The following is a 288,358-nucleotide window of genomic DNA, read 5'->3' on the forward strand; positions in this document are numbered from 1 at the left end:
ATTGTTTTTAGTACTATCAGGTGGATTCCAGCTCCCAGTGACTCTGTGTACAGCAGAGCAGAAACTTGCCCAGTCTTTTTGTGCCATCCTTTTGTCATCTTCCAGGGCTGTTCACAGGATTTTCATGGCCAAATTTTTCAATTTTATTGAAAGTGGGTGGCCAGATCCTTCTTTCTAGTCTGTCTTAGTCTGGAAGCTTTGCTGAAACCTGTCCACCCCTGAAACTTGTCCACCTTGGGTGACCCTGCTGGTATTTGAAATACCGACAGTGGCATAGCTTGCAGTATCACAGCAACACACAGCTGCCACAGTATGACAACTGACGGATGAGTGGTGTGGTTCCCTGACTGAGAAATGAACCCAGGCCAAGGCAGCGAGAGTGCTGAATCTTAACCACTAGACCACTAGGGCTGGTTTGTGGGGCTTTGGCATGCCATGACTATGTAGTGAGTAATACTCTCTGTTGTGGCTGCAGCAACCTTGGTTTGAATCTGAGTTACCGCACTATTGTCTTCTAGTTCCATCAGTAACTAAAAGAGAACTTTTGAAGTCTCCAAGTATAATTGTGCATTTGTTTATTTCTCCTTTAAGTTCTATCAGTGTTTAGTTCATATATTTTGAAACTTTTTGTTAGGTGCAAGCAAATTTAAGATTGCTATATATTTTTTGGAGAATTGACCCTTTATCATTATGTAATGGCCCTCTTTATCCATACTTACCTTCTTTATTATGAAATATGCTTTGTCCCATATTAATAATTCCAGTTTCCTGTGGATTAATAATTGCATGGTGTATGTTTCTCCATCCTTTACTTTTACCATATCTATATTATTATAGTTAAAGTGAATTTCTTGTAGACAGCATTTAGTTGGGCCTTATTTTTTTTTATCCAATTCAAAATTCTTTGTCTTTCAATTAATGGGCTTAGATTACTTACATTTGACATAAACATTAATATCCTTGGGGTTCAATCTGTCATTTTATTATCTGTCCTTCTGTTTCTCACTTTCTGCCTTCTTTTGGATTGTTGGATTTTTTAATATCCTCTTCATTTTATATTATTATTGGTTTATTGGATATATATCATGTGTGTGTGGTGTGCTCTAGAGATTACAATATACCAATTCAACCTTTCACAGTCTACTTAGGAGTTAACATTTTGCCACTTCAAACTAAGTTTAAAAACCTTCTTTTTATGATTTCCTTTTATGGCATAGTTGTCAAGTATTTTAAATATAAATAACTGAAAGCTCACGTTGGAAAATATTATAATTTTTGCTTTCAATGGCTATATATATTTAAAGGACTTAGGAGGAGAAAATAGTTTTTAAAATATTTGTGTAAGCAGATACCCATTTATGTTGCTCTTCCTTTTTCTCTGAAGTTACAAATGTTTCTCTGGTATCATTTTCCTTCAGCCAGAAGAACTTCTTTTCCTATTTATTTTAGAGCATATACGCTGACAACACATTCTCTTAGTTTTCCTTCACTTAAGAGTATATTTATTTTGCTATCATTACTGAAAGACATTTTCACTGGACAGGTAATTGTGGGTTGACAGTTCTTTTCTTTTAGTACTTTAAAGATGTTGTTTCACTGTCTTCTGGCCTTACTAGTTTCTGAGGAGAAATCCACAGTCATTCAAATTGTTGTTCCCTTATACGCAATATGTCATTTTTTTAATGGATCCTTTCAAAGCTTTTCCTATGGTTTTCAGCAATTTTACTTTGATGTGTTTGGGCGTGGTTTTCTTTGAGTTTACCTTGATTTTGTTTGCTGAACTAATTAAATAGATAGATCTAGTCCTTTCTTCAAATGTGGGCACTTTTCAGTGTGATGTATTTAGATATTTTTTTCTTTACTAATTGTTTCTCTTCTTCCTCTGTGATGCCAATATGAATATTAGACCATTTAATATTGTCTCACAAACCCTTAAGTCTCTGTTCATTGTTTTCTCTTTTCACCTCTGTTCTTCAAATTGAATAATTCCTATTAATCTGTCTTCTAAGTCACTCTTCCCTCTTTCATCTCCATTCTGCTATTGAGCTCATCCATTGATATTTTTATTCCCAACATTGTATTTTTCAGTTCTTAAGTTTTTATTTGGTTTATTTCTATAGTTTCTATTTCTCTGCTGAAAAATTCTATCTTTTCATTCAAGAATTTTCACCTTTACCTCATAAAGCATAGTCGTGATGGTTACATTCATGTATTTTTCTGATAATGTCAATATCTGAGTCATCTCAGGGTTGTCATCTCTTGGTTGTCTTTCTCCTTGATAATTAGACACATTTTCATGGCTTTTGGTATTTTGAGTAATTTAAGATTGTATCCTGGACATTTTGAATATTATGACATGAAACAGGGAGTCCTGTTAAAATTCTCTGGAGAAAGTTAATTGTTTTGTTTTAAAAGATAATTAGGTTTCCTCTGGTTATAGGAAAAGATGGAGTAGACATATTTTTCCCTAGTCTTCCCAGTAAGTACAGCTAAAAATCCTGGACAATATGTATTAAGCAAACATAGAAGACTTTGGAAGGTAGAGAAAAGGCAGAGAGACTAGGAACTTGTGACATATGGAAAATCTGGCAGAGTTTCCTTTTGTCATTGTTGATTTATGTGCCCTGGACTGGATGCTGAAGGAGACAACCTGGAAACACAAAAAGCATAGATAAAAAAACGCCCCAAGGAAAACCAGCTCTTTCTAGCTAAAGGACAGGAAAGCAAGAGACTAAAAGAAAGAAATCTTTTAGACATTAATCACCATGATGCAACCATTACAACCTAGAATAAATGGTGGCCACATCCTCTTCAGCAAAGGCTGAGTGAGGACGCTAGAGTTCACCCTCATCCAGCTATAATGACAACCCCACCCCTCTGTGGTGTCAGCAGGGAACACAGTGGGAACCTGGACTTCCATCCCCACCTGAGAATAATGGAAAGTTTCCCTCTCTCCCAATGACATGATGTCAGAAAATATATTCTAAATCAGAAGATTTAAATATGAGTCATATAACAATATTCAAAATATTCAGGATATTATCAAAATTACTCATCGTACCAAGAATCAGGAAAATCTTAACTTGAATGAGAAAAGACAATTATGCCAATATTGAGATGATATAGATGTTGGGATTATCTGTCAAGGAACTTAAAGCATAAAAAGTCTTCAATACGCAATTACAAATATCTTTGAAAGAAATGAAAAAACAGAACATCTCTGGAAGAAATAGATGATATAAAGGCTATTTTTTCTGGTCCTCTGGCAAGAAAAAGAGGATTTCTCTTTAAGTTTTTATCCGTGCCTGATATGCAGTGGGCCACCCTTGGGTCAAAGTAGGGTGATAAAGAAGGGAGAAAAAAATCAGAAAATTCAGTGCCATACTGGTCATCCTCAAACTTTTGATTTCTCTTCCCAGTCTGCCTGCTACTGTTTAATTTTCAGAGCTCTCAGGTGGTTGCTTTTTGTATCTTGTTCAGAGTTGTAATTAGGCTACAGTAGACTTACCCCATCTTGGCCAGCATGGAAATCTAAGAACGTTTTGATACCAGAGTTGTTGCCAATCCACCCTAGCCTTGAAGTAGTGAAAGATCTGTGACAGACTACCAGGGACAAATCTTATCAATAGAATTTGGATGTTAAAACTTTGACTCTTGAGGAATTGGCAAAGGCACTTAGAAGGAGAGGCAAAATGAGGAAGAAAGGGCCAGAAATACAATCCCTAGTTATAACAAACTGCTTTAGTGAAGTTTAAATCAATGATGGGGTTAGGGAAAAATAACGTCAGACTATGTAAAGTTCAAGCAGGTATTTGGAAACAAAAGAAAAATGTGCCGAATTTGCACATTGCCAGGTTGCACATTATTGCTAGCTGGGAGGAAGAAAAACTACTTCAGCCCAGGTGAGCACCTTGCCTAAAGGATCTTGTGAAATTCACTCTATTTATTCCAGCTGATGAATTTAAACCCAATGATACTGATGGAGAGTGGAAGAAGAGTGGGTCAGAGCTGGGTGCTGAGTTTACTCCATCCGCTAAGATGCTGAAAAAAAGATGATTAACTTGAATCCCACAGGGGGATTCAAGACTATGTACTATGTCTAGATTGAATAGCCTTGGGGTGATGGAATTAGAGCATATGAATGAACAATGTACTACAATACCTGCTATATAGTAGTAGGAAATTTACAGGAGACCAAAAGCAAGTCTTTAGGGCGGTGGCAATGTTGTGACAAGTACCAGGGTTGTGGCAAAACCATTGTTTGGAAAGTGAGAAAGTAAGAAACAACAACAGAAAAGGCAATAAAAACCCCCAAATGCAAAAACTTGCAGTGGCATCACCTATACCTGAGTGCGTAGTTGGAATAAAGCTGATTGTGAATGAAAGGCTTTGACACTGCTGCCAATTCTACCTTTTGCTTGATTTTGATTGGTCATATTAATTAGGAATTTGTAGAATTGCCTAAACTCTCCTCCATACGGAATAGTCAACAGTACCAAATCCCAGGAGGATCACAAGAAATTTCAGTTTTAATTTAAAAATATAGTTGAGGTAAGGATATGAGTTCTCAACAGCTTGCTCTACCACCATCCTCTCTAGCCTGCGAAAAAACATGGGTGACTCATGGAAACTGCTGTTTACTGTGCTTGAATCAAGAAGTTCCACTGATAACTCCCACCATGTTAGACAGGGGGGAAGCTGTTCAGGAAATCCAATAAGCTAAGATGACTACGATGCTGTGATAGTCTTGGTTATGCTTTCCTTTTTGTCCCAATCATAGGAACAAGTCAAGCAAAATCCTTTTTCATGGCAATGGCTGCTACACAGTCACCATCCTCTCCTAAAGGTAGCTGAATTCTCCAGCGTGTTTTGACAACCTGGGGGAGGTGAGGTTTAGACTCGATCACGGTCAAATGCAAGTTATTCTATGCATTACTGATAGCATGAAAGTTTCCCTCTCAGAGGAGGAAGCCCAGGAAGATTTGAGAACACCACTGGTACATATGACTAGTTGAAGATGGTTAATCTGGCTAAAATACAGGGCTGAGTTCAATCAGCTAAATACTTGGGAATGACTTGGCTATGAGAGAGAGTCCTCACAAGGCAGGTAGTAAGCTGATGTATTTGCCAAGCCCCACCAATAAGAAAGAGACACAACTTGAGGGGCAGTGTGTGGTGTGAGGAGCACCATACACTGTTCCTGGGCAGCTTGTTAGCCCCAACATGTCAAGTGACAAGAAAAAAATCTGACTTTGAATGAGATACAGAACATAAACAGACTTTGAGAGTCTTCTAGAGGACAGTAACCCAAAATAGTGCCGTGTGGGTTGGCCTAATGCACAAATTACTTTGAGGGCCTCCACTATCTAGATAGGCACAGAATACAGTCTCTGGCAGAAGTCTTTAACACTATCCTCCCTTCCCCAGGAAGCAACTGCTAAAATATTGGATTCAAAGTTACCTGATGCTGAGAAGAGATACGGCCCCTTTGAGAGACTATTACTAGCCTTTTACTGGGCTTTAGTGGAGATTGCTCCCATCACTCAGGGATTTAAAATATTCTGAGATCCAAAATACTTTTATGTTTTAGGTAATGTCAGATTTATTCCCCTAAGGAAGGAGCAGCTCAGAAGAGCTCAGTGTTAATGTGGAAATGTATGTATATGTAGGAGCATCCCCACTGGCAGTGGCCCTGGAGATGTATGTTGTATTTGTAACTATATTGCCACCCTGCCCTTAGGACCAACAACAGGAGCCCCCAGAACTTGTAACTCTTAGTGCTGAGTGGTTTGAATCATAGGTTTCTCTCCTTGTTAAAGCAAAGTTTCCTGGTTTGCTGATAGAAGTTCCCAAATTGAGAATGCAATGCAGTCTAGAAGTTCACCCTATTTAAACCTTGGCTGAAGAAGCAAAGGGTAAGTTTGAACAATGATCAAAATTGAGGGTGGCGTATCCATAGTAAAGCAAGAACTTGACCTTGTATAGTCAGGCAACACTTTTTGGAGAACACAGCTATGGAGATCCCTGTAGCAATTCTAAGGATGAATTGAAGTGGGCTGTGTAGTCGCCAAGCAGAAAAGCCCAGTTGTTGGCTCAGAAGGGAACTGGAATTCAGAGGCTGTCCTTGTCCAGCCCCTGGAAATAGCTACCTACGTACCTGAACTGACCAGCACGAAGATGCTCAAGTTATGAAACATTGAGTGGAAAAGTGATGGATTTCTTTGCCGCCTACTGAAGCTTCTAATGAGGTGAAAGACTTTACAAAATGTCAAGAAGGAAAGAATCACCTGAAGATGGCTTTGGGTAAAAGTCTCTGAATTTAACAGCCAGCATTTAGCTGGCAAGTGGATACGCAGGACTCTCTCGCTAGTGGCCCAAGCTGGCTTCAAATGGGTCCTACCTATAGTAGACATGTAATCTACTTTGGTCTGTACTTATGCAGTGACCTAAGCAATGGCTGAGAATACCACTTAAGGTATGAAACATCAGGCTGTGCATTAATTGGTGGTCCAGACCATATTTCAGTGGAGAAAGGTATGCATTTAGCAGCTGGCAACGTACAAAACTGTGCTAAGAGTACTAATGCATGGATAAATATCCCTGGCCACACACAGAGTAAAAGCTTGGCTGAGAACTGGGATGAACAATTAAAACACCTGTTAATAAACCCAGGGGATGATAAGGCAGCAAAAGATAGCTGACTCACTTGGGTGAATGCATGTTTCATCTGATTAAATGGGTAATAAAAGAGAGACACATTTGGATAGGTTTTGGGAATGTGGAATTGAGAAGAAGAGTGGAGTCTGAAGCAACCACGACAATTCTGCATTCACCCTATCTCACAAAATTTTTCTTTGTTTTCCTGGATCCAAATGTGCTGGGTCTGAGACTGTCCTTCTGTGTCTGGAAGAGGGAGATAGTATTCTGAACACTGTTTTAAGTCCTCTGAATTTGACTCAGTGTATTCTTAAGGGAACAGTGAACTGGACAGCATGTCATATGCCTAAACCAGGCCTGACTGTAAGTGCTATGTCACTGACTAGTGGTAGAAATAGTCTCATCATCCTTAACGTTTCTAACCCTAGTTCTGTTTCCTGGGCAAGGACAGAAGAGGAAACTTGACAAGGCTATGCCTACTGCCTGCCCTGTGGTTGTGCAGAGACTCCCACCCAGGAAGGCTGAAACAAGGTAATAAATGGAAACAAGTGAAAATTGTGGAAGATGAGAAGGGAATATGTAACTGGGTCATGATGCTAGCAAGGGGCACCATCCCCTCCCTCTTGAGAGAACATCTCAGAGCAAGAGAACCGTACTTTTAGCTGTTTCAGATGTGGTGTTGAGTCATGGCCAATGCTAGGCAAAGCCCCCAGATTTGTTTTCCCCTGAGAAGGAGAAGTGGATTGAAGCCATACTATAAGAAAAATATACTTGGGAAACTTAGAGAAAAGATATTAATCAGCATCCCTTTATGACTCACTTGAATAAGAGCAGGTTGCAATCGCCATTTAGGTAACGTTATGTTGGTTATGTTTATCGTATTGACCCTTGCAGTTTCTAGAGAAACTGTATCTTTGAGTTGGAGGATACATTGCAGATTCGGCATTTGTAGCTGATATTGTGCCTTGCTGTGAACCAAGATGACAGCCTGTTAAGGCAATTGGGTATGATGGGAGGTGATTTGCTACATTGGTGTCTGCCTTGTATGTGAGGGCCTACTTTGTTCTTTTGACAATACCAGATGTGAATGCAGATAGAATTCTATACAAGCTTGTCTGATGGAATCGGGGTGGTGCCCCACAGTGTGAATATTGCCTTGATATGATTATCATTAACACTGATAGTTCATTCTTGGAACTTCAAAAAAAAAAAATTAAACACAGAGGCAACATTTGTTGTGCCTTAACCAATACTGCCTCAATTTCCAGAGAGGGACCTGTGGGTCTTGGGACTTGGACTTGGTATGTGAAGACAGGTGGCCAGAGCTCTTCTGGAGCCTCACGATAGGAAAGACCTGTTAAGCCAGGTAAGGGTGACTAGTGGGACTGCTGCAGGCTTGGCACTTGGTCTGGAAAGATGATGAAGCAATATGAGAATGGACTTTACTTATCATTAAACTGATGGAGGATCAGGTTTGATCCCATCTCTGTGGGAGGCGTGAACCTTGACATGTGGCTTGCAATAGAAGCTGATATACAGCCGTCCCTCAGTATCCAGGTGGATTGGTTCTAGGATACCAAAATCTGAGGATGCTCAAGTCTCTTGTATAAAATGGCCTAGTATTTGCATGTAACCTACGCACATCCTCCTGCATACTTTAAATCATCTCTAGATTACTTATAATACCTAATACAGTATTGATTAGAGAATAGTGACAAGGAAAGAAAAAGTCTGTACTTGTTCAGTACAGACACAATCGTCATAGGCCTTTCAATCCAAGGTTGATTGAATCCAGCGGATGCGGAACCCATGGATACAAAGGGACAACTGTCTTAAAAGGGCAGTGCCCAGGTCTAATGTAGGCTCACTCTAGAAGGGTGCATTGTGGGAAAACTGTGGCCAGCCTAAACTATGATAAGATGTCACTGGTAAGTGTGATCTTTAGTTTAGTTCCATCACACCCACAATGCCTCAAATTAAAAAGGTATTTATATTCTCCATGGCACAAATTGGTTGGGTTTTGTCAAATTAAGGATCATTGCTCACCATGCAGAACAGCAGACCCCCACCCCAAATCTTCCGAATTGGAACCTGCGTTTTTAACAAGATCCCCAGGTGACTCATATGTATGTGAAGTCTGAGAGGCAGTGGAATAGGCTTTCTCTATCTTTCTCATGATGCAGGATTGCCTCTGTTTCTGTCAGTAGATCTGAAAGAATAATTAGGGACTTTTCAAGGTTTTGCTATTTACAAATATATTATCCTGTATAAAAGAGATTTTTCAAATGCCAAATATTTACCTAGAATCACCAGGTTAAGTTGTTGTTACTCCATTTGCACCTAAGCATTTCTATTAGTAGATGGCTCGGTGGTCCGTCTAGTAAGGACAATAGGAGCTACACCAAAGTCCCCATCCTGGCCCCTTTGATCTAGTCTTCCTCTATCTCATTTTCGTTTCACAACTGCTATTAGTTGGAATTCTCCAGAGAAACAGAACCAATAGGATATATGTATATAAAATGAGGAATTATATATACATATATATGTGGGAGGAATTGGTTCACGTGATTATGGAGCCTGAGAGAAGTCCCATGGTCTGCCATCTGCAAGCTGGGGACCCAGGAAAGCTGGTGGTATAATTTCAGTCCAAGACTGAAGGCTTGAGAACCCAGGGAGCCGATGGTATTTTGGACTAGAATTTTCTAGTCCAAGAGCAGGGGAAGACCAATATTCCAGCTCAATCAGGCAGGCAGGACGAAAAAAAAGGCAAATTCCTCTTTCCTCTGCATCTTGTTCTATTCAGGCCCTGAGTGGATTGCATGATGCCCACCCACATTAGGAGGGCAATTTACTTTACTGAGTCCATCCATTCAAATGCTAACCTCATGCAGAAACAGCCTCGCAGACACAGGCAGCAATATTGTTTCATCTGGGCACGCTGTGGTGCAGTCAAGTTGACACAGAAAATTAACCATCATAGAACCAAAGAAATTTTTCTTTGTTTCTCATCCTATGTTTACCACTCTGATTCTAACTCTATGTGGTTATAGTTGTATAATTGTAGAATTCTATGACAAGAGGGACCTTCAAGATTATCAAGCATAATTCTCTGATTTTAGAAGAGAAAAACATGTGGCTCAGAAGGATTAGGTGACTTTGTGATCCATTGTGGGTGGAATTTGGTATAGTGTACATATTGACATTTAGAAAAAAATGAATATATTGTGCCAGACGGAATGGGCATTTAGTCTCCACTGGGTCTCATAAAATAGATTACCTTACAAAGTACACAAAGAATTTGTTGGAACACGGCCCTATGATAAAACCACCCTAGGCCCTTGAAACATGATTCAATACGTTTGCTTCTGGATATTTTTACTGACAGGAGCAAAGGTATTTGGATGTGAAAGAGGAGAGAATTTCTTTGCTTTAGAATGTGAACTTAGAAATACAGATTTGTCTTGATAAACTTTTTTTTCATGTTCCATGGGCTCTTTGTATAACATAAAGTCTGTAAATCCAATATGCAGATAAGAAACAAAGTGAAAATTTGAAAGAAAGAAAGAATGAAAGATCTTGTTGCAATGGGTCTAGCTAGAACTGTTAAAAAAGTTTTCTAGATATGGCATAAAATCACAAGGGGTGAGAGGACTGTGGCCTGAAATAATATAGGGAAAAATAAACTTTCATGAAAAGGACGGGATTTGAAGATGGGTGAGATCTGTACAGGAAGAAGTGAGCCAGCATTTCAAATGAAGGGGCTTACATAAATGAAGCAAGCACAAGAAAAGGAGGGACACAAAGTAGAATGACTTGGTTGGAGGCAATTGTTTGTATGGGGAAATAAGACTGAGAATAAGGATTCGTGAGATTGTGGTGCATCATGCCTGACAGGCTATCGATTTTACCTGAGCATAAATGTGGGTAGCTGAAAGTCCTTGTGGAACGTCAGGAGGATGTGATTCAAAGAGTTTCTAAGAGAGATAAACATGTCTGTGGTTCACAAGATAGGTGAGTGGAAGGATTGCAGGTAAGGAGGGAGAGAAAAGAAAGTCAGAAGCAGAATTGAGATGGTAGCAAAAAGGGAAGGTTGGATTCAACACACACGAAGAAAGAAATGGCAGAACTTAGTACTGGTTAGATGGGATAAATTCACTAATGATTCATTCTTTTTATCCATATCCCAGGGACCTAGGATTTCCTTAATTTAAAGTAAAGATGAATATTTACTGTACATAAGGTTAATCAGTAACGTTCTTTTTAGTGTGAAAATATTAACACACTTGTATTAAGCAATCTCTGAATACATGTGGAAAGAATAACATCCGAGCCCCTTCAGTTCGTTGCTTAGGATCACTCCCTTAAAAAGCTACCCATTTTTAAAAAGTTTTTCTCAAGATATTTCTAGGCAGACTTTGAACAAGAATAAAACTGTATAAATTTTAAAGTTTCTATATGCCTCAAATCACTCCTTTGAAAACTAGGAATAACAGTATGTAGTACCTCACAGACTGTCGCGAGGATTTAATGAGTTCCATGTTCAGCGCCACACTTAGTGTCTTGGTAAGTGTTGGCTCCCCTCCTGCAGTTTTCTCCTTCTTATGTTTAATGCATCTCAATTGCCTTTTTGAAATCATGGAACTGTTGCTGTACAACAAAATGGCCATTTCCTCCCAAACATAGTTTGCTAAAACTATATAGTTTCAAAACGATTAGCTGTCAATTCACAAGAGTTTGATATTCCAACAAGGCCATGACCAGACTCCTTGGATCACCTCAAAAATAAATACCACCTGAAAAGAAATATATTCTTTTTTTGTACACCGTTGATCACGTCTTCCTCCATGCAATACTTTATTCTCCTACCTTCTGTGGCACAATACTCTCTGGGTTTCCATTCCACCTCTTGGGCCACACCTTTTCTAACTCTTTTACACTCATTCTCTTCCATCTGGCCATCTGTATGCTGGGTATTCATAGCTCAATCCTGGGCAGTGTTCTCTCCGACCTGTGTTTTCTTCTACTAAATAATTTCATCAATGTCACTATCTACAGGTCTATGATTTCCAAATATGCATCATGCTCAAACCCCTCCTCTGAGCTCCAAATACAAATAGATCCCTGCCTAGATGATGTTTCCACTTGGATGTCTCAAAGGCACTTCAAATCCACATGCCCCAAACAAAACTCAGATCCTCAGACACACCTTGTCCCTTGTCTAGTGTTTGCGGTCTTTTATGAATAGCACCTGGGGCTGCCCCGTGGCAGAGTGGTTAAGTTTGCGCGCTCTGCTCCGGTGGCCCAGGGTTTCCCTGGTTTGGATCCTGGGTGTGGACATGGCACCGCTCATCAAGCCATGCTGAGGTGGCATCCCACATGCCACAACTAGAAGGACCCACAACTAAAAATACACAACTATGTACTGAGAGACTTTAGGGAGAAAAAGGAAAAATAAAATCTTTTAAAAAAAGAAAAGCACCTTTTGTTATTTAGCCAGAAACCTATGAGTTACCCTCAACACTCACATCTCTCTCATGTCTGTTTTCAAATGCATTTCAACTCCCATCAATTTTATCTCCTAAGTGTTTCTCTAATCAACCCTCTGTTCTTAATCTCTACTGCAAGCACCTCAGGCTCAATGATCTTGAATATCCTTTGGCTACCCTCCCATTTCTTTTCTTCCTTTTTAAAATTACTTTTCATTTTGCAAAATGACTAAAAACACGTATTTTAAAAAGCCAGGTAGTAGCTTAAAACAGTAAATAAATAAGTAAACAAACAAAGAAACAAATAAATAGTGTTCCTTCCTCCATTCCTTATTCCCTCCTCCACAGAGGCAATGACTTTCAGCTCTTTTTGTTGTTTCTTTAGGCAGTTACTCCACAATTCTAAATAATGTACTTATTTTACCTTTTCTTAATCGTTTTTTAAAAAAATGTTATCTATTGTGTTCTTTCTAAGGAAGATAGGGATTTTATCTTACACCCCCATCTTACCCCACCTTTGCTTAATATCATTGTACCACATTTTTTGGTTAAATTAGTATTTATTCTTTACGTTATTAAGATTATGGATTGAATGTATCAAAATATTTCTTGCATAACTTTTTGTTTTATCTGGAGTTAGTTATTGCCTTATTTATACATTGGTTTAGTTTTATATATACCTTACTAGTATTTCAGTGCAAAACTAGCTAACACAAATGTCTATTCTCAACACATTCAAATATATCAAGAGGTCTCTCAGTTTCCTTTTCTTCTGGGAGAACTCCTTCATCAGGTCCTTGGTCTTCCTGCTCCAATATAGACTCTTTTTCAGCCCTATCTGAATGAATTCCCTCAGTTTTTGTGTATGAAAGTCTATTTCTCCTTCATTTTTGAAGGATACTTTCACTGGATATACAATCTTAGGTTGGTGATTTTTTCTCTCAACACTTTAAATATTTCACTCCATTATCATCTTGCTTGCATGAGTTCTGAGGAGAAGTCAGTCGTAATTCTTACCATTTTTCCTCAATAAACACAGTGATTTTTTTCCCACTGCTGTCTTTCAAAATTTTCTCTTTGTCTTTGGTTTCTGTAGTTTGAATATGATAAGCCCAGGTGTGGTTTTTTTTGTGTGTGTATTTGTCTTGTGTGGTGTTCTCTGAGCTTCCTGGATCTGTGATTGGTGTCTGTCTTTTCTTCTAGAAAATTGTCACCTATTATTACTTTAAATATCTCTTCTGTTCCTTTCTCTCTCAATTTTCTTTCTGGTATTCCAATTCAAAGTATTTAACACCTTTTGAATTAACTGTTAATTGTCCCACATTTTAGTTTGGGAAGTTTCTATTGACCTGTCTTCAAGCTTGCTGATTCTCTCCTCAGCCACATTCAGTCACTGATGAGCTCGTCAAAGGCATTCTTCATTTCTGTTATAGTATTTTTGTTTTCTAGCATTTCCAATTGATTCTTTATAAGAGTTTCCATTTCTCTGCTTACCTTAGCCATCTGTTCTTCTGTGTTATCTGCTTTTCTCATTAGAGCCTTTAACATCTTAATCTTAGTGATTTTAAATTCTCTGTCTGATAATCTCAACACCTGGGTCATACGTTCTATTCCACGTCTGCTTCTGATGCTTGCTTTATCTCTTCAGACTTTCTTGTTGTTTTGTAGTGCTTTATAACATTTTGTTGAAAGCCAGACATGATAGAAACTGGGTAATAGGAACTGAGGTAAATAGGGTAATAAGAACTGAGGTAAATAGGCCTTTATTGTAAAATTTTATGTTTATTTGGCTGTGTTTAATGTTTGCAGTAGCTAAAAGTGCCAGAGGCTTCAAATTTCTCTAATGTCATTGGTTTTGACTCATTTATAGACTTTGTGCTTTCCTAGGTACTTCTCCTCAGAGAGAATCTGAATCTCATTGCTTTTTAGCTGTAATCTACTGATGTTATATAGGCATACTTGGAGATATTGTAATTTGGCTCCAGACCACTGCAATAAAGGAAATATCACAATAAAGCAAGTCACATGAATTTTTTTGTTTCCCAGTGTATACAAAAGTCATGTTTATGGGGCTGGCCCAGTGGCACAGTGGTTAAGTGCGCACATTCTGCTTTGGCAGCCCTGGGTTTGCTGGTTCGAATCCTGGGTGCAGACATGGCACCACTTGGCAGGCCATGCTGTGGCAGGTGTCCCACATATAAAGTAGGGGAAGATGGGCACAGATGTTAGCTTAGGGCCAGTCTTCCCCAGTGAAAAGAGGAGGATTGGCAGCAGTTAGCTCAGGGCTAATCTTCCTGAAAAAAAAAAAGTCATGTTTACACTATACTGTAGACTAAGTGTTATGTCTAAAAAAGCCAACGTACATATCTTAGTTAAAAAATGTTTCGTTGCTAGAAAATGCTAACCATTGTCTGATCCTTCAGTGAGTCATAATCTTTGTGCTGGTGGAGGGTCTTGCCTTGATGTTGATGGCTGCTGACTGATCAGGGTGGTGGTTGCTGAAGGTTGGGGTGGCTGTGTCAATTTTCTAAAATAAGACAACAGTGAAGTTTGCCACATGGATTGACTCTTCCTTTCACAATTTCTCTGTAGCATGTGATGCTATATGATAGCATTTTACCTACAGTAGAACTTTTAAAATTAGAGTCAATCTTCTCAAATTCTGCTGCTGCTTTATGAACTAAATTTATGTCATATTCTAAACTCTTTGCTGTCTTTGCAACAGTCTTCACAGCATCTTCACCAGGAGTAGATTCCATCTCAAGAAACTACTTTTTTTGCTCATCCATAAGAAGCAACTTCTCATCCATTAAAGTTTCATCATGAGATTGCAGCAATTCAGTCACATCTTCAGGCTCCATTTCTAATTCTAGTTCTCTTGCTGTTTCCACCACATCTGCAGTTACTTCCTTCACTGAAGTCTTGAACCCCTCAAAGTCATCCATGAGGTTTGGAATCAACTTCTTCCAAACTCCTGTTAATGTTGATACTTTGACCTTTCCCCATGAATCACAAATGATCATAATGGCATCTAGAATGGTGAATCCTTTCCAGAAGGTTTTCAGTTTACTGTGTCCAGATACATCAGAGGAATCACTATCTATGCAAGGTATAGCCTTATGGAAGGTATTAGAACTATAAGAAATATATTTCTTAAATAATAAGACTTGAAAATCAAAATTACTCTTTGATCTATGAGCTGCAGAATGGATGTTGTGTTAGCAGGCATGAAAACAACATTAGTTTCGTCCATCTCCATGAGAGCTCTTGGGTGACTAGGTGCATTGTCAATAAGCAGTACCATTTTGAAAGGAATCTTTTTTTTGAGCAGCAGCTCTCAATAGTGGGCTTAAAATATTCAGTAAACCATGTTATAAACAGATGTGCTGTCATCCAGGCTTTGAGATTCCATTTATAGAGCACAGGCAGAATAGATTTAGCATAATTCTTAAGGGCCCTAGGATTTTTGAAACAGTAAATAAGCGTTGACTTCAACTTAAAGTCGCCAGCTGCTTAACAAGAAACTCAGCCTGTCCTTTGAAACTTTGAAGCCAGGCATTGACTTCTCCTCTCTAACTGTGAAAGTCCTAGATGGCATCTTCTTCCAATATCTGGCTGTTTCATCTACATTGAAAACCTGTTGTTTGGTGTAGCCACATTCATTATCTTAGCTAGATTTTCTGGATAACTTGCTGCAGCTTCTACATCAACACTTGCTGCTTTACCTTGTGCTTTTATGTTATAGAGATGGCTTCTTTCTTTAAACCTCATGAACCAAACTCTGCTAGCTTTAAACTTTTCTTCTGCAAGTTTCCTCACCTCTCTCAGCCTTCATAGAATTGATGAGAGTTAGGACCTTGCTCTGGATTAGGCTTTGGCTGGTTTGAGCTTCTAGCCAGACCACTAAAACTTTCTCCATATCAGCAATGAGGCTGTTTCGCTTTCTTGTCATTGGTGTGTTCACTGGAGTAGCACTTTTAATTTCCTTCAAGAGCTTTTCCTTTGCATTCACAACTTGGTTAATTGGCAAAAGGCCTAGCTTTCAGCCTATCTTGGTTTTTGACATGCCTTCCTCACTAAGCTTAATCACTTCTAGCTTTTGATTTAAAGTGAGAGATGTGCAGCCCTTCCTTTCACTTGAACACTTAGAGGCTACTGTAGGGTTGTTAATTGGCTAATTTCAATATTATCATGACTTGGGGAATAGGAAGGTCTGAGAAGAGGGAAAGAGATGGGGAAACAGCTGGTTGGTGAAGCAGTCAGAACACACACAACGTTAATCAATTAAGTTTGTCATCTTATATAGTGCAGTTATGATGTCCCAAAACAATTACAACAGTAACATTAAAGATCACTGATCACAGATCACCGTAACATATCTAATACCAATGAAAAGTTTGAAATATTGCAAGAATTGCCAAAATGTGACATAGAGACACAGAGCGAGCAAATGCTGTTGGAAAAATGGCACCGATAGACTTGCTCGATTCAGGGTTGCCACAAACCTCCGATTTTTAAAAAATGCAGCATCTGGAAGCACAATGAAGTGAAGTGCAATAAAACAAGGTGTGCCTGTACTGGAGCCGATTAGTGGGGTGAAAAAGTGTGGGACAGGGGAAGTGCTCTATGATCTTATGATTAAATTTCGGTCTTTTAGTAGGCCAGTGTCCCTGGACTGTGACCTTCACAAATGTTTCACAGTTTTATTTTCCCTGCTTAGGTGAGACAAGAAGGCTTACTGAGGGGTGAAGCAGGAGAAATGCCCTTCCTCCAGATGGGATAAGGCTATGATAAGATCTCTTTCCCTAGACAGCTGCACTTGATTATGGAGAATCTTCTGGGCATATTTCACAATGGTTATTCTTCCTCTACCCCTGGCAAAGCTCCAAGAGGGTCTTTCTCAGCTTTTCATCCTGAGAACCTGGTGGGATTTCTGGTGGGAGGTAAAACACACAAAAGTACGGTGGCCCACCTGACTGTGACTCACAGGAGCTTCTCACTGTCATGCTAGTCCACACTTAGCTTCCAGCAATTGCGTTTATCCCAATTCCAAATTACCATTGAACTTTTCCTAACAGCATGTGGCATCTTCTGCTCCAGATACACATATTCCAGTTCTGCCTCTGGATTTGCCTGTTTCTTCAGATTGAGGGGTGACGGTTTGTGTTGTGACCTCAGTTCTTTGTTGGGCACAAGAAAAGTTGTTGATTTTCAGCTTGCTCAGCTTTCTTGGAAGGATGGAGTTACAACTTCCAAGCTACTTTCAAGCTGAAACCGGAAGTTCTTGATTGCTCTTTGGATCCAAGGCACAGCTGTTTCCCTAGGAATTCCCTTTGTCTCTCTCTTGCATGAGAGCCCTGGATTTCTAGATCCCTAGCTCCCTCTTTCTTGGTACACCTCTTATCTTAGTAGAGTATCTCCAGGATTGTCCCAGGAAAGAGTACGTGGGAATAAAATTTTTAAGACTTTGCACTTGAAAATATCTTTATTCTACCTTAAGATTTGAGTCATATTTTGCCCAGATACAGAATACCAGGTTGAAAAAAGTTTCCCTAAGAATTTTGATGGCCTAACACCACTTTCTTCTAGTTTCCAATATTGCTTTTGATACATCTAATGCCATTATTTCAAATCCTTTGTATTTCTTTTTAAATCTTTCATGATTTTCTCTTCCTTGTGTTTTTTTTTTTTTTTTAAAGATTGGCACCTGGGCTAACAACTATTGCCTATCTTTTTTTTTTTTCTGCTTTATTTCCCAACCCCCACCCGCCCCCCCCTCGCGGCCCCCCGGTACATAGTTGTATATCTTAGTTGCGGGTCCTTCCAGTTGTGGAATGTGGGACGCCACCTCAACGTGGCCTGACGAGCGGTGCCATGTCCGCACCCAGGATCCGAACCCTGGGCCACCGCAGCAGAGCACGCGAACTTAACCACTCAGCCATGGAGCCAGCCCCCTCTTCCTTGTTTTCTAAAATTCCATTGTTATATATCCTGTTATTGGTCGTTTTTATTCATTATATTGAGTCTTTAATGGACTTTCTAATTTTAGGATTTTTTTTTGTATATCTTTGAAAATTTTCTCCTTTCTGTTTTTTTTCTTCTTGGACTCTCATTATTTGGATGTTTATTTTTCTGTTTGAGTCTATAACATTATTTTCTTAACCCTCTTTTATCTTTTTGGCCTGCTTTCTGGGACACTTTTTCAACTTTGCATTTCAACTCTTCTGTGAATCATGTGTGTGTGTTTCCCATATTTTTAATTTTAAAGAACTTTATTTTTTGTCATCTGAATATTCCTTCTGTTCTTGCTTCATGGATTGTCTCTTATCCCCATGAGAATATTAATTATAGTTTTAATTGAAGATTTCTTACATTTTCTGCCTTATCTCCCCCCTCCGCCCCGGGTTGATTTGTGTGTGTGTGTGTTTTGTTTGCTTCTTTTGTCTCTGCTTTCATGTTGGAGACTCTTCCAATGTCTGGAAATCCTCGCCTCTCCACTCTCATTTAAGAATGAGGCCTAACAAAGAGGCTAGCAGGTCTGTGTGAGTACAGCTTATCGACTTCTGGGCTTCACCGCAGGGTGATAGGCAGGGATGTGGCTGTTGGGAGACCTCCTGCACATATCAGAATCTGTAGGTTTTCTCCTTTGTGCCAGTCAATCTCTCTAGAGAGGTAACCTGTTTTAAGCCAGACTGGATGATGAGATCTAGAGACTTCACCACCCCTTTTACAGACTTTCAAACGAACCTCTCATTTTGTTTCATCCATCACTTCCACGTCTAGATGTACCAAGTGCTTCTAATTTCTGAGCCTTTCAAGAGCTCTATAGGGCAAATTAGCTTGATTCTTGTTGGCTTCTGTCTACACTCCCCCACCCTGTGCCAACACACATGCGCATGTGCACGTGCCCACACACCCGCAATCACTTGAGGGCCCAGAACTTTCTCCATTCTGATAAATCAGTTATCACTGTTCAATTGCTTATCTGCTTGTGAACTTTTTGAAGTCATTTGTCTCTTTTTGTATCCCTTCCTTTCTCCTGTTCTTTTGAGTTTGTGCCTCTTTTTATTCCTTTACTGTCCTTTTAGTGTGGTTGCAAGAGGGAGTGGAGATAAGCAAATGCATTTATTCAGAGAAACTATATTCATAGCCTTTCTCATTCGACAATGCTGTTGGCTTTGGTGTTGTAACGGGTTGTGAAAAAGGCATGGTTTCATGCTTTGGTCTCTCATTCCAAGCCATTCTGACAAGAAGAACTTGAGAGGAGACTTAAGAAAGGATGACATTTTTGAATTTTTTTAATCTCAAATCATTGACAATTCTATTTAATCTTTTAAGGAGAGACATCTCTGAGACTATTAATATTTGTCTTCACACCCATTAGCATCCAAGCTAGCTCGTAAATTGCATGTGTCCCATTCACTCTGATCATCTTTCTGCATCTTGATCTCTCTCAACTTTTCAATTAGATGAGCTCCTTTTCCTCTCTTCACCATGGCTTCACTCCTGTGGTGGTTCCTTCTCTTACACAGGCTTTCACTACAACTGTGATGTCACAAAAATGCCACCCATCAAATTTGCTTATAATATAAAGGAGCTTTGCACATCATGTTTATTGGTTCAGTAAATAAACATTTGTAGACTTTTAAAAGTTGTTTAGTCCCTGAGCAAACCGTGCTTGTGTACTCAGATGCAGAATTATAAAACAGTACCTAAACTACCTACTAAAAGTCATATAAACCAATACCTAAATATCAGGTAAAATATTTCATTTAAAACATTAAACCATGGGGGTTTATACTTCTTCTTAAACAGTGCTGCCTTAGCAACAGTCTGAATAAATTTGAGGCCCTCAAATTTATCAAGCAAACAATCAAGCAACTATTATTTGTTGAGTACATAAGCGTTCGAGCCTGCGTTGGCACCTGGAGGAATATGAAGAAAATATAAAGTATTTTTTCTGTTCTCCCCCTAGACATGTAGGCATGTCATGTGGAGTCCTCATTTGGATCAAAAGCACAGGCTTGTCACATGATATATAAGACCAAATACTCCTGCTGCCCAGTTGCTGAGACAAAGTTACATAAGAAAAATGTTAGCAACAAAAAACAACACACCTAAGTGTTTAATCACCTGTCAGAGCCAGCAAATCCTACAGACATTCAGAGCAGGAGGTCAAAGGGAATAGGAGCAGAAACCACAAACATTTGAGTTCCTACCCCAAGAAGCCTGTGTTTCAGGTGGTCTGGGAGCACACAGAGGGAGAAATTCCTAGCTAGATGGATTGGCCTTGAATGATGCATTGGATTTGTATGGAGGGGGAAAAAAGACATCCCATGCAAGAGCAACAGGGACCCCAAAACACAGAGACAGAAGTGACGCCCGTGTGACTTGGAAGGGGACAGGCAATGGCCTGACTAGATTCGTCGTTCACAATAAAGTAAAGCAGGAAATGAGGCTGGATTGTAGGGTGGGCAAAGGTCAACCAGGTTAAGAGAATCTTAGTTTTCAGAAGAAGGAAAACAGCACATTACATCACAGAAGTTTCTCAATTTAAGGCATGACTTTGATGCATCTTCTTTTTTGTTTTTGTCTTGTTTTGTGGAAGATTTGCCCTAAGTTAACATCTGTGCCCATCTTCTACTTTGTATGTGGGATGCTGCCACAGCATGGCTTGACAAGCAGAAATGCGTTTTTATGATGTTAAATGAGGAAACATTTTCATACCTCCTTCATAACTGCAATAGATTTTATTTTTCGTTGTTGGCTTATTTATTTGTTATTTACTCCACAAATATCCTTTGGATTTGAGGAACAAAAGAGAAATTGAGATGACTTGTATTTTATTTAAATTATAAAAACAAAGCTAGGGCAACTGTGGGAAAGGTTGCCTCCCTCCCCACTTCTTTCCAGAACAGAAGAGGGTGGGCTGGTTACTTCGCAAGACTTCAGTGATCTTCATTTTCAAGAATCTTCATTCGGCTCCTCTGGGCAAAGATATAACTCCAGGTTTCACGGTTTACTGTCTCTACTGATTTACCTAAGCAGAGAAGAATTCTGGGCACGCTTGCCAGTGGAGGGCAGTGGGTCATTCTCCTAGGAGAGCATGGTAGTGTGTGGGAAGAATGAGATTACGGTGGTCGTTTGCTCATCTTTGGTAAACAACTTTCTATCAACTTCTCAAGTTCCACTTCTCAGTGGAGAAAGATGCTAGAGAAAGATACTAGGCCACGTAGCAGTCAGTCAGTGTCGGGTGCTCTGGGCCGCTGAGCGAACGAAACTACGGCCTTAGCTTTTTGTTTCCTGATGACTAAGCCGACCCGGTTAGTAGGCTGCCGGGCTTCTTCTTTGTCCTTGCACACTTTATGCTTGACGAGATGCGCAAGCAAATGGAATAGGCTGCCGCTAGGAGGGACCCGAGCTATGCGTCGGCCGCGAAGGCAAGCATGAAGGGCTAAGCGGCTCCCTCGGCTCCGCGGGTCCAAGAGGGTGGAGCTTTTTCAAGGTCGGGGGTGCGATCAGCCAGTCCGTGGAGCTGGAAAAACGTCTAAGAACAAACGGCCTTTTACTCTACAAGGCAGAGGAGGCGAACGCTCCCTCAAAGCAAGGTCGCGTCCCGAAGTCTGCGTGCTTGGGCACCAGCTGCCGGCACATCTGGATGCAGTAGCGCCTCTCCCTGCAGGGCGGAGGCGAGGCGGAGAACTCCGGTGTGCACGCCCCGCCTCGTGCGCGCGCCTCCGGGTCCCTGAGCGTCGGAGAGTGTATGTGTGTCTGTGTGCGTGCACGCGCGCGCGCGCGCACGACTGTCGGCTAGAGCCGCGGCTCCCGGACCGGGTAATGGGGAGGGGGCGCAGGGAGGAGTAAATCTGCGCCGGCCTCCTGGCGACTCGCTGCGCGTTAATAAGCAAGCAGTTACAGACGAGGGGAACGGCCGCAGGGTGACAGTCCCGGCACGGCGGCTGCGTGTCACAGGGTCAGGTTATCAGCCAGTCTCTGCCACACTCGGGGATTTATATATATATATTAGGGAGGGGGCGGTATTTTTTATTGTTTGCCTCTATCTCCAAAGGACAAGGGCGGGAGAGCGGGCCGCGCGCCCCAGCCGAGCGTCGCGGCTCTGAGCGGGTCGAAGGAGGCAATTTTGCGGGTGGGGGAGGGAGGGGAGACCTTGATTTCCACCAATCCCGGGGCGCGTGTCTGCCAAGTCCGGGGCGCAGCGGAAGGCTGCGGCGCGCCGCTGAATTAACTGATGAGAGCGAGTTCTTTTCTTCTCCGGGAGGAGTGGGGAGCGAGGGTCCCGGCAGGCGAGGCGGAGCAGCCCGGGGCAGGATAGCGGTCCCGGGCCGCCGTGGAAATTTCCAAGGACTTGGCGCGGCGCGGAGAGCGCGTCTGGGGGGTGCCTGGCGGCGCAGCAGCGCGGGAGGCGGGGAGAGGCGGCGAAGGGCGCAGGAGCATCTCTCAGAAGGGGACGCCGCGGACCAAATGTCTGGGAGCGAGCCGAGCCTCTCCCCGGACCCAGGCCGAGGGCGACGGTGATGCTGCAGAACCCTCGGGAGCGACTCGCCGCCGCCGCTGTCTCGGAGACCCCAGCGCCCGCTTTCTGCCTGGGAAGCGACCATGGCCATAGCTCGTGACTGGCCCCCCGGCCACTTCTCCTAGAAAGAAATCCTTGAAAAAGTTGCATTTAAAAAAAATCCTTGCTTTGACCTTTCGGGCCGTGGCGGCCGAAGAAGCGTGCGTGCAAGTGCAAGCAAGAAAGCGAAAGGTGTGTGTGCATGGGGGGCCGGCGGTGGGGGGACTTTCCGCTGCCACTTCGCCTAGCGTTGTGCTGAAGCTCTGGCCCTCGACCCCCGGGACCCCGGGACTGCAATGAGCCCCTGCGGGCGGGCCCGGCGACACACATCCAGAGGGGCCATGGCAGTACTGGCGTGGAAGTTCCCGCGGACCCGGCTGCCGGTGGGAGCCAGTGCCCTCTGCGTCGTGGTTCTCTGTTGGCTCTACATCTTCCCTGTCTACCGGCTGCCCAACGAGAAGGAGATCGTGCAGGGGGTGCTGCAACAGGGCACAGCGTGGAGGAGGAACCAGACGGCGGCCAGAGTCTTCAGGTACTCCTGCCCTCGCGGCTCCTCCCCCCTCCTGTCCTTTCCTCGGGTTCCGCTGAGGACAGGGTCACTGGCGAGGACCACCTCGCAGAATCATCCTTTTCATCCAGTCTTTCTTGTCCTGCTCCCTTTCTTTTCCATTCCCAACTGGAGGCTAGTCAGGGACCCTTCCCCAGCCCCTTACCCCTAGATGTGCAGACACCTGCTTTGCCCGTGTAAAAGCCTGTAGGCATTTCTGCCCAAGCTTGAGTTGTGTTCAGCGATTTGCCGATAACCAGTAGGATGGAGAACCCAGGCTAACTTTGTCCTTTGCACTTAATGAGAATTTCTCTTGGGCCCTGCAGACATTTGAAGCTACAGAGAACTAGAAGCCGGTCCGAGGCGTCTTCCTGAGGTTAGATGAATGGTTGGTAACCTAAATCATTAATGAGGGAGTGATGAGTAAGTCTTGGGCAGCGAAAACATGGACACCCAGCCGCGATCCGGCTGTTTTGTGTAGTGTGCCCATAACACTAACTGGACACTGACTGATGCCCTACTAAGAGCTGGCTACTGTGTGATTTTTATGTTGGCATCTCAACAACTTTCTCATAGCAGAGTTATCTCTCTCTTTCCAACCATAAACGGAGTCTTCCGAAGGATGAGTTACTTCCCCAAGGTCATGTACCTTTGAGGTGTCAGAGCTGGAATTTTCATCACATAAAGCTTTAAAACTCCCAGCTCTTTTTCTTGGCTTAGACTGTGGATGCCTTCTGAAGGATGGGAGAGGTGCTTTAGGTAGGGACTTGAAATCAGAAAACAAACAGTAAAACCAGATTGGATAGAAGAACCCTGAGGATCACTCAGAGGTTGTAGTTTCCCTTCCTTTCTGGGAATTTCAGTATAAGTGTCTAAAAATAAGTTCTTGGCAGCAGGGGTTGTGTATAGATTGGAGGTAAGGCAGAGCTGGGCTTCCTCTCCGCTTTCCTGGGCATGTTGAGGGAAGACACAAGTGCTTCCACTGGTGCCCCTTTTGCCTTCAGTCCCTGGGGCTGAAGATGCTGCAGTGGGTCCTTCCTGTGCATTGTGATGGAAGTGGTCTGGGTGGGGAGTGCGTTCCTTTGCTCTGCATACGATCTTTCTAAGCAGTATGTGGGCAGGTGAGAGCCAACATAAACATTTTTCACTACCGTTAGTTACACATGTTCAGAAACATCTATAAATTTTTAAAAACTTTTAAAACATGTGGTTTTCCTCTCTGTCTCAGGCCTGCTCCTGGGAAGAAGGTCAAAGATAATAGCCAGTTCTTTCAAGGGAAGGCAGCTGAATTCTCCTCTAAACTGAGAGGGAAGACTTTTCTTCTCTCTCGTTTGTTTTGGAATTCTGCTATCCTGAAGTTAAAAAATAACCCTGCTGTCCTTAAAAGTATAGAAGGGCTAATTTTCTCTCACCTTCATGGTACTGATTGTTGGACTCAAAAGCGCCCCCAAAGCACAGCATCCAGCAATTCTTTTCTCTAAAGACAGAAAGTACTTTCATTTCAAGTAATATAAGGAAATGAGTGAAGAACTTCCCATTGGTTTGCAATGAAAGAGTCCATTTTTTGTGTAGGAGGAGGAATAATGAAGCTCTGTTAGAGAATAGATGTCTTTTGGAGGACATAATCGAGTGGAAAATCCTTCATATTCTGCGAAACACAGGCTGATGGTTTCTGAGATGCATTTGCCCCTTGCTGTCTGTAGCCTGGAGTAATCTTCAGTGTGTTTCGCTGTCATTTGGTTTAGTCTCTACGTGCGGAGAATTACTTATTAAGATCCATACACTATAAAAACTGTCTACACACATATCCTGTAAAGTTAGTCCCTGTAAAACTGTGTAAGAGGCACCACTGCTTATTGAAAGGATTTGGGCTTCAGAGTAGAGTCCTGGATTTTTAGACTAAAACAGTAGAGCATCTTTGGCAAATTATGCTCTCTTTGAGTCTTAGTTTCCTTATTTATTAAAGGGGATAATAACATCTACCTTGCAGGGTTGGTGTAAAGTTTAAATAAAAACATTGATGCCAAGTGAGTGGCACATTTATTCAGTCAATGGTGTTAATGTAATTGCTATAAATTACAATTTTCTGTATTTCTTATTACTTAGATAAGGACACCTGGCAAGCCCATGAGAATTTGGAACATCTCACCTGCCAAGTTTTTAGAGAAACATTATTGGTCCATGTCTTGTGGCCTCCCCCCCCCCCCACACCCTTAAGTTAGTAAACAGGGATGAGGCGTTTTAAAGATAGTAAAAGCGTCATGGTTTGTTGAGACAAAAAATCTTTTTACTCAGCATGTATAATAAAATCCATTGTTTTTTAACATCTGGATTGTTAGTTTGTGGGTAGTCTTGTATGTTTGTTAAATATTAGGTCAACCAGAGGCCTTTATTATGTTAAGGAGACACAACTTTGGCAAAGATCTATCTGTGTTTTCCAGTCTGAAATATCTTATGCACGAATACAAATATATGTACACAAATACACAAGACACATTTGTGTGTGTGGATAGATGCACATTTATTCATAAACCAGGTAATAATGACATGTATATGCATAACTGTATATGTATATTCATATGTACACACGTTCAAATACTTGCAATGTCAATTGACCAATATTTAATGAGTGGCTCCTGTGCCCCAGATATGAGTTCGACCCTGGGGAATAGAAGTGAACAGGACAGATAGGTTGCTGCATCTGAGACAGCTCATCTCCTACTAGGAGGCGATTGACAAAAACAGAGTAAAGAAATGCGATGATTTAAAGTACTGTTAAATGCTATGAAGACAAAAGAAAGTGTTTCAGTATGTTTATAAGGACCAAAATTTCAGATTACCTTTTGCCCTCTGTGCTTCCATTTCCTTTTGTGATTTTCTTCTTCTAGCTCAGAACTTAAGTACTGACTTCTCAGAGGGGAACCTTGGCAAGTTACATAGGAGAAGGGAGCAAGAAAGTAACAACAATGCTGCAAGAGTTTTGAACTAAATAGAAAGTTTTCCTAACAACCACATGGCAATAGAAAGGCAATTGACCCTATCATAGAAACTTAAGAACGCTTCTATACAACTCTTGCTGCTTCTGTTTGAGTAGCCAAGAAGTGGGGGAAATGCCAAACCAGAATGGCATTTGTCTCTTTCATTAGATCCTTACCTATTTCATTTGCTTCTCAGAAATAAACTTCAGTTCAGAATTTATGTGCAAGGCTCTCTTCTTGGCGCCTGATATGGTAACAACAACAAAAATAACAAAACCAACAAATTATCAGGCATTTATTATCTTCCTGGCACTATGCTAAGTGCTTTAAATGTATTCTGATTTAATTCTCCTAAGAACCTTGGACAAATGGATATGTTATTATCCACATTTATAAAGATGAACATGCCCTCATCCCTGCCATTAAGGGCTTTGCTGTAACCCCATGGGACAGGCATATATGTATATAATTAACCAACTGGAAATAGAGCCATCAAAGAGAGGCAGGTGAACATAGCAGAGTGAAAAACGTATGGATTCTGGAACTGTCAGAATATAGTTAGAATTCTTCTGCATCCATTTCTGGTCGTGTGGTCATTGATAAAGACAAGTCTCAGAGGTTCAGTTTCCTCATTTGTAAAATGAGGTTTGGAATCATTCTTTGCAAGTTTGTAGTGAAAATTACATGATAGCACATGGAAAGCGCCTAGAATGATGCTCACCACGTACTTCTATGTAATACATGGTTGTTATAAGAATAGAAACACAATCAAAGTGCTGGGGTAGTTTGAAGAACATACCATTTAATTCTGCCAGAACGTGGGAAATCAGGGAGGAGGTGGTGTTTGTGCTAAGCCTCAAAGGATGGTGAGATGGGCGAATAGTGAGAGGTGAGGGTGTGTTGCAGGCAGAAGGAACAGCCAAGGCCAAGGCAGGGAGATGTGGAAGGTGCCCGGTGTGTTTCCTGTATGGAAAGTTAGTAAGCCACCCAAGAGAACATAGCAGAAAGGCAGGTTGGGAGGTAGGTGGAAGCCAGGTCACAATCTGTGCATGGGCTTAAGATGTGGCTCATGAGAAATGAACAAACACCAGGTATCCAGGGGTACTGGCTGTGTGTCAACTGTCAGCAGAGATGCCTTGTCACTGTTACTGGTGGATTTGGGGATGGGAATTTGAGTTAGGCCAAAGTGCTTTGAAAATCCTATCTATTCGCTGGGTGGTACCCCTTACTCTAAACAATCATGTTCCCGTTTCCTTTCCCAAATTCTAAATGGAGCACCATTCTAAGCAGTTCTAGTTTTATGTGGCTTCTTTTCTGTCTCTATTTTTGAATCTATGGATATGGATACCAGCAGCTTCACATATTTCCACAGCTGCCCTGGTGGCCGCAGAAGGGCAGCAGGTGGGGGGGCGAGACACAGGTGCGGTTGTCTGTGTATATGCGATGTAAGTTTTATGTCTGTGAAGTAGGGGATTTGTGTAATTTACTTTAAAAGTAGTTTAGGAAAAAGATGGTTTAATAAGTTTTGGTGCTTGAGAAAATAAGCTGCAATTATGTTGTGCATTTACACCTGTGAAAAACCTCCATTAGCAATAACCACAATAGTAAAAGTAAATCATTAACATTTATTAGACACATAAATTGTGCCAGGCTTCCTAGTGGTTCTTAGTGCTCATTATATATGTTACCCTTGTCCTCATAGCGACTTTTCATAAAATAGATATCTGTATGTTCTTTGTTTCACAGATGAGGAAATGAGGGACAGAGAGTTTTATGAACAGAATGATGGGGTTGGCTTTCCAACACAGAGCTATTTGATTCTTGTTGTTTGTTGATTTTGTTTTTTTATTGTGGTAACATTGGTTTATAACATTATATAAATTTCAGGTGTACCATCACTACATTTCGATTTCTTTGTAGATTACATCATGTTGGTCACCCAGAGACTAATTACAATCCATCCCTACACACATGTACCTAATCACACCTTTCACCATCCTGCCTCCCGAGCTTCCCCTCTGGTAACCACCAATCCAATCTCTGTCTCTCTGTGATTGTTTGTTGTTGTTTTTATCTTCTACTTAAGAGTGAGACCATATGGTATTTGACTTTCTCTCTCTGACTCATTTTGCTTTGCATAATACCCTCAAGGTCCCTCCGTGATGTCACAAATGACCGGATTTCATCATTTTTTATGGCTGAGTAGTATTCCATTGTGTATATCTACTACATCTTCTTTATCTATTCGTCTCTTGATGGGCATCCAAGTTACTTCCAAGTCTTGGCTATTGTCAGTAATGCTGCAGTGAACATAGGGGTGTATATGTCTATACATTCGTGTTTCATGTACTTTGGATAAATACTCAGTGGTGGAATAGCTGGATTGTATGGTAGTTCTAGTCTTAATTTTTTGAGGAATACCCATACTGTTTTCCATAGTGGCTGCACCAGTTTGCACTCCCACTAAACAGTGTATGAGAGTTCCCTTCTCTTCATATCCTCTCCAACACTTGTTGTTTCTTGTCTTGTTAATTATAGCCATTCTGATGGGAGTGAAGTGATATCTCATTGTAGTTTTGGTTTGCGTTTCACTGATAGTTAATGATGTTGAATATCTTTTCATGTACCTGTTGGCCATCTGTATATATTCTTTGGAGAAATATCTGATCAGATGTTTTGCCCATTTTTTAATTGGTTTATTAGCTTTTTGTTGTTGAGATGTATGAGTTGTGTTTTTTTTTATATTAACCCTTATCAGATATGTGATTTGTAAATATCTTTTCCCAATTGTTAGGTTGTCTTTTCATTTTGTTGATGGTTTCCTTTGCTGTGCAGAAGTTTTTTGGTTGATGTACTCCCATTTATTTATTTTTTCTATCGTTTCCCTTGCCTGGTCAGACATGGTACTTGAAAATTTGCTGCTAAGACTGATGTCAAAGAGCATATGACATGTTTTCCTCTAGAAGTTTCATGGTTTCAGATCTTACATTCAAGTCTTTAATCCATTTTGAGTTAATTTTTGTGTATGATGTAAGATAATGGTCTACTTTCATTCTTTTGTGTGTGTCCAGTTTTCCCCACACCATTTATTGAAGAGACTTCCTTTCCCAATTGTATGTTCTTGGCTCCTTTGTTGAAAATTACCTGTCCATAGATGTGTGGGTTTATTTCTGGGCTCTCAATTCTGTTCTATTCATCTGTGTGTCTGTTTTTGTGCCAGTACCATGCTGTTTTGGTTACCATAGCTTTGTAGTATATTTTGAAATCAGAGAGTATGATACCTCTAGCTTTATTCTTTTTTTCAAGATTCCTTTGGCTATTCTGGGTCTTTTGTTGTTCCATATGTATTTTAGGATTCTTTGTTCTATTTCTGTGAAAAATGTCATTGGAACTTTGATAGTGATTGCATTGAATCTGTAGATTGCTTTAGGAAGGATGGACATTTTTACTATGTTAATTCTTCCAGTTCAAGAGCACGGACTGTCTTTCCATTTCTTTATGTCTTTTTCAGTTTCTTTCAACAATGTTTTATAGTTTTCAGTGTACAGATCTTTCACCTCTTTGGTTAAGTTTACTCCTGGGTATTTTACTCTTTTTGTTGCAATTGTTAATGGGATTGTATCATTAATTTCTCTTTCTGCTACTTCATTGTTAGTGTATAATGCAACTGATTTTTGTATGTTGATTTTGTATCCTATGACTTGACTGTATTCATTTACTGTTTCTAAAAGTTTTTTTAGTGGATTCTTTAGGGTTTTCTATATATAAAATCATGTCATCTGCAAAGAGTGACAGTTTCACTTCTTCTTTTCCAATGTGGATCCCTTTTATTTCTTTTTCTTGCCTGATTGCTCTGGCTAAAACTTTCAATGCTATGTTAAATAAGAGTGGTGACAGTGGGCATCCTTGTCTGGTTCCTGTTCTTAGAGGGATAGCTTTCAGTTTTTTTCCATTGAGAATGATATTCTCTGTGGATTTGTCATATATAGCCTTTATTATTTTGAGATATTTTCCTTCTATACCCATTTTATTTAGAGTTTTTATCATAAATGGATGCTGTATCTTGTCAAATGCTTCTCTGTATCTATTGAAATGATCATGTGATTTTTATTCTTCATTTTGTTAATGTGGTGTGTCACATTGATTGATTTGTGGATGTTAAACCATCCCTACCTCATTGGAATAAATACCCCTTGATCAAGATATATGATCTTTTTAATATATTGTCATATTCAATTTGCTATTATTTTGCTATTATTATGTTGAGGATTTTTGCATTGATCTTCATCAGTGATTTGGCCTGTATTTTTTTTGTGTTGTCCTTATCTGGTTTTGGTATCAGGATAATGTTGGCTTTGTAGAATGAGTTAGGAAACCTCCCCTCCTCTTCAATTTTTTGAAACAGTTTGAGAAGGATGGGTATTAAATATTCTTTGAATGTTTGGTGGAATTCACCAGAGAAGCCGTCTAGTCCTGGATTTTTATTTTTTGGGGGATTTTTGATTACTGTTTCGATCTCTTTACTGGTGGTTGGTCTATTCAGATTCCCTACTTCTTCTTGATCCAGTTTTGGAAGGTTGTATGATCCTAAGAATGTATCCATTTCTTCTAGATTATCTAATTTGTTGGCTTATAGCTTTTCATAGTATTCTCTTATCACTTTTGTATTTCTGAGGTGTCCGTTGTAATTTCTTCTCTTTCATTTCTGATTTCTCTTTTTTTCTTGGTTTGTCAATTTTGTTTATCTTTTCAAAGGACCAGCTCTTGGTTTCTTTAGTTTTTTCTATTTTTTAAATTCTCTATCTCATTTATTTCTGCTCTGATTTTTATTATTTCCTTCCTTCTGCTGATTTTGGCCTTTGTCGTTCTTTTCCAGTTCCTTTAGGTGTACTGTTAGATTGTTTATTTGGGATTTTTCTTCTTTGTTGAGGTGGGCCTGAGTTTCTGTAAACTTCCCTCTTAAAACTGCTTTTGCTGTATCCCATAGATTTTAGCATGTCGTATTTTCATTTTCATGTGTATCCAGGTAATTTTTGATTTCTCCTTTGATTTCTTCATTGACCCAATCATTGTTCAGTAGCATTTTATTTAATCTCCACGTTTTTGTGGCTTTTCTGATTTTCTTCCTATAGTTGATTTCTAGTTTCATATCTTTGTGGTCAGAAAAGATGCTTGGTATTATTTTGATCTTCTTACATTTATTGAACTTGTTTTGTGGGCTATATGTGATAAATCCTGGAGAATTTTCCATGTACATTTGAGAAGAATGTGTATTCTGTGGTTTTTGGATGGAATGTTCTATATATAGCAACTAAGTCCATCTGGTCTAATGTGTCATTTAAGGACAATGTTTCCCTATTGATCTTCTGTTTGGTTGATCTATCCATTGGTGTAAGTGGAGTGTTGAAGTCTCCTACTGTTGTTGTATTACTGTCTGTTTCTCCTTTTATGTCTGTTAATAATTGCTTTCTATATTTAGGTGCTCCTGTGTTGGGTGCATAGATATTTACAAGTGTTATATCCACTTGTTGGATTGTTCCCTTCATCACTATGGAGTGCCCTTCTTTGTCTCTTGTTACAGTTTTTGTTTTAAAGTCTATTTTGTCTGATATAAGTATTGCTACCCCAGCTTTCTTTTCTTTGCCATTTGCATGGAGTATCTTTCTCCATCCTTTTGCTTTCAGTTTGTGAGTGTCTGTAGGTCGGAAGTGTGTCTCTTGTATGCAGCATGTACATGGGTCTTGTTTTTTTATCCAATTGGCCACCCTATGGCATTTGATTGGAGCATTTAGTCCATTGACATTTAAAGTAGTTATTGAGAAATATGTATTTATTGCCATTTTGTTACTTTTCTGGGTGTTTTAGTAGTTCTTATCTATTCCTTTCTTCTTCTCATGCTCTCTTCCCTTGTGGTTTGATGGCTTTCTTTAGTAATATGTTTGATTTCTTTCCTCTTACTTATTTGTTTATTTATTATAGGTTTCTGGTTTGTGATTACCATGAGGTTCCTATATACTCTATGTATATAGCAATCTGTATTGAGTTGATAGTCTCTTTAGCTTGACCGCTTTCTAAAAGTTCTACTCTTTTACTCCTCTCCTCCCACATTTTATGTTTTTGAAATCGTATCTAATTTCTTGTTGCATGTATGTGTATCCATTATCCTCTTATCATTGAACTAGGTAATTTTAGTACTTTTACCTTTTAACCTTCATATTATCTTCGTAGGTGGTTGATCTGCTACCTTTACTATATTTTTGCCTTTACCAGTGATTTTATTGCTTTTTTTTTTTAAATAATTTTCTTATCCCTATTTGTGGTCTTCTCTTTTCCACTTAAATAAGTCCCTTCAGCATTTCTTGTAGAACTGGTTTCTTGGTGATAAACTCCTTTAATTTTTACTTGTCTGGGAGGTCTTTATCTCTCCTTCCATTCTGAATGATAACCTTTCTGGATAGAGTATTCTTGGCTGTGGAGTTTTTCCTTTCAGCACTTAAAATATGTCATGCCACTCTCTTCTCGCCTGTAGGGTTTCGGCTGAGAAGTCTGCTGATAGCCTCACAGGCTTTCCTTTGTATGTCACTTGTTGCTCTTCTCTTGCTGCTTTTAGGATTCTCTCTTAATCTTTAATTTTGAACATTTTAATTATAATGTGTTTTGGTGTGGGCCTCTTTGGGTTTATCTTGTTTGGTGCTCTCTATTTCCTGTACTTGGATGTCTGTTTCCTTCCTTAGGTTAGGAAAGTTTTCAGCTATTATTTCTTCAAATAGATTTTCTGCCCCTTTGTCTCTCTCTCCTCCTTCTGGGACACCTATAATATGAATGTTAGTGTGCTTGATATTATCCCAGAGTTCCCTTAGACTGTTTTCATTCTTTTTAATTCATTTTTCTTTTATCTGTTCAACTTGGGTGATTTCCTCTAGTCTTTTGTCCAGCTCACTGAGCTGTTCTTCTGTATCATCTACTCTGCTATTGAGTCCCTCTAGTGAATTTTTCATTTCCAGTATTGTATTCTTCATTTCTGATTGGTTCTTTTTTATATTGTCCACTTCTTTGCTGATGTTCTCACTATGTTCATCCAGTCTTCTCTCATTATCAGTGTGCATCCTTATGAGTTTTTGTTTGAACTCTTTGTCAGGTAGATTGCTTATTTCTGTTTCATTTAGTTCTTTTTCTGGAGTTTTGTCCTGTTCCCTTGCTTAGAATGTATTCCTTTGTCTCCTCATTATGCCTCTTTCTCTGTGCTTATATCTGTCTATTAGGTGAGTCAGCTATGTTGGAAGTGGACTTATGTAAGAGATGCCTTTTGAGGCCCAGAAGTGTGCTTCCTTCTCATCACCAGTCCAAATGATCCAAGAGTGACCCCTGTGTGGGCTACTTGTGTCCTTCTGCTGTGGCAGGGTTGCTCTTACTGCAGGTACCCAGGGAGTCTGATCTTTCCCTCTCTGGCTGGCTGTTTGTAAATCAGGTTTGGGGAGCCCCAGCAGAGTTGACTGCAAGGTCTAATAGCACGCTCCTGTTGCAGTTTTTCTGTTAAGTGAGTAGGCCCCCAGTGTGGCTGGATGCTAGGCTCAGGGGCTTACAATTGCTGTAGGCCTCTGGCCTGCAAAGCTCTTGTCAGCTCTCTCAGGATTGCAGCTGAGTGGGGTTAGCCCAAGTCATGGGAGCACCCAACTGTTTCAGGCTTTGGAAGGTGGGGCTGATCTCCTGTGTGGCTCTTTGGGAAGCGCAAGTCTTCTTCAGCTGACAAGCTCCACTGCCCACAGGGCCACATATACAGTCAATACAGTACTGCCCCATGTGTGTGCCCCGACCCCCTGAAGCTGATCTAGTTGCCCCACTGCAGAGGTCCCACACATTCCACTAACACCCCACACACTCCATCAGCTCCTTGTGCATGCCCTTCCCCACAGAGGTGGACAAACTGGCCCACCTGCAGAGGATCCAGGCATCCCACCTGTGCAGGCCCACAAGTTGCCTGAGGTCTTGCTGCTGGGTGGGGCCAGTTCCCTGGGTGGGCTGCCTGCCCTGGCTGAGCTGTATTAAATCAGTGCTCTAGTGGGTGGGGCAGTCCCTGGGCTCACAGCCCAGGGAAGACCTCCAATGGCATCTGCCAGTGTCTGTGTTAGCACACCTGTACTAGGTCACAGTCATGGTTGCTGCCAATGTCTCAGTCCCTGCAGAGATCTTACCTCTCACTGAGATGTGCCCAGAGCCTATCAGGTGAGTCCCTTTTCATCAAAGGACTGTGCATCTTTCTTTCTGGTGATTTTAGGTTGCTTTCTGAAATGGGTGAATTTGTGCATGGGCCCTTTAAGAACTGTCTTTTTTTCCCTAATGTCTAAGGGCTTTTCAGGGGATGTTCCCTGTTGTTAGTAGCCAGCAAAGCCAGATATTATGACACTCATCTTGGTTGTGCTGAGTCCAAAGGATGCTTATAGTGGTAATGCTCCCCTGTTCAGGTCTCCCACTCCTCCAGGGAAGGCTGCATACCTTAGGATTGCTCCTGGCTGGCTATGAAGTGCCACAGCTAGAAGGTGGTTTTTTTTCTCTCCAGAAAGGAATTTCTGCCTCTTCCACCTCAGTCAGCACTCACCTTGTTTCAGGGGTTGTTTCTACCCAGTTTTCAGTTCTCTCTCAGGGGCAGTTGTTCTAAGAGTAGTTGTAAATTTCTTGTGTCCATGGGAGGAGGTGAATTCAGAGCCCATCTTGACACTAACCTGGAGAGCTATTTGATTCTAAGCCTTATGCTTGTTCCCTGATAGTCTTGGATAAATGAAGCATTGCTGTATATATCTCTTATGATTACTTCTCCAACATCATCTTTCATAAGTGTTTCTCCTTATGCTTTAGTAATATTGGTAAGAGTTTTAGTTCCTGAAATAAGCCAGGCTTTGTTGAAATGCTTTCAAAGCCACGTCTCCCACCCTTCACTTGGCCAATTCTTACCCATCTCTTGACAGTGCATTATAATGATTAAGAGCAAAGGTTCTGAAGTTAGCTGTGCTCAAGTCCTGATTCCACCATTTTCTGTAATCTTCAGTAAGTCAGCCTTCATCCTCCATTTCCTCATCTCTAAAATGTGGCTTCTTGTAGGTTTGTTGTGAGCATTAGAATAGATAATGCGTAGAAAATGCTTAGAACTGTTTCTGGCATATAATTAGTGCTTAATCCATATTAGCTCTGCTCAAGGCAGCTTTCCTTACTCCTTCCTTCCTCTTCAGGCCATGTTAGAAGCTTCTCTCTATTTTTTTGCTACCTTGTGCATATTATTGCATTTCTTTCACTTATGCACAATATCTGCTACTATGTGTCTACTACTATTACCATAGAAGATGCTGGAACTGTAACAGTGAATGTAACAAAATTCTTGCTTTCTTGAAATTTATATGCTAATAAGGGAAGATCTAATAAATCAATATACAAATATCTGGTAGTACAGGTACGTTTTTCATGCTGTATTAAAAGTACCAATTTGTTTGCTTTTTCTGCTGACTCATTCATATTTGCATTCCGAGAGCTGAGCACAGTTCCTGGCACACTAATTTTTGTTGAGTTACTACATGAATGAACGTTTTAGAAAGATGTGGAATCACATAGTCAGTAAGTCACTCAACAAATATTTAATGAGGTCCAACATTCTGCTTGGCTGTGTGGGGATCAGAGGAATAAATGGCATCTTCTCTGTTCTCAAAGAATTCTTACTCTAGAGGAGAGTTTCCTAGCCTCAGCACTATTAACATTTTGGGTTGGATAATTGTTTGCGGTGGAGGGCTGTCCTGTACCTTGTAGAATGTTGGGCAACATCTATGACCTGTGTCGACCAAACGAAAACAGCAGGTGTGTCTCTAGACTTAGCAAAATTTCTCCTGGGGGGCAGAATTGCCCCTGGTTGAGATCCATTGTTTTAGAGAAACAAAACCAACCAAGTTGACAGGATTTATGAAACCCAGATATTATTATGCAATTAATAGCTAAATTTGGAAACTACAGACTATAAATGCTTCGACTACTGGAAGAGGAGTGAGTGAATTGTGCTTTGATAGATGGCTGGGTCTTGGTTAGGAAAGGATAGGGAGAGGGGGATGCATTTTGGGAAGTTTACTATAAGCACAGTCTCTATTGAAAGCTTGTATGAGAGCTGGCTGAGGTTCTCATTGGTGCCCTCTTTGGACCCTGACAACAGGAGCCCATGCTCTATGTCCTATGGTCTGAGGGGGCCTCAATCTGGTCTTATCCCTCTCAATGGGACAGTGCATCCATGAAGCCTTTGTAGACACTGAAGTTCCCTACCCAAACGTCCCAAGCTCACTTCCACAGCCTGCCTGCTTGCGTAGGGCATTCCCCCATCTCTCCTCCTGAGGGTGGCTTGCCCCACTGCTGTGTGCACTCCTAGGCCCCAGGGATGGCCAAGGAGCAGCTGCTTGTGGAAGGGAGAAGCTGCAGAAGGAACCTGGATATAGGACTGCGGGGTTCACATGTACACAAGGCAGGGGCTCTTCCTGTGTCACCATGTTCTAGTACCAAACTTCCTGGAGTTTGAGGAGCCTAGATTTGAATCCGGCATTTCAGGTTCTTATGCAGGTATTTTTGTCCAGGGAAAAGGATAGGAGGCTAGAACATATTTTTTATTGGTTTTTTGCTTTGATTATAACTTATATTTAGATACTTTTGTAGTACTTGCTCCCTTGCAAATGGGGGTGGTTTTTTGTGACTGGGGAGCCTGTTAATGATCATTTCGGAGAGGCGTGTTTAGGAAGCTAATTGGATCAATTGAATAATTGTATATTTTAGTGTAGAGTTATGGCCAGTTTGTCTTTTGACAAAGTTGTGAATCATCTTAGAAGTGATGCCGAGTATGTATCATTAATGTAATTCCTTAAGACGGAGTTGATATCAAATAAAATACAGTACATTTTAGCTTTTCATTCTGTTTTGGCTCTTTTGGGAGCTGTGTGACCTTGGGCAAGCTGCTCAGCCTCTCTGTTCTTTCGTTTTGTCATATGAAAAATGGTGTAATATACTAACCTACTGCATAGGTTTATGATGATAATTAAATGAAATAATTAGTGTAGAATCCATAGCCATCCTCACCTGGTTGGTGAGATGAGAGGCTGCTTGTTCCCACCTAGAAAGGGTCTGGACTTTGGGGCCCCAGAGAATCAGGTTTTGATCCGGGTTCTGTCATTTATTAACTTGTGACCTTGAAAAATTTACTTTCTTTCCCAAGCCTTAGCTGTAGGTGGCAGTACTTATCTTGAGAGGATTAGGTACTGAATAATAGCTAATTATTAAGCCATAATGATGAGAAAAGCTGCTTCTTGGGGCACATCCTATTACTGGTACCTTCAGTAATGGAATATATGAGAATTAAGTGTGACCTTAGGACACACCCTCTTCTTCCACAGTGTTAGTACTAAGGATGCTGTAAAATGGCCAGCAGAATTTTAAGGCACAGAGCAGAGCCATAAATCACCTATTCATTCATTCGTTCGTCCACATTTACTAAATGCCTGTTATGTGTCTGTTAGGTTCTGGGGTGCAGTGATGAAAATAAGACATGGTTCCTGATTTTATAAAATTTACGGTCTAGTTTAGCATCATTAGTTAAGTAAGTAAGAAGTTGAGTAATGTGGTGTTCCAAGGGTTGTGGTTTGTCTGTTTCGGATAATTATGCTGTTTCAAAGCCATTGATTTTCTCCTTCTGTTGCACTGTCTTCCAGCTATGGCATTGTGTGAGGGGGAAGCAGCCAAGACCATAAGAGCTGTGTCACTCCTTTAATTAGGTGCCAGGAGGAAGCTGGAATGAATTCAGAGCTACGCGTTCTCCATTATTCAGGATTTAAATAAGGGAGTACACTACCAGAGATTTCCAAGTGAGGGTAATGAGAAAGGGCTCTTTTTGAACAAAGTGCTTGTTTCAATTATTGATGCAACAAATATATACATGATTTTATGTCTCCCATGCTTATATAAAAAATTTATAGTGTTTATTATTTGTCTGACTTTGGAAGGAATAGATAGTATAGAAAAATTTAAAATGTAGTAAAAAAGACAAAAATCACTCATAATCGGCATCCCTCAGAAGTACTCACTGTGAACACTGGGTTTCTTTGGTGCACATTTGTTTGCACATGTGTGTGTTACTAAATTGTGTGTATTTTGTATGTTTAGTTTTATATCCTCTTTTATTCACTCAACGTTAGATGTTTGACGTTTTCTCCTATAATTAAATAATTTTTAACTTTCAAGCGTGTGATAAAATGGCTTTATGATTTTCATTTTGGAAAAAAAAATTATTTACCCTGAGTTTTTAAACAAAATGTTACCATATTGGAACAAATTACTTTCTTCAAAAGGATTTTTAAAAGGGATATTGAAATTTGCATATTAGCTATTTTAAAAAATTTCTTCGTATATATTTGGTAAATACCAAACTTGGGAAATCAAAAAGCCTCTTAAGAGTTCTGCTTCCTCAAAGTTGGCATTTAAATGATAAGAGCAATATTATTTTCATTTGTAAAAATGACGGACCTTTAATCACCCAGAGACAAACATTGCTAGTATTTTGGTATTGTTAAAAAACAAGGCTGGCCCAGGGGTGTAGTGGGTAAGTGCGCACGTTCCACTTCTCAGTGGCCCAGGGTTCACCAGTTCGGATCCCGGGTGTGGACATGGCTCTGCTTGGCAAGCCATGCTGTGGTAGGTGTCCCACATATAAAGTAGAGGAAGATGGGCATGGATGTTAGCTCAGGGCCAGTCTTCCTCAGCAAAAAGAGGAGGATTGGCAGTAGTTAGCTCAGGGCTAATCTTCCTCAAAAAAAAAAATAAAACCAGGCAAACCCCCCAAAACACACAAAATTCAACTGAGTAAATTTTAAAGATCTTATTGGCTTTATTCAACAATTCGTGAATTGGGCACCATCCCACCTAGCAAATAGGAGCTCCAAAGAACTGTACAAAGTGAAAGGCTTTTATAGGCAGAAAGGAGATGAGACAAGGAAGTTATTAGCAAAGGGTAGATTGTTTCGGGCAAGGTCACCTTCCTTTGGGAGATGGTAGGGGTCTATCAGGCAGATAGTGCTGACCTGGTAATTCTAGATGGACTGCTTTGAGATTCCACTCCTGGGACAGGTTGAAACTGTGATTAAGTTAGGTATTAAGTCTAGGTTTGGTGAGTGGGCTTAGCACAAGTGACTCCATTTTGGGCCTGTTGTCTCTTTTTTAACAATTTTCCCCTTTTGATCCCACTCTCAGCTTAACTGAGGAGTGCGATCCGAATTTAAGGCATTAGTGCCACTCCCAGCTACTGCCCTAAAGTTCTCGCAGGTTTTGTTGATCCGCTATTTGGTATTCATAGGTCATGATGCTTTTTGCCAAATCTCTGTGGCATCCACAGGTCATGACTTCAGGTTCCCATTTTTTAAGTTGGTCACTCTCTTCATTCCTTTTCTGATGCTCCAGTCTTAGGGAGAGCATTTGCTTGGTGGTTAGTGGCTGTGAACACGTCTGAAACTTTTGAGAGAATACAGCGTGGCAGGGAGACGACTGTGACTGTTATAAGCAGGATAATTCCTGGTGTCTGGGGTGCACCTTGGAGACATGGTTCCCAAGACCTAAACCAATGAAAGTCAAATAAGTCAAAGAAAGACTCCATTGAAGGAGTCACTGTCTTAAGCCAAGTGGCTTGTTTATTAATCTTATGTAGCTGAGTTTCAGCTTCCCCAGAAGTGTTAACCCAGGTGTGGCAAGTGGTGTTGGCCATAGCATAGACAGCTCTTTGTTTAACTAAGAGACAATCAAGGACTATCCTATTATCAAGAAGAACTTTGGCCAGAGAGTCTAAGAATTTTTGCTGAGTAGCTGTTGCTTTAGCAGCATATTCTGCAATGCTTTCAACAGTTAAGGAGAAATTCCTGACCATAGCCTTATTTGTATTTACTCCTAGCCAGGTCAGTAGGAATCTGCCAAAGGGAGCTAATTTTCGAATCATGAATGCCTCCTAGCAATTCCTGTTTGAGTCTGTGGCTCAGGGCTGGAAAGGTGACAGCCATAAGGCTAGTAAAATTTAGGGGTCTGTAGACCACACAGGCAGTTTATTTTGGTTACCCTTGTCTTGTGTCCATTTCTTTGTACAGAGCCTGGATGGAGCGTTCTCAAGGTTTGGGTTGTAAACTGGAGACAGGGAAATGGACCCCCAGGGTTAGAGAGCCTGACAGTATAGAGAGGGCATTGAGTTTGTTCCAGAGAAACTGAGGCATTGGGAATCAGAGAAGTTGTTGATGAGCCGAATTATAGGGTCACCAGCATCATGGCAAATCCAATAGTCATTTGGGGGTTGGATTACCCAACTTTACAATGGCCTGAGATATGTGAACAATGGCATTATCTTTCCAGGCCAGAGCAAAGCACAAGGTGGACAAAAGAGTCATAAAGACCTTGATGGCGTAAGAATTAGGCAAAGGATGGTCAGAGAGGGAAGGAGAAGATGGAAAGAAACGTTTTTGACCTGACGTCTTGGGAGGAAGCAGTCTACCTCGATGTCGGCTCCTTCTCTTCCTAGTCAATTTGAGTCTGAGGTCTCCAGTGTTTGCACAGGGCCAGGTGTCAGGTGTGGCCTTCTTTAGTTGTGAAACGTGCACCCGAGTTTCCAACCTTGTAATTTGGCAATAGTGGTCAGTAATGAGGGGTCCTTCCCATGAGTCTCATTTTTGCGAAAACATCAGAGTAAAACAATAATTGTCTGTAAATGACAGAAGACTTAAAAATGTTCATGGTTAAAGATCTGATGAGAGTTCCTTATATTGGAATTGACAAGGAGATCTGTTTATTTCTGTGACACACAACATTTTAAGATAGTAGCTGGAATTATGACCAGTAATGTTATACCAGGACATATCAGATTTCCAGGAATTTCACACAATTTCTGGAACACTTATAACATATACCTATACAAATACAGCATAAATAAGGCTTAGTATTGTTTCTTATTTGACCATGCTTCCCACATAATTTAAGATCTCAAATAAGAGTCATTTAACATTCTCTTTTTATAAGGAGAGAGAACAAATCTTTTGAGATGTTCCAGGGAACCTATGGAAAATCCCCAAATTAGTTCAAGGTCAAAAAGACTTTATTTAGAATTTGATTTTTTGAGAAGTTTGTCAAAAATATCAAAAGGCATTAAAACACTTGGTCAAATAGGATCATGGGTCACTGTGAAACAACACTTAGTTATCCATTGAACCAAACTGACGATTAAAGACTTTGCACGTAAATACAGAAAGTTAAATAGTTGTTAAAAAACAGTTCTTTTATTAGGGAAGACTCAGTTCTCTTAAGTAATCAAAGACCTGACAAAGACAACATGAAACACAGGAAATTATCTTGATAAAGCAAAAAATCTTTCTTTCTAGGCAGATTCCTCTAAAAGTAAAGACAAACCTTTCACGATCTCTTGTCAAGAACATACCAATAGTCCGAGTAAACTTTGTCCTTTTAACAGAGAGAAAACCAAATTCTAGTATTGCGCTAGCTTACTTTTGATATTATAACTCATTTTTTTTACTCAAATTCATTTTAATCTTAGTCAGCTTGACCATGCATAAAATTCTTTTCCCCCAATTTTTTTTTCATGAACTTCTACAACTATCTTTTTTATATTCAAATTTTGTCCTTTCTGTTTCCTCTTTCCTATTCTGAAATAACCTGCCTCACTTTAGGACAAATTACTTTCTTTTCCCTCAACAAAAATGCATCTCCATTCCTCATTCCTTCTTTTACTGAAAACACATATCTTACTTTCCTTGAAGAGAAGATGTTTTCCTTATTATTTCTAGTGGCTTTAATCACATATATTAGAATTTTTAAGCCTTAAAAATCTTAGTTTCTAGTGAAAATAAAGAAGTAAACAATTGTGAACTGTCTTTTACATTAGCATCTGTGGCTTCACAAATTTATAAATATGTTTCATAATTTTTAGAAACATAGCTTTTTTATAGTACAGACTTTTAATGTAGCACAAGACATGTATACTAAAAGACCCAAATGTCTTTAGTTTCTCTTTAATAGAGCCAAAAAGTAGGTAAAACCTATATTCTGTAATTAATGTTTTAGTATTTTATGTTACTTGGAAATGATATAGATGTTTAATAACTATCCATCATTTAATTTAACTTAGGAAAACTTTAAGTTTTCAGGTTACCAAAAAGATTTGGGGAAACTGTTTAAAAAGTTTGCCTAAAAACTTTTGTTGCACTTACATCTATTTAATTCACTTGTTTTCAATAATTATGTTTAGATTACTTAAGAAAATTTCATCATACCAAGTTATTTTTCTTGCTGACAAATTTTGTAACGGAGAGAATGTGACTAATAAACTCAAGTAGAATAAAAGTTGTATGTCTGCATTGTATTTAGTGTTGATAACTCTAAAATGTGTCTACTTTTTGTTGTTGTTGAGGAAGATTAGCCCTGAGCTAACATCTGTGCCAGTCTTCCTCCACTTTATATGTGGGTCACTGCCACGGCATGGCTAGTGAGTGGTGTAGCTCTGCATCTGGATCTGAACCCATGAACCTGGGCCGCTGAAGTGGAGGGTGCTGAACTTAACCACTGTGCCATGGGGTCAGCCCCTAAAATGTGTGTATTTTAATTTAATCAACAAACTTAAAGTAGCTTTAATACTGAATATTTTCCCGGATCATGTGAACCTGAAAAGCATTTGGGTTAGTTTCTATTATATTTCTGATAATTTTAGGTATACTTAATTTGTATAAGCACTTAATTTTCTTAAAGCCAATTAAATAAAGCTCTTTTACAAGTTAATTTTGGCAGTACTATTTGGAGGTAAAAAAATGTCACGTTTACAACATACATTTATAGACACACATAAACACGCAGACTGATGCAGAGACCTCATAGCTTTCCTTTCAAAATTTTAGTCAAGAATCAGGCACAACGATATGAAACTCACTAGTTATAAAAGAAGCTGGATGCAAACTGTGTTTCTGGCAGAGGAAATCAATTTAAGCTTACTTGCTCAGATAGCTAAAGTCTTTTACTAATATTTGTGGAGAAGACACTCAAGATTCTTCATTCGTCCAAGTTCTAAATAACCTTTCTCCCTTTTGTTTATCTTCTGATAAGAGTTATCTCCCTGAAGTTTGTATTTCAAAGAGATGGCCCAAGTAAGAGATTCTGGAGAAGACCAGGGAGAATATTTACATCTTGAAGTCACAGGGAAAGAATGCAGATTCCTCTAAGGAGCGCTTTTGTTTCCTAAGGTCAGAATTTTTATAATACTTAAAAACCTTTTGGGATAAATAGGCAAGGTTTTGGGATTGGTCAAAAGAATTGTTTCCAGAGTTGCATTTCAGATTTTGCAAAGATCTGTAAAATAAGAACAGTTGTTTTTAATTCCTCGAAGAATTGGGGTACAGCCTAAATGATATCAAAGAGCTGATCTGCCCCTCCAACCACACTATTCCCAGTCTGCCTCTTTGTATGGGGAGAAGCTTTTCAACCAAGATGGAAATTAAAAGATTCCCATGTTCTAGGTTTAGAGCTTTGTCTTTGGAATATTGTTTATAAATCTTTCTACAAAGGCATGGGAAAGTTTTCTTTCCCTCTGGATGCATAGATTCATTTTATCTTTGTACAGAAGGCCAAAAGAAAAGTTCCTATCAGGTTGGGAATATCAGCCCTCCATTTGGCCAACTTCTGATCACAGAGCTACTTAAAAAAACCTTTTAAATACCTTGTCACTTTTCAGCCAGAGCAAACAGTAAATATTTTTGGCAGTATTGAACAACCCGTTGGACTCAAGAGGTGTCCTCAAAGAGGGTGCATAAGATATTTTATGTTTCTCTCTCTACTGGGTACTGCAGACAGGGATCTGGGAGCGCTGACTCTGATAAGAATTCTCACCCTTAGCTTCTGCCGGTTTCCCCAGGATCCTATCTGTAGCTCTGAGTGGGGTATAAAGTAAGAGGGTGTAGCTCTGGTATCCACCAAAATTTGGCAAGGTTTCCCATTAATGTTAATTTTAGTTTCACTTTGCTGTTTAAGGGAATAATGTAGCAGTTTACTGGAAAACAACTCAGAGTCCCGTCAACCCTGGGAGGGGCCCTTATGGGGGCCCTCTTTTGAGGGTAGATATGGGGGCATCTGTAAGGTCACTAATTTGTTGGATTTTGTTTATATTCTTGTTCCAAAGTCCTTTCAAAATGCTCAGCTGTGGTCATGAGTTCACTCAGACCGGTAGCCTCCCATCCTATTTTCTGCCTTTTTATCAATCCACTAATATCAGGAGATAATCCATTTACAGAAACTTTTGAGCATCCTCCTTGGGTTTTGGAAATTCTTTAACTATGGCTCTTAGTTTAACCATTGACCAAGGAGTGAAATATACTTGAAGAGGTTGGCCTGTAGCCTTGGGTGGTCTTATTTTAAAAGGTAACTGTTTAATTGTGTCTTCAGGGTGGAAAGGCAATTCAGACAGAGGATTACTGGAATGAGTACTCAAACAAAGGAGGATAGAGGGCAGTAGGACTTATATGAGCTTACAGTTTTTTGTTTTGGGTAGCTTGTATATCTTTAATTTTTGTTAGTCTTTTTCAGTGAATCTTTCAATGAGGCTATTTTGAAATTTTGAAACTTTTTGGGGGCTTCTGCATGCCAATTAAAAAAGGGATCTCGATCTGTTTGTTTGATTTTTGGAAGCTTTGCTTTTAAGTGCCATTCTTAAATGATCTTATCTGATTGAAATGTTCCTCATAATGGCCACTGTACTTCTAGGTGGTAATTCCTCTGAGGGCTGGTAGAAGTTTGGTAGGACCCTTGCGGCAAATGGAGTTTAACCCACATTTCTGGCCAGCCATATTTAGCCACAAATGGGCTGCAACCCACATTTCTGACTGGCCATATTTAGGGGCCCCAAGCCTGACAGTTACTAAGCCAAGTTCTCAGACACAAACTTTAGGAATATTTTGCCATTTTTGTAGATATAGCTTCTGGGCCTATAGTTCTTAGACATAAAATAAGCAGGTGTGCTGAAAGGTGATGTGCTCAACTTTTTGGAATTTAAGGATTCCATTTTTTTTCTTTTTTTTTAGTTAAGCCTTTGGGTGTTTTGGAGTCAAACTACTACCTAAGGGGGTTGTGCCATGGGTTGCGGATTGTGCAGTGTTTTACAGTGTACCTCACTGCACAGAAATTTTATTGAGGTTGGCAGGTGACCTGCTGTCAATTTAACCTATTCCATGAGCAACTTATCCTAACGCCCGGATCTTAGAGTTAGGTGGCGAGAGCTCTAACAACTTTTAAGTGCTCGACCCGTGCCTACCAATTTTGTAGCTTTTTTTTTTTTTTTGGCTTTCGAGATTCCCGTTAGCAATAGCCTTTACTTACACAAAACAGGTAAAACAAAATTTTATTCACCTGAAGCCTCACACCGGACCCAGTCCAGCTTAACTTGGACCCAGTCTGGCTCTGGATCCAGTCCAACTCCGGCTGGTAACCACCAGCAGTTCCCAATGTGGAATCTGGGGAGAGATTCCAAATAAATGGGAAACTGTGGAAAGCCAGTTAGATTGGGAGCTTGACATGAAGACAGCGGAGCTCAGAACTGAGAAGAACTTACCCACAGCCCTCGGAAATGGCAAGAAAGAGAACTGAAAGGAGTTTGCCGGTACCACACCTGTGTTTCTCCTTGTCCTCGAGGCCATCAGAAGTTTTCCTCCGGATCCCAACGCTGCCACCAACTCTGTTACAAAACAAAATTCAACTGAGTAAATTTTAAAGATCTTATTGGCTTTATTCAACAATTCATGAATTGGGCAGCATCCCATCCAGCAAATAGAAGGGAGCTCTGAAGAGCTGTACAAAATGAAAGGCTTTTATAGGCAGAAAGGGGGTGGGCCAAGGAAGTTATTAGCAAAGGGTGGATTGTTTCAGGCAAGGTCACCTTCTTTTGGGAGATGGCAGGGGTCTATCAGGCAGATTACCTCGCTAGTGCTGACGGGGTAATTCCAGATTGGCTGGTGTAAGATTCCACTCCTGGGAGAGATTTGACACCGTAATTAAGTTAGGTGTTAAGTTTTGGCTTCTTGTTGTGAGCTTAGCACAAGTGACTCCATTTTGGGCCTCTTGTCTCTTTTTTAGCAGTATATGTTCTTCCAGACAATTCAGGGCCTCTGTGTGTGTATAAAACAAAAATATAATGAACGTGACAGTACACTGTGAATATTTTTTTAGTAACAACATATGTAGATCTCCGTCATTCCTTTTTAGTGGCTGTAAAATTTTCCTGTGTCAGAATAGTTAATAATTTACTTAACCAGTCCACTGTTACTGGATATTCATGTTGTTACAATTTCTCACCTTTATAAATAATGCTGTGATGAATATCCTTGTGTACACATGTTAAACATTTATGTTTATTTTATTAGTATACATTTCTAAAAGTAGTTTCTTGACAGTTTTTTTTTTCTACTATCCATTCTAATTATTGGTTTCTGTGGTTGTTTGTAGAAAATCTTTGATTTTGACTAAGGACAGATTTGAGGTTTCCTCCAGTTCAGTGTGGATAGTGATTGCATAAACAGCAGACATACAATATTGTTAACATTAAATGATGAAATTCCCCTTAGGGAATTTTTAAGAGGCCAAAGCAACTAAGAAAGATTCCCACGCAACTGGATGTATACAGTGTCAGAGTTTCCCCTCATTGAGCATGGCGGGGACCTTGCTATGAGGAATTTATTTAGTGCACTGGAAAATGTGCCTTTATCTGTCATGATTGTCCTCTCCATTAGCATGATGTTTCATCTACATTTAAAAAGCAATGCCTTTATGGGACCATTTGCATCATTTTTCTAGGACTTAACTAATTAAACAAAACTGTAATTTAAAAAGGAAAATGAACTTTTGCTTCACAATAAGGTAGAGATTTCAAGGAGAAAGAAAACTGTCTTAAATAAAATAATTGTTTTCTGACTCTGTTATTTTTTATTTTATTTCATTTATTTATTTTTTTGGTGAGGAAGATTGGTCCTGAGCTAACATCTGTTGCCAATCCTCCCCTTTTTGCTTGAGGAAGATTGTCACTGAGCTAACATCTGTGCTGGTCTTCCTCTCTTTTACATGGGATGCCGCCACAGCGTGGCTTGATGAGCAGTGCTAGGTCCGCACCTGGGATCTGAACCTGTGAACCCAGGGCCGCGGAAGCAGAGTGTGCAAACTTAACCACCACGCCACTGGGTCAGCCCCCTGACTCTGTTATTTTGAGAGTCATTTTCCTATTTATTAAAATTAAAAGTCTTGGGCTTAAATCTGGAGGACATCATACCCACCTGGGTGCAGGGTGAAGGTGTAGTAAAAAGGTGCCAAAATCCCAGGATGATCTTTTGTTGGGTCAGCTCTTTGGAGGTTGAGTGTTAGTCATTGTGTTGACATTGGCCTATGTCATCCCTACCGTGTGTCGTTCTCCTTTGCACCTGTTTAAAGCAGCTATATACACTGTTGCTTTGGGGCGTTAGGGTCAAAGATTGAGCCTTGTTGATACTTGTCTGTTTTAGTTCCCTCATCACAGTCTTACTAAGTGTCTAATAAGTATTTGTTGTGTGAATAAAAACCTTAGATTGTCTGAAAGGCCTGTAGACAGCTGTCTGAATACCTTCAGGGTAGTTTCATTGATTGCCTAATACTGAGACGGTGCTATAAATAGACACTACCAACTCATTCATTCACTCCTTCATTCATTCCTTTGTTCAACAGATGTCTATTCAGTGCCTTCTGCGTGCCAGGCACTGTTGCTAGGTGCTGAGAATGAAGCTGTTAGCCAGGAGGACATGGGCCTTCCCTCATGGAACTTAGAAGCACACAGCACACATTATTTATAGGAGCAGCTATTCTCCAAAATGTCTCTCAACTTCTTTTTTGGAGGAAAAACAATCACACGTTTAACTCAGTTTCAGAACTGAGCTATGCATGTCTGTATTTGGTACAGTCCAGAGAGGGCCAAAGTCTTTCCTCTGCTCCATTCAGTTTGGGGCCTGCATTGTGACTGTGAGGCCAGAGGCCTCCGTGCCGTTTAGTGGTATAACGTCTTTTGACTCTGGTTCGCCTGTGCAAACATTGCTAAAAGATACCTGAGTCTGTAGGGGAAAGCAGAGCTCCATTACTGGTAGAATAAATAAAAGAGAGGCAGGCCAGCCTCGATGGGCATTGCTCGCTTTGTAAGCAACTCATCTCTGCTCAACCAGCCACCTGGCCAAAATAGAGAAAAGGGGAGAGAGCTCAGCAGGAAGGGGAGGGTTGCAAACTGCGATGTGGTTGTGGTAAAACCATAAAGTCATTTTATTTTTTCCCAGTAACTGCTGCACCTATGCCCAGTCAAATCTACTTTCTCACTCCCACCTCCCTGCTCCACTTTGCTGACTCTAATGGGTCCTGACCAAGTCGGCTGTTTTTATCCGTTTGTAGCCACCTTGATTACTGGGACCGTCTTCCTCCGGTATTTCGCTCAGTTTTGTTGATTTTAAAGCACAGTGAAAACGTCTCTGCTTGCTTGGGCTCTGCCTGGTCCTCCAGCAGCTTGGAGTGGAGGTGTGAAGGACGTTCTCTGATGCAGAGCCCCACCCCGCCCCCTGCTAGGAGCGGCTGCTCCCCCATTGGGCAGGGAGGACCTGAATATTCCCAGTCCTTTCTCTTGGTGATTGCTGCTTCTCAGGTGAACCCTAACGGACTGCCCACGTCATGTAAGGGCAAATTGTCCCGGTTCCTTCACCTGGTGGTCAGCCTTCTTAAGGGGAGTTCCAGTCAATGCACCATCCACCAGCAGCTCCCCATCCTTGCCACACCAAAGGAATTTTCACCATCCATCCCATCTCAGCCTCACCATCTCTTTCCATTTCTGTTTCTAGAGAGTGCAGGGCCAGCGCAGCAAACAGTCCAACAGTGAGAATGAAATGCCTGATGCTGTTTATTGCAGACCCTCATGGTCTTTGTAAGTGATTCTTTTGGAACTTCCTCCACCCCCTCTTCTTCCCTTGTTGTCAGAGAAGGGAAGCGCTTGTCTCCCCTCTCTGCGGGGTTGGAGAGGCAATAGCCTCACTGAAAAAACATGGCACTCCCAAGGCTGCTCCTTCCACGGGACGAATCAGCTGCCTGGTGGCGGCCCTGCTTCTCTGGGCTGGTGGCCCTAGAGAATCTGTAGAGAGGTGGCTGACACTGACTTCTGGCAACTTTCTGAACTTAGCGCATGTTGGTCTCTGTTTTAGGCTATGACCATAATTTCAAGATAAAAGGTACAGACCCTCATGTTTTGTTATAGTTATCCCCTCAATGAGTTTTTGTACCCTTGCAAAACTCAGTCATTGTACACTGTTTCTTAGAGGATCCCTGTGGGCCCCAGAAATAGTGAGATGCTCAACTGAGTCAGTTCACTTTCATCTTGAGCAGGTGATCCAGGTTTCTCATCACCAAAAGGCATCCAACCCCCCCATATTTTGAGGTTTACCACAAATGTCTCCAACTGTCGCCTCGCCGTTTAGAGTCACTCTTCTACTGCTAATTCTTTCTCATTCCTTTTTCTTCCTACTCAAGAAGCTCAGAGGCAGACCAACAAGGCTGCTGGCTAAGCAGACTCTAGCAGGGGAATGATGTCCGTCTGGCCAGGTGCCCCCAGTCTTGATTCTCTGGGGTGCTCCCTCTCCTCCAGGGGAAGGAGGAATCCCCACTCCTCAACAGTTTCCTCTCCTCTCTACTTTCCTTTTTCATTGGCCAGGTTTGCCGGGTGGTCCTGGTGGGGGGGCTGGATTGCTAATCGTGCACCCGCCCCCCCACCCCGCGAAGCCTTGCTTGGGGCTGGCCACGTATGAAGTGGCTGTCGCTACTCAGAATGTGGGGTACTTAGCAGCTGTGTCTCTGCTGTGGACTTAAACCATAATTCTAGCATAAAATCCCACTGAACATCCTGTTACGAAAGGAAAGAACCTATAAAGAAGCCAGAAGATTGTTCCTGGTGTATCAGATTTCAAGATTGATAACTTATAAGCTGTCCAAAAAAATTCTCTTTGGAATTTTAAAATAGAGATGCAGTATGGAAAATTAAGTTCACAGTTAATTAGCATTTATTGAGCACTAGTTATGTGCAAGTGCTGTGCTGGATGTATCAATCTAACCCTAGATTTTAAAATCAGCTCCATTTTTCAGACAATAATGATGATATTTTTAGTAGTATACTTGTTATTTATTTTGTTTCTGCCATATGGTAGGCACTGTTTTAAGCACTTTACACAGTGTCATCATTTAACATTCACAAATATTCTATGGTGGAGAGATTATTATCCTTATTTTGCAGAGAAACAGGCTGTGAGTAATTATGTGTCTAAGGCCATTTAGATTGTGGGTGGTGCCGAGAGCTAGCATTTAATGAATGCTTACTGTGTGTCAGACCCTCTCTTGAATACTGTAGCTATGTTAACATCATCACAGCAGGCCTATCTTAGTCTCCCCACCCTGCAAAACAACACAGATTTATTATTTACATTTCTGTGGGTTAGAAGTCAGACATGCATCTCAATGGGTTAAAATCACAGTATCAGCATTCCTTTCTGGAATCTCCAGAGGAGGATTCATAGCTTTCCTCATCCAGGTTGTTGGCAAAATTCACTTCCTTGTGGTTGTATGATTGCGGTCGCCATTTCCTTGCTGGCTGCCAACTGAAGGCTATCTCAGCTTCTAGAGGCCACCCCCGTTTTTTGGTTCATGTTTCCTTTCTTCCTTCTTGGAAGCTCCCAAGGGAAGGTTGGGTTCTTTATTTTTTTAGAGCAGTTTTAGGTTCATGGCAAAATTGAGATCAAGGTACGGAGATTTCCCATATAGCCCCTGCCCCACACAATCACACATGCGTGGCCTCCCCTATTATCAACCTCCCCCATCAGAGTGGTACATTGGTTACAGCTGATGAACCTGCACGGACATAGCACAATCACCCCAAGTCCATAGTTTACCTTAGGGTTCACTCTTGATGTTATACATCCTGTGGGTTTGAACAAATGTATAATGACATGTATTCATCATTATAGTATCATACAGAGTATTTTCAATGCCCTAAAAATCCTCTGTGCTCCGCCTCTTCATCTCTCCCCCTCCCTCAACCTCTGGCAACCACTCATCTTTGTACTGTCTCCGTAGTTTTGCCTTTTCCATAACGTCATATAGTTGGAATCATGTAGTATGTAGCCTTTTCAGATTGGCTTCTTTCACTCAGCAATATGCATTTAAGTTTCTGCCTGTCTTTTCATGGCTTGGTAACTCATTTCTTTTTAACACTGAATACTATTCCATTATTGTATGAATGTACCACAGTTTATTTATCCACTCATCTATTGAAGGTCATCTTGATTGCTTCTGAGTTTTGCAAATTATGAATAAAGCTGCTATAAATATGTGTGTGCAGGTTTTTGTGTGGACATAAGTTTTCACCTCTTTTAGCTAAATACCAAGGAGTATGATTGCTGGATTGTATGATGAGTATGTTTAATTTTGTAAGAAACTGCCAAACTGTCTTCCAAAGTGGCTGTACATTTTGCATTCCCACCAGCAATAAACGAGAGTCCCTGTTGTTCCCCATCCTTATCAGCATTTGGTGTTGTCAGTGTTTTGGATTTTGGCCATTCTAATAGGAATGTAGTGGTGTCTCGTTGTTTTAATTTGCATTTCCCTGATGACATATGATGTGGAGCATCTTTTCATATACTTATTTACCCTCTGGTGAGGTGTCTGTTAAAGTCTTGTCCCATTTTAAAAAAATTGAGGTATAATTGACATATAACATTATATTCATTTCAGGGGTGCAACATAATGATTCAATATTTGTATATATTGGGAAATGATCACCACAATGAGTCTAGTTAATTTCTCCATCACCACATGTGGTTACAAAATTTTTTTTTCTTGTGATGAGAACTTTTAGGAGGTGCTCTCTTAGCAACTTTCAAATATACAATACAGTCTTATTAACTATAGTCACTGAGCTGTACATTACATCCCCAGGACTTACTTATTTTACAATTGGAAGTTTGTACCTTTTGACCACCTTCACCCATTTCACTTATTCCCCACCCCCCACCTCTGACAACCACCAATCTGTTTTCTTGTATCTATAGTTTGGTTGTTTTTTTTTCTTTGCCCATTTTCAAATTGGGTTGTTTGTTTCCTTATTGTTGAGTTTTAAGAGTTCCCTGTATATTTTGGATAAAAGTCCTCATCAGCTGTGTCTTTGAAGATATTTTCTCCCAGTCTGTGGCTTGTCTTCTCATTCTCTTGACATTGTCTTTGACAGAGAAGTTTTTAAATTATTTTTTTTTCTTTTTGGGGAGGAAGATTGACCCTGAGCTAACATCTGTGCCAGTCTTCCTCTATTTTCTGTGTGGGACGCCACCACAGCATGGCTTGATGAGCAGTGTGCAGGTCCGTGTCAGGGATCCAAACCTACAAACCCTGGGCTGCCAAAGCATGTGAACTTAACCACTATGTAACCAGCCCAGCCCCGAGAAGTTTTTAATTTTAACAGAATCCAGCTTATCAATTATTTCTTTCATGGATTGTGCATTTGATGTTGTTTTTAAAGAGTCATCACCATACCCAAGATCGTCTAGGTTTTCTCATATGTTATTTTCTAGGAGTTTTATGGTTTTGCATTTTACATTTAGGTCTGTGATCCATTTTGAGTGAATCTTTGTGAGGAGTGTGAGGTCTGTGTCTAGATTAACTTTTTTACATGTTCCTGCACCATTTGTTGAAAAGACTAAGATAGTCCTATTTTATTGATGGAGAAACTGAAACAAAAAGAATTAAGAATCTCACTCAGAGTTACGCAGTTAGTAAGTGGTCTGTCTGGCTCTCGGGCTCATAGGATCCAGGGCTCTAGGGCTCCTTACTCTGCTGGACTGCCCCGTTGCAGTGGGACCAATATTGCCTTTCAGGCTTCAAGTTAAAGCCGATACCTCCTTATGTAACCAAGGGCCTAGGCCACAGAAAGCTTACTGAGGATTTGGTAAACAACTAGCAGAGACTGTCAGGTGTTTCTCAGACAAGGCTCTGGAGATACAGGAAAAACCCAGTCACAGAGACTGCTTCAAGATAGCTACTCCACCCCAGGTAAAAACAGCTCTAACTGCATGAATGTGACTTGCCCTCTTTAACATCTTAAACTCTCCTTCTCTGGGAGGGGCAAAACAGCTATCTTTAGAACATGCGATGTGTGTAGTAGCCTGTACACATGCTCCGCATGCCCTTAAAAGAACATGGCTGTTAGGCAATAAACCCAATTTCCTGCCTTTTCGTTAACTGAATATTCACAAGCTGTACTCTGATCTAACAATAAAAGGATGCTCCCAAACCCCTTTTCTGGGAGACACTGTTTTGGGAGTTATCTCTAGTGTTCTCCATTGCTTGTGAAAGTAATAAACTTTTCTTCACCTACTTCTGCCTTGGTTGTGCTTTTCAGCTCCACACTCACCAACAGATGAACTCATTGAGTTTGGTTCCAAAATTTGGTGACCCAGATGGGACTACTCCTTTGACTCCTGAAATCCTTGTCACTTAGCTCCGGAAAGGAGAAGCATTGGGCTATGGCAGCATGTCTGGGCTAACTCTCCTAAGTTGCTAGTGACTTGGTGAAGGGCAGCAAGGGGAGGTTCCTCTTGGTGCCTGACTTGCAGACCCTACACTGTTACCGCCTTGGATTAATTTAGCAGCCACACTGGAACATTTTCTTCAGAAGCTCTCCTGGAGTCGTGGGTAGTGCCAGACCTGCAAATTGGCTAAAGGAGTCTTTCAGATTGGGTGAAGAATGGTTCTGAGGGGTACCATGCAGACTACTGGTTCCTGGGGTAATTTTTATTCCATTACAAACTGTGAAAATCAGGGTGTTGACATGGTAATGGTCCTGGGCTTGAGTGCCAGCGGGCTGCTGCCTAAGGCTCCAGGTTCAAGACCCGACAGTCAAGGTTCTGGGTTCGAGTCCCAGCAGAGTCACCAAGTTCTAGTCTTGGCAGAGTTGCCCCTGAGGTCTGGGAGATTGTGAGACATCTCCAGCCTGGCTGGGAGGGCGGTTGGTTGGGTATGCCTGACTGAGGAAAACCTCCAAAATCAGTATCTTAGCATGAAGGAAAGAATCTCAAGTGGTAAAATTTCAGTTAGTGAAGGTGAATTAACACTTGCCGTATTTCACTATGGTTAATATCCAGGGCTGTCTTTACCACCCACTCCTCGAGGATCCTGCAAATAAAGCAGTGGGCTCAATTCAGGGGGAGGGTGTCTCCTTCCTTCCTTTCTCTGCCTAACATCTCTGATTCATCCTAGTGGCTTGGTTTTACAGTTTTTTGCTCTCCTATCTAGCTGTTATAGTTCACTTGCTTAATTCCCATTTATACCTGTGAGATGAATGCTAAGAAATGATTACCACCTATGCTATGGTCAGAACTAAAACCTGTACGACTGTGAGAAACTGGAGTGGAACAGCCACTTGCATAGAGACTTTTTCTGTCACCTGAAAAGGGAAGTTATTCTTTCTCTCCACTCCATTGTTGAAATCCCCAGGCACTCTTCTTTCGGCATCAGTCACTGTCTCTGAAGTAGAATCTCTGTGCTAGTATTTTGAGTTATTTTGAAAGATAGCCTGGAGATCTAATGTGTAATTTCTGATTTTTGAAAATTCTTTAAGGTAATGCATTTTTTATTGTAAAAGTTAAAATTTTATACAAGCGTGTATTAAGCACACCAAAAAGTCTTCTCAGTCTCATTCTCTAGAGGTAACCAGTCTTAATGTTTTGATGTGTATCCTATCAGACGTTTTCCTATTCAGAATATAATTTATTATTCAAACTGGGATACTTGTGGTAAAATACTATCATTATTCTGGGACAATAGGAGTAAACTAGGACTATTTCAAACAGACTGAGATGTGTAGTCCCCCTACTGTATGTGAGTTTTTATATTTATGTCTATAGAATCATCTAGATACACGCCATATATACGTTATATATAGTGATAGCCTCTAAGATGGCTCTCACTGTTCCCTCCCTCCAGGTATTCAGGTATCATTCCCTCCCTTTGAGTGTAGGCTGGATTCAGGGACTCACTTCTAGAATAGAATAGAATACTACAGAAGTGATGGTCTGTCACTTCAGAGATTAGATTGTAAAGACTGTGTCTTCCATTTTGGGTCCTCTCTTTCTCCCTCTATTGGTCACTTGCTCTGAGAGAAGCCAGTTGCCGTGTTATGAGGACACTCGGGCAGTTTATGGACTTGAGCTAAGGAAGTGGTAAGGAACACATGGTAAGGGACTGAGGTGTCTGGTCAGCAGCGAACAAGGAACTGAGGTCACCAACAACCATGTAAGTGAACTGGCAAGTGGACCCTTCTGCTTTGCATAACTGTATCCTCAGCCAACAGTTTGACTGAATCTTCAAGAGACACCCTAAGCCAGGACAGTCCAGCTAAGACACTCCTGACCCTCAGAAACTATGTGAGAAAAGAAGTCTTTATTGTTTGAAGCTAGTGAGTTTTAGAGTAATTTGTTATATAGTCACAGATAACTAACACATATTTATTAAGTAATAATCAAATCATATAAAAAATTGTTTTTAACAATATTCTTTTTTTCCCACCCACAATGTATCTGTCAGTAGATACCATTTAGTATGTATAGCATGAAGCAATACTATCTCATAAAAAGAAAAAAGATGGAGAAAATATAAAATTCCATTTTAGGGCCGACCATGGTCTTTTGCTTTTCTTTTGTTTTTAAACCAAAAATGTGTAACAAACATCCTGGAAATAGGTTTTTCTGCTTCTGCAATTATCTCCACAGGATAGCATCTTAAAAAGAAAATTTCAGGGTCATGAAGCAACACATTTAATTTTAGATTGATATTTACGAATTGTCTTTCAGTTGAAGTCATCTCTTTGTGACCAAGAGCCTGTTGTTGGCCTTTCTGATACTGAATATTATTAACTTTAAAACATTTTGCTAATATATAGGTGAAAAATTATAATGGTAATGATTCATGAGCCTGAGCTTCATTTTACTTTTTTATTGTTATTATTCCTGAGGATTTCCTCTCCTGTGAAGGCTACTTGCCTGTCTTTTGCCTTTTTTCTTCTTGAGTTGTTCATCTCTTCTTTTTGGATACCCAAAATGTCCTTTGTTTCTTAAAGGAGTGTAGCTCTTTGGCATATCTGTGGGAAATATTTTTCCCAATTTGTTTTTGACTTTGCTTATGTTTAAAGTGTTTTTTTTCTGTAGAGACTTTAAAAATAATCAGGCAATCAACTTCATCAGTTTTTTCTTTTATGGCTTTTGAACCTTTGGGTTATGATTCCTGCAGCCCAAGACATTTTCATCTGATATTTTTACGATTAGCTTTTTGCATTTGAATTTTAAGTGCATCTATGATTTATTTTAGTATAATGAGGTAGACATCCAGTATCTTCCCCATATGTTCTAGCATCATTACTCAAAAACAAAAACAGAAAACTTACCTCGCCCCACTGATTTGAAATGCCAACTTTATCCGTGCTGGATAATCCTAGATTTGTGGGTCTATTTTGAAGTCCCACCTTTCTTCCACAGCTTTGTCTCATTAGTTCTGTTCTACAGCCTACAGCCTCTACTCTCAATTACTGTAGTAAAATTTAGTATCTCATATGGTCAGTCACTGTTTCTTTGTCAGAATTTTCTTCGTGATTCTTTCATATTTTTTTTTTAGGTACAATTGAGATTGCTTTTCAAGTTCAGTTGATTCCTGTTGATATTTTTATTTGAATTTCATTAATTGTTATATTACAAAATTGGGACTTCCTGTCTAAGAATATGTCTATATTCAGTCCTTATGTTATTTCCCTAAACAGAGTATTTAGTTCTTTTCTCTTAGATTCTGCAAATTTCTTATTGAGATTACTCCTAGGTATTTTATATTTTCAATGCTTCTATACCCAGTCACATCTTGTTTTCATAATTATTTCTGTGATTATTGTTTATGTATAGGAAAGGTCTTAATTTTTATTTATAGCAAGCCACTTTAAGTTTCTTAGTGTGTTTTTTTTTTTCCTTCAGTTTATCCTCTTGGGTTTTCTAGACATGTACTTATATATTTATGTATCTTATAAATAATATTTGTTCTCTTTTCTAGTATTTACTTCTTGTGTTTTGTGTTCTTTTAATGGGCATGCTTTTAGTGTTTCTTCAATGAATTCAATGCTGGATTTCTTTCTCCTTCCTCTCCTCTCTGTCTCTTTAGTTGAATCTTACTCGTCGTCAGTTTCTAGCTCTGTGACCTTGGGCAAGTTACTAACATAGGAAGAAAGCAGAGTTTAGAGAGGTAGTGAGTGGCTGAGCTAGGATGCAAACTCAGGCGTATCTGACCTCAGGACTCATGCTCCAAGCATTAGCTCTTATGGCCTCAAACAATGATTTGGGAAGCTTGCTTGTTTCCAGTCTCTTTCTCCTCTTCCTCTCTCTTCCTTTCTTCCTTCCTTCTTTCCCTCTTTTTTTCTTTCTCCTTCTTTCCTCCCTCTCCCTCTCCTTCCTTCCCTTTCTCCTTCTTCCTTCCACTCTCCCTGCCTCCCCTCTGCTTATTATGTATGGATTCTCTAAATCTAGTCACCTAAACCTCATCCCAGAATGCATCCTGTTTGAATTGTCGTGGTGGAAATCTTTACTTGGTGTACTAAGCATCCAGATATACCATTATGGTGACTAGAAGCAAGGTATGATGGACCTCTGATTTTAAGAACGACAGATTTCATCATAGAGCATTGCCTCTCTGTGAGGGGACTTTTTTGGAGGGAGAGCTTCCTGAATTGGTTTGTTTGTTTTCCCTAACCACTTTTATCTTTTCCAGATTGTTCAAAGTCCTTAATTCCTTGACTACTTCAAGGACTCTTGCTGCACAATCTCCTCTTACCCTTCGCGACCATAAGGTTCTCAGTTTGACAGGAAACTCAGCTCACTGTGAGAGGCTTAAATCAAATGAATCTGGCTTCTGGAAATGTCATTATTTTAGGAGGGAGCCCAGAAGGGAGAGCAGGAAAATAGTTTAGATTTTTGTGGGGAAATGGAAAGCAAGAGGCCAAATAGAAGTTCTATTTAGAAGAGAGGAAATGGTGATAGGTTTTAAAAATTGGTATGTTGATTTTGCTGTATTTTCTCTGCGTGGATCTTACTTCAGAGAAAGATTGGCTGCTCTAAACCAAGTCTTCGTTAGTGAAGCACAGGCCCATTGTGGGAGATTTGGAGGGGGATGGATAAGGAGTGGGAAAAATGACAAAAATAGAAACTTCTTACTTGAGAATTTACAACTCTGCTTAGCGCGTCTCCTTTTATTCAAGAAATCACTGTTGAACTCCTACTATGATGGTAGCTTTGAGGGGGGATGCAAAGAAAGGGTAGGGCATTGTCCCTGACCTCCAGGTATTTGTAGCCATTGGGTCAGTCAACTAAGTAATGGTACTTTGGAGTAGAGAAGAGTGCTGAACTTACTCCTGAATGAAAGGTGGGATTTGAATTGGCAGGGAAAAAAATAGTAATGGCACATTCTGAGCCTGGGAAAGAGCATGAGAAATGGTTTTTGGTTGCAAGTTAGTCCTGAATGGTTGGTTTGAGCAGAATTATGTGAGTGTGAGACATGAAAGAAAATCTTGGGCAGCTCGGATGTGGTTCAATAGGAGTTTGAGAGCCACTGTAAGTTCTTGGGTATGGGAGTAACTCGATAACTTTAATTAGGAGCAAAAATCTGGTAGTGATGTGGGAGGAGATTTACTGAGGCAGGGATGTGTTTTAAGAGACAGTGATGCCAAGAACCCCATCTGAAGTGTAGACAATGGGAATAGCATAGAATGGGCAGATCTAAGGGACTCAGCAAGAAACCCTCCAGATTAAAAAATGATTTAGTAGAGTTCATGGAAGAGAAGAAAGATACACAGTAAATAAGGTTTAGCCTGAAGTGCTACTATTCAAAACTGGTCTAACAGGCAGATTCGATGTTATCTGTGTACTGCTGTGTCCTGGACTCTGGGCTGGCATTAAGTTTTCTTCTGCCAGTTGAGCCCGTCATCATTTCATTTTTTTTCTTTAAATGTTTTTCCAGTGGTTCAATGGGATTCTTGACATGTCGTCATAGCTCTTTCATCTGTTAGGTGTTGAATTGTCTTTAAGTGATCCTCCGGTAGATGCTCCAGTGAGTGAAAGTCAAAGCTATCTCCGTGACGGCATAAATAGAGGAGAAGGTTAAAAACCTCTGTTAGGAGAGGTACTGGCTGGCTTCCTTCTCTTTCTTTGATAGTATGGGATAACTGTATTTGAGAGCTCCTTGATGACTAAAGATCTACAATGAGTGCTAGTACCCATGAGCGTGGAGGAGGGAATGGGAGAGTGTAAGGCTAGACCAGTTTGACATTAGCCACTTTGTCAGTCCCTCTGTTCTGTGAAGTGGATGTTGATCTGTCTGGAGGAGTTGAGCTAGTAGGGGTGTGGACTGATGGGAGGGGCAGACTCCTTGACACACTTATTCCCTTCTTTCATCCCTCCTCAGATAAACCGCCTTAATGCTTTAATGATTACAAAGCACTTATTCCGAGTGTACCTCTTTCCCTGCGGCACACCTAACGTTGACACACTTGAGTGGAGCAAATTCCAGTAAAATATTTTTTCCATAGACAGACATTTAAAAAAAAATGAAAATCTCTAAATTTGCATTATGAGCGAATACCAAAGCGTAAATAGAACATATCTGCTGGTGCCAGGTATCTGACCACTGATTGGTCAGCCCAGATGGCCTGGGACATCTTCCTGCTGGCAACACATGCCCTTGGCTCCATAGCCATTCCTAGCATATTCCAAATATAAAAGCACCTGTGTGAAAAGTTAAGGTACTTACCATAAAACTGATAAATTGAGCTTATGCATAAATTCATCAATATTCATATAATTAAGTGTACATTCCGATGATTCTATTTTGTTGTTGAACTTCAGGGCTATCTGGCTTAGTGGTCTAGGTTCACTGAAATAGAGTGACATTTGTGGACAAGTGGTTCCCCAAGCCCCTTGGCACAAGCTGGAATCCTCTTGCTTCTCATTTTCGGCTCCCTTGGATGTTATCCCATTTTCTATCCTTGACGGCTTCTGTGTGGAAATAACTCCTCCAACATTTGTTCTGTGCTTTTCCTGTTTTCTTTGTTGACAAAACTCAGGTGTGTTTATTTGGTGGCTTTAATGCACTGAGTTTTCTTGTCTTTCTGTTTCACCTGTTTTTACTTTATGTTGAAAATGAATTCCAATAATAATAACAATAATAATAATAATAGCTAACTCTGAGAAATGTGACAGGTTCCATGCAAAAGGATTTATATGTGTGATCTTATTTAATGCTCTCGATTAACCTACGAGGTAGATACTATTTTGTTCCTATTTTCCGTTTGAGAAAACTGAGGCTTAGAGAGTTTATGGGACCTACTTAAGGTCTCCTATGTAGTAAGGAAGTAGGGCCAGACCTCACATTCAGAAGAGTTTGCTTCTAAGTCTGCTAACTAGGATCTCTATACCAGCACATTTATGGATGCTTCATATGTAAATAATACAGGTGTGTCTCTAAAGTTGTTCAAAAATTATAGCATAAAATATTGTCACTGTAAATACTCATCTCTACACACCAAAGGGTTACTTCAATATGTACAAGAAACTAAAGTTTTTTGCTGAATTAATCAAAAGTCTAATATGGTATACTCGGCTTCGCAAAGTTTTTTGAATTTACCCATAACAACTACTTCAGTGCTTTTTAGCAGTTCAAGGATCAAATTATTTTGAAAAATGTGTTGTTTTTCTGCGTTTCTGTGATGCACATACTTCGTTGGCATATCCAAATACAAACATAGTCTGCCTTTTGGTTAAGCCGGCAATGACTAAAGTAATTTGTATTTACAAACAAGAGCAGTAGCAACTAGAAATCACAGCCAATTCCCCACAACACTGATGATGCCCTCATAAGACATGTCTTTTCTAACAATTGTGGGAATTTCAAAACTGCATGTGTCAGGCACAAAGAAGCATTGTTATATAGCCAAGTGTTGACGGCAGCCAGGCTTCTTTGTAGAATGTTGAATGAGAATCCTTGGTAAACTCTAAAAATGGGCTAATTCTACTATTTGAATACTAAATTTTAGTAACTTAAAAATTAGCATAGTAGATTGTTAGTAGGTGGTGCTTTGTCACAAAGTAAAATCAAAATCTGTGAAGAGACATGTCATTCATCTATTAGAACTCAAAAAGTGTCATAATGTTCTGTCACTTCATGTCCTTTCACTAGCACCCGTTGGTCCAGTATCCTGGCCAAAAGTGATGGGGGAGGGGAGGAGAAGAGCAGGAGGGGAGATTTTAAAAGTTGGTTAGTTTATATATTAATTTAGAGGGGAGGGAGGATCTTCGTAATATTAACCCTTTACTTTTGGAGTACACACTGGAATTTATGGAGTATTTCCTCACCTCATCTTGATTTTGAGTTGAGCTCCCATAAGTCTGGTAGGTAGGGTGGTTCCCAGAATCAGCATTTTACAGACAAGCACCAGAGAAAGAAAATGACTTGCCCAACATCAAACTTGCTAATTCCTCACTCTTTTGAATGTCACTCCCCTCTTTTTTGCCTATGGGATAAAATCTAAACTTCTTAACCAGCCAATAAAGCCCTTCATAATCTGGTCCCTGCCTACTTTCCGGATTTAATCTCCTTTGTAAACAACTGCATATTTATTTGCCATGTGTATTTTGCCTTCTATGCATGTCAAGTACTAGTGGCTCTGTTAATCATGCTCAGGGTTCCCAAGTTTAGGATTTAATGGGTTAGAAAATTACCAAATAAATTAATAAATGGACAGTGTTGATAATTTTGTATTTTGGCAGGTAGGGAAATTCTAAAAGGTCACCATTTAGTTACAGACTTTACATGTTAACATCAAAATATAGAAGGGACATAATTTCAGAAAAAAAGCTGATTAAAATAAAATATGAAAACCTCACTTATTGCGTGTATTTTCCTCATTTTGCCAGAGGCTGTTGAAAAAATTGTTTTGAACTGGTACTGGCCCATGGTGTTTGAGAACTCTGTTTCCTTTGTATGTGCTATTTTTTCCATCAGGAATTCTCTCCTTTTCTCTTGCCTCTAGCCTTTGACCTGTCTGACTAAATCCTCTTAGGCCTTCAATGCTCAGTTTACACGGTGACCTTAGAAAACCTTTTCCCATCTCCCTCCACCTATCCTCTCCCACCTCACCCACCCTCCAGTTCTCTCTTCTTGGTGGTGTTCTGTGCATCCTCTTCCATGCATCAATTGACGGTTCTGGGGTTTTCTATTTGTCGCTCTTCCTTGCCATAAGACCATGAAATTCTACAGAAGAGAAGCTGCATCTTATTCATTCCCAAAGTTTAGCACATAGTCTTTTGCACACACTCAGTGCGTAATAAATATTTAGTAGATGAAAGAATGAATGAATCAATAAATACCAGGGTACCCTTCATGCCCTTTGTGTCTTGTACGTCTTCTGTGACCTGTACTTTCAAGCACAGAGGATTTATTCAAACAAACACAAGCACTCATTGAACTGAATTAATTTATGGGTTTTGACCTCTTTGGTTCTTCTATTTTTCTTTGTCAAGGAAAATTAATTATGTTCTCCATTATCAGAGTGTCTGGGAACAGCCTGCAGCTGCTGTCTGAAACACTTCCATAGGCTATGATGCTTCTCTCGGCTCTTCTGATCAGCTTATGTTTTCCTTTTAGTCTGTTCACTTTTGATTTGCTGCGTTGATTATCACATTTTTATGGCAAAAGGAATGTTAAGACATGCTATAGAGTACGTATGGAGAATATTCAGCATTGTTTGTGGTCTGATCTTTCTAAATCCACAGATGCTTATGAAACTTTGCCTTTTCGTTGTTGTTCCTTTCAAAAATATACACATTTCTTTTGCCGTTTAAAGATATTTGTCAAAACATCCATCGAGGATAGCCACAGCTTCTCATAAGATTCACTGGTGATATGAGCGCTCATTTGGGGACATATGATCTCCAGGCAATATGAGTTACTGGGTTCAGCGTTTTCCAGCTCACAAGATAACTGTGACAAGTTATTTCACTGACTCTTGCTCAGTCACAGGGGACCCGCTGCTTTGCCTTTTCACAGAGGTGCCCCCTGTAGATAGAGGATTGCTGAAAGCTTTTCTCTAAGGTTGTAGACACAAGAAGCCCATGCTTCAGTCTGGGCTTGGTTCTATGCCTTGGAAGAAAGTTAGCTCCTCTCCTTGAAACTCTCTCTTCCTGTGCTTCCCATAACGTTCATTCTCCTTTGTATTTTGTAGAAAATAACCTGTATTTATAGAGTCAGAATAATAATAACCACAACTACTTATGAGTACTTCCTGTGTACTAGGTACTTTATACACCTTATTTACAATGCTTTAATTTGTCAACTAATTTTGTCCGCATTTTATAAATGAGAAGGCTGAAAACCAGAGCATTAAGTGGTTCGGCCAAACCACACAGCACTAAGTGGCCAAATTAAAGCCGTGTGACAAAGCTTCTGATCTTTCCATTACACCATGCTGTCTTCCTCACCAGGTGACCTGCATCGTAGCTATGAGGTTTCGTGCTGCTGCTTAACTCCTGTGAGGAGAAATAAAGTACCTGACTCTCAGGATTGTGTTGAGAACTAAATGGGGTAATATACATATATGAAAGGACTTGGCATAGCGTCTTGTGCCTAGTAAGGACTGAGGGTTTTTCTTAATTCCTTCTTTTGCCTCTGCGTCTTTCTTTCTCCCTTGACCCAACCCTCCCCCTCAGCTTTACACATCTCCTCTCCTGATGGTCCCTCCTAGGTCTGTTCTCTTTTGTATCTCCCTTGGAGATATTATTACCTCCTTGGGGATGAGTATAAGGAATGTGACTGTGACTCAGTCTTTCATTATTATTAGAATAAAAAATGCTGAGAAGCAAGGTTGGAGCCTTGTGACATAACCACATTGATGAGAGGAAGTGCTGTTTTGTCAGGAAAGAGAAAAAGCAAATAGAGAGGAGGGGGTTGGGCAGACTGGTACACTGCCCTGGATATCCAGGGCGGAGAAGCTTGTAAGAAGGAAAGAGTTGGTCAACAGTGTCATATGCCAGAGTAGTCAGGATGAGTAAGAAATGAGGAGAGGCCATTTGATTCGATTTGGTTGTTTGGATGTATTTGAAGACCTCGGAGTGGGCAGTTTCAGAAAAGGTGGTGGGTGGGAGGCAAGTGGAAAGGTTGAGGAAGAAATAGAGTCAGTAAGTGTTTTGAGAAGTTTGTTTTGTAAAAATCCGCAGAGAGATTTTAGCCTATCTTTAAGAGGTGGCCTGTTTGAGGGGATTTTTCGTTAGCTTAGGACAAATATAAATATTTTTATGGGCAGAAGTGAGCATTTAGTTAAGAAAGAGACTTTGCAGATGGCAGAGAGCAGGAATAATTGATTGGTAAATTTAAATCAATTTTGGAGAAAGCCTGTGAGTATAACATCAAGATCACAGGGAGAAAAAAATGTTAACAGTATTTTTTTTGTGTGGTTGTATTGTTTTTCAACTTGTAATTTCTTCTTTATCCTTTTTTCTATTTTCCAGATTTTCTATAACAAGCATCTGTTACTTTTAATTTTTAACAGATCTTAAAAATTAATTCGATTTAAAATGATAAAGTAATATGAATTCACAGCACTAAAAAGATATAGAAACATTTAAGATGAAAACTGAAAGTCCCTACATACCCTAACACCCTGTTTCCATTTTTGAAAAGCAGCCACCATCAAAATATTTCTTGGTTGCCTTTCAGTGTTATACACACATTTTAAAATCAGAAAACATTATTAAAAATCACAGACAAAGAAGTTAAACTTGAAAAGGACAATACCACTTGATTTTCTGACCCCTCTTGAAAGAGTAATAAAATTTATAAAAGAGGAATATAAATAGGAATAAACTTGTAAGAATGAAGAGAATGGAAGAGGAGACAATAGCAGACAAAAGACGTCAACCAAATTTTAGGAGATGAAAAGCAGATGGCCCAGTGTTATTTGACTAGGAGAGTCAGAAATCTAACCCTTCAGCGCTTGCAGCAGGGGAAGCCAGCAAGAAGGAAGCCAGGTCATGTTGCAGAATTCCTGAAAGTCTCAGCAGTTAGAGGTGAGTGCTGATGACACGAAAAACAGGAGGATTGGCTGGAAATGCTCCAGATCTCCCCTTAGCCACAGACCCAAGGAGTTGCCCTTGCCCACCTGTCAGAAGACTGTAGATGAAACAGAGACTCGGGACTTGGAACGTCAGCTGAAAACAGAGGAATTAAGAGAAAGGTTGTGTTCAGAAGAGTGAGATCTCAGCCACCCCTTTTCACTTAGCTCCCAGAATTTTATCAACTAGGCTTGTACCTTATCAAGAAATTGGAAGGTTCCTCTCTGGGGAAACTGACTAGTGCAAAGAGAAGAGGCTATGAGTACTGACATTTGGGGATCCTCTTGTGAAATGCCTGGTCCCTGATGGATCACCCTCTGATGAGACCCAGCAGCTGGTGATCAGACCCAAGCATAAAGAGCTTGCATGCAGCTGTTTAGCACCTCATTCTTAAAAGTAATCAGACAGGTACGGATCTGTAAACATTTCTAGATAGCCTCTAATGTGAAAGACAGAGACCAAAACAAACCAATAAAAAACACACACGCAAAACAAGACAATGCAAGAAGCAAAAGAATATATAACAAATGATACAGTTATGATTCTCACCAAGAAAATATATTGCATTCACAAAGGTTAGGAAGTTATGAAAATAAAACTTTTTGGAGATAAGAAAGAACTTTTTGATGTTAAAAATATGATAGTGGAAATTAAATGATCAAAAGATGGATTTGTAAAATAATATCTAGGAAATCACTCCCCGAAGAGTAGAAAAGAAAAATGGAAAAAAGGTGAGAAGTTTGGATAATAGGAATTCCAGAAAGAGAAATATAAAAGAAAGGGAGGATAGATGTTATTAAAGAAATAATAGAAGGCTCTTTCTAGAACTGAAGGCCTGTTTCCTGGTTGGAAGGGACCACAAAGTGTCCAGCACACTGAATACAAAAAGATGCATCCAAGGCATATCACTGTGAGATTTTAAAATCCCTAATTTAAGATCTTAAAAATCTTCAAAGATGAAAAATGATTACAATCAAATGATTAGATATAAGAATTGTGCCAGATTTCTCAACAGAAACACTGGAAACTAGAAAACAATGGATAATGCCTTCAAAATCTGAGGAAAATTATTTCTAAATTACAATTTTGTACCTGGCCAAAATAAGAAATGTTTTCAACATTCAAAGGCTCAAAAAATGTACTTTCCTTGCACCCTGTCTCGAGAAGGAAATAGGACATATGCTACACCAAAATGAGGATGTACCAAGCAAGAGAAAATTGCATAAAAGAAATTGGGTAATACAATACAGAAATGAGGTGAAGGCAGTTCCCAAGATGACTGGTGTTTTTGTGGTTAGAGAGAAAGCAGCCAGGATTAGAGCAGGAGGCTGCAAGGATCCAGAAGACATGTTTCCAAGAAACAAATTGAACTGATTGATTTTTTGTTTTTCTTTTTGAGGAAGATCAACCCTGAGCTAACTGCTGCCAATCCTCATCTGATTGATTTTTTGATGTGTTTGACCACATTGAGAAAATTTTACAGTTCTTTGAAGAATTAGAAGGGGAATTAGTGAAAGGTACATGATAAATGAACCAAATGAAAAAAGTTAGGCAATAACTAACTCCAGGAAGAGCAAATTTTAAAAAGCCTGCAAGAAAAGGAAATGCAGTGAGAATACACTGCAGGACTCAGCTATTAAATCATACTTAGAGACTCATAATACTACAATAGTACTTCTTTAACTAAAAATTTCAATGTGATTCTGTAGGGAATATGGGGTAAAGAAAAGTACGTGCATGTCTGTGGGGGTAAGATTAGAAAGGGATATCTTCATCTTACCTAGTAGTAAGTCAATAGATAGTACAAAAATTTGGAAAATAAAAATAGCACTATTTGGATGATAACCAGAAATATGAAAACTATTGCCTTTTTGGTCTGAGGGTATGGGGGTGGGAAATATGAAAGGGAACTCTTGTTTTTGTTGCCTTATAGTAGTTTAAACTCCGTACATATTTTGCTTTCCTAAAAATAAAAATAAATCAAAGATGGTGTAACATTTTGTTTGAAGCAAGAGGAGCGCCACTGATATATACCCTCTAATTCAGCAAATACTTCTAAAAAATGTCTTCCAGGAAAACAATCATGGATGTGTTCACAAATCTAAGCATGAGAATATTTATCACAGAGTTTTTTGCAGCATCAGTAAATTGTAAACAGACTAAATTGCCATTTTAAGAAGACAAGAACTAAGCCCATTTTGTTTACTCCTGTATCTTTGGTTTTTAGAATTGTATCTGACACATACTAGGTACTCAGAAAATATTTGTTGAATATTTACTGACTAAGGGAATAATTGAATTAATGCATAGGAAAAAGGCACACGAAACAATCTGTTAATAGTGGTTCTCTCTGTGTGGAGGGATTATCTGTGGTATTTATTTTTGCTTATTTTTCTAGTTTGTATTTTTGAAAATTTCTAAAATTAACATTTTAGAATTATAAATTTTGAAAATTTAAAAATACAGTACACACATTTTAAGGGCAACCATTAGTAAAGAAGAGAGGGATAGCAGTGTGGGGAATTGAGGCTGAGATAGTCTTATAACTGTACTGTATTTACTTCTGAACTTCCTGATGACTCAAACCAAAGGACTACTTAATGGGATCAAAATAATTCTCATTGTTTGATAAGTGGAAGCATACATTTTTATGTAATTAGAAAAAATTTTCCTGACACTAAATTCGAGGAAGAAGTTATTGTATAGATAAACAAGACCATGGATACATAATAGACATTATCTGTAGCTTCAATCTGATAGAAAATTGAATACTATTCTTTTTTGGTCTTTTTTTTATTGAGACAACATTGGTTTATAATATTATATAAATTTCAGATGTACATCGTGTTTCAGTTTCTGTGTGGACTGCATCATGTTCACCACCTGAAGACTAATTACTATCCATCACTGAACACATGTGCCCTATCACCCATTTCTCCCTCATCCCTCCTCCCTTGCCCTCTGGTAACCACCACCCTAATCTCTGTTATCTATGTGCTTGTTGTTTTTATCTTCTACTTATGAGTGAAATCGTATTGTATTTGACTTTTTCCATCTGACTTATTCCACTTAGCATAATACCCTCAAGGTCCACCCATGTTGTTGCAACTGGTGAGATTTCATCTTTTTGTATAGCTGAGTAGTATTCTGTTGTGTATATATACCACATCTTTATATATTCATCCCTTGATGGACACTTAGATTGTTTCCAAGTCTTGGCTATTGTGAATAATGCTGCAGTGAACATAGAGGTGCCTATATCTTTGTTCATTCGTGTTTTTGTGTTCTTTGGAAAAATACCCCAAAGTGGAATAGCTGGATCGTATGGTAGTTCTATTCTCAATTTTTTGAGGAATTGCTGTATTGTTTTCCATAGGGGCCAGTTTACATTCCCACCGTTGGTATATGAGAGTTCTCTTTTCTCTACATTCTCTCCAACACTTGTTATTGAATGCTATTTTTTTCTTTTTTGAGGAAGATTAGCCCTGAGCTGACATCTGCTACCAATCTTCCTCTTTTTTTGCTGAGGAAGACTGGCCCTGAGCTAACGTCCATGTCCATCTTCCTCTACTTTATATGTGGGACGCCTGCCACAGTGTGGCTTGATGAGCAGCGGGTAGGTCTGCACCCGGGATCTGAACTGGCGAACCCCGGGCCGCCAAAGTAGAGTGTGCGAACTTAACCACTGCACCACCGGGCTGGCCCCTGACTGCTATTCTTGATGTAGCTGTTTCTTATACTGATCCTCAATAAAAGCAAAACTTTGTAGCGTAAATTGGTGAAGGCATTTCTACAGGATGGTTAGTTAATTCAGAGACTTTTCAACTTTTACGTAGGTTACCATTCCAAAACTTGTTTTTAAGTGCAAAATGATCAGGGAATTTTTAACTTTGCATTTCCCTGTATATTTCCACCAAATAGAGGGTAAGTCTGTCCTTTGAAAGCATATTCTTCCGCTTTTTGTTTTATAGCCAATTAGGTACATTTTCTCCAAATGGTTAGGTTTTGTCTGCATCGATGGATTTTGAGGCAACTGAGCACATTCCTTGATGATCTCCTCAGATGTTGTGAGGAATTCCTTAGCAGGTACTCCATAAACACGTGCCCCTGTCCCCTCTGATTGGCAGATTCAGAGTGGCCTTGGACATAGGGAAGCATCCATGGCTTCCTACACATTTTCATCAGGAGTACCGGCACAATCTTCTTTAAGTTTTTTCATGATGCCCTACCGTTATCCTGAATTATCATTGGGTTAATGACATTTGACATCTATGCTTTTTCCTTTTGCAAAAACCTCAAACATTTTTGTCCTTCTCCCAGTTGTGTACAGTTTTGTTCATCTCCAAGCACTGAATACATCATAGTCGGTTTGTCTAGTCTCTAGGTTTCAGCCTCTGCTTATCCTTTATTGACCAACTAAAAAATTTTCCATTTCATCTATCATTTTCCTTCTCTTTTGCCAGTTGTTGTTTCTTTATTCACTCTTTGTCAAATGACTCATTCCATCTACACTTGTAATATCCTTTATTTTCTCAATGCTTTCAATTTTTAAAAATCATCTCTACTTTTGTTTCCATTTCCAAGCCTACACTTTTCCTAACTATTGCTGTCAACTCTCTCAATATCTCTGCACTTTTCTATTATGATAGGGTCAATGATATTCATAAAACAATTCACAACTAAGTGCAAAGGTAGTGAACATAGCAACAAGGCGAAGGATGATGGATGGATGAGATGAAAATGCCTACCTGAGTGTTTTCACAATATGTTGGTGGTAAGCTGAGTTGACATATTTGACCGGGAGAATAGCTCTGTGCACATCTATAAAAGTTTATAGGGTAGATGTTTAAAACTACTTTATGTAATGCAAATAGCTGACTTGCTCGTGATTTGACTTGCTACAGAGAAAGAACATAATAAAGAATCTAGCTCTTAGGAGAAAATCAGCGAACACCTTTCTTTGTCTCTCCCAAGTACCCGTTCCTTTAACCACACGTTCAGTGAGAACTAGATGACAGTCAATTAAAGGTTGTTGACAACTTTAAATGCTAGTATTCTGTGCTGAGTCAAGAGAGAGACATATGTTTTAGACAAGCGGGTGACATTCTGTTAAGAGAATTGAGACTCCCTGGTGTGTGTTGTTACACCGAATTCCATCCTGTGGAAATGGGTCGTAGCACAAAGCCAGTTTTTCCCAGAAAATAATTTTGAATCTGTTCAAATACTGGAACAGTTAGTTACAGAAATACCAAGAGTATATGTCATAAATCATGAAAGAGACAATTATGATTTCAGGCCAAATGCTCTGGGCCTGCATCTGGTAGGCAGTAGAGTTGAGGTGAATCCAAGGAGCTTGACTCCTGGACGTCACCTTCTAGAATTTATCACTCCCCTGGTCATCTTAATGTTTGTTAGTTCAGTTCCCTAGTTTAGGAAAATTTGTATAATTTGGAAAACCCATAATGTAGTTTCTATCACTTTCGTCTCCTCCTTTCCATTTGCTTCGCCTTCCACTAACTTCTGCTCATCTTTCACAGAAATAATCTCAGATCTAGTTGTCATTAGAATGAGAAAAGAAAAGATGTTTCTGAATAGAGTTTTTATATTTCATATGTAATGTCTGGCCCCTTAGTGCTATTCAGGAGCACCATTGACCGTGATTACGCAAAGAAATTCCTGCTGCACCCCACCCTGCTGTGTAAACCTGTACATTGGAGAAACAGCTGAACTGTAAATCAGTGTAATTTGTAATTGGAGCATCTGTTTTGTCGTGATCCTGCAAATAGACCAACAGAGAAGTTATTTTATTCATAAAGATTAAACATATAACAGGAAAATTTTCTTTGTCTTTCAAATCCTTCCCTTCTCCAAAAGAGGAAAAAAGTCCAAAAAGAGTTTGTTTAATGAGTTTTCTCATACCTACATATGCTCATAAATGATTATGGGGGATGAGGGCTCAAAATTGGAGAGCCTAATGGAATGAAATTGCTCCGGATAAGAGAGATGTGATGGAGAGAATGTGGGATTGGGGGGTGGCTAGAGGAAATGGTGGAACTATGTGTAAGAGAGAGACAGGTAATCACTGGGAGACTGTGAAGTTCCTGCACTGTGGTGAGCCCACCCCCTCCAACACAACTTCAGTAAAATCCAAATGTCTTTGGATGATTTTAGAGTTGGATTTGTTCTTGAGGGTTGGTGGATGATGCCACAAGAAGGCTGGTGGTGAGGGCAAATTCTCCTCCTTTCTCCAGACACAGCCCTACATGATCCTCTTCCCATGACATGCCTGCCTCATCCTCTCTTTACTTCAGCTTCAGGTTTCCTCCATGTTCTTTGAACATACCAGATATGCTCCTGCCTTAACGCCTTTGCACTTGCTGTTTGCTCTGCCTGAATGCTCTTCTCCCAGATAGCCACATGGCTCACTTCATCATCTCTTTCTGGTCTTTACTCAAATGTCACTTCCATTGAGGACTTACTTAGCTCCCTGTTAGAAATTGCAACTCCTACCCTTCCCCACATACTTTATTTATCTTGTTTGTCTGGCTTCTCCATTCACATTCAAGAGGGTAAGGTATTCCTGCCCCCTACACACACACACACACTGTCCCCTAGTGCCTAGAACAGCACTGGGCATGTAGAAAGTACAATAAATATTTGTTGAGTGAACCAAATGAGTGCTGTCCAAAGGAGCCGAGTCACTTCCAGATGCTAAAACAGCAAACAGGTGTTTCTCAGAGGACAATATTAGAGTCTTTCTAGTTATGTAGACAAGTAAGCATAAGTAGGAAGACTGAAGATAAGCATTCATTGAAATCTTTCATGGAAAAATTTATGTTCTTTAATTCAAATAATCATGTGTACTTTTAAGTACATTACAAAACAAATATGTATTAGGGAAAATTGGATCATCCTTGAAATAGTTCTGTTCCAAAAGTTCCTCCTTTAACTCTGCTCTGCCTGTTTTAGAGAAATACAACTACACATGGCACTAATCTGTGTTTCTTTGGAACCCTTCTCCTTTATTATGCAGTCATTTCAAATGTGAAGAGTAAAATGCTGCCAAATAAAAGATTACTTGCTGTCTTAAGAGCTGTTTTTCTCTATTTTGTAATCCTGGCAAATTATCCAGAAGAGTAATCTTTGAAAAGACTTTTTATTGTATTTGTAGAAAACATTATTTTATGCAATAATCTAATGAAAGCATTTCTTCTCCACTCCGTTCAAGAGAATTTTGCAGAAAAATACAATGAATACACCTTTACCCTATATCGAGTGTGTTTATTGAATCTCTTAGGTCAATGATGTAAGCCATGGTAGGGGACTATACTGTGGACAGAAAGTATCGCCTTTGCCCCAGAGATGGGGCTGCCATCACTTGCTCCCACTCCCTGCTTCTCCTTCACTTCAGAGCAACTTCTGCAAATTCTTGTTCTAGATCCTGGGCCCTCAGTCAACAGTGACTCCTGAATTTTAAACTTGCTTCAAAACTGATTATTTAAGATAAATATTCCTTTCAAGTCAGGAGGAAAAATAACTTTATGATGGCCCAAACCCTTCCTTCCGTAATCTCTGTGAAATCTACCATTTAAGTTATTTAGAATAAGAAACTTCTGTGATTTCACACTAGGCCACCAGATTCTTCACTTAAAGAAGAGCCTTCTTTTTCTGTTGCTGCATTATTTACAATATCCACGATATGGAAGCAACCTAAATGTCCATCCATAGGTGAACGGATAAACAAGATGTGGGGTATATATATATATGTCTATACAGTGGAATATTAGCCATAAAAAAGAATGAAATCTTGCCGTTTGTGACAGCATGGCTGGACCTAGAGGATATTATGGTAAACGAAATAAGTCAGACAGAGAAAGACAAATACCATATGATTTCACTTATATATGGAATCTGAAAAACAAAACAAATGAACAAACAAAACAAAACAAAAACAGACTCAGATACAGGGAACAAACTGGCAGTTGCCAGAGGGGAGGGAGATGGGAGATGGGTAAAATACGTGAAGGGGATTAAGAGGTAGAAAATTTCAGTCATAAACAAGTCATGGGAATGTAATATACAGCATAGGGAATATGGTCAATAATATTGTAATAACTTTATATGGTGACAGATAGTTACTAAACATATTGTCGTGATCATTTCATAATGTATAAAAATATTGAATCCCTGAAAGTAATATGATATTGTATGTCAATTGTACTTCAGTGAAAAAAAGAGAAAAGCCCTCTTTTATTGGCTGCCAACTGTTTAGTTTCTACAATAGAGTGAACATATAATTTATCATACAAATAGGGACGTTTTTGGAAATGGAAGGGTGGGTAACTATTAATAATTATATCTGGAATGCAGTTATAACATAGGATCGAAACCTTATTGAAACCGTGTAACATTCTAAGGGCTTTGTATATGTTACCTCAATTTCAAAACTAGCCTCTGATGTGGAACATGGGCGCATTTTCAGCAATGCATCTGAGGCTCTGTGACATTAACCCAAGCAGTTAACGTATAATGGTCTAAAAGGAATTTTAGGAGCTCAACACAGGACGGTTTACAATAGGACTATTGATTTAGCTTCTGGAGGAAATGCATTAGGTGCACATTTTGGCTAAAAACCAAATGTTAAAATCAATAATTGACTGAAGGCAGATATCGCTAGAATAGAAAGAACTTTTTGGAGACAAGATTAAAGCTGAAACCTAATCAAACATTTTTAAAGTCAGATTTTAAAAGTTAGATGCTGTGGTGAAGGAAACAGGATTTAGCAGCCCCATCAGCCCGTGGACTGTCCCTGTGCCACAGGTCTGCAGTCTTAAACGGGTGCTTGCTTTCATCAGATTAATGTTTAGTGCACAATATCAGCAACTTGGGATTCACCCTCAGAAAATCTCAAAAATCCTGGATCTGCTGCTACTGAAAATGTTTACCTGTCTATAGCAGTTATCTTGACAAGCTTTTGTTTTTTGGTCTCCATAGAATAAAACTATAAGGAACTGACTTCTTCAGTTTGAATTTTGATGAGTGAGAATGAAATGTGCCCTGAGATTCTCTTGTTTCTCTAACATTACTTCTTTTCTTCCTCGTTATTCATTGAGTCAACATTTCTTAAGCACCTGCTCACTGTATTTCAGGAGAGGGGCATGCAGCACTGAACAGAAGACAAAAATCTTTCCCTTCATGGAGTTTATATTCTGGGACTCGGGGAGGCAGACAATAAACAAAACTGTAAATTAAGCTTATAGCATATAAGTAGTGTTAGGTGCTGTAGAGAAGCATAAAGCAGGCAAGAGGGATAAGAATGAGGAATTCTCTGTTATGACTGGGACATGAGGATTTCTCATGATGCTGTTTTTAGAGTTTTTCTTTCTCATAGAATTTTTAGGGCCAAATTTGGCATTTAACTATTAATTCCTCATAACAAGATATGAAGAGTTCTTGACTAGGACTTGTTTTCCTCCTGAACAACTCATTGTCTGAATGGAATTAAATAACTAAAAATTAAATATAGTTCTTAAAGTTTATCTTGTTCAATACTTTGAATGCTAGTACCTCAAATAAAAAGATTATTTTGTTCAATACTTTGTATGCTAGTACATCAAATAATTTACAAATATTTGAGTTACCATGTAATCTCAACTCTGTTGTTCTGTCTTATATTATTATTTAAAACTTTATAAATGTTTGTTGGCAGAAAAATGATGTTGTATCTTTCCTAAAGTTACCTTCCAAACACACTCTCTCTTAAAATTTCCTTTAACTGATGATATATTCTCCTATGTGGTCAATAATTCTTCATAATTTTTGTACATAAAATTTAATAACTTTCACAAGAAATTTATTATGGCAGCATTTTCCTCTTGTAATATTAAAGATACATTTATGCTTCATCTGACTGATGGAATTTCAACCTATAAAGCACATAAAGAGATTTTCACTCCATTTGCTTCTAAATTGCTTATCAGAATTTCAAATTGCATATTCAGTTATAAACAATAAACTCTAATGATGCTCTGTTTGTGTTGCTCACATTGATACCGTATCTCTTTAGATATGATAGTGACGTGCCTGGTCACACAAGCATTTGTCACATAAACATTCAGGGATGCCAGAAATGGCATTGAATTGGATGTCTGGCAACTTAACTCTTCAGCCTTCCATTAGCTGAGTCTAAAGCTGAAGTGTAACAGCAAATTTTGGCCAAATACTGAGACCAAACTAGAGCTCTCTTTCACCCCTCCTTTTTCAAATTCATTCATTCCTCGGAAGGGGCACAATAGCGTCAGTGATTGGAGTGGCAGCCTCCCAACCTTCTTCATGTCTGGTGACCAAAGCGTTGAACATGGCATCCGAGAGAGTCTCAGCAAGGTTCATTCTGACACTGGGCGTTATTAACTGAGGGGTTGAGTCTTCACCTTTCTTCGCCTGTTTAGTTTCCCCAGAACCTCAGTCTTCTTGGTCCATAGACACAATAAACAAATGTGGTCTTCTTGACTTAGTTGGTATACACGGCTTTCATTAGGAGGGGACAAGAACCTGAGTGAGTTTTTAGCAAGTGGCTTCCAGGCTTCCTCAGTTTTTACCTTCGTGATGCAATGATAGCATCATTTGATAGGAGCTCTCTGCTGAAGCTTGAATGTGAATAATAAAATGCATTTAAACTTTTACTCCAATTCTCAACTCACACTCAACTGAAACTTAATAATCTTCAAATTTAAACTTAAACATAAAAATGGAGTTACTTTTGCTTTTTTGACCCTGTGATTTTATTGTCTGCCACAAAGAGAAGCAGATAATAGCATCAGTGCAAAGCATGAGAAAGGGTATGGGAACCAAATTTGCTATAAGTTCTAAAAGCTGGTATATATTTTCTTTTTAGCATCACCTGCAGGTTGGATGGAGGTGAAATGCATTATTCAACTCAACAATTTCTTAGAGATCACAGACTTAATATTTGTGTTGAGTACTCTGATGGAGTGCCTCTTGTCTCATGCCTCTCCAGCAGCTTGCCTGCCTGAAGTGACTTACCTCCTCCTTCTTCCTGCCAGTTCCTCCCAGGCTGCACATCTCAGAGCAGGAAATCCTTCCTGGAAGCCTGAGTGTGACTTCATGCCCTCCTCTTTCTGAGCAACCGCAGGCATCTGTGCACATCTGTCATGGTGCTGGTCACATCCTGCTGCACACATAAGTGGTGACTTGCTTGTTGGTTGCCCCATTCTTGAGCGTATTCTCTGAAGATAGGTCTGGTTTCTTGTTTAATTTTATATCTCAGGAACCCAGCACAGTGTTAGGTAAGAACTCAGTCAAAATCATGATGACTACTTCTAGACTGCTCTGACTACTATTCCATCAACTCCTTTTGGTGCTGCTGCTCTAGCCAGCATAGCTGGTGAGCTAGTGCGGGGTCCCACTCAGCACAGGGAATGTGCACACTTTCATGTTGTGGTCCTTTTAGACCACCCTCCAGAGATGGGCGTGGCAGAAGGAAGATGGGGAGGCATTCTGGATGGAGGAAAAAGTTGGAAAGTTTAAGATAGGAAAACCACTCCCATATTGCAAATGGCGATATGGTGATCATGAATTCGCCATAACTCTTGTATTTTTAAAAATATTTGTATCCATGTGACAGTTTCCATTTTTTGTTAAGTATTTGGTTTTCCCATTAAAGGTATGATTGCCCTGAACAGGGGAATGCTGTAGGAAGAGATGTGAATTTGAGTCCATCTAACACACGTCTTATCAATAATTAAGCAAACATTTTTTAACCTAATGAACTTGCTCTTGGCCTGAGCGCTTCATTGTCTGTAAGTTTAGGATAATATAATCAGCTCTATATTCTTCTTAGTTTTTTTGAGGATGAGAAGAGGAAACTGATGTTAACATGTTATGTAAGCTGCCAGGTACTAGACAAAATGAGGTGTTATTATGTGGCTGTAACAGATTTTTCTCCTGAATTTCCAGTAGCATTTTGTACTGAATGGCAAGTTTAGCTTGATTTGGAGGTGAGTGAAATGATCCGGTTGGAAGTAAGTACCAGACAGGAGATAAAAGGCCTGGGAGCAAAGCCACGTCCCACCACTTCACTAGTTATGTGACCCAAGATAAGTTACCGAAAAAAGAATCTTAAAGCTTTCTAGCTCCAAGGTCACTCCCTGTGAGAATTAGGTGGAAAAATATCTGTGAAAGCACTTGGTACATTGCAGGTGCTTGGCTGGTGTTTACAAAGCGTTCCTTCAGGAAAGAGAAAGTTAAGGTGAAGTGAAATGGTTCTGGGCAGGCAGCATGCAGAGAAGAAAAAGCCCAGACTCAGACTCCTGTGACCTGAGCAAGTCCTGTAATGGCTCTAATCCCACTTCCTCAGATGTGAACTGGGAGTCATAGTAATAATAATTCCCTTAATTATCTCTTAGAGTTACTGGAAGGGCTACAAGTGGTAAGATGTCACCAGCCATGTCGTAGGGCTCAAAAGTTTAGTTTATTCACCCCCCAAAGTTTAGAGTCATGCCTGTGATAATTCTCCTCATTTTTAAAGATAGTCTTAAGCCATGTCCAGTTCTGTTTTATGATGACTATATAAAGTGCCTGGGATGCTCTTTTGACAAAGTGTAGGCAGTTCACTATAAAACTTCTTTACCTCTGTTCGCTGCTAAGAGTTAATGAAGATGGAGGAAGACTGAAAAGAGGCACAGCTGGTGAGAAATGGAAGGATGATGTGGGTGCAAGAAGTGACGCAAATTCTGGCAACTGTGATAAGATGAAGGCTTGCTGCCCGAGCCCCTCTTCCCTGTCCTTTGTACTGAAACCTTTGTGAAGGGGATGCCAACCAAAGAGCACCAGGGAAAGCACCGTAGGGTGGGAAGAGCGCCATGGCCTCAGGCTGAGGAGGCCCGTCCCAGACACTGACTGGGTTATTCATCTCTACAGTGAGCCTGGGGCTGTGTGATGACAATGACACGTATTGAACTTTTCCCAGGTGCTCCACTTGTACGTTCTCAGTGAGTTCTCACTTTGACAGTCTCTGAGGCCAGTTCTGAAGCCCAGGAACATTCCCCAGTTATGGAGTTAGTAAGTGGCAAAGCCTGGATTTGAACCCACATCCTCCACATTACTGGCCCCTTTCAGCTCTAAGCCTCTGTACTGTGGATGGCTAAGATGTCTGAGCAAGCAGGTCTGTGTGGAGGCACTATTCAGAAGTGGTTTACATCAACAGTTTTGTTGGTCTTTCTAGAGGTGGGACTGAAGAATAAGATCTTTTACTTCTGAAAGTTCAGTGAGTAAATGCTTGGTTTCTGACAGGTTTTTAATTAGAGAAGAATATAAAAACTGGCCCGTAGAAATGTAACAGGGCTTCCATTTGAGGGGCAAGCAGAGGAGCAGCCTGTGAGCCAGCCCAGAAGGGTGAGGTGACCCAGGAGACCCTGGTGTTTCAGACACTAAGGGAGTGAGGAGACTTTCACAAAGGTCACAGTGTTCAACTGTGTCAAATACTACTCAGAGGTCAGACAAAATGAGAACCGAGAAGGCCCACGGGATTGACCAGTTAGATGGCAGGTTGCTTCACCAGTGTCTGAAATCACATCACTTCTCTCATTCTGTTTCTGTTTAAGAGTTTCCAGGGATTGTTCTTTAATCTCGTCCCCAGTTTGGAGCAGTGCACCCTCTTTGGGGCCACTCTGTGCACTCCCTGCTCCATACAGCTCATGTCAAGTCCCCCGTCACTGGACGTCCCCAGCTGATTGTGAAATCACCATAAAGATGCCTTTCTGCTGCAGCTGAGCAGCTCAAGAGTCTCCCAAGTTAGCCATCCAAGTCTTTTCTGGACCTGGGTGTTGAAATCTATCAATCCATCTGCAATTATAATGATTGTTTTTGCCTTTGGACATATGTCAGTTGCATCTGAGAACTGATGTATTTTCTTAAACTTTTTTTTATTATGAAATATTCCAGTCATGCATGCTGATGGCTGGAAGAGTGAATTAATAGTAGTCTAATCACCGTGGAGACACAGATGCTTTTGTGAGCTGGCACTGAGGTAAGGCTGCACATCTCTGTGGGAATGACAAGTGAATGAGACTGCTGCTCACTTAACCTGCTGTTCTTTTCTCTCTCTATTTTCTCTCCTAGGAAACAGATGGAGGACTGCTGTGACCCCGCCCATCTCTTTGCTATGACTAAAATGAATTCCCCCATGGGGAAGAGCATGTGGTATGATGGGGAGTTTTTATACTCATTCACCATTGACAATTCAACTTATTCTCTCTTCCCCCAGGTTAGTATAGAGTTTGTTGCCTTTCAATATAGTTTCTCCTATGTCTTAATATCATAGGAAGGTGATAATTAAGTTGGCCTAACTCATCAGATCTACCTCTTTTCATCTTCTTTCTTCTCTTCTTAACTATAAATGTTTTTCTTTATAGCTGTCATTTTTTGTGAAGAAATCCATCACATTTTGATGGAAGGGCAGAAGTAGGACATTACAGAGTAACAATTTTCCTAGCCCTTCTGATTTGAGTCCTATGTCTGAGACTAAAGGAGGCAAGCAGAGAAGAAAGCAAGGTCAGGGAGTTGTGGAATTCTAGTGTTTTGAGGTTGGCTGTGGAATGATCTTGAAGATTTGCAAAACTGGAATGTTTTCTTAGGCCTGATGTTGCTCTCCGGGAGTGGCGACCATATGGTCAGAAGTTTGCTTCTTAGAGCTCTTGAATCTTAACCCTGTGGTTAGACTACCGCTATGAAGTGGGGGAGTGGGTGGATATGGAGAGAAAGAATTTGGCCACCTTTGAAGTGGTCTGAATCAAGCTTTGCTTACTTAATCTTTTCCTTCGTGGTTTCCTGAGCATAGAAATCAAATGTTTTACTAAAATATAGCTATGCAGCAAGTGGGGGCAAAAGGGAATCTTTATTTGTGTGGAGCCCTAGTTGGAGAGGGGAGTGGATCTTAGATGAAATTGCCGTTAGGCAGAAATTGAGAAATGAATCATGGCTTCCCCAAGTCTTCAAGCCACTCTTGGTTTGGCCAGATGGTTGTGCAGAGAGAGAGTTTATAGACAGAGTTGGAAAACAGGACTGAAGCTTTCAAGTATCGGTATTAGTAGCAAAGAGTCTTCAAATGAGGGATCCTATAAAGTTGAGGCATCGGCCCTACCAGATCCAAAGTCACACTCTCCATGAAAGAGCCCATATTTGCTAGTTCATCCTTAGGTATTTTAGTCCAGTTTAATGGTTTTGGAGTTTAATGATAAGGTTTTTAAGTTTGTGTTTTAAAATAGAAAATAGAAGGTTTAATTCATTGCCAGCATCCATGTCCTTTCTCTTCTTCATTTGTCCCTGGGAGGCTTCCTAATGTCAAAGGAAATGACTGAGTCATAAAATGTGGGATTGAATTTCATCTCCATCTCTTATTAGCTAAATGCCTCGCTAAGTCACCTAACTCTTCTGAGACTCAACTTTCTTATCTGTACAAGGGAGAGAGCAGTACCTGTCCTACCACCTCAGAGGTGTGGTCAGGATCAATTTATATACTGCATGTCCACGCACTTTGTAAACTACAAAGCATTATGTAAATGTTTCATGTGAACGTTGTCCTGGTTCATATCTTGCATCTTCAGACCGAGGAATGAAGAGTATAATTCCATTAGTCAGCATTTAAGGCAAGGAACAGAAATCTTCCTAGGTATTTTTAGCAGAAAGAAAGTTCATATCAGGAATCAAACACTTCACAAAATCATTAGAAGAGTAGAGAAGTGGGAGTCAGGAGGTGGCTTCTGGAATTACTTAGTTCAAGAACCTCCTGCCATAACTGTGGTTTAGGGATTAGAGAGCCCCAGCTGCCATTGCCATTAGCATGGCCACAACTGCCTCCAACAGAAACACGGCCAGGAAGATGGGTTCCAACTCGCCTCCTGCTTCCAAGCCTCTCTCAAGTGCTTCTAATGGGTAAGATTAATTTACATCTGGAACTCGAGTTGCAAAGAGATCCAAGAGAGGCAGTTTTTAAAACGATCAAGCTTCAGCAGGAAGCTAGAAAAAGGTTGGAGTAGAGGTTGAGTAAGCCAATCCGCAGTCTCCTCTTTGTACAAAAACTGATATCAACTCGCTATGAAACGAAGAAGATATAAGGAAGCAAATTCATTTAACAGCTCATCAAACAGAAAAAATTTGAAAAGAAATCCAAAATAGGCTTTCTATAGATGAGAGCTTTCAGTCGTACTAACTGACTTCTAACTTTATGCTGGAAGATAGATTTGAAGAAAAGAGCTGATTAAAGAAATACAAACCAGCCTCCCATCTTATCTGTCAGTTGCAACAGTAGGACAGCAGGAAACATTTCCTTTTTAAAATGTGTGCACATGAATTCTGTGCCTCTTTGTGCCAGGTGTGAGACCGAGGAACTGGCCCTGAATAATAAAGGAAAAATGCTTTTTTCTTAGGAAGCAGAAGTCATTACATCATTGTGTGTGTACATAGTCATTACAAAGGGCTGAACCAAGTCAAGTACATTTTTTCAAAAAAGTTACATGTGTATATTTCTGCTGAGAGTCTTAAAGAATGAATGAATTTATAGAAATCCTGAAAAATCGGTTTGCATCAACCAAAAGGACGGTGTATATCCCCATCCCTGACAGCGTTCTTATTTCTTAGTGGAATATTTCTAGTTTGCTATCAGGAAGCCAAGTTGCTGGTCAATTGATATGCTTCGTTCATGTTCCCTGTGGGAAGAAAGTTGTGTGTGCTGATTAGGCAGAAATGCAGGTGGGTGGGCTAGGCTCAGTGTTGTCAGCTGAGCAAAGCATTCCTCCTTTGCCTGAGTTTCAGCAAAATAATGCCAAATCACCCATTCTCTAACTCAGATGTATAATTTTATATCACAGTTTTAATGATATATTTAATGTTTATTTTAATTACATATTAAACTTTTCCCCTAAATGCTCAATATAGAATAGCCATCGTTATTATTGTTATTATTCCTTTGCCGAGTTTTATCCACTGTTTTTTTTTTTTTTTTTTTTTTTTTTGCTGTTGTTGTCAAGGTGCAGGATAAGATTCTCTGTGTGTCGTGGAAAGTTAGCAGGTCCTGAATCGGGGCTGGAGGGTCCAGGAGAGTCCTGTTGAGATCTGTGTACTTTGAGATGCCACATTGAGTCTCCTTAATTACAGTCACTTCTTATTTGGACCTTCCATGACTTCCCATAGCTTCATTATCAAATTTGTTCAATTCTGCCTCATATACAGTTATCTACTTAACTATAGTCATGTGCTGCATGATGTTTCAGTCAACAATGGACCACATTTATGATGGTGGACCCGTAATGTCAGTACCATATAGCCTAGGTGTGTAGTAGGCTCTGCCATCTGAGTTTTTGTAAGTACACTCTATGATGTTTGCACAGTGTTGAAATCACCTAGCAACGCATTTCTCAGAATGTATCCCCATTGTTATGAAGCGACGAATGACTGTACATATCTACGTATTACAGTTTTCTAAAAGTTTTTGTCTGCTGATCTCAATGCCGTCTTGTGAGCTTTTGAGGAACAAGAACAGTTTTTCATTTTTGTGCCTGGGGCAGTGCTTCCCACTCTATATAGATGTTCATTTCCGGCTGTTCATGTTGCCGAGGGCTCCCTGTCTATGTCCCACCTGTGCTGCACCATTGTGGTGCCCTTGCTTCAACTAGGGACCAAGCAGGTCATTTTGATGCAGCTGTTTCCAAATGGCTCTATAAAGATATTTTGCTGAAATAGTTGTTGAATATTATTAGGCATGAAGGGCCAAATTTTAACCCTCACATAGGTTTTCTAGAGTATGCAGTGTGTCTGTGTGTGTGCGTGTGTGTGTGTGTGTGTATGCATGCACAGGTGCGTGTGTTTGGAGGGGACAGTGTGAGGGTAAGTATTCCTTCCCACTTTGAGAACACCTCCATCTCCTCGGTTGGGATCAACACCTTGTTGCTTTGCCAAGGACCATCCCTTTTTTTGTTGTTTTGTTTTGTTTGTTTTTTTGTTTTTTTTGTTTGTTTGTTTGGTTTTTTTTGAGGAAGATTAGCCCTCAGCTAACTACTGCCAGTCCTCCTCTTTTTGCTGAGGAAGCCTGGCCCTGAGCTAACATCCGTGCCCATCTTCCTCTACTTTGTATGTGGGACGCCTGCTACAGCGTGGCGTGCCAAGCGGTGCCATGTCCGCACCCGGGATCCGAACCACCGAACCCCGGGCCGCCGAGAAGCGGAACGTGCGAACTTAACCGCTGCTCCACCGGGCCGGCCCCAGGACCATCCCTTTTAAGCCCGCATGGCCCCACATTTGTAGATATTACCCAGTAAATACTATTTTGGCCTAAAACATAGTTGTGCTCAGAGAAAGCATAAATTTCCTTGGAGCAGGGGAGTAGCAGGAATGTTAGAAACCACAACTGTGCTGATATAATCTGAAAAATATTTCCTTTTGGTGTAATAAAAACATGGTCAGCTCACCATTCTCTTACATTGTGTGAATAGTAATGTGACATCAGTCGCAAACAAGATGAGTCATTTTACCTCAGAATATCCACCCAAGGCCATATATAAAGAACCACAAAACATTATTAATGAACCCCAGACAGATACTCATTTTCAGCTCCCCTGATTACTATAAGCTCCCTGATGTGTTCCACTCAGCCTGGAGCCACGGTGCCCTGGGCCCATGGGAAATCCAGGAGGATATTTTGAAGTAGTTTTGTCAAAATGGCTTTGTTAAAATAAAAATACTCATTTTTTTTTCTTCACAGTAATGTGCTTGGATATCCCTGAGTCTCACAGCAACTTTTGTTTCTCCTAATGAAATTTGCATCGTACCATATAATCTCTAGCATTTGGTAGCTATTTTTTTAATTTATTTTTTATTTTTGGTAGCTACAAGCATTTGTAGCTTCTTTTTCTAACTTACGGGTATTATTGTAATCATTTTCCCATACACGTACCTTTTTGACTGGAAGGAAACTAAGGGGACTAATGTTTGGTGGACATAGATCTTTGCCAGGCCTGTGTTAGCGTCATGTTGTCTGGCTTCATTTGCCTGCTTTATACAGAAACCTGACACAGGAGCTTAACCAAATAAATGCTTGTTTGTCTCAAACAATAAGGAATTAGGAGGTGAGTTGTTCAGGGCTGGATGATGGCTACACGGTACCATCAAGCTCCTGGGCTCCTGTCTTCCTGTTTGAACAGCTTTAGCTGATGGGCAAGGAAGCTTCCAGTTTTGATCCAGAATCCCAGTAGGAAGAAGCAGGAAACAGAAGAGTTAATATGGACAGACTCCTGCTGATGTGTCAGTGGTCAGGACTGAATTCCATGGGCATGTCTAGCTGCAAGAGAGGCTGGGAATTCCAGTATGTCAGCTCTAGGCAAATGCACTATATGTGCTGACCGGTACTACCTGCCTCAGTTTCCCCACAGGTCGTCTTACTCTATCCTTACAGCAACTCTGTGTGGTTGTTATTACTGCCTTCATTTCATGGATGAAACTGAGACTGAGAAGGGTAAATAATTTGTTTAAGGTTCCAGAGCTGGTGAGTGGAAGGGCTGGGATGTGAAACCTGGCCTATCTGATTTCAAAAGTTTTATTGTTTATTATCTTGTTGGTTTTTTTGTTTACTTGTTTGCTTAAAAAGACGTGAGTTCTAGTGGATTAGTTGTTCATTTTTATTACTTAGTCACCTGGAAACCATTTTAAGGTTTCTCCCTTCCCTTATATGAATACTCTTAGAAGGAGTGGAGAAATTTCTTTTACAGCCATTTGAGAAGTGTAGATACAGAGGCTGTAGGATCCTCTACAATACTATGGTTTCTCTTTGAAGCTGGTTTCCTGTTCAGTATTGTAGTTTCTCTTCGACTTTGAGCTCCCTAGTAGCCTGCATTGAAAGGAGAAATAAGATCAGTTACATTATTTTGATTTCTGTTAAATGGATTCCTGGACCCAATTCCAGTGTGTGTGTGTGTGTGTGTGTGTGTGTGTGTGTGTAAGCTTCCTCACGCCACCAAGCAATTTTTGGACACCAGCTGCGTGTCTTACAATTCAACTCAATTCTGACACTCTCTATCCAGAGATAATGTCAGATTCCATAGTAAAGGGCTCAGTCCCACAAGACCGCCCTCCACTTTAGATGCCAATCTCAAGCCAAGGTAGATTACCGATTTATTACAAAGGATGTTAAAGGATACCAATCAACAGCCAGGTGAGGAGATGCATAGGGTGAGGTTCCAAACAAATGTACTTCTGTTCTTGAGGAATTTAGGGCCTCACACGGTGGCCTGTGGAAGCATTCTGATTCCCCAACCTGGAAACTCTCTGAACCCCGTCCTTTTTGGGTTTTTATGGAGGCTTCATTATATAGGTATGATTGATTAACTCATTGGCCACTGATGTTTGATTCGACCTCTAGCCCCTCACGCTTCCCCAAAGTTCCAACCCTCTATTCACGGTGAGTTCCCCTGGCAACCAGCCCCATCCTTACATGCTTTCCAGAAGTCACCTTCATTAGGTCAAGAGACCAAATATTATGACAAAAGATGCTCCCATTGCTCTTATCGCTCAGGAAATCCAAAGATTTGGGGAACTGTGAGCCAAGAACTGTGGATTAAGACCAAATCTATATGAAAAATATATTTTGGTCAACTGAATGACCAAATATATGTATTTCTTCTAAATCACAATATCACATCTGTAATAGAGAAATCCAGGTTCTGGATTTTTCTTTTGGGAAAAAAAAAACCACCAGAAAAGGGGTCAAATCAATTTTGCAAGCCAATGAGTGGTAGGAAGAGATAAATCTGTTGAGTCTGGGATTTAGGGAAATATAAAGCAGTAATGGAGAATGCTGCAGACTCTGCCAATTGTACATTTGTATCCTTGTAATTGGATAATAATTATGATGAACTGAAAGTGCAATGTGAGATAAATTAATTTCTAGGGAATTAAGATTGTGTATCTGAATGATGGATTCACATCCACTATTCCTCAAATTGCTCTGTAACTGAGAAGATGAGGAGAGTGGATCATCACAGGACTTCCAAGTATCTGTTATCTTCGTAGGAAAGGAAAGAAATAATTAGAAGTGAGAGAGTGCAATGGACTTCCTCCATAGAGTAGCTGAAGGTAAACTAAGACGGCTTGTCTTTCAAACTTAGAAATAATTGCAAATTAAAACCTCTCTCTAGTGAAAATTCACATTTTGTTCATGGTGGAGAGCAAAATGAAAATTAAATGTAAGGAATGTTCTATCGGGCTGTGATGTAGACCTCTCTAAAACATTTGACAGCGTGTAGAATTTAGTACAAAGACTGATTATGAGTCAGACTTGCAGCTTCTTGGGAACAGTTGAAAAGGATGCATGACACCAATTTCCACCGAGTCAAATCTCATCCAGTAGGTCTGATGTGGTCAGTTTTTTCAGGAGATGTTAAGGTTCCATGTAACATTTTCTTCTTAGGTTTGGTAACATGACAGAGTGTTCTCCTGCAGAAAAAGCTGATATATCTTTTTTTTTCTTTAATTGGTTTTTTTTCATCTTGGTCCTTCTTCCTGGCCAAGGTCCAGGTGTAGAAAGGAATTTCCATCCTATTTTGATTCAGTTTTGAGTATTTATAGGTATACCAGGGGCCTCTGTTTCATTTCTGCTATTGATATGCTCATTTGTACTTCTTTCCTAGAGATCTCTTAAATGCATAAAGATAACATTCGATGGACTTGTAGAGAGACATTATATCAACACTGAATTTTCTCTGCCTTAATTAATTTGGTCATAATTAATTAATTTGGAGTAAAAAGATACAAATAAGTACATAGAACTTTTCTTAGTGTTTGTATCTGTTCAAATCAGTTCACTCTCTTTCTGCTAATTGACCTGTAATCTTTAGATCACATGGGAAATAGCACAATTTTCTTGTCATCCTTCATGCCCCAACTAGTCATAGCCTGTTATCTATAGGGTCAGAACTTCTGGCTAGACTTGCCTAACAGGATGGGGAAGGAGGTGGCTGGAGATGGGACAGGAGAGTGAACTTAGCTGTGGAGGCTAAAAGAAAGTCCAGCCAGTAGCCAGAATGTGATATTTAGATTCTCACCAGAGGTACCTGTTGGCAGTAACCAGAAGGTAACATGATGTACCAATAGTGTGCAGAACTCAGATGTGAGGAATGTAGGAGGGTGGAGCTCTACCCAGAGATCCAGATTCAGTAGCAATTGACTTGAAGTTCCCAGACACTGGGCCAGTGGTTTTGGCAACTGGCAGCCTCCAGGGAGGTACTGGCCAGAAGAAGGCAGGTCTCGCCCTTCTAGAGGCTTGGGTACTGATCATTTTATCAAGGCAGGGACTCAAGGAGACAAGGTGGTGGTCCCCAGCATTAGGGTCAAAATTAGGGACTGTTTTTGAGAGTAAGACTGAAGACTGAAGTTCTGGAACTGGGTATGAGCTGAGCACCAGGAATCTGGAAGGGCAGCCTGGGGCTATGTTTTGAAAATAAGACAGAAACCAAGTTACCTCAAAGCTAGGGTCATAAGAACGCAATATAACCTAACGGTGATTCCCACAGCTTTGGGTGACCACTCCCCAAATCATTACCCCAAAGCCACATTAACCCACAGTCCCCAGGGCTCAGGCTGAATCTGCAGTGGCCCCAGATGTGGGTTCAGGTTGTATATAGAGGCTTAGAATTAGGCCTGATACAGCATAATTTTTTAGACAAAAACATTAGATGCCTTCCCTCTCCTATGTCTAGCTCTGTGGTGGCTGACAGTACGGAGGGAGCAGAAGCTAAGTGAAGGAGAGAATCTGGGCAAATTGTTTATTAAGACAATATATTAGCAGCCTGTCAGAAAGGTGCTGATATATTGGTGAGGATAAGTGTGGTGGTGCAGTTTAGGCTAGATGGGGCGAGGGTCAAGGCCTGCTGACTGTAATGGAGACAGAAGTGCTTTTTGAGGATAACCAATGTTTTATACTCTGAAGACTATTATAATGGGATTTTTCTTAATTTTGTTTTACTTATCTACCCAGACTCAGAGTTTTAACTCTTTGCTGAGAAAAAAAGAGAAAAAGGCAATTGCAAATTAAATTCATTCAATAATCTCTTTACCCGAGGTGGTCTGCTACTAATAAAGCACTGGTTAACAGTGCCTTATAAAATATACATAATCTGATTATTTTGCTTAAATTTTTCTCTTCCTAGGGTTCAGTCTACTCTGATTTTGTATACATTTTGGGTCTAATATATTATTCAGATCATACCATGTTCACAAGTATTGTGCTTTCTGGAACCGTACTATACAAACTTCCTAAGTGTTTTTTCTTGTTGTGGTCCGACATAGACTGACTGTAACACACAAGGTCATTAAGAACAGAAGTAACTAGTTTGCAGGTGATTCCAGATGCCTGAGATGGGGATTGTTGGAGGACTTCCTCACACTTAAAGGCCAGTGATATTTATGGACGCAAGAAAAAATATAGTGCTTCTATATCATCCATCAAGTTTAGTTCAAATCGAGAATATACAAAATAAAATCAGCATCAAAATTAATTTAAAATAGAGGCCGGCCCGGTGGCACAGTGGTTAAGTGCGCACATTCCACTTTGGCAGCCCAGGGTTCGCCAGTTCGGATCCCAGGTGTAGACCTATGCACCGCTTGTCAAGCCATGCTGTGGCAGGCATCCCACATATAAAGTAGAGGAAGATGGGCATGGATGCTAGCTCATGGCCAGTCTTCCTCAGCAAAAAAAGGAGGATTGGCAGAAGATGTTAGCTCAGGGCCAGACGTCCTCAAAAAAAATTTTTTTTTAAATAAGGCTTTGATGCATCAGAAATACCCTTTCACGTTTGTTGGACTTGTCACCTGGATGAATATGCCTTGCTGCCAGCAAAAATAATGCTTTCTTAAAGTTTTAATGATTTTACATAAAATACATGTTCACTCATTCATTCTCCAAATATTTATTGAGTGACTACTCCTGTGTGCAAGGGACTATGCTAGTTCCTGGGGAAATAGTGGTGAGTAAAAACAGACCCAGTCCCGTCTCCCACTGGGTAGTGTCTTCACTGTCCCACAGGTTCCTCCTTGGTCACATGTTCAAAATTAAACTCCCTCCCTCCCCATCTGCTTCTTTTCTCTATTCCCTGTCACAGGTAATGATACCATGACCTACTCAGTCACTTGAGCTGGACACCTGGGTCTCATGTTTGAGTCTATCCTCCATACTAACTACTCTGCAAATCCAATTTTATTTTGTCAATATCTCTTGAATCCATCCCCTTTTTTACCTCTTTGCCACTGTGTTAGTTCAAGGTTTATCATCTATTATATGGACTAATTCCAGAACTTTCTAAAAAGTTTGCCTATTGTGAACTTGCCTCCCTGGAACGTCCTCTACCCTGCTGCCTGTGTTTCAGTATAAAATGCAAATCTGTTTATGTAACGTCTCCTAAGTCACTCCTCACTGCCTGCCATGCAAACAAGAGCAGGTGGCCAAACAGCACACTCACCGAGCCTGCTGAGCAGGGTTCGCGGAGAAACTCATGGAGAAGGACAAGTAGCAGCTAGTGGATACTCTGTTGCCTTTTTATGATCAGAAATAATGAAATGCTAGATGTTCTAGACTCCAGGAAAGGGATCCTGAAATTGGACTGGGCTTTTTAGTTGTGTAATCAGCAGGCACTAACCCCTCCCCTGGTGTGATTCAAAGGCTGTGTACTGAGATATGGCAAAGCCTTGGGTTTGGCCTGGTTTACCAGCTCCATGTCTGTGGGAATGGAGAGCCCCCTCTAGCCATGATTGGCAGCTAGAGGACAAGCTTTGCCGATGCAGGTGAGTGACATAACTTGCCAGAAAAGGGTTTATCCATCAGTTCATAGTTGCCACTACCATCTATTCCAGATGACAATGACTTCTTGCCTAGAATTCTGCAATAGTCTCTTATTGGCCATCTTGTATCTAATCTGGCCTCCGCTTCAGGCCACTGCTACATTGCAGTTTGAGCTATTGTTTTAAAATGCAAATCAGATTATGCCATCACTTTGCTTAATGCCATGGATTAGTTTCACATTGATTTCAGGATAAGATAAACCCTTTAGGGCCCTCGTGGCTCTGCCTGGTCTGGTGCCTGCCTGCGGCTCCAGCATCAGTTTCCACAATGTTCCCTCTCACCCTTTACACTTTGCCTTACTGACCTACTTTCAGCTCCTGATAAATGATGTGCTCTCTTTCCACAGAGCTTTTTAACACACTGTTCCTTTTCCAGGAAGACTCTGGTCTCTTCTTACCAGCTCCTAATAAATGGTGTGCTCTCTCTTTCCATGAGCTTTTCAACACACTGTTCGTTTTCCTGGAAGACTCTGGTCTCTTCTTACCAAGTTCACTCATGTTAAGCCCTTAGATCCCATTTGAGCATCATTTCCTCAGAGGGGCCTTCCTCATAGCACCAGGTACCTCTCATTGCAGCTTCGTATTCAATTGTTTAAGTATTTAATTCAAGGTTTTTTCTCTTAGCAGCTGGGAAGCTCCCCAGGGGCAATGTTTAATTTGGGGTGATAGGGAGCTCTGGTTATCTCAGTTATTATTAGTATCATGCCTGGAACATAATAGAGATTCAGTAAATTTTAGTGGAATAAATGAATGAATGAATGGAGCTGCTTGGTTTTGCTGTATAAAATCACCAACGGTAATCCTGTAGACCCCAGAGCCTATGTTTTGGTATAAATATAAAGAGAGTTGAAGTTCATTATCAGAGTGGAGGGAAAATACTGACATTGGAAGCAGTCCCCTGCGAAACCTCCGAATGACTGTCTCAGACTGGAGCCTTCAAGAGAAGACTGTGGAGATGGCCAAACAGGGTTACAATAAGCCCCTTTTGTTACTGCAGCTATGTTTTGCCCTTGTGTGGTTATTTATCAATACAGGGGCTCAGATGTTGCAATGAAATCAATCTTACAAGAAACTACAATGGATAAATTACTGCTCTCTCTGAAGATTTAAAATCACTGATGTCAACTCGACCAGTCTGTCCTTTGCCGAACCACAGCTAAATGGCAGAAGCAACAGTGAAGCCAAAAGACGGGGTGGCTCGGGGCTGTCCTCCCTGCCGTGAGCTGGCATCCCCAGGCTCTAGGCCCCTGTGTTGAGCTAAGCCTTGGTGCTCTCTCTCTCTCCAGTCTTCTAACCGTGAGAGATTCGTGCACCAATTTTCCCACAGAATGAATGTGTGGGATTTGTATTTTGAAATCACAGCTCTTCTAATACCACCATATTTTAAATTAACATACTGCTTCCCTGCTTGTTTTTCAGTTATTTTGGCTCAGCTGCTGGAGGAAAACATTTTTTCGTCTTTGTAACACTTTGGAGCCAATATGTTTAGGAAACCAGCCAGTCGATAAAGTTCCCAAACAACTTCTTGCCAGAGACAGTCATAGTTTTTTAACCTCTTGGAACTCTAACCAGGAAAAAGATTTCAGCCAGATTATAGATACTAGATTAGTGTTTAATGTGGGCAGTTAGAACAATTATTCCTTGACTTGAAACTTTGTGACTTTTCTGGGAAATTAGTAAAGAATGTTAATTTAGTAATCCTCTAAGACTTCTTTTTGAGATTGTAATCATATTTCATGGAAATGGGCTTGTAACAGAAGTAGCAAAATGCTTGCCAATATTCAGGAGGAAGGTTGTAACAGGTCAAAAATTAAAAGTAAATTACAGTCATTAAATTCTTAGGGCTTTTTATAATTTCCTTGCTGACCTTTTCCATAATGAACGTATAGAGGCAGGGAAGGACTTAGAAGAAGGTTTGGGTTTAGGGAAATAAATAGTGATAAGGATTTATAAGATGTGAAGTGGATAAAGTGAGAGCTAAGAAACCTTGGGGGAGAAAGACAGACTATTATCATATTAATAAAAATAGTGGCAATGAAATGTCATAGATTGTCATTTCTTTTAAAAGAGACTGCCTGGGGGCTGGCCCCGTGGCCGAGTGGTTAAGTTTGCGTGTTCCGCTGCTGGCGGCCCAGTGTTTCGTTGTTTCGAATCCTGGGCGCGGACATGGCACTGCTCATCAAACCACGCTGAGGCAGCGTCCCACATACCACAACTAGAAGGACCCACAACGAAGTATATACAACTATGTACCAGAGGGGCTTTGGGGAGAAAAAGGAAAAAAATAAAATCTTGAAAAAAAAAAAGGAGACTGCCTGAAGGAAACATAAATTTCGTATTATACCGTGGGAATCCTGGTATAGCAATCTCCTTTCATGTTTCCAGATGCTTGAGAGATGCTGTAAGCAGAACAGTGGAGGGGCGTGGAGCATGTGGGGACAAGAGGGGCAGATGTGGGGAAGAGGCCACGGGAAAAGTTAGGGAAAACAGGGAAGAGATCGGACTGATGTGGCGATTGGAGATTTCATACTTTAAGGATATTTATAACTAATATTTACTGAGTGATTTCTAAGTGCCAGGCTTAGCACTTTTTATAATTATCATCTTACTTCTCTGAAGACCTCTGTGGAGGTGGTTTCTTATATTTCCCCCCATTGTATAGATGAGAGAGGTGAGGCTGAGAGCAGTTTAGTAACCCTCTCAAGGTCACATGGTTAGTACGTGGCAGAATCCTCTGACTCTATCATTTGTGTGCCTAACAATGATCTTCTCCATGACTTGGGGGTCATATCCGTGACCTGGGCACTTAGAAGATGACTGATCAGTAATGTAGATCTATTATATTACGTGTATAAATGTGGAGTCTGTATGTGTTATTTTCTATCTGTCTACAAAGTTTTCTTCGACTCAGATGTGCTTAAGAAGTGCTAAGGATTAAACTGGCCAACCCTGAACTTTCTCTTGCCGGTGCTTCTTTTAGGCTTGGCATTATGTAGTTTATTACACTTGAAAGGAAATCATTCTAGCCTCAAAAATCACATTTTTTCTCACTGAGTCAGTTAAGGGATATGGGAACCAAATGGTCATCAGAGCCACTTCTGACAAAACAACAAGGTCTTCATTTACTTGAGAATTTTATTGGTAAGTGCAAAAGAGAAAAAGGAAATCTGTGTGTCTATGGGAAATGCAAACATCATGGACTGCCCTGCAGCACATGAAAGGCTGCCATCATTGCAAGAGAGACAGGGTGGCCACGAAGAGTGGATGTAAGTGAATACGGCCAAATAAATCAGAAAAAAGACATTTCAATAAAGTTTCAAAGATGTTTCAATTAATTATGACTCCGTGACAAGCACATATATAAATGAAGCGGTGACTATAAACAGCTTGCAGCTCCTACAAGTTTCTTAATCGAAATATTTCTATTTAGAAGAAAAATTATATTGGAATTATCTTGTTCAATGTTTTTATTTTAAATTAGGAATAATAGATGTTTATTTAAATTAATTGATTGAGCTACTAGAAATGCAACATTTGAGGTAAAATGTCTAAGACATATTAATGACAATCAAATATATTAGAAAAAGTCTACTAAAAAGTGGGTTGATTATATTTTTATAATTTGATTAGGTTTTGTGGAGACCCTCTAGAGCTGGAGTTTGTGGAGGACTTACTATCTACTGGGCTTTCTCCTAAGTGTTTGTGTGCTTTATCTGATAATCCCAATGTAAAAGCCCCACGTTCTGGTCTCCATTTTACGTGTAGAAACGGAGGCTGAGATGTTAAGTGGCCTGCCTAGGATCCCCGCCAGAAACTGGTTCCAGGATGTGATTCCAAGTCAGGGTTTGGACTCATACCTGTTAAAGCCAGACTCTGTGAATTTAACTATTTCAGCTGCACTGCCTCTCATCTCAGATTAAGTCATGCACCATAGAATAAATACAACACAGTGAAGTGTGTCCACGGTACGTCTGAGATCGCACTTTGTCATAGTGAAAAACTGGAAACAACCTGAAGTATTCACAGTAAGGAATTGGTTAAATTATGAACCACCTATCCAGTCAAATAGTGTGCCGACATTAAAATGATGGAAAGATGTCCATAATATCTTGTTAAATAAACATGTATGTTGCAACTGTATGGATAAGATGATCTCGTGTTGGTTAGAAAACAAACTCTTGTTTAGAATGATAGGCCTCAGCACAAAGGGCTGAAAAATGACTGTGGGTGATACCTGAATATTCCTTAATGTTATTCTGCACAGAAATTAGGGAGACTTTTGGAATAGTCTTTGGCTGCTCTTTGTCTCTTAGAGTCGTGAATGTTGCACAAACTGCCTTGTAAAGCACCTGCTATTTCATTTGAGCCTGGGAAAGAGAAGACAGTCTTTTCCAATCTTTGTTTAAAAGTTCCCCAAAGTATATATTTTCATATATCTTTCTGAATAATTTAAGATTTGTACTCATCTCTAACCTCCTACTTTTTGAATAAATGTTAGTCTGCGAGGGCCCTGCTTGGGTTCTAGAGTAGAATATCCAAACTTGGTACCTGCAAGCCAAATCTGGCTCTCAGAGGTGTTTTGTTTGACCTTTACTGTTGACAGAAAATAGTTTGAACTGTACTGCTAACATTTAAAAGCTAGGAGATTTCATATAAAAATCCGGAGTTTTACTAACACTTGGAAAAAAAATCAGAGTATCTGGCAGCACTGGGTCCCATGTCCATCAACAGGGTGTGAGCAGTTCCTGATCTTTTTGGGTTGGTCACATATTCTCAGTTTACCACAGTCCCTAGCACTCCCTAGTGTCTTCCTGCCACTCCTTTATGCTACCTGCCTGGATTCTGTAGGCATTTAATTTTGCAACTTGTGCTGGACTTCTTTTAGCTCAGCACTGTATCATTTAGCAATCCCTTAACCTTTATACCTGTGGTCTGAGAAAGTTAACAGAGTTGCTTCATTTGCTTAGATTTCTGGGTAAATCAATCAATCAATGATAACATCAATGTACCTACTGTGATAGGCTCTGAGGACATTAAGAGTTACAAGTCATGGTTTATACTCTTGAGTGGTTTATTTTCCATTTGTGGAGGATGGGCATATACACAAAACAGTGGCGAGCAAATTGTACCACATGCTAAGTGTCTAGTGTCTAGTTAGAGGGAGTGATAATCAGTGCTATAGGTTTTTTTGTGGCAGTGGACAAGATTGTGGATGCCGATCCCAGAAGACAAGATTGGTCAGGGAAAGTTCTGGAGAAAGAAGACCTTAGGTTGTATATCAGAGTCGGTAGGATCTGGTGGGTCACAAACTTTATTGTGCACATGAATTGTGTAGGAGAACTTCAGCTTTCCAAACTCTACCCAGAGATCATGTGCAAGAGAGTTGAAGTGGGACCAAGAATGTGCATCTTTAATATGCATTCCAGGTGGTTCTAATATACCTGGGCCACACGATGAGAAAAGGGGAGAAGATGGCCCAAGTAGGTAGGATGAAATCAGCAGAGGCAGAAGTGTGAGTGGGGAATTTGGAGGCTGTGAAATTGAGCTGACTGGAGGCTGGTATGGGGGAGTCCTCGGAGATGATTAAGGGAGCAATGCTGGGAAGAAGGGATGCTCTAGAAACAACTTGTTTTGCCTTTTCTCACAAGAAAGGATGACAGATACTTTTTGTAAAGTTGGGGGAAAAAAGCAGCAGGAGCCAGTTATTCTCGAAGAGAATTTTCTCTGCTTGATTTCTTCACTTTTTAATGGAATAGTCATATATGAGACAATACTGGGTTTGCTTTTTTTAAACAATTTAATTATTAATTTAATAGTTAAGCAGACAGTTGATCCTGGTCCTGCTACTTCAAGTGCTTAATCAGTTAAATTGGAGTAACAGTTTAGCAATCTGCTACGTTACTAACTGCACACTACATTTAGTTGAAAACAAAATAGAAGTCTTAATTCACACCACGTTTTGATGAAACAGACGTTAAGCCTGGGCATCACCTCATATAGTGACTGATATGTCGTTGGTTGGCACTCAATAAATACTTGCCAAATGTCCGTACCTGAAATTTGCTTGATGTTTGTAGTTCTTCATTTCTGAAAAAATGGACTTTGATTAGATTAGTGGGTTTCTGCACCATCAAATTCCTTGGGGGTGTCTAAGGGTCACTTTCAGAAATGAGAGAGAGACCAAGGGATCAGCGAGGGGTACCCACCTTGACCTCAAACAGCATCTTCTCTTTTTTCTATTTTTGCTTTTTAATGGTTTTCTCCCGCACATGATCTTGTTTGAAAAACAACACAGAAGACTTCCACTGTGAAACAAACAAAATAACAGCATCAACAATAATAAGTTTGAGTCTCTGAAGCATTGAAGAAACGATTTGATTCAATTCCACATATATTTATGAGCCACTGTGCACAGCTTTAATACGTAATTCTCATGACTCGTTGAGCGTAAGTGAATTCTAATGTGCCTCTGATCTGCTTCAGTTTTTGAGCATTCCTTGAACTTGTAGGGAACCTTATTGGGCACGAATCCTGCAGAGACTTCACGATCTCAGCAGTGAAAAATAACATGGTAGGTAGATAACACAGTGGGGAAAGTAGGAGGAGGAAGGGGAGGACATATTGTAGCAGCCTCAACAAAATAGGGAGTCAAGAATTTCAGGCTGTGTTGTAGGAAACTCAGATAAATAAAGTGGTGTAGAGGAAATATTTTGTGTGAGCCTCGAAGATGTGGTGGACGAAAAGAATGAATGGGGAGTTGGGGCTATTGGTGGGTCCTGAGTGCCTCAATGTAGATCTCAAATGTTTCTGTCTGAACAAAGGGCAAACGTGGTACATTTTGTACATTTTTTGTAGGGGAGCAATTTGCACGAGGCTTTCTTTCAAGATTTATTGAGGGATAATTGATATACAAAGAACTGCACATATTTAACAAGTATAATTTCATGCTTTTGGATATATTCAAACACCTGTGGTACCATCACCTTTGTTTTAGAAGGATAGCTAGTATACAGAGTGAAGGATGGATGATGGACACGAACTAGAAGATGACTAATAGTAATAAGCCACTTTTTAAAAAATATTTACAATGAGGGTGGAAAGAGGAGAAGAATAGAAGAACCTCTGCAGAGGCAGGTGTTAGGGTGATATCAAGAGGTGAGCAAAAATGACTCCATAAGCTCTAGGCTGTGTTGCTAAGAAAATATTAGTCCATTAAAAATAAAAACGGTTCCTGATTACTTACCTTGTGCCAGACAGAACTCGTTTAATCCTCACAAAGCCATAGGAGGTGGGTATCCTTATTAGAAATGAGAAGGCACTAAGGTTCAATTACTTGCCAGTGGTCATAGAGGAAACATTAAGTCAGGACTTGGATGCAGGCAGGCAGGCTCTAGGGCGATGCTTATCAACAGGAAGATGCACTGTCTGTATTTGCAGAAAAAGAATCTTTCGGTGGTCCTTCTGCCTTGGGCGTTGAGGATGCAAGGTCTAGCACTGGCATGAAGCTTGGTTCCTGCAGCTGCTATTTTCTGCTCCACTGCTAAGAATCACCAGCCGTTACCTTTGAAACGTTGTGTATGCCCTTCATATTTCCTTTCCTTTCCACCTTAAAAAAAAAAACAAAAACCAGTTTTGAGAACTTTTGAAACATGGCCAACCTCAGGCTTACAATATAGGCACAGCCTGGGCCAGTCCACTGGCATAGTGGTTAAGTTTGCGAGCTCTGTTTCAGTGGCCTGGGGTTTGTGGGTTTGGATCCTGGGCACGGACCTACACACTGCCCATCAAGCCATGCTGTGGCGGCATCCCACATACCAAATAGAGGAAGATTGGCACAGATGTTAGCTCAGGGCTAATCTTCCTCACCAAAAAAAAAAAAAAAAAAGTGTATAGGCACAACCTTCCTTGCTGCTTTGGCATTCATAGGTCAGAAACAGTGTCAGTAACAAGTTTCAGTTAACCAGGAATTGATTATGAAATGTTTACTAAATCTACCGAATGGTCACATGAACTGATGTTATATTTGGTTTCCAGAGGTTATATCTAGAATAATATTATATGTGAAAAATACGTAGGACTCCTTGGAATGCTTAAGTGTTATTTTTATAATGGATTGAGTCAAAGATTATTCAATTTCCAGAGATGCGTCCTGTGTAAAAAGAATATTAATAGTGAATTTATCCTTTTAAAATCACAATTTTATTAGTGGAATGGGGAATACAAATCTTAGCAGCAGTTTTTTTTTATATAATTAACACAAACTTCCTTGAATGATAGAGATGTGCAGATATTCTATAATTAGTACTTATAAATATATATCCCCAGGCAAAGTTTTTGGTAATGTTTTCTAAGGGTTCAGTAATTAAATATCTGTAATGAGAAGCATTTGTCTCTGAAATAAATTAACTAATTACTAGATGTTTTCATCATAAAAATGCTTACACATGTAAAGTAAGAAAACAGCTGAAATTTTAATTTGTACTAGTTAAGGGACTAGTTAAATGGCTGAAAAAGCAAATATATACTCGTTTTTTTACGGGAAAGAAACAAAGCTCTTTTGATTCAGCTGCGTCTTGTCATTATTTTGCCCATTTAGCCAGGTGCCATGCTTGCTAGGGACTCACTTGTGGGATGTTGCCAATCCTTAGTTGAAATAATAAAATAGAGTACAGAGGTAAAGAGATGTGCATCTGAAGGGTATTGTTGGAGGATTGGGGGCTTAACTGAAGCACTGGTTAGAATGTAATTAGGTCCTTGAGCAGGGCAGTGCAATTAAATATGTCAAGGAGGGCATAATTAGATGGGTGGCTGAATGGTGTAATTACATTCATAAGAGGGGGCTGTAATTAGATGTGAGGCAGGGGGTGTATTTAGATGCCTAGGTTGAGGATATAATTAACATATGGGCAAGAAATTAAATTATGTGTGTGGGTGAAGCATAATTATGTGGGGGAGCCCATGTGGATATGTGGGTGAGGGTACATAGAAATGAATGGCTTGGACTGCAATTAGATGTCTGAGCTCATGTTCTTATGGACAGAAACTTGAGATTTTCATTAGTGTGAGCAAGCATATGTTTTGACATCATGACTAATAGCAGCTGGCATATAGTGACAGCTTTTCAGGCCACTCTGAAGGGCTACAAATCAAAATCTCTGCTTTCCTATTAAGACTTGAGACCCACATCTAACATTGACATTGATGCCTCTTCTTAATAGTGGCACTTGGTGGTGTTCTAAATGCTGAATGACTTGGTAATTTTTCTAGCTTTAAAACACAACTGCATGACAAAGAAGACTCACTCCCTTTGCCTATCAAAGATAAGAGTTTGGAGGAAATAGTAGGGCAAAACAAACAAACAATTTTCCTTTCAGTTGTGAAGTGTGAAATTAAAAGTCCCAAATCTTTTAGCTAAGAGTATCAGCGTAAAGCTACATGGGTAACAAAATCAGTAAAATTTATCTTGACAGCCTCACTTTTTTTGTTTGTTTTAGTTATGAAACGAAGTTTATTCAGAAGTATTTATGGTATTTCTCTCCTTCCCCCAAATATGAAAGCAATAAGGCAAGAAGGGTAAATTCCTTTTAAAAATAGGAACCAGGAGTGATAGAGGGAAGCTAGAGGAAGAAGAATTTAGAGCAAGGTAGGTGCAGAAATTATTTGGTGCATCTGAGAAACTCACATTGAAGCAGTGAAGTATGGTGAGAGTTATAATAATAATCTGACAATATAAAATAGTGGAGTCTTTTGTGGTCATCTTCAAAAGCAAGAGAGCACTTAAAAATACAACTTCCTTGCTTAAGTAAGTTCTTGAAGTTAAAGGTATTTAATGAGGTTAGGTGTCAGGGCTATTTAAGAAGAGACCCAGGCAACATCTGCCGTGGATGATGAGAAAAATAAAGGAACGTTCTATCTCAGAAGCAACGTTCCAAATGGCTTTACTAAACAGCTTGTATTTAGAGAGTGGTAGGGCTCATGTTTGTTTTTCAGTGTTTGGAGATTAAATCATGTATCCGTTATGACATTAAGGAAATGCCACTTTATGTCAGGTACTGCTGAAAATAGATGCTCAATAAAAATCTGCTGGTTAAATGATTAACTTATTGAACAAATTGTTGATCATTCAGTCTGTCCTTAGTCTGGATATAGAGTGTTGAGTAAAAAAAAGATGTGGTATCTGCAATGATTCACACAAACTATACATTTAAAATTCTTTGATGGATAGAAGTAGTAGATATACCCTCAAAGGGTCAGTGATCAAAATATGTTGTTCAAAATCTATGTAAATCTCTGAAATTGGAAGTATCTCACACAAAAATAAATTACATATTATGGTGGTCTAGCAATATAATGATAGTTTTTCCCCAGAGATTTTAACTTTTCTAGTATATAATAATGTACTAATATATATTTATATAGGACTTCAGAGTTTCCTGATGACATTCAACACCTCACTTTGTTTTAATTCTCTTAATTGTACTGGGAGATAGACAGAGTGGTTAGTTATGATCATGCCTCACTTCCACTGAGGCACTGACAGCTTGAGAAGCCTAGCAAACCAGAATCTGAATCCGGATTGTTAATAGCGTATAGTCATTAAGAAGATGGCCATTAACAGATGGGACAGTGATAGGTGAAAAAACTTGAACAAAGATCCATAAAATGAATTAGAGGTTGAGTAATATTTTGAGCTCGTTGCTATAGTCAATCTGGCTAATTCATTTTTTCATTTACAGTGGTATTTTTTAAGTTTAGCAGCAGAAGTGTTATAGTGGACTATGATATTTTCTTGCATGGGTGCAAGGAGATAGATACATTTGAAAAGAAAGAATATAATGCCCTAATAAAAATACTTCTTGCCAAAGTCATCATATTCATGTGAAAATGGATCATCAAGAGTTCTTTCTATGTAGTGCACCCAAAAAGGAGAACGCCTTGTTCATACATCATTCTGATGAGTGTTGACGATTGCCAAGTTGAGCTATTTTGCATCTAAAATGGAATAACAGTATTGTTTCAGTTAGTTAAAAAAATATTCCACAGTATTTTCTTGGTTAAGTGTTTCCTCTCTGTAAAGCTGTGGTGAGCTGTTAGTAGTCACTCATATATTACCAATGCCCAGAAGGGTGTGCTCAGGGACTCAGGAAATAGTTATTGAAATGAAATGAAATTACTTACGTGAGGGCTAGCAGTTGACAAAATGAAGAAGTGGGAAGCAAACATTACCAGAAAAAAGTCAGAAATGGCTTTTTTCTCCCCAGACTGTTGTTCAAGGGCTTTAAAATTTTTTTTATAGTACATGGATATAATAGTTAAATTTTCCACTAATAAAATTATTCTAGTTGTTAGGATAGAGTTAGATAAATCACTGTTTTACCGTGTTCCCCCAAAACTGATGGAATCTAGCTATTTTGTGGCTTGAATAAGTCAGCGGACTTTGTTAGGAGGTGGGAAGGGATGAAAGAAGGGTGGGAAGAGGAGTAACCACCATGCCCATGGCTCAGCAAGGTACTTGACCTATATCATCTCATGTAATCTCAATAAATCCTGTGCAATATTATCCCTCTTTAGCCACAGGAAGTGGAACCCCGAGGGGTCTGACAGCCTGCTCTGCAATTCCCCAATCTGGGAGTTAGGAGGTAGTGTTTGTACCCAGGTTTATGCTGCTGCTACTGGTGCTCCCACTGCCTGCCCAGATCTGCTTGTTCTGGACACAGATTCTTGGCCTGAAAACTTGGGATTGCCAGTCAAACGGAGTGGGGTTTAATCTGGCTTTCACAAAGTAAACTAAATATTGGTTGAGGATGAGTGAACCCACACTTTTCAAATAAACCATATGCAAATAGATATGCAAATGTATGTGTATAACTCACTGAACTCAGCTGAGGCTTCTGTCTTCACTACTGAGCCAAGTCTGTCCTTGTTAAGGTTACTAGTCACCTCCATGTTGCTAAATCCAGTAGCAGTTTTCAGCTGTTATTTTTACTTAATCTATCGGTAGCATTTGATGCAATTTTTTTCCCTTCCCTCTTGAGACACTTTCTTTTTACTTGGCTTCTAGAACATCACACTCCTGTTTTTTCTCCCATCCGTTGGCCACCCCTTCTTAGTCTCCTTTACTGATTTCTCCTCAGTCTCCTGAGGAATGCCTCAGGATTCAGGTCTTAGATCTCTTCCCTTTTTTGTCTACACTCGTTCACCATCTAGTCTCTTAAGTTTAAATACCTACTGTATGTTGATCACTCTCAATTTTCTATCTCCAGGAAAGACCACTTCCCTGGCTGAATTCTCATAGATCCAGTTGTCTACTTGACATTGACACTTAAATGTCTAGTGGGCTTCTCACGATTGACATATTTACGATTGAGCTCCAAATCATTCCCCTCAAACCTGCTCCTCCTGCAGTCTTCCGTATCTCAGCAGATGGCAAGTCTGTCTTTAAAGTTGTTCAAGCCAAAAACCTGGGCATCATTCTTGATTCCTCTCTTCTTCTCTTACCTATTTCCATTGCATCAGCAAATCCCATCAGCTCTTCCTCCAAAACATCTCCAGAATCTACTTATTTCTCACCACCAAACTGCTATCGTCCTGGTCCAAGCCACCAAAATCTCTAGTCTGTTGTTATAGGAGACTCCTAGCTGGTCTGTTTCTTTCTGCCCATGATGTCTTACAGCCTCTTCACGCAGCAGCAGAGTGATTGTTCCACAATATGACATAATGTCACTCCTTTGCTCATCCTTTATTGACTTGATTCTCATCTTAGAATAAAACCCAAAGTCTTTACCATACCCGCCAAGGCCCTACAGATTTTGTTCCCCCATCTCCCACCAGTTAACTCTCTGATCTCCTCTCCTACTTCTCTGCCCCTTGCTTACTCATGTCCAGACACAATAGGCTCTTTGCTCTTCCTTTCACACCCCGGGAATGTTCCCTCCTCTAGGTCCGCACCAGTGGTTCCCATGATATCTGTAAGGCTCACTATCTCATCTCCTTCATGGATTTGCTTATGCGTCTCCTTTGAGTTCTTCCCCGACCTCCCTATTTAAATGGCAGTTCCTCTTCAAAAGCATTTCCTGATCCTCTCTTGCTGATAATTTGTTTGTTTCCACAGCCCCTGTCACCATCTGACATACTGTTCCTTTTGCTCATTTATGTTTATTTATTTCCCAATTAGAATGTAAACTCTGGGGGAACAGGGATTATTACTTAGGTTCCTATCACCCAGGACAGTGCCTGGAACATAGTAGGCACTTAGTAAATAGCTGTGGAATAAATGAATTGCTAATGAGTGTGAATACTTAAGTCTCCTTCTGGTAAATGATAGATCTAGCTAATGTGTTTCTAGTGTTGATTTCAAACCCTCCTCTCTGGAGTGACTGAGGAAAATGCCATGAGTGATCCTGGATCCTCCTGGACATGTTAGAGTGCTGGCCTTGGCCTGTCCCTCTTCTCTGTATCTGGAGTTCTCTGGACCCTTCTCTGTTGTCATGCAGGCAATTCTTAACTCTCTGCTGCCAAATGCTTAGACTTTACATCTTAAGTACTGTATCTTTATCAACTCTATTTTCATAGCTCTGCCTGTTCCTTTTACATACTAGAAATCAAGGAAGTGAAATTCTCTGCTTGTGCAGCCTTAAGTGCCCACCTCAGCTACCAATGACCACACAGACTCTTGGAATTGGTTTTTTCCGGTTTCATTATTCTGTGCCCATGAAAACCCTTACGGTATATATTCACGCATTTGTTCCATTTATCCTTTTGGTATAATCCATATTATTTGCTTCAGATTCATCCGAGATGGCCTATTTAATATCAGTGTATTTATTTTATGTACCAGTTATGTCTATCTAAGTTCTCCCCTCAAAGAACTCCAACCATCAGACATTGCTTCAGCAAGCAGGAAATTCTGTACGTGGTGGTTCTTGCTGACCCAGCTAAAAGAGACCGAATGACGCATTTCACTTTCAGGGGCTATTGCTGGGTTTTGATATTCCCTGGTACTATAAATAGCAGTTCAGGTACACAGAACATTTTCTTTGCAGTCCACTTCAGTGTCTGCAGAAAGAAGGTCACATGCTCTCTGGTTCAGCACAAGCCACTTGCCCCTTGTGCCTCCTAAGTTCTCGGCAGAACCCCCCCACCCCCAAAGAGTGTTCGTTTGCTCATAAACACAGCATTTGCTCTCAGCATACTTTTGTGCCTTTGTTTATGCTGCTTTCTCTGCCTGGCAGAATCCTACTCATTCTTTACGATCCATCTCGAATGAGAAGGCTTCCCTGAGTCGGCTTGGCAGAAATGCCTTCTTGTTCTTCTATGGGATTCTCCACGGCATTCGGAGCCTCCCTCTTCTGCAGCGATTTCGGCATTACATTAGAGTCTGTTATATAAGTCTATATCTTCACATACTCCTTATGTCCCAAATTGTGAATCCTGAGGCCTGCGACTTCTGTATCTTTGTCTTTATCCCCAGCAGTCAGCATAGGAAACTCTCAACAACATTTGTTGAGTGAATGGCTGATTGTATGAATGAATGAAATTGCGTTCAAATAGGGGAATAGAATTCGTTTGAATTTGTTTCCAGCTTAATACCTTTAAAACTAATCCTATAAGTTTAGGTTGGAATTTTCTATTTTCCCTAGCAGACACCCTCTACTATGTGCATGACCATTTTGATACAGAAAAAAAGTTATATTTAAATACACTTCAGGGAGCGTAAAACAATTTTTTTTTAATTTCAAAAGAAAGGCTAGTTTGTTCCTTGCAAACTCCTCAGCATCTTTCTTTCCACATGCTCTTTTTGCTCTGCCCAGTCTTCAATCAAATTCCTCCAAAGGGTCTGCTGTAAAGAATGATTTTGTGAGCGGTTGTGTGTTCTCTGCAGTGAAAACCCGCCTTGTTTTCTGTTGCTAGGCAACCCCATTCCAGCTGCCCTTGAAGAAATGCGCGGTGGTGGGAAATGGTGGGATTCTGAAGAAGAGTGGCTGTGGCCGTCACATAGATGAAGCAGATTTTGTCATGCGGTAAGAGAGCACCCACAGCGCGGCCTCTGCCTTCTCTCTTTTTCCCCACCCCTCCCACAAGCCCGGGGCCTTTCAGAACTAGTCACTTATGATTAATCAGTTGTAGCTGCTCTTCAGCTTCCCTTCAAGTTCATATACAAGTGAGTTTAGGAGAGGGCCAGGGGAGCACGGGAACAAGCCCCAAGAAAGAACAAAGCTGAGAAAGTCTCAGAGGTCATGGGGAGACAGTCCGCTGTGAATAAAGGCAGCCGGGAAAAGTGGAGACACTCAGATTTTATTTTAGATTGTGCAGTTGAGTGATGAAAACTAAAAATTTTTCTTAAGACTAACTCTATGAATAAACATTTTCATTTATTCATTCTATACCCTTTTCTTCTTCTTTTTTCACCAAAGCATTTGTGAGTAGCAAGTGGGATTGGAAGAGAGATTTGATCTGTGCATGACTAGGAAAACTGGAAGGAAGGAGGGGGAATATATTTCGAGCAAGGAGGAAGCTTGGTAAAGGAACTGAGCAGAGTGGTGTCACGTACATCAGTTCCAGCAGAAAACAGGAGGCTTCTGTGGGGGCATGCAAAGGAGCTGCTAAGACACATCCAGCCAAGGGTAGAGACCGTCATACTGTAGTGGTAGCAACCTGCACTGTTGGGTGATTTTGACCACAACTGAAGACAGCAAGTGATTGGATTGATATAGGTTTGGTATGATTTGGGTGAGACGAAAGAAGGACAGTGAGGAAAACACCGAGGGTCCTGGCTAGAAAGAGTGTGAAGTGTCACACCTTGAGTCTGGACTGGATAGGCAGTGAGTCCTGAGAAGCTGAGGGGGAAAGGAAAGGACCAAATGGGGCCAAGTGATGTGGTCATTCAGAGCCTGGAGGGGGAGAGTGGTGGGAAAGATGAGGGAGGGATGGGATAATAAGACAAAGAATGGCACACCGGAGTTCACAGTTTCAGAGCTTAGCTTCTCTGGGGACAATCAGATGTGTTGTAGAAAAAGAAGTGTAGGAAGTTTGAAGCTAGACTGTGGAGGGTTTTTCAGGTGTGCCCCAAAGCCTCACTGAAGTAGAAATGACTACGAACCAGGTGCCAGAAGGCTGCGGGGCCAGGAAGGCTGAGGTCTGAGCAACGCAGAGGGAATAACACTGGCAAAAGAGGAGGGGACGTTTTGGGTTTTGTTTTCATCTTTAAGGATAAATAGATAATGGTCTACAAGTGGCAAAAGGCAGCTGAGAAATCACTAAACCACCTCCGAGCTCTGAGCTAAATGGAGCTGGGGAGAGTAAAGACTCTGAGACTGTTCCGGGGAAGCCACGTACTTGGGGGAGGGCCACGTTCCCTCTCAGAGAAGGAGAGTTGGGCTCCTTGAAAGACTTCTTATCTCACTGATGAAGCCTGCAGCAGAGTGAGGAGATCCTTCTATAGCTGTCTTTCCTTCAGGGAGCTGCCCTTCCATAATATTTTCAATGTATGACTGTGTTTTCCTTTCCATTGCAGTTATGATTATTTTTTGGCAATATAAGCAAACAATGGGAAAATGGAGAAAATGAAAATGTAGTTCTCTTCATTCAGGTCAATACAACATCTGTTTATTGAGCACCTTCACTGTATTGGGGCTTAGTGGTGTCTGGAAATGGTAGGTTGAACAATGCTGTCGTGGACTTGGAACCTGGAGATGTGCTAGTGCTATGATTTGGGTAGCTCAGAAACAGACAGTGGGGGAGTGAGGAGCTTCTGAGGAAAAGTGGTGTGTATCCTGAGCCCTCTCTTCATTCTACCTGGGCACAGGAACAACTTTTGCAAGGCTCTAATGTGGTAAAGACACCAAGTGCTGTCTCAGTGCTGTGAGCCATGGGGAGAGTGCTGTGAGATGGGGCTGGAGAGGTGCTTAAGCTATAGGAGTGGATATAATCGCCTAGGGAGCACAGGTAGATGAGAAGAGCAGAAGCCCTGGACCAGTTCAGGTGCCCACCCCAATCTAGTAGCATTAGGTGGAGGTTGAGGGGCCAGCAAAGAAGTAGATAGGAGGGCAAGCCCTTGCCGCTAACTAGCTCTGTGACCTACAATGTGTCATTTGGCCTTTGCTGGGGCTCAGCTTTCTCATCTCTGTAAGGAAGTGGGAGCAGACAATTCCTCAAGCCTTTCCGTTTTGGAAACTCTGATTCTGTGATTGTACGAATGCTATAGAAGTGTAACACAGTTCATGTAGTCTAGTTTAAATTTTCAGATTCGTCTCAAATGTCGGTTTATTCTCTCTTTCCAAAAACTATGTAAAGAAGAAAGAATGGATAATATTATAGACTCAGTTTCAGGGAAGTGAAGTGATTTCAAGAGGTCTTAATACATTGTGGAAGGAGGCAGTACAATAATGTAGTTTTATATTATTTCTGGGTGCGTATGCGTGTGTGTGACTACATTGAGGAAGATGGATATTTTGAACTTAACATGTAGGAAACTAGGCCTAAGCATTGTAGGGGTTATCTAGTGGGGTCATATCTTTCTCAACTAAACCAGACTAACTTTGCTTTGTATACAGTCAATGCTGATATATTCAAGTTCAGAATTAATGAGTTCCTGTGATTAGAGTGCCCAACACATTATTAAGCATAATGTTCATGGAATGATGAAAGAGGTGAGGATTGAAGAGAATTCAAAGAAGGTAGGATTGTAACTAGAGCTATGTGTGCATCTGCCTTAGATTTAATTTTAAGAATAGTGCCGTTTTCATAACACATTTGAATTTTTAAAAAGCTTTATTTATGGTTTACAATATGAGGGTAACTAATTGTTGATAAATTGTTTATAAATTTATTTTTATTTGACCATTTATGGATCTATTTATAAATAGTTGCTTAATACACATTTGGGGGGGGGCATCCTTAGAAAATTGAGATAGTATCATGTATTCTAACATTAAACCTTGAGTGAGTAAATATGGGTAGAAAGCATGTAGTGTGTCTGGTCCTAGTCTATAGGGCGCAGGGACAGTTACATTGAAAGAGGAGATCCCAAAATAACCTTACCCATACATCATTACAGATCAAAATGTCTTCCAGAACTAGGATATAACAATGCTGTAACTTTTTATACTTAGACATTTTCAAATACATCTCCCAATGCTGAAAATCAGTTTCCTGTTTTTCAAAGTAAACATTTGCTCTATAGCCAAAAACAACACTTCAAAAAATAATATTATTGAGTAAAATTTATCTGGAAGGTCTGCAAGACAGAGGGAAAAATTGGGTGGCTCAGGGATACAGGGGAGGGCAAAATAATTTTGGTACCATTGGATTATGCTCAAATATGTGTTTTACATACATAAGTATATATAAAAGCAGTAATTTTAAGATCTTTTCTATTTAAGGATTCCTTTCCACCAAGCCCATTCCCTACGCACCTCTACTCCCCAATGTGAAGAATGTTCATTTCTCATCAATTCTGTCATCACATCTTTTAGGATTACACTGAGCACAGTTACTAAGACATTTTAGCCATTAATACTGTTAATTGTACCAACAAGGGATAATGCAAAGTTTGAAACACTTTTATACAATTATATCTTGTTAGAAACAATTTGACTGTATTAAATGGGCCTTTTATGTACATCTATGTAATTATCAATTTAAGAGTTGAGGAGCTAAAATTATAGTGTGCTTTTTCTAAGAAAAGAGCTACAAGGAGGTGTCACAGACATTTGCACTTGAAGAGAAAGTTTACTCAGAAGAGCTTAAAGACAGATTTTTACACCAAAATACAATATCATTATTTTCCCGAAATGCATTTATAAAATATTACTTTATTGTTTTAAGCATTTCTCTCTGTTGTAGGATTTGGTAGTCAACATCCAGAAGTTTTTCTTGAGTTAATCTTAGGAAAATTTAATAGTTGGGGAATGGCAGAGACCTTAATATTTGCAAGTTCCCTTTCGTACAAATAAACTATGTGTTAGTCTGTTTTCAGAGTAAAAACTCTGTGGTGGGAGGTATGAAAGGACCCAGACATTTGAGCCAGGGATCACCCTACAAGGAACACACAGAAAAACAAAATATTTATTCATGAAAACCAACTTGTTTAGTTTAATAATGACAAAACAGGTTGACCGCACTTCCTAGCAATATTCAGAGTTTACAGTTTTAGTATATCATGGTTGATTCTCACATGTTAATGAAAGACTATCAAGATCAAAGCTTTTTTAAGAGACAACCAAATTTTAGCCTGTGTTTTATCCTGGAAGTCTTCTTTGTCTTTGCAAAGATCAGTTAAATCACAAGACTACAGTCATCACCACTGCCAGAGGAGCTTGGTTGTTAATACGTGTATAAGTTCACTGCCTCACAAGTGTCCTCAGAAATCACGTAGGATATGGTGCGCCCACTACACTGTAGACGCCTCAAGAGTCAGCTCTGCAACTTGGCTTCCCCCGGGCTCCCCACAGTGCCCATTGTGTTCATTCTCAATGGGCACTCAGCAAAAGTCACTGACTGGCTGACAAATTAATCTGTGGGTAGCTGTCAGAAGAACCAGTGTCTCATTATCAAAGAGCAGATGACAGGAAGATTCCACAGCAACTGAGACAAGTTTCCACCTAGGATGCCCTGACGTGGTAAGAGTCACAGGGTAAATACAAGACAGCATCAAGGAACTTGAGCTGATCAGCTGAGTGGGCGCATGGACAATTCCATGACCTGGGAGAAATTTGTAGGGAAAATTTAACAGTTGGGGAATGGCGGAGACCTTAATATTTGTAAGTTCCCTTTCTTACAAATAAACTATGCTTTAATTTGTTGAAGTAATAAAAAGTTAGAGGTGCCCTGATGTGGTGGGAGTCAAGTTAGAGGTGTGGGTGGAGAGGAGAAAGTAGGACACAGTAATAAAAGAAAACCTAATGGAAACCGTAGACTCATTTGGGTTTTCATAAATAATAAATAAATATTTAATTATCTTTACATTTTATTTCTGATATGTGATATATTTGAGCTTTTAGTACGTGTGAGTCATCAAGGTGGGGCCCTTTTATACATTTCTTTCTTTAATCATTACAACAACTGTATTAGAAAGGAAAAGTCATTATGCTCATTTTGTCATGGGGAAACTGAGGCCAGGCAGATGAATTAACTTGCCTCATGTCCCACTGGCAGGAAGCCATGGGATTTGGATTTGCAGTTGCTGTATTTTCCATTGTAAACATTCGTAAGACATTGTGGCCAGGAAAGTAATGGGGCCTGGGGTGGTGTGTGTGTGTGAGGGAGGGGAAGCTATTTCTGTCACCAGGAAAACATCACCTGTACTCTTCCCCTTGGCTGAACTGGCATGGTGGAGAGTCATTGCATTTCTTTAGATGACAGATCATTTTGCCTTCCCCAGTAGTCAACCCATCCATTGGTCATGTACCCAAAAGTCAGACATGCATTGATTTAGATGGCAGAGTTTGCCCTGAATGTGCTATTATACTTTAAAATTGGGGAAAAGAACGAAAAACACAAGCAAATACAATTCTCCCCTGTCTCTTGAGGTTTGTGGGTATGCAGAGAACACTGTAGATCTTGTGTCTGTAACAGTACCACATCCTCCTGCACTCTAATTTCAAGTCTGATACTCTTTCCTACCACTTCAAACATATTTTGAATGGAATAAATTCATTCTAGTTACTTCTCTTTCCTATCATGGATCACTTACCTCTCTAGCTGACATTTTCTTTCTTCTAAAACAGGACTAGTTTTTATGACAGCATTTTGAAGATACTGATAGTTAGTCATCTAATGTCTATTGAAAGGGAGAGGTGATAAAAACAGTTATTTGTGAATTGAGCTAGACTTAGTAAAATTCCTATTTGTCACAACTGACTTGATTTAAAAGTATGTTAATTGTTCTAAAATGTTTGCTCTTGTTTCTCTAGATGCAATCTTCCTCCGTTATCAAGTGAATACACTAAAGACGTTGGATCCAAAAGTCATTTAGTGACAGCTAACCCCAGCATAATTCGGCAAAGGTAAGAGTTTATGGCTTCTGTCTGTGAGGAACTCAAGAGGAAAGCTTTTGAAGTATTTAACATTTTAAAGGCAGTGAACATAATTCAGTTTGAGAAACAAAGAAGAAAACCATCTGGACAGGCAGGAAGGATGAAGGAGGGAATTGTAAATAAACTAGGCAGGATTATGGGAATCCAAACACTATTTCGTGCTTCCCCTGGGATTCTGTTTCTTGCCCTTAGAGATGGTAGAAATAACATGAAAATCTTTTGTTTTGCTCAAAGAAGCAATGTAGTATCCTGCTCTTACTCCTTACTACTACTTTCCGATTTGTCGACTTCAGTCCCAACTCATTGATTGGCATTGATTGGTGAGCTGAATTAATATCAATTTTATTAAAGGATAAAAACAAGGAGATGACCAATCTACTATAATATATGCATGCATGAAAATAGCAGTATTCTTGGAATGTGCAGGAATGTATGATTATGTGATATAATAATATATTACATTACATTCAATCAGCTTTGGAAACGCAGACAGAAAATTCTTGCTCTAGTATCCATTCCAGGTATCTTTGCAGCTGCTGTGGGAGCTTCTGGGGGTCAGTCTCTAGCTGATGAAGGCCATCAGTAAGCTATCAGCTATTTCTCCAAGGTCTGGTCATTGTAGAGAATGACTCAGTCTTTGGGAAAAGAGGAGTCAGACGTTGCCTTTATACTCTCCCGTGTAGCTACCCATTAGGAGTGAAATACCCTGACATTGCGGACTCAGGCGCTTGTCATCTTATGAAGTCCTGGCCAAGTGAACAGCATTGGTGTGTCACTTTATAAACAATGCCGTTCTACTTGTTTTGGTTTGTAAGTAAGCATTCCTGTAAAATAGATGTCCAGAAACACAACCAGTTTTTAATTTTGACAGATATTGCAAAATTACCCTTCCAAAATGTAGTATTTACTTTCTCTTCAGAATGGATAAGACTGCCTGTTTCCCAGTACTGAAAACAACATTATGTCCTATTAATCTTGTAAATGTCTGTCAGTTTGTTGGGTGAAAAATGATATGTTATTTTTTACTCCATATGCATTCTTTTCTGAATACAAGAAGGGCTGAGTGGGTATTGACTATTAGTATTTCTTCTGTGACTTGCTCGTTTGTATTTTTTGTTCATTTTGTGCTTTCTGTGTGCGAGTGTGAGGAAGATTGGCCCTGAGTTAACATCTGTTGCCAATCTTCCTCTTTCTGCTTGAGGAAGATGGTCCCTGAGCTAACATCAGTGCCAATCTTCCTCTGTTTTATATATGGGATGCCGCCACAGCATGGCTTGATGAGCAGTGTGTAGGTCTGTGCCCAGGATCTGAAGCTGCAAACCCAGGCCAGTGAGGTAGAGCATGTGAACTGGACCACTACACCACTGGGCTGGTCCCTGTGCTTTTTTCCTTTTAAAAAATATTTTCCTGTTGATTTATAGGAACTGTTTATATTCTACATATTAAATCTTTATTTGCCATATTTGAAGCGAATATTTCCTTCTAATCTGTCACATATCTTTTAGCTTATGTTAAATCAGAATTTAACATTTTTTATATAATGAAATTTGTTAGTCTTTTCTTTTATGGCTTCTTTTTTTAAAAAAAATCTTTGTTTGGATAATCGTCCTTATCTACATTCCCTTCAATGAGAAAATATCATCTTGTATTTCTCTAGTGCATTTATAGTTTCATTTTTCATATTCAAGAAATTTAATCCAGGGGCCAGCCCCATGGCGGAGTGGTTAAGTTTGAGTGCTCTGTTTTGGCAGCCCAGGGTTTCACTGGTTTGGATCCTGAGCGTGGACATGGCACCACTCGTCAGGCCACGCTGAGGTGGCGTCCCACATGCCACCACTTAGAAGGACCTACAACAAAAGAATATACACATATGTACTGGGAGGATTTGGGGAGAAAAAGCAGAAAAGAAAAAAAAGATTGGCAACAATTGTTAGCTCAGGTGCCAATCTTTTAAAAAAAAAAAAGAAAGAAAGAAATTTATTCCATGTGAATATGTTTATTTTTATAACAATAATTTTGCTTTTCAACAAAATATTTTTTATTATAAGGAATTAAAACAAAAGAGAAAAGTACAAACAAGGTAAAAAAAATCACCCCAAACCTCACTATTTGTAAATAACCATAATTTGGTAAATTTTTTCCATATATTCATATATTCTTCAGAACTTTGAAGCTATTGTTTCATTAACTTCTTCCACCCAATCTTGTCAATCAGAAGTCTAATGGAAATCTATTTTTTGTTCTAAGAAGGGAAACCTGTTTTTCCTATCTCCACTAAAAGCTTTTACAATTTCTTTTTATCATTTAAATTCAGAAAGTTTACCAAGATCTATCTTAGAGTGGGTCTTTTCTCATTCATGTTTCTCGGCACGTTAATGAGAGGTTCTTTTAGTTGGAAGACTTGAGGGTTTAGTGGTTAAGAGTCTGTACTCTGCACAAGATGACTTGGATTTCACTCTCTGCTCGCCCACTTACCGGCTGTGTGAACTTGGCTAAGTTATTTAACACTTCCTCCTTTCGTTTCTTCATCTGTAAAGCAGGGACAATAATACCTACATAATAGATTTGTTATAATGAATTAAATTACATATGGATGTACATGTACATATGTGTATAAACACATGTGTATATCTATGTAGATTATAATTACATATAAACAGTGCCTGGTTCTAAGCACCATATAAGTGTTAGCTGTCATAACATTCTCTTGCTTATGTGCCTGATTATTTCCTCTTCTCAACTGTATTTGCTCTCTCTTTTCTAGTCTTACTATATGGATGTCAGAACTTCTAGCTCTATTATCTATGACTTCTAACTCTTTTCTTATACCATATAGCTGTGTGTGTGTGTGTTTGTGTGTGTGTGTGGTGTGTTGTATCCCAGGAATAATCCCTTTCAACTCACTAAATAGTATTTGGTTGTGTTCATTCTTCTATATAGTCTCCCACTTTCACTTTTTAAAATTGTGTTTTTGTTTTCTGTGAGCCTAATTATTTCTTTTTCAAAGCAGCACGTTCTTTTTTTTTTACAGATGTGATGTCCTCTTAAGTTTCATCAAGAGCCTATTAATGCACTTAAAAGTTTTTGTTTATTTGTGCATTTCAGATTATTTCCTTTATTTTTTGGATTTAATGCTACATATGTGATTTGACTTTTTCAAAAATTTGAATGTTTTTTGTTCATTTTTGTATGATGTCTGTTTGCTGCCAGTAAATATAGGTATATTGCTTACATAGTCAACAATTAGTTTTTAAAATGTCACTGAAAACCAAAAATGCCTGTCAAATTTGTAAGTCAGTAAATTAAATGAATGACTAAAAATCAGTGCTTAAAATTTAATTTTTACTGGTGTTTGTCGATGTAGCTAATGTAGCGTAGCAAGGAGTTGGGAAGAAAGAGAGAACAAAACATACTCTCTCGTAGTTTAGTTATTGGCTCTCACTCAATTCTTGTTTTTTGTTTTGTTTTTTTGGGAGGGTGAAGGTCTGATAGGAATATGGCAGAAAATCTCGAATGATGATGGTGTCTTTAATTCAGTTAAGTGGGTTGATGTTTTGGGAATTCTAGGAATACAGTTTGTGTGCCTTCTTGGAGAATTCTCATTCAACAGAATGAGCAAAGGGGCAAGAGAACACTTACAGAAATTTTTCTTTGATTATTTAAAAACTTTTTATTTTTAAATAGTTACAGGTTCACAAGAAGTTGTAAAAGAGTGCGGAAAGCTCCTATGAACTTTGTCTCCAGTTTCCCCCAGTGGTAACATCTTGCATAACCATAGGATAATATTATAACTATTATTTGACCTGGGAACAAAATAACTTTTAAGGAGAAATAAATGTTCTTGTGGAGGAGACTTGAAACGTTCAGTGTATTACATTCAAGAGTGAAAGATTCTGTTTTCCTACCTGATTATGTGGAGCTGGTGGTACGATTTTAAAAGGAATGTGAAAAAGAATGTTTATACCAAGATTTAGAGCAAGATGAGAGATAGAGATATTGAGATTGTACTTTTGAGAAAAATTGTAGTAACTACAGAAGAAGAGAGGAAAAGGTCAAAAATTAAGTATTTATGAGGAAAAGTAAACCTGCTGGTTAAGACTTAAGTTCACTATAAAGAATTAATGTAAGGCAAACAAGAATCATTATTATTAATATTGGTCAACTTTTAGTCAACATTTCTATGTGCCAGGTTCTGTGCTCTTTATATGCATTTCCTCACTTAATCCTCAAAACAGCTCTAATAGGTAGAAAGCATTTTAATTTGTGTATTTACAGAAACTTTAGTCACCTGCTCATACTCATAGCTGCTACTAATCTGAGACTTGACCTAGATATGTCTCAATGACCCAGACCCATAGCTTGTGCTCTTAACCAGTGACCATCGCATCTCTCAGTCTTTCCGGGTGATCCGTGTATTGTACAAAGAGAATAAATGGAGTTTCACAAGTGATAAATCATTTTGGAAAAGTGAATGAAAGTTCTCTCCTTTAAAAAAATGTATTCTAAATATAGCAAGATTTTTTGACACAAAATCAAAATTCATACAGCAATTCTGTTTTGAGAAATAAAGAAAAAATATACCATTTACAATAGCATCAAATAATATACTTAACAATTAAACAAAAAACCAAACCCTCTATGGAGAAATTAGGGCATTTTATTGAGAGACATTTCGTACAACCTGACTAAATGTACTGATTTACCACGTCCGTGATTGAAGGACTCGGTATTGGAAAGGTGTCAGTTCTACCACATTGATCTATAGATTCACTGAAGTTCCGATAAAGTAACATAGGCCTTGTGATTTCTTAAACACTCTTTAAATAACACTAATTATAAGGGAAAAGACTGATAAGTTTGATTTATTAAATTAGGAACTTTTATTCATAAAAAAGTTTTTTGATAAAAGTAGAGCAACTATAGTCACATTGTAGAAGATGACAACTAGCAAAGGACTCATATCCAGAATATATGAATAACTCCTTCATATTTAATTTAGAAATAAATTAATTTAATATGAAAAACAGAAAATCCAATAGGAAAATAAGTCAGAGTTGAACCGTGCTTCAGAGAACAAGTCCAAATAACCAATAAATGAATGAATATATGCTCTACCTCGCTAGTAATCAGAAAAATACAGATAAAAATCCTAATGAGATATCATTACACATCCATATAGTTGGCAGAAATTACTTCAACTCCTGGTGAGGATGTATAGCAACTGAAAATACCCTCTATGCTATTCGGAGTGAATATAGTTATAACCACTTTAGAATGCATTTTGACATTATCTGTTAGAGTTGAAGATGCATATTTCCCATGCGCTAGCAGTTCCATTCCTAGGTAAATGCCAAAGAGAAAAACAGCATTAATATAAAGAAGAAATGTTTGAAAATTGTTTATAATAACTAAAAACTAAAACAGTTGGTTATGCATCAGTGTTGGATGAATACATAAATTGGGATATGCTCACATAATGGAATGCTTTACAGCAATGAACTATACCCACAATAAAATGGATGAACCTCACAAACTTAATGTTGAGAAAAAGAAGTGTCATAAAAAATGTAGTAGGAAGTCAGCCCTGATGGCCTAGTGGTTAAAGTTTGGCACTCACCACTTTGGTGGCCTGGGTTCACTTCCCAGTTGCTGAACCACACCACCCATCTGTCAGTTGCCATGCTGTGGCAGTGGCTCACATGGAAGAACTGGAATGACTTACAGCTAGGATATACCACCATGTATTGGGGCTTTGGGGAAGCAGGGGAAAAAAGAGGAAGATTGGCAACATATATTAACTCTGGGTGAAGCTTTCCCTAAAGAAAAGGAAAAAATACAGTAGGATCCCATATAAAATTAAAAGCAAAACTAATTAACAGTATGTCTTAGGGACACCTACATAGTAAGTAAAACTATAAATAACAGCAAGTGGTCTCTTCTTAGGAGAGGGAAAATTTTGGATTCGGGAATGGGAAATACACATAGGAGATATCTGGATTATTGGCAGCGTTCTTTTTCTTGATCTGGCTGGTGATAATATGGATATACACCACATAATTATTCTTTAAGCTGCACATATATATTTGGTGCATTCTTCTGTATATGTTTTACAAAATAGTATCGTAAGTGTTGGAAGACTATAAAATGTATAGTTAATTTTAGAGACTCTTTGCTTTATGACAAAATAGAGTTCCAAAGAAGTATACTAGATGGTAAGTTATGTATAAAAAGGATCAGTGTCTGGAAAATAAGAAGTCATAAAAAGATTTGAATGGAAGCATATCAAAGCTTTATTAGCACCACTATCAGTGATTTGAGGGTCTATGTTAAAATTGCAACACAGACAATGTTTTAACCTAGGAATTACTGACTTTTCATTTTATAGAAAGAATCAAACAGATATCAAGGCTGGAAACCTTTAGTTGGTTCACTATAGCTTATAGTATATTCATAGCATCTTCTTCAAGTGGCTAGCAGTATATGCAAATAGGATGGTTTATAAAATGCAAACGCATTAAAATATAGATGATGGTGTTACACTATACTGGAACACTAAAATGGAAGAAATAAAATTGAAGTGGGAAAGGCAGTGTGTATTTTTATTTTAGGAGATTATCCTGTTTATATTAGATATTTTATTCATATCTTATAGTCTTCTCCCAAGGCTATGCAAACCCAGGACATTGGCAGTGTCTTGTACTTTCAAGTGACTAAAAATTAAAGGCATTGAGCAAAGATGTGCAGTGAACATGTTAAGTACTACTAATTTTCATAACTGTCCTCCAAACCCTTGATTCTGATAAAAATAATCTGTTGAGAGTTATAAGCACTGCGAGTTTTCACTTCAAAATTCTCTTAGAAAATACCAGCATCAAGATGAAACAGATTTGAGAAAAATTAAGTATATATATGGGAGACATATAATTATGATAGCAAAAATAAAGTTAGAAAAAGTAATATTTTTTAAGATATTTAAAAGAAATTCTCAGTAAGAAGGAGCTTTGCTACAGCCTATATCAGGTTATGTTGTTTAGAGTGCATTCTTATTTTTTTAAAAGCATCTTTGTTGAGGTGTAATTGATACACAAAAAAACTGCACATATTTAAGGTATGCAGTTTGATGAGTTTGGGGATATGCATACACCTGTGATACTGTCAGCATAATCAAGGTACTAAACGTATCTGTCATCTCCAAAATTTCCTTATGTCCTTGTTTTTGTGATGTGTGGTAAGAATGCTTAACATGAGAGCTACCCTCTTAAAAAATTGTTGTTCAATGGTTGTAAAGTGCATTCTTCTTGACAGCACCCAGAACTAAAAGATTAGTTGGGGTATCTGGGTCACAAGATTAGAAAGGGCTTTGCCCAGTAACATTTATCCTCGGATTGAGTTTTTATGGGCTGGGAGAAGACAGATTGTTCTAATTAATGCAGCAGAGTCTGCTGGATCTTCACATCCATTGCTATGGTCTTCTTCCTTTCTTTGTTGTCTTTTATAGGTGAGTGGCAGCAAGGATCCATTCATGGGGTACCCTTCATCAACATACTGCCTCTAACCCATTGGCCCTCAAACATTTTTGTTCAAATACCCTTCAAGAGAATTTTTTAAATCCATCACTATTACCTTGATCATTTTTAAGTTACCTAATTTTTTTGGCATGAGGTTAAATTGTTGCCATTATGTACTCTGAGTGCATTCCTCATTGTGCATATGCTTTAAATATGTATTGCCAAAATCTCAGAAGTGCAGAGTTGGCTCTTTTGATGTTACATGTCCTCCTAGGAAAGTCAGTGCTCTTTGTCAAAGTAATTCCCTAAGTTGAGTTGACATCCTGTCAGAAAAACGCTTTTAATTCAAGGAAGTGTTAAAATGTAACCCCATATAATCATTTCATTTCTGAATTCTAATTATTCAACATACAAATAAGGTATGGGAATTGCCAAGAGTTTGTCCCCTGAATAAAATAAGGCACAGCCTCTTTGTATTTCTTATAAAGATCTTTTTGCTTTTTCTCGGGGGATACTCCCTCAGAAGCTGTGTATCTTGGAAATCTTTCTTTGTTTGATGGCCTGGTGTTTTTACACACTGGGGGAATGCATCCTTGTAATATTTGGGATAATAGGAGGTATGTCTTTCTTTTGTGAAGTGGAAAGGGGCAAATTATGAAAGTAGGGTTTGGAAAAGAGAACTGCCTAGACTCATCAGCCTTGAGCAAATAAGTTTTGAAAAAGTATATATGTGGAAGTTGAAGGTTTGGAAATTCATAGGGAAAGAAGGAGATTAAAATGGGAGCTTAGGGGCTGGTCCGATGGGGCAGTGGTTAAGTTCACACATTCTGCTTCACTGGCCCAGAGTTCGCTGGTTTGGATCCTGGGTGCGGACCTACGCACTGCTTGTCGAGCCATGCTGTGGCAGGCGTCCCACATATAAAGTAGAGGAAGATGGGCACGGATGTTAGCTCAGGGCCAGTCTTCCTCAGCAAAAAAGAGGAGGATAGGTGGCAGATGTTAGCTCAGGGCTAATCTTCCTCAAAAAAAAAAAAAGGGAGCTTTACAAGAACAGAGTTGCTGAGACATTCATTCAACAAAGATTTTTTGAAATTTGCTCTGGGACAAGGAATACAAAATTGAATGAGACATGACTCATACCCTGAAGTTGCTCACAGTCAGCAGACATTCCTATGGTCTCAGGGTCTATGGAAGGGCTTTAGGGGGTCCCTGAACCCCTTCTAAAATTTATACAAAATTCCCATGTATGTGCAGGTATGTATTTGTTATCAGATTTTCTAAGGGTTCCATTACTCACAAAAGCTTTAAAATTCACTAACCTAGACTGAGCCATTCTATGATAGCATGATGTAAAAGTAGAGATTAGAGTCCTCAAAGCTTGTTTCTCAGTTTTTCAATAGAGTTGAAAACTCAGTTAGCCATTTTGCCATAACAAGAATTCAGTATATATTTGGGCAAATGATTGTTAAAGAGAAAAACGAATTTAATTGATTATCTTATTATGACATTAAGGATTCATTTTTAAACTTTGAGGCTCCGGCTTGAGAAATGATTGTTATTTCCAGACACTAAAAAAGAGCAGCAGGATTCTGAGTGTGTGTGTGTGTTTCCATGTAGGCATATTAGAGATGATAGTAAAGGTCTGAGCAGGTCGGGGTCAAGAATCTTTTATCTCTGCTCTTGAGACCCCTGCATATTGTTTGGCATACAGAACATGCACAATAGTGTTTATAGAATGAATGATTAAGTGAATAAATATATTTTAAAATCTCTTCCAAACTGAATTTCTGGTTTAAATTGTCTTGTAAAAGGAAATGTAATGAAGTTTTTGGTGTCAGCTAAAATGCTTTTATGATCCTAAGCTGAGGAGATGAATTTTTTAGTAACAGATATTTCAAAACAGTATTAGTGGAATGCTTAGCTGGTAAAACTCTTTTTTTAAAAAGTTGACATGAATTAGGAAGCAAAAATCTTTTCTTAGAACAACTGAAGTATAAATCATGATGGCGTGAACTTTTGAAGATTTGTAAGTGTATAGCTTTTGATTCACTGATAGAACTTGATATGAGACCCCAGTATTTATCTTGGGGTTCCTAGTATCAGGTAGAGCCTGGGTAATCTCTTCCTATACTAGAAAAAGAGACTTTATCCAGTGGTTTTGCCTCTAATTTTACTAAAGGCAGTTGGGAGTGTGGAGATGTTAACAAAAAGAACAATTGGTTATTTTATTTATGTACTTTTAAAACAATAATTTGAGCATTGAGGAAAATAACTTGGGTCCAAAGAGGATTATAGCAATTTCTTTAAAATTCTATATGACTCACGTCTCAGATTGTGTTCCTAAAACTTCCGTATCTGTTCTGCCAGCTGACTTCTTTCTCCTTTCTTCTCCAAACTCAGAGCAGCTTCTCAGTGTTTGCATGAAGGCTTAGCAGTCATTGGTAGCCATTCAGTCTAACGTCTGCCATGATGTAAGGGAATTAAAACACAGATGCTAAAACTGGAACTAGAGAGAGCAAGCAGAACATAGAGAAGAGATGCCTCTAATAGGGTCTAGATCTGTATGGAGTTCGTGTCTGAGAGGCGGTATTACATAGTGGTGAAGAACACAAGTTTTGGTTTTAAACTGATTTGTATTCCAGTTCTGGTGCCAGTTTTAGTAAATGCTTCTACTTACTAGCTATGTAACACTAGTTACTTAACCTCCCACCTGCCAATTGATAATAAAACTATTTGTCTTGAGGATTGTTGAATAATGTAAATGGGATAATATAGCCGCTTCTAGGAGAAGCTATTCTGACTGATATCCAGAATAGCTACTCAAGAGGACTCTCCTGTTGAAATACATTTTGTTCTTGGATAAAACATATTTTTAAATGTATTATTGAGCTCATCAATTTATGGAATCTCCAAAGGTATTTGCATACTTTTCCCCCCAAACAAACAAAAAACCACAAAACAAAATTAGGGAACTAAAATCAACCAAGCACTGTGAACTATAAAATTCTGATATCAAAGCTGAGAACAAGAGACTAAGTCCTGGACTTAGTATGTTAATGTGTGTCGTATATTAAGCCCTGATAAGGGATCTAATGTGGTCCTAGGTCATTAGCAGCCCCTTGCTTCCAATAGAAGCAAACATAAATTTCTTCTGGAGGAAGCTCTCAGAATTCCCATATATAACTTTCAAACAAATAGAGGCTAATAAGCAAATACTAAAATGCACACAAGCCATCAATATTGAGAGTCCTCAGAGACAAAAAGCAAACAAAAAATTATAGATATATATGCCTGACAATCTATTAGAATTGTCAGATGCAGTATATAACTAAATATGAAGTCTTCATGGAAAAAAAAAAGTCAAAAAGGGAATATCAAAATTAACAAGGTAGCCTTGAAAAAGAACCAAATAGAACTTTTACAAATGAAAAATATAATTGTTTAAATCAACACACATCAGATTAGACATAACTGAAGAGAGACTTGATGAACTGGAAGACAGAGCAAATAATTTTCCAGATAAGACAATGAAGAAAATATGAAAGCAAGACAACAAAGCATGGAGGATAGAATGAGAAGGACTACATTAAAGTGGAATTATAAAACAGAGGTAAAGGTTGCAACTTTTTCAGAATTAAAGATTAGTGTAATTTGTAAATACAGGAAACAAAAGTATCAAACAATCAATTAAATTTTTAAAAAATGCACACCTGGACCATTTTAGTAAAGCTGGACATAAGGTACTAAGAAACAGTTTAAAGCATCCAAAGAGAAAAGACAGATTACCTGCAAAAGAATGACAGACTAAAAGCAGACTTCTTCCAACAGTAAAGATGGAAGTGGGAAAGCAGTGGAAAAATGTCTTTTAAGTGCTGAGAGAAGAAACTATCAACACAGAAATGTGTACTCAGCAAATTATTTTTCAAAATTAAAAACATTTTCTGAAAAACAGACATAGAGATTACTTACCACCCATAGACCTTCACTGAAAGAAATTCTAAAGAGTGTATCTCAGGAGCAAAGAATGTTACTTCAGAAGGAAAATCTGAGATGCAAAGAAATTGGTAAGCATATAAACAAATCTAAACAAACTTCATGTGTGTAAAATAATTATATGTTCTCTTTACATATGATTTGTAGTGTCAAAACAAGAGGCACAATTAAAATACTGGAAAATAACATCACATAAATTGGGAGGGGGAGTTTGGAATTGAAGTGTTTTAAAGCTCTTGTTTCAGTTATTTATTGCTCAATAACAAATCACTCTTTGTGGCTTAAACAACTATCATTTTAGTGTCTTTCACGGTTCTGTGAGTCGGGAATTCAGGAAGGACTAGGCTGAGCAGATGTGGCTCATGATATCTCACCTGGTGGCTGGAGTTGAAATGGCGAAGGGTTGGGCATCTCTATTTCTCCATGTAATCTCAGGGCTCACCTTGTGGTCTCTCCTTGTGGGCTAATTTGGGCTCCCTCACAGCATGACAGCCTCAGAACAATGGGACTGTTTACCTGGTAGCTGACTTCCACCAAAGCTAGCGTCCAAAGACAACAAAGCAGAAGTTCATGGCATTTTTATAACCTCATATTGGAAGTGGCAGCATCAGCTCCATCATACTCTGTTGGTTGAAGCAGTCACAAAGGCCCACCCAGGTTCAAGGGGGAAGAGTCCTGGCATAGATCCAGCACGTGTTGCGAGGAGTATCCAAGTCACATTGTTAGAAGAGGCTGTATGATAGGACATGTTGTGGTCATCTTTGGAAAATATAATCTGCCACTCTGCCCTTAGGCCAGACAGTTCATATCCCTCTCACATTCAAAATAAACTCAGACTTCCCCAAAGACCCCCAAGACTTATCCCATGACAGCATCAACTTAAAGTCCTAGGATCTCCAAAAAGTTGAAAGAAGGAACAACAACAAAAACCCAGAGAACAATAACCTAAAAACAAAATACAACGGAGAGGATTCAAAAAGGCAATGTTGATCCTTTGAAATGTCTAAGTTGATTCTTTGAAAAGTTGATAAATGGAAATTGTTTTGAAATAGACTTTTCATTATTTTCCTACAAATCCATCCTAAAAACAAAGAAAAAGCTTCCAGCGTATATGGATATATATATACACACATATTATATATCATATTATGGATAATTTGAAAACATTGACACTCTTTAAATGTATAAAATTACATAAATGATTTAAGTTGTAACTTACGATATGTCTGTAATGTTAGAATAATATACAGTGATATTTTGGAATAATGTTCATGAATAAATGGTAAAATGCTCACTTTATAATATTAAGTGAAAAAATAAGTATATAACTGTGTATGCTTCAACATATAAAATTATGTGCATAGAAAATCTCTAAGGAAGTAAATCAACATTTTCCAAATTTGCTGCAAAATTTTATACTAGGAAAAATCATTAAAAAGCGAACTGTGTTATATTTTCTCCTAATAGTAACTCACTTTGACAATATAGCAGCCCTGTAAGTTAGAGGGGCAGACAATGTGAATAAAGCCCCAATTTTGCGTGTGGGTTCCTCACCCTCCAGATCTAAGTGAGATTAGCTTGGGCCCCAGATGTTATGTACTGAATTCAGAAAGTCAGAACGTTCTCTGCATCTTTCTAGTAACGTTGTCCTGGGAGCAGTGGAAGCGAGTGTGGCATTAAGAACCTGACTCCTGACACAGAATAGTTATTGCATCAATGTCCATGTGTTTCCTTGCTTTCTCTTTCCCTTTGTGACCTTCTAATCCTCAACGTTAAACAGCAGATCAGATCAAATGTAACCAATGTATCTATAATTAGTAAATAGATACTGGAATAGCCTAAATTCCCATGGTACCTTCATGCAGGTCCATTGAGAGTGGATTGCACCCCAGCGATAAAACATTATTGGGTAGACTCAGCAAGGGTACCAGGTTAAGAATTTTTGCAGGATTTATATTAACATGCAACATATTGAGACCAGCAGACTAATAATTTGTACCTGCTTTCCGAGACCCACGTCTCCTTAGCCTTCTTTTTAATGTTTACTTCAGTTGTATATTTTTTCTGATCAGCAGAATGTCAGTGAGTTGCAACTTCACTGGAAGGAAAAATGTGCAGGAGGATTTCTGGAAACCAGTAGGGCAGCATTGGCTGTCTTATCTAAGATAAATTACTTAACAGCTCCCTGAACGTAACATGGTAGAAAAAGAATTGTTAACAGATGGCATCAGAATTCTGTTTAGAAAGTGTGCTGTGTGTGGAAGTATTCTTTGGCTAATTTCAAGGGGTCAGGAAGAGACTCAAGGGCCTGGTGTTGGTTCCAAGGTTGGATCTGAGTAATAGAAGACTGTAGAACTGTTGCAGTGAGCCAAAAGAGAGGCGATAAGGAAGAGAGAAGGGCTAGAGAAGGGAAGACGGTGAAGGAGCAGGAGTTTCTAGCCAATTTAGGTAAGTTGGCTAGGTGAATTGGCCAGAAAAGAACTGAAATATCTCCAATCAGTTGTAAATTGTTTTTCAGAAACTATATGTTCTGAGATTATTTCCCCTTGACCTCCCTCTCACCTTTTCTTGCTCTTCAGAATTCTAATATATCCATGCAGTTTTGTATATGATATGTGTGTGTGTGTGCACGTGGATATGTGTAAATGATGAAGGGACTGTTTCATCTTTTATCAACGTGGTTTGTGCTCTGAATGATGGCACTTAGAGGGCAGAGAGGACCTTGAAAATGTAATCCTCCTAGGAATGTTTAGATTGGAATCCTGGGAGGTGCTGCATTTATATTGACCGTGTGTCCCTTTTGGAATGTAGAGACACTCTTGACTCACAAAGATATTTTGTTACAGCCAAGGCATTTGTGCCCCAGCTTAACTGTGGGAGGTAACCTTAAATGTAAAGTCTGAAACTGGCTAATTATCTTACCAAAGTCCATATGTGCTAAGAGCTTCTTTGGGCAAGATGGTAGGGGTCCATCTGTGAATAATTCCATTTCACAGAGTTCATTCTGTATTCAGTGATTTCAGATTGTTCAGCTATTAATGAACTTTCCTAATTACCTTCATAAAAAAGGATAACATAGTAATAATTCCTTATTATGTATGTGAATATTTCTGTAGTCTGTGAAAATTACTTTATTGTTAAATTTATATATGTAATTAATTTTACTGGAGAATATGACTCACGTGGATTAAATGGAATATAGTTTTAGCAGTTAGTAATTGTAATTGTATTTGATTATATATTAAATGAATGTTATATATTCTTATAAAAACTATTTGCTTTCCAACTTGAATTATAAGAACATATGTCTATACGTTTCTATTACTAATTAATTTGTTTCATAGAAAGCTTTTTTTTAAATATCAGAGCTTTAGTGTTTGGTTAGATCTTTTCCTGTTTAAACTATTTTATTGAGGTCACATTGGTTTATAACCTTATGTAAATTTCAGGTGTACATCATTGTATTTTGGCTTCTGTATAGGCTGCATTGTGTTCACCACCAAAAGTCTAGTTTTTAATCCATCACCATAGATATGTGCCCTTTACCCTTTTCACCATCCCTCCACCCCCTTCCCCTCTGGTAACCACCAATCTATTCTTCTTATCTATGTGTTTTTTTTATCTTACGAATGTGAGTAAAATCATATGGTATTTGTCTTTGTCTGACTTATTTCACTTAGCATAATACCCTCAAGGTCCATCTGTATTGTTGCAAATGGCATGATTTCATCTTTTTTTATGGCTGACTAGTATTCCGTTGTGTGTGTGTATATATACATACACATACATATATATGTATATACCACATCTTCTTTATCCATTGATGGACACTTGGATTGTTTCCAAGTCTTGGTTATTGTGAATAATGCTGCAGTGAACATAGGGGTGCATACATCTTTTCAAATTAGTGTTTTCATGTTCTTTGGATAAATAGTCAGAAGTGGAATAGCTGGATCATATGGTATTTCTACTTTTAATTTTTTAGGAAATCTCCACACTGTTTTCCATAGTGGCTGCACCATTTTGCATTCCTACCAGCAGTGTGTGAGGGTTCCCTTTTCTCCACATCCTCTCCAACACTTATTTCTTGCCTTTTTAATAATAGCCGTTCTGACAGGTATGAGGTAATATCTCGTAGTTTTGATTTGCATTTCCCTAATAATTAGTGATGTTGAACATCTTTTCATGTGGGTGTTGGCCATCTGTATAGCTTCTTTGGAAAATGTCTATTCATATCCTCTGCCCATTTTTTTAATGAGTTCGTTTTTTTGTTGTTGAGTTGTATGAGTTCTTGATCTATTTTGGAAATTAACTCCTTGTGTGATATATGATTTGCAAATATTTTCTCCCATTGGTGGGTTGTCTTTTTATTTTGTTCATGGTTTCCTTTGTCTTGCAGAAGCTTTTTATTCTGATGTAGTCCCAATTGTTTATTTTTTCTTTTGTTTCCCATGCCGGAGGAGACATGATATTTGAAAAGATACTGCTAAGACTGATGTCAAAGAGCATACTGCCTATGCTTTCTTCTAGGAGTTTTTTGATTTCATGTCTTACAGTCAAGTCTTTAATCCATTTTGAGTTAACTTTTGTGTATGGTGTAAGATGATGGTCTATTTTGGGTTTTTTGCGTGTGGGCTGGCCGGTTTTCCCAACACCATTTATTGAAGAGACTTTCCTTTCTCCATTGCATGTTCTTGGCTCCCTTGTTGAAGATTAGCTGTCCATAGATGTGTGGTTTCATTTCTGGGCTCTCAATTCTGTTCCATTGATCTGTGTGTCTCTTTTCCTTCCAGTAGCATTCTGTTTTGATTACTATAGCTTTGTAGTATATTTTGAATTTAGGGAATGTGATGCCTCCAGCTTTGTTCTTTTTTCTCTGAATTACTTTGGTTATTCAGGGTCTTTTGTTGCTCCTTATAAATTTTAGGATTCTCTATTCTGTTTCCATGAAAAATGTCATTGGGATTCTGATTGGGATTGCATTAAGTCTGTAGATTGCTTTAGGTAATATGGACACTTTAACTATGTCTATTCTTCCAATCTACGAGCATGGAATACCTTTCCTTTCCTTTATGTCTTCTTCAGTTTGTTTCAATAATGTGTTTAGTTTTCAGTGTATAGGTCTTTCACCTCCTTGGTTGGATTTATTTGTCAGTATTTTATTCTTTTTGTTGCGATTATAAAAGGATTGTATTCTTGATTTCTCTTTCTGCTAGCTCATTGTTAGTGTATAGAAATACAACTGATTTTTTATGATGATTTTTGTACCCTGCAACTCTACTGTATTCATTAATTATTTCTAATAGTTTTTGGTGGATTCTTTAGGGTTTTCTATATAGAGAATCATATCATCTGCCAATAGTGACAGTATTTGCAGATGACATGATTCTATATATGATTGGATCTATAAATCATGATATGCATTTTAACTTGTTTCCACTATTAGCTTTCGTATCTGGATCTCTCTATGACACACACCTGTACACACAACCGCCACCACCAGGGTGGAAATAAGCTTCTTAAAAATCAGTCTTGATGTAACTTATTGGCAAAGGCAGAATGTAAATTGGTGGGACAGATAGTGTATTTGATAAATAGTATTGCAAGTACTAATGAAGGGAAAGGCAGAAGGAATGGATGCCCACAAGATAATATTACATAGTTTATTGATTATGAGATGTACAGTTTTTTGTATTTAGCATCTGTGAGACTGAGCTTCCTTTTACAGTCTCTGTTGACCAGGTAGAAGCTGAGGCATAGTTGACAACCTTGGTCATAGCTGCTCCTATGCTGTCATCTCAGTTGAGTTTGTGCATTGTTGATACTGTACATATTGAGTTTGATTGGCATTTAAAATATCTCTAAAAAAAGGGATATATGTTGTATATAAAAAAGACACGGAGACAGACAGAACAATAGGGTGCCAATTTGATTTATAAGCAAATTATTATTTCAGAAAAATGATGGAAGAAATTCTATATTTTCTTGTAAAGCAGCAAAATAAAGAAGAAGGAAGAAAATACCCACAAGCAGATGAAGCTGTGTTAGAAACAGTTACTAAAATGGGTGCAAAATGATTATCTCTGCCAAACAATGCAAATGAAAACAGGAAAAATCTCTCAGTTCCTTAGAGTGGAAGAAAGCAATGTCAAAGCAAGAAGAGGCTGGTGCAGGACTATCCACAGTACTATTGTAAAAATACTCAGTCATGGTTTTATTGGAAGTGTTCTTTTTTTTCTGTATTATTGATAAATAATATTATAGCATCTTAGATTTGATGAAATTTAATTTCTATTAAATAAACAACACTGCCAGTTACTCAGAAATAAATATGATTAGATAGAAAAGAATGAATATTTGGAGGAACAGTTGACACATTAAAGAAAGATAACACTAAGCATTGCATCACCGTTAGGTACATGGAACTGACACAAGGAGAGACAAGTAATGCAGGTAATAGTATTATCCTGATTTTCTTTTTTTGCAAGTAATGCAGATAATAGTATTATCCTGATTTTTAAGTGAAAATATTTGTGACAGACAGGTGATATACTTCAGTTGGATATTAAGTGGCAGAATTGGCTTGAACCTAGGTTTTTGAACTCTCTTTTATTTTCTTGGGAAGTAACTGGAGAGATACCACATAAGGGTTTGTAGTTGGTACCACAGCTTAGCTAAGTCTCATTGGGAGAGCAGAGAAAACTCCAAGAGGCCAAAAATGGGTATACTACTTAGAAGGGGAAGGGAGGATTTGTTGATTTAGAGATAATTGGGTAAAACTCCTGGGAAGGCAAAAAAGAGTGATTTATGACTTTGTAATGCTATATTACAAAGATTCTGACAGCATCAGGAGATATGAAAGAACGAAAGAATACATGTTCAATAAACGTTAAAAAAAAATACCAGAGGAGGCACAAGATTACTACTCAAACACAATGAACCAGTAGGAAAAAGACCACGGGACACTACAAAGTAGTACAGGAAGCCTTTTTATTAAGGTGTAATTCACAATATCTCCTATTTCCAGTTGTTTTTTGGAGCTGTTAAAAACTGACACATTCCAGGGCCAGCCTGGTGGCATAGTGGTTAAGTTTGCATGCTCCACTTCAGTGGCCTGGGGTTTGCTGGTTCGGATCCCGGGCACCGACCTAGCACTGCTCATTATGCCATGCTGTGGTGGCATCCCACATAAAATAGAGGAAGATTGGCACAGATGTTAGCTCAGGGCCAATCTTCCTCACAAAAAACCCCGCAAAAAACAAAAAAACCCAGAAGCATCCCTTCACAAAATAATCGATTGTAGTGGTAGCTTTAAACTCACCATTAACCATTTCCCATCTGGATAAAAGGTGATTATTCGTTTCCAGGATAAATGTGATTACTCCTTACCAGGTTCTCTGCTTCTATTATCATCTATGTTTTTACAATCAATTCTCACAGCTAAATAATCTTGTGATATTTTAACTGTTAGGCCCTTGTCTTTAAATTCTTCAGATTAATTCCTTCAAATGAGATGGAGTCATCATTCTCTCTTTCAAGCCACTTATCCAGTGTGCTTTGTAGCAATACTCTTCCACTGGGCCTCTTTGCCTTGAGACATATGGAAGCCTCTAGACCACTCCTGCCATTTCTCCACTAGAGTTGACCTCCACTCTTCCTAGTGACCACACAAGGCTTACAAGCCACACTCTCTGCTTTGTGTCTTTTTTCTCATATTGAAATAGTTTCTGCTCTTTATTGCTGCCATCAACTTCCACTTAGCCGCATTAAGATGGTGGTCAGCTAGTTCTTTCATACAGTGCCAAGAATTGGTAGGTAGTCCCATAGACTTTCTCAAGTCCATTCACTCTTCTACTTTTAAATGACTATACCGTATCTTCTCCTTTGTCAAACCTCTGACACCTCCTCCTCATCCTCCTCCTCCCAGGTCATAACCTTGCTTTCTACTGCCCTGAGAAAACAGAAGGGATAAGAAGGCACCATGTTCTCACCCTAGGATTCCAACCCCTCTTGCCTGAAGTTAATACACGTCTTGTTTTTTCTTTTGTTTCCTTTTATTTAAATGTAGCTCTTGGTAGTACAACTTCCCAAATCTTAGCCACTTATTTAAATGGCATTCGGCAGTATCAACAATCAATTTCAGCTTTTTAAAGAATGAGTCCTGGAATCTTCTTACATGTTCTAATATCTACCTGATGCAAAGTTGTTATCCTGGAATCTCCCTTCACCATCATCATAGGGACTCTCTTCGCCTTTTACCTGTATTGGATTTCCTACTTCACATAACCTGTATCATCTCTTTCTTGGATTATTTTTTCTTTTTGGTGGTGCACATTCTTTAGTAGCTTCCCAAGAAAAGGTACAGGGAAGTAAAGGTTTTGAGGCCTTGCGTGTCTGAAATTATCTTTATTATATTTAAATCTTTATTTAAAGATTTTATTTTTCCCTTTTCTCCTAAAGCCCCTCGGTACATAGTTGTGTATTTTTAGTTGTGGGTCCTTCTAGTTGTGGCATGTGGGATGCCGCCTCAGCATGGCTTGATGAGTGGTGCCATGTCTGCGCCCAGGATTCAAACTGGCGAAACCCTGGGCTGCCAAAGCAGAGCACGTGAATTTAACCGCTCTGCCACGGGGCCGGCCCCTATGAAATTATCTTTATTCTTCTCTCATACTTGATTGATATTTTTGCTAGGATTTTATTTCTAGTTTAGAAATTCTTTTCTTTTACCATTTTGAAGACATTCCTCCCGTGGTTTTCTGGACTGCAGTGCGGCTTTTGAGAAAACTGACGTCATTCTGATTCCTGACCATTTGGATATGACCTGGATTTCAATTTCTCCCTGTATTCCAATCTGGTCTTTTTGACTCCTGCTCCACTCTGCCTGCCACACTCTCAGTAGATTATGTGCCTTCTTACTGGCCTGCTTTCATTCATTGTGCTGGCACTCAGTGGACCTTTTCAATCTGGAAGCTCACGGGCTTCCATTTTGGAAAATTTTCTTGAGTTATTTCTCTCACTCCAGATTGCCAATTGCAATGGTCAGTTGTCAGTTCTCGTCTTACTTGACCTGTTAGGACCCCGTGATGCATTTGAGCCTTCTCTCTTTCTTAATTTGCTGTCTTCATTTTGCTTCCAAGTCAGCACTCTCTTTTGATTCTCCTGCTGTTTCAAATGCCACTACTTTTTAGTAGCTTTTTCTAGCTTCTTCTCATCTCCTATACCTGTAAACATTACGATGGTACAGGAATCTCTCCTCTAACTTTCTTTTCTCTGTTTATCCATTTCCTACAGGATTTGTTTCCGTCTCCTGCCTATAAATACTATCTATATTCTGATGACTCCTAAATTTCAGCTATATCTAGGACCTATTCCTTTATCTCCAGACTCACATACCTAACTTCCAGCTTGGTGAATTTATTTGGCTATTTAATATGAATATAAAACTTAAAGTAATCAGTGTAGAACTTCTAGTCACCTCCCCCCCCCCAAAAAAAATCTATGTTCTGCAGTCTTTCCATCTCAAAAAAAATGGAAACTCCATTTTTCCAGCTGCTCAGTTAAAAATCCTTGAAGTCCTCCATGGCTTCTCTCTCTCTCTCACACATCACATTTGGTTAAATCCACTGCCAAATGATTATGAACCTACTTTCAAGCATTGTAACCATTTCTCACCATCTCCCCTGCCACTGCCACTACCCTGGTCAAAGCCATTGTCATGTCTCTCCTGAATTCAAATTTTTGTGCTTTCCCCCTTCCCACTTGTGCCATTAGTAGGTTATTGTCTCTCAGCTACAAAAGCACTTTCCTATACTCTATTTTGTGATGCAGGAACTAGGACTTTACAGATCACATTTTTCCTTTGCCAGCTGGTTCCCTGTCAGGCTTTCCAACAGGGGACACTAGATAGAAGCTGGAGGAGGAAGAAGGGCCTTTCTCCTTCCTATTGGCATCCTGTGGGTTTCCTCTCTGAGTCCTTGGGTTTTCTGTCTCCTTGTGGTTCCTATGAGCATCGCCCTAGCCACAGTTCCTTTCCACAGCAGTAACTCAATCCAATTGGCAGTTTTTCCCAACGCTTTTAAACCAGTCAACAGACAGATAAGAGATTCTTGCTCTTGTCTTCTAATAATTTGGCATTTGTAAAGCCACAACAACCCAGTTTAAGCAATAGAACCTGTTGCATTAACATAGAATAGACAGGTTAGTCTACACTTGGCCATCCCAAAGTCTTATTCTTCCTCTTTCAGACGTTTTCTTCCCACATGAGCTGGTTTTTCTGCTTTGAATTTTTGCTTCAACTTATAACAATTATTTTCTGTGATGCTCTTCAGCTCAGAAGAAAAAATGGCTTATGTTAACTAACTTGATCAGTTGTTTGCCTCTTACCTGTCTTGGAGTGAAGGTGTCAGCGAGAGGGGTGGTGATCGTGGAGCAGCTGGAATGTCCAGTTGGGATCTCCAGCATGGTATGGGTCTTTGGAAGAGCATATGTAGTATTATAATAAAATTATATATTTAAATGCTTATATTTGGAAGATTTAAGAAAATTCCATATTATTTTCACTATTCGAATTACAGGAAGTCAAGCTCGGCAACATTTTTTTCAGTTGTTTGAGATTTACAGAAGATTTGTGATTCTTAGGAAAAGTCACACTCCCCTTGGGAAGTACATCAGAATCTGGAGAGGCCGTCTCCCAAGAAATCTTAATGTTTATTAAAAAAGAATTTGATTTAAAAAATGTCTGAGGAACTCTGCTTTACATTGTCCCTTTTCCTCATTTTGGTATCCTTCCTCCCTTCCCCAGTGACATGGTGTTCCTTGGTTACAAGAGCCCTGTCCCCAAGTCGGGGCCCTATGATTCAAATCTTCTCAATGCCAGTCCCTACTCTTTTCTTCTTAAGATGATAGCAAATCATTTGATAAATAGATCTTTGTTGAAATATTAATGGTTGATAGTGGGTTAATGTTTTACTCCTCTCAGTATTTGTATTGGAACCCCTTGGAGGAAACTAAGTGCTTTAGCAAATTAAAATAATTCTCTAACTAGAAGAATTGCAAACACCTCAACCCTCTTCGGGGTGGGGCCTTGGGAGGTATTTTAGGCACAGGATTGGAAAGGAATCTTTGGGGTTGTTTATATCACACCATTTGCGTGACTAGTTATTCCTAGGGCTGATCCTGCTGCCACAAGATTAATGATGGCTTTTGGAGAACTAATGGGAAACAGACTACTTTGCTGTATTACAAAGCCTCATAGAGGGCAGGATTCAGTCTACTACCAGAGGCCTTAGAACGTTGTCTCTTTCTTGGCTTACATCTCACGCCAACAAATTCTGTGAGACAAGAAGGCTGCATTTTTTACATATTTGCTAGATAGTAACCTCTGCCTGATATCATTAAAAAACCCAGAAGGCAAAGATTTCATGACATAAATTCTCTTTAGATTAGAAGCATTTGTCTTATTGTGCAAGAGCTTTCATTTCTTCGAACGTGGTTCTTACTATTAAGTAAATGTTTGGAAATAGAGATTTAAAGCTCTAGGAGATTGAAACTAGTGATTATTAGTATTTATATATTACTTGACCTCTGCTGCACTTAATGCTGCTGTTTTCTGCTTCCCTGACATTCTTTTCTGCTTGAGTCCCAACACTCCTCTTTCTTCTGTTTTTCGTTAACTTCCTTTGCTGTTTTTTCTTTCATCTACCCCCTGAATGTGGGTGTTCCCCAGTGTTGCCTTTCAGCTCTCTCTTTTTCTCACTATATTTGCCCTCCCTTGGGGAAAAAATCCATGACCTTCACACTCAACCAAAACCACCATGGTGCAGGTCTTTCCCAGTCCTTGTTTCTCCTCTGTGCTTCAGACAGCTGTGTGTCTGCTGTCTCCATTTAGAAGCCCCACTGGCACCTCACATTCAGTAGGTCCCCCAAGTGAATCAGCTCTCTTTCCCATCAAACCTTCTTGTCCCTGTAGACCCTATCACAGTTACTAGCACCATCCATCTGGTCAGCAAGGTGGCTAAGCTTTAAGTCATCCTTGTACCTCCTCACTTCATCAGCCACTTCTACTCAACTATAAAGTCCTGTCAATATGACTTTCACTTTATTTATTAATTTTGTACTATCTCATTATGCCCACTGCTATTGCCTTTGTTCAGGCTATAACAGTCCCTTGCCAGAGCGCAAATAGTGTCCTAATATCTTTCTTCAATCCATTTTTTTTCCTGTTATACATATATTTGTCTTCCAAAATCCAAAATTAAAATTCATCACTGGCTCACCATTACTTTGTAGATGAAGTCTCAGCTTAGCATCCCACACCACACTCTCCCATTTGCCTTAGACTCCAGCACCACTCTTCACTCCCCAAAGACTATGCTTCCCAGCATCTCTGCACACATTGAGTGTCCTCTGCTAGACTATCCTCCTCAGTGTCCCTCACAAGGCTTAGCTCTGCAAAGACAAAGACTCTGTGTTTTTATCTTTTTATTCCCCATGCCCAGCAGCGTGTTTGACACAGACTGAGTCTTCAACAAGTAACTGGGTTAATTGGTGCCCTTCTGGTGGCGTGCTTTATTCCGCCTTTTTAATTAAATCACCGTAAATAGGTAAATGGACCAAAAATCTATAAGAGAACTGAAAAGCAAATCAAATGCTAGAATCTTTGGGGAATTTCCACTAACTGCAGTGAGGAGGGTGTTCAGTTGAGCGTCATAATCCTAAACTAAGCTTGCTGAACCAGAATAGCACAGAAATCTGGGAAGAAGATGGGAAAAGACTATGACTCAACCCCACTCTATCCACTGGCAAAGAAACACAGACAATCCCAAAGCCATGTGAACTCTTCTTAGCTTGATAGAGTCATGCCTTTCCTTCTCCTCATCAGTTCTTCACTTTCTTTGTCTGCTTGGAGACCATTCTCCACAATACATGACGCTGCCATGGATAGAGAGTGACAGGTAGAGACAGCAGCACTTTGCAGACTGAGATGTGTAAAAGCTTCAGGAAAATGTTCAAGGAGGAAAGATGAAGAGGAGAGGAAGAGCCCTAAGAATAGTGTAGCTGGAGATATAATTTTTACTCTTGTCACTAACTGAAGAACTGAAGCCTGCATGTAACTCCATAGTAGGCAGACAACTGGCCAGTTGAAGTAGAAGATCCTTGCTTAGTGCAGCAGAAACATGAGGTGAATGCTTGCAAGACACATAACCAGGCTCAGGGCCCATTACTTTAACATTCTCTCTCTGTCTAGATCCAAAAAAGAAAATGTGCAAACACCTAAATGATCAGTAACTGTGGGTAAGAGAGCACCATGGGCCTATTCTGTAGCCAAATATTGTTCTGAATCAGGTTTCGTGATTGTGTGTGTTTACTATTTAAGAAAAATAATAATAATAAAAAATTTGGTATAGATCCTCCAAAACGTTCTGTAACACAAAGGGAAGTGACTTCAGATTCAGTGGAAAAACACAAATAAAAATTCTTTTCCAGAGAGAATAGAACAAAAACTTTCAAAGTCTTACTTTGATGTACTTACTAAGAATTGACCCATTGGGTGCAAGGAGTGTTGGGAGAACAGAGAACGAGCTGAAAGTGGAGATGAAAAGGGATATGACCAAGAGCAGGCAGAATTGCAGAGAAAGAAAGAAATTTCACATTGAATGCAGCAAAGAACACAGTTTGAGCGCAGAATGTAATGTCTGTAATGTTTCAACTTCAAGAAGGTAGAGGGCAAAAAAACCCCAGAGATATACATGACAAGAAGTAAGATGGAGGAAAAGAAAGAGGATCCAACCTATAGGTTGCAGGTTTTCTGAAGAAGAATCAAGAAAAAATTAAAAATACGCAATCCTCAGACTCAATAAGAAAAAAAAAGTTCGTAAACTTTCCTGAAACAGAACTTGATCCACAGATTAGAAGCACTTACCACGTTCCAGATCAAATTAATGGGAAAAGATCCACGTTAGACATATTCTGACAATGTTTTTACGTTTCAAGGATAAAGAGAAAAATTCTACAAGCATCCAGTCAGAAAAACATGGTTTACTTATAAAGAAGTAAGAATCAAGGTGGCTTCAGACATTTGCATATCATTAAATTTCAGGAGAAATGTCACAGTTGGTACAGAGATTTGAAGACCAGAATTCTTTATCCAGCCAGGTTATCATTCATATATAATACAAGAGTTCAGAAAATATATTTCTCAAATACCCTTCTTGAATTGCTTGAATATATAATATATTCCATGTATATATGTATTACAACTGAAAGCCAAATACTCAATAATAAGAAATTTGCATTAGGTACTAATAGTAAAATTTAAAAGCAATTAAAAGTGCAGAGACTGTGCGTCTGGCCCCGTGGCCAAGTGGTTAAGTTCACGCGCTCCGCTGCGGGCGGCCCAGGGTTTCGTTGGTTCGAATCCTGGGCGCAGACATGGCACTGCTCATCAAACCACATGCCACAACTAGAAGGACCCACAACGAAGAATATACAACTATGTACCAGGGGGCTTTGGGGAGAAAAAGGAAAAAATAAAAAAAATCTTTAAAAACAAAAAAAAAAGTGCGGAGACTGCAACAGTGGTGTGCAGGCAAATGTTTTAAAACCAGCTCAGGGATGGGGAGGAAAGACCCGGTTTGTAGAGTTTGCTGACTTCTGTGGTTTAAATATGGCCACCCCAGCCGATTTCAAGCTACCAGTGTGATGTCAATGCGGAGTTGGGAAGAAATGTCTTCAATTGATTCTCACATGCCTTTAGGAGCTGGCTTCAGCTGGACCAACTAGTTCACAAATCGAGAAAAAAAAAATTTAAAAATTTCATCTCAAAGCCTATACCAAAATCAATTTGTGTACACATTGTTTTAATTTCTTAGGGCTGCTATAACAAATTACCACAATCTGGGTGGCTTAAACCAACAGGAGACTCTCTTAAAGCTCTGGATGCTGGCAGTCTGAAATCAAGATCTCGGCAAGGTCATGCTCTCTCCACTTCTCCAGGGGAAACTCGTTCCTCGCCTCTTCCTAACTTCTGGCTGTGGCCAGCAGTCTTTGTCGTCCCTTGGCTTGTAGACTCATCATTCCAGTCTCTCTGCCTCTGTCATCACATTGCATGCTCCCTGTGTGTGCCTGTGTATCTGTGTCTCTGTTTTCTCTTCTTCTAAGGACACCAGTCATTGGATTAGGGCCCATCGTAATCTGCTATGACCAACCTAATTTTAACTAATTACATCGCGAAGACCTTATTTCCAAATAAGGTCAAATTCTGAAGTTTGGGCTGGACATGGATTTGAGGGAGACGCTATTCAGCTTAGTATAAGGATTAACACATAGAATATAAGAAACAAGCTACACAAAAAGTAGCATTAATATGAATACTTATTTGTTCTGAGCATGGAATACTTTCTGCAGGAAGAAATCATGGCAGGATGCTTTATCCATTTGATTCCCTCAATTTAAAATTTGTTGTCAAAACATGAACAAAATTTAAAATTCAACGATAATTTGGAAAAAGATCTCATCAGATATAAAAATAAAAAGGGTAAATCTATTTCATATGTGAAGATGGTGTGTATATAGATGTGAAAAATATTACAGTCTCAAGAGAAAATTGGATATAGGGGTGGAAAAGTCACAAAGAAGTAAATACAGATGGCACATGAAATTAATAAGTATTCAACCATATTAATACTTTAATACATTTACATTAAAACAGCAGCAATCTATTTTTAGCTATCACAGCAGCAAAAGTAAAAAAGATAACAATGATGGTGTATATTCGTATGGGAGGATAACGGGAGAATAAATTAGTGGAGCCTTTCTTCTAGAAAAACAAAAGAATTGACATGGATCAAGAACCTTTAAAATGTTCCTACATTTTGAATTAGTAATAACGTTTCTAAATGTCAATCCCAAAGTAGTAATCTTGAAATTTACAAAGCCTAAAGAAGTAGAAAGCTTCGAAAGAAGGTATCACAGAATTAAGTATTATTTTGAACAATTAGAAACACTCTATTGTTGAGGATTTATTGCAGAGAATGTAATCCATTCTAGCTAGTTTAAGCCTAAAGGGATTTATTTAAACGGATTTGAGAGTTTTCAGAGGGTGATGAAACGTGGAGAGAACAGAGAACAACTCCCAAAGCCACAGTGCAGAGTGTGCTGCAATCAATAGAGTGCAGAATCTGGGAGCCACCTGCCGCATTGCGAAGCCACTACTTCAGCTGCTGGCTAGACTGATGCCACTTTAGTCAGAATCTGACTTAAAAATGGACCCCGTCTCTCTCCTATTTAACTCAGTTCAGAATTCAAGACACACAGGTGCATCTTATTAGCTAAACCTACAACACAGCTGGAACCCTGGCTGTAAAGGAGTCTAGGAAACGCAGTTGTTCGCTTCCCAGTTTCTGTGTAGAAGGCACAGAAGGAGGTTGGAATGGATTTTGTGTGATCCCATCCATATATTTGCCACACCCTAGACATCCAAAATATAGGAAACGCATTCAATAGCTTTAAATGACTTTGGAAATACTTTTAATTTAACATTTTTTAAAAAACATGAAATAGAAGCATATATAGTGTATGATCTCAGCTATGTGAAAAATATATAGAAGACAGAACACTCTAAAGAAATATGCCAATGCATTGACTATGGGAGTTTTCCTTTTTCTTTTCTTTTCTTTTTTTGGTGAGGAAGATTGGCCCTGAGCTAACATCTGTTGCTCGTCTTCCTCCTTTTGCTTGAGAAAAATTGTCCCTGAGCTGACATCCATGCCAGTCTTCCTCTATTTTGTATGTGGGATGCTACCACAGCATGGCTTGATGAGCAGTGTGTAGACCTGTGCCCAGGATCTGAACCTGCAAACCCCAGGCTGCTGAAGCTGAGCGTGTGAATTTAACCACTTTGCCACAGGGCTGGCCCTGATTTTCTTTTTCTTAAGTAGACCTTTTACCTTTTCTACAGTGATCATAAGTTAATTTTATGATCCTCATTCCCCATCAAAGCAAGGAAATAAATGTTTGTTAAGTAAATGCAGAAATTAGTGACATGAGTGAACAGAAAATAAATATCATTGCTATTTGTTTTGCTGTTTTAGGATTTAAAGAAATCCAAAAAACGCTTGTTAATTTCCTCTAAACTTGGCTTTTTCACAGCAACTGTAAGATATGACTGTTGATAGAATATTATAGGTAACATAGTTTAGCCATTTAGATATAAATTTAAGGGTGTGTGTGTATGCATATGTTTGTCTTAGGGAATACATAGTTGTATGTATGTGTGTGTATGTATATATATAATATTTATGTTAAAGGATATGACTATTCTATTAGGGTTCTCCAGAGAAACAACCAATAGGATACACACACACATATATATACACATACATACATACGGTTGTGCCACATAACGATGTTTTGGTCAACAATGGACTGCATATAAGTCTCAACGCTTGTATGATGCCCGCCCACATTGGGGAGGGCTGTCTGCTTTACTCAGTACTCCAGTTCAAGTGCTAATCTCATCTGGAAACACTCTCATGACATACCAGAAATAATATTTAACCAAATATTTGGGCACCCTGTGACTCAGTCAGTTTTTTTAAATTTGTTTGTTTGTTTGTTTTTGAGGAAGATTAGCTTTGAGCTAACATCTACTGCCAGTCCTCCTCTTTTTGCTCAGGAAGACTGGCCCTGAGCTAACATCTGTGCCCATCTTCCTTTATTTTATGTGGGACGCCTACCACAGCATGGCTTGACAAGCGGTGCGTAGGTCCACACCCAGGATCTGAACCGGGAACCCTGGGCTGCTGAAGCAGGATGTGCAAACTTAACTGCTCTGCCACTGGCTATGCCCTCAGTCAGTTTTTTAACACATAAAATTAGCCATCACAACTATATAGAATCTTATTTAATATTAATATAAAAACTAATTTTATTTATCAATCATAAACAAGTTAATGAATACAATAATTGCTTGCAAAGAAAAATAAAGCCCAGAAATACAGCACGTATATGGTCTTTTCCTAGTTAACGAGCAATGATATTACTTATTTTCTTTCATATAGAGTGCTACCTTTAGTTAAAATTCCATTAGTATTTTGAAGGAATAATTTTTACTAACCATGGCAAAAATCGTAAGTTCTTCAGTATCTTTTCTCTCTCTTCTTTGAACATTAGAGGTTTTTCTTTTTGAAAAATTAGAGATATTCTAGTGTAAATCAATTCCTGAAAAAAAACTACCCAAGTAGAGCGAAAAGGTGATTTCCTATGATTCTCCGTTGTGAGGCAGCTTCTCTCGCTGAACCTGTCTGGACCATGCTGTCCATCTTAGCCTATGACCCAGCACAAGACTTTCCTCCGAGATTCTCAAGGGGGACATAGCTGCCCCGCCTCATTACAAGAAACCCCTTCAGGGGGATGCTAACAGGTGTGGACTAACATGTTAAAATAAAATTAACCCAATAATAGTAAATGAATGAACTTTTTTTTTCAAATTCATCCTTAATATATAAATATATTTGGTCTCCTATCCTAACACATGATTGCAGGGCGTGCTATTAAGAAGATTCCAATACATGTGCTCTTCTGTTTTTTTACTTACTTTTCCATTTTTGGACAGTGGACAAAGAATGGTGGTATTAACAATATTTTAGAGTGATAGGAGAATGACTGCTGTGTATACATAACACATACAATTTGTTACTCAAAGTACTTTTTAGCATAGGGAGGCAGTGACTGAGGACAGACAGAAATGGATGGAATTGCTGTTTGCCCTGCAGCTAATAGAGGTGTAAGTAGAGAAAACGGTTTCCTTGAAAAGCTGATGTAATCCACTAACACTTGAATCACAACATGAAATGAAAATAGATGTTCTGTTTTCAACAACTGTAATATAATTAACTCTTCGGCTCTGTTTTTACATAGCCACAGAATCAACCCTTGTCAGTCTCCTGAGGTTTGTTTGGGGCTGTTCGCAGTTTATGATTTGAAAGACCTGGAGGTGAGATGGAATGAGTGTATAATTAGTCCTTGAAATTGAAGGGAGCAAGTGAAACCCACCTTCTCACCTCCTCTTCTTTGTTATTTTCTTCACTGCTGTTTCCCTCTCAATCTTTGTTCAACGTGGCAGATAAACAATGGGATCAGTGACAGTGAGGGAAGTGATTTTTGTTCCTTTTCTCTTTTTGTGTCTCAAACTCTATATCACACGAGCCTCTGATTGCCTGATTTTTATCTTTCCATTTCTTTTTGGTGATATGGTTATATTTTTTCTTCACTTCCTCTTCCTCTTGTCCTTTTGTTTCCTGTTCTTCTGTTCTCTATCTCTTTTTCCTTTCTTCCCTGTCTGTCCTCAGTTCTCCTCTTCTTTTTTCCAGGTGATAGTATAAAGGAGAGAGTTAGGGTAGTAGTAATGTGGATGAGCAGGCTGTGTGTCTGAAGGGCTGTGTGCCTCTCCAAGAAGACTGGCAGTCCTGGGGGAGTCCATCTTGTTGCTGGGAGGTAAATTGAAAATGGCCGAAGAGAGTGCCCACGGGTAGGCTTGAGGTGATATCTTCAGTTCTCTAGAGCCTGCATGGGATACTTTGGGAATCATGACATTTCCACACTTCCAGTAGGGAGACATAAAGCACTAAAAGTACCGATGGAGAAGAAGGGGCCCCAGGTTAGGAAAAGCTAGCCATGGATTCCTGGGGCAACAGAGGGGGCCGCAGACTTGGGTAGTGGTGGCCAGCTTGATGTCCAAAAGTATCAGAGGTACCAGCTACACCTCACAGACCCCAGTGCTGGACCCCTAACACAAGACAAGATCAACCACACCTCATTAGAGACAGCCTAAGGAGCCACCATTTCTATGAGGATCCAGAAGGGTGGTGAGGAGGAGAGACCTCGTGAGAGGGGAAACCAGCTTTGAAGGAGTTTTGCATTTTAAATGGATGAACTATTTACCCCAAAGATAGTTTTACTTCAAAAGATACTGGATTACTTTTAATTGATAAACTTGAGGTTTTCTCCTGCCATTAAGAATGGGAGCACCAGAAGAAGATGAAGGGAACTGCAAGGGAAAAAAAGCTAGACTTTGCCACACATGAGTTGTGTGTAAATTTTAATCTTGCTATTACAGGTGTGTGTGTAAGATGGAAATCAGCATGTTAATAGAGGTCTACTCTGAATGGTGAAATTGTGATTTTTGTTTTGTTTTTCCTTCTCTCTCTCATTCAGCATAGATCTATTGAACATTTACTATATACCAAACATGCTTCTTTGTGCTTATCTTTACTTCTTAATTTCTCTACAATTAGACAATTTTACTGTTTTGTTTTGGTAAAGTGGAAAAAATAATTACGTGCTATTTAAAAATAAATTTATCCAATTCACTCATTGTGGTATTTGAATGATACATGTCCCACTATGTGAGTTGTAAACTGGGCCTTGGAGCTGTTCCCGAGGTTATACTTTTGGGGTTGATTAATTGTAAATTCCAAGCTTTTCAGGAATCATTCTGTAGGGCTTATACAGAGTTTAATTCCCATGCAAACCTTTTCATTCACAGTTTGAGACCTACCATGTTGTGATTATATACAAACCAGCGTTCTGTTTTGATCCTTAGAAGTAGAACAAGTTTGCCAGGTAGCATAATTCCCTAAAACTCAAGTGATCATACCCAAAATGGATTAGAAAGGTTATGTGAAATCAGGTCTGGTCGTGGATTCTGTTTTTGAGATAATGATCTCTCTCTATGGGGGAGGTATTTACCACACCAACTACAACGGACACTCTGCAGATGAGTCATGGACACCCTGATATATCTTGTGGCAGCCCCCAAAGTACCTTTGCAAGGTCCAGGTGGCACATGGCAGTGAGCTGCTTCCATCTGCTTGCCCATAGTTGTCCACTACACTCTGTAGTGGCTTTGGGGATTTGTAAATGATTAGTTAATGAGGATTTCACTTAAAAAAATTCTCATCAAGAAATATTCTCAAATTAGTTTTATCTTTTGGCTTGCAATAGCCAGCATTCAGCCTGCTAAGTCACCCAGCCAAGGGCAGCCTGGGGGACGTTAAGTCCTCTTTTGTTCATTTGGGTTTAGTCGGTGGGCTGCACAGTGACATCAAGTGCCCTCACCGTCAACTCTGTGCTGGCTCTTAAGTGCGGCTGACCACCCCTCTCGCTCCCCCAGATAGAGGGAGAGGAGCTCTCCTTCACATCCTTCCTAGATTTTCGGTTTGAATTGAGTTTGTGTCACAAAAGAGAAATTCAGGTTATTTTCTAACTTTTCAATCGAGAAATAATAAAAACAAAATAGACTCTAGCTCTAGAAATATAATAAAATTAAAACACTGATTTAGATTTATGATAAAGATTTTAATGGCAACATTTTTTAATTAAATAGTAATGGAATAGTGGAAAACATCATTTATTAAATAAATGAGATGCCTAGAATAAATGTGCAGTATATTGAAAATGTTCATGCAAATGCAAATAGTTCCATTAACTGCCTTAAATTACATTACGGAGAACATAGATAACTTCTTCGTGATAAAATAGAGCTGAGGCATTTTATAATATTTTGGCGAGATCTCATTCTTTTATAAAACTTTGCTTATATTTAGCTTTTTTAGTTTTGATTATACAAAAGAGATTCTTTGATATTCTCTTTCTGCTCTAAATAAATCTCTGACAAACTATGAAATTTGCCGTTTTGACTGATCCCCATGCTTGTTCTTTCCTTGCTATTTCTAAATGTTCACTGACAGTTTGGAATATCAGTTACATATTTAATTTTTTTCACAAAATAATGAAAAATGGCAAATGAACATACAGATATGCTCACCTCCATATTTCTGTAACGCCTGTATAAACACATGCCTGCCATCTCCTAGGAAGTGGTTTTTCTGTTAATTTATAACTTTCTTCCTTGGAGATAATGTTTATTTCTCTAGAGTTCTTTAAGAATCAGTTTCTCATCACTTGTTCTTGCAGAGAGGAGAGGAAGAATGATGATGGTGATGAAAGCTAAAAATTGTAAGATTTCTTATGTGCTGGGCACTATTCTAAGTGCATCACACATATGAACTCACATAGTCCTTACAGCGACCCTTTAACTAGGTGCTCTTATTATCTCCATTTTTTTTTCAGATGAGAAAATTAAGGCATAAAGAGATGAAGTAACTTTCTTAAGGTTGCACAATTGCTTGCAGAAGAGGCTGAACATGTAGTGTTCTCAAAGGACCTTCTCCATAATTGGAAACCACATTTGAGACCATCATCTATATTAGAAATTTTTGTAAGATACAAATATGGCAAAATCAGTGGGCTTCTAAAATGCAATCTCTTTCCTTAAATACAAGATTATTGCTTTGTGTCAACATTACCATTTTTTTTTTACTTAAATTGTGATATTTCTCAGGGTAGAATATACCTCACTTAATTTTCTGTCTCAAAATGAATCAATACCTGTTTTTAAAGTTTAGTATGGGGGTCAGCCTGGTGATGTAGTGGTTAAGTTCCCACGCTCTGCTTCAGTGGCCTGGGGTTCGCCAGTTCAGATCCCAGATGCAGACCTACGCACTGCTTGTCAAGCCTTGCTGTGGCAGGGGTCCCACATATAAAGTAGAGGCAGATGGGCACGGATGTTAGCTCAGGGCCAGCAGATGTTAGCTGAGGGCTGATCTTCCTCAAAATAAACAAGTAAAGAAATAAAGTTTAGTATGGCTTTAATTTCATATTTAAATTGAGAGAAATAAATATAATTGCTTTTGTGAGAGCTACAAAAGGGAAAAACTGTAGGAGAAGAACACCTATGGCCAGAAAAACAACAAGCACAATTTTATTTGTCCTGGAAAAAATGAGATTTTTCTAAATGATTCCTGAGATTAAAAACTATTACATGGGGGCCAGCTCCGTGGCCAAGTGGTTAAGTTCGTGCGCTCCGCTGCGGCGGCCCAGGGTTCAGATCCTGGGCACAGACATGGCACCGCTCGTCAGGCCACGTTGAGGCGGCGTCCCACATCCCACAACTAGAAGGACCTGCAACTAAGATATACAACTGTGTACAGGGGGAGTTTGGGGAGATAAAGCAGAAAAAGAAAAAAAAGATTGGCAACAGTTGTTAGCCCAGGTGCCAATCTTTAAAAAACACCAAACTATTACATGATTCTTGGAGGGCTTGATGTTTGTCAGAAATTGCTTCATTCTGTTTACAAGAAAATGAACTAGTGTCTATGAGAGATTTGTATTTAAGAGTGCTGTTCAGGGGCTGGCCCCGTGGCCGAGTGGTTAAGTTCACACGCTCCACTGCAGGCGGCCCAGGGTTTTGTTGGTTCGAATCCTGGGCGCGGACATGGCACTGCTCATCAAACCACGCTGAGGCAGCGTCCCACATGCCACAACTAGAAGGACTCACAACGAAGAATATACAACTGTGTACTGGGGGGCTTTGGGGAGAAAGAGGAAAAAAATAAAATCTTTAAAAAAAAAAAGAGTGCTGTTCAGTTTCTACTTACTCATTTTCTGGATTAAGGCAGGGGAATAGTTTGCATAAAAACCAGCGAGAGAAAATGTTGCCTGGCACATGTGAAGGTGACCGAAAGTATCTCTTATATTATCTTAGTATTCCTGAAAAACAAAACAGAAGCATTTTGCAGTATTTTTTGGAACAAATTAAATACTTTTTTGTGACAAAGATGCAAAAATGCTTAGAAATTCACTTATTCCCTTATGCATTTATTCATTCAACAGTGAATGCCTTCACCATGTCAGGCATAGTATTAAGGTTAGAGAATGTAAAGATAAAGGACATTAACCTTTTCTGAAGGAATTCAGTAAAGGAGCCATACAAATGAAAGAGAGAATTACATAACGAGGTGATAAGTACCTTGATAAAAATAAAGTGCAAAGAGAGCACAAAGTTAGATACCTAATCCAGACTTGGAGTCACGGAAAACTTTCTATAGCAGATGGCGTGACTTGAGTCCTGAAAGATTAGTAGGAATTAGCAGGGCAAAAGGAGCCTTCACTTTAGACAGAGGGAGTAGCATATGCAGTGGCATAGAGGCGTGAGCGGGTATGGCCCATTTGAGGAACGTCAAGTAATTGGGTGGGGCAAGGGTAGAGAGTGCTGACGAGCAGTGGTAAGAAGAGAGGCTGGAGATGTAGGCAGGGATGGAAGCACAAAGGTTTGGAAAATCCAGATTGCTTGGACTTTATCTGAAGATGAAGAAAAGCCACTGAAGAAGTCCACCTTGATGGGGAGTGCCATGGTCAAATTGGGACTTGGGACAGTGACTTGGGGAACCTTGAGAAGTATGTATTGGCAACTGAGAGATCATTTTGGATGCTGTTGTTGTGATACAGAGGCGGACTGATGATGATCTGAACTAAAACTGTGACACTGAGGATATTCAGTGGTTAGGATGGGCCAACTGCTGTAGCAGACTACCCCGAACCTTCATGGCTTGATACAATGCAGTATTTTTTTCTCCCTCATATATGATTTGAGGATGCATGGGGAAGGAGAAGAGTTCGCTCCACGCTGTTATTTATGGATCCAAACTTCTTCTGTCCAGTGATTCTACCAGTCTCCTAGGGCCATAGAATCCTTCCCTGGATCTTCTTTATTCTGTGTTGCTGACAGAGGAAGGACTAGTGCAAATATTGGATACTGAGGGGAGATTTTAGGGTCCAGCGCTGGAAGTGTCATACAGCAGTTCTGTCCAGAACTTAGTCACATGACTCTGCTTAACCACCAGAGAGTCTGGAAAGTAGTCCTTCTGCATGCCCTGGAGGAAAACAGAATAGATTGGTGAGCACATGCCAATATTCAACTGTGTTTGTCCTATTGAGGGGCCATTTCAGGTGGCTCAACCTATAAATAATAAGTAGACAAAGATGGGAAATAGACTCAAGAGATGTTGTAAAGGGGCAACTTAGTGACCAACCAAGTATAGAAGCTGCAAGAAAGGGAAGAATGTATATTTGTAGCTGGGTTGAACTATTGGTAGATGGTTGTGCCATTTGTTCAGACAAGGAATATGGTTGTTGCAGTAAAATTTGGAGGAAAGATGCTGAGTTTGAGATTCTTCCCAAAGATCTCCCCAGGACTAGCTCCCTCATTTTCTTCAGACTTCTGCTAAAATGTCATTCTAATAAAATAGCAACACCCCTGCCCTCTCTTTTCCTATTACTCTGTTTTCGTTATTCTGCTCATGGCACTCCCTACATATTGTTCTTGTTTTTGTTTATTAGCTGTCTCTTCTCACTCAGATGGAAGCTCCATGAGGGCAGAGACTTGGTCTATATTGTTCACTGCTCTATCCTGTAGTGTATAGAACAGTGCTTGGCACATAATAGAGTCTCAATAAATAATTGTTGAGTGTGTGAGTGAATCCACATGGAAATGGCCAGTGTCTGTTGGTTCTAATAATAAACACTATTATTTATTGACTGCTTACTGTGGGACAGATACTGTTCTAAACATTTGCAAGCATTAATTCATGTAATAAAGCATCCCTATGAGCTGGATACACTAATAGCACTGTTTTACAGATAAGGAGACTGTACAGTTTAAGAAACTTGACCAAACTCACAACATTCGTAAATATTAGAGATGAGATTCAAATCTAGGTATTAGGGCTTCAGAGTTCACACTGGTAACCATTGGGCTATGCTGCCATGTACTTTTGGACTGTTAGAGAGCTGGACTGGAGACAGAGATTAGGAAGTCATTAGTATGAATTTAGATGTGAGCAGAAGTCAGCCTGTCTCTTGAGGATTTTTCAAATTGACTTAGAACTCCTATCCTGTATCTGCTAGAGTTCAACGCTTTCTCCAATATTTTGTAAATTTCCATAAGCTTAAATTTACATGGTCATTGTTTATTCCAATTACCTGTTTCTTTGAATTACCTTTAGTTTGCTTGTCTCCTCATCGTATCTCCTATCACTGCTCCCCTCTCTCTGCTCCACATCAATGCAGACATGGATTAAAACTTCCTTTCCTTGATTTTTCTAGAATACCATTTCCAAAGGCATTATGTATATATAGCAAAATTTATAAAAGACCTGAGGTGACAGAGGGGAAGCATTGAAAAACTATCAAGCTAAGAACATGAAAATGGAACATCAGACATCTCTGTTCTTAAAGCCACCCTGTCACTGAGAATGTGCTTCTTGTATGTTACCTCTAGTCTCCAGCCTCCCAGGATGTTGTTACTTCTCTCTTTTCTCACTTTCTCCTTTCACCTCATCCTTTGGCTTTGCCTGCCCCCAAATTCCTGTTAGCCCACCTCTCCTGCATAAGTAGTTATTACTTATTTCCCTTTCTGCTCCCAAGACACACTCTTAGGATTTCACCTTCAACACCCAAAACATCCATTACATCTAAACACAGAGGATTCTCTTTCCACAAAGATCTCTGGTGTCTGTTGTTAAAATAATGTCTTCCACTCCATAACTGGTTTGAGTCCTGCTTTAGGTAATGAAAGTGAATGAAATCTCCCAGAGAGTACGGATAACTGAAGATAATAAGAAATCAATTAGGGATGGAAGGAAAGAGATCAGGAAGTAGCTAGAGAAAGATGTACTTTTGAGGAACTTTTTGTTTGTTGTTAGTTTTCAGTTAGGGAGACTTGGGCAAGATCCCGTATGGGGGAAAGGACCAGTGATAGGGACTGGATGGAGATAAAGACAATAAAGAGGATAAGATGGGTCAGATCCTTGAGAAGATGAGAAGGGGTGGAGCCCAGATCATAGGTGATTGAATTCATACTGGACAGGAAGGATGCATCTTCCCTTCAGGGAAGAGCTACACAGTATAATTGAAAGAGCGTTGAATCAAGAGTCAGTTGAGTTGACTTGGAATCCAGAGTCCACTATATTCCTGTTCTGAGACTTTGTTAGAGTGCTTAACAGCTCTGATCCTCAATTTCTTCAACAGCAGAAAAGGGATAATGCCCTCTTCATAGAGCTACTAACCAGGCTTAAATAAGATATGTGTTAAGCAAGAATCTTAGAATTTCTTGATTGTTTCTGTAATTTGATTATTGGTTTTTCAATTTTTATCCCAGGCTATCACTAGCATAAGAAATAAACAAGAGACCATATATAACTACTTTTTGTCACCTGCTCCAAAGGGATTTGCGATTCCGTGGTCTCATTGTCGTTTGGAATTTTGAATAAGTTTTGAGGGTTGACATCAAACTTGTTGCCAAACCTGTGTAATTGTTTTGCTTCGCTACTACTTTTTTTTCTTTTTAATTTGAAATCCTTTAGTTGAGACATGTACATTGAATTTCCAGATCCACTCCCTCTTGTCTTATACTTGGCTGCTTCACATATTTTCCTAACCTGCTTGGCCCCCATACACAGTTGAGTTTTCAGCTCTTGGTCTAGATTGTATTTTACTGAAATAGCTCATGCCACTAAAACTTTCATGTTGCTAAATCTCCAAGTAGCATATTCTGTCTTTATTTCACTTGTTCTCTCCTCAGCATTTACCACTGTTGAGAAACTTCTGAAACAATTTTCTCCTTCTGTTGTTGAACACTCTCCTGGTATCCTCTCACGTCTCTGCCTGTCTACCCCTTGCACTAACTCTCCCCCCTTTGCCCACCATTTAATGCTATAATTTGGCAGGGTTTTGTATGTTGGCCCACTGTTCTTCTGAGTGATCTCATGTCCATGGGTGGCCCAACATGTCCAAAACTGGGTAATAATCTTTCCCTTCAAACCACCTTCTCCTACTGTGCTGCGTATCATGCTGAAAGGAGCCACCAGAAGTCCAAGCCACCCAACTTCCCAAACGGAAACTGCCCTCACATTTAGGAAGGACACATATTTAACAACTGGAACAGAATTGATACTAAATCAGAAAGGACACTTCTCCATATACCTCACCATTGCTTCCCAGCTGAACATTAGTCCTGCTCCTCCCAGTCACCGAAGTCGGCTTCTCCTTCCTCGTCTACAACCCCTCTGGCAAGACCTTCATCATTTCCCCCACAGACTAGTGCATGCTAATTAGTCTCCATTTTTCCTTATGGGTAAAATCTCAACCTTGATTGGCAGTTGGTCCTTCTTCCACTCTGTCCTGTGCACCAGGCTAGTCTCATCTCTAGCTACTCCCAAGGCTCTAAAGCTTTACCATATTAAATTGTTTGCATTTCCCTGAACACCTTCCTCTCTCACCTCCATGCCCTTGCCCACACTGCTCTCTCAGCCAAGAATGCTCTTTCTCCTCAACTCTCTTTACATAGCTAACGTCTACTCATTCTTCAACATTCAGTTCAGATACATCCATCTCTGAAAGGCCTGTTCTAAATTTCTCTCCTCTTAGCAACATCGTCAGTCTAGGTGTGGAGCCCCCACTCTGCAAATATTTTAAAAGTTTGCATTCTGGGGGCATATTTTAATATGTACTATGTACAAATGGAAGAGCTTGGTATGATGTGTTGTTTGCCAGCTGGTAAAATATTTTCCTGTGGAAGAGACACCTCCATAAGATAAGAAGGTAGGGAGGAAGAAGTGTTGTAAATCAACACAAAATTAATGTTCATTGGCAGAGGAAAAGGAAGCAACAGCTGGGTAAACAAACAGCTGCACAAAAAGAAAGAAAAATGACAGTGAGCCTCTGTGAACACAGCAAATGGTCCCAAATATTAGAAAAGCAAGTAAATAATATGAGGAAATGAGTTAACCCACTGGAAAATTGCTGAAACATTTGAACAGAAAGTAAATAATAAGGAAAGTGTTCAAAGAGAAGTTATCATAGAGAAAAAAATTAGAACAAATATCCTTTGGAGAAGAAGTGAACTTTTAAAATGAAATATGCTTAAGATATAAATTAACTTGAACATTTGTGATTTTTTTGTGTGTTTTATATGGTACAGACAATATTATAATAATATTAAAAAATTAAAAAGAGTAAAATTACACCATAGTCCTCAATAATTGTTCTGTTGAAAAGAGTAAGCTAGAAACCCACAATTGTTTCACTTTGCATTTGTGTAGCTATTAAGGTGCCTGACCTTTCAAAGGGAAATATTTAATACCACAAGTTGACACATAAATGGTTCACCTTCTAAAGAAAGAAAACATTCGGGATGACGCTAAAGTTCCCATTGACCTTCTACCTGCACCCACATACCACTGCGCTCCCCAGAGGTAACCTTTATTTTCAGCCGAGTGTGTATCTTTCCAACATTTTCCCATGCATTTACATATGTATGTGTAACTATCGAAAATACATATCTTTATCCTGTGTAATAATCCACTTTACAAATGGCAGAAGTAATTCTGTAACTTCTTTGTTTTTTGCGTAACATTTTTTCTTGGAGCTATTTCCATTTCAGTAAAAGAATGGCCTTGTATCCATAGTATGTTTTGCCATTCCCTTCATGATGGACATTTAGGTTGTTTCTAATTTTCTCCATACTTCAGCCAACATTCATGAGTATTTACTTAGTGCCATGAGCCAGGCACCCTTCTTGGTGCTGTGCATTTAGCAGTAAACAAAACAAGGTCCTCCTCATCTACATTCAAGAAGACACAAACAATAAACAAAGACATACATATATAATAAAATCTCACGTAGTGATAGGTTTTATGAAGAAATGCAACAAATGTGAGAGATGAGGTGGTCAGGAAAGGCTCCTTTGAGGTGCTTTCATTTGGGCCAAGACCTAAGAGAAGTGAAGGAGGATGTTCTGGAAATATCAGAGGTACCAGCTGAGAAGTGGAAGTGCTCGGTCAGTAGGTGTGCATGTTGAAAATGCCCCATCACCTTCTGAAATGTCTAACAAGTCAGACTCCCATTTGAAGCATAGAAGTCCTCGTTTTTCACACTCTTTATAATACTTCTTATTACCGTGTTCCTTAATTTTTACCGATTGGATATGTGGGAAACTGTTATTTCACTGTAGTTTTAATTGGCATAATAAAACGATATAAATTTATAATTTTAATGCTAGTGAGGTTGTACATGTTTTAATATGTACATTGGCCCTTTGAATGTCTTCATCTCAGACTTGACAGTTCTGTATCATTGTCTCTTCTTCTGTTGTGTCATTTGCATGTCACTGATTTTTATTGTTTGTATTCTGGATACAATCCATTGTTATATATATTGTAAACATTTTCTCTCAGTCTCAATCCATATACCTCACCATTGCTTCCCAGCTGAAGATGAGTCTTTTGTTGTTCTTGTTGTTGTTGTTGTTTTGTCATTGTTTTTATCTTCTACTTATGAGTGAGATCATATGGTATCTAACTTTCTCCCTCTGACTTATTTCACTCAGCATAATACCCTCAAGGTCCATCCATGTTGTCACAAATGGCTGGATTTCGTTGTTTCTTATGGCTGAGTAGTAGTCCATCGTGTATAAATATCACATCTTCTTTATCCATTCGTCCCTTGATGGGCACCTAGGTTGCTTCCGTGTCTTGGCTATTGTGTATAATGATGCAATGAACATAGTGGTGCATGTATCTTTATGCATTTGTGTTTTCAAGTTCTTTGGATAAATACCCAGCAGTGGGATAGCTGGATCATATGGTAGATCTATCCTTAATTTTCTGAGGATACTCCATACTGCTTTCCATAGTGGCTGCACCATTTTGCACTGCCACCAGCAGTGAACAAGGGTTCCCTTCTCTCCACATCCTCTCCAAAGTTTGTTGTTTCCTGTCTTGTTAATTATAGCCATTCTGACCGGAGTGAGGTGATACCTCATTGTAGTTTTGATTTGCATTTCCCTGATAGCTAATGATGTTGAGCATCTTTTCATATGCCTGTTGGCCATCTGTATATCTTCTTTGGAGAAATGTCTGTTCAGATCTTTTGCCCATTTTCTAATTGGATTGTTGGCTTTTTGGTGTTGAGCTGTATTAGTTCTTTGTATATTTTGCATATTAACCCCTTATCTGATACATGGTTTGCAAATATCTTCTCCCAATTATTAGGTTGTCTTTTCATCTGTTGATGGCTTCCTTTGCTGTGCAGAAGCTTTTTAGTTTGATGTAGTCCCATTTGTTCATTTTTTCTTCTGTTTCCCTTGTCCGGTCAGATGTGGGACTTGAAAATATGCTGCTCTGACCAATGTCAAAGAGCATACTGCCCATGTTTTCCTCTAGAAGTCTCACGGTTTCAGGTCTTAAATTCAAGTCTTTAATCCATTTTGAGTTGATTTTTGTGCATAGTGTAAGGGAATGGTCTACTTTCATTCTTTTGCATGTGGCTGTCCAGTTTTCCCAGCACCATTTATTGAAGAGACTCTCCTTTCACCATCGTATGCTCTTGGCTCCCTTGTCGAATATTAGCTGTCCATAAACGTGTGGGTTTACTTCTGGGCTCTCAATTCTGTTCCATTCATCTGTGTGTCTGTTTTTGTGCCAGTACCATGCTGTTTTGGTACTATGGCTTTGTAGTATAATTTGAGTTCAGGGAGTGTGATGCCTCCAGCTTTGTTCTTTTTTCTCAGGAATCCTTTGGCTATTTGGGGTCTTTTATTGTTCCATATAAATTTTAGGATTCTTTGTTCTATTTCTGTGAAAAATGTTGTTTGAACTTTGATAGGGATGATGTTGAATCTATAGATTGCTTTAGGAAGTATGGACATTTTAATGATCTTAATTCTTCCAATCCAAGTGCGCAGAATATCTTTCCAATTCTTTGTGTCTTCTTCGATTTCTTTCAAGAATGTTTTATAGTTTTTGGTGTACAGATCTTTCACCTCTTTGGTTAGGTTTATTCCTAGGTATTTTATTCTTTTTGTTGCAATTGTAAATGGGATTGTATTCTTAATTTCTCTCTCTGCTACTTCATTGTTAGTGTATAGAAACACAACCGATTTTTGTACGTTGATTTTGTATCCCACGACTTGAATGTATTCCTTTATTATTTCTAAAAGTTTTTTAGTAGAATCTTTAGGGTTTTCTAGATATAAAATCATGTCATCTGCAAAGAGTGACAGTTTCACTTCTTCTTTTCCAATGTGGATCCCTTTTATTTCTTTTTCTTGCCTGATTGCTCTGGCTAGGACTTCCAATACTATGTTAAATAAGAGTGGTGACAGTGGGCATCCTTGTCTGGTTCCTGTTCTTAGAGGGATAGCTTTCAGTTTTTCTCCATTGAGAATGATATTTGCTGTGGGTTTGTCATATATGGCCTTTATTATGTTGATGTATTTTCTTTCTATAGCCTTTTATTTAGAATTTTTATCATAAGTGGATGCTGTATCTTGTCAAATGCTTTCTTTGCATCTATTGAGATGATCATGTGGTTTTTAGTCTTCATTTTGTTAATGTGGTATATCATGTTGATAGCTTTGCAGATGTTGAACCATCCCTGCTTCCCTGAAATGAAACCCACTTGATCATGATCTTTTTAATGTATTGTTGTATTCGATTTGCTAGTGTTTTGTTGAGGATTTTTCCATCGATGTTCATCAGTGATATTGGCCTGTAATTTTCTTTTTTTGTGTTGTCCTTATCTGGTTTTGGTATCAGGATGATGTTGGCTTCATAGAAGGCGTTAGGAAGCTTCCCCTCCTCTTCAATTTTTTGGAAGAGTTTGAGAAGGATAGATATTAAGTCTTCTTTGAATGTTTGGTAGAATTCACCAGGGAAGCCATCTAGTCCTGGACTTTTATTTTTTGGGAGGTTTTTGATTGCTGTTTCAATCTCCTTACTGATGATCAGTCTATGCAAATTTTCTACATCTTCTTGGTCCAGTTTTGGAAGGTTGTATGATTCTAAGAATTTATCCATTTCTTCTAGGTTATCCAATTTGTTGGCATATAGCTTTTCATAGTATTCTCTTATTATCTTTTGTATTTCTGAGGTGTCCGTTGTAATCTCTCCTCTTTCATTTTTGATTTTATTTTTTGAGCCTTCTCTCTTTTTTTCTTGGTGAGTCTAGCTAAGGGTTTGTCAATTTTGTTTATGTTTTCGAAGAACCAGCTCTTGGTTTCATTAATTTTTTCTGTTGTTTTTTTTAGTCTCTATTTCATTTATTTCTGCTCTGATTTTTATTATTTCCTTCCTTTTGCTGATTTTGGGCTTCGTTTGCTGTTCTTTTTCCAGTACCTTTAGGTGCACTTTTAGATTGTCTGTTTGGGATTTTTCTTCTTTGTTGAGGTCGGCCTGAATTGCTATAAACTTCCCTCGTAGAACCGCTTTTGCTGTATCCCACGGATTGTGGCATGTCGTGTTTTCATTTTCATTTTTCTCCAGGAATTTTTTGATTTCTTCATTGACTCAATCGTTGCTGAGTAGCATTTTGTTCAATCTCCACATTTTTGTGTCTTTTCTGTTTTTCTTTCTGTAGTTGATTTCCAGTTTCATACCTTTGTGGTCAGAAAAGAGACATAGTTATTATTTCGATCTTCTTAAATTTATTGAGACTTGTTTTGTGGCCTAATATGTGATCAATCCTGGAGAATGTTCCATGGGCATTTGAAAAGAATGTGTATTCTTTGGTTTTTGGATGGAATGTTCTGTATATATCTACTAAGTCCATCTGGTCTAATGTTTCCTTCAAGGCCAATGTTTCCTTATTGATCTTCTGTTTGGATGATCTATCCATTGGTGTAAGTGGAGTGTTAAAGTCCCCTACTATTATTGCATTACTGTCTATTTCTCCTCTTATGTCTGTTAATAATTGCTTTATATATTTAGGTGCTCCTATGTTGGGTGCATAGATATTTACAAGTGTTGTATTTTCCTGTTGGATTGTTCCCTTTATCATTATGTAGTGCCCATCTTTGTCTCTTATTACAGTTTTTGTTTTAAAGTCTTTTTTGTCTAAGTATTGCTACCCTCACTTTCTTTTCTTTGCAATTTGCATGGAATATCTTTTTCCACCCTCTCACTTTCAGTTTGTGAGTGTCTGTAGGTCGGAAGTGTGTCTCTTGTACGCAGCATGTACATGGGTCTTGTTTTTTTATCCAATTGGCCACCCTATGGCATTTGATTGGAGCATTTAGTCCATTGACATTTAAAATAGCTATTGATAAATATGTATTTATTGCCATCTTGTCACTTTTTTTTTTCTGGGTATTTTAGTAGTTCTTCTCTGTTCCTTTGTTTTTCTCTTGCTCTCTTCACTTGTGGTTTGATGGCTATCTTTAGTAATATGTTTGATTTCTTTTGTCTTACTCTTTTTCCTGCTTGTTATAGGTTTCTGATTTGTGGTTACCATGAAGATCCTATTTAATATACTATGCATATAACAGTCTATATTGGGTAGATAGACTCTAGCTTGACCTCTTTCTAAAAGCTCTATTTTTCACTCCCCTCCTCCCACCTTATATGTCTTTCACATCATATATAGTCTCTTGTTTAGTGTGTCTCTATTCATTACCCTCTTATCATTGAAATAGGTGATTTTAGTACATTTGTCTTTTAACCTTCATATTATCTTCACAGGTAGTTGATCTGCTGCCTTTACTATATTTTTACCTTACAAGTGATTTTATTGCCTGGTTTGTTGTTGTTGTTGTTTTGTGGGGTTTTTTGATAATTTTTTTTATCTGTGTTTGTGATCATTGCTTTCCCACTTAAATAAGTCCCTTCAGCATTTCTTGCAGAACTGGTTTCTTGGCGATAAACTCCTCTAATTTTTGCTTGTCTGAGAAGCTCTTTCTCTCTCCTTGCATTCTGAATGACAACCTTGATGAATGCAGTATTCTTGGCTGTAGGTTTTCTCCTTTTAGCACTTTAAATATGTCGTGCCATTCTCTTCTCGCCTGTAGGGTCTCGGCTGAGAAATCCACTGATAGCCTGATGGGCTTCCCTTTATATGTCACTTGTGGCCTTTCTCTTGCTGCTTTTAGGATTCTCTCTTTGTCTTTAGTTTTGGACATTTTGATTATTGTATGTCTTGGTTTGGGCCTTTTTGAGCTTCTCTTATTTGGAGCTCTCTGTGCTTCCTGAACTTGGATGTCTGTTTCCTTCCTCAGGTTAGGAAAATTTTCCTCTATTATTTCTACAAATAAATTTTCTACCCCTTTGTCTCTCTCTTCGCCTTCTGGGACCCCTATAATCCGAATGTTAGCACGTTTGATATTGACCCAGAGTTCCCTTACACTGTTCTCATTCTGTCTAATTCTTTTTTCTCCTTTCTGTTCTGCTTGGGTGATTTCCTCTAGTCTTTTGTCTAGCTCGCTGATCTGTTCTTCTGCTTCCTCCACTCTGCTATTGAGTCCCTCTAGTGACTTTGTCATTTCGAGTATTGTATTCTTCATTTCTGATTGGTTTTTTTTCATATCTTCCAGTTCTTTGCTGATGTGCTCACTGTGTTCATCCATTCCTCTCCACATATCTGTGAGCATCCTCATGATATTTTGTTTGAACTCTTTGTCAAGTATGTCACTAGTTTCTGTTTCACTTAGTCCTTTTTCTGGGGTTTTGTACTGTTCCCTTGCTTGGAAAGTATTCCTTTGCTTCCTTATTATGACTCTTTCTCTGTGCTATTTTCTTTGTAGTAGTCTCCTGATCTTGGAGAAGTGGCGTTATGTATGAGATGCCTTATGAGGCCCAGCAGTGTGCTTCCCTCTGGTCAACAGTCCACAAGAGCCAAGAGTGACCCCTTTGTGGGCTACTTGTTTCCTTCTGCTGTGGCAGGGTTGCTCCCACTGCAGGTACCCAGGGAGTCTGATCTTTCCTTCCCTGGCCAGCTGTTTGTAAATCCCGTTTGGGAAGCCTCAGCTCTGTTGGCTACAAAGTCTATCAACACTCTCTTATTGCAGTTTCCTATTAATTGGGTTGGTACCCAGTGTAGCTGGTTGCTAGGCTCAGGGGCTTATAGTTGTGATAGGCCTCAGGCCAACAAGGCTGTTGTCAGTTCTCTTAGGAGTGCAGCTGAGTGGGGCTAGCCCTTGGCATGGGGGCACTCAGTTGTTTCAGGCTTTGGAAGGTGGGGCTGATCCTTTTTATGTCTATTTGTGAAGCACAAGTCTTCTGGTGCTGGTAAGCCTCACCCACCACAAAACCACATACACTGTCAACACAGTCCTGGTCCATGCACCCTTCTCAGCCCCCTGGAGCATACCCCGATGCCACACTGCAGGGGCCCCCACCTCTCCACCATTGCCCCCCACAGTTCACCTGGTCTTCACACAGGCGCTGCCCGACAGAGGCAGACACCCTTGCCTGCCTGTAGAGGATCAAGGCACCCAATCAATGCAGGCTAAAAAGTAGCCTGAGGGCTTGCTGTTAAGTGGGTCCAGTCCCTGGGGTGGTTGCCTGCCCTGGCTGAACTGGATTAAATCTGTGCTCTAGTGGGCATGGCAGACCCCTGAGCTAACAGCCCAGGGGATGAACTTCAATGGCCCCCACTGGTGTGTCCTATCAGCACGCCTGAACCAGCTCAGAATAATGGCCCCCACCAATGTCTCAGTCTCCAGAGAAGTCCCTCCTCTCACCAAGATGCCCCCAGAGCCCACCCAGTGAGTCTCGTTTCACCAAAGGACTGTCAGCCTTCTCTCTGGTGATTTTAGGTTGCTGCAATGAGTGAGTTTGTGTGTGGGCCCTTTAAGACCCAGGTCTTTTTGGCTTTCGGCAGATAGCTTTTCTGGGGGTGTCCCCGCTGCAGTCAATAGCCAGTAAAGCCAGACAGTAAGACCGCCGTCTCAGTTGGGCTGAGTCCAAAGGATGCTTATAGCAGCATTGCCCCCGCTCCAGACCTCACTCCTCCAGGGAGGGCTGCGTACCTTAGGGCTCTCCCTCCTGGCCAGCTGAGAAGCTCTGCTGCTCCCAAAGTGGCTTTTTTCCTCTCCAGCAGTAATTACTGCCTCTTCTGCCTTCGTCAGGACTGTCCCTTGTCGTGGGGGTTCTTCTTATCCAGTTTTCAGTTTTCAATCCAGGGTAATTCTTCCAGAAATTGTTGTAACCTGGTTGTGTTCATGGGAGGAGACGAGTTCAACGTCTGCTCACACTGCCATCTTTAATCCACTCTGAAGATGAGTCTATTACTGCTTGTCTCCTTAGTGATATAACTTTTGTCTTGTAGAAGTCTTTAATTTTGAAGCAGTCATGGTTATCAATCTTTTCCTTTATGGATTTTGCTTTTAGTGCCTTATTAACAAAGCTTTTTTATCCCAAGGTCTTAAAAATATGTTCTTCTATTTTCTTCTAATTTTATAATCTATCTTTATTTCATCTGGAACTTAATTTTCTGAACAGTGTGAGGTAGGAATTGGTCTTAGTTTTTATTATTTGGCTAGCCAGTGGACTCACTGTAATTTATGGAATAGTTGATTTTTTATGAATTGGTTTGAAATGTGACTTTTATCATATAGGAAATTCCCAAATATACCTAGTTCCGTTTCTGGATTCTATATTTTCTGTTCTTGCATGAGCTCTGTTGTATTTTTATTACTATAGTTTTATAATCAGTTTTGATGTTTGGTAAGTTAAATTCTCTCTCTGTCATTCTTTCATTTAAAATTGCCTTGAGTATATATACTGATTTACCTTTTATCTGGCTTTCAGAATCATCATATCAAATTTTATTTTAAAATAATATTGGAATTTTGGTTGAGATTGCATTGAACCTATAAATTTATTTGGGGAGACACCTTTCTATATTCATTATTGGCTTTATAAAAATGTTGTATATTTATTTTTAGGTTTATTTCAAGGTGTTTGGGGGCATTGTTACTATTACAAGTGAAATCTTTGTTTTATTATATTTTTCTAATATGTGATTGTTGTGGTGTAGGGAAGCTGTGGGGTTTTTTTAAGGCTGTTTTTTAAGAGCAGTTTTAGATTTGCAGCAAAATTGGGAGGAAAGTACAAGGATTTCCCATATACCCCCTATCCTACACATGCGTATCCTCTCCCATGATCAACATCCCCCACCAGAGTAGTACATTTGTCACAATTGATGAACCTACATTGATACCTTATAATCACCCGAAGTCCATAATTTATATTACAGTTCACTCTTGGTCTTGTGCATTCCCTGGGTTTGGACAAATTGGATAATGACATGTATCCACCATTATGTATCATACAGAGTATTTTCACTGCCTTAAAAATCCTCTGTGCTCTACCTATTCATCGTTCTCTCCCCTTCCCACCCCTGGCAGCCACTCATCTTTTTACTGTCTCCATAGTTTTGCCTTTTCCAGAATGTCATATAGTTGGAATCATATAGTATGTGGTCTTTTCAAATTGGCTTCTTTCACTTAATAATATGCACTTAAGGATCCTCCCTGTCTTTTCATGGCTTGATAGCTCATTTCTTTTTAGTGCTGAATCATATGCCATTGCATGGGTATAATACAGTTTCTTTATCCATTCACCTACTGAGTGACATCTTGGTTGCTTCCAAGTTTTAGCAATTATGAATAAAGCTGCTATAAACATATCTGTGCAAGTTTTTGTGTGGACATAAGTTTTTTTTAACTGAGGTTATGACAGTTTACAACATTGTGAAATTTCAGTTGTACATTATTATTTGCCAGTCATCTTATAGGTGCTCTCCTTCACCCTTTGTGCCCACACCCCACCCCTCTTACCCCTAGTAACCACTAATCTGTTCTCTTTGTCCATATGTTTGTTTATCCTCCACATATGAGTGAAATCATACAGTGTTTGTCCTTCTATATCTGGCTTATTTCACTTAACATAATACCCTCAAGATCTGTCCATGTTGTTGTGAATGGGATGATTTTATCATTTTTTATGGCTGAGTAGTATTACATTGTATATATACACCACATCTTCTCTATCCAGTCATCAGTCAGTGGGCACTTAGATTGCTTCCACGTCTTGGCTATTGTGAATAATGCTGCAGTGAACATAGGGGTGCATGAGTCTCTTTGAATTGCTGACTTCAAGTTCTTTGGATAGATACCCAGTAGTGGGATGGTTGGGTCATATGGTATTTCTCTTTTTAATTTGTTGGGAAATCTCCATGCTGTTTTCCATAGTGCCTGCACCAGTTTACATTCCCACCAGCAGTGTATGAAAGTTCCTTTTCTCCACAACCTCTCCAACATTTGTTATTTTTTGTCTTGGTTCTTATAGCCATTCTAGCGCAAGTAGGGTTATATCTTAGTGTAGTTTTTATTTGCATTTCCCTGGTCATCAGTGATGATGAACATCTTTTCATGTGCCTATTGCCTATCCATATATCTTCTTTGGAGAAATGTCTGTTTATATCCCCTGCTCATTTTTTATCGGGTTGTTTGATTTTTTGTTGTTGAGTTGTGTGAGACCTTTACATATTATGAAGATTAACCCTTTGTTGGATATATGATTTGCAAATATTTTTTCCCAGTTGTTGAGTTGTCTTTATTTCAATCCTGTTTTCCCTTGCCCTGTAGAAGGTCTTTAGTCTGATGAAGTCCCACTTATTTATTCTTTCTATTGTTTCCCTTGTCTGAGAAGACATGGTGTCTGAAAAGGTTTTTTTAAGACTCATGTTAAAGAGTGTACTGCCTATATTTTCTTCCAGAAATATTATGGTTTCTGGTCTTACTTTTAAGTCTTTGATCCATTTTGAGTTTATTTTTGTGAATGGTGTAAGAGAATGGTCTACTTTGATTCTTTTGCATGTGGCTGTCCAGTTTTCCCAGCACCATTTGTTGAAGAGACTTTCTTTTCTCCATTGTATGTTCTCAGATCCTTTGTTGAAGATTAGCTGTCCATAGATGCGTGGTTTTATTTCTGGGCTTTCAGTTCTGTTGCATTGATCTGTGTGCCTGTTTTTGTACCAGTACCATGGGGTTTTGATTACTATAGCTTTGTAGTATATTTTGAAGTCAGGGAATTTGATGCCTCCAGCTTTCTTCTTTTTTCTCAGAATTGCTTTAACAATGCGGGGTCTTTTATTGCCCCATAGATTCTTTGTTCTATTTCTGTGAATAACGTCATTGGGTTTCTGATTGGGATTGCATTGAATCTGTAGATTACTTTAGATAGTATGGACATTTTAGCAACGTTTATTTTTCCAATCCATGTGGCATGGAATGTCTTTATGTCATCATCAATTTCTTTCAGGAAAGCCTTATAGTTTTCATTGTATAGGTCTTTCACTTCCTTGGTTAAATTTATTCCAAGATATTTTATTCTTTTTGTTGCAATTGGGAATGGGATTGTATCCTTGAGTTCTTTCTGTTAGTTAGTGATTAGAGTATGGAAATGCAACTGATTTATGTAAGTTGACTTTGGACATAAGTTTTTAACACCTTTGGGTAAATACTAAGGAGCATGATTGCTGGATGATATGGTAAAAGTATGTTTAATTTTGTAAGAAACCAAACTGTTTTCAAAGTGGCTGTACCATTTTGCATTCCCACCAGCAATGAATGAAAGTTTCTGTTGCTCCACATCCTCTCAGGCATTCAGTGTTGTTAGTATTTTGGATTTTGGCCATTCTGTAGGTGTGTAGCGGCATCTCGTTGTTTTAATTTGTGTTTCTCTGATGACAGATGATGTGGAGCATCTTTTCATATGCTTATTTGCCATCTGGTAAGGTGTCTGTTAGTTTTTGGTTCATTTTTAATCAAGTTATTTGTTTTTTATTGTTGAGTTTTAAAGAGTTCTTTGTATATTTTGGATAACAGTTCATCAGCTGTGTCTTTTGCACATATTTTCACCTAAGCTGTGGCTTGTCTTCTCATTCTTTTGACATTGTCTTTCACAGAGCAAAAGTTTTTAATTTTAAGGAAGTCCAGCTTATTAATTATTTCTTTCATAGACTGAGCCTTTGAATGTTGTATCTAAAAACTCATTGCCATAGCCATGGTCATCTAGGTTTTCTCCTGTGATCTTCTAGAAGTTTTATAGGTTTGCCTTTTGCATTTAGATCTATGCTCCATTTTGAGTTAATTTTTGTGAAGAATATAAGGTCTGTGTCTAGATTCATTTTTTTGCAAGTGGACGTCCATTTGTTCTAGCACCACTTGTTGAAATGACTATCTTTGCTCCATTGTATTGCCTTTGCTCCTTTGTCAAAGATCCACTGTATTTATATGTGTCTACTTCTGGGCTCTCTATTCTGTTCTACTGATCTATTTGTCTATTATTTTGTCAATTCCATGCTCTCTTGTTTGCTGTAGCTTTACAGTAAGTCTTAAAGTCAGATATTGTCAGTCCTGCGACTTTGTTCTTCTCCTTCAATATTGTATTGGCTATTCTTAGTCTTTTCCTTCTCCATATTAATTTTAAAATCAGTTTGTTGTTATACATGAAATAACTTGCTGAGATTTTGATTGAGGTTGCATTGAATCTATAGATGAAGTTGGGAAGAACTGACATCTTGACAATATTGAATCTTCCTATCCATGAACATTCAATATCTCTCCATTTATTTAGTTCCTTGATTTCAGTCATCAGAGTTTTGTATTCTTCACAGGGTCTTGTACATATTTTATTAGATTTATGCCTAAGTATTTCATTTTTGTGTATGTAATGTAAATTTTATTGTTTTTTATTTCAAATTCCACTTGTTTACTGCTGGTATATAGGAAAGCAATTGAGTTTTGTATATTAGCCTTCTATCTTGCAACCTTGCTATAATTACTTATTAGTTCCAGGAGTATTTTTATCACTTCTTTCAGATTTTCTACGTTGTGTCGTCTGCGAAGACAGTTTTATTTATTTCTTCCCAGTCTGATACCATTTATTTTCTTTTCTCATCTAATTTTATTAGCATTGAATTCCAGTATAGGGTTGAAAAGCAGTGGTGAGATCCTTGACTTAGAGACCCCTTGACTTGTTACTGATCTTAGTGGGAAAGCTTCAAGTTTGTCACCATAAAGTATAACGTTAGGTGTAGGTTTTTGTAGATATTCTCTATCAAGTTGAAGAAGTTCTCCTCTATTCCTAGTTTAGCTGTGGATTTTTACAAGTTGATCTTGTCTAAGTCTTTCGTGGTTCCAGTAAATAATTTTTCATTTGGTTCTCTTGTATATTTTAGATAGGTAAGTATAACATCTGCAAATACTGAGAGATTTCCCACCCATTACAAACACACTTAAAATATGTTTTTTAAAAAAATTCCAGTTCAGTGTGTCTATTTTCATGTTGTTGACTTCTCATTTTATTACGTTTTTGATCAGATATTACCCACATGATGTTAGTTGTGTTAATATATTCAATATATTAAATAATTATTAATAAATATAACTATTATATTTATATATTATAATTATTAATTATAATATAGAAATTATATTATGTAACATTGCAATGTATTAATCATATTATATAAATTATATTATATAATTATTAATTATGTTAATTATTAATTTAATTAATAGTTAAGTAATATACATATATTAAATATTTAATATATTAAATAATATATTTAATTATAATATATCATATATTTTCTTTTGTGACATAATGTGTGGTCATTTTTAGAAATTTTCTAGCTCTGTTTAAAAATGATAGGTATTTTTAAATTGAAGACTCTCGCTATGGTTGTGGGTTTGTGATATCTATCTATTTGAATTTTAATCAGTTTTTTGCTATATATATTTTAAAACTGTCTTGTTAGGGGCATAATGTTTCTTAACTATTATTTTTTTTGGTGGTATTCATTTGATCAATATACATTGCTTTATCTTTTTATGATTTAAAAATTTTAATTTCCATTTTTGCCAACATAATATGTGTGCGTAGTTTTCAAAATCAAATAGTATGACAAAGCGTAAAATGGAAAGCAGCAATCTCCCATCTCATACTCACCCAAGTAATGTTCCAAGACTTTCAACTTCTCCAGCTGATTTTTCTCGTTAGATTTTAAAGCAGCATGCCTCATTACAATTTTAAAGTTTTCCATTGATCTATTGATTTCTTACAGAAAAATAAAGATTTGTCTCTCTTAAAGAGTTCCTCACAACACCCCCCTCGATACACACTTATGCTTTCTTGACCTCTCAATGCAGATATATCACAACCAAGTGATTAGTCAGTGCTTACCTTAGTGTCTACATAAATACTGTTCACATCTGAGTGAAAAAGCCTATTATGAGTGTTTAATGTCCTGTTCAACTTTTAATTTTTCCCCAGAGTAAATAAAGTCTTTCCATGCAGCAGTCACTAGCTCATCTCCAGACTCGCATTAGAGCTGCAGATCTGCTTCCGTTACTGCCATGTTAATCTATCAGGGACACTTTTTTGTTGTCGTTGAGACATCCTTTCAGGAACTGTCTTTTTCTCTCACTAGAATCTGATTAATGGCTTTCTAGGCATGCTGTGTAGCTGTTTTCCTGGAGCCTTCCTTTACCAGAATCTGTTTTCTTTTTTCATTGCCCATAACTCTTTCTTATTACCTAAATGTTCCTTTCTTTCTTGTAGCATCTCAGTCTTACTTCATGGATGCAATAATTATCAGTATTTCTAAACAGGCTAATGAGAGATTTTTAAGAGTTTTCTTCTGCCCTTTGAATGACCTTGGTTTCCTCTGAGTTCTTTTCTTCTTCCATTGTGTCCTCTGAGTCTTGTGTTGGAGGCTTTCCGTTGGCGTCTTCTGATCTGGTTATCTCTTGTTTGGTAACTGGAAGCTCTGTGCAGAGGCTGGACCTGCCGCAGGTGGGCTTCACTCTTGGTTGAGAAGGTGGCAAGGTGGCTTTCTCTTGGGTGACTCCCAAATGTCATTATCTATATGTCTTTTATCTTGGGCCGGTCAATGTCAATATTCTAGTTGGGAACTATAAGCCTGGCTGCCAATATTGTATGAGCTGAAAAGAATCCCCAGTTTCCCATGGGCTTGGCCAGGTCTGGGCACATAGCCACTGATCCTCCCGAGAGGCTGACATCCGTCCCCCCGACAGACACACAGTGATAACTGACCAGTGCAGGATTTTAGGGTTCAACCCACCTGGATGTCCCTGCTGCCCCATGATCTGAACAATAACCTGTTGATCGTTCCAAGACACCCACCTTCTCCGGGATCTCCTGCCTTTGGGCCTCGGGCGCTGCTACCTTTTAGAGCAATGCCCGGCAAGTTAGTTTATCCTCTGGTTTCCTTCTGTAAGCTGTCTGTTTTCAGAGGTAGCTCAGATTTGGGGATTCACTGAGAATTTACCTTCTTTTCTTTTTTGAGGCTGGATGTAGATTTTTAAATACATCTTTTCTCTCATTTCTAGAGATTTGCTATAGGAGGGAAAAGCTAGACCGTTACCTGTCCTGATTCTATTCAGTTTGCATCTTAACTAGCAACCTGAAACTGAACATTTTAACAATTTTATTAATTGCAATTTCTTGTAGATTGTGTTTTTGTCATATTTCATATCAATATATTTAGACTCTATGATGTTATCAATATTAATCTTCTATTTGTCATATTTCCTGAAAATATTTTTCAGAGTCATTCCCTTTTTATTTTAGCTTAATTATTTTTCATGGTAATGAAAGTTCACGTCTTGACACAATCAATTTTGTCAATACTTTCCTTCATAGAAAGATATTTTGCAAATGTCTAAGTTCACACACTCATTTTGTTTAGTTTTTCTTGTAATGCAGAATGTAAATATTTATCTTACTTATCTTGAAATTATTTTGTAGTTTTCTTGTCAAGTATGAATCTATTCCCCTTTAAATTTCCAAATTGTTAACTAGTTATCTTGATATCATTTATTAACTAATTTTTAAAATTTCATCAGTTTTCTCTATATTGTTATGTTTGGAATTAATTTGTAAAATGTGCTGTATTTCTGTGCTTTCTGCCCTTTCTATTGATATATTCTTTCTATTTCATGTCTATATTCATTATATATTAATCATTTCTATTTTCTTTCTTTTTTGTTTTCGAGGAAGATTAGTCCTGAGCTAACACTGTGCCCATCTTCCTCTACTTTATATGCAGGACACCTACCACAGCATGGCCTGATAAGTGGTGCGCAGGTCCATACCTGGGATCTGAACCTGGAACCCCGGGCCACTGAAGGAGAGTGCGTGAAGTTAACCACTATGCCAACAGGCCAGCCCAGTCATTTCTATTTTTAATAATTCATGGGCTCTTCTGTTTTCATTTTTCTTCTTTTTCAATTATTATTTAATAGTTTTCCATTCATATGGTATACAACTATTCTGAGCTAGGTTATAAAAATTAAAAGATGAATAAGACTTGTCCCTTGTCTTCACGAAGTACACAGTCTTGGAGAGTATGATCAGTTCATGTTGAGGAGTTCCAAGAAGACTCTTTTGAAAGCTTAAGTTGGAAAGAAGGAATAAGCTTTAGAAGGACAAGCTTAAGTTGAGTCTGAATGTATTGGCAGGACTTCACCAGAGCAATGAAGGGATGAGAAAAAAGGAAACTATATATGCTGAAGGATGTGGACAGGTGCACACACAGAAATGGCTGGAGCATAGGATGAGGGCAATAGAGAGTAGCTGAGTATGAAGCTGGAGAGATATACTGGAGAGATAAGCTGGATCCGCCACTCTTTTATAATTCCAGTTGCATTTTGTAATAATTTAGTAAAATTCAAAACCACTCCTATTAAACTCTTGATCAGGATAACATTAGAGATATTAGATATGCCATGAATATTATTGAATTGAATTGAGTTCTTAAGTAATGTCGTTTGTTGAAGAATAGGATAGATAAAAATAGTAAAATGTAATATATTGGCTGGTTCTTTAACAGTGTTAATAAAATTAAGACTATAGTAAATTCAAGATGTGTGTTCCTTTTCGAAGTTAAAACTCAAGAAAGGAAGACTACCTCCTTTCAAGAATAATCAGTCAGCTTTAAGACGGGGAACACAAAATCGGTGGCCCTGATTTTATTGGACTTGTCTGTAATTCTCATTAGTATGTAGTTCACTACAGAAATGGAGATACATTCCATCAGCCAGCAGAGCCCTGTGGAACAGGAGCTATTCTGCACAGCAATAAGAAGGGAATGGAAGCAAGAGAGGAGAGCAGTAGAAGTATACCACTTAGGAGCTGGCCGGGTGGCATAGTGGTTAAGTTCCCACACTCCATGTCAGCGGCCCTGGGGTTCATGGGTTCAGATCCCAGGTGTGGATCTACACACCACTCATCAAGCCATTCTGTGGCAGCATCCCACATACAAAAAAACAGAGGAAGATTGGCACAGATGTTAGCTCAGGGATAATACTCCTTTGGAAAAAGAGAAAGATTGGCAACAGATGTTGGCTCTGGGCCAATCTTCCTCACCCCAAAAGAAAAAAAAAGTATGCAAATTAGACTCTAGAAGTTGATGGTGAAATGAAAGAACTAGAATGTAACTTTTGGAACAATATGAGCATATGATGAATTTTCTCTTAAGTTCTAACCACGTTTAAAAGACAGAAGGGAATAATTCAGTGGAGATGGCGAGGTTGAATGTTTTAAAGAGGAGAGACCCACTTTAGAACATGAGTTCTTTAGAAAACGTGAAACAGCGTGTTCCAAGACACAGAGGAGAGGAGGGAGCACTTCTTCCTCTTAGGATGGCAGCAAGAATAAAATAAGAAGATACAAAGAAAGAGATGTTGAGGGATAGACGCAGAGAGGCAGATAGCTGTGATCTTCTGCATAAGTATATCTCCTGGACATCTGCATTAGAGTCACCAGCGAGTACTGGATAAGAATTCAGCTCCTGGATTACTCTCATCAGAACCCAGGAACCTGTGATATCAGGTTACTCTGACTGAAGTTTGAGAACCACGGTTCACATGAAGTGGGAGCTTATCTGTAGGGTGTGTGTACGTGGTTGCAAAAGCATTAGTGCATTAGGAAGAGAGCAGAAGATATGGGTGGGCAAGGAAGAGAATAAAAGAATACCAAGCAGATCTTATTGAAGTTGGGAAGCAGGAATTTGTGTTGGAGAGGCCGGCCCAGCTCCAGAATATGGTGAAATGTGCTTCCATGGCTTCGCCTAGGATAGTGATTCTACCTGAAAACCTTGTTTTATCGCTTCGGGGCCCAGAGGAAATTGCTAAGTCAGGCTGATAGATCAAGGACATGAAAAAGAACTTGAGATTTCCCTTCCTTTGGGTTTGATAAAGACACCTTTCTTGGCAGGCAGAGTTAATAATACTGATTGCTGCATAAAATCCTCTGGCTTTGTTTATTCAGAATTTTAGTTTCACATGTTTATAATGAGCCCTGCCAACATGTCAGGCCAGACTTCCCTCTGCTGGTTGTGGCTCAGTTCCATTCTTAGATGCTGCTACCTCACCTGCATATAACCTGAGATGGGCAGCTCCTATTGTGTGAAAGAACACAAAAGTTGTAAAGCACTAGTCTTTTTCTCTCTCTCTCTTTTTTTTTTTTCCTGAGGAAGATTGGCCCTGAGCTAACATCCATGCCCATCTTCCTCTGTTTTATGTGTGGTACGCCTACCACAGCATGGCTTGCCAAGTGGTGCCATGTCCACACCCGGGATCTGAACCGGCAAACCCCTGGCCGCAGAAGCAGAACATGCGCACTTAACCACTGCACCACCAGGCTGGCCCCTTTTTCCCTTTTTCACTTGAGCTATGTCAGCAACTTCTTAACTTCTCTAGATCACCTTCTAAACTACCAGAGTTCCCTTTTTTGACACAAACTGACAACTAAACAAGTGATCAAATATTTGTAATCCAAATAGTAAGTACTCTAAGTACTGCTGTGCAGGTTCCCCGTCACCACAGAGAGAAGTCCAAACAAATTAGAGACATAGAAGGTTTTTCATAGCACGCTTCGTCTTCAAACACTGCCTCCACCATTCCCTCCTCGCACATTCCAGCGGCAATGAATCCTCGTTGTTTCTGCACACCGTGCACCCTCGCCTATGACCAGTGATCCTTCTAGATTAGTTGCTGTCCTTCCTGTTGTTCCCCTAACAAGGTGTGTTTAAATGTCATCCCCTCTTTGTCACTTTCTTGGATCCCACTCCCTCTCCCAAGGCAGAATTACTTACTTTTTTTCATCTGTATTCCATAGTGCTTTACGCAAATATCAATTGTTGCATTTAGAACATTACATTGTACTTGTTTATATTTTTGTTTTCACAACTGAACTTGAATTTTTTTTTTTTTAAAGATTTTATTATTTCCTTTTTCTCCCCAACACCCCCCGGTACATAGTTGTATATTCTTCGTTGTGGATTCTTCTAGTTGTGGCATGTGGGACGCTGCCTCAGCGTGGTTTGATGAGCAGTGCCATGTCCGCGCCCAGGATTCGAACCAACGAAACACTGGGCCGCCTGCAGCGGAGCGCGCGAACTTAACCACTCGGCCACGGAGCCAGCCCCTGGACTTGAATTTTTTGAGATGAAAAATTGGGCCATTAAATTTTTAAATTCCCAATGCCTGACACATAGGATGTATACCCTAAATTTGAGTTGAATACCTTTGAACTAGAGAGCCTCTCTTTATGTAACCCAAACTGCGAGAACATAGAAAAGTAGAGTTCTTTGGAGCAAGCAGTATGGGCAATTCTCAGCATCATCTTATAATAGTAACAAGTCTTTCTTTTTCAATGTAATATTATAGTGATAATATAGCGTTGATTAATCGGAATACTTAGAGAATCGTGGAATTTCCATGGGAAGAAGTATTTTAGAAGTGGTTCCTTTCATTTGCAGTTGAGGAAATCTGTCTTGAGCTTAGGTCAGACTGCAAAAGTAATGTTTATCAAAATCTTTTCCAAAAACCAACAACCTCGTGAATTAATGACTATTAGACCATTTTCACATTCCAGGCAAATAACTTCCGCAAGAGAACAAAATGTCCAGAGCACTTCAGTTCATAGGGAATCCCATTAGGGAATCTTAACCTGAGTTTAAGATATTGGGATGGGGGGAAGCCAGGCTACTTGGATGAGAGATAATTGGTAAATTCAAAGAAGATTGTCAATACAAGTGTTCTTCATGTTTTTTGATGAAATGATGTCAGCTATCAGGGCCGTCAGAACAGTAGAGTGAGTTTTGATGAATTTCTTTTCTCCAGGTTTAATTGAGCCCCTTTTTCTCTTTAATAGGTTTCAGAACTTGCTGTGGTCCAGAAAGACGTTTGTGGACAACATGAAAATCTATAACCACAGTTATATCTACATGCCTGCCTTTTCTATGAAGACGGGAACAGAGCCATCCCTCCGGGTGTATTATACACTGTCAGATGTCGGTGCCAATCAAACAGTGCTCTTTGCAAACCCCAACTTTCTGCGTAGCATTGGAAAGTTCTGGAAAAGTAGGGGAATCCATGCCAAGCGCCTGTCCACAGGACTCTTTCTGGTGAGCGCAGCCCTGGGCCTCTGTGAAGACGTGGCCATCTATGGCTTCTGGCCCTTCTCTGTGAATATGCATGAGCAGCCGATCAGCCACCACTACTACGACAACGTCTTGCCCTTTTCTGGCTTCCATGCTATGCCAGAGGAATTTCTCCAACTCTGGTATCTTCATAAAATTGGTGCACTGAGAATGCAGCTAGACCCGTGTGAGGATCCCTCACTCCAGCCCACTTCCTAGGGACAAATGCAAACAGAAAGAACTGAGCCAGGGTATTTTTGTTAGGTTTTCTACGTGACTCCAAAAGGAAATGGTCAAGTCATTTCATGGATTTGCATGGGCCACTTGGAAAAAACAGAACAAAACAGAGGAAATTCTACTTTTAATGTTGGCTTGGAGAACAAATAAGAAATGAAACGTCCTATGAAATATTTTTAGCACACTGTGGATTTGCAACTCGGAACATGCTGATGAAAAGATGTTGGTAAAGCACATTTACATGGTTCAAATCTAGAAGATGCAGTTCAAAAATAAGATGGAACTCAGATCACTGAAGCTGAGGAACTAATCAAAGTACGATAAGGACATGATGCCGGGTCAAGTGTCAGTGACTAGCAACACAAACTGGCTTCATTAGAACACCTATCTTCCTAAGACTGACATTAGAACCATAGGTTTTAAAAAAAATTATTGTTTATTTTTGCCCTATTTAGGGGCAGTGAGTGGGTGATGAGGTAGATAAAAAAAATCCCTGACTGAGTAATAAGGATACAAAACGCTCCAGCTGATTATTGTGATTTGTTGAACCAAGTCTATGTTAACGATAGTCCCCCTCATTTTTTAAATGTCAAATAAGAATGGTTTCCTCCCCTTTTGTCAAGTCTACGTAGACAGTGTGAAGCATTGTTGAATTTAGACTGTGTTGATTCATAGTCCAGCTAACACGAGCCGCTCTCCCTCCTCCCGAGAATGTAGGGCGTAAACCTATTTTTAGGTCTGCATCATGAAAGCTTGTGTTTGCATTATTATTATATTTGAGTGCAAAAAGACTGCAAATGTGAGTGCATTATTTATTTGCAAATTGGCATAATGGTCATCATAACAATGTTCAGAGATGAAGTAAAGCACAATGTCTAAATGAAATTGAATATGGAGGTTATTAGAGAAATCAGCAGTTAAAATGTGACTGGTTGACGTAATAGATTATATCGGTGCTTTGAAAGTTAAGAAATCGAGAGTGTCGATTCTGTGCAGAACTGATTCGCTATTTTGATCCCATCTAGCAGCAAAAATGTAATGAGAATGTACTATGAGTGAGTTACGTTAAATATTCACAGTATGTACTACCCTAAATATATTTCCTCTTTTGAGCTATTTTATTATTTAATAATTACCTAAAAAGAACGCATTTTTACCTATACACTTCATCAGAAATGTGAAAGGGCTAACAAAAAACACAAATAAATATTGTTAAAATATGTGCCACTCACATTAGTACCCTGTTAAAATGTAATTAATGAGCCCCATAAAACCCATGTATCAAGTTCTATTGAAAATGCTATCTGGAAATTTTACATCTTGTTATGATTTCTGGTCTAGATTTATGCAATAGATTTGTACAATGTTTAGTCTGTAAATTGGTGGCTTCTGAAAGACAGAACAGAAATGGCCCCAACTAATAATATTTCATATGACCAGGGCTTCTCGAGTGAGGTGATCCTGGTGGCATTTGGCAGTGTCTGGAGACACTTTTGATTGTCACGATTCGGAGGGTGCTATTGGCATCTACTGAGTCGAGGTCAGGGGTCCTGCTGAACATCCCACAATGCACGGGTCAGCCCCTGCACAACAAAATTATCCAGTCTAAAATGTCAGTGGTGCCAAGGTTAAGAAACCCTGGACTAGACCAAAATGAAATTTTGATTGTTCCCCCATTGTCTTCATTTAAGGATACACATACATGCTCACGTCGTTATGAGTATGACTACAATTTAATGAGAATGTTTTCTTAGAGCAGATTATAGTTTGACATTATTTTGTAGTGACAACTCACAGGTGTGCCATACATACTCCCTTTTCTGTGGTTACACAGATGGTGTGTGTGTACGTGTGTCACATGAAGTTATCCATCTTTATTCTTATTGAAATATATGTGTTCCTAAGTTAGGATCTCTCTAGAATTATCTTGCAGAGTACTCTGGACTACACTGTTACTATAAAGAAGTTGAATTCCAAACTCCCATTATTTTATTTTATCTGAAAAGACCTGAGAATTGGGCCTCATACTTTGCCAAATTTAATATTACTGACCCTTAAGATTCAGCTCAGATGATATTCAGGTTGTGATAGACACATTGAATAAGAAGATATTTCATCACTTTCAATGCATCTGCCAAGAGAGGGCATCACACTCTAACATCAGTCTAATTTTTCTTTTTCTTTTTTTTTTTTTTTTGGTGAAGCAGATTGGCCCTGAGCTAACATCTATTGCCAGTCTTCCTCTTTTTGCTTGAGGAAGATTGTTGCTGAGCTAACATCTTTGCCAATCTTCCTCTATCTTATATGTGGGACGCTGCCACAGCATAGTTTGATGAGTGGTGTGTAGGTCTGCACCTGGCATCCGAACCTGCAAACCCCAGGTTGCTGAAGTAGAGCACTCAAACTTAACAACTACACCACTGGGCTGGCCCCTGGTGTAATTTTTAAATTGCTTTTTAGTAACAAAAATTAGATTGCTCCGTGGGGCAAAACAGGGGGTGAAGAGACTGAAAATGAGTACCTGATGCAACTTTTTATTTTTATTGGCTCCAGTTTGAGAATTGCATTGATGCTAAAGATCATGAATAAGGATGGCGCCTGTTTAATTTTAATTACACTTCAGTAAAATTAAGATGGGTGAAGGATTAAGTCATTCTATAAGACAGAAAAGAAATTTTTTATATGGAAGATTTTTATATGGAAGAGAACACTAGACCCATATGCTTTGTATAGAGCATTTGACCAACAGTTTATACAGCGTTGTGCATCTAAACTGCAGTTAACACAAGACGTTAAAGAGCACTGTCTGGATGTTATTTCTGTTTAGTTCCCTTTTAGCTATTTTAACAAAGGTAGGAAGTAAATGACCCAAAATGACAGATGTTCAGACGGTATGCTGTGTTTGGCTTTGTGATGTCTCATACCCTTCTCTTGGCTAAAAACATTGCTTAGGTTAGATATAAATTGTACCTGAAGTGGTGGACAGCATGGCTTAAAAACCTACATGGAAAATAACTGAAGAAATCCTAGGATTCTAAATTTACCAAAAATATTCTTCAATTAGTCAAAAGCGTTCCAGGAGGGTTATAGATGATTCCAAATGGAAAGGATATCCATAATATTTCTTCTTGTTGGCAACTATGGTAGTTTCATAATTTTATTATATATAACCTCTTATTTCTTTGGTGGGAAAATCAGCCATCTATAGTTTTAATTTTTGTGTTTAAAAATACTGACTTTGTGAAATTTTTAACTGACAAATGCTAGTTCGGAGGGACTTCGAAAAAAAGTCATAGTCCACTGAAAACTTTAGGAAATTCTTATTGTGTTGTATAAAAACTTTCTGAAATCAGGCAATATCTGCTGAGTTTGTGGCATTCCAAAGATCAAAGCTGTAAGGACTTTGCTGGGCGCTTGAGGACAAGTACGTGGAGGAACAAGGACTGAGAGCGGTACTGTGCTTTGTATTTCCTCATCGTCCCAGTGTAGAGGTCGCCTCTCAGGTTATATGACTTCTGATGGGCACACCTCAAAGATGGGTAAACAACCCCGAGGCACCAGCAACTTAGGTCAAGCCTGTAACAAAGTCAACAGTAACTGTAACTAAATATGACTAGCAATTTTGGCAACTTCAATCCACTGTGTGCTAGGGAGAGGATGAGGCAAGTGGAAAAGAGGAGATAACCCTTCTCTCAAACTCTCAGTATGCAAACGGTCAAAGACTTCTCTGCCCTCGCCATTGACTTTCCAGCGCTACCTATCTCTGCCCCCTACCAGGGAAGCTGGCCTGGTTCTAGGGTTGGACCAGTGCCTTGTGACTAGAGAGCTGGTGTGGAAATTTGTTGAGAAGCTTAAAATTTTACACAGCCTTAAACAGGTTTTTTTTTTTCTTTGGCTTTGACTAGTGCTCTCTAAATTTGGGCGTCTTGTGTGAGAGTTCTGGTCACTCTGAACTAATTATGTCCCTAACAAAAGTGGAGCTTTTTTTCCATTCAAATGGATTTTCTGAGTCCTTGAAGCAAGGGAGATATCAAATATTCCCCTACTTCCTCTATAGCCTCTTTGAACGCTCTGGAGACAAACCCAAAGGAATTCTGAAGCCTAGCGTGTCTGTTTATAAATTCCTAAATGTGAGGCCACAGTGTTTAGGCTGAGAAAGTGGAAGGAGATGTAGAGTCATGGGCCACATAACAAGGTTTTCGGTCAATGATGGACCGCCTATGTGACGGTGGTCCCATAAGGTTAGTACCATATAGCCTAGCTGTGTAGTAGGCTATACCATCTAGGTTTGTGTGAGTACACACTATGATGTTCCCACAATGACGAAGTTGCCTAAACGATGCATTTTTCAGAACGTGCGCCCGTCGTTAAGCGACGCATGACTGTATATGAATCTACAATTGCTGTAGTCTTTTTTCTTCCTATAAGAAAATGGATGCTATCAACTTTATCCTCAGCTTAGTCTTATCTTTTGAATGTTTTTACATGCATCCTAGAGGTGAGAGATTGAAACAAGCACATGAATGGAAATCTCATTCAAACATAACACGACCTCCGCTTGTCATTGCAATAAGGATAAAATATATGCTTCTGTTTATTTCTTCTGATTTTCTTCTTTCTGGTGCCAGCATTTCTGATTACTTTTATTTCTAACAAATAAGGAGTAAATAACTTATTTTAAATTGACTTATAATAACTGTGAGCATTTGTATGATAGCCAAAGCCCATAACTGTAACTTTTTAAAAGTCCTACAAAAGAGGAATTATATTTTGCTTACGGTCACTCATGTACCTACCTCCTCTGTGTTCTTCTTGGTCTCTGCACTGTGTGAAAATCCTTTCTGATTTTGCTTTCCCGTTGAAGCTGCGAGACATCAATGATACAAAGCTATCTGGGAGTTTTACGGAATAGTATTCAAATATATTGATCATGTTTCTTTCTGTGTCTATGTAATTAGATTTTCTCCAGATATTTGTCATTTTAAAAGCATATGTTTCACAAGATACCAGTAAACATCTAAGAAATGTCATTTTATTCAGGGCAGAGAAAATTAGGAGTCAGATACGTCTGTATTTCTCTGCACAGTAAGAGAAATGGAGAAGTGTAATAAAAAAGGGTTTAATGAAAATGAAGAAGAGAAAGATAAACTCGGGTTTGAATTGTGAAGCACCATTGGGAGGGATCTCCATATGCAGCTAAGCAGAGGGCACAGAGGCAGTCCCAAGAACAGAACCTTTTTGAAGCATTTTATAGGAAATATATTGTCACACAGTCATTATGGCTGATGATGAAAAGACACTAGAGGAAGTGTGAGAGCCAGACTGTGAGACATTTAGGGACAGAAACAGAAGGGGGGCGCCTGTTTACCTCCTTCAACCCTCACTGTCTAAATGCTTCTGCCCCTGCTCCCCTTCTGCAATTTGTGATTTCCTTGGTGTCTGAGCCTGGCTGTGCAAGCACTGCCATTTTCATATCCGTTCTTTGTCTCTGCTTTGACACATACTTCCAAAATGAGATGATTATTTAGATCTCCTGTCATGATGAGGCAACAATAGTAGGAAGTGTCCCCTTGAACTTGACCCTTTGAAACATGTTCAACATATGCTATGCATAGTAAGCTTTGGAAAGCTTTAGTCCCCTGATGTCACAATTGCTTCAGGGTAAGGCTTTTATCTTCATTATTATTTAAGCAGACTTAGATGCGTCTTCTTCCCTATGTTCTAGTGTAAAACACACGCACACCCCTTGCATTATTTATGTCCGTTGAAAAGAGAAAGATGGCTGACCTGGTGGGGAGTAGCAGAGGGTGCCTTAACATTTTCAGGCTTGGCTCCCACTTCCTTATGTATTTCCTTCATGTCCCTGTCACTTCAGAGGTGTAACCGTGTCTGTTCCAAGTTGTATCTTTATCATCAGCAAGAACTCTTATAAATGTAGTGAATGTGACTATTTTGTATAAATGCACAATAGTATATAGGCCTTGGAGACGTCTGATAACAGTATGTAAATATCCTTTGTTGAAGGAGTAGAACCTTCTCATAGCGAGCTGCTTACGTGACAGCTACAGGAGGATGCATAGATTTAACATGTTGATTTCTCTAGCAAATTCTAGCATTCACGAATGCAAGGAAACAATTTGTTTCTGTTTCTCATTTATTCTTAAGCACCAATCCTTTGGGCTTTCTTGTTGATGGGTTACTATAGACATCCCTTTCATAACGTACAGGATTCATAATTTGTGACGATTGGATGGCCACTGGGGTACATCAGGATCAGAGACTCTAGAGGGAAGGAGAGAGAAGGATAGCTCCATTGAAAAGCTTGCCTAATTTTTGAAAAGTCTGAGACATTTCTAGAACTCTAGTTGCCATACAGCATGGTTGGTCTGAAAAGCTTCGAAAAAGAAAGTTTCTCTTTGATCTCTTTAACTTGATCATTGCACATTATATCTTATTCCACAGGTGCACAAGCTGTTTTTCAAAAGCAAATTTGCAGAGACTGGAGGTAAGAGTAAAACAGAAAAATTCAAATATTCTTTCTCATACAGTATAGTCTGACTATCCATCCATGGATGCAGTAATTCTGGAAAACATTTTAGATTAGACTATAAAATTGAATTCACCTTTGAACTGTACATGGAATTAATTCTTCCCAATAAAGCCAAACTCCATTGGTAGGAAATGTGGGGAAAATCAATGCTATTCATTTCTTCTTCTTCTTCTTTTTTTTGTTTCATATACAATGTAGAAGATAAGAAAAAACTTTAATTGGTACTTTTTATGTTGTGACTGGAAAAAAAATCCCTCTCTATTGGTTCTGCTGAGTTGTTTCTTTCCACAGAATCTAAATGCAACATCATAGGAGGAGGTTTGCTGTAAAAACATGTCTTTCTTTGGTTTGTTCATTGTAATTATGGCTGGTAGTGAGAAGGTTCAGTAAGTCTCAATTTCTCTACCTCCCTTACTTGGAGAAAATTTGAAAATGTACCCTGTGAATAAAATGATTTTTTTTATAGCTTGTGAAGTCTTTTTATTTCCCAGAGCGTATGGGTAATTCTGTTTCTTTTTCTGTTCTTCCTTTGTTCTGTATCCACATAAGCTACACTGATTTTTTTTCTTCTCGATGAAAACTCATCCTGCTTAGTGAGAAAATTATTTTAGAAATACAGAATTATAAATGCTATAAATAGAATAGAAGAACACTATTGGTACCTCTTATGCAGGTTAAAGACACTATCTATTGGGCGAAGTAAAGTAGAAAGAAAAGTGAACATTTGTTTCATATGATTAATGCACATGAGCCTACTTTTCCCAGTGATGAAATGTTTCCTTTGTTTAATGAGTCAATATCAGTAAGCGTGTCCTAGATATAATTTAACAAATCCTAACAAGATTCAAAATATTTAGATTGCCCTTCCGCTTGTGGGTGACTTTGACAAGGCTAAGTGTGTCTTCTTGTCTGAATTATTTAGATAATTGCCTCAAACTCCCATTTCCCTTGGGATCTAGTGGCCCAGTTCTGCCACTTTCTCAGAGGGAAGGACACCAGGAAAAGTGACCTGGGTCCATCCTTTAGCATACATTTCTCCTCAGAAACTGATCAAGGTGCTTTGTGCAGATCTCCTTATTCGTTCTCTGACGTCGTTCTCACATAACAGCCTTTTGGGCTACAGCTATTTTAGGAAAGGGCATTGTATTACCTAAGGTTCAATCTTCATGGTGTTTAGCTGAATCATTTGGGAAGGGAAAAAGGCAGAACTCTGATAGAAATGTGGGTTACTCTATCCTATCCTCAGACCATATGAGGAAAACATTTAACTTGTTTTCACCAACTATCATTAAGTAAGAAAATCTAGATATTACGGAGTCCTGCTGTTCTACTTTGTTTCAATTTAAGCATTCAAAAACAGATATTAAGCATCCAAGGGCTTTAATTACTCAAGAATTCCTCAACCTAAAAGGAGGGTAATTACAACTCACAGACTATATTTTTGCTTGAAAACTTCTTATTTTGGATATACAGTCAGATTCTTGGTGACAGGAAGAACTAAAGATTTAGGATGATTGAATTGAATCTCGTGAATTTCATTGTGAATGATCAGGAGATCATAGGATGAAATTGAGGATATATCTAATTATGCTTAACATTTATAATTCTAAACCATATTATCTAGTTTCTGGGATTTGGAAAATAAGAAAAAACAACCCCTTTGTTATTTCTTTTATATAGATAGAGTGAAAATTATTTCTTTCGTCTACAAGAGTCATGTTTTCCAGGCATGAATTCAAAAATCAGCCTCAGCGTTTGGAAACTTTTTCATGATGATGAAATCAAAAGTTAGACTACAAAGCGATCAAGAGTTTCTTGGTCTCAAGATAGACTTCCATCAAGAAGATCCCAGTCTTTGTGTGTGGAGGAAGAGAGGACGGTAAGAATGGAGTATGAGTGTTCGTTCTGTGGTCCACTATCATCAACTTCCCACCAGGTGGATTACTGATCTCTTGGGAAATGGTTTTCTACTGAGGGTTTAACATTGGCCTTTGCTCTTATTGCTTGGGCACTCAGCCGTGGTGGAAGCCAAATTATTGATTCCCTGCTTAGTCTACATACTTGCCACCAAAACCACTTTATATAGAAGCCCGTTGGGAAAGTAGTGGGGTACTGAGAAAAGAGATGAACTGATATCCATTCAACATACTGTTTTGTCTAGACCTCTTACAAAGGTTGAGACTGAGATAGGGCATTTAATGCCTTGAGAGGTCAAGAGAGGTTATCAATGCTTTCCATGATGACTATGTGGCAATTTGTTCTCACTGAAATAGACATTTATTCTGGATTGGCCTTTCCTGTCCTCAGTGCTTCTGTCAGCACCACTATTTATGAACTTACAGAATGACTTATTTACCCTATTGGTATCACATACAACATGCAACATCCTTGTGACCAAGGGACACATTTCACAGCAAAAGAAGTGTAGAAAGGAGTTTATGCCTATGGAATTAGTGAGTATTACTCCTTACCATATCATGTGGAACAGTCATTCTCAATGGGAGTGATCTTGCCTCCACAAGAAGGGAAAGTTCTGAGAGACAAAAATCATCTTAGATATTATAATCATTAGGGGAAAAAAATCTCAAAAGTTTCCTTGGAGATAAACAAATACACGGACATAGAGAACAGATTAGTGGTTACTAGAGGGGAAGAGGGTTGAGAGGTGGGCATAAGGGGTAAAGGGGCACATATATATGGTGACTGACAAATAATAATGTACAATGGAAATTTCATAATGTTATCGATTATTATGACATCAATGTAAAAAAATTTTCCTTGGGGTCAGGGGTGGGAGGATAATGAAAAAGGTAAGAGAAACGATGATCTGGAAGCAATTGTCTTACAGAAAGTTAGCAGGGCCTAAAAGAGATTCAACTTCAGGACCATCTGAGAAGACGATGTCTTAGGAGGTAGTGGTACCATCTTACAAGATGCGGTATATGTTTTGGACAGTGACCACTTTCTCCCATATTTAGATATTTGGATCTGGGGATCAAGGGATGGAAGCAGAAGAGGCTCCCAGAAATCGTGGTATGTTGTGCTTTTATTATTGTTTAATTCAAAGTATTTTCTAATCACCTTGTGATTCTTCTTTAACCCATGTGTTTTTAGAAGTTTATGTTTTAATTTCCAAATATGTTGGGAATTATTAGTATCTTTTTATCTCTTTCTAATTTAATTCTGTCATGATCAGAAAATATACTACATATGATTTTGATTTTTTGAAATTTATTGAGACTTGTTTTATGGCCCAGCTTCCGTGAGTACTTCAAAAGGATGTACATTCTACAGGTATTGGCAGGAGTGTACTAAAAGTGTTTATTAGGTCAGGTATATCCTCACTGATGTTTTATCTATTTGCTGTTTATATTACAGGAGAAGAAGTGTTAATGTCTCCAAGCATGATATGCCCATTTCTCCTTTAGTTCTATAAATTTTAGCTTTATGTATTTTGCAATTCTGTTATCAACTACAGGTACTGAGGAGTCTGACTCCTGGCCAGACAACTATGTGTAGTCCTTCATGCCCAACCATATGCAATTACAAGGCTTTGCCTGGCAAGCCTCATGGGGTGAAGCTGTCCAACACGCACCAGATTTGTACAAAGCCCATGCATTGTTTTTCTGGAGTGAATAGGACCCCCTGGGACAGCCATTCTTATACACATGCCTGCATTCCTAGCCCAACACATCCATTTAAAGACCTACTTATCAGGGGTTTAGGCTGAGGCACTTTCTTCACTTTGACTCAGTACCTTTCCACTCTCAGCCCTTGCCTCCCTCTTTCCTCCTGGACCAGGGGTCCAAAAGAGGGAGTAGCCTTTTGTTTAGGACTCCTTGGCAGTGAGATGATTCTTCCATCTGTACTGCATCCACCTGACTCTTGTTCAGTGCCAATTCCATGAGGAAAAATGAAACCCTTAGGAACTGATGCCTGTTTCTGCCTCTTGTTTGTGATGTCACAGTAAATAAATAAAGGCTTGTTACTTTCAATTTGGCTCATTGTCCTAATTTACCACCTCAACACCTGAATGCCTGAAATACACATTTAAGACTGTTATATTTTCTTCATGAACTGACCCTTCATTATGAACATTTATAACAATATAAATGTTATAATATGAATAAATATCAAGGTAAATATACAAAATTTCTTTCTTCTGGTAATACTCCTTGTTTTTAAGTCCACTTTTTCTGACATTAATAAAGCCTCTTATGAGATTTCTTATGATTAATATTTTTATGGTATATCTTTATCCTTTTACTTTCACTTTATTATTGTATTTATTTTTTAAAATGCATCTCTTGTAAACAACATATAGTTGGGTCTTGTTTAGTTTTGTATCTATTTTGACGATCTCTACCCTTTAATTGGAATGTTTAACCCCTTTATATTTAACACAATTGTGGATATGACTGGGTTTAAGTCTGTTATCTTACTATTTGTTTTCTATTGGTTCACTCTGTTCCTTTTCCTTTCATGTTGCTTTCATTTAGATTAATCATCTATTTTCTTAGTATCTCATTTTATCTCATTTACTGGCTTTTAATCTATGCTTTTATTTTAGTTGTTGCTCTAGGGATTATAATATGAATCTTTAATCACAGTATAGCTTGAATTAATATTACACCACTTCGCATATAATCAAAGAAAGTTACAATAGGATGTCACTTTACTTTGCCCCTCCGGTCCTTTTTCCTATTGTCATATGTTATGGACTGAATGTTTATATCCCCCCCAAAATTTATGTGTTAAAACTCTACCCCTTGTGTGATGGTATTAGGAGGTGAGGCTTTTAAGAGATTATTAGGATTAGATGATCTGATGAGAGTGGAGCCCTCATGAATGGGATTAGTGCTCCTATGAGAGTTACCAGAGAGCTATCTTCCTCTCTCTGCTCTCTACCATGTGAGGATACAAGAAGTCAGAAGTCTGAAACCTGGAAGAGCGTCCTCACCAGAACTCGACCGTGCTGGCACCCTGATTTCAGACTCTTAGCCTATAGATATATATGAAATAAATTTCTGTTGTTTGTAAGCTACCCAGTCTTTGTTATAGGTGCCCAAACCGACATGAAGGCATCATGTATATTACTACCATATATTTTATAAATCCCCAAATATAATATTGTTGTTTTTGCTTTAATTAAAGGCAGATATCTTTCAGAGAAATTAGGATATTGAAAAATATTTTTGCATATTTACCCCTATGTACTAATTTCATGCTTTATAATCCTTCCTGTAGAACTGGTATCATTTCTCAACAGTCTGATGAAATTCCTGTAGCTTTTCTCATAGTGCTAGCAGTAAATTCTCTCATATTTTGTTTTTTTGGAAATGTCTGTAGCTCATTTCATTTTTAAAGTACTTTTTTTCCCGTTATTTTATTGAGGTGATAATGGTTTATAACTGTGTAGTTTGAGGTGTACGTTATTATTTATCACTTTCTGTATAGACTGTATCGTGCTCATCACCCATAGTCTAATTTTTATCTGTCACCATGTATATATATGCCCCTTTACCACCTTTGCTCAACCCCAACCCTTTTCCCCTCTGGTAACCACTAATCTGTTCTCTTTATCCATGTGTTTGTTTATCTTCCACATGTGAGTGAAATCATGTGGTGTTTGTCTTTCTCTGTCTGGCTTATTTTGCTTAACATAATACCCTCAAGGTCCATCCATGTTGTTGTGAATGAGATGATATTGTCTTTTTTATGGCTGAGTAGTAGTCCATCATATATATGTACCACATCTACTTTATCCATTCATCAGTTGATGGGCACTTCGGTTACTTCCACATCTTGGTTATTGTGAAAAATACTGCAGTGAACATAGGGGTGCATAAATCTCTTTGAATTGTTGATTTCAAGTTCTTTGAGTAAATATCCAGTGGTGAGATAGCTGGATTGTATGGTATTTCTGTTTTTAATTTTTTGAGAAATCTACGTACTGTTTCCATAGTGGCTGCACCAGTTTACATTCCCACCAGCAGTGTATGAGGATTCCCATTTCTCCACATCTTCTCCAACATTTATTTTTTGTCTCCTTAATTATACCCATTCTGACAGGTGTGAGGTGATATCTCATTGATTTCTCATTTTGATTTGCATTTCGCTAATAATTAGTGATGCTGAACATCTTTTCATGTGCCTGTTGGCCATCTGTATATCTTTTTGGAAAAGTGTTCTTATCCTCTGTCCACTTTTTGATCAGGTTGTTTGTTTTTTTGTTGTTGAGTTGTATGAGTTCTTCATATATTTTGGAAATTAACCTTTTGTCAGATATATTATTTGCAAATATTTTCTCCCAGTTGGTGGGTTGTCTTTTCATTTTCCTTATGGTTCCCTTTGCCTTGCAGAAGCATTTTAGTCTGATGTAGTCCCATTTATTTTTTCTTTTGTTTCCTATGGCTAAGTAGACATGGTATTCAAATAGATTCTGCTAAGACCAACGTGACAGAGTTAGTGACGTTCATATATTTTCTTCTAGGAGTTTTATGTCTTCAGGTCTTACATTCAAGTCTTTAACGTATTTCAAGTTAATTTTTGTGTGTAGTGCAAGATAATGATCTACTTTCATTCTTTTGCATGTGGCTGTCCAGTTTTCCCAACACCGTTTATCAAAGAGACTTTCCTGTCTCCATTGTATGTTCTTGGCTCTCATCAAAAATTAGCTGTGCATAGATGTGTGTGTTTATCTTGGGGCTCTCCAATCTGTTGCACTGATCTCTGTGTCTGCTTTTTGTACTAGTGCTATGCTGTTTTGATTACTGTAGCTTTGTAGTATATTTTGAATTCAGGGATTGTGAGGCCTTCAGCTTTGTTCTTTTTCTCAGGATTGCTTTAGCTATTCTGGGTCTTTTGTTCCATATAAACTTAAGTATTTTTTGTTCTATTTCCATGAAGAATGTCCTTGAGATCCTGATTGGGATTTCACTGAATCTCTAGATTGCTCTAGGTAATATGGACATTTTAACTATGTTTATTCTTGTAGTACATGAGCATGGAATATCTTTCTACTTCTTTATGTCATCTTTGATTTCTTTCAATAATGTCTTAAAGTTTTCAGTGGTTAGGACTTTCACCTCCTTGGTTAAATTTATTCCTAGACATTTTATTCTTTTTGATGGACTTGTATTCTTAAGTTCTCTTTCTGCTAGTTTGTTATTAGTGTACAGAAATGCAACTGATTTTTATAAGTTGATTTTGTACCCTGCAACTTTGCTGTCATTGTTGATTATTTCTACTAGTTTTATGGTGGATTCTTTAGGGTTTCCTATATTATAGGAATCATGTTGTCTTCAAACAGTGAGAGTTTCACTTCTTTCTTTCCATTTGGATAGTTTTTATTTCTTTTTCTTGCCTAATTGCTCTGGCCAAAGCCTCCAGTACTATGTTGAATAGAAGTGGTGCTAGGGGGCTCCCTTGTCTTGTTCCTGTTCTCAGAGGGATGGCTTTCAGTTTTTCACTATTGCATATGATGTTGGCTCTGGATTTGTCATATATGGCCTTCAGTATGTTGAGATAATTTCTTTCCTCATAACTTTTCCAGAGTTTTTATCATAAATGGTTGTTGGAGCTTGTCAAATGCTTTCTCTGCATCTATTGAGATGATCATGTGATTTTTATTCCTCATTTTGTTAATGTGGTATATCACATTGATTGATTTGCAGATGTTGAACCATCCGTCCATTCCTGTATAAATCCCACTTGATCATGGTGTATTATCCTTTTAATGTATTGCTGTATCTGGTTTGCCAATATTTTGTTGAGGATCTTTGCATATATGTTCATCAGCAATATTGGCCTATAATTTTCCTTCTTTGTGCTGTCCTTATCTGGTTTAGGGATCAGGGTGATGTTGGTCTCATAGAGTGAGTTAGGAAGCATTCTGTTTTCTTCAATGTTTTGGAATAATTTGAGAAATATAGGTATTCAATCTTCTTTGAATGTTTGATAGAATTCTCCAGAGAAGGCATCTCGTCCTGGACTTTCGTTTTTGTGGATATTTTGGTTACTGTTTCAATCTCTTTACTTGTAATTGGTCTATTCAGGTTCTCTGTTTCTTCTCTATTCAGTTTTGGGAGGTTGTCTGAGTCTAAGAATTTTTCCATTTCTTCTAGGTTGTCCTATTTGTTGGTATATTGTTTTTCATAGTGTTCTCTTATATTCCTTTGTATTTCTGTGGTATCCATTGTAATTTCTCCTCTTTCAGTTCTAATTTATTTATTTGAGCCTTCTCCCTTTTTTTCTTAGTGAGTCTGGCTAAGGGTGTGTCAATTCTGTTTATCTTCTCAAAGACTCAGCTCTTAGTTTCATTGTTCTTTTCTACTGGTTTTTTTTAATCTCTATTTCCTTTATTTCTGCTCTAATTTTTATTATTTCCCTCCTTCTATTGACTTTGGGGGTTTTTGTTCTTTGTCTAGTTCTGTTTGATGTAGTTTAACACTACTTATTTGAGATTTTTCTTGTTTGTTGAGGTGGACCTGTATTGCTATGAATTTCCCTCTTAGCACTGCTTTTGCTGCATCTCATAAAGGTTGATATGATGTATTTTCATTCTCATTTCTCTCCAGGTATTTTTTGATATCTCCTTTGATTTCTTCATTGATCCAATGGTTGTTCAGTAGCATGTTGTTTAGTCTGCACGTATTTGTCACTTTTCCAGCTTTTTTCTTTTAGTTCATTTATAGTTTCTTACCATTTTGGTTAGAAAAGATGCTTGATATGATTTCAATATTCTTAACTTTTTTGTGGCTTGCCTTGTTTCCCAGTATATGGTGTATCTTTGAGAATGTTCCAAGTGCACTTGAGAAGAATGTGTTTTCTGCTGTTTGGGAATGGAATGTTCTATATATCTATTAAGGCCATCTGGTCAAGTTTTTCATTTAAGTCCACTGTTTCCTTGTTGCCTTTCTGTCTGGATGATCTATCTATTGATGTAAGTGGGACGTTGAGGTCCCCTACTATTATTGTGTTGCTGTTAATTTCTCCATTTAGGTATGTTAATACTTGCTTTATATACTTTAGTGCTCCCATGTTAGATGCATATATATTTTCATAAGGGACATGTCCTCTTGATGGAGTGTCCATTTTATCATTATATACTGCCCTTTTTAGTCTCTCACTGCCTTTCTTATCTTGAAGTCTGCTTTGTCTGATATAAGAATGGCAAGACCTGCTTTCTTTTGCTTGCCATTTGCTTGGAGTATTGTCTTCCATCCCTTCACTCTAAGCCTCTGTTTGTCTTTAGAACTGAGATGTGTTTCCTGGAGGCAACATCCTGTTAGGTCTTGTTTTTTAATATAGACAGCCAGTCTATGTCTTTTGATTGGGAAATTCAATCAATTTACATTTAGAGTGATTATTGATATATGATGGTTTAATGCTGCCATTTTATCTCGTGTCTTCCGGTTGTTCTATATTTCTCTTCCTTCTCTTCCCTTGTGTTTCTGACTGCTGCTTCAGTTCAGTGGTTTCTGTGATGGTTTTCTCAGTTTTTTCTTTATTTATGGTTTGTGTCTATACTGTGATTTTCTGTTTAGTGGTTGCCATGAGGTTTGTATAAAAGATCTTGTAGGTGAGAGAGTCCATTTTCTGAAAGCCTCTTATCTCCATTAGCCCAAGCAAGATCCATCTCTTTCCTCTTTCCCTTCCAAGTTATTGTTGGCACAAATCATTTTGTTTCCTGTTGTCAGTTTGTGACTAAAGTGAAGTGTTTATAGTTATTTTTGATGCTTTCCTTCCCTCTGTCTTTTATGTTATAATTAAGTGTTTGCTAATTTGTTCTGATAGAGAGCTGCAATTTTCTGATTTTTTCTATTTATCTCCTTGCTCAAGGTTTTGTAATACTTTGCCTTTTTGTTTCAGGTATGAAGTCATCCTTGATCATTTCTTGTATGGCAGGTCTAGTGGTGATGAACTCCCTCAGCTTTTGTTCATATGGGAAAGCTTTTATTTCTCCATCATATCTGAAGGATAATTTCACTAGATAGAGTATTCTTGGCTGAAAATTTTTGCCTCTCAGTATTTTAAATATATTATTCCAATCTCTCCTAGCCTGTAAGGTTTCTGCTGAGAAATATGCTGAATGTCACATAGGTGTTCCTTTGTAGATTGTTCTCTTCTGCTTGCTGCCCTTAATAGTTTTTCTTTGTTATTTACTTTTGTCAGTTTTACTATTATATGCCTTGAAGAAGGTCTTTTAGTGTTGATGTAGTTAGGAGTTCTATTGACTTCATGAATTTGTACATCCAGTTCTTTCCCCAGGTTTAGGAAGTTCTCAGCTATTTTTTCTTTGAACAAGCTTTCTGTTCCTTTCTCCCTCTTGAATACCTATAATCCTTCTGTTGCATTTCCTAGTTGTGTCAGATATTACTCAAAGAAATTCTTTTTTACGTCTTAGCTCTCTCTCCTCCTCCTGAAGCATTTCTCTATTTATGTCCTCTAAATTACTAGATCTGTCCTCTATAATGTCAGCTCTATTTCTTAAGTTTCCTAGATTGTTTTTTACCTCATTCACTGTGTTCTTCATCTCCAGAATTTCTCTTGGTCTTCTTTTTAGAGTTTCAATCTCTTTGTTGAAGTATTCCTTCTGCTCATTAATTTTATTCCTGAATTCATTGAACTGTCTTTCTGAGTTTTCTTGTAACTCATTGAGTTTCTTTATGACAACTATTTTGAACTTTGTCATTTAGACTGTAAATTTCTGTGACTTAAGGATTGGGTCCTGGAGACTGGTCATTTTCCTTCTGCTCTGAAGTCTTACTGTAGTTTCTAATGGCGTTTGATGAACTGATCCTTTGCCGAGGCATTTGTACTAGTATCAGATTGCAGATTCCACCTGCCACCTCTGGGGGTGCAGAAGCTGTGTTTTTTAAACCCGCTGTCTGCTGGAAGTTGTGCCAATAGGGCTTGCTGCATTTTCCTACTGGTTGCAGCTGTTTGGTGGGTCACTCATACACAGGCAGGTGCTCTGGTGAGGAACTGCTGTCTTGGTCAGGGACCAGCCACGCTGGTGCACTAGGTGGGAGGGGAAGGGTGGTTTCTGTCCTGCATGCAGGCCTGCTCTGTGCTCATGGGTGGTTTGCATGGGCTGCTGTGCTTGGTGGGGGTGCCCATGCTGTGGCTGAGCTGCACCACTTGGTGTGGAACATTCCTGTGGGCTGGGCTGCAACTCTGAAAGTGAAAGCATTCGTGGACAGGCCTGCCTGCCCCCACCTCCTCTTACAGTCACACACTGGCTACTGTGTGATGATCTGTGACCTAGATAACTGCTGTTGGGGATAGGGAGGTAATCCACTCACCTCCTTCCACTGCTTCCTGGGAATCCAGTACCCTTGACTTCAGACATATGGCTGTGAGGATCTCTCAGATGTCCTACTGTGCTTTGCATGGAATCCTCTGTTGGTTAATGAATGTCTGTTTCATTGCAACTTAGAGCAGTTAGACACTTTACACTTAGCTAGCACTTAGTGCTACACTTACACTTAGTTAGCACCTTACACTTAGAGTGTAAAGGAACAATTCACTGTGCCATGATGCTGATGTCACTCTCTAAAGTATGTTTTACTGGATGTAGAATTCTAACTTGACAGTTTTTGCTGTCAGCATTTTAAATATGACATTCCATTGTCTTCTGGTTTGCCTTGTATTTGATGAGGATTTTACTAAAATCATTATCATTGTAGTATATGCAGTCTGCATCTTTTTCACTCTCTAACGTCTTTTAGGTTCTTTTTCTTTATCTTTGGCTTTCAGCACTTTGACAGAGGTTTCGCCTTTGGATTTAGCAGTAGCAGAGTACCCAGTTCTAGGTATCACCAAAATGTGCAAAACTATGTGTTCTTGTGTTTTTCAGATTCAGTTTAACTAAACTTTTCATATCAAAATGCTTCTTGTTGGTGGTTTAGTAGGGAGGGAGATGTCAAGATGTTGGGCCAAATAGATTATTGTTTGGCCTGAAGATTGTTACATTGTTACACCTGAGAATTTTTCCAGTCCCCTCTGTTCCAATTGCCAATAGCTTGACTGGCTTAGTATTAGTATTATTATGATAGGCAAGCTACCCAAGATCTGTGTGGAAGATGAACCTTAAACTTGAATTAAAATAGAATTGGGTTGCTAATCACTTTGTAACAACTCCATTTAGGGATAGTTTAGGTAACATACAATTTACCCATTGTAAACGTAGTTTGATGATTTTTTAGTAAAATTTATAGCTGCGAAACCTTTACCAGAGCTCAGTTTTATAACACTTCTATCACCCCAAAAAGTTTCCTAGTTCCAGTTTATAGTCCACCTCTGTTCTCAGCCCTAACCCCAGACAACAATGGCTCTTCTTTTACTCTCTCTAGTTTTGCTTTTTCTGGAAACTGTATAAATCACATAATACAATATGCAGTCATCCATGTCTGGCTTCTTTCACTTAACAAAATGTTTTTGAGGCTTGTCTATGTTGTTGGATGTATCAATAGTGTGTTCCTGTTTATTGCTGAATAGTGTTCTATCATATGCATTTAACACATTTTGCTTATTAGTTCAACAGTTGGTGTGCATTTGGATTGATTTAAGTGCTGGGCTATTTTGAATGATACTGCTGTAAACGTTTGTGTGCAGACTGATTGTTCACATGGTAAGATTTTCCTTTTCAGAAATGGCTGAACTGTTTTGCAAAGAAGCTATACCATTTTACATCACTCAACATAAATATATGATCGTTTCTTCACATTCTCAAAAACACTAGGCATTGTTGGTCTTTTAAAAAATATCCACCTTTGGGGCTGGCCCCGTGGCCGAGTGGTTAAGTTCACGCACTCCACTGCAGGCGGCCCAGTGTTTCATTGGTTCGAATCCTGGGCGCGGACATGGCACTGCTCATCAAACCACACTGAGGCAGCGTCCCACATACCACAACTAGAAAGACCCACAACAAAGAATATACAACTATGTACTGGGGGGCTTTGGGGAGAAAAAGGAAAAAAAAATGAAAAATAAAATCTTTAAAAAAAATCCACCTTAGAGAATGTGTAATGATATCTCTTTGGAATTTTAATTTTCATTTCCCTAATGACTAGTGATAGTGAGTATGTTTTTGGTGCTTATTAACCATTTATATATCTCCTTTGGTGAAAAGTCTATTAAAATCTTTTGCACATTTGTGGGGGGAGGTCCTCTTATTATTGAGTTCTTAGATTTTAAGAAATATATTTTGTATACATGTCTGTTTTCAGATATAATATTTGCAAATATTTTTGCCTTGTCTATAAGCTTTCTTAATGGTATCTCATGAAAACCAAAAGTTTTTAATTTTGATGAAATTCATTTTATGTTTTTTAGTAAAGATAGTGCTTTTGTTGTCATCTGCAAGTAAAGGTGCATGTATTTCTTTCTTTTAAATAAGTATGCTTTTAATTTCTTATTGTCTTACCGAACTGGCTAGAACCAAAAGCACAATGTTGAACAAAAATGCTGAGAGTGGACATCTTTGCCTTGTCTCTGCTCCTAAGTCAAAACATTTTATCTTTCAGGATTGCTGTGATGCTATCTGTAGTTTTTTTGTATGTGCCCTTTATCAGAATGAGAAATTGATTTCTCTTCCTAGTTTGTTGAGAGTTATTATCATGAATGACTATTTGTTACCTACAAATGCATTTTTGTGTATCTATTGAGATAATCATCTTTATTTTATTTGTTCTATTAATGTGATCTATTAAATTAATTGATTTTAAGATATTAAACCAACCTGTGTTACCGTGATAAAATCCACTTTCTCATGTTGTTTGAGGGTTTTAGGAATTTCAGGATTTGGTTTGTTAATATTTTAGTAAGGATTTAGTAAGGAGTCTGTGCTCATGAGGGGTATCTGTCTGTATGCTTTTTTTGTGATATCTTTGTCTGGCTTTGATATTAGGGTAAAACTGACTTCATAAAATAAATTGGGAAGTGTTTCCTCTTCTTCTTTCTGAAAGAGACTGTCTGGGATTTGTATTATTTCTTCACTAAATTGTTGATAGAATTCATTAGTAAAATCATTTGGGCCTTGGTCTTCCTTTGTGAAAAGAATTTTAATTACTCATTCAAATTTCTTCTCTTAATATAAGTCTATTCAAAATTTCCTCAGGCCTGTTTTGTTGATTTGTGCAACTCATCTAATTTATTGGCATAAAATTGTTAATAATTTTCTGTTACTATCATTTTAATTTATCTAAGGTCTGCAGTGATGTCTCCACTTTTATTTCTCAACATATAGTTTATGTCTTCTCTTTTTCTCCAAAGTCAGTCTGGCTAAAGTTTAGCAGTTGTTTTTCTCCTTGCAAAATCAACTTTTGGCTTCATAAATTTTTTTTTCATTTCATTTCATTGGTTTCTGCTCTGAGCTAAACTATTGCCTTCCTTCTACTTTCTTTCAGTTTGCTGCATTCCTGGAGACATAAAGATAAAGTGCTATTGAAGTTTAAGCAATGATTACTTCTCACTCATGAATCAGGAAATTCTTTGAGGAGAAGGTGGAATTCGGGCTGCACCTTCAAAAGGAAGAGTAAATTGTAATTGTGTGTAACTGTAAGAATGATAAGAGGGGATGGGGAAAGACGGTCCAGAAGAGGGAATAATATAAGTAAACTCAGACAAGTACAGAATATATAGGAAATAATGGATAGTTTACTTTGTGAAATAGAGACAAATATATCAGCAATAACAATTAATTTAAATGTGCTAAAGGCTCCAGTTAAAAGACAAATGTCCCAGGGCTGACCCAGTGGCGTAGTGGTTAAGCTCATGCACTCTGCTTCAGCAGCCCAGGGTTTGCAGTTTCGGATCTGGGCACGGACCTACACACCATTCATCAAGCCATGCTGTGGCAGTGTCCCACGTGCAAAATATAGGAAGACTGGCACAGATGTTGATGTTACCTCAGGGACAATCTTATTCAAGTAAAAAAAAAAAGAAGAAGATTGGCAACAGTTGTTCACTTAGGGCCAATCTTCCTCACCAAACAAAAAAGACAAATTTCCCACCTTTGTGATGGACTTGTCAAACTGGAGTTTTATTTTTAGCCTAATTTTATTTCATGTATTTTGAAGCTATGCTATTAGGTACAGTTTTAGAACTGTTATATCTTCCTGGTGATAGAATAAATTGGATTTATTCCAGAATACAAGGGGGCTTCAATTTATAAAATACATTGACATAATTGATCACGTTAACTAGATTAAAGGAGAGATGTCATGATTATATCAGCAAATTAAGAAAAATCATGAGGAAAACACGATCATTTCTGATTTTTTCAATTTCTTGTCAGAGTAAGAATAGGAGACAATTTTCTTAGCTTTATAATGATATCCACCCAAAAAAGGGATAGCAAAAGTCATTCTTAGTGGTGAAACATTAGAAACATGCCTTTAAAGACAAAGAGCAAGAGCAGGTTGTCATATTATTCAGCATTGTCCTTGGGGATCTAGACAGGGTAATAAGAAAATAAAAATAAGAGAATTTGAAAGGAAAAAACAAAACTATTTTTTAAATGATGGGAAACCCAAAAGTATCAAATTCACCTAACAAAATTTGACAAATTTGTAAAATTAATGCACATATTTAGCAAGATTGCCACATGTAAGATCAACATATGAAAGTCAATTTCATTTTATATCACTAGTAACAAACGGCTAGAAAATGGAATTTGAAAAATGAAACTATTTACAAAGCAACAAAAATAATGAAATGTCAATCTGCAATAAACACAACGAAAGAGGCACACATCTTTTATGGAGTAATTACAAAATGTATGAAAAGACAGTAAAGAAGATCTACATTAATTGAGAGAGGCACTATATTCATGAACAGAAAGATTCAATATCTTAACGATGTCATTTCTCCTAACATTGAGCTAGACCTATAGGGTTTGTTGTGTAACCTAACTTGTAGGTTATAAGGAAAAGGGAAGAGTCAAGAATAGCCAAGACACGCCAAGTTACTATAGTTTTCAGTGAGCTTTTCCTTTAAATTAAGATACATGGGCATGAAATGCATTGAAAATTAGACTACTGTGTGGGTTATGTGAAGCTGTTGGATACCAATTCCAAGTGACTTTCAGCCAGTCCACCATTAACTCAACCATTATCCATTCAATTGTTTTGCCATTTGTATACAGTGACATTTTTGGAGAAGATTTCATTCTTAGATTTCATGTTGTGGCTTAAAAATTAAATATATGAAGATAATTGCCAGTCATCAGTAATTATGCATATTATCATAGTGAAATGCTGATTTTTATCACTTGTTCTCACTATCTTTATCTCTTTAACATTGTCAATATGACTTTTTTTCTGTGAGGAAGATTGGCCTTGAGCTAACATCTGTTGTCAATCTTCCTCTTTTTTGCTGGAGGAAGATTGTCCCTGAGCTAACATCTGGGCCGATCTTCCTCTATTTTATGTGGGAAGCGTGGTTTGATGAGAGGTGCTAGATCTGCGCCCAGGATCTGAACCTGTGAGCCCTGGGCCACCAAAGCGGAGCATGAGAACTTAACTACTAGGCAACTGGGATGGCCCCTGTCAATATGATTTTGAGGAATATTTCTACCTTACTGTTTTACCAGGATTTTCAATTCATCATTATTACCATTTCCAGTTTTTCCTCCAATGAATCATGTATCATTGCAAGTAAATAGCTTCTATTGCAAATTATCAGGAAAGTGTCAACAAATTAACATCTTATTGACAGTCTTGTACGCTTTATGAATAGATCACATCAGTCTCTCATTACTTTGAAGTTTCTGTTGTCTATTCGGAGGGACAGTGGCAAATTTTCTTGTCTCTGGTTGCATTGCTGGGTACAGGATGGTCTTTTTGCATGAATCTCAGTAATACATATAATACAGCTCTATTGATTTTTGGGTATCTTCCCTTCTTAGGTCTTATAGAAAACTTAGTTGTTTTGCAGCATAATCTGGAAATGTGATCATTCTTCCAAAAAATAATCTATTTACACTAATCAATTTACATCCCACTGCATAATTTTTCTGCCTTTTTACATACACAATAGCTTTATATTTTAATGCCAAATTATGGTTCTTTCTGTATGTATAGATATGTATAGATATGTAACTGTCAGTGTATCTTTATATATATCTTTTTAAGGATATGAAATGGCAGTTAAATTTGATAAAAATGGTGCAAACAATGCCCATAACTCAACTGATGTGAGGTTGAGAAGTGCCATGACCTGGTTTGCACGTGTAGGCAATGACAGCTGTCGTGAGTCGTGCACGGCTAAGAGCGATAGTGAGAGGCAGCACCTGTAAGATGTGATTTGATTGTAGAAATGTTAAAATGTGGAAAGGTGAATCTTAGAGTCATCCTCTGTTACTGGGGTGAAAGAAAAGGCGTTTTGGAAGGAGACTGAAGCACAGGTCAGTGTGGCAGTCATGGAGAATTAATGGGTTCTAATATTCTAAAATAGGGCCTTCCCCTCAGACAAATAAATCAGAGCGGTAAGAAAAGGATCTTGAATTAAAGGAGTGAGTCAGAGATCATGCTGTTGAAAACTTGTCCAAATTCTTCTTAATCTGGGCTGCTTCAGACAGCTGTTTTTGCACACTAGGGGGCTCTAACACACAACGTGTCAAATGAAAATATTGATAGCCTGTTTTTTTTTAACGTTGTGCCCTTGACAAATATTTACCAAGCATGACTTGTAAGACACTCTACTGAACTTCGAGAAGAATATAAAAATTACTATGTTCTGTACTCAGCGTATAGGAGATTTACAATTTGGTAAGGGACATAAAGCACATATAAAAATTAAAATAAAGGAAGGCATGAGACAAGCATTGGAAAACTAGAACAAAGAATTATAAAAATTCAAAAGAGGAGGAAATCCTTGCCTAGATCAGTTCACATTTCTTTGACTTGGAAAAAAATTTAACCATCTCCCTACTGAAGTGGCCAGGCCCTGTTTTTCAGGGGATCCCCTGACTGGGGTTTGTGGGAGGGGTAAGCGTGGAGGCAGCCACCTCTTGCAAGTGCCCTCAAGGGCCAGCTGAGGTAGTGCTGGGTCATAGGCTTATTCCACACCCTGTGCACCGGGGCTTTTCTCCTTCTGCTTGCCTCTCCCTCCTTTGCTTTTCTTCACAGACTTCTCTTCTTTCTTTGTCTTCTTTCTTGAGGCATTCCAGACCATCATGACCTGGCAGTGGCTCTAACGTACAGTCTTAACCTTGTGAATGGCATTCTGGACTGAAGAAGTTGCCCACCACAGATCCAAGGTAAATTCTGGAACATCCTTTTTCCCCAAGAAATTATTGCGGCCATCCCTACCCCTTACTAATATTAGTGTGTGCATTTTCCTATGTTGCCAAAATTGCAATAGGATGGTCATAGCCCTCTGAAATGGGGAGGCAAATTGGCAGAACAGGAGCAGAAATAGGGCTGTAGAAATATTGACCTCTTTCCTTTACTATCACACAAGCGTATTTTTGCCCACTTCCTACCCAAGCTATATCCTGATCTTACTTTCTCAGCTGCTAGACCACCCAAAGTTACAGTCTTTGGGACGCTTTGAAGTCTTGACCAAGAATCTAAGAGGTCTACTCAGTTCTAGGAGCCCAAGGCAAAAAATATTCTGCTTTCTCATTTTGGCTTTCCTTCTTAATTGAGAAACAGCAGTTTGAAAATTCACATTATTTATTTAAAATTTTGAATTTAAAAGAATCATCAAACTTAAAAAGTTGTAAGAATTGTACTCTCATATAACCTTTACTAAGAACCAGCAATCACTGTTTTGCCACATTTGCTTTATTTATCTCTCTAATCATTGCTATTTTTATTATTGCTGAAACATTTGAGAGTAAGTTGCAAACACCATAATTCTTTACTCCCAAATACTTTAATGTATATCTCCTAACAACTAGGACATTTTTCTACATAACCATAGTATAAAAATAATTTCAGAAATTTAATGTTAAGGTAATAGTATTATCTAATATCAGTTCCTATTTAAATTTTATCAAGTGACCCATTAATGTCCTTTATAGCTATTTTTTTCCTATTCCAAGATTCAATCTAGGATCACATGTTGCATTTAATTGCCGTATCTCTTTAGTCTCCTTTAATCTGAAACTATTTCTCTGTCTTTCTTCATCATTAACAGTGAAATTTTGGGGCATTCAAGTCAACTGAATGTCTCTGAATTTGGGTTTGTCTGATACCTCCATGTGATTAGATTCAGTTAATGCATTTTTTGGCAGGAATGTTACATATTCTGAGAATATTACATCAAGAGGCATAAGGTTCTCCTCCTTAGGGATTGAACCATTTTTTTATTTCCCAAGCAACATAAAAGTACCCATTTCCTCACAGCCTCACTAGCAAGGTGCCCTGTCAAGTTTTTAAATTTACTGCCAACGTGATAGGCGAAGACAGTATTTTAACATAGTTTTTAACAGAATAACTTTTATCAAATTAGAATTCAAAAGCAATAACAAGAATCCATTTTAAGTGCACAGTGTGATGAATTTTGTGAGATATAGACTATGTCCATCACTCTAAAAAGTCTCTCTTTCCTCTTTTCAGTAAATCCCCCCAAATCCTGGCCCCAGGCGACACTCATCTGCTTTCTGACACTCTGGATTAGGTTTGTGTCTTCTAGAATTTCACATAAATGGAATCATACAGTCTGTACACATTTGTGTCTGGAAGGCAGAGGACACTGGTGGTATCCTTATGGTAGATTAGGCAAAGGAAGTGAGATTTTTATTTTTAATATAATCCTATTTTTATGCACAGGTTCGATGGCCCGAATTTACATAGCTTATAAACAAAACTTAATTCCTCTAATTTTAAATAAAATATATTCTCCATTCTTAATTTTTTTGTTGGTCTTCTTACTATTCCAATCTACTAAGCCTTCAAAGAATGGCAGAATTACAGTATCTGTAGGAATTTCAAGAGGTCATTTTTATGAGTTCTAACGTTACTATCAAATAACTTTTTGTAAACCTTCTATGACAAGGATTCTGTGTCTTCCAAAGAAATTATTCCTTATTTGAGGGAAATCTTCTTTCTCCCATGGGAAACTGTATTGGGATCAGTGGTCAGTTCTTAAGAAGAAATGAACTCTGAGTAGAAGGCCTAATTCTACCTTTCCAAATAAATGCTTTCGAACAAGTGTTGTAAGGTTTATGTGGTGGAAGGAGGGAAGAAATGGTTCTCATTTACTAAATTGCCCTTTCTCTCTGGGTTCTTGGTTTGTTGGAGAGCACATTGTACCAATGATTTTATCAAACAGTTGATCCCATACCTTCTTAACGTATCCCTGTCATAAGTGTTTCTTCCAAGGCTCATGAGAAAAAAAACCTTTGCATTCTTTGATACTTTGTTTTAGCCCTGACTTCAGTGGGTGTTAGCGACCTTTGAGAGTCTGTGTGTCTGAGCTTGATGTACAAACTGAGCTGACGTAATAAAGCGAGAGCTATTTGATTGAAACCTTTTAATCACTCCTCCCAAATCAGTCCCTACACTATTTCATATTCACAGCTAAGCTCCTTGGTAGCTATGAATCAATATGTATGTAAGAGTCAAAAGAAGAAAAGCAATTAATCTTCAGTACTAAAAAGAAACACCCACATCCAGGTATAAAGTAGTTTCCAAAACTGAACCTCATCTGCATAAAGTATTTTTCTGAATCAACAGCTAAATGAGGAAATAAAGCCCTGAGTTAAAGTCGGGAATGCTTTGGTCAGTTAGCCTTTGATGTGGCACGTTTTTCGAATGACAGGAAATGACACACTGAAAGGACATGGGGGAGGACGTGGCAGTGGCAGGCAGTGAGGGTGGAGAAAATAAGGGCATATTTAGTCAGAGAGCACAGACATAAAATATAAATAACATTAGCAAGAAGGATGCCAAAGTAATTACGTGATATTTCTAATAGTTTTACTTTATTAATTTAAAAACTACTAATCAAATTTCTAATTAAAAAGACTTCTGAGGGGGGCTGGCCCGGTGGCACAGCGGTTAAGTACCCACGTTCCACTTCTCGACAGCCCAGGGTTCACCGGTTCAGATCCTGGGTGGGGACATGGCACCACTTGACAAGCCATGCTGTGGCAGGCGTCCCACATATAAAGAGAGGAAGATGGACACGGATGTTAGCTCAGGGCCAGTCTTCCTCGGCAAAAAGAGGAAGATTGGCAGCAGATAGCTCAGGGCTAGTCTTCCTCAAAAAAAAAAGAAAGACTTCTGAGGGCTGGCCCTGTGATGTGGTGGTTAAGTTCATGAGCTCGGCTTTGGTGGCCCAGAATTCGCAGGTTTGATCCCAGGCACGGACCTAGCACCACTCATCAAGCCACACTGTGGCTGCATCCCATATACAAAATGGAGGAAGATGGGCACAGATGTTAGCTCAGGGCTAATCTTCCTCACACACACACACACACACCCCAAAAAGACTTCTGACAATTTATGTAGATAAGTGGTTTATCAGATAATTTTAGTGGCAATGCTCAGGACCCACCTTATACAGAACACAAACACACACACACACACATATGAAATAGCAAAGAGTGTTGCAATAATCTTTGATTGTCAGGTTCTGGATATTGAAATATTTTCCTCAATAATTTTAACAGCTTCATTGAGGTATAATTGGTATACAGTAAACTGCATGTATTTAAAGTATACAGTTAGCATATGTACACACTTGTGAAATCATCACCACAATCGACATAATGAACATATCAATCACACCCAAAAGATTCCTTGCGCCCCTTTGTATTTCTCCTTTCTTCCTCTCTCCATCTCCTTCCCCACCCCAGGCAACCACTACTCTGTGTTCTGCCATTATAGACTAGTTTACATTTTTTAGAACTTTATATAAATAAAACCACACAGTATATATCCTTTGTTTTCTGGCCTTTTTATCCAGCAAAACTCTTTTGAGATTCACCTGAGTAGTTGCATGTATCAATTGTTCATTCCGTTTTACTTGTGAACAGTATTCCATCATATGGATATACTGTAGGGGTTTTTTTTCCTTCAGTTTTTGGCTTTTGCAAATCACATTGCTTGGAGCTTTCATATACAAGTCTTTGTGTAGATGTTTGTTTTCATTTTCATACCTCAGAGTGGAATAGCTGAATCATCTAGCAGGAATATGTTTCATTTTTTTCTTTTTATTTTAAAGATTGTCACCTGAGCTAATGTCTGTTGCCAATCTTCTTTTCTTTTTCTTTTTCTTCTCCCCAAATCCCCCCAGTACATAGTGGTATATTCTAGTTGTAAGTCCTTCTGGTTGTGCCATGTGGGATGCTGCCTCAGCATGGCCTGATAAGCGGTACCATGTCCGCACCCAGGATCCAAACTGGTGAAATCCTGGGCTGCCAGAGAAGAGCTGGCAAACTTAACCACTCAGCCACAGGGCTGACCCCCTTGTCTTCTTTTTTTGAGGAAGATGAGCCCTGAGCTAACATCCACAGCCAATCCTCATATTTTGCTGAGGAAGACTGGCCCTGAGATAACATCTGTGACCATCTTCCTCTATTTTATGTGTGGGACGCCTGTTACAGAGTGGCTTGATAAGCACTGTGTAGGTCTGTGCCCAGGATCCAAACTGGCGAACTCTGTGCCGCTGAAGTGGAGTGTGTGAACTTCACCACTACACCACCAGGCTGGCCCCATGTTTGATTTTTTAAGAAACTACCAAACTGTTTTACAAAGCTGTAGTACCATTTTACATTCCCACTTGTGGTTATGAGAGTTCTAGTTCCTCTACATTTTCACCAAAACGTGGTATGGTCAGTCTTTTAAATTTTAACCAATTAAAATGGAGTTGTTTAATAAGAAATATGTGATAGTATTGGCAGAATAAACTCTCGTTGCCCAGTGTCCAATGTCTTGAAAACCTTTGCTTCTTATATTTTGGGTTTTTTTGTTTTGTTTTGTTTTGTTTTGTCTTTGTTTCTTTTTTTAGTTTTTTTCTTTCTTTCTTTCTTTTTTTTTTGCTAAGGAAGACTGACTCTGAGCTAACATCCATGCCCATCTTCCTCTACATTATATGTGGGATGCCTGCCACAGCATGGCTTGCCAAGTGGTGCCACGTCCACACCCAGGATCCGAACCATCGAACCCCGGGCCACTGAAGCGGAATGTACGAACTTAATCATGCGCCACCAGGTTGGCTCCTCTTCTTTCAGTTGTTTTAAGTGGGAAAGTAAGCCAGTTCTGTGTTGCTCCATCTTTGCCAGAACCTCCCTCCACTTATATCAAAGGCAAGAAAACGCTCTGTGAGAGATAAAGAAAACAATGAAGTAAACAAATACAATCAAAACAAATGTCCGCTCACTGGTACTGCCTTTTACTCACGGCTATGTCTGTGTCCAGCTGAGAACTTGCTCCCCTGGTGAGGAGAGCCTAACAGTATCAGCTCTCTCAGGGAATTCCTCAGTATCCATACTTCCCGGCCTGAGGGGACTGCCTTTTCACTCACTTATCCGACAATACATGTTTAGACTCTAAATGAGGACCACCCCTTGAAGGTAGAAAATGGAGGCCAACCCCTCACAGAGAACCTTCCCTGACCACCCAAGTTAAACCAGCCCCCAGTTACTCTATTTTGCATAACCATGGTTTTGTTTTTTGTATTTACTTATCATTACTTGATATTTTCTTATTACTCTTTCTTTTCTTTTTTTATTTCTCTGTTTCCCTGAACTAGAATCCTCACCATGAAACCATCTACCTTTTGGTCTTACTCAGTCTATTTCCTGTACACAGAATACTATCTGGCTCATTGGAAGTGCTCAATAAAATACAGTCATGCGACTAAGAAGACAGGAATTTCTTAGGCCTTGTCCTCGAGGCCTAAAATCTTTCTCCTATAGCCTCTCTACCACCTCCTTTCAGAAATCACGGCCTGTCTACACTTTGTCTATGAAAATCTTCCCATCTTTACATCCCTTTTTACAAACACCTCCCCCAGGAGCCATTACTGAGCTACCCATCAAATGTGCTCTCCCTCTGCTCAACTTCCATAGCTCTGTGTTCTTACCTCTTTTATGGAGCCTGGATTCTGCTCTAGGTTTTAGTTTCCCACTGGGGATTATGTCTGAACTTCTGGAAGTCCTCAAAGATGCAAAAAGTATTTTTAGAAATGGAGGAGAATGAAGAGAATTTGTTTATTAAGGACAATAAATGGCAGCTATAGACTTATGATATTTAAAGATTTATTACTCAGGACATCTCCCTCATACATGGTTATGCAGCACATACACACTCTCTTGCACAAGTATGACTAGGGGGAGTATCACATAATGATTAAGAGCATGGGCTTTCAAGTTAATCATGTTTACCACTGACTGGTATTCTAGCTAAGTGTATTCTTAAGTAAATTACTTAATCCCATTGAGCCTGTGTTTTATCACAAATAAATGAGTTTAATATATTTTTTTTAAATGTTGTTGAAAGGATATGTACATAGAACACTTAGAATAATGCCCGGTGTGTGATAAGTACACTCTAAATTGTACTTGTTGTGACAGGGTAATATTTTAAAAATAGTTAATATACTTTCCTCTTTTGACTTTCCAATCACATAACCTTTACCTCAGTACTCCTAGAGGTGGGAAAAGGGAACTAACAACGTTACAAAAGGAGAGCAAATAAAAGATCATTTTCCACATTTGACAAAGAAGGTAGAATTATGCACCAAGACATACCTTAGTAAACCATGATCATTTTGAAAGAAGATTTAAACATTTCCTTAATTTCCTTCCCCCTCCCCTTTTTGTGTTTTAGCCTGTCAAGACTAGCTTCTTTACTTTCCTAACTAGGCCTTAGAGGTTAGAGTTTTCCTTAAATGGGCCAAGACAGGGATATTAAGGTGGAGAGTCTGCCCCTTTCTAGTCCCAAGGGATTATGGGAACAAATAGAGGGAGTGAGAGAGGAGTTGGGCATTTGCCCACGTGTTGCTGTAGGCAGTTGTCATTTCTTGGTCACCACTGTCACACACAGTGATATTCTTTCTCCTGTTCCAGCACTGTTATTTGCTCAGTTGCCACACCCATGAGGGTCCCCAACACTCTCTCAGATAAAAGGAAAGCACTCCTATGAGTATGATGCTGGCAGGGGTTTTTCTTCCCAAACAATTAGAGCTATTTTAGCAACTTTCAGTTCTTGAGCTTTCAAGGTTCTCTCGCAGGACCACTCAGTGTTGCATCTAAACACATTTCCTGCTGATGGTCAACCACTCATCCTTTCGGTCCTTCTCTATCTCAAGATGTCTTCCTTCAGAAACTTTATCTAGCCCTCATCTCCTCTCTTCTTTTTTTTTATAGTGAAAATAATTTCAATTTTGAGGATGTGAATAATATATGTTCTCTGTAAAAAAATGTCAAGCAATCATTATCATATGTAGAAGCAGGAAACTGATACTTGAAATTCCTCTATCTTGAGATAACCACCATTAAGATTTAATGCTTCTCCTTTCATATATTTCTTTATGCATAGAGACACACATATATTATATGTATATACAATTTTATGTGATTTATATCATGTGATGCTTACTGTTTTTTTCAGAAACCATCTTCTTCTCTTTTTTTATTACCTCTTCCTTCCTCTCTTTCTTCACATGCAGCCATAACTTTTTCGTGTCCTTCTCCTGCTCCTATTGTCACATACAACAAATGCATATGTGCACCCGTATGTGCATACATAGAAATTCAAGGCTTTGGGGGTACTGCTTGCTTTATAAAAATGGAATCCTATCATGTATGTTTTTCTACGTGCTGCTTATAGCTTCAATATATCTTTTTAATGGTAACATAATATTTCACAGCATGGCTGTATCCAAATTTATCCAACCATTTCCTTATTGATAGTAGTTTAAGGCATCTATTACATTTTTATTTTCCATTTGGATCTGTAGTTTGTCTCATACCTTTTATCAATTTCCCCTTTTTTAAAATCAATTTTAACACATTTTTATTATAGATAATAACACTATCTGCCATAATACTTGGGAAATTTTTTCACAATTTTAATTTATGATATCTTGTCCCATTAAACATTTTTGTCTATCTAGTCAAATATGTCTATTTTTTTCTTTTATGTCTTGTAGTCAAATGTTAAGGCACCTGGATCTGTCCTCCATTTATATTATTTTTACTTTATTTCTTTTAATTTTTGTGCTGTGTTTTTTCTTTGAGTGACTCTTAAAAGCTACATGTTGGCTATTCATCAGGAACCAATCTCTCATTTGATTCATTTGCCGACTTTCATAATTCTAAACCATTTTTAAAGGTTTTAATAGAATCTCCTTAAATGCTCTTAGTATTTATTTTCTAAATTTAAGTTGTCACTTATATCTTCCAGCAATTCTAATTCATGAAATCCTTCCAAGTCAGGGAGTTCTGTTTGTTTTTCTTCTTTCTGGCTTTTGGCTGATGGATTGTAATTATCAGTCACTCATTCATGGTTTTACACCCTTAAGGCTCAAATCAAGCTGTTAGGTACCCCATGTGACAGCAAGTCCACCAATGTGGGGACATGTAGCATGCTCTGCTCCTGTGGGCCAGAAATACACCTGCTAGCAAACTCGTCCACACCTGGTCAAGCCACCAGGATGGAGCCTCTCTCCTCCCAGGTTTCCTCACTGCAAGGGCTAAAAGTCTTAAAGTATCAGAAGGAAAGAAAGGAAGGGAGAGAGGAAGGAAGGATGGGAGGGAGGCAGGGGGAGAGAGAGGGAGGGAGAAAGGAAGAAAGAAAAAGAAAGGAAGGAAGGAAGAAGAAAAAAAGAAAAAAGAGGGAAGGAAGGAAAGAAAGAAGGAAAGAAGGCGGGAAAGAAGAAAGAGAGAAAGCAGAAAAAGAGAGGTAGGAGGAGGAAGGAAGAGGCAAAAAGGAAGGAAGCTTATTTGGTAGACAGCTGCAGATGAGCTCCCAGCCAGCAGTCAACATCAATTCTTATCCATGTAAGTGAGCCATCATGGATGACCAGCTCAATCTTCAAGTGACTCCAGTCCTAGCTGCCCTGAGAGACTCCAAATGAGAATTACCCAGCTGAGCCCAGCAAAATCATAAAACTATGAGAGATAATACATTGTTGCTTTAAAACACTACATTTTTGGGGTGGTTTGTTATGCAGCAAATATAAAATTAAACAGAAATTGGTACCTGCATCTGAGGTGCTTTTGTAACAGAAACCTAAGACATGTAACATTGACTTTGGGACTATACAATGAGAAGAAGCTTGACAGGCCATGAAAACACTGTCATCAAACTCTTGGAAGACAATGAGGAAGGTATTATTGGAGTCTGGATGAAAAAGGATGTGAGTTATATATAGCAGAACAATTAGCAACACTATCCCCTGAGTAGGTGTGGAAAATAGGAGTACTTAACAAACATGTGGTTTGCTAAGGAGATTTCCAGGTAGAGTGTTGAAAGTGATAACTGGCTTCTTCTAGTGCCTATAATAAAAATAGAAGAAGAGGAAATTGAACTAAAGAAGGAACTGTCCAGTTTTTTATTAGAAGTTAGCGGAAATAGAGAGGGTCTTTGACAGTCTTTCTAGCCAGCGAAAGGTTCTCAAAGTAAGAAATGACCTCAGAACAAAGATTGTATCCATGGTGCTACCAGCAAAACATGGTCTCAGGGTAAAGATGAAATCAAACACGTGGCCATAAGATCTTTTGTTGATACCTCAGAAAGATTAAGATGTGTGTGTGCCTCATAGACCTCACAGGTTGACAGGAGGCTTTTAAGAATCTTAAGGGTGTGTCTCTCAGACTTTATCTGCTAGACAAAAAGGCTTTTAAGAACCTTAAAGGCATCATCTCAAAGCAGCCTGATTCTCTTTCCAAAGGAGAACGTGGCTTATCCTGGAGATATGATGGGTGTGGCTTTTGTCTCATGGAGGGATCACCAACAGTAATCACAGAAAACCTACAACATTTTTTAATAACATTGTGTTGGCCAAAAACCAGATCAAAACAAACAAAAACAGCCACCTACTTGGACATAAAGGGACAGAGACAGTTCAAAAGGAAAAGACCCCTTACAGCCCCCAACCTTCAGCAGGCATGAGTCAGTCTGAGAAATCAGCCCAGCTGTTGAGTGCTGTTGGTACAAAACAAAGCAAAACTCTACGCTCGAGATGAATTTGTTCTTTGCAGTTTGATGTGGTCTATGTTAGTGAGTTTTAATGCAATCGTCATTTCTGGAAGGAGTCTGTGTTTTGGAATTCTGCTATTCATAACTGATTGCCTTTGTAAATATCATAAACTTCAAAGAGCCCCAATTTCTTCATCTTTAATATTGGACTCCTTACCTAATAGGAGTTGTGTGAGGATTAATATAGGTAACCCACATTCGTCAGTGAGTGTAGTTTCTAAACAATTTCAGGGCAGCAAGAAGGGAACTCATTGGAAGGATATGAGGCAACTCAGGGAAAAAAAAAAAGAGTGCTGTTTCTTATGGAAATGAGAGATGACAGAGTGCAGAATCAAGAGACCAGAAGACAGAGCCAAGAGCCATAGAGAATCACTTGCAAGGAGGAAGACTGAACTCACAAAATTCCCATAGCCCACTGAGAGTTATGTGTTTCCTGTCCTTCTGCTTTTTAAATGGAAGTGTCTCGTACAGTTATCTTGTTCCTGTCTTACCATCGTATGTTGGGTGTGTAGGAGAAGATGACTTGTCTCTTGAATTCAGAAATCTTTAGATTGAGAGAATCAGACTCTAGGAGCTACATTCAAGGTGCTTCAGCAGAGGGACTGGCCCCAAGGAGCCCCATTTAAATCTGGACTTGATTTAGATAATAAGATCACAGAACTCCAGGCCTGACCCTAATGATGTAGTATGAGTCTTTGGAGGTCTTGAGAAGGTTGTGAGAGCATTTTTGTGTATGTGAGGAAGATTTGCCCTGAGCTAACATCAGTGCCAATCTTCCTCTAGTTTTTGTATGTGTGCTGCCTCCACAGCATGGCCAACTAGTGGAGCAGGTCTGCGTCCAGGATCCAAACCCTCAAACCTGGGCTGCTGAAGTGGAGCACACGGAACCTTGAGCACTTGGCCATGGAGCCAGCCCCACGAGAGCATTTTGTTGGTAGGAAGGAAATGAATCATTGGAGGTTAGGGGAGGACTGTAAGAGCTAGTTTCTAACAATGGCCCCTTGTGAACTACACTTCCCAGTATTCCTGCTCTGTGTATTCAGCCCCCACTGAGTCTGGGCTGGCCCTGTGTAACTAGTAGAATGTGGTTGAAGTGATGCCACATGACTCCCAAAGCTAGGTCATAAGAAGCCTTGCAGTTTCTGCTTTGGTCTCTTGGAGCACTCAGTCTTAAAATGCTTCCTTTCAAAATCCAGCCGCCATGCTGCCAAGCCATCTGGAAAAAAAAAAAAAAAAAAACCCAAGCCAAATGGAAAAGCAGCATATAAGCACTCTGATAGAGAGCCCCACCCAAACTCACAGTAAACAGTCAGCATCATCTGCCAGCCACGTGAGCAAGGTATCTTCCATGTCAAGCCCAGTCAAGTCTTCAGAAAAATCCAATATTTACTACCATCTGACAGCAACTGCATGAGAAGTCTGAAGCAAGAACTACCAAGCTGAACACCAGCAGCTCAAAGGACTGTGAAAGATAACGAATTTCTGCTTTTAAGTCACTATATTTTATCGTGGTTCATTACCAGCAATAGACAAATAGAATACTGTCGAATGCTTTTCCAGTGTGATTGTAGTCAATTTGTACTCCTACCAGTAAAGTATTAAAGCCCAGTACCTGAGGGTTACTGTAAATATTCAGTAAGATTACTTTTTGACCTTGTTATGAAAAGAAGTTAATCTTGAGCCAGACCTGATGGCCTAGCAGTTAAATTTCAGCACACTCTGCTTCAGCGGCCCAGGTTTGGTTCCCAGGTCACTGTTTGTCTGTTAGTGGCCATGCTGTGGTGGCGGCTCACATAGAAGAACCAGAAGAATTTACAACCATACACAAGTATGCACTGGGGCTTTGCAGAGGGGGGAAAAGGAAGAAAAAAAAGGAGGAAGACTGGCAACAGATATTAGCTTAGGGCAAATCTTCCCCTGCCAAAAAAAAAAAAAGAAGAGGAAGAAAAGTAACTCTTGTCAATTTGCTGTTTTCCTGGTTAACCTGAGGAGTAACTCAAGGGTAACAAGGATTTATGAGAAGAAAGAGAGGTTTTATAGAAGAAAGAGAATGCCTTCAAGGTAATGTGTTACAACATCAATAGGAAACTAATACATCTGGATACACCACATCATACATATATAAATATGTATGCATATATGTGTATGTATTCATATATATATTCGTTAGTTGATGGACATTTGGTTCCTTTCCACTTTTTGGCTATTGTGAATATCGTTACTGTAAACATTTGTTTACAAATTTTTGTGTGGACTCATGTTTTCATTTCTCTTGAGTATGTAGTCAGGAGTGAAATTGCTGTGTTACATGATAATTCTAAATAAATGCTTTCTACATTAGCTTTCTTTACAAACTGAAATGGGCTTGCAGATTTCTGTAAATAATTGGAATCTTGACCCTCTGTGTATAATTTGTTCCCAAATCCTTCATTTTCCAAAACACAATGGTCCCAAGATACAAGTCAAACCAAGAACAAAGATAAAGCTGAAATTCAAACTTGGGTCCATAAAAAAATTTCAGTCTCAGATATTTCCCATCATTCCAGAGAGAGATTACAGCTGCTCCATCATCTAGATTTTCTTCAACATCCATCTACCTGGTCTACCGCCAAATGAAAAAGAGCACTTGAAAACTGTACCTCGTTGTCATTACAACAAGGAAAACTTTGCATAGCTCTAATAACAACTAATCACTATAGTTTTCCCCTGGGGTTTCATTTGTAGAACATTACCAAAACTCTGCAGATGATCTGTTCCACTCAACTGATTAAGTGCCTCGCTCAGTCTGAAACCAGCAGGGCTAATTTAATATCCATGTAGTTAATCCATAGTCCTTGGACACAGAGTCTCTCCAGCAGCACTCAAGAATGTTAGGACGTGATCAATGTTTCCAAATTCCGTCGGCTCTTGCGTCCAGCTGATGCGCACAGTGGTGATCTCATCTGCTCCCAGAATCCTGGGGAGGGCGAACACAGGCTCTCTACTTCCAGCACACCCCATTCCTTTCCTTTCTTCCTATTCTTCTTAAAATGAGAGCAAAAATCTACCTTACTACTTGTTCAGGGGGAATACAAAGATCATGTGGACCTCTGAATCCATCAGATAAATAAATCAGGGCTACAAAAGAAGTGAAATGGCTTAGGAGAAGGATGATGACATGCTTTACGATCCTCTGCTTTCGAGAAACTTGAGTGCGGTATTCTAAAGCATATTGGCAACTTGGTTTACTTAAACTGCCTCGGTTTACTCATCTGTAAAGTAAAAGTAATCCTGCGTTCCTTCAGGGCTGCAATAAGAATTAGAAATCTAAAATGGAGTTTAATACACGTGTCACAATAGGAGGCTTTCAAGGCATCTATGGGAGAAAAAGTCCAGATTCTTCTCCTTTTCTTCTATTTCCTGAAGAAAATCCAATAATGGTCAGTCAAGAGATTGGGGATGAGGGCGGAGGTCGTAATTAGAGGTTGGGGATGGTGGCAGAGGCAGTGTCAGAGAAGGGAATGAGGTCACCCTCTCCCACCATTCCTTAGTCCTGCTGCATTCGTGTCTCCTCTTCACACCCCCAGGATAAGCAAACATAATAAAAAAGACTGTCTAGGGAAGTCATTCCACCAGGTTCTCAAGTTTAGATGTTTTCAGGGACAAAGCAGGTAAAGTCCAGCTGGGTCACAGAGAGTAGAGAATGGTGAGGACTGTGGCAAACAAGATAAGGCAAGCCATACCCAGTCCAGTTCCAATTTATTTTATTTTATTTTATTTTTGGTCAGGAAGATTGGCCCTGAGCTAATATCTGTTCGATCCCCTTCTATTTTATTTGTGGGTCACTACCACAGCATGGCTTGATGAGCGGTGTAGGTCCACACCCAGGATCTGAACCCATGTACCTGGGCCACCGAAGTGGAGCATGCTGAACTTAACCACTACGCCACCAGGCCAGCTCTGAAATTTAATTTTTTAACTGGTAAAAATAAGCAAAAAGTATGCCTACTGAAACTGGCCCCTGACTTGCAGCTTCACTGGGTCCCTCATCTTTTATATCTAATTGACCACTAATTCCTGGAGATTCGACCTCGAAGGCGCTCTCAAATCTGCTCCTCCTTTCTCATCCCCAATTTGCTCCTGCTTTAGTTTGTGCCTCCAGTCTGGCTCATCTGCAACCCCCCTCCACACTGCTATCAGATGGAATTTTCTAGGATATAACCTGATCTCCTCACTTGGTGCTTCAGACCTTTGGTGGCCCCCACTGTTCTCTGGACAATGTCTAGACTCCTTTGCTCAGCACCAAGGCCTGCCATGATGCAGCCTATTTCTTTACCTTGACTTGTCAACCTCTCCTACAAGCACTGTGCCTGTGTTATACTCAACTGTGTAGACTTTCCCCTTTTTTTAATAAGATTGTTTTATTATTGAGTTGTAACTGTTCTCTACATATTCTGGACACAAATCCCTTATCAGATATATGATTTCCAAATATTTTCTTGAATAAATGCTTCTTCATTTGCTGTCTGATTTTAGGACTGTTTCTAGAAATTTTAGATGTTTGTTTATTTATTTTATTTTTAAAATAATTGTCACCATTCATGGTGGTTTCATCAGTGGGCCCACAGAGCTCCTCATGCTGACATTCTGGAAGTGGATCTCCCCTGTCATGTTAATTTTATTTTTATTTTTTTTGTGGGGAAGATTGTTGCTGAGCTAACATCTGTGCCAGTCTTCCTCTCCTTTGTATATGGGATGCCACCACAGCATGGCTTGATAGCCAGTGTGTAGGTCCATGCCTGGGATCCAAACTTGCAAACCCTGGGCTGCCAACGCAGAGCACACAAACTTAACCACTACACCACTGGGCCAGCCTCTCATGTTAATTTTAATTTGCATTTAGTCAACTAATGATGTTGAACACTTTTTCAAAGGCTTATTCAAGTCTTTTGCTGTTTTTTTGTTGTTGAGTTACTTGATTTTTTTTCTTATTGATTAGTAGGAGTTCTTTAGAGACTGAAAATGAGTACAGTGTTGAATATGTGTATTACAATATTTTATTCTGGTCCATGGTTTGCCTTTTTACCCACTTAATGGTGACTTAAACAACAGAGATTCTTAATTTAATGAAGTCCAATTATACGTTTTTTCTTTAATGGTTGGTTCTCTCGTATATCATGTTTAAGAAATCTGGGGCCTTCCCAAAGCTCATGAAGATGGTCTCCTATGTTTTCTTCTAGAAGCTTTTTTAAAATTTTAATTCTATGATTCATCCTGAATTTTTCTTTGTATATGGTGTGATGTAAGATTCATTTTTCACCCAATATAAATCCAATTGAACCAACACCATTCATTAAAAAGACCAATCTCTCACTAAATTGCACCTTTGGCATGAATCAAGTGATGGTTTAGGTGTGTGTCTTTTTCTGTACCTTTGTTCTGTTCTGTTGGTTGATATGGGTAGCATTGGGCTCAGGCCACACTGTCTTAATTAGTGCTGTTTTATGGTAAGTCTTGAAATCTGATAATCTGAGTTTTATAGCTTTGTTCTTTAAAATTTCCTTAGCTTTTCTGAAGTCATTGCATTTCCATATTAAATGCAGGTCAGTTTACACATGCACACACACACACACACACGTGCCTGTTAGGATTTTGATCAAATTGAACTGATTTTATAGATCAATAAGAAGAGTTTTGACATTTTAGTCATATTGAGTCCAGTCCGGGGCATGGTATATTTCACCATTTACTTAGCCCTTCTTTAACTAGTCTCAGTTATACTTTGTAGTCCAGTGCCTTTCACATCTTTTATTAGATTTATTTCTAGGGATTTAATTTTTTTCATATTATTGTAAATAGTATGGTTTTGAAAATTTTATTTTTCAATGGGTTGCTGCTAGAATAAAGAAATGCAATTTACTTTCACACATTGACCTCATAATCCAGCCACCATGCTCAATTTATGTATTTATACTAATTGTAGATTCTTTGGGATTTCCTATGTGCATGATCATTCTAAATTTCATTTCTGCCACTATCATGTGTATCTTCTTTGTTCACTTATTTCTTCCACAGTAGATCTCTACTTTTTTGTGCTCAAGTAAAATGCTGATCATTTCCTTGTTGGTGTACATTTCTGTTAACGGTTAGACAAGCAAACAAAAAGATTCATCTGTGGCTCGCTGAAGAAACTAGGCACGTCATTGCCATATCTAACTGAATACAGAAAATAACAATATTGGTGACAAAAAGCTAAGAATGACTCAGACAAGAGTTTATTCAGTTCAATCAAGAACTTCCTGTGTACCTCAAAGCTCAAGAGTTATCTGTCTTAAAGCATTTCCTGTAAGATTTATCTTTAGTCACAGATTATCTGCCAATTCCTAGAAAAATTTACATTTTCTCACTCCATTCCTCTCCTCTTCCTGAAATGTAATACCACCTACTTCTGCTGCTGTGTGTAATATTAACAAGAAGAAGTTCAACTTTTCTAATCACTTCCAGGGTAATATAATCCATTATAGCCACTAAAATCTTTCCTTATTTAGACCAAAGGATTACATTAACTTTAGTCCCTTAATATGATGATTATGTTCTGACAGCTTGATAGCTTGGTATATAAACTATTCTGAGGGCCAAGTTGGAGAAAATATTTTGTAACATGTATTATCAGAAAAATTCAGATAACATCATTTTCACAGTAGACTTTGGCTCAGTTGTGGTTTAAAAATTAATCTTGAGAAGAACTGCAAAAGGTATATATACGTTCCTCTAGTTGGAAAGCTAGCTCAGTAATTCTAAGATTACATGGCCCCTGAGCTAAGATTAAAATCAACGGCCAGACTTGCTCAGTGCCTTGTGTAAAGTTAGTGTTTAGTAAATACTTTTTGATTGATTTGATGCAGGATGTCATCCCAGAACCAGTCCAGTGTTCTTCATAAATTCAAGGGGATTCTCTTTTCTGCTATGTCTTCAGAAGAGCTTCTAAATTCCTTGGATTCCTTCAATGCAAGAGAAGATGATGTGTTTCTGGTTTCCTATCCAAAATCTGGTAAAGTTTATTTTAATGTATTTTTAAAATGTAGAACTACAATAGTAATAATAATTTTTGCCAAACATTTATTTTTCAGAATTTTGCCACAAGAAATTAGAGGTATCCCAAATGCTTATTTTAATGAAAAAGCTTGACATTAGAGAGCCAAAAAATGTGCTTTGAGAAAATTCAACTGGAGAAATTAGAGCTTTACTATACTCTTGTTTCTATTTCATTCATGAAGTCAGACAGATGTTGATATATACAATAAGCATAATATCTATAACATTATAAAGTTCTCTTCACACGTTGTGCCAGGCATGGCAATAAATAAATAGTGTTTGTTCAATTTATACTTCATGATTGATTTACTAATAAGTAATTTTTTTCTTCTGGGCTAGTAAGAAATATAAATACTTTTATTGTTAAAGTTTATGCCTTATTATTCAAAATTTATTTCCGTATATAGGTATACGCTCATGAGAGAATTGTTATTTTGAATAATGTCATTCTATGGATAATCAAAATTAATTACATATTCTTTTTGGTTTTGAGAGGTGACCAGGATATATAATATCCATCTGCCTTTTGCTATTTCCAGTTGTGTGTGCACTGTAGTCCACGCATCTGATTGTAAGTCAGGCCCAAGAAGCCTTTCCTATTGGAAAATGCAGAGTTCACATCGGGCCAGTTCTCCCAGGGTGCTTTTTGAGAATAAATATAAACCATATATGCATGTCTTTTATTGAAAACTACTGCTGCAAATGGAAATTAAATGATTGCTTCTAGAATGCCTCAGTATTTTCTCTATGTAATAGGTTGCTCTGTGAATGAATATATCTTACTTTAAATTGATATATTCGTTTCAAAAGTAATTTATGATACTTTTAAGGTTCTTAGAACAGGTGGCTAATTTATACCACATATTAACAATCATATATAAGACTACCACTGTGTGTGTTGGGGTCCGTAACTTGACATCTCCCATCAGCTGCCAGAAGGTCCCCTTCAGCAGCACAAAACCATGTATTCTCTCTTCATCAGAATAAACCAAAGTATTTTGTTAAAATAATACAAATAACACTACTCTGAGTCATGTTTATATGAATATTATGATTATAAATATTTAAGATGCATTAACATTATAATCTAAAATAGTCTTAAATTTAAAACATATGCTGCCAAGGAGAGCACTGTTTAAACTCTAAATATTTATTCAACTGTACGTTTGTTAATATTGTATCTCATTGGAATTACAATGAGATAAATGGAAACTAGGCCTGATTTAAACTCTTTAGGGACTGCTTTCAAATTTGCAAAACATCCTCCCCACCCAAACTTCTACTTTTCAGCTCCAGTTTACTATTGTCTACAACACTGGAGCACACTTACATTTGCTTTCCGGAAACATAAAGTGGTATTCCTTCCAGACGTCATGGTTGCAGGTTTGCGTCTCTACAATGTTTGAATATAGCCTTTGTTCATTGTTCAAATGCTTTGTTTCCACGACTACTATGTCCTTGCACACGAACAAAAACAAGATCTTCTTCAAGGGAGAAATGGGGAGATAGACACGAATACAAGCAATGGTAACCATACCCTGGTGTGTGCTACTTCGGAGGGACAGAAAGGGTAAACGATCATGCGAGGGGAGTGAGGATTTAGAAGACAGTTTATAAAAGAGGAAGATGCATGAACTTGCAGGACCATTAAGAATTGTGTGTGGAGAAGGTACTAGAAGTGAGTGGTAGCATAGAAGAGCACTTCAAGCTGAGGAAACAGCACATACAGTTCTCTGATCTCTTCACTCTGCTCTTTAAAATGATTCTTCCTGTAAAATGAATAAACATTTCAAGTGTTTCAACAGGTTTCAATGGATGTCAAGAGGTAGTAATCACTATTCATAATCAAATTAATGCATTCATTACTTTTATAACCTCACGCTAATTTTCTATATTCATCAAGAATTTCATTTAGTTAAAAGATGCATTTCATTGGAGCTGGCCCCGTGGTCAAGTGGTTAAGTTCGTGTGCTCCGCTTCATTGGCCCAGGGTTTCACTGGTTCGGATCCTGCACACGGACACGGCACCGCTCATCAGGCCATGTTGAGGAGGCGTCCCACATGCCACAACTAGAAGGACCCACAACTAAAATATACAGCTATGTACTCGGGGGATTTGGGGAGAAAAAGCAGAAAAAAGAAAAGATTGGCAACAGTGGTTAGCTCAGGTGCCAGTCTTAAAAACAAAATAAAAAAGATGTATTTCATTTTATTTTTGTGTGAAGGTACTCACTGGATTGCAGAAGTCATCGAGAACATTCCGAATGCTAGGATTACTCTAACATCTCCTATCGAATTGGGAGACATGTCTAAATTTGAAGAGCTGAAAATGTACTGTAAGAGAAGAGTTATTCCAACACATTTGAGCTACAACATGCTACCAACTGATATTATACAAAAACAATGCAAGGTAAGTTCAAAGCTTAAGGGCAGAGGCTCAGGTGCCCCACAAAACCAGGCTTGGCTTCTTGTTCTGCCACTTTCATACTGTGTGACTTTGGAAAATTGCTGAAGCTCTCTGAGCCTTGGTGTCCTCATTTGATACAGGAATAATAGTATCCATCTCACACAGTGTGGCAAAGATTAAATAAGATAATGAATGTATAGGGGTTACCAGTAAATATTATGTTGGCATGTCAACCTTCATTACACTAGACAATGGCTTATTCTATTCTGAATCTGGTTTTAGTCTTTTTATTTAAATATTGATGTCCAAGGAAAGGAAAAATTGCCTTGATATTATTTTAATTATTTTATCTATCATTTTTGCCAGAGACTATATAGGAAAAGAACAAAAAATAAACTGTATATAAAACACTAAGGAACAGTCGCCTCAAGCTATTTTAAAAGTGCACACGTTATTAGCATTATTTAAAAGTTAATTGTAATTTAAAAGAATATTTTCTATTTTCATATCTTTCTTATTCAAATTTATATTTTCATGGAGAAATGCTTATAGAACAAGGCTAAGTAGAAAGCATGTCTTAAATTCATATATACTGAATAATCTCAATTCAGTTAAAATATATATATATATAATCATAAAAAGAGACTAAATGTAAATAGATCAATGTGCTGAGTGGCTTTCTTTGGTTTGACATTAGGGTAGGATTATATTTTCTTTACAGGTGTCTGTATGATGAGCATTTTAATATAGTTTTGATCAGAGAAAAAAGAATAATATTTGAAAAGCAAAGGCAAGATATATGTGTCCACTGTAATAAGTTCCCAGTAATGAAGCATCCTTAAACAATGTCAGCCATATTCTAAAAATAAAAACAAAAACAATCTACCAGTCAAATGGGCATAAATCAAAGCAGATCTTCCTGTGAGCGTAACTCTATGAGCACAAGTCTCCACACACACCATCTGCTCTTGGGCTCCAATAAAAGGAAACATAATCAACCAGAGGTAAATGTCATAGAATGTTGCCTTTATCTCCAGCAAATCTATCAGAACAGGTGAAAGTGTGCTAACCAGGTTACACTTTCACTCAACTGAGTATTTTCATTTCAAACAGGCTGTCTCTAAGACGCAGAGATGGGAGAAAAGGACTCTGATAAGGTCAATAACCCTTAGGGCAATGCAATCACATTGATAACAAATGGCTACCAGAGATTAAGCTGTGTTTTATAAACACATTACAACAATGATAAGGGAAGGTATTTTTCCTTTCATAAGCAAGGAAACTGAAGCTCAGAAATGTTAGGGTGCTTCTTAAAACCACCACACTAATGGGACAGCCTTAGGGTACAACCCTGATGGAAACTGGGACTCTGGTTGCCCTCGGTCTCCCAAGAGGATGTCCTGGCCTCTGTTGCTGATGGCCCAACCCTGAGAGCTTAGGGGCTGGGCAAGCCTTCCCTGCCCTCCAGGGCCTGTTACACCGTAAGTTCCTCCTCCAGTCTTTCCCTACCAGCTCTCAACCCTACTTGGCCGCCAATACTTTCTTCCTAATCTTTCTCTCTCCTTTTTTGTTTCCAATCTCTCTTTTGTGGAATTTATGTTTTCAGCGCATTTCACGATATTTAGTTAATATTTAAATATTTTCCAGAGTATTATTCTGTGTTCCCCTCATGTCCCTCAACTTCGCCCTAGTATTTTTTATGATTTCTTAGAATACATTGTTTTTTTGTATTTTTTATTGAGTATAACTAACGCATAACATTACATTAGTTTCAGATACATAACATAATGATTCGATATTTGCATATATTGCAAAATGATCACCACAATAAATGTACTTAACCTCCATCACCATACATGGTTACAGAACACATTCTTTTCACCTCTTTTGGCAAAATATGTATTAATGGTTTGCGTTGTCTTTCTCACTAGATAATAAGGACATGTAATTTGGGGGGTTCTCCAAAGGCCCTAAAATACTGTTCTCTACCAAAAAAGAAAAACAAAGTCTCCACCTGGATGGCTAAGGCTTAAAATTCTGCCATTTTATCCATTTTTGTTAAGGCAGTGGATTTTTAACTGTGCTCTTTGCACCTTGGGGTTCTATGAATCTGCTCAAGAAGCCGAGAGCTGTTAGAGAAAGGCTGAGGGGTTGGATTACTCTGTAATTATCTCTTGGAATGAAAAGAAGATAATGGGGAGAAGGGGTAAAGGTGGCTCTTTATTTCCCTACACAGTGGCCTTTACGCATCTCTCAAGAGGAGCAGGTGTTGTGCGTGAGGATCACACACAATATCTGGACTATGAACACGAAATGGAAAGATAGTTATGTATTAAAAATGACTCAGTGAGGGCTGGCCTGATGGCGTACTGGTTAAGTTCATGTGCTCTGCTTGGAGGCCTGGGGTTCACAGATTCAATCCCTGGCATGGACCTACACACTACCCATCAAGCCATGCTGTGGTGGCATCCCACATACAAAACAGAGGAAGATTGTCACATATTTTAGCTCAGGGACAATCTTCCTCCAGCAAAAAGAGGAAGATTGGCAACAGGTGTTAGCTCAGAGCCAACCTTCCTCATACACACACACACACAAAAATACCTCAGTAAACGCTTTCTTACCTATGTAACATGTGTCCACCTGATTGTCAATTAAATAGAGAGGAGAACATCTAGTACTTATGCAGTGTTGACCATGATTGAAGAGAATCCTCTTGTATACAACTTCTCACACTGGTTTCCTAAGGTTTCTTCTATGCTCCTACTGCACTCTACACTTCCCTATTATAATCCTTATAACATTGCATGGTCAAGCGTGTGTTTAACTATCTGCTTCCCTCACCTGACTGCAAGTTTTGAGTAGGCTGGAACCATTTCTCTCTTTCTGCTCATTGTATTTCTTGAACCTGGAACATCCTGCCTGCTATACAGTGGATACTAAATAAATATTTATTGAATCAAATTACACTGAAGTTGCAGTGTTCGTGTAAATTGGGAGGGTATCTCAGATTCCCTACTCTTCGGGGGATTAAATTGTAGAAAAAGGAAATTCCAAAACATCATTCTTCCTCTAAAGAGGAATAGACAATTTGTAAGAAAATCTTACTGTATGTAAATCATGTTTTATAATGAATGGATATTAAAAAAGTAATCTTGTCTCACAAATGAATATGGATTTCTCATGTCTGCCCATAAAAACATAGGACCAAAATTAGCATGCAAATTGAAAAAGTGGGATCGTCTGCCCCCATCAATAGTCTAGAGGCAAGGTGGTAGGAGAGAAAGGGTTTTATTACAGTGTGCTAGCAAGGGGGAAGATGGTTGACTAATGTCCAGAAGAACCATTTTACAGAACAAAGACTGTAGGCCAGTTATATAGGCAGTGGTCTCTGGGTAGGGCAGATATCTGGTCTTAGTTCTTTTGTTTTACTGGATACGCATCAGAGACCGGAGGAACGCTCTCTACCCTGATTTAGTTTAAAGATAATAAGAACAAAATCTTTAATATGTATAGTAAAGGTTACTGTTTACTCGAGTTGTGCCACCAACAAATGAGTGAGTATTTCATTCGATGGTCCCCCCACGCCGATCTCTTTCAGCAGGAAGTAGCCAGACAGGTTGCCTGACACATACCTTTTATAGACTTGCATGGAAAATAACATAACAATGACCCTGTTCCCATTTCCAGCGTATGACTCTGCTGGGTTACAACAGACAGTGGGGAGTTGTTGGCGCCACAGTTGGGGCAGTATCATGAGCATGGCCTGGGAGCTTGTTAGCAATGCAGGATGCCAGGCCTCATCCCAGAGCTCCTGAATCAGGATCTGCATTTCAACAAAATCCCTTGATGAGTCTTATGCACATTAAGTTTTGGGAAACACTGGCCTAAGTCTGTGTTTAATAATCAGCTGAAGCTGCCAAAAAATCGTGAGTTGCACAGGTAGGTTTGGCTGCTACTTTCTTTCAGGAAAGGTTTTGTATTGAGGCTATTTCCATACAAAAACTAACTGATTTTTTTTTCTTAAACAGATTATCTACATCATTAGGAATCCGAAAGACACAGCTGTTTCTCTATTTCACTACTACAGAGAGAACCCTAACCTTCCCGGCATCGAAACCTGGGCTGCATTTTTAGAGCTGTTCCTGAGAGGAGACGGTAAATATAACGATGGTTTTTATTCATAATGTATGATGAACTTTTCCGCTTAAAATGAAAGCACTTTCCAAAAATTTAAATGGATCCTAACTGCCTACTTTCAGAAATATATCTGAATAGATTGTTCTTTTACTTCTTCTAAGCAATTCTTTCTCACTTTGCTTCTTCATAGTCTTTCTTACCACCTCTGGATAGTACACATTAGCAGTTACTTGTTGAGCTGGTTTTAATGTTTTCAAACAGATTAATCCTGATCAAGCACCTCTTTTTTCCGTATACTATCCGTCTCTTTGGTGAAATAATGATGCACTGATGGAGTACAGCAAGATACGAGTGCAAACCTAGACAGGTTGCCTGAAACATGCGTTGTATAGACCTGCATGGAAAATAACACAACACAAACAAACACTACACACATACAAAAGCAAAATTCCCCAAATAAAACAAATATGAAAGCTTTAGCCATCTTGACACTTAGTTTTATAAAAACTAACAGAAAGTAATTGATCCTGAAAACAACACAATATGTCATTTGATTGAGCTGTGCATCACGTGTTGGTCCTGCCACCATGCACGACCTTTGAACTTATTCATTTTTCCCTGACTCAGTGCTATCTGGAGCACTTAAAAAAAATTATTCTGAATTCCCGAGCCTTTAATTAAACAGAAATAATATACCAAGATGATGCAGAATTTAGAGGACACGATCTAGAAATGGTGTGTACCCGGAGGATCTTATCTCTCTGGGCTTTGAGCAGATCTTCTTAATTGCTAGTTTCACTGTTTTACTTGCAAATTGTTAAGCTCTTACTTGTTAATTTAAGAGAGGCCACTGCAAGCATAACCTTAATGTGAGGACATTGGGAACTCACCAGCAACAGGGTTTAGTACTTTGTTTTGCTGTATTCCCTATGGGAGAATATGCTCTGCTCACACATTTCAACTCCTTTTTCTATTTTCCTCCTTATGTAATGGCACACATCTAGTAGAATGATAAAGTTTCAGGAATGACAGGTACATTAAAGATCATGTGGTGAAAACGCCCACCTAATGTTAAATCCCCTTTACAACATCCCCAACAATTGCAGAGGCTAAACTTGAACTTCTTAACCTTCACAATAGGTTCACACTCTTTGCTCCTGCCCCAAAGCAACACATCCCGTCTTGGTGCTCCTGAGATGTTAAAAAAAAGTCACACCATGTGACACAGACACTCAGCTAAGTGCTTTGCAGATGTATCTCATTTCATCCTTGCTAGAACGCACGAGGTACATGTTATTATCCTCGTTTTACAGCTGAGGAAAATGTAGACCTTGGGGAACCAAATAACTTGTTCACAGATGTGTAACTAATAAGGAGCAGAGGCAAGATTTAAACTGAGGTGTCAGCTCCAAAACCTTTGCTCTTACCGCTGGGCCGTAACTCATCCGGCGAAAAGACTGTCCCGTCCCCTTCATCATGAATTCCTCTTCCACATGATAGCCTTCTAAATATTTGAAGATAATTAGCATGCCTCACTCTGCCTCAGTTCCATTTTTGGAATAAGCAGAGTTTAAATACATAAATTATTTTTTTAAAACAGATCTCGAGTCTGCTTTTCCTCAAGAAAAGACAAGTGGCGTTCGTCCTCAATTATTACCCTCTGGGGCTCATCACCCCTGTCTCACCACTGTGTGAGCTCTAACTTGGCCCCCTTTTTATGATTTTGCAGAAGGCAGAGCAGCCTCTGGGGATGGTCTGGCAAGGGCAGGGTAGAGCAGGCCTGGTACTGGTCCTGTTCTAGAGATTGTTTTTCTATGAATGCAGACACAAAAAGACCAGCCCAGGCCATATGCAAGGAGGCAGACTAGCTGTCACAGAGTAGCTACCGACCTTGTCAGGAGTCTAGCAGAATATCTGGGAAGGGCAGAGTGTAGTTAGAAAAAATATTCCAGATGTTTCTTTTACACCTTGTTAGGCGAGTTACTAGATTTTTAATTGTAAAGGAATTTGACTTGTAAGTATTCTACTCTCAGGTAATCCAGCCTGGGCATGCCCTGTTGACCAGGAATAGTCACTGAGTCACTGAAGCTGCTTTTAAATTTACTCGGATGGGAGCGGTGGTTTCACTTTTGACTCTATCAGCCAGGATTGTTTGTTTGCCTCTGTGTGTGCGTGCACGGCATTGTATGCATGTGACTGTGTTTCAGGCATGTTCTTCAGTGGCTTTTTGAGGGGAAGGTTATTTCTCTAGTACATGACAACATGATATAGTAGAAAGAACAGGCTATGGAGACGGCAGAACTGGGATCAAATCCTGACTATAATTTGTTCCCTGTGTGACTCCGGATAAGAAGCTTAACCATTCTGATATCCAGACTCCTAATATAAAACAGGACTAATAAAACTCTCCTCTTTTGTGGGATTATTTAGAGGCTCAAATTAAGTAAAAACTAAGATTTGCTATAGAAATATACTCATTTATTAGACATAGACTTTTAAAGACACAGATGAAGACTCAGACAGTTTCACATTAGGGTGGAAATGTTACAAGTAGATGTTTACCTAGGAAGATTATTTTATGATGAGGGATCATGATATCCTGTACCCATTGGCAAATCATAAACATTAATGCACATTATATGACAATATAGTACAGTAAAGCTACAGGTAGCTACACGTTTATCTAATCTTCTAATTTATCTTTCAGATAGTTTACAAATACACTTCAGGTTTTCAAATTAAACAATAACCATAAATTGTGTTCTGGCAACAGCCTGACAGATTAATATCTCAATGAAATAACATCTTAACATTTTAGGGTTTTTTTCCTATAGCTCTCTCTCCACTTTTATATTAGGACTCTATATTTCCCAGGCCATTTCATCCCAGTGAGTTTGTTTCCTGCACAATTATCTATCATGAGAGTGCTTTCTGGAAACTAGAAACTAAGATGCTGATTATAACTGGATATAAGAGTGAGGCAGGGGCCGGCCCCATGGCTGAGTGGTTAAGTTCGTGCGCTCTGCTTCAGCGGCCCAGGGTTTTGCAGATTCAGATCCTGGGCACGGACATGGCACCTCTTTTTAGTCCATGTTGAGGTGGTGTCCCACATACCACAACTAGAAGGACCCACAACTAAAATATACAACTATGTACTGGGGGGGATTTGGGAAGAAAAAGCAGAAAACAAAAAAAGAAGATTGGCAACAGTTGTTAGCTCAGGTGCCAATCTTTAAAAAAAAAAAAAAGAGTGGGGCAGAGGGTTTGCAGAAAGTGTGGGAGCTTTGAAATAGCTGATGTGAGGAATAGGAGAATGTGTTAATGCAGGACAAATAGGTTTCCCAGGCAGCCAAGGGACACTTAAGGCTGGAAAAATTGAATTTGCAGTGGTGTAAATACAGAGTTGTATAAATTTCTTCAGCAGAACTCAGCAGCCATGAGTAAGAAGAAAAGAAGATGAAGTAGTTTGATTCAATTTTGGGTGTTTTTCAGGTGATTGAAATAAACAATAAGAGGGCAAGGAAGTTCAAAATATTGGCCAAAAAAAAAAGTTGAGGGGATGAACAAGGGGAAGATAGTGAAGATAGAGAGGGACAAAAATGGTCAGAGTAGGGTATTCTAGAAGCTGTCTATTAAAGTCACGCCAGTTGGCGGCAAGACCTGCGATGACATGGAAAATTGTCATTAAAATCAGTCGTTACTGGTTGTAGGGGAGAGATCGGATCGTAGGTCAATTTCTGACTGAGACAAGAATGGAAAGAGCGGTGTATTCAAAAGATGTGAGTCTTAAAGGAGCCTAGATTTTATAGGAGCTATAGATTTTATAGGTGTTCTGAAAGTTGAAAGGAAGCAGTGAAATTGCTGGCTCACTCTAGATCCCAAGATGCACGGCTTGGTTGAGAACGAGCAACTTCTATTCAGGGGCATTTCAGGGGCACAAGCGATTTTGGATAGCAGAAGGAGGGCCATCCAGGCATACGTTAAGGACAGGAGGTCATGGAATAATTCTGTAATTAAGTGAAGGATGTGGAGAAAAGCATCTCCCATAAAAGAAAGATTTCAAATCTCTGTTTTGGAACATATTTTTTCTTTAAAGCTGTAGGTCTAATCAACACAATAAGGATTCTGAGTTAAAAAAATTAACCATGGGCCAGCCTGGTGGCGCAGCAGTTAAGTTCACATGTTCTGCTTCATAGGCCCAGGGTTCGCTGGTTCAGATCCCGGGTGCGGACATGGCACTGCTTGTCAAGCCATGCTGTGGTAGATGTCCCACATGTAAAGTAGAGGAAGATGGGCATGGATGTTAGCTCAGGGCCAGTCTTCCTCAGCAAAAAGAGGGGGATTGGCAGCAGTTAGCTCAGGGCTAATCTTCCTCAAAAGAAAAAAAAAATAACCCAAACTGTAATTTCTTATATTAGTAAGGAAGGCATAGGCAGCTGATTTCTTGAGATTCTTTTGACTGGCTTACATCCTTCTGGAACAAGGTGGAGTATAAATTAATTAGTCTATAATAGAATGGCTGACTCTCAATTACGATCTGGCTGTGATCCAAAAGTTTAGTTTTAAATCTGTTTTGGGTGTGTTGCAATACACTTCCTACTGAAAAACCATAAAGGGCAAAGTCAGTTACACCTAACCACCAGGTATGACACTGGGTCTCTATCTCTGCCCAGCCTCTTGGCCACAGAAACACAGGCTCCCCTGACAGTACTGAGGACTTCCACAGTGTCAGCAACTCTGGGCCATGACGTTATACGTGAGGGCTGTGGCTGCTGGGGGGAGGCGGTGAAGGGAATCGAGACTGTGAACATAGTCTGGGGTCCTAGAGACCAATTAACGTCCTAAATTTGCATGAGAGGAAATTAATCAGCCTCCCACCAGGTGTTTGTGCCTGAGAAAAGGTGGGCCATTCTTAGGAGCTAAACTTCTTATCACTGATATGGTAATTGGGTAATTATAAGGTGAAGTATTATGTAAGTGACTGAAATAGCAGGGAGATTGCTGTTAACTGAAAACTATCAGGGCAGCTCTTCTAAGCACCAATTCTTATTATGTATGTAGCCCTCTGAGTCCATGGGGTAGAAAATTAGGTGGACTCTGTAATGATACTACGGTGTTCCCAGAAATTCTTGTTTTAAAAATACATTATGGTTATTTTCTTGCCCTTTGCTTCTTCAAGAGCTGAAGTCGTGACAAATTGCAGTTAGTTTGTAGTTAATTACACTTCTGTTTATTCTAAGCCTAATGTTCGAAATCTATAGCAAAACGTCTGGCAGATACTAATGGCTTAATAAATGTTTATTAAATGAATCTATAGTCAGCAGATCTTCGGGAAATTGCTAGTAGTGTACCCGCGGGCCCTCCAGGACCAGTTCAACTAATCCCATCTCTTATCAACAGAGTGATTAAGTTACCTTTCAGAAAATCTGCAAAGTCATGTAGCCAGGGCATGCGCAAAAGAAGAATTCTTGACCTGAAATAATCATGGAACCAAAGATCCTTCTTCCCACGGAACCCAAGGACTGTGATACGACTGGAATTTGAAAGTCAAACTCTTATCAGAAGCGAGGAGTCCCTCGTTCGGAAAGATCCGCTGTTAAAATTCCTTCCCCACATCATCAAAAATGTTTAGAACCCTATTGTGGAAGTTTAGAACCTCATCATACCTGTATAGAACCCTGTCATAAATGTTTAAAACCTTACCATAAATGCTTGAAGCCTACCGATCAAAACCTGTCATGCCCACGTTTCTGCGTGCCAGCCTGTTCTCCCTAACCTTTTAAAATTCACCCCAAATCCTGAATCGGGGAGACAAATCTGAGGGCACACGCCCCCTGTTCTCCATGCAGATTGATCTCGCAGAATAAAGCTGATCTCTTTTCCCAAAGGCTGATGCCATAATTAATTGGCTTCTTCATGTGCAGTGGGTAGAGAGCCCCAGTTTTGTGCGGTAACAGTAGACGAGTTCTTTTATGATTGGAGCATTAGCTAGTATTAAATCTTTGGATGATGAGGATGCATGGAAAGCTGTATATGTATAGTATTTTAAATTACCATGTTTTATGCTTTAGACTGTCAAGCTAGTCAACTTTCTGTAAGAAGTTTTTCCCTTTTTAATCATCACTGCCACAGAGGTTATTTTGCATGATAATATTTTACTTTAAAGCCCTGTAGATTATTTTTACGGCTGTCAATTTAACAAAACAATGAAGAGATAATATCAACTACTGATACATCCCTAAGACTGTATTTTTCAGCCTTGTACTAAGTTAAGTAAAAAGAATTCCTTTTTTTTTTTTTTTTTTTTTTTGGAGGAAGTTTATAAACTCTTTACACTAAGAACTTATAATTATGAAAAGCATCTCACTTTACAGGAAAAAAAAAATGATAAATGCTCCATGTTTCTCTATTTCTCCCAAGATCCAAAGTAGTTATGAGAACATAATTATCGGAAAATGTGTATCTTTATTTGTCCTGTCACTTCTCTGGATGTTAAAAAATATTTACTAGAAAAGAAAAAGCCCCACAGCCTTATTAAAAAATATAGCCATCCAGCTTCATTTCACAATATTGTATTTGGCTGAAATAATAGTGAAATTGAACTCTTCTAAGGAAAACTCTTTCATTCAGGCTCTAACATGTGTGTGCCTTACTTTGATTATTTCGCTGAAGTGGGAAGAACCCAGGGATGCAAGCCATCGTATTTAATGTTAATACAACAATTCGCTTTTCTTCTAGTTGTATATGGATCCTGGTTTGATCACGTTTTAAGTTTGGAAGAGCACAAAAATGATAAAAACATTCTAATTATATTCTATGAAGAAATGAAGAAAGTAAGTCCTTCCTAACATTTCAACATCAAAATTGAAGACAAATTAAGTTAAAACAGGATATCAATCAATGAATTCTGTTTTCAGGTTTCGGGGAATGAATTTGGCATTGTGATGAGTTACACCTTTTTTATTTATTTGCTTATTGCTCAGGATATTTCTAAAAGCATAAAGAAAATAACTACTTTCCTCGGTATAAATGTGAGTGATGGTGAAATTAATAAGATTGCTTGGAAAACATCATTCAGTGAAATGAAAAATAATGCAACCAAAGAAAACCGGGATCCAGATCACACCATCTGTGCCCTCACGTCTGATCGGAACCTGGTATTTAGGAAAGGTAAGTCAGGAAGAGGTGTGGCGCTTTCTCTGTGGCTTATATTTGGAAGTAGTTCCATTTTACCATTTTTAATCTCTCATTTCACCATCGTTCACCCCATATCTTGCCCAATGAATTATACATTGTCATCCTTCAGTGAATGTCTATCAAATAAAATTCTTGAATTGAATTCTTTCCAGACATTGAGATTTCCATGACAAGTTAGAAACTGATTGAGGGAAAGACACAGGTGTCAAACAGATGGAAATGATAAAGCTATTTGAAGAATGTGCCTCAGGTCTGCAGGCTAGTGCGTTTGTTAATAGCTTACCCTGAATTACATAAACATGTCCGCTTAGCCCAAGCCAAGCAAATGCAGTGCTGTCCCCACCCGGGAGCAGGCCACTTAGAGCATGGTGGAAAGTGGTACTGGACACGTTTTCTTCAGGAGAGAGAAAGGAGCTGGTGAGTGTGGACAGTGCATTTTCCCAAACTCGTCAATCATATAACTCACGCTGCAGAAATGAGTAAGGGGTGAAGAGAGAAGCTGGGATTGTTATCTAAGGACTTCCTCTGAGTGGAAACACAAAGAGAAGGAAATAAATCTTCCCCACTAATTCCTAACATTTAACTTAGAAGCAGATTGGGTACATCTGAATATAGAATTGTTCTGAAATCTATGTGAATTTTAATCCAGATTGGGAGTAAAATGTCTTCAAATTTTTCATAACTTACAAAGACAAAATTTTCTGCATTTGTGCACTCAGTTTTCTTACTAGAAAACCCACATTTATTTCATTCTTTGGCTCAATTGAATGTAATTCCTCCCGAAGCAAGTATTTGCCAACTCAGGTAGATCAGATATTATCTTAACTTTGCAAATTACTTTTGTCATTTTTGGTGGTTCAGTTTTACTTTGTTATAGTTGCAAAACCAGCAGTGGGAGGGAGGAGAGAATTCAGCTCAGCAAATATTTATTAATAAGCCATTTTCTAAGAACTAAGATTCAAAAATTGAATAAAATAAAATCCTGTCCTTCAAAAGATCATAATCTACACAGCAATACAAGGTGATAACAACTCTGTTAGTCATATGAACAAATGTGAATGGCGACATGGATAAGGGAGAGGGGATTTTTTCCTAGCAAAGTAAGTGGGGAGATCACGCTAGATCTGCGACAGGAAGCATGAGCAGGATTTTACCAGGAAAAAATGAGAGGGAAAAAAATACATTTCAGTAAGAGCTAAGAGCCAGAAGAAAAGCCCTGAACCACCATGGAACTGGATGGCATTTTCTAGAAAGAGCAGTAGTCTCATGTGCTAAAGTGTGATGCATGAAGCCGAGTGAGGGAGATAAAGATTGGGGCCAGAAAGCAAAAGCTTTGATGGACATCCTGAGGAGCTCTTTTCTTTTTTGTTCTGGTTTGTTTGCTGTTCTAAGAAGGGCCCTTACATGGTCAAACCTGTGTGCTAGAAAATAATAGACTCAGAGTGAAAAATTGATTAGAAGAGGGCGAAAGCAGAGGCTGAAAGCCCAGTTAAGAGGTTGTAATATCCAGGTAAGAAACACTGAGGGTCATAATTCAGGCAGTGGCAGTGAGCCGCTATTGGGTGGAGCTCAGCTGAGAAGTCAGTTTAGGAGCAATCAGCAGACTGTGGAATTAGGTGAAATTGTTCAGGGTGAGTGGGAAGGGCTAGTGGAGAAAAGGATAGCAGAGGGAGTCCTAGGGACTCTAATATCAGTGGGAACGAAATGCCCAAGACAAACCCAGAAGAGAGATCAGCCAGAATTAGGAAGAAAGCCAGGATTAAACATTCATGGATTCTGAGAATACAGTGTCCATAGTGGCGGGGATGGAAGCCAGACTGAGGGGTTCGGAGAGATGAGAGCTAAAGAAGGGGAGCAGCAGCTAAAGACCACTCTTCTAAGAAGTTTGAGTAAAGTAGAACAGGAACAAGATGATATGGGAGCTTATGAGAGAGTCAGCGTTCAGAAAAAGGTTAGAAGGGGTCAGGGAGAGAAGATAAAGGGAAGACAGAATTTAGAAAAGGATGCATGAAGGAAGGTGAAATAAGTAAACAACAGGAGAGGAACAGAAAGAGATCGGGAGTGGCCTCGGTAAAGGCGATGGTGAGAAATGAGGAAGTTCTGAGGCTTAGTAGAGTCCAGTGCTACTGCTGACATCTTTTATCACTGCCCTTTGAGATCTGATAAGCAAAATAGTCAGTATTGACACATCTTATCGGACAAACTTGAGAAATTTTACTCGAACGAGAATAGCGTTAATCTCTGACCTGCCATGTTAGTGACCCTAGCAAGTATCCCCAGGTGAAATCATATCAACACAATACGTTTAAATTCTATCTAGTATGTGGTTTCCTTCTACCAGATCTAACAAAGCACAGAAGGTTAGTGGTGGAAACATCTTCACTGATACTAGTCATCATGAGCACCTATTAGTAAATGTGGATGCCATGAGAAATTAAACACAAGGATGGGTGGGTAGAGCCCATTCACTTCATTCCTTTGGGGTGGGAGTAGGGCATCCATCTTCTGAAATAATCATTTCAAATAAACTGCTGAGGTCGTTGATTCAGACTCCTTGGCACACAAAGATATTCCTCACTTTACAGAGGAGAATTTGTACCTGCAGTTGTCTTTAAAGTCAGAAATAGAGCTGATACTCTAGAAAATGACTATAATGGCTACAGCGATAAGGTGACAAGGGAGGATATAGAGTAGCCCATATAAGTGTCAGAAGTTCAAGGGCCCATACGTATTAAAATTTAAAGAGAAAGTTACAGGAGTATGGAAAGATGTATGAACAGGATGCGTGTTGCAATATTGCTTATAACAACAAAAACCTCGAGTGTATGTAAATGGCCACTAATCAGAAACTGGTAAAATATTAAGTCACATCCATACAGGGGTTTACTATGGAGTCATGAAAAGTATCAAGTAAGAATAGCTAGCATTTGCTGAATGTCTACTATGTGCCAGGCACATTACTTGATGTATCTTAAACTTGACAATGGACTTTGAGGATGGTATTCATGTTATCCACATTTTACTGAGACACCAAGCACCTGAATAACTTGTCCAAAGTCACACAACTGGTAGCTGGTAGAGTCAAGATTTGAATCCAAACAGTCTTCCTCTTCTGAGCCTTGAGTTTCATTGTAGGTATATAAATACTAACATGGGAAGATGATCAAAGTATAATGAGAGAAAAAAAGTAGGTTCTAATTGTGTGACTTAAATGCAGCTTATATGCATACATATATTTGCAAAGAACATCTGGAAGAATGCATGCCAGCCAATTTGTTAGCCTTGTTAGCTGAGTATGTTTCCTTGATTTTTATCTTCTTTTGCTTATGTGTGTTTCCCATAGCCAACATATATACCCACTATATTATTAAAAAATTTTTTTCTTAAAAAAGGAACCGATAGAGTGAAAGAGCAAATCAGAAACTAACAAGCAAATCAAAGTCAGGTCAAATGAAAGAAGAAAGTAGTGGTTAAGGTGAATTGATATAGAAACCGGAAGGGAAAACCAGAAAGGACCAAAGAATATTGATATGTAATGCTAATAACATTAGTATTGCTCTTCTAAGGGCCAGGCACTCTGACCTCACGATGTTGACCGTGTGCCCCAATCGGTGTGCTTTAGAAGCAATTATCATTTCCTGAGTCTGGGATCGTCCCTCTTTCCTTTTTTTCAAAACAGAAGAGTTCCATTTTACTTCTTCCAAACAGCTTATGTTGAAAGTGAGAATGTCATACAAGTAACTTGGTGTTTATATTTTCAACTCTCTGTTATCAATATTGTAAAATAAATTTCCTTGAAATGAGACCAATTACCCACCCCTGTGGTATGTAAACAGCACACCTACCACTGCAGAGGTGCACGGGCAGGGAAGTGAATGCAGCATCATTATGTTCACTTGTCTGCTTTATGTTTTTATTAAGTTCAGGTGAGATACTGCTTTGCCTGCCACTGTAAAACCTAGGACATTTATATATTTTTAACCTCCCTTTCTTTTTAAGAAATAACTTTTAAACTGCACAAATTAATATGCTACTATTACTGAAGAAATTAGAAACAACAGATGAGCAAATGAAGAAAAGAATAATCTCCCATCATCTTATCACCAAGAGATGAAATTGTTCACATTTTGTTATAAACCAAACGGATTTCTTTTGTGAATACTATACATTTAAATTGGTTCTTATCTGATATGTTTCCCGTTTTCCAGGAGTGGTGGGTGATTGGATAAACTACTTTACTTCAAAGCAGAAGAGAGTATTTGATGAACTATTCACAGAGAAAATGAGACACAGTGAACTAGCAAGACATGTGGAAGATTGCGCTTAATATAAATGGGAAATGAAACCACTTTCCATTTTATGAGATACAGTGTTTGGGGATACATAAATATTTTTCATTAATGTGGAAAGCAGATATTTCTTTCAGTGAGAAATGGACACTTTATGAACATGTCAAAAGTGTCATGTATGAGAGACCATTATTATCATATTTGGTGATAGCAGAGAATTATTAATAAAAGGAAGTATACAATTTTTGAATGGCTGAATTATATATCTGGCTTCAGGATATTCATAAGGCAAGGAGATTACTTCTATTCAGAGAGTGCATATTACTGTGGATGTTCTATAAGCTGCACTAACGCACAATAAAAGAGGTGAGGGATTATCTAAAATAACAAATGTCTGAGAAGAAACTATTTTCTGCCTATTTAGACCATCATGACCTCTAGACAGTTTTATTTCTCCAATGTCATACAATGACAAACATAATCTTACCAAAGTAGAAATACCTAATAGGTAGGTTCTATCAAATGATCCCATTCTGGCATATTGGTGCAAATGAAAAAGGAAAAAATACTTTTTCACATCAAATTAATACTGGCTTGACATTCCAGTATGTTCTTTATCTTTAATAAAGTCAAATTACAAAACTTCTTACTTTCCAGTTTTGAAAAGCATAATTCTCCTTGGAGTGTTTATGATTTTTTTTACAGTATTTTGAATATGCATGCTTTCTTCCAGAAGCATTTCTAGTGTTAATCCAATCTCTGTAATGCTGTCTCTCCTGTAATGAATATTATTCTGTAGTTTTAGCTTAGAGGACATTGTAATGAAATTTCAGTGAACTTATTTTAGGATTCTTACCTAAGTGACAATAGATGAGTTATGAACATCTATGTCATATTGTTTACATCTGTGCTATAATATCTAACTCAAGGCTTAATGGAAAATTAAAATTGTATATTGTATATGACCCTGAACTATGAGGCTAAAGCAATGGGTTGAGTTAGTTCATGCAGCCAAACACTTTGATTTTGTACCTCAATACATTGCGAATCTTATTTTTAGTAACAAATCTGTTAGAGTCTTTGGTATCAAGTTTATCTCAATTCAGTAAGTTGTAGATCTTCTTAAATCTTCTATATATACATATTTGTTATGAATAAAACATATTCCTGTTGACTTCATGCAATTCAGATTTATTTTTTTCCAAATTAACATTCACAGAGATTTTCTTAGACATCTCCCTTCTCCAAATAAATGAGCTTAGTGGATGAGAAAGGCAATCAGGTGCGATCTTGGTCAAGTACCTGTCTTCATGTTGGAGCTGAAATCACACTTCACTTTCCCTGGTGTTCATGTGCAGAGAATGACAAAGGCATTCATGAGTAAGGCGCAGGGGATCTGATGAGAGTGGCAAGTGAAGAGAACAATGACTGTAGTGTTAAAGGCATCAAATCCTATGAGGATCTGTCTTCTCACAATATTAAAATGATCATTGAGATTGAAAGAACTGAAATAGGATCTTATGTGATGACACGATAGTACTTTAGATCTGTAAGGCATCCTTGGGATAATTGTAATCAGGTTTTGATGGGAAATTGCTTATGGAATAATCTAAAGGTATAACCAAGGGTCTTAGTTCCAAGATCACTGTCAGCCAGTCAAAAATATTTTTTGAGCACCTTCTATTTGCCAGGTCTTATTATAGACTGTAGGAGCACATGATGAACTTGAAAGTCCTTGCTCTAAAGATGCGTACATTCTATCGGGGTAGATATATAATTTTTTGAAAAAGCAAACATTTGAGATATGCCAGGCACCAATATGTGCTATAAATAAGATAAAATAAGGTACTGTAGTAGACAGTGACTGAAGAGCTGCCTTAGCAGGGGCATTGGGCCAGGGACTCCTAGGAGTTGACATGGACGTTTCAATGTGAATGATGAGTGGGGCTCCCTGAGCTTGGAGACATGGTGAGGAGTTTGGATTCCATGCTAGATGGGGGATTTTCCACAGGTGAGTAAGATATTCTGACAGACTCTTTCACAGATCTCTCTGACTGCTAGATGGAGGATGGACCTAGGGGTCAAGCAAAGGGCCAGGGACACATAGCTATCACAATGATGTAGATGAGAGAAGTGAAGTGAGTGGACAATGGTTGTAGCAGTGGAAGTGGTGAGAAATGGCCAGTTTCAGAATATAATATGGATCCTGAGCTAGCTAACTTATTAATACAGGAGTGAGGGACAGAAAGGCATAGAAGATGAAGCCTAATTTTTGGATAATCAAGTGAATATCTGAGAGGACCATTTATTTAGATGCTAAGGCTTGATAACAGAATGACCCTGGAGGTGCTGGGAGGGTGCTGTGGATCAAGACTTCTGCTTTGGCCATGGCGTTTGGAATGGCTATTAGACACCTGGTAATTGGTTGGATAGAACAATCTCTCTATGACTATGTGTTGCTCCCTGTGACTCAGTGGGAGGGTTCAAGAAGGTGAGGAGGTGTGGGAGGTTGAGTCAGTTAAGAATTGTAGAGCACTGTGGAAATGAGCATCTGCATGATGATTACAATTGCTTGAGACAATATACTGCAGACTAATTGCCCTGACATCCACGCCCACTAGGGTTTTCTCCTTTTCAAAGGTAAATTCTGGATCTCTCCCCCTGAACTCTGATCTGTCACATTGCTTTTTTACTTCCTTGGATCTGAAAAATCAACTTATACACATTTCCTCATCCAAATTGCTTTCCACTATTCCCTGATTGATTCCCTTGTCACTTATTTTTCACTTCTTTCTCCTTCATTTCTCTGCTCTACCCCTTCTCTCTTAGTCAATAAGGAACTGCAAAATCCTAATGATTCTCCTAAGGTTTCATTAGGCAGCACTTTCTCACTTCCCTTAAAGGCATTTTACCCCATAATTGGTTTAATATCAGCTCTGTGAAAACCTGCTCTGATACTCCCCATCGCTGCCCCTATTAGTTTTCATTTCTCCCTCACTGGCTCTCCAGTGATCCTTCTCTTATATTTTACTTTCCACACTTAACTATTTGGGCCTTGTAGTATTAGGTAAATGTCTGTCTCCTATTCTAGTTTTAAAGTTCTTGCCAGGTAGAGTCCATGTCCTGTTCATTTTTGTATCCTCCACCACCTCCAGCCTGGTATAGCACTCATAATACATGTTTAACAAGTCTTGGTTGTGAATTGAGTTCAAGGACCAGTTTAATTCTATGTTTTCCAGAAAACCCAGTTCCAATACTGTGTAGGGAAGGAAGAACATTTCCTCTACCTATTCTAGCTCCTTCTGGCTGGTCTATGAATTAAATTGACATGAGACAGAATGACAGGAGAAAATCAAACAAAGCTTTATAGCATGTAAACATGGAAGAAACCCAGGAAAGTGTAGTAACTTGCTAGAATGGCCAAAGTTGTCACCTTAAATAGTATCTTTAGCTAAAGACAAAGGATGATGTTGTGGGTAGAGGTTTGGGGTTCAAAGGGGAGAAAGGTAATTCACATGGAGATGGAAAAGCAAATGTTTGGAAAACAGAACTTTGATAAGAATGGGCTTAGCAAGGACCCTCACAGCCTACCTATACCCAGAGTTATCTATGGTGATGGCACGTCCTGGGGACAGGCTTTTATCTTAAATTTCTTGTACGCAGTTATGGGGGGAAGGTCAAAGTTTCTTTCAGAATCTTTTGTTCTTAAAAATAACCAAGGCAAGGCAAAGAGACACATTTTGGAGTGGCCGATCCTGATCCCCCACAGTGCCACCTTTGAAACTTTTAGAATTTTCACAGTCCTTTGAAACTTTAAGAAGTTTCATAGTCCAGAAGCCTAGTTGGTAGATTGTTCTATTTCACTGATCACTTTTCTTAGTCCTGATAATAGATCAATCCAGTTAAATTCATTTCAGGAGGCAGTGATGCAGGTGGGTTCCCAAAGTTAGGCCTATATTGTGTAAGCAAGCAATCAGGTATTTAATAAGAAGCACTTCTATGGAAACAAAAAGAAAACCAAAGTTAATGCTTGGAGCAAATTATATACCAGTTTCTGAGTCTGGGGGCAGCTAGTCAAGAAGATTTGTAGACATCAGGGTCCAATCATCTTCTGCAGCTTGAAATGCCTCTGATGATGTCATTGGGTGTTCAGGTATCCTTCTGAGTGGCTTACATAGCAACAGGTATGCTATTGTGTTGATGTCTCTTAAGTTTATATCAAGTTGTCCAGCTTCAGTTTGCAGGACTTCGGGAACAAAGGTGGTTTCAGTTCTCAAAAGTTTCAAATAAAAATGATGGAAAAAACTGAAAACATTAGTTTGGAGATTTGTAGTCAGATATTTCAGGAGACTATAAGAATTCAGGGTTCAGTCCAGTTTACAGGCAGAAAACAAAAATCTCAAAGACTATTAACAAAGCTAGAATCTATTAACCAGAAATGTGTACTATATTTGTTACTGAAACATAATTTTTCTCTCTAAAATCACCCTCATTTTTACCAAAGATAGCCAAATTAAGATGAATTGGTTTGAAAAATGTCTAGGTTCAATAGATTTGGCCCAATTATTTACATAAGTACAGCAATAATAGCAAGTGATCATATAGGCTCTTTTAAATCTGCTTTGCTGGAACTTTTTATAAGGACTCCCAGACTGAACTTTAAAGTCTTATCAAGTTCAAGAAAGCCAAAGATTTATCAGACAAAGCCTATAATACCTACATATTTGGATGAATTCTTCTCTTCTTTTGAGGATCCCCAAAATATTGATGTTCCTTGTACCTGTCAGATAAGTGACCTTCTTTACTCACCAGGTAAGTTTGCTGGGAACCCTGTAAACAAGGTATCAGGCCAATATTTCCAAGTGACTTTATTTCATAAAGTCCAATCTTTGTTTCTCAAAAGATGTCTGGTCATATCTGAGCCTATACATGTTTCTCTCAAATATGACATTCCAGTCAAAGCTTTGGTAATATAACCAATGTTTCCAATTGTGCCCTGTTATAAGGAGAACAGATTCTTATTGAACTTATGCTAATAACTAAATTGACATGAAAATAAAAGCATTCATTCACTAATGAGCATTCATTAAAGCATTCACTCTCACTAAGAGTGATCAGGTAGGGAGAAAAAGATAAATGTTTCAATTTTGCTTACAAAAGTATGTTACCAAATTGCTATATATAGTTATACTTATCTTAAGAGGAAAAAAAATGTGTTGTTTTAATCTGAAAAAACAAACATCAGCAATATTTCAAGTAAAAGTCACAAAAATCATAATCATCCTCATCATTCTCATGTAATCAATTTTTGGTCTTAATCTTTTGTTAGCAGTTTCATGAATTCTTCAGTTTCTCCATTAGAGTTCTGTAATTTCTTACCCAGTTCAGTTTTGCAATCTTAAAGATTTTCAGAAATCTATATTTTAGAATAAGGGTCAGAGTCCTTTCATGAATCTCTCTCTATGGATGAAAACATTTTTAAAAGCATCAGAGTAAAACAATAACTGTCTGTAAATGACAGAAGACTTAAAAATGACAATTGACAAAGAAATTTGGTTATTTCTGTGACATACAACACTTTAAGATAACTAGAATTATGAGTGAGAACCAGGACAGATCAAAATTCTAGGAATGGTATATAATTTTTAAAACACTTATTATATCAATACATTTACCAACATAATATCATAGATCTCTATGAAACAATGCTCAGTTATCCATTTAACCATGGTGACAATTAAAGATTCTCAGGTAAATGAAGAAAATTAAATAGCTGTAAGAGAAACTTTAGCACCTGTGATTAAAGACCTGATAAAAACAATATAAGAAATTTATTATGATAAAACATAAAATCCCTACCTTTCTGGTAGATTACTCAAAGAAAAAACCTTTCATAATCTCTTTACCAAGAGCAGACTAAAAGTTTAAGAAAATTATCCTTTTAAGAGGGGGAAAAGAAAAATTCTAATTTTGGACCAGTTTACTTTTGATATTAAAACTCATTTACTTAATTAAATTCATTTTAACTATTAGCCAACTTGACCATGCATATTTTCCTCAAGGTTCCTCTTCCTCAAACCTTCTATAACTTTTTATTACATTCAGAATTTGTCCCATGCCGCCTCTTTTCTTCCTAGTACTTTAGGACAAATTTATCCTTTTTAACCAAACAAAAATATTTCCATTCTTTTTACCTTCTTTACTGAAAACATATATCTTACTCTCCTTGAATACAAATGTATTTTCCTTAATATTTACTAGTTTTAATCATGTATTAGAATTTTTAACCCTTAGAAACCTTAAGTTCTAAATAAAAACTAAGTAAAATCTTTTAATAAAATACAAGATGTGTTTACTAATAGACTCAAGCAACTTTTATTTTCTCTGTAATAAGAGGCCAAAAGTAGATAAACCTATATTTAATAATTAGTGTCTAATATTTTATCTTATTTGGAAATGATCTAGATACTCAGTGACTTTTTATCATTTAAATTATCCTAGCAAAACTTCAAAATTTCAGTTACCAAAGAGATTTTGGAAGTTATTTAATACATGTCATATAATATAGTTATTACTAAAAGTTTAAACTCTTATCTCATTTACATTTAAATAATTTGTTCCCAAAAGTTATGTTTAGATTACCCACAAAAACTTCATGAGACATTCAACAAAATTAGCTATCATTTTAAGTTATTATGCTGACAAATTTGTAACAGGGTTAACATGAGCTTATTTGACTGGTAAACCCAGGCTGCATGTCTGTATCATATCCAATGCTGATGACTCTGAGGACATGCCTATTTTACTTAAACCAAAAAACTTGAACAAGCTTTTATTTACCAAAGATTATTTTATGTCACATTAACTTGAAAGATATTTGAGTTAGTTTCTATTGTATTTAGAAATAATTTATGTTAAGTGCTTACTTTAAGCCAATTAAATAGAGCTCTCTTAACATTGGCCATACCATCTGTAGGTAAAATATCACACATATATAACATACATATAGACACACGTGAACACACAGGTAGACAGACAGAGATGTTAAATTTTTGTTATGAATCAAGTGCAATACAAAACTTATTAGTTTAAGAGAAAATTTACATTTCAAAGAATAGCTCTCAAGTCCTACCGAAGAATGGCACAGTGAAAGCAGTCAATTTTTCTTCAAGATTGAGTTTCTGGGGAGTATTTGCCCTATCAGTTTCTAACGTGTCAATCTTTTGTCTCAATTAATATCTAAGAGCAATTTAAGAGGAACAGGGGAGGCTTTTATTATTTTTATTAGTACTTGATATTACCCTCTAATTTTTATCTCCTACTACATGAGCTCAGGCAACCCTATTGACTTCCTTTTTGTAAGTTTAATTAACACTGAAGGGCTGACTTCTATGCTGTCTTATGATCAGGCAGGGGAAACTTCCACCAGTGAGACACAATGTTTATCTGCACAATACAATCTATAAAACAATCAGGCAAAAAGAGATACAATCATTTCATATAAAGCCCTTCAATATATCAATTTTCCTACTAAATTTAATCTGAATTGCATTAACACTTATACCTCTAATCATAGCTTTCATTAGGACTTTATCACTAGGTCTTGGTCTTATAATTTTGGATAGGGGAAGCATTCCCATTCAGATATTTTTAAAACATACTCAGGGAAAGTTGGCATAACCTCTTTTCATAAAATTAGCTCAAACATTCCAACCTTTATAATCTTATCTACACTTATATGTTTACATTTTATCAATTTAATTATAGGCAGAGTCAAGGTCTTAAGGCTAGTCATTTTTTGTTTGTTTTTATTTTTTAATTTGGCCTTTTCATAGATATTGGTAAAATAATTACAATGAGAGCTCTCACAATTTTTTCCCCCATTTAAATGATCTATCATCTGGCCACATTGACGAGTAAGATCTTAACAGTGACTCACACCATTAAGCTTAACCATGGATGCAAGAGGTGTCTCCAAAAGAGAGTGCAAAAGTAGCCCTCACAAAACCCAGAAAGCTAGCTCCCCAAAATAGTCTGAGAAAGCAAAGGCCTTCATTGCACAGGCTGAGTGAACAAGCAACAAAGGTTGAGACAACAAAGGCCGCTTATGAAAGCAACTGGGATCCCCTTTGACAAATTTTCCTGAGAACCGACACAACCAGACAAGAGAGTGTGTCCCAGAACTCCGGTCTACTTGACTGCCCACCAAGATGCCGGCTGGTACATGCATCTTCTGGATGGCAGAGACCGGAAAGGTCACAAAGCCAAATTTTCAAGCCATAGAACAAGACAAAAGAAAAAACTTCATACTGGCCCAGTCAACACCCTTATAGACATGCCTGCATCTTGCCCTACAGCTTTTCCTTTTTATGACAAACAATACAAAGACAGAGACAAGGAAAAATATGACCATCTCTGGGAGGAAAAGGATCAATAACCAATGAGTACTGAACCAAATTTCCTAGAGTGGCTGAGCCCAAGAAACTAGCTTCACCAATATTTTCTCTTGCTAATCTAAATTTAGAAAAGGAAAAAATACTTACCATTCTTGCTTCTGTTGGACCCCGCAGGCAGAGATCCAGTAGACTGACGTTGTAAGAACTCTTACCTCCTGCTGGCTCTTGTCAGGGGTCCAAGATCTCTCAGCCACAGTAGCCCAGGAGCAAGCAGCATCCAGCCAGTGAAGTTTTATCCTGTCCAAGTTGCCAAACTGTAGGGGAGGAAGGACATTTCCCCTACCCACTCCAGGCCCTTCTGGCTGGTCTACAAATTAAATTGACATGAGACAGAATAACAGGAAAAAATCAAACAAAGCTTTATAACATGTAAACATGGAAGAAACCCAGGAAAGTGTAGTAACTTGCTAGAATGGCCAAAGTTGTCACCTTAAATAGTATCTTTAGCTAAAGACAAAGGAGGATTTTGGGGGTAGAGGTTTGGGGCTTCAAAGGGGAGGAAGGCAATTCACATGCAGATGGAAAAGTGAATATTTAGTGGATAAGAATGGGCTTAGCAAGGACATTTGCAGTCTACCTATACCCAGAGGTATCTATGATAATGGCCTGTCCTGGGGACAGATCTTTTATCTTAAATTTCTTGTAGGCAGTTATGGGAGAAGGTCAAAGTTTCTTTCAGAGTCTTTTGTTCTTAAAAATAATCACGGCAAGGCAAAGAGACACATTTTGGAGTGGCCAATTCTGATCTGCCACACTGTCACTCACTTTGATCCATTTTTGTATTTTCCTATTACTTCACATCTGCATTAGTCAATTCTTTTTTTTTTACTTAATCATATATTCCCTTCTATTGTTACTTAACTATTTCACATTATGCAAGTCTTTCCTTCCCAATGTTATTGGATACTTACAGAGAGCTTATAGGAAGCTTCTTCAGTGATTGATGTAGTGTATCACCCTCAGAAATTGCTAAATTGTGTTGAATGGAAGAATGAATTAGTGAATGAATGATTTAAAGGATGAATGAACACATTCCTATCTATTTACGTGCTCAGCTTCCTGGTCTTCTAGGCACAAATGTTTAAAGTCATATTTAATTCTTTGCTTTTTCTCCACTTTCCAAATCAAACCAGTCACAAAATACTTTTGATTCTTGGTTTTCAATACTATATTTCTGAATCCATTCTGTGTGTAATGAAAGACTTTATCAATCTTCCTTCAAACATAAAGGCAAGCAAACATCAATTATGAGTGATAGGAATAGCCTGTAGCTACTACTTATAAGGTAAATAAATCTGGTGGAGAGGTCTCTGGAGGGTCACATGACGTGGGTGTGCTTTTAACCTTTCTTACTTTTTTGTAATTTCTCTTTGTAAGATATGAGACTAGAAAATAGAAATACATTCTGTCTTTAAGCAGCTCATTCACAAGTTTAGAAAATATCAGTTAAAGTCAGGTAATGGAAAGTCAGTGTCAAAGAGGAATAAGGTAGCATTTAAATAACATTCATATTAGTTCTATTTCTATTTACTTTAATTTAAAAAAATGTATCTTTTTCTGAATGCACAAGTACAGATATAGATCGAATTTTCTAAGGAGTTAGCAGATGAGAAAGTAGGAAACGGCCACATGGCTGCTTTGGATGAACACTACATGAAACATAAGCAAATGAGGAGTCATCAATCCACCTAGCCTCCCCGGTTGCCATTTGGGAAACTAATTACAGGGAAATTAGTCACAGTTTGCATAGTTACATGGGGTGTGTGCCCCATTTAGATAAGAACAGTTTGGATTATTACCCTTCTGAAGTGTGAGGAGCATACTCTCAAGCTGTAACTAGACAGATTTGGGTAAATAAATTTGGGCATTTGGGGGGTTCATTTGCAACATGATCATTAGTAATTTAAAATTTTCATGACTATTGGTATATAGCTATGAGGGTTTACTGATCTTTAATTGTCAACTGGCTGGGTTATCATTATCCCTGGGATAAAAGGAAAATCTCAAACTATAATTAATCACAGGAGCACAAATCTGAGCCAATCTATGTCTGTGATATATATGTATATGTGTATATTTCTTAAAAAAATCATTTTGTTCAATTCAAATGTGATAGTTATTTCAATGATTTATATTAATTTACAGTGTCAAATTCGCTCTAATGGAGATGAGAAAGTGTAGGTCTTTTGATGTTCTCAATTATTTAGATTGCTGCTTCATTTTGTGAAAGTTCCACAGGCTATCAGCATCTTTACAAATGACGACTGAAGGGAGATGCAGGCAGGAAGGGAGGCAACATCCTTGTGACAACCAGGCTTTAGGGAGAGAGGGCATATTTCTGAGTAGTTGGACCAAAGGGAATTTTAATTAAAGTAAATCAGTGTGACCAACTAAATCTTATTAGGTTAGTGTACAGGTGAGCTGGAGAATGATATAGAGAAGCTTGCTCACTCCAGACAGAAATATTTTAAAACCATTAGGAAAATATACAAATTAATAATGTTAATATTAATTTTGCTCCAAAAAGCAGTTCTAGCCAATCCAAAAAGTATGTCATTTCATTCTTCTTATTTTTTAACTTAATTTGTATTGAGGTGACATTGGCTTATAACATTGTGTAAACATGGGGGGAACATCATTATATTTCGACTTCTGTGTAGATTACATTGTGTTCACCACCCAAAGTCTAGATGCCATCCGTCACTATATACATGTGCCCTTTAACTCCTTTCACCTTCCTCTCTTCTACTCGGGTAAACACCAATCTAGTTGCTGTGTCTATGTGTTTGTTTGCTGTTGTTTTTTTTATCTTCCACCTATGAACAAAATCATATGGTACTTGGCTTTCTCCTTCTGGCTTATTTTGCTTAGCATAATACTCTCAAGGTCCATCCATGTTGTCACAAATGGCAAGATTTCATCTTTTCTACAGCTGAGTAGTATTCCATTATACACACGTATACCACATTTTCTTTATCCATTCATCTGTTGCTGGGCACTTAGGTTGTTTCTAAATCTTGGCTATTGTGAATAATGTGGCAATGAACATAAGGGTGAATGTATCTTTTCAAATTAGTGTTTTTCCTTTCCTCCAGAAAAATATTCAGAAGTAGTATAGCTCCATCAAATGATACTTCTATTTTTAACTTTTTGAGGAGTCTCCATACTGTTTTCCCTAGTGGCTACACCAGTTTACACTCGCATCAGCAGTGTATGAGGGCTCCCTTTTCTCCACATCCTCTCCAACTCTTTTTATTTGTCTTTTTAATAATAGCCATTCTGACAGGTGTGAGGTGATATCTCTTGTACTTTTGATTTGCATTTCCCTAATAATTAGTGATATTGAACATCTTTTCATGTGTCTGTTGGCCATCCGTATATCTTCTTTGGAAAAATGTCTTTTCAGATCCTCTGCCCATTTTTTGATTGCATTTTTGTCATTGTTGTTGAGTTGTATCAGTTCCTTATATATTTTGGATATTAACCCCTTATCAGACATATGATTTGTAAATCTCTTCTCCCAATTGTTAGGCCATCTTTTCGTTTTGCCAATTGTTTCCTTTGCTGTGCAGAAGCTTTTAGTTTGATGTAGTCCCATTCGTTTATTTTTTCTTTTGTGTCCTTTGCCTGAGGAGACATGATATTCAAAAAGATACTGCTAAGACTGATGTCAAAGAGCTGATGAGATATACTACCTATGTTTTCTTCTAGGATTTTTATGGTTTCAGGTCTTACATTCAAGTCTTTAATCCATTTTGAGTTAATTTTTGTGTGTGGTGTAACATAATGGTCTACTTTTATTTTTCTGCATGTGTCTCCCCAGGTTTCCCAACACCATTCATTGAAGAGACTTTCCTTTGTCCGTTATGTGTTCTTGGCTCCTTTGTCGAAAATTAGGTGTCCATAAACATGTGTGTTTATTTGTGGGCTCTCAATTCTGTTCCATTGATATGTGTGTCTGTTTATCTTCCAGTACCATTCTGTTTTGATTACTATAGTTTTGTAGTACAATTTGCCATCAGGGAATGAGTGTGGTGCCTCCAGCTTTGCTCTTTTTTCTCAGGATTACTTTGGCTATTCAGGGTCTTTTGTTGTTCTGTATAAATTTTAGGATTCTTTGTTCTATTTCCATAAAAAACATCATTGGGACTTTGATAGATATTGCATTGAATTGGTAGATTGATTTAGGAAGTATGGAGATTTTAATTATGTTAATTCTTCCAATTCATGAGTACAGAATATCTTTCCATTTCTTTGTATATTCTTTGATTTCTTTCAACAATATTTTATAATTTTCAGTGTACAGGTCTTTCCCATGTTTGGTCAAATTTATCCCCAGGTATTTTATTCTTTTTGTTGCAGTCATATATGGAATAGTATTCTTAATTTCTCTTTCTGCCATTTTGCTGGTAATGTATACAAAAATGGAAATGAAAAATTCACTAAAGGGAATCAACAGCAGAGTAGACAGTGCAGAATAACGGATCAGAGATCTAGACAAAAGAGTGGAGGAAATCACCCAAGCTGACCAGAAAAAAAGAAAAAAGAATTAAAAAGAATGAGGGACCTCTGGGACAATATCAAGCCAACTAACATTCACATTATCGGTGTCCCAGAAGGAGAAGAGAGAGACAAAGGGGCAGAGAAGCGATTTGAAGAAATAATAGTTGAAAACATTCCTAACCTTGGGCAGGAAACAGACATCCAGGAACAGGAAGCACAGAGAGTACCAAAAAGATGAACCCAAAGAGGCTCACACCAAGAAACATCATATTAAAAATGCCAAGAATTAAAGATAAAGAATCCTAAGAAATTCAAGAATTAAAGAGAGAATCCTAAAAGCTGCAAGAGAAAAGCAACAAGTTACATACAAAGGAAACTTCATAGGCCTATCAGATGAGCTTACTGTTTCCTCAGTCGGCTCTCACTGGTTCTTTTTTATATTTTCTAATTTTTTGTTGAAGTTCTCACTGTGTTCATTTCTTCTTCTCAGTTCAGTGAGAATCCTTATGACCATTATTTTGGACTCTTTATCAGGTAGATTTTTCATCTCTATTTTGTTTAGTTCTTTTTCCAAGGATTTGTCTGTTCCTTTATTTGGTATATGTTCCTTTGTCTCCTCACTTTTCCTACTTCTCTCTGATTATTTTTATGTATTAGGTACATCAGCTATGTCTCTCGACCTTGGAAATGTGGCCTTATGTGGGAAATGTCTTATGGGGCCCAGGAACATGTTCCCCTCTCATCACCTTTGCCAAATGCTCCAGGAGTGTCCCCTCTGTGGTTTGTGTATGCCCTTCTGTTGTAGCAGGGTGCTAGAGCTATGGGTGGATAGGTAGGTTGGGCTGGCTGCTGGGCCACCTGGTTGTGAGGCCTGGATGCAAGTGAATCTGTTTTACCAATGGACTATACACTTTTTTATCTGGTGTTTTTGTGTTGGTTTCCAGGTCTAGTGAGTCTATGTGTGGGCATTTTAACAGCAGATTTTCCTTTGCCTGAAGTTCTGTAGTTTTCCTGGGCATGTTTTCCATTAGTTTTCAAAACCAAATATTATGAGATCTCATCTCTCTTGTGCTGGATCTAAGGGCTGGGGTGCTAACGTGGAGCTCAAATCCCCCACTCCTCTGGAGAAGCTCTGTACCTTTGAGATCACTCCTGACCATGAAGCACCATGGTGACAGTGGGTTTTTTCCTCAACAGGGCTGTATTGTGCCTCTTCCGCCCCTGTCTGTGTTTTCCCTTGTGGAGGTTCTTTTTGTCAAGTTTCCAGATCTCTCTCAGAGGAAATTGTTCCACAGGGAGTTGTAGGTTTGTTGTGTTCCTGGGAGGGGGCAAGTTCTGGATCTTTCTAAGGTGTCATCTTCCAAACTCCCCCACATTCTTCTTTTGCTTATGTAACAAAGATCAACTATATCCTGTTTAGTGAGTTCACCTTCTAATTTATAACTGAGGTTATAAGGCTTTTATAGCCAGTGAGGTGAAATAAAGTTTCCACCCTGAGATTCATGAAACCTAAGGAGGAATTCCTTGGCCCCCTAGAGTACAAATAAAACTGAGCCCCAAGTGTGATGAGGCTGCAGTGACAGGCCTTGTCACAGTGCTGTTTCTAGCATGCCGATCAAGCCAAGGGCCAAGTGTTGCAGGAAGAACAACTAACAAGTGTGCTGGTCAGGCTTCTTTTGAAAACTGTTGGGTACAGCAGCTTGCTAGTTCAAGTAAGCTCCTGGCTTCAGTCAGAACTGTCGGCTCTCTAAAGTTTGGCCTAAGCCTGGGTCTCTGCTATGAAAATGAAAAATCTGAAATTCAAAGAAAGAGAACGTGGGCAGTAATGTTTATTTCTGTAAAATGAGGAGACTGTACAAAAAGACCCCTGAGGGCCCATCTGGGTCAGCACCTTTCCCATGCCCTGAATTGCCTCCTTCAGGGACCCTACCCCTGAGAAATGAGGAGGATGAGGACTGTGGGTGCAGGGTGCAAATAGAGGATGGAAGGAACAGGACATAAAACCATGGTGTCCTTTCCCCAGCTACATTGGGTCCTATCTTTACTCCAACTTCCATCTCTGTTGCCTTCTTCCTGCTAACACTTCAGGCTTTCTGCTGAGCTGACACAAAAGGGTTTTGGTTTAGGAGAATTAGCTCACTATTTTTACAGGTAGTGAGAAAAGGATAGGGAATCCTTTAGAATGGACTCCAGGTGCTGTACTAGACTCTGACAATACTGATGAATAAGCCAGGTGTTGCTTCTTCAGAGTTTCCTCTTCAGAGTTGCCTCCAGAGTAGACGATGATGATTAAACAAGAAAGGTGCAATGACAGAGCTCTACAAGCCTGAATCTCTCTGTGTGTGGGATCAGGACTGTGGTCCATAAGGGAGCCCTAGGGATTGCCGTTGGGAGGTGGTGGTCCCTCACACATGATGGATACACCCAGCATGCAGCTGTTCTGATGGAAGTGTGCCTGGAGTACCCACATAGCCAAACAGGTCTCATTTTTTGCAAAATGCAACTCTCTGGCTAAGTGGATCAGGCATGAGAAGAAAGAGAATATGGCAGAATTTGCTGGCTCCTTGACTCAACCCTCTTTCTCAGTCTCTGACATGGGGTTCAAGACTGCCTGCTCTCTGGATCCACAAAATCAGCCATACTTTAATATTGTCTGAAAGGGTCTTAGTCTAACTTTTTTTTTCATTTCCTTGGCATTCTTTCCCCTGCTTTGCTTTCTTATTCTTTAAGACTGTTTCTCAAAGAGGATTTTGCAGAATGTGCAAGAGAATCACCTCTAAGGTACTTGTTAAAGATTTCATTTGAGAACTATTGCTCAAAAACAAGAGTTATGAACTCTGGCTGCATATGAGAATCTCTTGGAAACTGCCCTCTGCCCTTTCAGAGGAGCCTCCTTTTTGGTGAGGAAGAGTGGCCCTGAGCTAATGTTGCCAATCTTCCTCTTTTTTTCTTTCTCCCTAAAGCCCCAGTACACAGTTGTATATCCTAGTTGTAAGACCTTCTAGTTCTTCTATGTGAGGTGCTGCCACAGCAGGGCTTGATGAGTGGTGTGTAGGTTGGCACCCAGGATCTGAACCAGCAAACTCTGGGCTGCCGAAGCGGAGGGTGTGAACTTAACCACTATACCACTGGGCCAGCCCCCCAAAACCTTGTTTTAAAGTACCGATCCTCTGGGCCCCAAACCCCAAGATTCTGATTTGATAGGTCTGCTTTAGTTTCAGGCATCTGTATGATTTTAAAGCTCCCCGCAGTGACTCCAGTGTGCAGTCAGCTTTGAGAACCCCTGAATTAGAAGACGTGTCCACAGATAAACAGGTCTATATCTAGAGGAGTGTGGGTTGGGATGTGTTGGGACGGCTGAAGCCTGCTGGCAGTATGGAAGAAGTCACCGATGCACAAGAAGTGTCTCTTAGAGAGGGTGTGGAGTTGTTCCTGGACCCAGATTCCATCCTTGCTACCCTTTCAGAGACCTGTTCTCTCTCTTCCCTGTCTAGGGAAGGAAGCCTCCCCAATTTTACTCCTCTGACTATAGGATTCTCAAAATTTAGTGTGCATACAAGTCACCTGACAAAATTTTACTAAAAAGCAGATTCCCAGACATTATCTCAAAGGTTCTGATTTAGTTGCTCTGGGATGAAACTGGAATAAATATGTTAACAATGATTACATTTAGCAATGATTATATATAATTTTGGTGAAGGTGGTTGACAGACGACTACACTTCGAAAACACTGCCTTGGCCCTCACCAAAAAGTATAATCTGATACCCTTTGGAATGTTCTCTATCTTGAATTCTGGTTCTGCCACCTTGTGTCTGACCTTGGGTCATTATTAACCTCTCTCTGCCTCAATTTCTCCATCTATAAAATGGAGGAGATAAAATTACTTACTTTATCGAGGTTGTGAGCATCAAAAGAAGTTAACACAGAGAGGTCATTTTTATGGCCTAAGGTATCCAGGTGACAGAGCTGGGTAGCATGGGAATGGGTCTCTCTATTTAGTTGGCTCTGGTCTTCTAGTAAGGTGGAAGTTCAACTCTTTCCAGGTCCTCACTCAGCCTTAGCTTTCCTGCCCCATTTCCCCATTCCCTCAAGACACCCTAGTCATTGTAAGAAGAAACTTTATTTCCATGTGATTTGTTGTGAAGAAAGACTAAAAGTACCGAAGTTGTACTTTATAAGGTATTTCCTCTAGTGGATATTAACGTTCAATGTATGAAGGTTGAACAATGAAAATGTGTTACTAAATCCATTAGATTCTACTAGTTACTTCCAATAGCTGATTAAAGCTCCATCTTTTAAAAAGCTAGATCTGTGATGACACCCAGTGGCCAAAATGTTAACCACTGAGATTTTTAAAATATATAACGTATTTTCCTCGGCATACAAATATTTAACATTGCATTTACTTTATCCTTAAAATTTGAGAGCAATTCAATAGCAAAGTATGAAATAGTTCTGCGTTAGGAATATCATCACTGAAATGTGGACAAACCCAAATTCTTTAGTATTATTTCCTGTTGTAGAACTTCCCCAACTACTTCAGGCAGACAAGAGCACCAGGTCATCAAAGGTGACATTCCTAACAAAAAGTTTGAGACTTGAAGAAAGCAATTTGTATCAGCATATAGTAAACAAACAAAAGATCAGACACAGGAGAATGTAGCAGAGACTATTAAGACTTCACAAGAGTCACACACTGCTCTTTAAATAACTCAGAAATAATTAACAGTTCAAGTAACAGTAATGACTTTATCTAGTTCCCATTCCAAATTGGCATAGGACCTATTCTTCTGTATATTCATTCACTTCCTCATTCAAGAAATATTTCCTGGTGTCCCAGATTGAGAAGCAGACTCAGAGGGAAATTGATGTCCAGGAGGTTTATGAGGGAGCGCTCTTGGGATCACACTTGCAGAAGGCAAAAGAAGGAAGGAGGATTGGGCAGAGGGAGGAGATGGGCTGCTGTGCAGTCCCAACCAAGGCTTCAGCTGATCCCGTAGGGAGCTCTGAGGCTAGCATGGCCCCCAGTATTGTCTCTTACGGGGGCAAGAAGATAGGACTTGCATCTTCTGTGTCCATCCAGTCATTGGATGTGGGCTACCCCAGGAAGGGAAGGACCTTGGATGAAGCAACTGTCTTTTAGCTGAAGCAGTGCTGAAGAAGGCTGAGAGCTGAGGCTTGTCTGCTGACAACGCTCTCAGCATTTGGGGGAATAAGTTCTCTATTTCAAGGGTGATCTGCATGGTCCATCACAACATCCGCCACACTGAAGCCATATGATGCCAACAAAACAGATAGGCTCCCTGATCTTTTGGAATGTAAAAATATACATTAAACAAATGAACACCCAGAAAAATACTCAGGGTTATGAGGGAAGACTAAGCTTTAACAGAATAATGGGTAAGGATGGGGTAAGGAGAGGAAGGCTAATGCTTGTCTCTGCTGGTTTCAGCAGAGCAGAAGGGCAAGAAGGATGCAAAGGAGAACTATAACACTTGGACTGGGAAGTGTTTATGTTATGCTGTGGGCAGTTTGTAGTCACTGTAAGGTTTTACAAAGGGAAACAGCATGCACAAAGTATTCAATTAAACTGGTAACAGAATAGATTGGATTGAAAGGACATTGGGCACTTCAAGTCAACATAGGGATCAAGATTTTCTTTCCTTTTTTTTTTTTTTCTTGGCAGGGGAAGACTTGCCCTTTGCTAACATCTGTTGGCAATCTTCGTCCTTTTTTCTTCCACCAAAGCCTCAGTACGTAGTTGTAAGTTCTTCCATGTGAGCCACTGCCACAGCATGGCTGCTGACAGATGAGTTCCATGCCTGGGAAGCAAACCTGGGCTGCTGAAGTGGGAGCAGTGAACTTTAACCACTAGGCCATCAGGGCTGGCTCAAGATTTTCTTTTAAAGGTCAACCCAAAATTGGTCCTAGATTTCTGGTCTCATTTCTCATCCTTTTCTTCTATGTCCTGTAGGTCCTGTACACAACAGACCTCTTCGTTCTCTGAACACAACGTTAACCCCATTTCTCTAGTATTATCCTTTGACACCAGTGAAATTTTCTGCAGCCTCTAAGGCCCAGCTCAAAGTTCACCTCCTCCTGAAAAGTTTTTCCTGATTCAAGCTCTTTAAGGGCCTCTCTCTACTTTTCTTCTTAGAATAAAGTAAAAACTCTTTAGTGTAACCCACAAGACTCTGTATGATCTGGTCTCTGTTTATTTACCTCTCCAGACTCATCTCTCATCCCATGCCCCTAACCCTACTCCCCTAAATTTGTCTGCCAGCTTAGGTAGTGATCTTGTGTCTTATTTATCTTTTTATCTTCTGAAGAATATCACAATGTCTTTAATATGATAGGTGCTTCACTGTCAAATTGCAAAAAGTAAATAATCGTCTTAGATAAAATTACTTATCAATAGCTGCTCTCCTTCAAAGAATCATAGAATCTAATTGAGAGTATTTCCTTTCCCAGTTCACTGATGTACTAAGAAATTTAAAAGACTTCTGCACTATAATTTTGTAGCCAATCATCCCTAGAGCCAAAAATGCCTACCTTTACCATAAATATGGCATATATTTCTTCTATGGTGAAGAATGTCTTCTAAGGTAAACATCAGTGCATTTGCAACTGTACAAATAGAAGGGACCATAGTATAGTCTATTTTAAGTCCCTCAGTTCATAGTCAAATAAACTAGCTTGTGGGTATTAAATGATTTGAAAAATGTCACTTAGATTATGACAAAGTTGAAGCTAGAATCCAAATGTCTTAACTGCTAAATGAATAATAATAATATCATTGTCATCAGCATCATTTAGAGGTCCTACATTAGCCAGGTATTCCCCTAAATTTGCTACTTATATTATCTGATTTAATCTTCACAACCTATGAGGTGATGCTATTATTAGCTTCAATTAGACTAAGGAAGCTAGGGCACAGAGAGATTGGCTAACTTGCCCAAAGTGCAAAATGTGTAATAATTACAATAAAAACCCTCAAACAGATCTCTTTTTCCAGCTCCTCCAACTCCCAAACCCAGACATATTTATGTATATATATAATGGATTAAAAATAGAACTCCTTCCATTAGGAAGTGGGCTCTATCTTCTGACCCTTTGATTTGTATTGGTTGCTTCATTTTGACCAGTAGAATTGGGGCAGGAGTAATATTACGTGACTTCTAAGGAAGTCATCAAGAGGTGTTGGAGCATCCAATCTCACCTTCTTGCTGCTCTGAGATTGTTGTGTTAAGAAGCCTAAGTGAGACTCCTTAAAGTTGAAAGATCTCAAGAAGAGAAAGGTCCAAACAGCCAGCACGTGAGTAAAACTAACTTGGACCACCTAGCCTTTCAGCCACCAGCTGACTGCAACCACAAGAGTGAGCCCAGGTGAGACCACAATAACAACCCTGCTGAGTGGTGCCCAAATTGCTGACCTATAGAACTGTGAGAAAATAAATGGTGATTGCTTTAAGCAAATATATTTTGAAGTAGTTCATTATATAGCAATAGATAACTGGTAAAGTGTATGATATTAATGTCTGATTAGTGTTAGCATGATTTTTCTTTTTCCATCTCTTTTACCTTTTATGAGTCTTTAAAGTAGGTTTGTAGTAGACAGTATATAATTTGGTCTCATTTTTTGATTCCAATCTGACAATCTCTGTCTTTTAACTGGTCTGTTTAGACCATTCACATTTAAAGTGATGATTGATATAGTTGGATTAAAATTTACCATCTTTGTAACTGTTTTCTCTTCATTGCATTTGTTCATTGTTTCTTTTTTCCCCTCTTTTTCTGACTTCTCTGGGTTTAATTGAGCATTTTGTATGATTCCATTTTACTTTCTCTATTGATGCATCACTTATATTTTCTTAAAAGACATTTTTAGCGGTTGCTCAAGGGTTCACATTATACATTTTTAAATAATCTAAATCCACCTTCAAATAACACTATACTACTATACAGCTTTACTTTATGAGTGTGCTCCCAATTCATTCCTCTCATCCCTTATGACATTGTTGTCAATCATTTCACTTATCCATATGCTATAATCACCCTGGACAGATCATCCAGACAGAAAATCAATGAGGCAACAGTGGACCTGAATAATGCTAGAGACCAAACACACCTAAGAAATGTATACAGAACATTCTGTCCAACAACATCAGAATACACACTCTTATCAAGCGCACATGGAAAATTCTCCAGGAAAGGTTATATATTGGGCCACAAAGCAAGCCTTAACAAATTTAAGAATATTGAGATCATATCAAGTATTTTTTCTGACCATGATGGTATGAAACTAGAAATCAATGACAGGAGGAAAACTGGAAAATTCACAAATATGTGGAAAATAAACAACACGCTCCTGAGCAACCAATGGGTTAAAAAAGAAAATGGAAATCAAAAAATATTTTGAGACAAATTAAAATGGAAATATAACATAAAACTTATGGGATGCAGCAAAAGCAGTTTTAAGAGGGAGTTTATAGTGATAAATGCCTACATTAAGAAAAAACAAAGATCTCAAATAAACAACCCAACTTGACACTTCAAAGGATTAGAAAAAGAATGAACAAAGACCAAAGTCAGCAGAAGGAAGGAAATAATAAAGATTAGAGCAGAAATAAATAAAATAGAGATTAGAAAGACAAGAGAAAACACCAATGAAACTAGGAATTAGTTTTTTGAAAACAAACAAAATTGAGAAAACTTTACTTGGACTAACCAAGAAAAAAAGAGAGAGGACTCAAATAAAATTATAAATAAAAGAGGAGACATTACAACTGACAACACAGAAATACAAAGGGTAGAAGAGGCTACTATGAGCAATTATATGCTAGCAAACTGTGTAACCTAGAAGAAATGGATAAATTCTGAGAAACATACATCCTATCGAGACTAGACTCTCAGGCAGCAGCTGGTATAGTATGTAGTTAAATCCCTTCCAGGGAGAAACCATCAGATGGGTGTTTTGGCTGCTCCCTGTGCAGGATAGCCATGGTGAGTGTTTGCATGCCCATTAACAACTGCTTCCTTGTTTGCTATAGTCTTTTAGGTCTTGTGTACACAAGCCTCACTGATGTTGAGTTAGGTGTTTTGGGGGCCTATTCCTTGGGTAGGAGTCTTAAACGCTGGGGCACTAAAGTGGGGGCCAAACTCTTCACTACTCAGGGAAAAGCTGGGAGTTGGGAGTTGCCTCCTGATTGTGTGGTGCTGTGTTGGGGATGGGGTTTATTGCTGTGTGCCTCAACCTTTCCTGTCAGTTTCAGTGTGGGTGTTTTCTCATTTGCCCGATGTGGAGGAGTTGCTCCACTAGTTTCTGGATCTCTTTCAAAGGGAATTGCTCCATGTGTAGCTGTACATTCAGTGTGTCTCTGAGAGGAGGGGAGTTCAGGAGTCTCCGGTGTTATCAGTTGGTCAACCCCATATATCTGTGCACCACTTAATAAGCATTAATTTGGCAACTTCATAACACATGGACACAACCTAATTGTCCATCAACAGATGACTGGATAAAGAAAACGTAGTATACACACACACACAATGGAAGGTTATTCAGTCATAAAAAAGGAGGAAATCCTGCCATTTGTAACAATGCAGATGAAATTTGAGGGCATTATGCTAAGTGAAATTAGAGAAAGACAAATACTCTATGATCTCACTTATATGTGGAATCTAAAAAAACTGAATTAATAAACAGAAAGAGGACATTGGTGGTTGCCAGGAGACAGGGTGTGGGGGAAATAGCTGACAGTGCTCAAAGGGTCCAAACACCCAGCTATGTTAGTTCCTGGGACTGAATGTACAGCATGGCGACTCTAGTTAACAATACTGTATTATACACTTGAAAGTTGCCAAGAGAGTAGATCTTAAATGTTCTCACTCCTAAAAAAAAAAAGAAAGAAAGGAAATAAAGAAAAAAGAATAGTAACTGTGTAAGGTAATGGATGTATTAACCAAGCTCGTTGTGGTAATCATTTCACCATGTATACATATTTCAAATCATCACATAGTGCAGCTTAAACTTCCACAGGGTTATATGTCAAATATATCTCCATAAAGCTGGAAAAAATGAAATAAAATGTAACATATGTAATTCAGATGTATGGAGAAAAAATAAAATAAAATTGGCCAATATTTAAGTTCACCCATTCTTTCCTCAGCTGTTTTAGGTCTACTAATGGCATTCTTCATTTGTTACTGTCTGATTTCTAGCATTTCCTTCTGATTCTTTCTTCGAGTTTCCATGTCTCCTGACATCACCTAGCCTGTCTTTCACGTTGTGCACTTTTTCCATTACAGCCTTTCACTATTAATCATAGCTATTTAAATTGTCTGTCTGATAAAACTAACATCTGTGTCATATCTGAGTCTGGATCTGAGGATTGCTTTCTCTTCAGTCTTTGCTTTTTCTTGCCTTTTGGTATGCTTTCTAACTTTTTGTTGTTTTTGAAAACCTGATACATTATTGGGTAATAGTCACCAAGACAAATTGGTCTTTAGTGTGAAGATTTACGCTAATCTTGCTGGAAGTTGGGCAATACGTAATGTTTCTTTTAGCTATAGGTACCAGAGACTTCAAATGCCTCCTGTGTCCGTTTTTGGTTTTGGGACTTCCTTCTATATTGCTTCTCAGAGAAGACTGTCTTGTAGCCTTTTTAGCTGTAATCTGCTGTTATTACATGGGCCACTTATTGGCATGGCGTAGGGTCTGGAAGAGGGGGAGCATTCAACAATCTGTAAGTCTCTGTCTTTTAGTGGGCTTGTCTTGGGCATGGCCTTGACAAGTGTTTCTGTCCCTCCTCCAAGGGCGCAGCTTTCCTCCTCCTGCTCCTACTGTCTTTCCGGCCTGCAGCATTCACAATCTATTTCCTTCACGTCCTCCTCCTTTAGATGACACAGGAAGGCTGGAGTGGAGCAGAGTTCCCTTCTCCTGGTTGGGGTTAGTTTTCAGTACTGCCCTTTGGGGAGAGGGGCTTCCTACAATAGGAAGGTAGGCCTTTGTTAGGGAGAAGGATCTGGGACGGTTTCACAAAGGCAATTCTTCCTCTTCTGCCAGGGGCGCAGAGGTATTTTTTTGGGATCCTCAGATCCATCCTGAGCGAACCTGCTGGCATTCCTGGAGGGAAAGTTTGCCCCACTCCCGCCCCCACGACTGCAGCCTCCAGGAGTTTCTCTTTCTCACAATAATCCACACTCAACCTCTGGCAATTCATCAAAACTATTAGTTAAATGTTTCTATTAGTCTGTCACCCAGCAGCTTTTGCTCCAGGTGCTGTATTTCTCTAAATGCGCCAGTCTCTTCAGATTTTGGAGCGGTTGTTTGCCCTTCGACCTCAGCTCTCTGAGAGACCCAAGAAAAGTCACTGATTTTCAGTCTGTCCAGTTTTTCTTGTTGTAAGGAAGGGCCTGGCAACTTCTAAGTTCTTTACATGTCAGAGCTGAACATATATTTTCTTGACTAAGATTCCCTACTATTGGGAACACAGGCAGTAGGAGTCACAGCAAGGACTGAATTGTCTCCTTGTTCTTGGTTTTGGGTCACTGGAATGAAACAAAGACTCCAGTATCACCTATACTCATGCATGGTATTTACTTTGGGAGGTATTTTGGCAGGAGTTTTTTGAGGAATGAATGATTCACGTGGTGATTAAAGGTAGGACTTGAGAAGAACAGGCTAATAGAGGCATTGCTGAATTACAGAGAACAGCTTGACTGGGGTGGAGAGAACCACAAGAATCAGTAGGAACCGAGGTTGGAAATATTGTGTTGAATACATCTGGCCCAGGGAATGTTTTAGCACATTCTGTGGGCAGCATGGAGTCACTAAAAGATTTTATAAAGGATAACAGCAAACACATGAACAATTAATCTAGCAACGGTGATGGATAAACTGAAAGGATACTGGGCTGTAACATCAGCTCGAAATTTGGTGTCTAACTAGAGATGAAAAGGAGAAACTGAGGAAGGCGGTGATGCCTCAAGAAAAAATCAGAAAATTGAGAGGCGAAGTCCAGGAATCTGGCTTATTACACAAGAGTTTGAGATGCAACAAGAACTCACAACAGAGATTAGATTACAGAGTCGTTAGATTTCAAAGTTATCTGCATGGAGGCACAGCTGAAACTTTGCATAGAAACGTGGTCTCTGGAAAGAACAAGAACCTTTGGGAAGGTGTAAATTTAAGGGGGTAGGAGAAAATAGTCAGGAGTGGAAAAGCCAGAAAGACTGGCGTAAAACCGGGACAAGATGTTAAGGAAATTAAAGTAGAAGATGGTCCTCTTTCTCTCCCAACTTACGTCTGGCCTATAGGGGTGGACTCTGAACTGTACAAATCCCCCCAGTCCTGATGGGGGAAAACAGCTTCCTGTGCAGCATGGCCAGAGTTTTACATGAACTCTCTTTATAGTCGAAACAGATGTAAATGTTCCACAGGAAATGGTTAGTGTTTATTAGGTAAGGGCCCACATTTATGAGATAAGGCCCCATTCTTGGAATCTAACCAGGTAGGAGAATGATTTGTGGTGGCTGTAAAATTGTGATAGCCAAATTTAGTACACAAAATTACGATAAGCTCAGAGGTAGCTGCAAATGATTTACTCCAAATCAATGGACAACCTTTGCAACATACCAGGTTCTTCAGATATCTGTCTTTGTATATATGCTTTGCACCTGGTATCCAGAGGCTTGTTTCTTATACTGATTGCAAGGTCGATGCTTAAAGGAAACCAGGGGATGTTTGGGAAATCTCTTCTACTAGCACAAGGCAGTTTTCATCAAGTTTGTGAAATGTAATTTTATTAATTATAGAAGGGCATGTCTTACAGACACACTGTCCCCAAATAAATCTCAGCATCATTAAAAGCACACAAACACACAGCTTTACAGGGTACAATACAAAGTCAAATTCTGATGATGTTGTTACTTGCATTTACTAAAAATCTGAGAAAGACTGTAATCAATCTCTAAATAATTATCTTGCATAAAGAGAAAAGTAGAGCACAATTATTTCAGAGAAGATTTTGGAGTGACAGTTTGAGAAGACACTGCTTTAAAAGATATTAAGGTATATCACAAATCAAATCACACTCTCTGTAACATTACAACATGGAATTGTATTTAACTGAAAATAAAAGTAAAGTGGCTGAAGAAGCCTGAATACTTTCTTTCCCAACATTATACTAATTTCTATTTTTGGCATGAATTAATAACCTTTTCCATTAATAGGAAAATGTGCTCTGCAAACTCTCGGAGGGCACCACGGCCACCATTACTTTTGCAAATATATCCAACAGCCTTCTGGGCAGTGGAACAGGCGTCGGCAGGAACGCCACTGAGGCCCGCTTTCTTCAAGCACTCCTCATCAGACACTTCGTTTCCTACCAACACAAGAAACACCGGTGAATATATAAGAGACAAAGAATATTCTTTCCAAATAACGCAAACAGCAAGCACTAAGTAATTCTGGTAACTTCAATAAGACCTAAAGCACTGCATGTAAGAATATTACAGAATAGATGAAACAAAAATATCTTAAAGTATTTACAAGTATAATTGAGGCCTAGGGCTTTTCCTACACAATTCAAAATAAACTCTTTATCAGTTAAAGGAGGAGAATGAACTACACTTTGTGCCTGCCACGCATATTACAATCACTAGAAATTCTCTATATAAATTACAAATTATTTAAATTTTTATTAAGGAAAATGTCAAACATATACAAGAATCCCATGTTCATGTGGTATAATAATCAATGTTTTGGATTATTTATCAGTATTTTTCTCTATTCCCTGCCCCCTAGTTTTTTGGAAGGAAGATGGGAATTCCCAGATACCATACTTTACCTCAAAACTCTTCAGGATCTACCTATAATAGATACATATATTTTTTAAAAAGTGACACAGTATCATCAAACTAACATCAATAATTCCTTAACATCAATCTAATAACCTAGTACAATGTTCAAATACCCCTGGTCGTCTCAAAATTGTCTTTTTATAGTTTATTTATTTGAATCAGAAACCAAAGTCCACATATTGCGTTTTATTAACACATATCTGAAGTCTCTTTTAATCTGTAACAGTTCTCTCTGATTTGTGTGTCATTTGTTGAAAAATCACCATCACACTGTCATAACTACATCCTTTCTCTCCCAGCCTTGCTGCTTCTCTCCGACCCCGCCCCCTTTTTTATTTGATAAATTTCAGAAGCTCTCAGTAGCTTAAATTCACCATTCTGAGTATAACTATCACTATACCATAGACCAAATACTACTAATAAAATGCTCGCTAAAAGAGGTTGTGTTTTAAATTTGTTCTACATTTATCTACTGAAATAATTTCTTTTATTATTAAATGTACTGAAATTTGAATTATTTACACTCAAAGATGACGAAAACTAAGGTATTTCTTTGCCTAATCCACTCCTCAAACTAAGCTTTACTCGCTAACTTTTACTTATAAAAGTGTCGATATTTTTAAGAAATATATTTCAATACACTTATGTGGCCAATGCAAACGCCACTCCGATTTTTAAAATAAAAACTTGGAGTCTATTCTGTGTTTTCTTGATATTCTAACCTCTACTTTTTATAGTAACTTTTATGTTATATAAGTAATGCATATTGCATGTTGGTAGAAACATTTTTTTTAAATAAAGGCAAAAAAATCAAACATCCTAATTACCACTATTTATGGATAATCACCATATTTTGGCATATATAATTTTACAGTTTTACCTACATAAATGATACAGTTATTACTACTATATGTAGGCACTACATTAAGCATTTTATATTATCATTGATTTTCTTTCCAATGGCTTTATAAAGTTCAATTTGTGTTTATATATTAGGAATAGAAAAACTAAGAGTTAGAGATGCTTGCTTAAAGTCACACTGGTAAATGAAGGACAGCTGGGATTGGTTCTATGTTTCATTAAAATTGTCTTCTTCTTAGAAAAACTGTATCATTTTCTAGCAAAGGTTCTACAGCATTTCTCTGCGTTTAATCTTCACGTGTCATTCAAAGGCTATTCCTGAAGCCGCCAGATCAGAGGCTCCCAAAGCATTCCTGTGCAGCTTCTCTTGAGGCCCATCTAGCCCTGTAAAAATGCATTTCCTAAATAGTTGATGGATTTATGTATTTTAATAACTGGTCCTGACTGATATTTAAAATGCTGACATCAATAGACTATCAGCTCTCTAAGCAGTAAGTCCCAACAACCAGTTCCGAGCTTGCATGCAGTAGACACCTGGTAAATATATGTGCATGATGCTAAAGAGAAAAACTCGTGACATCTGACCATGTCAATAAATACAGATTACAGCACTCTTTTTTTTTTGGATTTTTTTTGATTGGCACCTGAGCTAACAACTGTTGCCAATCTTCTTTTTTTGTCCCCCGCTGCTTTTTTCTCCCCAAATCCCCCCAGTACATAGTTGTATATTTTAGTTGTGGGTCCTTCTAGTTGTGGCATGTGGGATGCCACCTCAACATGGCCTAATGAGTGGTATCATGTCCGCACCCAGGATCTGAACCCTGGGCTGCCGAAGTGGAGTGCACAAACCTAACCACTTGGCCACGGGGCTGGCACCACAGCACTGTTTTTTAATGGCTGCATAGTATTCCATTTTAGGAATATCCTATTTTTGTGGGATATTTAGGTGGGTTCTTTTTCTTTCCTCCATTATTGGTATATTTGTCTAATTTCTCTCCTGGAATTGGAAGCTGCGGGTCAAACTATATAGGTTTTAATAAGAGCAAAAATACTCAGGGTGTACTTCCTATACATTAGGAATCTGCTAAATGCTTTACCCAGATTATCTCATTAATTCCTACAATAGACCTATGACAATAGGTATTCTTGACATTTCCAGTTTACAGAGGAGGAAACCAAAGCTTACCTTACCAACTCTGGCTAATTAGTGGTGTGGTCTGACTCCATAGCACGTGCTGGTAACCATTCTACTAGGCTATACTTGATACATATTATCAAACTAACCTCCAGAAAGGCTGTCCCAATTTAATACTTTTATCAGTGGTGCAGGAGAGTTTCTATTTCCTTGCAGTCATGCCAATCTTGGGAATTTTCTTTCTTATTTTTTTTTCTATTTCTTAAAAAAAAGTTCTGGGGCTGGCCTGGTGGTGTAGTGGTTAAGTTTGCATGCTCCACTTTGGTGGCCCAGGGTTCGTGGGTTTAGATCCTGGATGCAGATCTACACACCACTCATGAGCCATGCCGTGGCAGTGTCCCACATACAAAATAGAGGAAGACTGGCACTGATGTTAGCTCAGGGCCTATCTTCCTCACCAAAAAAGAAAAAAAAAATCTGGCCCATTTTATTATGGCTGAATAAAAAGATACCAACCAAGATATGCCACTTCTTTCCAGCAGAGGCCCATTTCTTTTCTCCATTCATCCACAACTGCTAGCTTATCTGGTACATTGACTTCCATTTTGCAATCCAGTTTTAAGGAAGAGAGTGTCTGCTTTGAACAGGCCCTTTCTGAGATTAACCTCACCTTAAAACAAAAAAGTGAAAGGGCAAAATGAGAAAATGAAGGAAACAGATTATCTTTCACAACAAAACAACACCTTGTAAGCAATACAAGTTACAATGAGTAGTCCTCCAACCTTCTGAAGGACTGACTAATTAAAATCAACTGTTATTTTAAAATGATGAAGCGTTAAAATATTTTATTTCTAGTAGTCCAATAAAGGTGAAAGACACTGTTTTCTACAGTGGAAATGATTCTCTCTACAGATCAAAAGTACAACATAGATTGTCTAATCTAAGATTCTCCTATAATTCAATTTGTCCAGAGGAAGGGCTGTATAACCTGTCTCTTGTGCTGCTTAGGGACACATATTTAAGATTTCTAGTGAATTATATGAAATCATCTTAGCCTTCATTTTTGAAAATACACTTAAATATTAAGTTATTTTGAATAAAAACTTTCACTCAAAAGAATAAGCTACAATTTAAAAACCCTCAAGATACTTGCTTTTTTCAAAATGCTGACACCTATTTTCTATGAAGTCTTTGTTGTTGTAAGATTCTATGGGAAATACTACTATAAAGTGCCTATTTAAAAACAGTATATTCATACTTATTAAATAAACAAGAAATATTCTTTGTTGATTGACAAGTTCCCAATTTTACTCATCTAAAAGCAAACAGTATGATAACTTTCTAGGCGTGTGAAGGCTAAATGTCAGATATTTTAAAAGATAACACCAAAAATGTAAAGCTCTTATTTCCCTCCTATGCTCCTTGACCCTGAATCACAATCTTAAAAACCAGTGCTATATTCAGGGGGCACATACCTCAATACCACTTTTCTTTAATAAACTTATGCCAATAGCATCTTTTATATCATAAGATATTATTTCTTTTTGGTCTCCTGATACATAAATGTGGCCATTGGTGAGACATCCATCAATATTGCAAACCAAAAGTTTTATTTCCTTAAGCTTCTCTTTGCCAAAATAGCCATATCTAAAAGAAACCAAAATAGACCTTTGAACATAAGTGCAATACTAATCACTCCCTCTCGTCTGGCTAACACTAATAATTAATAACCCGTTCCCATTCAATTAGCCAAATATCACCCTTCAACTTGAGCAGTGCCGTCTAACCACACTGTGTGTTTCTCAAGCTACTGAATGAGCCATCTAAAAGCATATTTTATGTCTATGTTTTCCTCATGTGAGCAAACTAATTACACAGGATCCTGAGATGTTCAGAATATCAGAAATCGGTGTCTGATTTGTACAGTGACAGATGGAAACTAGACTTTTGGCGGTGCATATGACATAGTGCCTACAGAATTCGAAATATAATGATGCATACCTGTAATTTATATAACATTATAAATCAGTGTTACCTAAATTAAAAAAAAAATCAGTGTCTATAAGTACAATTAAACATATCTACTAAAAATAATATTTTAGGGTCTAATGCAAAAATTATCTAAGTCTTCTTTTTACCTTAAGACTCTTTGTTCTGCAATAGGCCAATCAATATCCACATCTATATCCACACTGTGCTCAGCTCGCATTTCGTAGTATGCCATTTTTCCACCCTAAAGATAGTACAACTGCCATAAGTACTGTTTTTAACATCCATTTACACATACCAAAAAGTTTATTATAATACAGAACAATGAATTCATTTCTACAGCACTGAGAAAAATTAATAATCCAGTAGTATTAGTGACATACAACAAATGGTTTTCTTTTTTGGAGGGGAAACCTTTTTATTTCCCATATAGTCAACCGACATAATGCAAATAACCTTGACATTTTTCAAATTCTATCTACACAGTGCAAGTTCTCATTTTTCTTTAAATAGGTTTCTATTTTAAGATTGAAAAAAGCAGAAAAAGTACCCATCCTTCAGTATTCTGACCACAAAGAATTTTCTGGAAAGTCCCTAACTGTATCCCCTTTGTTCTGGCACTCTCTCCTGTAATCATCTAAAAGCAGCATAAATGTTTTTGGAACTTCTGTTCCTATTCCGAATATGGGGCAGGACAGGGGAGGAAAAATAACTGTAGTATCTGTTGTACAGAATTATCTTCAATCCTGAGCTACAGAGAGGAGTGGGCAATAGTTATCCAGGTCACATGTGGGCAGAAGGCAGGGAAGGTTCCTGATCCTGGGGTAAGGAGGCAAGAGGAGAGGCGCTTCTTACGATTGTAAATATCCGAATGTCAAGATCTAGTACAAGAAAATTTCATTTTTCAGAATTTCAGTCTCTTCACAAATTTTGTTACGATGAGAAACTTCATTTTTTCCCCCACTTTAGAAAAGGGTCAAACCACAGTCCTCTTTAGCAAAGAGCTTGGGGAGGGTGGTATCTATATATCAAATCAAATTTTCCTGAATACTCAAACTTACCTAAATAGCCAGCCTACAGTTTGCCTATACACTGACCAAAAGATTGGAAAAACACTTTTCCCTCAGAGCATGAGTCACATTAGAATTTTTACTAGAGAGTGGAGTTTTGGGTTTTTTTAATGCTATTTTTTGAGTAACACAAGGACCTGAATGCAAATCCTGATAGTACTATTTACTACTTGTTTTGGCCTTGAGCCAATTACTTCATTTTTCAGAGCTGCCGTTTCCTCCTCTGGAAAACTGGGCTAGGAATGTCCACTTTCTTCCGCTGCTATGCAGATTACGTGAGATAACCTATGTAGCGTTTCATATGGTCTTTGGTGCACAGTCAGGGCTGAATAAATAGTAGCTATAACTCAAATGAACAAACAGTATGCGACGTAACCAGGTAGCCTCTAGAGACATGCAACCACCTTATTTTAAAATGAGAGCAGTGAGACTGAGAGCACATAAAGTGATACATTCAAGGGGACATAATTAGAGACAGAACTACTGTCTGGCTTTCTTGACGCCCGGGTTGATGCTCTTTAACCTCTACCATAATGCTTTTTTCTTTTGTCTCTTTTTAAAGCAACAGAAGTTATTCACCTGTACGACCAGAACCTGACAGCAATACAACCATGGGTTAAAAACAGAGTTTTGAATGGAATAATAGGAATACAGGACATGTGTAGAAAAACATTCAATACTTGATTCATTTCTTATCTTAATGTTACAGTTGTAACAGAATTTCTTGCAATTCACTGAGTGGATTCCAAAGACCAGTCTGTCTGGGGTAAGGCTGCAGGACTAAAGCTCCCACAATAAATCCGCTCAGTCATTGCCTTTCCTCTGGGGCTGACACTTTCCTTTATGAACTGTGCCATAGGCCTCCCCGAGAACTCAAGGTACACAAACAAAAGGGTTTTTGCAAAATGAAGGCACACACCTGTAAGTAACCCATCTCTATCAAATGTCTTTTGGCAAAATAAAATGAGCCATTTTCATATAATTCTCCATCCCAGTCTTGTCGACGAGGTCGTTTAGCTGGATTCAAATTCAGAGGCTCAGTCACTTCACGAACTAAAAGCAAAAAGCCATGGTAAGTCTACATTGCTCTGAATACTCAAAGTGTTCATTTAGTAATTTTTATAAAAAGCAAATAAAAACAAACTCAGAATGTAGACTAATTCTGTACATAGATAAATAATTAAAAGGATTTTTTAAAGGAATAAAATCTCTAAAAATTCTGATGATTTATCTTTGCTTTCTAATAATAATAAAATATTTCATAGAGGAATTCTGAATAATTAAGGTTTTAAGATATTTATACAAACATAATGCTTTGGGAGGACATCAAGGCAACCTTAAAATAACTTCAAAGGAACTAAACTTGGGGCTGGCCTAGTTGCATAATGGTTAGGTTCACATGCTCTGCTTTGGCAGCCCAGGGTTTGTGGGTTTGAGTCCTGGGCACAGACCTACACACTGCTCATCAAGCACATGCTGTGGTGGCATCCCACATACAAAACAGAGGAAGACTGGCACAGATGTTAGCTCACTGACAATCTTCCTCACCAAAAAGAAAAAAAAGAAGAAAAAAGAACTAAACTTGTAATAAAATACCCATATTCAATATTTGAGCCCTTTAATCTATTTCTCAGTATTTGCCTCTAGAGAGATACAATGTATACACTATTATCTAATATAGTTGAGAAACTACTTTTATGGAACTCTTACAGAAAACTGATGATTTCCCCATTACTGAAACTTTAATACTGATAGAAATGTTTATATAATGTATTACACATTCTCACCAGTAGTTAAAAAATATACTAAGCATAATAATAAATATATTATGTTTATTATTATCCTTGGTAATGAGAGCTCAGCATTATCAATATTAATGATTACACCACGTAATAAATGAAGCCCTCAGTACTGGTATGTAAGGATTCCTTTGCCCCTTCATTAAATTTTTCCCAAATTTGTATTTGTAGATGTGTATGGGTATGCATGCAATGTGTGTGTGTGTATTTAATAGCTGGTGATTCTTCCGAATCTTTCCTCACTTTGGCTGTCACTTCTGTGTATAAAGGTTTCTAAGAATACCAGTTACATACTTCCCTAACTAAACCATCCTCTGCTCAATCCACCCCAGGGTTTGATACAATTATGAAAACGCTCAGCAAATATACACTGAATACATGGTATAGTGTTATAAGGCCTGGATACACAGCAGTGGACATGACTCTCTGCCCTCACGGAGAGCTGCAATCTAGTGGTGGAGACAGGCAATAAACAAACTTCGTAATGCAAGCGGTACTTTGAAGAAAAGGAAAGAGAGGGACAAGTCTTTCCTAGATGAACAATGATCAGTGGCTGCTTTCTCCCTGGGGATATTTGCTGAGTCTGAGGAAGAGGTGAGAGGAAGATCAAGCTTGGCATAAGCAGCGGGAGTCTGCTGGAGTAAAGAGAAACCAGAAGAATTTTTTAAAGTTTTTAATGACCCGTGGACTAGAGTCACAGATTGTCACCTGCAGAAACTTCAAACACAGAGCTAGCTCTTCCCACCCAATGATGCCCCTACAGGACTTCTGCTGAGTGTGCTGTGGCACCAGAAGCTGAGGATAGGCTGGAAGGCAGGGATAGATGGTTATAGTTTTGTGATGCTTAGATCCTAAGGTCCTGTTAGCAGAGAGGTATTAGCAATACATACAAGATATATCTCCTGACAGGACATCTGCATAAGAGGTGAACTGAAATTAAAGTTCCAACTCAGCCCAACTCCTAATTAGATCAAAGTGATTAGCCCCTTATCCTATCAGCCTGATAGAAGAAAGGGCGTGCCCTCCCAGGAGGAAAATAATTTATCCTCCAAGCATACGAAAAAATACAAGACATATGAAGAAGCAGAAACACATGACCTATAATCAGAGAAAAACTGTCACATAAACTGAACAACAAATGACTCAGATGTTGGATTTTGCAATCAAGGATTTTCAAATAACTATCATAAATATGTTTAAAAAATAAGAGGAAAAGATTTTTTAAAAAAGGAAAAAATGATGAAGAATTTCAACAGAGAATGGAATCTCTAAAAAACAACCTGAATGTACACTCTAGAACAGAAAAACACAGTATCTGAAATAATTCACTGCACAGAATTTACAGTGCACTGGACAAGTGAGACGTGGTCAATGAACTCAAATATAAGTCAATAGAAATTACTCAAAATGAAGCATAGAAAGAAAAATAAACAAATAAATAAATAATACAGAACAGGCTGTGAGAGAGATGTAGACACCATAAAATTGCTTAAAATCCATTTAAATTGCTGTCCTAGAACAAGAGGAGAGAGAACTGTGGCAGATGAAATATCCAAGAGAACTACTGAAAACTGATGATACAATATCATCCTACCTATATGAAAAGTTCAGAGAACTTCAAACAGGATAAACACAAAGAAAACCAAAGCAATACAAATCAGAGTCAAACTGTGGAAAACTAAAGATAAAGAGAAAAATCTTTAAAAATAGCCTGAGGAAAAAAAGACACTATATTCAGGAGAATGATGGTCAGAGTAACAGCTAATTTCTTATAAGAAACAATAGATGGTAGAAGATAATGGAATGACGTGTCAAAGATGCATCCTCAGAAGAATAACATCTTAAAAATGTAATCTTAAAATGCTGAAAGAAAACAAAGGCCAACCAAAATTTTATATTCAATGCCAATGAAACTATCCTTCAGAAATAGAAGTGAATTAAAGACATTTTTAGACAAACAAAAGCTGAGTGAATTTGTTACCAATAGATCACACTACAAGGTGGAAGCAAATTTAAGTAGAAAGGGATGAAGAAAACAGAAAGCATAATAATTTAAAAAGTGTTATTAACTGTCTAAAGTAAATATAACAACAATGTACCCTGGGGTTATAATATATGCAGTACTAGATAACGTGACAACAGCAGTGAAAGACTGTAACAAGTTAAGGCAAAGTGTAATCTCTAGAGCAGTCCTGACCAGGAGAAACAGAATGTGAGCCACATATGTAATTTTAAATTTTCCAGTGGCTACAGTTCAGAAAAAGTAAAAAGAAGTGAAATTAATTTCAATAATCTATTTTATTTAGCCGAATGTACCTAAAATATTATTTCAACATGTATTAAATATAAAACTTATTGAGATATTGTCCATACTTTTTTCATACTAAATCTCAGAAATACAGTAGGTATTTTGCATAAATAATGCACATCTCAATGCAGACTAAGCACATTTCCACTGCTAACAGTGCTAGGGCTACATATTAGATAGCGCAGTTCTAGAGTAATGAGTAAAAAAAAGAATACAAAAAGTTATGGAAAATAAAATGGAATCATTTTTCAAGTATTGATTAATCCACTAGCACTTTTAGCAGTAATGACTTTACAAACAAAGAATGTAAGAAAGGAATCATAAGAAATATCACTCTGGTTCAGAATCACTGTCCATCCACAGCACTTTGTTTCACAGCGGTTCCAGGGGAATATGTCTTAGGAAAAGACAAAGCTACTGTCCCTAACATTCACTCTTCAGGTTAAGATATTTCTTCACACATTCCTAATTTCATTTAAAAATCCTTATGGATCTGTCATCTGTTAAATCCAGATAGTTCTTAAACATCTTTAACTTTAATCATGTAGCAAATAAAGCTCAATATTCAGTCTAACACTGGGCTTCCTTGAGTTGCTTCAAAAATTTGTTTTTTAAGCTTTAACAGATCCTTCCCAGATCTTATTTTTGAGATTTGGTGCACAAGGTCAAAATTTTACACATACAGCTTAACACAGAACCTGACACAGAGAAGATACTCAAGCAACAGTTATTGAATGAAATTAACAAATAAATGCCTTCAATGATATATTTTACTGGTTTTGATAACATTCACATTTTGAGACTGAAAAATCATTATTTTCAGTCTAGTTTTCTCCTCTTATCTTAATTAGACTTTTTTGTACCTTCTCCAATTTCACTGCATCTTCCATACTCTCTCCTTTAAGTCACACATGTCAGAGACAATTAGGCCAGCTTTACCATGTTCAACAAATGTCAGGGCATCTGATAGAAACCACACTGCCTTTCCTCAAGTATGTTCCATTTCCTTATTTGTTGGTGATTCTATTCTTTATTACATATTTTGCTAGGTTATCTGGCTAGAAATCAGGCTCCAGCTAAACCCTATGGAACTCTTCTTAGATATTCTGAGGAGCAATTCCACAATTCATTCTTGAGGTCCTCCAGAACATTTTGGTGGAGGCTGTTTATTCCCACAACTCTATATGATTTATAGTGGAGTTTATCAAACATGTCTAGAACAAACATAAAAGCATTTGATCTAGAAAAATGACATGTCTGCCTCAAAAGACAAATAGAAGGTTAAAATGTCCCTTTGTAAAAAGTAAAGCAAGATTAATTTGGTCTCACTCTCCTGCCTCAATAATCACAAGATTTAGAACTGACTATAAACGCCATTACCTACCACAGCTAAGAATCACATACTCTCTTCTGCTGCTCCCTTTTTACTCTCCTCACTCCTAAAGAATATTATAACATATGAAAAAACTGATTCTCTGTAAAATCAGATAAAATAAAGACTGATATAACAGATTACCTCCTTTCTGAATTTCACTCCATCGAAACTGATGGCGTCTCACAACTGAGAAAACAGAATCATATCCTTCTTCTCGAATCATTTCTGCAACTTTCTGAAGGTCAGTAGGGTGTAAACACGGAGAAGTAGCTTGAATATTTCCTACAATGTCAACCTCTTACAAAGACAAAACAAATGAAAAGGACATCAAAATAAAGTTCTTTGCAAACAAGTAATACTAAGATCTTAAATGCAAATGTTAAAACCAGCCCTGTGAAATGATAAGAAAGTTGAAAATTACATAAAATTGTAAATGCATACCATTGTGAAAATTAAGAAATTCTATGATGGCATCTAGTGAGGTAGAGCTGTCTTTTGAAGTTTCAGAACTTCTTCGATGAACTTGTGCACCAAATTGTTTGGCCACATTCTCAATTTCATCATGGTCTGTTGAAACCCACACACTGTACAGGCATTAAAAAATAAATTAATTAAAAAGTCAAATCACTAAAAGAAATCACTAAAGATAAAAAGGGGCTCTAAACCCAAAAATACAGCTTACATAATGTTAGAATAGTTTTTGTACATCACAATAATATTACAGATCCAAAGTAAGAGAAAATTTAAAGAAGCATATTTCGTATGTAAACTATAATTTTTAATGTCTGAATCAAAAATGTCCTAGATATTTTATATTTACACATATATTTATATTATATATAATATATATTGTTATTTATATAAATATCATTTATGTAGCCCTAGAGAGAGTTTTATAAAATTAGAAAAAAGGTACTTGGTATTTTTAAGGCTACTGGTATATTAAGTAAAACAGTAGTGTTAGAAATTCGAATCTAAAGGAAATAAAGAAGATCCTAATTCTTATTCTCCATCCGAATCCAAAATATTGTATAAAGCATTTTAATATACTTGCTAAGAAAAACATGGACTTGGCTTAGCCAAACCAAAGAGCTGAAAGATTTTCAAGCTTAGAAGAGACTAAATGCCCAAACTGGGTTAAAAATAATCAGATACTTTCTCCTTTTTTGGCCAACTAACAATGGCTACATAAATATTTGAACACAGAATCAACTGGGTTAGAGCCATTGATAACAACTGATAGACACAGAGAAGAGGACTTGATTGGCTCAGGAGTTTAGCTTAACAGCTCTATTAACCACATTATACAGCTGGCTATTCAGACTTTGTAAGAATGATGATTAAGGACAAAATTTCAGCTATTTTGAGGAGATGTACTAGTCTCTATTGAAGTTAAGTTTCTCGGACCTTTACAAATTCCCATTGCTAGAAACAAGATGTGAATGTCACTCCAGCCACAATGTCTGCATAGTGATATTACACAAGGATAATGTCATGACTGACAGTCTTTGGCATATGCATCGATTTTGTTTTATTCCCTTGATTCAACATCTACTGAGGGAAGAGGAACTACATGTTTCAGATGTCTATGTTCAATTGCGAAGAGTACAAAGAAAGTGAGAAACTAAAGACAATTTTCTGATATATCTCTGTATTTCATTTACTAATTTAATTTCATTTATTCCCTTTAATATTTGCAGAAGGAAGATTTAAATCTAGAGATAAAGTCAATAACTCCCCTGAAAAGTTTTCACAGGAAGCTAATAAACAAGATGAGCCACTGGCTAGGGGTCATATCTACTCATGCCATTGTGCACAAGGCAGAATGTAGGAGACCCAGCTTCCTCCATCTGGAAATCTGAAGTAATTTTGGGTAGGTTTTTCACTGGAGAAATGTGTAAAAGGTATACATTAAACTGAAGTACCAATGAAGATGTAGCAATTTTTTAAAATAGAGAAGGTGAAGGGAAGGTGGTAAGACGGTAACAGAATAAAGGAAAAGTGAACAGTAAAAGCAAAAAGAATGGGTCTTTTGACTTTTAATGTTATCACTAACTGAAATAAATTGCTGAAGCCATTTACTTTATTATCCTATCTTTACTGTATGAAAATTCAACACCACAAGATTCAGTGATTTTTTGGAAATGCTTAAAAGGTAAATAAATAGTAGAGGTTTGAGAAGAGGTTTGCTTGCTTTTCTTCTTTCCTCCCTTTTATCATCCATTCATTCCTTCACTCGTGAAAGGTATACTGAATGCCTACTCTGTTGCAGGCCCTACTCCAGACACTTGGCGCTACACCAACCATTTTCTTAAGAAATTCTTGGCTTATTGGTAGAGCCAGAGGCCAACACAGTACCACGATTCCCTTTAAGCCATCAGGGAAAGAGAGGTAAGGAGGCAACGACTAACCTCTCCATAATGCTTTACTTTCTACAAAGTATTTTTACAATGCCTGCTACGTAACAAGTGCTCAATACGTATTAGTTGAATAAAACAATAAGTGGTTAAGAGCACAGGCTCTGAAGGAAGGGGTTCAAATCCTGGCTCCACCACATGCTAGCTAAATGACCCTAGGCAAAATTCATAATTTCCAGGGAGGTGATAATAAGGGTAATTACTTCATATGGTTGTTCTGAGGATTAAATATAAACTGTAACACAAAATAAACACTTAATAAATGTTAGCTATTCAAAATAATAAAATAGGAATAGTAATAAAGGAACAGCTATACAGTCTCATTTAATGCTCACAATGACTCTGCTGGAAGGAAAACTGAAGTTTTGCTTTCAGACTTTCAAAGGTCCAAATGTCTAATTTGTATGTATTATGCAAAGCAATGACACTAGAAATAAGAAAACAGCATCCCATATGTACACTTAAAATACAATGATCGTCATCTATTAAAGGGACTAAGTGGATCATTTTCCTTGGTTTAGGGGCAGCAGATGAGGGAGGGCAAAAGAGAAGGAAGCAGCAAGTGAACAAACAGGCCTGATAAAATTTACAATCAATTACAGAGGAAATGTCAAAGTTTAATGGCAATGGGTTTAGCCTCAAATGAAGGCATCCTATATCTAACAGGAGGAACAGGAGTATCAATCATGGTGCCTATGAAAGGTATGTCGAACCGTAACCTGCCATTTTAAAGATAACACAGCAGAGACCTTTCAATAATCATAAATCCATACACTAGAAATGAAACTAAAACGTAACGTTTGTTTTTCACGTTAGGCAACATTTTAACAGTCAGTCTGTTCTGAGGCTTACGTACACTGCACTGAGCCACTGTTGGAAGCGAAGCTCTTAGCAACTCAGGGCTAACAATAACTTCTCACTAAACGAAAATGCAATTATTCCACGACAGCTAACTCTCCAAGTTAGCATGCAACGTTAGCAAGCTTCAAAGTCCTGTTAGCTCTGATTCTGAGCAGGCCACAAAAAAGCTGCCCCAATTAAGTCAAATCAGGGTTTTGAACAAAATAACCTCCAAGGTGACTCCTAGTCCTGAAAAACACAAATCAGGCAGCTACAATCTTCTGCAATTCCTTCAAAGAGTAAATCTTTATTGAACAAAGAGAGAGCGAGAGAAACAGGAAGGCTGCTCCAAACCCCTACTGCACCTTCAGAAGATGTCAGTTAAACTCAAAGCAACGTGTTTTAACTGAGGTTCCAATATATAAAGCAGAGCAAAGTGAATAAGATAGCACCGGCTCACAAAAACCTTTCCACCTGGTAAAGCAGGGGTCAGCCCAGGCCAAATGTGCCTCACTATCAGCCTGTTTTTAGAAATAAAGTTCTCCGGGAAGACAGCTATGCCCATTCATTCCAGTATCGCTATGGCCACTTTCACAGCAATCAGCAGCAGAGCTGAGGAACAGAGGCTGACTGGCCTGCAAAGCCTAAAACACTTACTATCTGGCCCTTTCCAGAAGGAGTCTGAAATAGAGAGGAAAGACATATTTCCACTAACTCTTCAAAGTCAAAGAACATTAACAATAGAATTTTAAAGATAATTACAACTTTCTCATTTTACCAGTAAGGAAACTGTGGCCCATGGAAGAGATGAAGATTGTAAAAACTTTGAACACAAGGGGAAAATGTCAAGGATAGATCATACACACACTACACGCCAGGCACTATTCTAAGGGCTGTATATACATTACCTCACTTAAGTGCCTCGGCAAGCCTGTGAGGCAGACATTGAAGCCCATTTTGCAGGTGAGGAAACTGAGGCACAGAGACCTTACGTGATTTACCCAAAGTCGCATAGTTAATACATGGTGAACTTAGAATTCAAATCCGTACAGTTTGACACCAGATCTATGATCTTACCTCCGTGCACAGTGCATGCACTAACAAAGATACGAACAACGCTGCTGTGGGTGGGGAAACAAAGGCACAATCCTCTTTCACTGAGGGGATGACCAAAAGCTTCATGGAGGAAGTACCGCTAGTCCCTTCTTTTACCTTTTGAGTTAAACTCCCCAGATCCCTAGAAAGGATGCCAAGCAGCCATGTGAACTGAACAGAGTAAAATCACAATACTGTAAGTTAGAGAGGCAGAGTTAGAAAGATTATGCTCACTGTGCTAGTTAAGAGACACACTGGTTTTATTTCTTCTAATTGCTATAACTGGTATACTGACAGATCCCATAGGTGGCTCCAAGTACAAAACACCACCCCTATCATCAAGGACTTTCTGCTCTAGTCTAGAGGGATTAAATAAAACTGATACAAAAAAAGTTAATACTTGGGGCAGGCCCAGTGGCGCAGCGGTTAAGCATGCACGGTCCACTTCGGCAGCCCAGGGTTCGCCAGTTTGGATCCCAGGTGTGGACATGGCACCGCTTGGCAAGCCATGCTGTGGTAGGTGTGCCACATATAAAATCCAGAGGAAGATGGGCACAGATGTTAGCTCAGGTCCAGTCTTTCTCAGCGAAAAGAAGGGGATTGGCAGCAGTTAGCTCAGGGCTAATCTTCCTCAAAAAAAAAAAAAAAAGTTAATACTCAAGAGTCATTCATTCTTTCATGGAATTTCATATGAATGCATGTTAATAAATGGACACAGGAAAATTACTGTTTAATATATACATATATTTTCCAATCATTTTGTAGCAAATCTCCCAACGTCTGCTGTAATAGCTTTTTGTTGGGTTTTGACTTCCAGCATCTATTCCCCACTTGGTGGTAATCGTACTCCAATTTTTCTCTGGATGAACTGCTCTGTGACATGCTTCAGGGGGCGCTCCATCACTAGCTCTGAAGAGTGGAAGATGTGCTGAACTGTACCAATACAAGCACTGTGTTCTGTGTTCTCCTACCTACAGTGACTGGTTCAAGGATGAGAAGAGGTCTACTGAGACCCAATGAGACTTTAGTTCAAGCTGCGAAGAGGGCAGCCCTTTTTGACTAGCCTTAAACCTGGCAGGATATGAGGAGGAGTGTCAAGGATAAACAATGCCCAAGCCTGGTTAAAGCAGGAAGGACAGGTTTTATTCACTAACTATTGCAATAGGGAAGAGTCCAGCATGAACTGAACTCAAATTCCCCCAAGCAAAAGGCTGGAGACAGGGGCCAACCCGGTGGCGCAGTGGTTAAGTTCACACCTTCCTCTTCTCGGTGGCCCGGGGTTCACCGGTTCGGATCCCGGGTGCGGACATAGTACCGCTTGGCAAGCCATGCTGTGGTAGGGGTCCTACATGTAAAGTAAAGGAAGATGGGCATGGATGTTAGCTCAGGGCCAGTCTTCCTGAGCAAAAAGAAGATTGGCAGTAGATAGCTCAGGGCTAATCCTCCTCCTCAAAAAAAAAAGGCTGGAGACATTTTAAAGGCTGGAGTGTGCTAATGGAAAGGAAGGCACTGAGGGCTGTCACAGCGGGTTAATCCCCATGAGTAGGCCATTTGGGTTTGTTAACTGGCGCTTATCCAGAGTAGTAACAAACTTCTAGCTTTGCGACAGGGGGCAAAGTGCAAGTTGAAGCAAGGCACCCATTGAATTTAGGCCCTTGTCCTCCCCCAGGGACTGGGAAGGCAGAGTTATCTCCCAAAATGTTTGCATTTCAACCAAACAGCTCTCAGGTCCTTGAGGAAACGCTTTTGGGTGGGAAACTTACATCCCAAAGGGCAGAGAAGGGATTTATAATTGTAAATTTTCTAAAGCAACTCATCTAAGAGCAGGGTTCAGAGGTTATCTGCTGATTACCAGGTTATCCCTGAAACAAACAGGAAATTCTCCTGGCAGCATTGAACTTTCCTTGTTGAGAAGGGCTGGGATCATCCTAGGAACATGCCCTTAAACTGCTAGACCCCATACTAGAGTTTGGTTGAGTGCAGAAGTTTGGACAAAGTCATCATGGGCCAAGAGTTCTGCAGTTCTCAGCACAACCATCTTTACAACTATACCATCTTGACACCATAAAGGCAGAGCCTAGCCAGAAAAATCAAGAAACAGAGGATTCCGGTGACAGAGTCCACCATCCCCTTACTCTGCTTTATGTTTCTTAAAAATATTTATTACCATCAGGTACAGTATATATTAATTTGTTTGTATGTTGCCTGTCTCTCCCTATTATAATGCAAGCTCCATGAGACTAGGGACTGACCCTGCTACTACTGGTATAGCCTCTGGTTAAGGACACAGAACAGTCAGTGCCTGCCACATAGTAGGTAGTCAATAAATATCTGCTGAATGACTAAATCATTTTTAGCCTTTGAATCTCCTTGTACCTGAAACAAGCCTTACCATTTTTTGTTAATCCAGTTTGAAAGGGGTTTCCTGACATATGCAACCAAAGAGCTGTAAATTGAGTTTTGTTCTCAATCGATTACGAATGTGATTTTGATCTCTAGTTCATTTCACAAAAATAGGATTTTACTATATCACTGATGCCTGCCTGCACCTTCCCTAGGTCCTTTTTTTTCAGTGGGTACCCTTCGTAAGGAGGTAAAAATGTCCAAAAAGTCTGTGAGCTTCACAAGGAAAGAACCATGTCACATCCATCATGGTACTCCCTTGGATGTGTACCGCAGAAATTAGGGCTCAGTAAATGTTTCCTGAATTGAACCAACTCCCCAGGTCTTCCCCTATCTCTCCTTTGCACACTTCCTGTTACGTTAGTAACAGTAATCTTCTGAGTGCCAGCTCCTATTTACCTCGCTCCACCCAGGCCTTCCTTTGGATTTAAAACATTAAGGAAATTAGTAAATTTAAACTTTCTTGGTATCTCCTTTTTAAACAAGGTTGGTTAAATAAAAATCATTTACCTTTATATTAATGTGGGTAATTAATATGCTTCAAAAACAGCCATCTCTTTAAAAACCAAAACCCAAACATCAAAAGGTTAAAATAATTTATCTTCCACAGTAACAAATTCAAGCATAATTGGGTTGAACTTACTATGTGTAAATTCATTCTTGGCACAGACTTCTATCTCCCTTCTTTTATGAATGACATCAGCTTGTAACTCCTGACCAATATGGCATATGGCAATGTCTCTAAATGATGTGCAATTAAAACTGTCCTCAGGGCAGACGAGGTTCCAAAGGTACCATAACACCATTTACAAGCCTATCATAAAAAAAGCTAGCTGCAAGCTTTCCCACTATCTTTCACCTGTGTACAAACGTAGGCAGCTTTCTAGATTGTGCTGACTCACAGGCAGATAGCTTATTTTTCAAAGGTCAGGATAGGATCTCGAAGCTGGGCTTGAAATTAGAAAGCCTTGACACCCCACTCCAATCATGAACCTGATGCCTCCCTGATCGATCAGCACCAAGTGGTTATCAGATGCTGAGCAACCGGGGAACCCCAGTGGCCTCGGTCTAAAGGACTTCACATATTATCGCGGACGTTTCACAGGGGTGGCCTCCTTTACTTTCACCCTGTGAGGTCAACCAGGGCGGCGGAGGTGCCTGAAAAGAGGAAATCTCCCCTTTTGCGGATGGCACTCTCAAGGGCGGGGACAAGAACTGTACCATGTCGTGACGACTAGCAGCTACGGAACAAGGAAGAAGCTGGAGCCCATCCTGCCGGGGCCCAGACACCCCGGCTCTTGCACACCCCTTCGAGGAGCGACGGCCCCAGGAGCCCCAGCCCCTCCAGCGGCCCGGCTCCCCCTACCGACCCCCGCCCAGGCCGCACCGCCCACTCTCGCACATGCGCACCTCTGGAAGACGCCCGAGTCCAGGGCCGCCCGCAGGACCCAGCCAATGAGCGGGACCCCCGCCAGGTGCTTAATGTTCTTCAGGGGGATGCCCTTGCTGCCGCCCCGGGCCAGAATGAGGGCCGCCAGGTGCGGGGGCTTCTCCACCCCTCGGCCCTGGCCGCCGCGGGAGTTGCGCTGTAGCTTCGGCGGCCGGCCCCGGGACGGCCGCCCCCGCGGGTTGGAGACGGAGGTGGCGGCCCCCTTCTCCACCGAGTCCATCTTCCTCCCACGCCTTCTCCCCAGCTTCTCCACATCCGGGAGCTCTTGTCTCGCCACCTCAGCTCGGCGCCGCCCGATCTCCCCGCCCGACCGCTCGCGGGGGTGGCTGTTCCTGGGTCCGCCCCACCCCCCCGCCACGTCCCGCCCCCTCGCGGGGCACGCCGGGAATTGTAGTCCGCGGCCGCCTCGCCCGGCTCCCATAGGCCGAGTAGGCTCTGACTTGGCGACCCCAACCCCAAGCCAAACAGCGAGAGTTCAGAGATGACTGGAAGGAAGTGCGGCTCTTGGGGGCTTGATCTTGTACAGTGATTTCTAAAATAGGCAACATAGATTATTGATCTTTTGCTTCCCCGCAAAGAATCGTGATAGGCTTCCCAGTGTACAACTTGATGCGCCCTAACACAAATCAATTTTATATTTTAAAATTTATGTTTTAAATGAACATCTTTCTGCCATGCTCCTGACTTATTGTTTTCAAGAGATTACCTCATTCGAATGTCCCACAAGCACCTCAAATTCAACATTTTAAAAACCCAGCTCACTCTATGGGCTCAAACTGCTTCAATCTCTGCATTTTCTATCAACCTTGCCATCCACCGAGAGACAAAAATTTGAAAGCTAACTTTGACTATTCCGTTCTAGTGTAGTAGACAACTCTTCTTGGGATTTTTGTGGGGTTTTTTGTCTGCTAACAATTTTTCCTCTTGGGAATTATTACCCCTCTTACCCGGTGGGGTTGTCACTTATCTCCCCCGCATTGTAGCACCGGGTGTGTCACCCAAGCTGGTCAATCTCAGTATCTCATCTTCCTAACACGGCTATGGTCTAGGGACAAGCATATGACCATCAGAGCCCATTGGAGTCCTTTCCAGAGACTCTGGGAAAGAAAGGATTTTTCTCCTGCTGCATTTTTGGGTGCTAAGGGCCCTGTAATCCTGAATCCTCAGGGCGGGCTGAGGGAAGGGGTGTGGGGAGATTTGCTGTTCTGAAATAGGCTGAGACACTCATGTTCATACTGAAGAAAGTGGGTTCAAGACAAGTGGGGAGAAGAGAGAAAGAGCCCTGATGGCATCACTGAAACTTCTTGATCCAGCCAGACATTTCAAAGGCATGTGCACACACACACCCCTTTTTTAAATAGATTTTTAGAGGGTGTCTCCTACTTAACACACATTTTGTCTTTTGCCACTTTTGCAAGCCTGTATCTGCAAGTAAAGAGTCTCCTTGTCTGTCCTAGGGGGAGGCTAAAACATCCAGAAGTAACAGAAGGTAGTGGTTGTTTTCCCTTCTCAAGGAGGGTAAAAAGGCCTTTGTGCTTCTCAGGTCTTGGCTCTTTCTGAAGGGGACAGAATAAGCTTTCGGTGTTTTGAAGTCCTAGGACAGACCCTGGAAACTTCACCTCTCTCTCCCTGTGAAGTAGCGGATGGCCCAGCTCTTTCTGGGACTGGTTCTGGGAGGAGGTGGCTGCACTCTCGGACACAGAGAAGGACGGCTGTAAAGAGACATCAGTGCAGTGCCTGGAAGGGGGCCAGGCACCAAGAACCTTCCCAGCACTACAGCCGAGTGGTCAGTTTGCCCCCACGCACTGGCTCTTTGAATAGGACCTTTGCATTTATTGTGCTTCAGACACCAGCACTGACTTTTTGGTACCCGTGTGAGGAGGACATCTACTGCTTCTTACACACCAAAACCCCTTTCTCCTCTCCACCCCGATAACAATCTTGGTTCCCACTAATAACACAGTTGCCATTCTCCACAGTATTTCCCTAGAGGGCCATAAACCCTAGCTTGCCACCCACACCTGAGTCGTTTGACTCCTGTGGCACCCTGGTGTCCTCCAAGCTGGGGACAGAGCAAGTGGCACCACTGTTACTTATCAAAGGAGATTACAGTGATTTGTGTAAATGACATGAGTCTGTGGACTCCTCCAGGAGAGGGACTGTTCCTTCTTTGTAATTGTATCCAGAACAATGTGTGGGTCACAGTATGTGCTCAGTAAATGTCAGGAAACCGAATTTCATATCACTTTTCCAGTCTCTGCCCACATACACTTTTGTATATAGTTGCAATCTTTTGATAGTAAAGCATTTTGCATTCTTTGTATTGTTACAGTGCAATTTTGGTTAGACCTGACAACTTGCTGGTCTCAATCTTGAGAAAGAGAGAGACAGACAGACAGATGGGATGGTAGTAAAAGCGGAAGGAGTTCATCTAGTTCAATATATGGCACATGGAAGTTCGATAAATATTTTTTTCAATGAAATTACTGTATACTCACTTTATATATTTTTTCTTCTGTCTAATCAGTGGGCATAAAGTTGCAGTTAAGCAAGATGAATAAACTCCAGAGGTCTGTTGTACAACATTGTACCTATAGTCAACGATAATGTACACTAAAAATTTGTTTAAGACAGTAAATCTCATGGTAAGGATTCTTATCGCGATAAAATAAAATTAAAACAAAGAAAGAGGGGCCGGCCCTGTGGTCGAGTGGTTAAGTTCCTGCACTCCGCTTCAGCATCCTAGGGTTACACAGGTTCGGGTCCTGGGCGCGCACACGGCACCGCTCATCAGGCCACGTTGAGGCGACGTTCCACGTGCCACAACTACAGCAACCCACAATTAAAATATACAACTATGTACTGGGGGGATTTGGGGAAGAAAAAGCAGAAAAAAGAGAAGAAGATTGGCAACAGTTGTTAGTTCACGTGTCAATCTTTAAAAAAAAAAACAAAATACAAAAAACAACAAAAAAAAGACAATGGCTGTGCTAGGAAGAGGAAATGTTAACTTGTCTTTGAATTACTTTGGAGGAATAAAAATAAACCACTCTCAAAGCAAATATTCGGACTCATCCTTCCTCTAAAGATGAATGTGAAGTGTTATTGTCAAAGAACAATTCATTGGTATTTATAGTGGAAGAATTTATCTTTATATTACCTCCTGTTTCATGATTCTATATATGAACAAACTCGATACACAGCAGAGTTCTTTCATTCATTGATTTGATCATATTCATTGCATTCCACAAGCCAGGCCCTGTGCTACCCTTTAGCAATATCAATGCGAGATGACCAAAAGATGGAGCTTATAGTTCTGATGGGGAGACAGGCAAACTTCAGTAGAGTGTGGTTTCTGCTGTGATAGAAGTGTGTGTGCTAAGGTAGGCAAACACAATGGGGAGGTATTTAGGCTAGAATGAGATTTTTGTTGGCTGAGTTAACTCTTGAAATACTGCTAAAGTGTAAGAACGTTCTAGGCTGAGGGAACAGCATTGCAATAAGGCATAGAGGAATGAAACAGCTTGATAAATTGGGAAACTTGAAGTAGGTCACTATACTTGGAGCATATGATACTTGTTGATTACTGGAAAAGATGGTAATAGAGAGGAACACGTGGGCCATATTACAGCACATAAAGGTGTTATGGGCCAAGCTTTGTCACGGAGGTTATGGAGTGCAGGGATATGCCATAATTCACTTCATTCATTCTGTCAGCAAATTGTTATTACATGACTATCATGTATCAGGTACTTTTCTGGGCACTGGAAATGCATTGAAGGTAATGAAATGTGCTCAATTTCTCAATATATCTTAAAAGTAGAGCCAATAGGATTTGCTAACAGACAAGATGAGGGGTGTGAGAGAAAGAGGGAGAAAAGAGTGACAGCAGGATCTTTGGCTTGACCACTAGTAGGCAGGAGCTGCTATTAACTGAGACAGAAAAGACTATGAAAGGACCAGTTTTGGAGGCAGAATTAGGAATTCTGTCTTGTACACGTGGGAAGGGGTGGGAAATAATAACATCTTTGTGCAGTGATAAGAGAAAGTAGAGAGGGAAAAATTAACGATGCGGAAGGAGGAGGGAAGAATTGCTGAAGCAATTTCTTTGAGTAGGTGTTGGGCGAGGGTGGTGATCTAGTTCTAGGTGGCAGGGCTGGCTTTGGCTAGAAACGGAAGAGAAGAGGAACTTTATGTGCTCATGTTCAGGTATGCGGGTTTACGTAGCCAGTGTTACTCTCCCACTCAAACCAGACGAAGATAATTCAAGAAAACTACAGACCAACAGCTCCTATGAATATAGACATAAAAACTCTCAACAAGATACTAGTGTATTATTTTTCTATGAATGCTATAACAAATTACCACTAATTTCATGGCTTAAAACAACAGAAACTTATTCTCTCACAGTTCTGGAGGCCAGATGTCCAACATCAATGTCACTGGGATAAAATGAGGGAGCCAGAAGGACCACACTTCCTCTGGAGACTCTAGGGGAGAATTCATTCCTTGCTTCTTCTAAATTCTCATGGCAACTGGCATTCTTTGGCTTGTGGCTGCTTCACTCCCATCTCTGCCTCTGTGGTCACATTGCCTTCTCCTGTTTGTAGTCTCTTCTTTGCCTCCTTCTAATAAGAACACTTGTGGTTGAATTTTGGGCCCACTTGGATAATCCTTGATAACCTCCTCATCTCTAGATCCTTAATTTAATCACAACTGCAAAGTCTTCACCACATAAGGTCATGTTTCACAGGAACTGTTGCAGAATCCAAGGTCTTCATTCCAGACCAATTCTTTCCTTCTGGTGGATTTTGTTTCAGGGGTCCTACTATCCCCTTTGTGAGTCGACTCCTTGTAGGACTCCGCAGTCCCCCAGGCCTGTGTATGTAACTAAATCCCCACCACAGACACAAGTTGAGTCCTTTTTCCAGAATGCTTCCTTCTGTTACTATCTAGATTAGTTTACCATGAGTAAAAACTATGGCAGGGGTATCATGTAACACCATCTGACGGCCATGTCTAAATCTCAGTTCTGGATTAGGTGGGATCATTTTTACACTGGAATTAATGGAGATAGTGTAAAGGGCTTAGCCTAGAATTGGCCCATAATACAAGATTGGTGAATTGCAGTATTTATTATAATTCTTTAATGTTGATGAATCTCACCAGCAAGTGGGTAGGAATGAAGCCACACCAATATCTGAATCAAGTGAGCAGTCAGTCTCTGGTGAAGCAAGAATGCCAGTTCTGCATAAAATCGCCTTTCTTTTAGGATTTCTGTAAGTTCTCAAGGAATATCTTACACGTGCTTATGAAAAGGAAAGTCCTGGCTGCCACTTGCAATGGCAATGGTTGCTAGAGACCCACAGATCCTGAAGACTTCACTTCTATCTCTGGAGCTAAGCTAAGACCTTCTCACCAGTTTTTTAATATATAGATATTTAGAGTTGTAAATACAGTATATACACAATTTTATATTCTTTTGTTGTTTTTGTTGTTTGTATCATTACAAAGTCTTTAAACTTATTGTTAAAATTGTTTAAAATTACTTTAAATTGACAGACCCTAATTTATTTAGCAATTCCTTATTGCTGAACATTTTTATGTAAGGTAATAATCCCTAATAACTTTGCATATAAATTTGTAATTATGTAGGCAACAGTTCCTGGAACAGATTTCTATAAATGAAATTACTTGATTAAAATGTAGTGATTATCTTCCTTTGAATCCAAATTAAGATTCAATGCTATCTGGGTATGTTGGCAACTGTTACTAGTTACGTATAAGTTATCGCATGCTGCATAATAAGTTACCCTAAAATTTAGCAGCTTAAAACAACAAACATTTATTTATATCTCACAGTTTCTGAGGGTCAGAGAATGATTTAGTTGGGTGGTTCTGGCCCAAGGTTTCTCATGAGGTTTCTGTCAAGCTCTCAACTGAGGCCACAATCATCTCAGGGTTTGACTGGAGCTGAAGAAACTGATTCCAAGAAGGCTCACCCACTTGATTGTTGGCAGGCCTCAGTTCCTTGTGGGCTATTGGATTGAGGGCCTCAGTTTCTCATTGGCTGTTGGCCTGAGGCCTCCTTTAGCTCCTTATCACAAGGGCATCTGCAAAGGGCAGCTCACAGTATGGCAGCTGGTGTCCCCAGAGAAAGCGATTCAAGAGAAAGCGAAAAACAGAGAAACCAAGATGGAAACCACAGTATCTTTTAAACATCTAGTCTCCAAAGTCACACACTATCACTTTTGTTTCATTCTATTTGTTAGAATTGAGTCACTAAGTCCAGTTCACACTCAAGGGGAGGAAAATTGGGCTTTATTTTTGAAGGAGGAGGCATCAAAGAATTTATGGGCATATTTTTTAAATCACCATAACCTAGGAGTTCGACTTCTTTCCTTCTTCCCTCTTTCTTTTTTATTAGCTGAAGAAATAAGAAGGAAGTGCACCCCAGCCCCAGATTCCTGGGAAGCATCTCTAGGTAGACTAATAACCCTAAATAGGCAACAGATTGGTAGAATTTTTTTTTTAAAGCCCATGATAGAGCCCACATGGTCGCCAAATCATAAGTATTCCCAGAAGGTGTGATGATAGCACCTGAGGGGAAGAAGTTTCAACTGTGGCCAGACCCTATTGCTGGGACATAACTCCAGATGCACATCCCTCAAGCAGAGATAATAAGCAGAGTGAAAGAATCCTGAATAAGGGGGCTTCCCCAGCCACAAAGTTGCTAATGGTTTGGTGATTGTGGCCTTAGAATTATTAAGATTTGAATTGGCATTTAAAACCTGGGATGAATAGATTAATTTTTAATTTACATCAACATAAAAGATTTTTGAAACATGGATATGTTAATGCTAGGGAAATTATTCCAAAAATAAGTTGGAAAGAAGCTGTGGAAAATAAACTTGAAAACGTGCATGGAACAAATGAGAGAAGGCTAATCTGTGGGGAAATGCTCCTGTGGAATCTCAGATAATCTGCAAGACTGGAAGCGCTCACTGGACCCTTATCTGCCTCTCTCTACCAAATTCTTACTGACAATGACTTTAGAAGGAGAAAGAAAGGCCGGTACCTCAGAACTACTGAGCTCAGAGCCAGTAGGGTCTTCAGCTACTTCAGCCATTTTTCGGTTTGGTTTGGTTTTATTTTTGCAGGGAAAGATTTGCCCTGAGCTAACATCTGTTGCCAGTCTACCTCTTTTTTCCCCCCAAAAACCCCAGTGCGTGGTCGTATCTATTAGTTGTAAGTCGTTCTAGTTCTTTGTGAGCCACCGCCAGAGCACGGCAACTGACAGACGGGTGGTATGTTTCCCTCCCCGGGAACCAAACCCAGGCCCCCAAAGTGGAGCGCTCTGAACTTTGACCACTAGGCCCTCAGGGCTGGCTCAGTGACTTCAGCCTTTGAACTCCATGGGAGGAGTTGATCAAGGTGGTGGAGATGCTTGTGGTATTGAAAACATCTGATAAAGCCCTGTCCACAATTAGAGAACTCCTGGGCAAAATATCAGGTCTTTACAGGCACACACAGCCGTTGTTCTGTGGTTTGCATGGGAGAGTAGAAGGTGGAGGGAAGCAGGTTAACTGTAACTGCCAGGGGAGCCGTCTTCTATTACTGAGTGCCAAGGGAGGTCAGGAAGCAATCAGGACTTAGTGTTCCACAAAGTTATGGAACTGACCTCCTCAAAGACTGGATGTAGGGCCAACAAAACCAGAAAAGTTTCTGCTGAGCCTTGAAAGGAGAATACTTCTAAAACAATACTCTGCAACATGGTGAATTAAAAATGCCCACCACAGGGCCTGGCCCAGTGGTGCAGTGGTTAAGTTCACACATTCCGATTCTCGGTGACCCGGGGTTTGCCGCTTCGGTCCTGGGTGCAGACATGGCACCACTTGGCAAAAGCTATGCTGTGGTAAGTGTCTCACGTATGGAGTGGAGGAGGATTGGCAGTAGTTGGCTCAGGGCTAATCTTCCTCAAAAAAAAAAAAAGTGCCTGTCACTTTGACGATGTTAATGGAGAATAGCCATTTTCTAGAGGGATGTATTCATAATCACAGTTAACATTTGTTGAGAACTTGTGTGCCATGCAGCTGCTGTATTTACGTGCATTACCTCATTTCATTCCCACGACAACCCTAACCATTTAATGTCATCAATATCTCTGAATACAGATAAGAAAACAGCCTTACTTAGCTCTCTAAGTAACTTTAATTCCTGTTCAAAGTCTCACAGCTGGCAATTGGTCAAGGTGAGATTTGAATGCAGAATCTTGAACACTAGAAGCTGGATTCTAAATCCCTATGCTGTGAGCACCAATCTTGAATGATTTAGTAGTTAAAGTCTGACTTGATAGGGAGAGGAAAGAGCAGAGAGAACCCCCAGACTCAGAACACATAGGATCTAATAAGACATGTTTCTGTAGCATGTTCACTTCTCTTGTATAGATGGGGTTCTTGGGCAAGATGGTGGAAATCTATGGAAACCATGAGACCTTAGGACTAAGCTAATGCTGATAACACCAAGTGTCCTCACAAACTACTTCCCAACAGGGGGCAATGGAGAATTCCACTGTTCAAGGTGTACTTGCTATAGAAGCACTAAAGGGATATAGGATGGGAAGAAGGTATTCCAAAAGGAGCCACCTAGCAAGTAGAGACACAGGAGTGTCACCCTAATCAGAGGATGAAGAGGGTGGGTCATCTGACCAGATCTTTGTCCCTATATGTTGCCTTGAGCAGAAGACATCTGATAGCCCCAGGCCACACAAGGTCAAATCAGCAGAGCCCTACCTAAATGTCCAGCCCCATTCCTGAAGGAGCTCGTGATGGGGAAAGGAGGCTGTGGATGGAGGTGAGTAATCTATAGGGAATGCTACAAAGTTGCCCAGTGTCCTGGCCACATGCACTGATACTGCTCTGCATGGGCATGAGACTGGCCAGCCCTCTTCCTTTCAAGTGCACGGGAGTCTATAACCCTGGGAGAAAGTCAGAAATAGCAGAATGCCCCAGTTAACACATTGCCTATTTCTCTAAGTGCCACAATGTGATGTGTGGGAGGGGTGCAGAAGATCTTCGCGGGGATGGAAAGATCCTACAGAGGATAGAGCGTCTCCTGCGCATGCTTGTGCTCAGTGGTCTATGTGTTCAGATCTTCCCTTTACCACTTATTAGTTGATTGACCTTGAGCCTCTAGGAGTCTAAATTTTCTCATCTGTCTCACAGATATGATAATAGTAATGACCACATCATAAGATTGTTTCGAGGATTAAGTGAAATTCATAAAAAGCATTTAGCACAATGAATAACATATAATAAGGGCTCAATACATGTAGTTATTGAAATATTTATGTATTAGAGAAAAAATGTTAGTTTATGAGCTGACGCAACATTTCCTATTTCCTAAGAAGATAACTGAGCTTTTTTTTTTTTTTTTTTTTAAGCCCAATGCTTTGAGAGGCTCTTTGGGTAGAAAAGATGAAATTTCGGGTCAAAAAAATGAAAAGCATGGCCTAGATGAGCTGGAGTTAGAGCATTTTTAGGATGTGTCCTGTGCTGTGATATGCTGTAAACGCCTTCCTGTCTTCCGCTAGAGTCGGCTACCCACACAGCCTCTGTCAGGGCCCAGGGTAGAGGTTACGGGATCCAGTTCTCAGCAGCAGGTGGGAAAGAGTGTTTAAAGTGGGACACAATGCACAAGATACGAGATGTAGAGTAGCATTGAGAATGTTCTGCAAAGGCAAGAAGACAGAAGTAGGGAAGAGGAGGAGAAATGGAAAGCTCCCGAGAGTCTTTGGAGAAACTCGGAGGCATAATGGATATCCAGCTACATGTAGTTGGAGAGTTTGAACAAATTTTATTTAAATCTTGAAGCACAAGTTATCCACAGCAGGCTCAAGGACTTTGAGGACTTATAAATAGGTGATACTTAGCTTACAATTATTTCGTTTGATTCCAAACTTGATCATGCTGGTGAGTGGTTGGAAAAAAGGGTGGAGTCTTGAAGTACTGAATTAGCTTTGTTTTTGTGAAGGCATTTGTGTTTTGCTGAAGAACGGTACATAGGCTGAAGAACAGCTCCCCAAAGATGTCCAAATCCTGGTCCCCAGAACCTGTGACTATGTTACACGGTAAAAAGGGTTTCGCAGGTGCAAGTAAGTTAAGGATCTTGAGATGAGGAGGTTAGGCTGCATTATCCAGCTGGGGCTACTGTAACCAAAAGTGTCCTTACTTTAAGAGGGAGGTAGGTGGGTCAGAGTCAGAGCTAGAAGGTTTAAGAATAGAAGTAGAGGTCAGAGAGGAGAAAAGATGCTTCACTGTTTTCTTTGAAGACAGAGAAAGGGACTGTGAGCCAAGGAAAGCAGGCAGCTTCTAGAATCTGGAAAGGTGAGGAAACAGTTCTCCCCTAGAGCCTCCAGAAGGAATGTAGGCTTGCAGATGCCTTGATTTATCCCAGTGAAACTGATTTTGGGCTTCTGACTTCTAGAACTGTAAGATAGTAAGTTAGAGTTGTTTTAAGCCGCTAAATTTGAAGTAATTTGTTACAACAGCAGTAGGAAA

The 288,358-nt window shown here is 38.9% G+C and overlaps 3 protein-coding genes across 3 annotated transcripts; 2 read left to right on the top strand and 1 right to left on the bottom strand.

The window, feature by feature from the left end:
- Positions 1-22,952: 22,952 nt before the first annotated feature.
- ST8SIA1 (ST8 alpha-N-acetyl-neuraminide alpha-2,8-sialyltransferase 1) lies at positions 22,953-174,628 on the top strand. Its single transcript, XM_046678519.1, has 5 exons — positions 22,953-23,248; positions 79,686-79,830; positions 105,357-105,466; positions 111,359-111,451; positions 171,906-174,628. Exons 1-5 carry the CDS (start codon positions 23,013-23,015, stop codon positions 172,390-172,392), a joined length of 1,071 nt encoding a protein of 356 aa, XP_046534475.1. The 5' UTR covers positions 22,953-23,012; the 3' UTR covers positions 172,393-174,628.
- A 41,739-nt stretch (positions 174,629-216,367) lies between these two features.
- Positions 216,368-232,825, top strand: LOC124230259 (sulfotransferase 1B1-like). The gene is made up of 5 exons (XM_046646116.1): positions 216,368-216,613; positions 220,642-220,768; positions 227,489-227,583; positions 227,734-227,920; positions 232,156-232,825. The coding sequence occupies exons 1-5, from the start codon at positions 216,401-216,403 to the stop codon at positions 232,272-232,274; spliced, it is 741 nt and encodes a 246-aa protein (XP_046502072.1). The 5' UTR covers positions 216,368-216,400; the 3' UTR covers positions 232,275-232,825.
- Positions 232,826-257,970: 25,145 nt separating this feature from the next.
- On the bottom strand, positions 257,971-278,121 carry CMAS (cytidine monophosphate N-acetylneuraminic acid synthetase). Its single transcript, XM_046637905.1, has 8 exons — positions 277,760-278,121; positions 270,036-270,178; positions 269,736-269,891; positions 265,032-265,165; positions 263,192-263,286; positions 262,529-262,700; positions 261,570-261,723; positions 257,971-258,579 (listed from the first exon to the last, which is right to left on the bottom strand). The coding sequence occupies exons 1-8, from the start codon at positions 278,017-278,019 to the stop codon at positions 258,389-258,391; spliced, it is 1,305 nt and encodes a 434-aa protein (XP_046493861.1). The 5' UTR covers positions 278,020-278,121; the 3' UTR covers positions 257,971-258,388.
- Positions 278,122-288,358: the final 10,237 nt, after the last annotated feature.

This window comes from Equus quagga, chromosome 1, assembly GCF_021613505.1.
Source record: "Equus quagga isolate Etosha38 chromosome 1, UCLA_HA_Equagga_1.0, whole genome shotgun sequence".
NCBI classification, from domain to species: Eukaryota; Metazoa; Chordata; class Mammalia; order Perissodactyla; family Equidae; genus Equus; species Equus quagga.

Excerpts from the sequence above, each read along its gene's own strand:
- LOC124230259 (XM_046646116.1), top strand. The coding sequence starts at position 216,401 with ATGTATTTCATTTTATTTTTGTGTGAAGGTACTCACTGGATTGCAGAA. Across the intron at positions 216,614-220,641 it reads TTATACAAAAACAATGCAAG|ATTATCTACATCATTAGGAA; the intron begins GTAAGTTCAAAG and ends TTTCTTAAACAG. Across the intron at positions 220,769-227,488 it reads GCTGTTCCTGAGAGGAGACG|TTGTATATGGATCCTGGTTT; the intron begins GTAAATATAACG and ends CTTTTCTTCTAG.
- ST8SIA1 (XM_046678519.1), top strand. The coding sequence starts at position 23,013 with ATGAGCCCCTGCGGGCGGGCCCGGCGACACACATCCAGAGGGGCCATG. Across the intron at positions 105,467-111,358 it reads GAAGCAGATTTTGTCATGCG|ATGCAATCTTCCTCCGTTAT; the intron begins GTAAGAGAGCAC and ends TTGTTTCTCTAG. Across the intron at positions 111,452-171,905 it reads CCCAGCATAATTCGGCAAAG|GTTTCAGAACTTGCTGTGGT; the intron begins GTAAGAGTTTAT and ends TCTCTTTAATAG.
- CMAS (XM_046637905.1), bottom strand. The coding sequence starts at position 278,019 with ATGGACTCGGTGGAGAAGGGGGCCGCCACCTCCGTCTCCAACCCGCGG. Across the intron at positions 261,724-262,528 it reads TAAAGAAAAGTGGTATTGAG|GTGAGGTTAATCTCAGAAAG; the intron begins GTATGTGCCCCC and ends TTTTGTTTTAAG. Across the intron at positions 258,580-261,569 it reads GAAAGAAGTGGCATATCTTG|GAAACGAAGTGTCTGATGAG; the intron begins GTTGGTATCTTT and ends TTGTGTTGGTAG.